Source organism: Tachypleus tridentatus, chromosome 3 (genome assembly GCF_004210375.1).
Source record: "Tachypleus tridentatus isolate NWPU-2018 chromosome 3, ASM421037v1, whole genome shotgun sequence".
Taxonomy (NCBI): Eukaryota; Metazoa; Arthropoda; class Merostomata; order Xiphosura; family Limulidae; genus Tachypleus; species Tachypleus tridentatus.
In genome coordinates, this window is record NC_134827.1 from 69,968,825 (window position 1) to 70,257,182 (window position 288,358).

Genomic DNA, 288,358 nt, shown 5'->3' on the forward strand with positions numbered 1-288,358 from the left:
GTGTCTTTAACAAACGACACTGCTAATCCTATACCCATACGTATTTTACGTGATACTGGGTCAACTCAATCATTGTTGTTAGAATATATACTGCCTTAAGGTTCAAGTTTTGCTCCTGGTAAGTGTTTTATTCCTAAAGATATTGAAGATGGCTTTGTTAATATTCCTCTTCATAACATTTATTTAACATCAGACCTAGTTTTGGAACCAGTTGTGGTTATAGTAAGATATACTCTGCCAATTAAGGGTGTTTCATTATCGTTGGGAAACGGTTTGGCAGGGGAAACGTTATTGCTGAACCAAATATGGTTAGCAAGCCAATCACCATTTCATCTAAGCATGAAGTTGTTGTTGAGGAGAATCCAGATGTGTTTCCTTCGTGTGCTTTGACTCGATTTCAGTCTAAGAAATTAAGCCAGAAACAATTCGTTCAGAGGACGAATAATAGAGTCGTCTCAGATATTTTTTTAGATCCGACGGGGTTCTTGTAAATAGTTATTCTACTAACAATACCTTGGTAAGTGACAATGATAGACGTGAGGGATCTAATTCTCTTGGTGGAATTCCTTTTGCTAGAAGTAAACTGATGCCCTAGCAAGAAAAAGATCCGCTGACCTTTTTACTACTTAAATATGATATCCTAAAAGATGAAATGGAGAAAGATCCAAATGGTAAGTTTATTTCAGAAATGATATGCTTATGAGAAAATGGAGGCCACCAGATGTACCATCCTCGACAAAATTCTTTGTTCTGAAAGCATATTATTCTGAACTATTGAAAGTCGCCCATGATAGGCCATTTAGGTATCAACAAAACATGTGTTACAAAATTATGTGACATTTCTTTTGGTCAAAAATTAGGCAAGGTTTGTAAAACTTGTCATACATGTCAATTGGTCAGAAAACCTAACCAGAAAATTTCTTTTGCTTCTTTGAAACCTATCCCAACTTTCAAAGAACCCTTCACTCGTGTTATTATTGATTTCATTGGGTCTTTACCAAAAATAGATCAAGGAATCAGTATGAATTGATATCATTTTCGCATTCACTCGATTCCCTGAAGTTATTCCTTTAAAAACATTTCTATGGCTTAGATAAATTTCTTTACTTTTGTAGACGTGTTCAAAGAAATTCAGCCTCATTATGGGTCAAATGTTTTGTCTGGGTTCTTTCAGCTCGTGGCTAAACAGATTAAATCTAGTGCACACCATCCTGAATCGCAAGACTCTCTTGAGAGATCCTATTCTACTTTAAACTATATGATACAGACGTACTGTATCGATAATGAGAAGGATTGAGATGAAGGAGTTAATTTATTATTATTTGCTGCTCGTGAGTCATTAGAGCTTAGCCTGTTCGAATTGGTGTTTGGATATTTAATGCATAGTCCTTTGAAGTTGCTGAAGGAACAGTGGTTGGAAGATGACCCGAAAGAACAGCATCTTACAAGATTACGTTTCCAAGTTTCGGTCCAGATTGTTGGGTGCTTTTGAATTGGTTCGTGAACCTTTGACGTAATCCAAAGTTAGAATGAAAAGCGCATCTGAAAACATTTTAGCCGTCGAGTAGTCTCCTGATATTGATGACAGTCTCTATGACTCAGACACCTGTAAATTTGAAAATATTGGAGATAAAAGCAACACCAAGCTGAGTAATTCTAACATTCTGGCCAATCTTGATTCATAACTCGATCACTTACATTCTGAATGATTAATAAACTATAAACAATAAACTCAGTAGTTTATTGATTAAATATGAATGTATATTTCCGGACGTTCCTAATCAAACCAACGTTGCTGTTCATGATGTAGATATAGATGATGCTTCTCCTGTAAAACATCATCCCTATCGTGTGAATCCAATCAAGTCTGATAAAAAAGTGTAAGGATATATCTTATACGCTAGAATCCAGTAAGGGTGATTAGTTTTCACCCTTTCAAAGTAAATGCTTTGATAAAAACAGATTCCTATAGCATTCCAATAATGAAGGATTATATTGATAAAATTGGAAAAAGCCAAATATATTACAAAGTGTGACCTGTTGATGACATGCTGAGCTGTTCCTTTAACTGACAGAGCAAAATAAATCATTGCTCTTGTTACTCCCGATGGATTATACCAGTATAGTGTAATGCCACTTGGGATAAAAAAAAATCTCAGACTACTTTTCAGTGAATAATAAATTAATGACTCAACAATCTGTCAGATGTTGGAATTTATGTTAATGATATTGTAATTTACAGCAACGCCTGGGAAGAACACTTATATGTCTTATGTGGTGTTTTTAAGAGGTTTAAGAAAGCTAGTCTCCCTATAAATTTGGCAAAACGTGACTTTTATAAAACCAACGTTGTATACTCGAGTCGTGTAGTAGGCCACGGACAAGTTGCTCCAATTCAAGCCAAAGTTGTTTGCATTGTGAATTATCCATCTTCTACAAACAAGAAAAGTTTGATACGATTTTTGGGAATGGCTGGTTATTACAGGTTTAGTAAAAATGTTGCTGATATTACTGTACCTCTCACAAACCTACTGAAGAAAAATCAATAGTTCAAGTATTTTGAAACATGACGATCTACCTTGAAGAGATCAAATCTTTATTGTGCGCTTATCTTGTATTGATGGCACCTAGCTTTGATAAACCTTTTGCATTAGCTGTTGATGCTAATTTTTGTGGTACCGGTTCCATTCTATTACTGTCAAACAATAGAGGTATTGAACACCCTCTTTGTTATTTTTCTAAAAAGTTTAACTGTTACCAAAATAGTTATTCTTCTGTGAAAAAAGAAACGTCTGTAGTGTTAGCTTTAGAACGTTTCAATACATATGTATCTACATCTCAACAACCTATTGTCATTTACACTGATCACAACCCACTGATCACATGTAGCTGAAATCTTAGTAGAATATATAGCTAAAATCTTACAATGATGTGTAATTTAAACTTTAGTAATGTGTGTAACTGGAACCTTAGTAGTATGTGCAGCTGTTACTTTGGTAATAAATTAATTCAGCACTTTTTACGTGTTACGTGGATTGTGTTATATATTGTCATGATTTTTGAAGTTATACAATTATTTCAAAATGTATGTATATATATTATAACCATAATTTTTAAGCCAAAACAAAACACATTAAAATTAAACAAAATACTTCGCTGTGTTAAAGACAAAATGTCCTAGGGTACAAGCTACAACTTGGGATTATAAAATGTATCCTAAGTTTTAGAAGTGAATGCGGAACTAGGACTCACATTGCAGTAAGGATACACCGTCTATTAGTCTTAACTTCCAATTCGCTAGTCTCACATAAGAAATAGACACAATTAGATTAGACATCAGGAGAGCGCGATGTGGATGCTCAAGCCCACAACGTCCCACATCTATATCACCCTTCACTGCCTGCAGACAGTTGTGGGAAAGTGACTGCTCTCTCAAGTTAAAATAATAATAAGAAAAAATAAACATAAAAAGATAAAAACAAAAAATAAGGAAATAAGATACTACCATTTGGGGTTAAGTAAGATGAAAATCTTGAAGTTAGCATTTCTGCCCCCAATATAGTTGAGGCACTAATTAACACGACATTGAAACATATCAGTATACTAAGTTTACTGTGACTGTCGTACTTGTAAAAAATGCAACTTTTTTTTAAATGCAGCGTATTTTGTTTAATATTAATATATTGTGTTTTGGCATAAACAATTATGGTTATAATATAATTAATCAGAGGTTGTGATTTGCTGTTTCTAACACAGTCCTTCCTCATGATTTTGTTCAGTTATTTAACTTCATTTAAATATATTTATTTTATTTCACTAAAATTTATCCAATATTTGTGAATAGTCGCTTACTATGTCGCACCTTCCATGGCATTGTACAGTCTTTATGAAGCTAAGTATAATAGTAACACGGTAAATTAAAACTATAATTTAGCCTAACAAGCTTGTTATAGTAATTTTATTGCTGTAAATGTAATAGCAAAAGATGTCTCACATGTCCTGCTCTAAATACTTTTCACCCTATTACACTAATTCATTTTGTAAAAAAAATAAAATAAAAAAATTTTATTAGCATATACTAAATGTAATATGGAATATGTGGGCCAAACTTCAAACCCATTACATATAAATTTATATAGATCTCCAGTTAAAAACAATTTAATAAATTCTATAGAAAAGAAACATTTCAGGATTTATCCTTCTACCTCCGTTAAGATAAGTAATTTAGAAATAGTTAATGAAGATTCCCTGTCATCCCAAAAATGCTCTCCCTTTCAGCAGTGGGGGCGTTATAATGTTATGGTCAATCCCACTATTCGTTGGTAAAAAGAGTAGCTCAAGAGTTGGCGATGGGTGGTAAATGACTAGCTGCCTTCCCTCTAGTCTTACACTACTAACTTAAGGACGGCTGGTGCAGGTAGCCCTCGCGTAGCTTTGCGCGAAATTCAAAACAAACCAAACCAAATTAATGAAGACTTCAAAGAGAAATATTTTACATTTTAAAACTAAAAACATTATATCCATATGGATCAAACTAAGATTTCAATAACTCTACTGCTTTGAATTTGAACAATGATTACTGTGTTGCTAATTTTTCTTTATAGATAACTTTATCCATAAAAATAAGAAAATTAGAGGTAAAGGAAATAAAGTAAAAATGGGCTCTTTTTTTAGAATTGTGTAGTTATTTAGATAATAGTTTTCATACTAGCACTCTCCTAATTTCTAATCTAATTGTGTCTATTTCTTATGTGAGACTAGCGAATTGGAAGTTAAGACTAATAGACGGTGTATCCTCACTGCAATGTGAGTCCTACTTCCGCATTCACTTCCAAAAACTTAGGATACATTTTATAATCCCACGTTGTGGCTTATACCTATGATCTTTCTAAAAATGCAGCGTATTTTGTTTAATTTTAATGTTTTTTTTCAAGTTTAAAAATTATAGTTATAATATATAATTTATCAGAGGCTGGGATTTGTTGTTCTTAACGCAGTCCTTCCTCATGAGTTTGTTTACATAGTTAACTTCATTTAAATGTATTTACTTAATTCCTCTAAGGAGGGAGGTGTAACATATTTACTATTATACATTTGTTTTAATATCTATATTTGTTTCAGTTTAGTATGTACTTAGAAATGCACGCAACTCATGTTGTTAAATGTATATTGCAAGTCCCACCTATTCTTTAAATTTGTAAAATCTTCTCGAGGGTAAGATTTAACAGTATATGTTTTATGAAAGCACTGGTGTATCTTCGGATGTAGTCGCGTGCCAACTGAACGTTCGAAAACATCACCCTAAAGGTTTATAAGTCGACGCGCCAAGACAGTTTTCGGAACCTAAAACTGTGATAAATGTTTATTAATCGACAAACTAGATATATGGCCAGGAATGATTATAGATTTCGAACATTACGAACCGTTTAAGTTCAATAAATTAACTTCAGGCGTTAGTATTTCCACGAAGACATCGTATAATTTCAGCGGAAAAACTCATGTAAGAAGAAGCTACCTAGGTTCATGTCAAGTTAAGTGTACCTGTGTATGAACATAAAATTAATTCGCTTATCGTGAAGCGTCTATAAAATATTCAGTTCAAGACCAAATAGAAGACTCAGAATTGTTTGCAAGTTTAAAACTTTTATATATGAATAATTATTTGTAATAATCTTTATTATAAGTTGTATTGTTGTTTGTATATTGTTGGCAAATATCATAAATTTGATAAAGATCGACATTCATTCAATTAACTTCTAATTTCAAATTAAAATCGTAATACGTAACATTATAAGTCGTTAGCTCGTCCGGGATAAATAATAATTAACAGTAAAAAGTTGCACAACGGGCTACCACTGCTCCGCCCACCAGGGTTATTACAATACAATTTAGTTTTTCAAACTCAACTCTCTTAAACTTGTTATTGAGCAACCAGAAGGGCTGGGACAAATTTTCCTGTTGAGAGTAAATGTAATACAAAAATTGTGCAGATTAAAAAAAGAAAGAAAAAGAAGCAATTATATACCTGATTACCGCAAAACGTTCATAGACCACGATTTAATAATTAAGAAAACCTTGGAATCAAAATGACATCGCATTAAGAAACCAATATGTTGACTGTAGTTTAGTTTATTGTTTTATATTGCTTAGAGATGCACAATGGTCTGCAGGCGCTGTCTTGCACCTGGATCAACCTCCAAATTTTAGGGTAAAAAAAGACCCTGGTGCTAATCCCTAAACCACTGTGAGGTTTAACTAGACTGGCTTATAGTGCGTTCCGAATTTTTTTCTTCCAATTTTAATCTTTGACATTGTTATTTTACCATTCCAGTTTTTTTTCCCGGTCAGTGAATGACCTAGCCTGGCGAGTGCGCTGAGTTACAGTGTCTTGATCGCGAATTTAAATCCTGTCATAAAAATTCTAGTTTTTTGTTCAGCGAAGGCTTGATGGCTACATTGCTCTTACTTGGCAAAGCCTAACGGTTGGCAGCGTTGTATATCCGTTTTTCTCTCTGACTTGTTACTTCCAAATCATAGACTCCGAGTGTATGCAGATAGCCGTCGAATAACTTTAAGCGAAATTCCACAAAAACGATTCTTTTCTATAGATTTTCACCCTACATGCTACATACTGGTTGGGTCTTGTACGATGGTAAAGTTGCTAATAATAATGTACAAAAGATAAAAAAAAATGAAAATATCAAGTCTATTATATATGTAAAAACGAGCCGTTTTACATATATATTTCTCTACAAGTGGGTTTTCTCGACATCACTGATGTCTATATTAGTTTTATATTAGTAATTAAAAAAAAAAAATACACGGCCTAACTGAGAAGCTGGGTTGGTGGCTTACATTGAAGGTTTACGACCCACAAAATCTGCGGCTTAATTTCCCGCTTCCCCTTGGTGGACTAAGCAGTTAACCAGATCTGACTTTGCTACAAGAAAACACGTGCACACAATTTCCCGCATGAGACAGAGTGTAGACAGCCTATTGTGTCACTTTATGCGAAAACACGAAGAAAACTGAAATAAATGTTTAAAATACAATTCAAACTAATAATTTTTTCATTTGAAAGTAAATCTATCAAAATAATTTTCCACCAAAAGTAAGAGAATATTGCTGAAAGTTTTCAAAAGATATTAAGAATGTATTTAAAGCTTTCGATTTTTTAAGTTATTATGTTTAATCGTTTTTGTGAAAGCAATCATCCCACAAAACTTATTGTGAAAACTGTATCTTAAAAAATACAAAACAAGAGATTAATTACAACACATTTATCTTGAACATTTATACAGTTATCAGTAAAAATAGCTAGTCTTCTCTCGCGCTGTAGTGAACACTCCTTTATACGGAGGTTCTGTTCATCTCAGAAGAGAAACCAACAATGTCATGTTCGCCTAGGGCATGTTTAACTTAGTTACAATAACGACACTTAAGCTAGCATGTTCCTTCATTCGCGTTAATAATTATTTTTAAGCCCAAAATAAACCAATACAAAGGAACACCTTTATACCTATATTAATAAATATAATCAAACATCTAAGCACGCCCTCTACATTCAACAACTAAGTTACACAACCCCCTTCAAATATGTGATCAGCTATCGTTCAGTTACCGTAAACACTAAAGACGACCGGAACAGATTACTAAAATACGGTTGCTTTCTATTCTTCAAAAAACACACCAAAAGCCAATTCTACAATGCTACAAATGTCAAAGTTTCGGACACACAAAAATCAACTGCATGGCCAAAGACAGATGCGTGAGATGCAGTGGACCTCACGAAGTTGCTCATTGCCCCAATGAGCGAAACCAAGTGAAAAGCGAAAACTGTCAAGGCCCTCACGCAACTAGTTACAAAGGTTGTCCTAAATACACACAGATACGCAATAGAATCATTTTCAAAATCACGAACAGTAACAAACAACTTCTCAACACTCACATCACTAAACAACCATTACTCGAAACTCGAACAGATTCACAGATCACAAACACAACCACTCAGCCACAATCAACACGTACATATGCAGACGTTACACGTACGAAAACAACACATACATTTAACTCCACGGAATTCACTACAACTTTATTAGCAATGTCAATCGAATTAAGTGAATTCCCCACCTCCGAATCAAGACACGAGTCACTCAAGGCTCTCTGCAGCCTTGCAAGACACTACTTTCACCTTCCCCATCTAAAACCACATCATCTTTCACTTAGAATTTATGCAAGGGAAGTAGCACATCACAATGATCCAACACATAAAGATTTTACACATCAACTGCCAAGGAAACCTTAAAGATAAAAGAATAGAAATCTACAACATAAATAAACATATAAATGCCAACATTATCATCGTCTCAGAAACACTCTGCACAGAGAAACAAAACACCACAATCCCCGGATTCATTACTCACACCATACCTTACTCCGAAAACATAAAGGCATAATAGCTTACTTCAATACAGAAATTTCACATCTAATCTCGACAGAAGATTCTTTTAGATCAAGCATAAATGAAACCATTTTTTGCAACATACACTTTAACAACCGGCTAACAATTCCAATTCTAGCCATATACTGTTCACCCACTAAAGACATCGACATTAACTTCCTACAGAAATGTGTTAATCGTAAACCAATCATCAATGGGGACTTTAATTCCCCACACACAGAACTAAGAGGAAGTAGAAACACACGCAGAGGGTTGATTATAAAAAAAAAAATTCTATTAATAAAATGCACCTAATAAACGACCACACACCTACACACTTTTCAGTTGCTAAAGGCTCATATGACGTACTTGTTTACATCATAGCCCCCAAGGACACAGTAAACAGAATCTCTAACTTCAGAGTACATGATGAAATCACCAGTGACCACTTCCCCATTTCCTGTATGATTCACCCGCGCCACCGGGTGGCGTACGTGACTCCCTCAGCGTACACTTACACCAAAACAGATTGGTTCACTTTTAACGCTTCACTAGATTCATATCTACCCCACCCAACTGAACATGCTAACAACAAAACAGAATTAGACAACTATGTAAATCAAGTTACAGAAGCCATACATAAAGCCATGAAAAACACAATCCCTAAAACAAGGAGAAAACACTCATATAATCATTAGACTCTAACACCAGAAATTCATGCACTTATAATCAAACGTAGGCAATTAAGAGGAACATACTTTATAACACGTGATCCATCTATCCAAACACAGATTAACAGAACAAATGCAAAAATTAAACAAGAAATTAAAATAGCAAAAGAAATTAATTGGCAAAACTTGGAAAAAACCCAAAACAATCCAAATTAATTTTGGAAAAAATTCAAGAGTATTTCTTCCGACAAAAACACAAATCACATGCTACAACATATCACACACAACAATATAATCGCAAGGACGGACGCAGAGAAAGCCGACCTATTAGCCGACTACTACGAATCCTCCTTCAGCAACTTAAATTCAGTCGACTTTGACACACAACACCAACATCATGTCAACAACTTCATAAATACAAATCAAGCTTCATTCTCACCACAATTCCCTGGCGAGATACTGGAAACATACTCAAGTTCAATCAACAGGAAAAATACCATCACTGAACTAAAAATTAATATTAAAAACCTGAAAAACACTTTCCCCGGACATGACCAAATACCAAACATTATTCTCAAAAACAGCTCTACTCTCCTATTACAACACCTCACAAACATCATGAACATTTCACTAACAACTGGATATTACTCCGACACTTGGAAAAAAGCCATCATAACCACGATTCCAAAGAAAACAAACAAACAGGATCAATCCAGATAATTTCCGTCCCATCAGTCTGTTAAGCTGCCTTGGCAAACTGATGGAGAGGATTATTTCCAACCGTCTTCTTCACTTTTGTGAAATAAATAATATCCTTCCAGAATCCCAAAATGCCTCCAGGAAAAACAGGCAAACAACAGATCACCTCACACGACTCACCGAATCAGTCTACAAAGTTTTTAATAACAACCAAGTAACCACTGGTGTATTTCTAGACGTTAAAAAAGCATTTGACAGCGTACGCACAATGCCATCAAGTACAAATTAACTCATCTAAAAATAAATCCTACTATAGTTAAATGGATATCAAACTTCCTAACAGATAAAACAGCACAAGCAAAAGTAAATAAAACTATATCTAAATCGTTCAATATAACTGCAGGAGTGCCCCAAGGATCAGTCCTCTCTCCACTATTGTATATTATTTTTGTCAGCAACATACCTTTCCCCAATTTAACATACACTCATAATTCACAATACGCAGACGTCATTGCTATCTGGAGCACCTTCAGAAACCCAGTAATGGCCATGTCTCGCGTGCAAGAATCACTTAACAACGTCTCGAACTGGAGTAACAAGTGGAGAGTAGTTTTAAATCCAACCAAAACACAAACAATCACCTTCTACAGGAAACTAAAAAGACAAAGAAAAACACTAGAAAAAGTAAAATTATCACTCGGAAATACGCCAATTAACATGAGCAAACACATCACATTCCTTGGTATCACTTTTGACACAAGACTAACATGGAAAAAACATGTTAACAGCATACACTCATCAATTAGAAAACGCATTTCACACTTAATGACTCTAACCAGCAAACACTCAAAATGCTCATCAAAAACCATCATCCAAATACACAAGGCTTACATCAGTCCACTCATAGAGTATGGATGTCAAGTCACATATAATATGTCAAATAACACTCCAGAAAATCCAAGTTCAACAAAACAAAATACTAAGATCTGCATTCAGACTACCATCATACACTCCAGTAATTTATATACATCAAATCAGTAACTTACCAACGCTAAGAAACAAACTAACAGAAATGTCACACAAATACTATTTGAAAGCAAAACACAGAAACAAACTAACTGCATCACTCTGTAAATTAACCAGTGCACCAACCAAATTTAGTTCACCATACAACATATTTTAGGAATCTCAAATCACACAACAAAGTACTTAAAGGGCAAACCTCACGTAAATATTATGTATTTTCTTTTTCAGGTCTCGGGCACAGGGCAGATAAATCTTTCGTCTTGTGAAAGTGGGTTTTTCTCGGAGCACTCCCGTTTCCCCCCACAGCAAAATCTCAGGCATTGGATCTTTAGATCCCAGCCAAGGAAACTTTATTGCCATGCCCTGAATCGGGTCGTATCGTTTCACGTTTATGTTCACATTTACTATGCCATCTGCCTTTCGGGACGAGTTCTGGCTGTTTTCTCCGGTGCTACCTTTGCCTCGCTCATGAATAATATTAATTACGACCAACTTCACTCCTTCACACAAAAAGAGTCAAAATAAAAGAAAAACCAAAACCCCAGCTAAACTCAATAACCTTCCACGAAAGGGGACGAAGAGGAACCACAACGTTCCTGAACACCCCAGTTGGAGAGAGAAATCTTCTGATCTCTCTCTCTCTAAACTAAACCCCTGCAACGTTAGTTTGCGTTTGTTCAGTTACCTCTTTCTTTCTTTGTGTACCTTACGATGATCGAAGGTCTAAACGTTGTTCGCTCCTCTACGTAAAAAATTTTCTCAATCCAAACCAGCCGTTTTTACATATTTTTCTCTACAAGTGGGTTTTCTCGTCATCACTGATTATAAATAATATTTAATAGAACAACTAGAAATCTTGCTTTAAAGTGATCGAGTGTAGTTTTAAAATGTACTTGTCTTTACTGTTAGTAGGATAAAATGAGTTATACTAAAAAAACAATACGTTAAAATAATATGTTAAGATTCCCCATTACATCAAACGTCCTTGAACATACCCTAGAAGAATGCAACGCTCTTTTCCAATTTGATTAGTTACATTCTTAGTAAAGATCAGTAAAAAAACATCCTGCATATAAAAGAGCTTACTTGTGTATGTTTCTAACCGACAAAAATCCACGTTTTATATATATATCTAGTTGATAACTGCTGGCGCAGCGCATGAACACAAACTGTTGTTTACCCGCACGTGATAGGAGGGCGAGTTGTTAGCGGGCGACTCGTAGTATGATAATAATCACAAGATATGGTTATTAGTGTTACAAAATGATTATTATAACTTATCACCAAGGTTTTATTTACAACTCGGGTAAAAAAGTATTTTAACCAAGGTAGTGTAATTCAGTCATGTGCATTTAGATTTATATAAGGTGAAGGCAGTGTCACAGCAGAATACATAGATGAGAAACTTATGTTGGTTAACAATATTTTAAATAAATAACAGGATTTCTGCATTGTTTGGCTGAGGTTTGGTAATTCTTTGTAAATTAAGACTATAAAAAAATCTTGAGAACTATAACTAAACAATTTTAGATTGTAGGAATATGGGTTATAACTGATGGATTTGAATAATAATTATTTTCTATTTGTTCTCTAACTTTTCTTTGGTGTATTTCAATTTTCATATATACAATCTCCAAAGAGCATGATTTTGCAAGAGACAATTCCTTACTGAGAAATAATACACTCTGTGGGATTTTGAGTGTGTCTAGCATTCAGATTTTGTATAACAAAAATTAAAAAACAACCAGTGCAAAAACATTTTTTAAATTTTGGTTGGAAACAATACTTACTGACACGTTCTACAATGCTTCCTTCTTAGTACAAAACTGTTCATTTGTCTCTACTTATTAATGTTCAGAACACAATATTACTATCTACAGGAGTTAAAAAAAGTCCTACTTGTTTAGGAAATTGCAAGTTTTATAAGTGTATTTTAAAAAAACCCTTCACAAAGCTAAATCTTTAAACTATATAACAATAATACAATGTTCTATATAATTCAATCTCTGAATACATAACAAATACTGATAAATTAAGCAACAGGAAAATATTTGAGATTCAATTTTACAATTATTACTTTAAATATGAAAACGACATAAGAACAAACAAAATATCAGTCTCTAGTTTTGTTGAAAACATACTGCATATCAAATATTGACCCATTTATCAACCAGATATTTAAAATATTAGTAATAATAACCATGAATAAGCAGAACAAAGACCTCCTTACTCTGTTCATGATTTGATGACTTTGTACTTTTAGTTTTCTGTAAGGTAGTATTAAAAACTCAAACAACCAAACACTAATTTATTTACTTTCACAGAAGACACTAACTTAAGTATGAGCAAGATTTATAACAAATAACAGTAATTCTTGTAATAATAAACTTTCTTAATAAATTTAGACTGAACTAATCAAAGAAACTAATTTACTTTAATCACTTCTATAAGTAAGAAAAATATATACATGAATCCAACTCTTAGAAAAATAAGTCTTTTTAAAAAATATACCAAAAGATTAGATATAAAAAGTACAAAGTCAAGAGATATGGAATCATCATCATAAATTGGGTATATAAAATTTAAGTTACAGAATGCTAACTGGAATATATATAAAGAAAATAACTCAGATAAACATAAATCATAACTAAATCTTTTGCCAGTCATGATTGAGGATCAATCTAAAATGAAAATGAATGAAAATAAAGTATGCATTAGTTTCTACCAGACAACATTTTAAATTAGTGTAAAGTACACAAAAAGTTGATTTGACATTAAGTATTAGATACAATGCACATAAAAGAAACATATTACAATTTTTTCAATCCTCAGAATATTCTAAGACAACATAATTTTAGCAAACATTAAAAGAATTACTGAAACCATGAGTTATATCTACTGACCACTAAATATGTAACTGGGCAATCACCAACAAAATAGGTTAAAAACCTTTGTTTCAGAACTCAAAATAAAAAATCCTGAAATATTGCTCTATTTAATGCAACTTGCTCCAAACATAAGAAAAAATTAGTTTTATATGCTCTAACCAAGATATATTAACTGTGATTTTCACTTTCCAAGCGAGATGTATAAAATTAGTTACGTATTAGTTTATTCACTTTAACCAAGATCTTAAAATATAGGTACAGACTGCTCCTCTTTCTTGTAAAGAATTAGGTAAAAAGTGAAATACCATTGCTCAATTTGCTCTAACTAAAATGTAAACAAATGGATATGTGCATAAACTATTTTCAAATATGTCTGATAAAGTTTTTTAATATTTATGAAATGAAAGCTCAACTATTAGATGTACACAATCATATTTATTAGTATGATTAAAAACCAGAATTTAGATCTACCAAAAGAATAAGTATGATGAAAGTAGAAAAGTCACAACAATAAATGTGATGACAGTAGTCCTAAGCATTAACATGATGAAAATAAAGGGTACAACAATAAAAATGAACATAGAAAAAACCACAACAGTAAACATGATGCTAAACCAATAACACGAAAATAAAAAGGCCACAACAATAAATGTGAAGGAAGAAAAAGCACAATAAACATGATGAAAATAGAAAAGTCACAATAAACATGATGAAAATAGAAAAGTCACAATAACAAATTTTACAAAAGTATACTTTATTAAAATATCTAACATTTCATTATTTTTATACATACATTACAAAATATGTTTTTAATCTCAAATTTTAATAGTAATTCATTTTTCAAAGGCACCAATGTTGATTAAAGATACAAAATTGACACACAAAGAAAATTAAAAATAACCTTTTAATCTTATTTTAGTAATTAAATGCCAAAGAAAATATAACAATTAAAAATTCTGAAACATCTGAGATGACGTTGAAAACAGCAAATGCACCTTTGTAACACACATGAATAATCTCAAAGAATTTTGATTTTCTCATTTTCATAAAATAGTTAAAATTAACAATTAAATACAAGTCCATAAGATGTATTGACTTATCAAAATACTTAAATTCACCATAATTAACTAATTACTATAACAAAACTTACTGAAAGGATAAAAATTAAATATTACATACAAAGTTTGACTTAAAAATGACACTAAATAAAATACTAATATCCACTCTACTTGCACTCAAACTGGAGAAGAAAATGAGTGGATATTTTAAAATGAATACAATGAATAATTGAAAAAACATCTTGTGTCTTAAACTTTTCATATGATTAAACCTTAAACATTAATTCCAATACAGAGTGGTTATAAAATCCTGCACCTGATTTAAAAGACTGTTGCTCCAAAACATCAATGTAGACTGTGTACAACTGTCTTGAAATAATAGAAGCAATGGTACAAAAAATCATGGCTAGATAACACTGAGTGTGCTCTCAACTTGTGTAAACACAAACTATGAACAGTGTTTATTTCATGGTAAACACTGAGTAAGAGGCACAAAAATCAGTAAAACTACACTGACCAAAAAGGAAAAAGTAGCATTAGTTCAACTATTACTGATTAAGTAGGAGAAAGCAGCCTGTACAGTTTATTAGGAAAGAATTCTGGTTATGAATAATTTTTTTATTGTTGTCTCTTAATTGTGATGACTGTTCCATATTAATTTTATATCAATCTACAATGTTTTGTCAGAGCTACACGCCTCTGAATTAGGTGAAACGCTTCATAAACACTTTGTACTGAACTGTAACACACTATATACGTTTCATTACTAAAATTTTGAATCAAAACAACAAATGTAAAACTTGGAATGACAAAGAAAATTTTTTTTATTGACCACAAATACTAAAAAATGTTCTTAACTCAAAAAAAATGTCTAAATTGACTGTTTTTCAGTGGAATGATAATCTGTCAGCCATATAAAAATATATTCACACACATTTGCACACATATTTCTGAACCATGGTCAGTCTAAAAATCCTTGTATAAAAATAATCCAAAGGTTTCAAATGTAATAAAGTTGACTGATGAACAATAATGGCAGTCTCCCTGTTTCACTGAGAACTGTTAACTACTACAATGTCTTAGAATGTCAGCATGGTTCTTTTTTCCTACTTGATCTTAAATTGAGCACCTGTAAAAATATTTGCACACTTGAAAATGTACCTGTAAGTAAGTTCATGTGGATAAATATTATACAAGAACATATTAAGAATTATAAAATTCTATTCCAGAGTTGATAAATACATGAATATTCTATAATATTTTTCATTCTTTAGATCATTTGTTACAAGATATGTATATATTAGGTGCAATAAAGTACAAGTAAATAGCTGGAACAATCCTGCAAATCAATGAGGCTATCTGCACCATCAGTTGGGGGAAGGGGGGATGTTTCATTTTTTTTGAAGCAAAATAATTCCATGAAAATGGTAAAAAACAAAAACACAGCAACAATGTAAAAATGGTAAGTGTTAAAATCCCATTAAAAGGTACAACCTAAATAAAATTAGAAAGGCTAATGGCCCATAAAAAGCTAAAAACAGTCAAGACAGATGGTGTTACTGTCTCCAATGACATTGTCCAAATTCAATGGTAAATTCTGAATGTAAACACGTCTACAATGGTGCCACCACTCATGGTTGTAATGATGCATTACAGTAAAATGTGGGCTATTATGACATGAATATCACAAAGGCCACACACTGGTGCATAAGCACTGGACAAAAGAAAACAATGGGTTCAAAAGTTGTGACCAACTTGCTTTGTTAAAACAACTTCCCAGTGCTCTGAATGTTGAAGAGAAGAAATTCAACCAAGCATGGGTAAACTGTGGAAGTAACTACTATGACTCTCTTAAGGGGCATTAAAACTCTCTTAAGCTTACAGAACATTGCGGAGTATTCTCCTCAGGAGGTACCTCTTCATGGTATGGCTGGATACAGGACAGCTAAACCTCATTATATGAAGGAGAACACTAAAAACCCAGGTGGTGAATTCACCATCCACTATGTGTCCAAAGGCAGGGGAAGCAAACCCCAGACGAGTGACAGTAACCATTTAAACCATGATGAGGACATACCAAACTCATTAGCTATTTAGGTACCTGGGAAGAGATTGCAAAACCTATCTTGTAGTAGCATTTTTTAGGGACCTGGCCTACCCTATATCGGAGCAGGTCATTTTAAAAATATGGAAAGTTTTAATAGATAAAAGCCATAGTTTGGCATCCATGGAGTGCCAGGGTGGTGGCAAAACCTGAGGTAGTTGGCACCGATCGGGCATGGTAGCTTCTGAGCAACTCCCCTGCAACGAATGAAAGGATAGTCTAACATCAGGAATAGAGGTATTGATAGATACCTATTCCAACACCTATTCACATATCCTAGGTGAAACTGGTGCAGCTGACATTGCTACCACTCAGGTGAATGGCATAAGTTACATTACCTCGCCTTGCAAGGGTGGTGTTGACCACACCACTATGGTGGATGGTACCTACCCAATTAGTAACAGTTGCTGAACCACACAGATGGATGGCTCAAGTTATATAATCTCTCCTAGCAAGAAAAATGAGAGCCATATTACTACACTAGATGGCAATTACGAATCACAAGAAGGAATAGGCATTACCACAGAACAGATAGGCACAGCAGTGTTTGTTAACCTACCCTTAAGAAAAATAGCACATGACTTGTATCCATGAGTTTATGGCTTTTTCCAAGTTTGCAGCCCACCTTGCAAACCAACACAACTCGTTGGCACAAGCATAATGTAAATTCTGTGGTAAAGATGATAGCAACTATCCCACTGTCACTTGTCATGCTCCAAAATGTCCCTATTGGTGAACTTTCACTTTCACTACAGATTCTAACAGCTTCATCTGCGAGATCTATGAAATGAAATTTAAGACTAGGTTGGGCTTTTCTCAACATAAGGGACATCCGCATTCCACCATCAGAAATGCCGAATGAATCTCAAGGAGTCATGGTGCTGCTTGAGCACCCCCGCCAGGTAGTATGGTCTGAGGAAGAAATATGAACCCTCTGGGATGTGGAAGTAGTATACTTGGACCATAAAAATATCAATGTTCTCTGTGCAGGACATCTACCTACAAAGACTCCTAAGCAAGTTTCGGATAAGTGCTGTGACCTCAATAATGTACAACCACCTGTCCAAGTTGATTGAAATAACATCATGAGTTGTGGAAATCCTGTTGATATCATACAGTTTGAGGAAATAAACTGGGAAGAAATACTTCTCCCTGAACAAAGTTCTAAATTCTGTTCATACCTCAATCTAGTGAGAGATCAGAAGGGGCTCAATGAACTAACATGACAGAAGGTTGGAATTGTGACCAAACAATGGGTTGACAAGATTTCCCATTCAAAAGCATCTTGGAACAATGAAAGAACTTTGAAGCAGACAATTAAAACCCAAAACCTGCCCAAAGACCATACAAGAAATGTCTCCACCAAGTGGAACATTTTAAAAGGTTCCAGAAAATGTTTGTCTTCAAACATAAATGTCTAGCTGAGGATGCTGTCCAATGTAGTTTCAGTAAAGATCAGGTAAAAGACCACTATGATCAGGAAATGATGTTGCTCATGATAACATCAATTTTGACAGATGCCCACTACCACCCAGGGTATACAATATTCTGGAACTCATAACACCAGAGAAAATGAGGGCAGCACTTCAAGGTTTGAAGATAGGGGCTGCAGGTCCTGATAACATTGCTCTTCTATTCCTACTCAAATGTCTCAAGTATGGTATAGATGTTTCCTTGACAAATGTGTTCAATCCCTGACAATTTACAGGTGAAATTCCAAAATGCGTGAAAGTCAATAAGTTGGTGCTCATTCCAGAAGGAAAGATTAATCTGCATGATGTCAAAAACTGAAGGCCTATCACAATTTTGTCCACTGTGCTTTGGCTATATTCCAGGACTATGGCACACCACTACAAGCAGGCAGTGTAGATAAATTGCAGATTTATTCCTCAGGCTGGATGTAAAAATAACATCTTCCTGCTTCTGTCTATTATGAAGAAGGCCAAATGACATGGGACTCTGGCTATGGCTTTCTTAGACCTGTGTAAACCTTTTGACATGGTTAGCCACAAACACCTATTAGCCTGCCTTGCCAGATTAAAGGTTCATCCACACTTCATTCAGATTGTAGGAGAACATGTATAATGGAAGTAAGACAACCTTTCGAGCAGGTATTTAAAATACCAATCCACTCAAAGGTATCAAACAAGAGGGCCGAATGTCTCCTATACTGTTTAATATTGTCTTGGACCCTGTTTTGTGGAAGCTAGAAGAGCAAGGCTGAGGAATACTGCTGGGTAAAAAACTGGAACCAGTCTCAACCCTAGCATATGCCAATGATATGGCAGCACTGGCTAAAGACCTAGACATCCTCCAAGCAATGTTAAATATAGTGGATGAATACTGTTTGGGTAATGGTCTTAGTCTGAACATCTCTATGAGTGCTGGAATGCTGATTAGAGGGTCTAATAAGACCATCACCGTTAATGATTGCCTTCCATGGTAAGCCAACGGTGAAACACTCCCAATGATCAGACCCAAACAGTCATACTGATGTCTTGGAGAAAATGTTTGTCCATGGACATGGGTTTGCATTGAACCTGTAAAACCAACACTTGAGAAGTGGATAAACAATATTTCCAACACTCTCCTCAAATCATGACAGAAGGTTGATATGTAAATTTGCTGTCCCCAGGCTTTTCTACTAACTTGAATTGGGCAAAACGAATTTTAAAATGTTAAAAGAACTGGACAGTTTAATGAGAAAAGCTGATGTCACTTACCGGCCTGCATAGCTGATGGTTTGCTTTACTCATTTCATCATGACAGGTGTCTAGCAATTATGAAGCTGGAGTTGCCTATTCCAACCTTAAAGATCAAGACATATTTGAGATTCATTTACTCATCTGACAAAGCAATATCTTACTTGGCAGAAGATGGTTTGTTGGGAGCCATCAAAAGTATTGCCATCAAAGTCAGACTTCCAATCCCTAAGCCTAAACATTGACCAGGAACATGCAATTTTAATTGGAGAGGTATGGAAAGAAAAAACTGGGAAAGGCTAACCCTGCAAGAGCATGGTGTAGAGCTTTTCAAAAGCTCAAGATCTGCCAACCACTGGTTACTTAAGCCAGTTAGTATGAAAGTCAACCAAGAGGTGAAGCATCTGGCTCTAATGGCAAATGTATACCCTACAAAGGAGGCCCTCAGCAGAGTCAACTTCACTAAGAATAAGGAATCTGCCAAATGTCGAAGCTGTACAGTCATGAGAGAGACCCTATGTCAATGTCCTAAACTGAAGTAATTGAAAATACATCGTCACAATAAGATCTGTGACCATTTGGTAAAAAAGGCCTCCTAAAAGGGATTCCTCAAGAATCCACTTTTGAGAGAGAAAGCTGAGAACATCAGTGACCAAATCTGATCTTCCACTGTGATAATAAAGCAGTGGTCATTGACGTGACAGTCCACTACGAACTTAAGACTTGACAATCTAGCACATCAAATAAAAGAAACAGGTGCATCTTCTGTTGTATTTCATGGTCTCCCAATTGGTGTCTGGCTGTCTGAGAACAGAGAAGTCCTAGCAGATCTAAACATCAAGTCCAAATATTTTGAGGAATTTTTAGGTAGGTAAACAATCCTCTACATGCTGGACATCCTATGGAAGGCAAATAATGAAGAACATCTCAATTGGTAGGAACTGTCACCTCCATCAGAAGTCTCCCCATATCACATTCCCATTCATGTCAAATATCCAGCATCTCTCAGTTTCGTCAACCCAGGATCTAAAATTGGGTAATTTGAAATATTGATAGTCAAATGCCTCATCATCTAATTAGTTACACACATGAATGGATTAACTAGATTCCTGCTGTCCCTGTCTACTATCTAGGGAAATCACAGCAAGGGAATGGGCTGGGAGAAAAAAGAAAGTAGATGGCCAAAGTGGGTATGATCTGGAAAAGCTTGTTGAAACTTTTTCACCCCAAATACACTGCAAACTGGTGAGAAGTTAAGCCTTGGTCACAGGACCATAGTCCATATACGAAACAAACCTAGTCATAATGGCACCAAAGCAGATAAATTTAGCTAGTGTAATGGCAAGCTAGATTTTTCCAATTGCCAATGTGGGCTGGTATCCCAAAACACCAGATACTATGATATGACGAAGAAAACTGGGCCAGGTGGTGCAAAATGTACAAGAAGAACATGGTGAGAAGTTATGTGAAGTGATTCCAGAGCTTGTAGACAGCTAACAGTCGGTGTTAAACAGTAGAGTAGAAATAATGGTTACATGCTACATAACACAAGGACAAGAGAGATGGCATACAACTCAGTATTGAAAACAAAAACTGTAAAGGGAAGTCTGTGTATACCCACAAACATAGCATAGCCCAGAAGCATCTGACCTCAAACCCATTCATATAAATAGCTATGGAGAGATAGTCAGCAAAGAGAAGGCAGTACATCCACTCTGGAATATTATATGTCTAATTGTACAAGAAATGATAACATGCCACGATGGATTGGGCCAAACACATTACTCAAAAACACTGTTCAGTGCCCAACGTAAGTTGGTCATGTATGCTTGGATATAGATGCGAAAAGGTGAAATAATGTACTGTCCTTAACTGAATAAAATAGCCCACCAAGTATGGAAACCATAACTCCAGTTGGGGTGCTGTCACAAGAAACTTAGTTTAGCAGCGTGCTACAGGAAAAGTTTCAAATGAAGATAAAGAGGTGGTTCAGGGGATTCAGTGCACAAACTCTAGACTGGAGAAGTGCAGAATGCACCTGAGCCCCTCATGGCAAACAGGGTCCAGCATAGTAAGTGCCAGAGTCCTGGCTAAACAGTACATGAGACTCGTAATCAAATTTTGATCTTATGAGAACATAAAAAATCTTTAGCACATAACATCGAGCTGCTCCTCAATACATGGAATAAAATTCAGCTTGAAATTAAAAATAATACCCAAGACCTTCATTTCAGGTACCAAGGATAGAACAGTATCAATTAGCTGAAGCTTGGGTTCAGGATGCAATCCTTGCTGTTGGCAAAGTGCATGCAAACAGTTTTAAAGAAGAGAGATGGAAAAAACTGTGTGTGACTGTCTAATGAACAAGACAATTAACAGCAGTCTGAAGCTACAGCTCAATAAACCTCACATTCTATGACATCCAAGTTTCCAATAAGTTGCTAATATATAGAATGTTTGCAACAATCAGAGGAGGCTGATGAATAATGACACTTAAGACACAAACCTGAGGGACTCCAAGTTCAGTAAAACATTCTGCACAAAAACGGGCAACTGACCATGCAAGTGGTACGAGTGGAGGTTGTGAAAAAATTCCATACCTCCATGTCATGCTCTAAGTTTTCTCAAGATCAAAGAAGATTAAAACTAAATGTTCTCTCTTGAGAAAGGTTCCCTGATTGGCATTTCAAGTTGAATCTGGTGGTCTGTGGTAAATTCTATCATTGGAACCCACACTGGATGAGTGAAAGGAGGTTGTTTGATTCTAAGAACAAAATGAGATTGGCACTGACCATATTCTCCAAAACTTCACACAAAAACAATAGGTCAATAGTTTGTTCACATTTTGGGATCATTCCCAGGCTTAGAAAAGGGTAGTATAATAGCCTAGTGTCAAGCATCAGGAAAAATGTCTTGTTAAATCCAGTTGAAAGGATAGAGGCAGGAAAATATTGGTGCTCTACTTCATAATCAATATTATCAGGTCCAAATGATGTACTGCTGGACCAATGAAAAGCAATCATCAGTTCTGCCATGGTGAAAGGGCAACTATAGTCAGAGAGACTAGCCTTCTGAACAGAAAGAGATGATCTTTTGGACCAATAATTGGTGGCCAAAAAGGATGGGGAAAAGGCAGAAAAGCTGCAAAGATAAAAATAACTCTCCCCAAGAGCATTAGAAATCAAGTACTTTGACAACTTCCTCAACATTGGAGAGCAACATCAAAAGTGGTTGGAAGATGTACAACCCACCAACCTTCCAAATCTTGCCTCACAAAACTAGAGATGCTGGAGGTAAACTATGTTCAAAATTCCTACTGATATATAATGCACTTTGAAAAATATGATATACCTTTGAAGGTCTTCCAGGCCATTTTTAACCCTTCCATTTCTCCTAGCAGGCAGTAATCTACTATGATTGAGGACACCAGAGAAAATGTATCAAGGTCAAAGGAATAGAACAAGAAGCTGCCTACACTATACTGTCATTTGCTGCTCCAACACAGTTGTCAATAGAAGGCAGAACCAAATTTCATGAAAGTGGTGAATGAAGACCAGTTGGCCTAGTTCAACTTTCACTATGGCACACAGGTCTTGTGTCTTGTTAGTTGGTTGGTTGATTTAGTGTTTTATGGCACAAAGCAGCTAGGCTATCTGTACTAATCAACCAGCAAAAAGTTAAAATTAAAATAAATTTAGTAAAATTCATAAAAGGAAATTAAGGTAAAACAAAAACAAATAGCATAAAACTAATGTTTACATCTTGTCTACAATGTTAAAGCTACAGTAATAGAAGTTGTAAAGGACTTTCTGCAGTATAATGGTAATTATCATAACTCATCAGGAAGACTAACAGGTACGTATAAAAACCACTGTCAGTCACTTGAAGTTGGGGTTTCCAGTTCTGGTTCTGAGTTATTTGATGTTATGGCCATTTTCAAAAAGTAAAGTAATAAAAGTTTTAAAATACTTGTAGCAAAATTTTAATAATAACTCGCCAGGATGACTAACGGGTAGTTCAAACAGCAGCGTTAGTCATCTGAAGTTGGCCTTTCCAGTCCTGATTTCAAGTTATTTGATGTCATGGCCATTTTCTAATTTCAAATCAAACTAGATGGACTTTGATTCTTAAAATGGAATCACATTAAAAAAGGTCTAATGTATAAATTAAAAAACTTAAATGCCATTAAAAAGATTAATGACCTTTAAAAAACTAAAACCATTACCAAGGTGGACAGTGTCACCGTCACCAATTGCACAGTCTAATGTTATGGACAAACCTTGGGAGAGAACATGTTTACAATGGTGCCGTCATTGAGAGTCGTAACAACAGCAAGAAAGTAAAATGTGGCTTATTGTGACCCGAGTGTTGCACAGACTACACACTGGTGCATCAGTTCCAGATAAAAGAAAATAATGAGTTAAAAACTGTGACCAATGTATAGTCTAGTTAGAACAACTTCATCTTTCAGATCCATACAGAAGTGACAGTCAAAGTCCAATATAGGATTTTATTTAGAAAAACTTGTTTTCACATTGCTCACTCCAAGTTGACTGCCAACTAGCATGGAGCCAAACCTTGAATACAGGACCATAGTCCATGTATGGAACAGGCACAGCGGTAACAGTGCCAGAGCAGATAAATTTAGCTGTGGTGTCGGTGAGCTCGTTTCCGCGAATACCAACGTGCCACGGTATTAAGAAAAACTGGATAGAAGTAGATGTTAAAGAGAAATGGGGCAGTTGGTTTTGAATATCGGCAAAAACATGGTGTGAACAAACATGAAGCGATTGCAGAGCTAGAAGAAAACTAAGTGAGTCAGTATAAATAGTGCAGTTATAGTACTGCTTAGCTTCTATGTGATCCAAGGCAAGAGAAATGGCGTACAGGTCAGCACTGAACACAGAAGCTGTAGAGTGGATTCTGCGCACAACCACCAAACCAAAACCAACAATGGCAGAAACCACATAGTCACCTGATTTCAAACCATCTGTATAAATAGGAATGAAAGGATGGTTCGAAAGATGTTCCGCAAATAGCAGATAGAATTTTCAATCAGGAGTGTCTCCTTTCTTAGGATGACTTAAAGATAGGTCACATTTGGAGACTGTAATGAGCCATAGTGGGATGCGCTGACCAGTCAATACAGCAATATTACCCAAGGACAGACCCAATTCATCCAACTGTGCCTGGATACGAAGGCAAAACGGAGCAATGGCAGATCGTCTGTTCTGAAAAATTATGGCCCACCAAGGAAAGAAAACACAATCCCAGGTGGGATGCTTTGGTAAGGAATGAAGTTTTGAAGCATATACTAAAGACAGTTACAAACAGCTGAGGTGCAAAGAAGGTTCACAAGACTCTATGTATAAGCTCTGAACTGGGAAAGTGCACAAAGCCCCAGTGCAGAGCTGTAGTCCTTGATGATGAATGGGGTCCAACATTTTTAAGACCAAGGGTCTGGCAAAGTCATAAACCAGTGATCCATAGTCAAGTTTCGATCAAATAAGAGCACGATATATCTTTAGGAAAGATCATCAATCCACTTCCCAAGTGGTGGAAGAGAAGACAAGGAGGATGTTCGGTGCTCTTGTACATTTGACCCATAGCTGCTTGATGTGTGGTATAAAGGTCAGCTTACAGTCAATGATAAGTCCCAAGAACTAGGTCTCGGGGACTGCAGGCAGCACAACTTCACCAATACGGAGTTCAGGATCGGGATGAATACTCCATTGGCAGTAAAAGTGCATATGAATAATTCAGTAAGCAACTGAAAACAGTCTGTAGCTGCCACTCAATATACCTTATGCTCGGCATATGATATGAGATGTGAAAGTCGTTAACATAGAGTCCATTTGCAACAGTAAGAGAGAGTTGTTCAGAGATGGCATTTATTCTGAAAAGTGTCACATTCAAAACACAGCCCTGAGGGACTCCAAGTTCCTGTAGAAAAGAATGGGAAAGTGTTGAACCCACACAAACTTGGAATTTCCTGTCCATAAAAAATTTTTTAATAAAAATGGGCAAATGGGCACGTAACCCATATATGGAGGTCTTGCAAGATGCCATACCTGCATGTTAAATCATAAGCCTTCTCAATGTCAAAGAATACTGATACAAGATGTTGTCCTTTGAGAAAGGCTTTTCTGATTGATGTTTTAAGTCGAATCAGGTGATCCACAGTGGAGTGCTATTGTCAGAACCCACACTGGGTGGGTGAGGAGAGGTTCTTTGATTTGAACAACCAAACAAGATGAGCATTGTCCATCCTCTCTAAGGACTCACAGACAGCTCATCAAAGCAATTGGATAGTAGTTTGAAGAAATCTTGGGATCCTTTCTGGGCTTAGAGAAAGGTGGGGCAATAGCTTCTGGCATCAGGAAAAACATTCTCCTGCCAGATCTGGTTAAAAACAATCAGAAGAATAGCAAGAGAAGCATGAGATAAATGTCACAGCATTTCATACTGTACATTATCAGGTCCAACTGGTATATTGCCAGACCAATGAAGGGCCTATTTGAGTTCCACCAGCATAAAGGGATAATTATAGTCATAGAGACAATCAGTTTGAAAGGAAAGAGATGATTGCTCTGCCCTAGTTTTGACGGCTAAGAAAGTGGAGGAAGAAGCAGAAGTGCTAGATACCAAGCAAAATCTTTCACCTAGAGTATCAGTGATGCTCCAATTATCAGCTAATTCCTGGCCATCAGAATGCAAGATTGAGAGGGGGACAGAATTATACTGCCCACTGACCTTTTGAATCATGTCCAATATGACTTTGGAACTGGTGGTAGAAGGTATGTTGGTTGTAAACTTAATCCAAGATTCCTTCTGGTTTTGATGTTTTACCACCAAGCATGCACACAGGGCCTGCTGGAAATTGATGCAGTTCGAGAGTGTGGGATATCTACAGAAAGTATCCCAGGCCTATTTTAGAACCTTCCTTGCCATGTGGCAGGCAGAATTCCACCATGGATGAGGATATAGTGGAAAACGTGTTGAGGTTTCAGGAATACCTTGAGTATTTTCAGGAATACCTACTGCTGCAACATAGTCATATATTGATGGCTTACAGACGATGGCAGGATAAAGTTTGGCAAGAGCAATGAAAGAAGACCAGTTTGCGTGATCCAGCTTCCACTAGGGCACACAGGTCAGGTGGCATCAACCACGGCCAGTCTCTCTCAAAATTATCACTGCCTCGTGGATTATGAAAAGTGGGAGAATAGTAAAGGGTAGCAAACTGAGAGATCAATAGCAGTAAAGAACTGACTAGGTGTATGAAAATAAGTAGAAGAACTGCTATTGAAAAAAGAAAGGTTGTGATAAGAGAGCATACACTCTACAGAATGACCCCTCCCCATCAATATCATCACTTCTCCTTAGGGGATGATGTCCATTAAATTCCCCCAGGATTAAAAAGGGAGATGACAACTGTTCAATGACAGCATCAAGGCCTGACTGATCATAGGTGACAGATAGAGAGAACAAACAATGATAGTATGACTCAAGGAAACACAGATGGCTATGGCCTCCAAGGGTGTTGAGTGGCAAAGACAGAGTAAGTACGGGCTGATCAACCAACAGTGCCACCCCTCCATGAACTCGTCCATCACACAGCCTGTCATTCTGTACAAAGAAAACCACCGAAAGGTGACTGTATCAGCAGCTGTACGGAAAGATGGTAGAAAGAAATCAGTATTTTGATGTCATCCAGATTAGAGCATAAACCTTGACAGTTCCACTGTATCAAGGTAGCAATTTTTATTTATGTGTAGGTGATTTGGGTGGAGAACCCTTCTGTGTAGGATTACGTCTTTTTTTCTTCATCGTCTTTATTCGAGGGAGGTCTATCAACCTCCATCGATCCTGCACTGGATTAACTGGGCAGGCATTTGCTGTTCGAAGAGGATTCCAGTAACAGAGGACATGAAGGAATGATAGTTTTGCATCTTGAGGTGAGAAAAGAAGATGTACCTGAGGAAATGCCCATACCTGGAACCAATGGAAGTGGATCTTGGGATTTTCTGGAATGTGTGTTAGAGACAGAGATGGGTGTTGAAGTTGAATCATCAACTTTTCTAAACATGGAGGTCAAAAGACTTTTCATTTGGTCTGAGAACGATTCTTTTGGAGGCACAGAGAAATCCGTCTGCACTCCCACTGTAGTAGTGGAACAAAGTACAACAGTATATGTCTGAGGTAAAGTGGTGGAGAGCAACTTTTGAGCATCACAGTAAGTAATGCTTTGAATCGTTTTCAAACACTGCACCTCTTTTTCTTCCAACCATTTAGGGCAAGAACAAAAGTACGATGGGTGAGAGTCATTGCAATTGATGCAATGAGGGCCCATTTCACACTCATAGGCATCGTGGTACTTGTTACCACAATGAGCACATGTCCAGAAACCACGACTTGGTGTCTTCAGGTGACCAAACCGCTGACACTGAAGACACCTGGAAGGGTTTGTAACATATGGCTGTACCCTACAATTAAAGTAACCTGCCTTGATGGCGTCAGGTGGATGTGGTGATGTAAATGTCAGTATGAGGACACTGGTAAGCATCATAATTTCATCTTTGCAAGTAGAGATACCTCACTGTAGAAACTCCTTGGGAGGAGAAACCAATGAGAATCTCTGACTCTGGGCTGTTCTTCAAATCCCTCTCAACAGTAACTCCTCGTGATTAATTCAAAGTAGCATTGTGTGTAACTTGAATAGGTATATCCCCAATCATCTTTGAATGCAAGAGAAGTTCACTGTGTTGAAATGTGGATGTTCCACCAATATGTCACCAGAGCAAAGCTTCTTTACTGACTTTAGAGAGCCAGTAAGTCCATTCTAAAAAAGGGAGACATGTGCTCTAAAGGTTTGTCTGAAAGAGAATGTAGTATAAGAAAATGAGATAGAATAGGTGTTACAGATGTTGAAGATTGCTGCTTAAAATCTTCAAGATGTGGTCTTTTCCTATGGACTGTGTTTTCATTATTTTATTTAAAATTTTATTTGGAGGATCCATAATAAAAAAAGGAATATTTCGGTGCCCACTGACCCCACGGACCCCTACGAGTGGACTCACTACAATGCCAAACAAGGACATTGCAGTGATGCCATGGTTTTGTGAGTACTATACCCAAACATCAGCATCAGATACAATGTCCACAACACCTGTTGAGAACATCCAACACTGGTACTTTGTTGACCCTAGCCCAAATAGACCAGCTGACTGACCCTGGGGGGCCACCCCAAGCCTGTCTATCTACAGGAATTCAAGGCAAAAGTGGTATGAAACTACCATCATACAACAAATGAAAGAGTTCATATAAAAAAAATCTGTTGGCTTTTCTTCTGTAAGGATAAACCTTGCATTTCTGGAACACTGAATATTTTGCCATCAATTACTGAAATATCTAATGATGACCTAGCATACTTTTAAATGACTATCACTGATTATGTTTTATACTAAAAAAACACACTAAATAAATCAGAATTGTTAATGTGTATTTTGATAATATGAAACAAAAGAGGGAGAAATTTTGTAGTATTTTAGTTACTAAAGCTATTTACAAATTAATTGTCAGTGAGTTATAACTGGAGTTCAGAAGGAATCTTTGCAACCAAATAGATCACTGGGAAAGTAAAAAACTCAAGTCAATGGTAATCCAGTTTTTACTGTTTACTTGTCAAGTACAATTTCTCTAATGATTACCTTTAAAGATTATAAATCTGAAAAACTTGTATTCTTCTTCTGATTTCAAAATGAGAATTAGCACCAACTAATTAGCTAAATCAAATTAATTTACTAATTTAGTTTTCACTGGTTTCATAGAAAAAGTGAAACCAAATTTATGCTTAACTATACTTTCTTAGGACTACACAATGGTTTCTAAATGGCATGGAAATCTTATGTTGTTTAAACTCAGTGGTGCATATGCCATCTTGACCTTTCGTATACAAGTTTCCATAAGTAGGCTTAAATCTTAGTAAGCAAGTCTTTTTTATGCATATTATTTAACCAATACACATGATCATATCACTGCACTTTTGAACAATCAGAAAGAATTTACATTGGCATACCTTGTCTCTGTGGTGTGCACATAAGGGGCAGAAACTATGTTAATAGCTATATGCATAACTATTTTGACATTTATTTGTGTAGTTTATGGCTTATTATCATCATTATTCTAGTTAGGCATAATTAATCCATGTAGATTAATATAAATGCATTTCTGATTCACTTATCTGTGATGTTCCAGTTGAGCACAGCTATGTTATGTCTAGTGCCACAGCCTTATAGATTAATATGAATACTTTTGCAATTCACCCACCTACAATGTTCCAGTTAAGCACATTTAGCTTACATACTTAGGGTGTCATCACATCCGTGCAGATAAATATGAAACTTTCATAGTTGGGCAGATCATTCATTATCATTCTGGTTGAACACAGTTAATTTACATATGTCTTATATGCACGCAATTAATATGAATATGCTAACGAAATACCCACACACGATGTTCCAGTATGAACAAAGCTAACTGGGTTTCCTACAAAATTTCCACTGTGTGAAACAAGAAGATGCAGATCCCTCAAACTGTAAAACCTAGGGAAAATACTGATTATATAGCAATTAAAACGAACATGCAGTTCTGACTGACCTGAGTTGATCTCCTGTTTGTTTTGCTCAAATTCCTGTTGTTCATCACAATTAATTCCATGTGTTACATTATTAAAACAATCCGAGGTGCATATCTGGAATATGTTTTCTACCCGAGGTTGTTCAACTACCACATTACCATAAACAGAATTCAGACTACTGTTGGACTGTTGTTGTTGACAATCATTTCCTTCCATACCAGAGTTCACATTTTGTAATGTAACATCACTACTAAATACATGGTTAAGAATGTATTTGGTCGAACTATAATGTGTACTTTTTTCTATTGACATTTCTTCTTCCACTTCTGCTAGAGTGAAAACATGCTCCAGTTGATCTTCTTGGGCTGTTGCTGCTGGGTCTGTCTGTTGGTAAACTGAACTTCCAGTTTCTGTATCAAGAGTGCATTTAGATGGACTGATTTTCTCACGACTTTTGTCTAAGTACACCATATTTGGCTGTTTGAAGAATGTACATTCAGATTCTTTGTTCAAAACGTGTTCTATTAACTCTGGTTGATCAATTGTTCCAGCTCTCCAGTCTAATTCACTCTGATCTGGCTGTTTACAAGCATCTTCAACTTCTCTATTCAGAACACATTTTGTTGATCTTGGTTGGTTGGGTGTCTCCATGCTATGGCCTATTTCTCCTTGTTGTGACTTTTGACAAATATCATCTTCAGATTTTTTGTTCAGAACATGCTCTTTTGATTCTGGTTGGTTGGTTGTCTCAACTCTCCAACCTAATTCACTCTGATCTGGCTGTTGAGAAACAACATTTTCAGATTCTTTGTTACAAACAAGTTTTATTGACTCCCATTGTTTGGTTGTCTCCATTCTCCAGCCTAATTCTCCTGGTTTTGATTTTTGACAAACATCGTCTTCAGATTCTTTCTTCAGAACATGTTCTATTGACTCTGGTTGGTCAGTTGTCTCAGCTCTCCAACGTAATTCACTCTGATCAGGCTGTTCTAAAACAACATCTTCAGATTCTTTGTTCAGAACATGCTCTATCGATTCTGGTTGGTCAATTGTCTCCACTCTCCAGCCTAATTCACCACAGTCTGGTTTCTGAGAAATTATACCCACAGATGTCAAGTTGATAACACTTTTGGGATGTTCTGTTTGACTAGGATTCATGATCAAAACTATCCTTTCCAGCTGAGACTGCAGGGAAGTCTGAAATCTTAACAGGTCTGCCATCTATGTATACAATAGGCAAAAATAAAAAATTACATACAAGCAATGTGAATTTTGACAATCATCAGTAACACTTGTCAATCATTTTCATTTGAGTACTGAAAATAAAGTTACATTAGTTTAAACTAATTTAAGTACTTCAGTCAGATAAGGAAAATGATGTTATATTTTCTCACTAGTTACTTTATATCAATACAGTTAAGTCATTAGTCATTTTTTAAGGTAAATCTAGGTGAAGTGATGACCAAAACACAGTTTGTGTTATTAACTGTCTCTCAAAGCAATTCTATATCAAATGATGACTACTGCACATAGTAAGCATTGTTTGTCATTTCTCAAGATACTTCTACATCAAGTGATGAAGACCATATAGCATTTGGAATCATCTTTGTTTTATGTAAATATTTCCTAACAATACTGGAACTAAGTGGTCACTGTGAAAGGCTCTACCTCAATGATATAAACTGTTAATTATCATTTTATCATTTCATACCACACACTTTACATTTAACTTTAATATAAGTGATTTTTTACAAAGATACTGTACAACACTTTGAAAACAGGTGATGTTCATATGAGGTTTTATGCTTGTTTTCTTATTCGCTTTTATCACTGTTTATTGTGAACTTCTCATATAAATAAGCTATCTACATCAGAAAATAAAATTAGCTTCAAAATAGGAAAATAATTAAAAGATGACCTTGTTAACAGCTTCAGAAAGATGTCTGTTATCCCAGTTTTGAAACTCAGAAGCTGTTTCAACATCACATAGAGCACTTAATAAACTCAACAAAAGTTCTTCCATCAAAATAACTTCTTCAATGATGTCTTGTCGGATATCTTGTAGCAACTGGTAACAAGCCCTACACGTGCACACAGACGGTTTTCAAGTGTACATATTTTTTCCTTAATTTTCACTTTTCATAGATTTAACAGGTTAATAAAGAACACAAGAAACATTTTGTATTTCACATAATCACATTTCTAATGATTACCATTTTCATCACTGAATAAATATTAGTATAAAGATTCCAGGTTTATATACTAAAGTTCAGAGATTAGTTTAAGTCCTGGTTTGTTAAAATTTATATATATATATGGAAGTAGTTGTCCTACTAAAGGTTTATATACATATTCTGGGGATTAGTTCGAGTTCCATGTCATGGTCTTGTTATAAGTTTAGATGCATGTAAGTAGTGGCCACAGTATATTTTTGTACATATACTTCATGAATTTCTTATAATTAAATACCAGTTCTATAATTTCAAAGGACGTTTTATTATTTCTATCATAAAACTGCAAGTCTTACCTCTGATCTCCAGACATATTGGACAGTAATCTTTGAAATTTATATGTTCTACTAGCTAGTTGTTGTTGTTCTGCAAATCTATAATGCTTTAAGGCAAGTTGTAGATTCTGTAGTTCAAGCAGGGTTTGTTTCTATTCAGAATGATATTGATAATATTTCCCAATTAATTTTCATCAACAATTCAAAATTATAATCATTTGGAAGACAATAATTGTTAATCTTGGATATTGAGGTTAATACATGAAGGAAACCAGTAATATGAAAACTAAAGCTTCTGTATTATTTAGTAATAACATTTATACATATATGAAAACTGATATTCATCTTAATGTCCTGTAATTCTAGAGATGTGATTAACTGTATGAAAATGGGTTGGACAAGTTGACTTACTTTGTTACAACTTTGAAACTGGGTTAGTCAACTTGACTGACCTTGTTACAAACATGAAACTAGACATAACTCTGAGTCTAATACGCATATCTCAAAATTAGGCAAACATTTAGTAAGCATTACAAGTAGACTGTACGCAATAAATCACATCTTTTAGTAAGCTATTTTTCTGAAGATTTTTCTGTGGAATTAAGAAGTCTTCACAGGATGGTAATTTTTGTGCTAGAAATAAAAATATCTTTCATTTTACAGTCTTCATATTACACAAACAAAACTTTTAATGCATACTAAATAAAGGTAAAATATCCTTCTCAATAAAACCTTATATTTTATCCCTTATTTTCTCTACCCTAACATTATCTGTAGAGAAATCAATGATATACACTAAAATTAAAAGCTTAGGTATACTAAGTACCAACTCATTTTTACATCTATAATAGCTTCTATTGTAACAATTAGAGATATATTCTAAAGGTTCAAGTTCTAACCTTTCATAACTGCTTTCATTTAGCCTTGTTTTTAAACTATTCCTAACTAGCATAACATAATAATAAATCAGAAAATGAGAGGTAAGGGTACACAAACTATCAAGCTATAGCAGCCTGCATGCATTCTTCAGAGAGATCAGGAGAAATGTTTCATTTAGTTTTTTTCCACATTTAAGTTTTCTTCTTTTTACATTTTAGTTATATTTGTCCACTTAGGTCTTTTACACTTAAGTGCATGGTTTAGTGAACCCATATTTTCTTTCATTATATTGGGTGTCCAAAAAATAATTTATGTATGCATTTTTGATGACAAAAAATGTATCAGGCACTAGAATAGAATGTTCAAAAATTACTCTTATATTAAAGAGCTTTCTAACTAAGTTATGAATATATTTAAAACAATTCTATTACTGCTCAGAGCAATATCTTTTGTCTAAACATTTTATGTACACCTTGCAAACTGTTAGCTTCAACCATAAAAGCTAAACAGACAATCATCTGATTTATATGGTTCATAATAAGCAATGTCAATGAGAATTACATTTATAGACAGAGAAGATAGAGTTGGCCTGTGGGTTGAGCAAATTTAATATCTCATTAAAGCAATAATAAGTTGAAAGTTTATATTCTGGCTTTTCCACTATAGTATGTGTTTCTAATTTGTTGAATAATCTGATGACCTTGTAAAGAAAGAGAATAAAAAATAATGAAAAGTGAGTGTGCCACTACATCATGTGACTGATTGAGAATTTATTTAAATATTTCCTTTTGAAATTGGAAAATTAAAAAATAGATAATATAAAAATTTGAATTATGAACAATGTTTGATGTTATGTTTCTCAAACATTGATAACACTTTGTAACACAAATTTTGTTCCTGGATAGTGTGTGTGATTTCTTAATTGCTCATGTTGTAAAAGTGCAGAAAATAGCCATTATTCACTTCAAACTCTGCTTTTGTGACCTGGATAATGAAATTTAAAAATTAACCTATTTTCTATGTAAAATCAGGCAAATATGCACATTTTCATCTACATAAGGTCTGAATAAAACAGATGAATCAAGATTTACATGTATTTATACTAAAGTCATACAAAAATGCTCAGAAGTGAGTAGTTTTTCAAGAGTTGCAACTGTAATCAGCCCCCAAATATAGTCTCTCATCATGTTTTCATTATACACTCCTTGGTAGCAGCATTCAAAGTCCAGTATATCTTGATGGAAGTGCTCACCTTGCTCCTCTAAGTATGTTCCCATGTTCTCCTTAAATTTATCAAAATGATATGGAATCAAAGATATGGAATTTCAGGGACATCCTGTAGCCTGTTTTGCTATAATTCTTCACCAGAGCCTCAACCAGTTCCACATAATTTTCGGCTTTGTGATTGCCCAAGAAGCTCCAAACCACTGCAACAAAGCTGCCCCAAGCTTTTTTTTTCCTTTCTATTGAGCTTCTTGGGAAATTCTGTGCACTCCAGGATGTTTATTTGTGGTCCAATGAAGAGAACAGCTTTGACCGATGCCTCAGACAGATTAGAGAAGTCTCGAAGGTACTTGAAGGCTGCAGACTCCTTATCAAGTGCTGTGACAAATTGTTTCATAAGACCCAATTTTATGTGCAATGGTGGGAACAACACCTTCTGGAAGTCCACTAGTGGCTCACACTTGACATTGTGTCCCCCACAGAGAACTTGGTCCCTTGTGGCCAGTGCTTCCTGTTCTAGTGCACTGCAGTGTCTCTGCTGACCTAAGGCAAAGGATAACAGGGAACCTTGATAAAGCCTCCTTGGAGACCATCTTGAAGTCTCTGATAACCTCCCAGCCATACTCATCATACTTCAAGACTTCTATAAAGGTCTTGACTCTGTTGTATTCCTCTTTGAAGTGCACCAAATGAATCAGGGGAAGAGACTGATACTTATTCCCATTATGGAGCAGCAAGCTTTGAAACTTCTGGATGAGCTACAATTGAAGCGTCATTCGTTTAGGCACTAGAATAGAATGTTCAAAAATTACTCTTATATTAAAGAGCTTTCTAACTAAGTTATGAATATATTTAAAACAATTCTATTACTGCTCAGGGCAATATCTTTTGTCTAAACATTTTATGTACACCTTGCAAACTTTTCAATTGTCATGCACAAACTGGATACATTATGGCAGAAGCAGAGCTGATCTTGATGAGTGAAGAAGCTTGAAAAACATCAGTGACACTTCCTATTGACTTGCCACTTGCATACTTTCATCTAACAAAACTCACTCCTTGAGTCTAGATGTCAAAAGCTCTGCATTCAACTTTGTTAGACCAAGATTTCTAATTAAGTCATTGAGGTCTCTTTGCTTGGGGTAATATTGGTTTCTCTCGCCAGCTGCACCTCTAAAATTGTAATCTTATCTTCAACGTCCACCTCCTCTTCTGATTTGTGCCCTTCTTCTGAGGATGGCTGCTTTTTCACTGGTAGAGTGGGTACAGGGAGCTCAGGGCAGTGTGACGCTAGGGCAATGGATGATGGAAGGTTCAGATACACGATAGCAGATGCATTCTTGCCAGCTCAAAAAGTAGCAACTCCTAGAGTGGTCAATGGGTTCATGCCAAATTCTTGGAATAGCAAACTTTGCAGCTCTCTTTTCCCATCTTTACCATCCTGCAAAAGAGCAAAATAAAATTATTATGAAGAATAAAATTATTATGAAGAATAAATTTATTTCATCCACAACTAATGTGTAAGAGGTTCATGCAAAATATTTTATGTGATATTTTTACTATACTATTGGAAATTAAGAAAAAGAGAAGTCTAAAATTTGTGTAATATAAAATCTTGTACTATAAAATTGTCCATCTTACCTTCTAGAGTTTTTTTGTAGTGCTCGCTGGTAAAATGAGGCACCCAGGGTTTGTCTTGATCCCCGACAGGCATGCCAAAATATGCTTTCTAGGATCCACACATTTTAGCAGATGCTCTCACAGAGTTTGTTTTTGCTGTTGTCTTGATAAATTAGCCACATACATAGCAGAATGCATCTGGAAAACGATTGCAGCTTCTTGATGCCATCTCTGATAAAATCTATGTGCTCAGTTAGGCAGCTAGAACTAAACTAAAGTGGTAAGTGGTGAGCCCCTATATATATTACTATGAAAAGTTCTAGAAAATTCTTTAAAGATTGAGAACATTTTCTATCAGCTACTTAGCACTGAATCTACCTGGAATGTTCTGGAAAATGGGTAAAGTTGAGAATTTCATTACCCAGGTCACAAAAGCAAAGTTTGAAGAGAAAAATAGGTCTTTTCCATTTACTCTAGGCATAAGCAATTAGGAAATAACACATTCTGCTGAGGAACAAAAGGAAATTTTGTTACATTGCGTAATATGCATACTTCGACTCTCCCATGTGCTTAAGGTTTTTGTTTCTTTTCCAGATACTAGTTTCTTATTGTGTACTTTTAAGAACCATTAAAAAATCAAAATCATACAGTTATAATTCTAAATATGACAGTATAGCCATTAAAAATTGACACTTTTTTGTAGCAAAATATAAGACTTTCCAAATTGACTCTTATTCATACAGATGAATAGAAAAAAAAATCTTACAAAACTGCTCTTTTCAGAGTATATATATATCTTCTCTCAAAACAAATTAGATTTTTCTCTACACTCAAATTCAACAGTGTTACACTGATGTGGATTTAGAAACAACATATTTTTTCATGCTTATTGTTTTAATTTAATTACTTTTCATTTTTCTTCTCTTCCATGATCCAAAATCTATCTCACATTTTCAAGATCTCAAAATTATTCCTACACCTTTCAGAAATAATATTTATCCTTTTTTTTTCAATGGAGTTTCGACACACAATTTCCAAATACTAATTAAATACAAAATGTAAACTGTGTAAGTGAATCTAGTGGGTACTTAAACCATCTAACAATTCAAATAAAAAATCACTCTGTACTTCAGCAACATCTTATTTTATCAATATTTTTAAAAACATTTTGTATCTGAAAGATCTAATTTTTTTAATTAAAAGAATTAATGAATCCCTGTGATAAGAAGCTCAAATTTCTCAATTAGTTTGAAAAGAAATTACCATCTTGTTTTTGACTGTTTAAGTGCACCAACAATTGTAACTTAACGTTTCTAGATTTTGTATGTAAAATGAACAAAAATTAAAAGACTTCAAAAACAAAACATTGTGTATGACTAGAAAAAACAGGAGAAACAGGTATTTACCATTGACAAAGTGTGCAGAATTTCTTGTTGAACATTTCTCAGTTCTCTGTTTGAGGGTTCTTGAAATAACTGATTTACAGTTCCAACATTCAGTGAAGTATCAAAATTTCCCAATTCACTGGTCTGGCAAGCAACATCACTTACATCAGTCAACTTAACAGAACCAAACTTGAAGTCTTTGCTGCTGAAGGATGAACTACAATTTCCTACATTCACTGAAGTCTCAAAAACTCCCAATTCACTGGTCTGGCAAGAAACATCACTTACATCATTTAATTTGACAGTACCAAGCTTAAAATCTCTGCTGCTGTGGGATGAAGTTGAAGTTAAGTAGGGGTAGAAAAGTTTTACAGGTGTCAAATTCTCCATCTGCAGCTTTACAGATTCAGTAATGCTGCTAGCACAATGTTCTGTTGAAATATCTACATTAGCTGTAATATCAGTGTGGCTTTTTGGTAACAAAGAAGGAACACATTTTACAGAAATTGGATTGGACTGAGAATATGTGACCTGAGTGGTGACATCTGCACAAGATTGCTGATAAAGTACCACAAATTCTTGGTTACTTTGTAGACCAATGCTGAGGTCTGGGTTTTCAAGGCCAGAACTTGCATGTGATGTTGCCTGATCCAAGTTTAGACCACTTTGGTTCTTCACTTGCTCAGTTAAATGATGAGAACAATACTTCCCACTTTCATCTTCCATCTCTTCACATTCCTCTTTCTGACTTTTTCCAAAACCCTATAGAAGTAATTACTTTTTGAAGTATTCACTACAATTTCCATGTTTAAAATGTTAATTAGCCATTAATAACTAGGTTTAAACATATTCAAATATTCTGTATATTTTACAAACAGAAATGTATACTATGACAATTACTGTCACCACATATTTCAAACCCAAATATATTTTTATGGAATTACTACTAACATTAAAAAAAATGAAAAACATAAAAAGATCAGTGGTATACATACAATGCCAAATCTACAAATCCATACACAATATTAAGTAATTATTTGATATCATACTTGATTACAGATTTAAAAATAAAGATATTTTTGAAAAGTTCTTTCCCAAAGGTATCTCAATAAAAATAAATTTGAAATTATAATTAGAAGGCTTTGTGTATTTTCAGAAATTTGCATGTAGCTACTCCAGGCATAGTTGCATTAGCTGTCCCTAATTTTGAACTGATAAACTAGAGGAGTAGTAGCTAGTCAACAGCACCCACTAATTATGAGTCTACTCTTATCACCAAATGGTGAGATTTGACAGACACCCTTACCAAACACCTATGGCCTCAAACTGTGAATCACAATTGTTATTTCTTTTGACGATAGTATAACATGAACAATGATTGGTTGGTTGGTGTTTTATGGCACAAAGCAGCTAGGCTATATAAGTGCCAAACATGCGGGAAATGTTAAAATCAAAGTAAATTCAGTAAAATTAAGGTAAAACAAAAAGTTTAAAGAAAAACACAAAACATAAATAGCATGAAACCAATGTTTACATCTAGTCTACAGTAATAAAAGTTGTAAAAGACTTTCTGTAGCATAACTGTAATTGTTATAACTCACCGGTAGGACTAACAGGTACGTATAAAAATCACTGTTAGTCACCTGAAGTTGGGGTTTCCAGTCCTGGTTCCGAGTTATTTGATGTTATGGCCATTTTCAAAAAATAAAGTAATAAAAATTTTAAAAGACTTGCAGCAAAATTTTAATAACTTGCCAGGATGACTAAGAGGTAGTTCAAACAGCAGCGTTAGTCACCTGAAGTTGGCATTTCCAGTCCTGGTTTCGAGTTATTTAATGTTATGGCCATTTTCTAATTTCAAATCCAACTAGATGAAATTTGATCCTTAAAAGAGAACCACATTAAAAATGTTTAATGTATAAATTAAAAAACTTTAGTAGCATTAAAAAGATTAATGGCCTTTATAAAACTAAAAACTTTATCAAGGTGGACAGTGTCACCATCACCAATAACACTGTCTAACATTATGGACAAACCTTGGGACAAAACATGTTTAAAATGGTGCCATCGTTATTGGCTTATTGTGATCTAAGTGTCATACAGACTACACATTGGTGCATCAGTTCCAGATAAAAGAAAATGAAAAGTTAAAAAACTGTGACCAATGCACAGTCTAGTTAGAAGAACTTCCTCTTTCCAATCCTTATGGAAGCAAGATAGCCAAATCCAATATAGAATTTTATTTGGAAACACTTGTTTTCACATTGCTCATTCCACGTTGACTGCCAGTTTGCATGGAGCTGAGCCTTGAATACAGGACCATAGTCCATGTACTTAAAGGGCACAGCAGTGATAGTGCCAGAGCACACAGATTTAGCTGCGATGTCGGCAAGCTCGTTCCAGTGAATACCAACAGAAGAATTGGATAGAAGCAGATGTTAAAGAGAAATAGGCCAGTCAGTTTTGAATATAGGCGAGAACAGGGTGTGAACTAACGTGAAGCGATTCCAGAGCCAAAAGAAAACTAAGTGAGTCAGTATGAATAGTGAAGAATGAGTACTGCTTTGCTTCTATGTGATCCAGGGCAAGAGAAATGGCATACAGTTCAGCAGTGAACACAGAAGCTGTAGAAGGGATTCTGTGCGCAACTACTGACTCATAGCAAACCATAGCAGAGCCCACTGAATTACCTGATTTGGAACCATCTGTATAAATGGGAACTGAAAGATTGTTTGAAAGATATTCATTGAATAAAAGACGGTACTTCCAATCTGGAGTATCTGCCTTTTTTAGGTGACTGAAAGAAAGGTCACATTTGGGGGCTGTAATAAGCCATGGTGGGATGGGCCGACCTGTGGAATCTGCAATGTTATCCAAGGACAGACACAATTCATCCAATTGCTCCCAGATGCGAAGGCCAAACGGAGCAATGACAGATCGTCTGTTCTGAAAAAGTACTGCCCACCGAGGAAAGAAAACACATTTCCAGGTGGGATGCTTTGGTAAGGAATGAAGTTTCGAAGTATATTGTAAAGATAGTTGCAAACGGCGAAGGTGTAGAGAAGGTTCATGAGATTCAATGTATATACTTTGAACTGGAGAGGTACGGAAAGCCCCAGTGCAGAGTCAAGTCCTTGGTGATGAACGGGTCCAGCATCTTTAAGGTCGGGGTCTGGCAGAGCCATAGACCATTGATCCATAATCGAAGTTTCGATCTAATAAGTGCACGATATACCTTTAACATTGAACAGCGATCTGCCCCCCAACTGGTAGAAGAGAGAACACGGAGGATGTTCAGTGCTGTTGTGCATTTGACCCGAAGCTGCTTTAAGTGTGGTATAAAGGTCAGTTTACGATCAAAGATAAGCCCCAAGAACTTGGTCTCCGGGACCACTGGCAGCAAAACTTCACCGATATGAAGTTCAGGATCAGGGTGAATACCCCGTCGACGGCAAAAGTGCAGGCATACAGTTTTGGAGAGAGAGAAATTAAAGCCGTTCGCCAGAGTCCACTTCCATACACAATTGAGGGCGGTTTGTAGTTGCCGCTCAATATATCTCATGTTTGATGACTGACATGAGATGTGAAAGTCGTCGACATACAGCCCATTCGCAACAGTGAGAGGGAGTTGTTCAGTGATGGCATTTACCTTTATACTGAAGAGTGTAACACTCAATACACAGCCTTGAGGAACTCCAAGTTCCTGTACAAAAGAACAGGAAAGTGTCGAACCCACACGAACTTGGAATCTCCTGTCCATTAAAAATTTTTTAATAAACATGGGTAGATGGTCACATAACCCATATATATGGAGGTCTCGCAAAACGCCATACCTCCATGTTGTGTCGTAAGCCTTCTCTATGTCAAAGAATATTGATACAAGATGTTGGCTGTTGAGAAAGCCTTCTCTGATAGATGTTTCAAGACGAATTAGGTGGTCTGTGGTGGAGTGCTGTCGACGGAACCCACACTGGGTGGGCGAGAGGAGGTTGTTTGATTCAAGGAACCAAACAAGACGAAAGCATTAACCATCCTTTCTAATGTCTTACAGAGACAGCTCACAAAGCAATTGGACGGTAGTTTGAAGGAATCTTGGGATCTTTCCCTGGCTTAGAGAAAGGTAAAATAATTGCCTGGCACCAGGCATCAGGAAAAACATTCTCCTGCCAGATCCGGTTGAAAACAATCAGAAGGACATCAAGAGAAGCAGGAGATAGATGGTGCAGCATGTCATGATGAATATCATCAGGTCCAACAGACGTACTGGCAGACTGATGAAGGGCCATTTTTAGTTCCACCAGGGTAAAGGGACAATTATAGTCAAAGAAACAGTCAGTTTGAAAGGAAAGAGGTGATCGCTCTGCCCGAGTCTTGATGGCCAGGAAGGTGGAGGAACAAGCAGAAGTGCTAGATACCCGGCAAAAGCTTTCACCTAGAGTGTTAGCGATGTTCCGAATATCAGTCACCTCCTGACCATCAAAGAGTAAGATCGAGAGGGAGATAGAATTGTAGTGTCCATTAACCTTTCGAATCCTGTCCCATATGATCTTGGAACTGGTGGTAGAAGATATACTGGTTGTGAACTTAATCCAAGATTCCTTCTGGCTGTGACGTCTTACCCACCTAGCATGTGCACGGGCCCGTTGGAAAGCAACCCGGTTTGAAAGTGTGGGATATCTACAAAAAGTATTCCAGGCCCGCTTTTGAGCCTTCCGTGCTAAGTGGCAAGCAGAATTCCACCACGGACGAGGATATCGTGGAAAACGTGTCAAGGTTTTAGGAATACACTGAGCAGCTGCATGTGTAATACAGTCAGTTAACGCTGATACACAGTCGTCTATTGATGGCTGATTTACGATGGCAGGATCAAGTTCTGAGAGAGCAGTGAAAGTGGACCAGTCTGCCTGATCCAGCTTCCACCGAGGCACGCAGGTAGGGTGGCATCGACCACGGCCAGTCTCTCTCAAAAGGATCGGAAAATGATCACTGCCTAGTGGATTACTGTCAACCCTCCATGAAAAATGGGAGAATAATGAAGGGGAGCAAATTGAGAGATCAATAGCGGTAAAGGAATGACTAGGTGCATGAAAATAAGTGGAAGAACCAGTATTGAAAAGAGAAAGATTGTGATCAGAGAGCATCCGCTCTACAGATTGGCCCCTCCCATCAATAATAGCACTTCCCCAGAGGGGATGATGTCCATTAAAATCCCCTAGGATTAGAAATGGAGATGGCAATTGTTCAACGAGAGCATCAAGATCTGATTGATCATATGTCTTTCCAGGGGACAGGTACAGAGAACAAACAGTGATGGTATGACCCAAGGAAACACGGATGGCTACAGCCTCCAAGGGTGTGTTGAGTGACAAAGACAGGGTGGGCACATGTTGATCAACCAACAGTGCCACCCCTCCATGTACTCGACCATCACACAACCTGTCATTTCTGTACAGAGAAAACTGATGAATGGAGACAGTATCAGCAGTTTTAAGAAATGTTTCTTGTAAAGAAAGACAAACAGGATGGTAGGAAGCAATCAGCGTTTTGATATCATTCAGATTAGAACGTAAACCTCGACAGTTCCATTGTATCAAGGTGGCCATTTTTAAGAACGGGTAGGTGAAGTGGCTGAAGAACCCTTCGGTTTACGACCACGTCTTTTTTCTTTACTGTCTTTAGTCGGAGGAGGTCTATCAACCTCCATGGATCCTGCTCTGTGTTGGGTGGGCAGGTTTTTGTTATTGTAAGGGGAATCCAGTGACTGAGGACGCGAACGAATAATTGTTTTGTCTCTTGTGGTGGGAGAAAAAGATGTATCAGAAGAAATGCCTGTATTTGAAACTGAAGGACGTGGATCTTGAGGTTTGTTGGAAGGTATGGTAGGAACAGAGATAGGTGTGGAAGTCGATTCATCAACCTTTTTAGCCACGGAGGTCAAAAGGCTTTTCATTTGTTTTGAAAACGATTCTCTTGGAGGCACAGAGAGATCTGTCTGCACTCCCACTGTAGTTGTGGAATGAAGTGCAGCAGCATATGTCCGAGATGGAGTTGTGGACAGCAATTTCCGAGCCTCAGGATAACTAATGTTATGTGTCGCTTTCAAACGCTGCACCTCTTTTCCTCCAACCATTTTGGGCAAGAATGAAAGTAAGAGGGTGAGAACCATTGCAGTTTACGCAATGTGGGTTCGTGTCACAGTCATAGGCATCGTGATCCTTGCCTCCACAACGAGCACATGTCAGGGAACCACGACAGGATGTCTTTGAGTGGCCGAATCTCTGACATTGGAAACATCAAAGAGGGTTTGGTATGTATGGTCGAACCCTGCAATGAGATAACCTGCCTTGATGGTGGCAGGTGCACGTGGTGAAGTAAATGTTAAAACGAGGGTATTTGTTGGCAGTGTAATTCCATCTTTGCAGTGGAGATGCCTCACTGCAGAAACTCCTTGAGTGGAGAGACCAGCAAGAATCTCTGACTGGAACGTTCTTCAAATCCTTTCAACAATAACTCGTGAAGAATTCAAGGTAGCATTGGGTGTAACCTCAATAGGTATATCCCCAATTGCCTTTGAATTCAAGATGAGTTCACTGTGTTGGGATGTGGATGTTTCAACCAATATGTCACCAGATCGAAGTTTCTTTACTGATTTTGGAGAGCCAGCAAGTTCCTCTAGACCCTTTTGAATAAAAAAAGGGGACATTTGCCCTAAAGGTTTTTCCGAAAGAGAATGTAATATAAGAAAATGAGGTGCGTGTGTTACTGATGTTGAAGATTGCTGTTCTGAATATTCAAGACGTGGTCGCTTACCCATTGACTGTTTTTTTACAATTTTATTTAAATTTTTTAGAGGATCATTAGGAAAAGGAAAAAATTTCGGAACCCACTGACCCCACCCACCATGGAGCCCTACAAGGGGACGCACTACAAAGTCACGCAAGGACGATGCAGCAACGTCAGGGTTTCGTGAGCACTATACCCAAACACCAGCATCAGGCACAATGTCCACAACACCCGTTGAGAACTTCCAACACTGGTACTTGGTTGACTATAGCCCAAGTGGACCAGCCGATTGACCCAAGGGGGGCCACCCAAAGGCCGCCCGTCTACAGGAATTCGAGGCCAAAGTGGTGTGTTAGGGTTGCACCCCTCAACCGCCAGGATCCTCTCCTCCCCTTCACAGGTCGCCACGCACAGCAAACACGTGGGTGGATGTTTAGATCCCAGAGAAGGTAACCAGATAGAACAGAACCTTCCCTGGGAGGTCCCCTCACCACATACAGGAATCCACACCGAGGGGTAGAGAAAGGTAAGACAATAGCTTCAGGCATCAGGAAAAACATTTTCTTGCCAAATCTGGTTAAAACAAACAGAAGAATAGCAAGAGAAGCAGGAGGTAGATGTCACAGCATTTCATAGTACATCATCAGGTCCAATCGATGTACTGCCAGACCAATGAAGGATCATTTTGAGTTCCACCAGTGTAAATGGACGATTATAATAGTCATAGATACTATCAGCTCGACAGGAAATAGGTGATGGCTAAGAAAGTAGAGAAAGTGCTAGATACTTGGCAAAAGCTTTCACCTAGAGTATCTGCGATGCTCTGGGTATCAGCTACTTCCTGGCCATCATAGAGCAAGAGCAAGATCGAGATCGGAACAGAATTATATTGCCCACTAACCTTTTGAATTTGGTCCCATATGACTTTGAAACTGGTGGTAGAAGATACGTTGGTTGTGAACATAATCCAAAATTCCTTCTGGCTTTGATGTCTTACTCATCGAGCATGTGCTCAAATCTGCTGGAAAGCGATGCAGTTTGAGAGTGTGGGATATCTACAGAATGTATGACAGGCCTGTTTTTAAACCTTCCGTGCCATGTGGCAGGCAGGATTCCACCACAAATGAGGATATAGTGAAAAACGTGTTGAAGTTTTAGGAACACATTGAGCAGCTACTTTTATAATAAAGTCAGTTACTGCTGCCACACAGTCGTCTATTGATGGCCTACAGAGAAAGGCAGGATAATGTTCGGCAAGAGCAGTGAATGATGGCCAGTTTGCATGATCTAGCTTCCACCAGGGCATGCAGGTTGGGTGGCACTGGCCAGTCTCTCTCAAAATTATAGGAAAATGATCACTGCCTTGTAAAAAGTGTGAGAATGGTGAAGGGGAGAAAACTGAGAGATCAATAGTAGTAAAGGACTGACTAAATGCATGAAAATAAGTATAAGAACCAGTATTGAAAACAGAAAGGTTGTGATCTGAGAGCATATGCTCTTCAGAGCAACCCCTCCTATCAATGTCAACACTTGCCCAGAGGGGATAATGTCCATTAAAGTCCCCCAACATTAAAAAGGGTGATGGCAACTGTTCAATGAAAGCATCAAGATCTGATTGATTATAAGTCTCTCCAGTCAACAGGTAGAGAGAATGAACAGTGATGGTACGGACACAAAGAAATATGAATGGCTACAGGCTCCAAGGGTGTGTTGAGTGGCAAAGACAGGGTGGGCACATGCTGATCAACCAAAAGAGCAACCCCTCCATGCACTCGTCCATCACACAGCTTGTCATTTCTGTACAAAGAAAACCACCAAAAGATGACTGTATCGGCAGGTTTCAGAAATGTTTCCTGTGAGAAAAGACATTAAGGATGGTAGGAAACAATCAGTGTTTTGATGCCATCTAGATTAAAATGTAAACCTTGACAGTTCCATTGTATCAAGGTAGCCATTTTTATTTATGTGTAGATGAATTGGGTGGAGAGTCCTTTTCTTTATGACCACATCTTTTTTTCCTTATTGTCCTTATTAAAGGGAGGTCTATCAACCTCCATGGATCCTGCCCTGGGTCAATTGGGCAGGTCTTTTCTATTGGAAGGGGATCCAGTGACTGAGGATGTGAACAAATGATTGTTTTGCATCTCGGGGTGGGAGAAGAAGATGTATCCAAAGAAAATTAGCATGAGGTGTAACCTCAATAGATATGTTCCCAATTGCCTTTGAATGCAAAAGGAGTTCACCAATATGTCATCAGATTGAAGCTTCTTTACTGACTTTGGAGTTAGCAAGCTTTTTTAGTTCCTTCTGGATAAACAAGGGAGACATCTGCCCTAAAGATTTGTCTGAAAGAAAATGTAGTATCAGAAAATGGGGTACAAGTTTTACAGATGTTGAAGATTGCTGCTCAGAATCTTCAAGACATGGTCGTTTACCTGTGGAATGTTTTTTCATTATTTTATTTGAGATTTTATTTGGAGGATCCATAATAAAAAAAGGAATATTTCAGTGCCCACTGACCCCACCCACCATGGAGCCCTACGAGGAAATGCACTACAATGCCAAACAAGAACACTGCAGCAATACCAGGATTTCATGAGCACTATACTCAAATATCAGCATCAGATACAATGTCCACAACACCTGTTGAGAACATCCAACACTAGTGCTTGGTTGACTCTAGCCAATGTGGACCAGCCAATTAATCCTGGGGGACCACTCTAAGGCCATCCATCTACAGAAATTCAAGGCCAAATTGGTGTGTTAGGGTTGGATCCCTCAACCTCTTCTCCCATTCATGGATCACCATGCATGGCAAGCACATGAGTGGATGTTTAGATTCCAGATGATGTAAACTGAAAGAATAGAACCTTCCCTGGGAGGTCCCCTTACAACGAACAGGAATCCACACCAGGGGAACATGAACAATGAACTCATTTATCTACAGTCCAGTATGCTAACAACCGTACAGCACTTGACCCCATACAACCTTATTGTATGGTGAGCTTTACATCTGGTCACTAGAACATACATATTTGTCCAAGCAACTTTCAGTGATCTACACACAAAGTTTGATAAGAATAAAAAAGAACAAAGGACAAGAACAATGAAGCTAGACATTACTTAACAATTAACCTTTAACTGTTAAGGTACAATCAAACCAGACATGACTTCAAAGACAACATTAAACTGCTAACTTATAAACAAGTAACATGTTACTTCAATGTTAACATTAAGCTTATAATGCACAATAAAGCCAGATGTAACCTCACAGTTAAAGTCAAGCTGTTAACGTACAATAAAACCAGACATGTTACAGCTTACTGTATAGTTCTAATTAAGAAATGATTTGTACCTCTTCAAGAGAATTGTCAATATTTATTCGTGCACTTCCACAACTGGGAACATCTTCAGCAAAACCACTACTGTCTGAAGGACAGCTACCTCCAGATAGACCATCAACTAAATATGAAAAAAATTAAAATGGAACATTTAATTTTAAAAATCCCAATAATGAAAATTATGCATTCATCTTGTATTTAAAAAGAACACATAATGCATTCTCTCATCTAATATAAAGCTCCACATCAAACATTCCTTTTTCAAATATTAAAGACACCATTAAGCATTCCTCCATCCAACATAAAACTGAAAATAATTCTGATTCCTCCTCCTAACATAAAACTCCACATTAAACATTCCTTCCTCCAATATCAAACTCCAAATAATAATTTCTTCTTATGACATAAAATACCACTTCAAGCATTTCTTTTTCCAATATAAAACTGCACATTAACCATTATTTCATCACACAAAAACTCCAATCATTCCTTCATCTCGCATAGAACTCCACTCCAATCATTCCTTCATCTGGCATAAAACTCCACATAATCATTACTTCTTCTGACATAAACCTACACTTCAAGCATTTCTCTGACTGATATAAAACTACACATCAAAAATTCCTTCATCTGGCATAAAACTCCACATAATCATTACTTCTTCTGACATAAAACTACACTTCAAGCATTTCTTTGACTGATATTAAACTACACATCAAACATTCCTTCCTCTATCTTAAAACTGCACATCAAACATCCCTTTTTCTCATAAAAAACTCAAGTTCAAGCACTCAGTTTTATATCAAAAGAAGGAATATAAGGAATACGAGTTATACAAGTTATATATATTAAACTGAAACAAACGTAGATATTAATATAAATGTATAACAGTAAATCTATATTGTTAAAGGTGTATTGCACAAGTGCTGCCTGTCCTCTAAATCTGTAGAAGATTCTAGAGAGCAACAATCAACAATATATGGTTCAGGAAAACACTAGTGTGTCTTTGAACACTGTTGAACTTTTGAGAATCTTGCATAATGAATATTTAAAAACAAACCATCACAAGATGTCAAGAGACAGTTATTATTTGTCAGCTACAGTCAGTATAGTATAAGCCTCGAAAGCCATAACTGTAATTAACATTTATTATTTGGAAAACTACAGAATTTAACCAGGAAAGTTTATAGATTATAAACATTACGAATCATCCAACTTCAGAAAATTAACTTCAGGCATTATATATCTTTCTCTGTGAAAAGAAAGCTTGTAAATTATGTTAGGCTGAACAAGAATAAAGCCAGCTAGCATTCCCATCAAATAAAGAATATCTGTGTATCAACATAAAAGTAATTTGTGACTTGTGGATCTGTACCATCAATAAAATATTAAGTTTCAGACCAGATAGATGACTGAATATTGTTTGTGAGTTTGTAATTTTTGTATATATAACTAATTATCTGTATTAAATATTTGTAATAATCATTATTATACAATGTATTGGTTGTATATTAAAGTATACGCATGTTAATAAAGAAAATCCCATGCATCAAACTTGTTGGCAAATATAAATTTGATGCACATTAACATTTATTTCTAAATTAAAATTAAAATTTCCAGCGATTTGAAATTGTAATATGTAACTGTATGCAACATAATAACTGGGAGACTTAGAGATAAATTATAATATGCAACAGAATCAAGAATCCCTTCTTCTCATATAAATTCCACAAAATATTTTCTTTGGACATAAAGCTCCACTTCAAGCATTTCTTTGTCTAATATAAAGCTACACGTAAAAATTCCTTCATCTGACTTTAAACTTCACATGATCATTCCTTCTTCTGACATAAATCTTAACACCAAGCATTCTTTCTTCTGGTATAAAACTCCACATCAAATATACTTTCCTTTGAGATAAAATTCCACACACAGATTCCTTCTGAAAAAAAAAAAATCCACATAATTATTTCGTTTTTTAGCATTCCTTCTTGTGAAATATTACTGTAATTAAGACATTCTTTCTTCTGATATTAATCTGCAAATAATTTCTTCTTCTTCTGATGTAAAACTTCACTTCAACAATACCCTCTTGTAAAATAAATTTTCACATCAAGTATCCCTTTTCTGGCATAAATCTGCAAATAATCATTTCTTCTTCTGAGATAAAAATCCATTTTAAGCTTTAATTTTTCCGACAAAAAAATCCACTCCAAGCATTGCTTCTCCTGACATAAAACACGAAGCAATTCCTTCTCACAAAAACTACACATCAAGCATTCCTTCTTCTGATATAGAAATTATTTTTCAAACAAGGAATAAAACTCAACAAAGGGTATGCTAATCAATAACATGCATCACCTCTCCTATGTTTAAAAGCCCAAATTGACAAGTTCAGTGAAACATTATACAAAATGTAATTGAATGATGCATGCATAGTTCTGCAGAAACTCAGAATGACACTTTCCTGGAATATTAAGCACGGGGTAATACAAATCAGGGAACCACAGTTTGACAGGTATGATTTTTCTTAGGTATGTTCAGTATACTAAAAATATGAGACCATTTAACTTACCATTTAAATGCTGCTGACTACATTCAATGACATAAGAATTTTCACCTTCTGTTGTAGACAGCTATAAATACATTTAATACAAAAAATTAACACTCAGATGAATAACAATGCCCATCAACAATAATTCTATGAAATGTTTCATTGGAGCAAAAGAAATAATTCTATTCAATCTCTACCACAGAATAAGTTAGCTTATGTTCAATATTTGATTCTTGAATTAATTTATTAAGAAAGTAACAGCTACACATACTACGAAGGTTCTAGTTACATACACATACTACTAAGGTTTTAGCTAAATACACTATGTTTCAACCACACAGTACTATAAAGTTTCAATTACACATCATTGGAAGGTTACAGTTACACACCCTACATCACTGTAAGGTTCCAGGTAGACATTCTACTAAGGTTTCAGCTACACATCGTTGTAAGGTTCCAAATAGACATTCTACTAAGGATTCAGCTACACATTGTCATAAGGTTGCACCTACACATACTAGTAATGTTTCAGTTGTACATACCAATAGTGTTTTAGCTACACATGCTACTAAGGTTTCAGTTTAAAATATTACTAGTTTCATCAGCACACATTATAAAGATGTGAAATATCTTCAAATCATAGTCTCGTAATGTTAAACTCCAACTTAACAGCCTTCTGTTCTTGCCTTTCATTTGGTTCAAAAACATCAGTGGGTTGTGATCAGTGTAAATGACAATAGGTTGTTGAGATGTAGATACATACACATTGAAATGTTCTAAAGCTAACACTACAGACGTTTCTTTTTCCACAGTTGAATAGTTCTTTTGGTGACAATTATATGTTTTAAAAAAATACCTCTGTCATCTGATTGTAATGGAATGGCACCAGTACTACAATCACCAGCATCAACAGCTAATGCAAAAGGTTTATCAAAGGCAGGTGTTATCAATACAGGATAAGTGCACAATAAAGATTTGACCTTTTCAAAAAGTAGATTGTCCTTTTTCAAACCACTTGAACTGTTGATTTTTCTTCAATAGGTCCAGTAATATCAGAAAAATGTTTTACAAAATTTCCTGTAATAACCAACCATTCCAAAAAATCTCATCCAACTTTTCTTGTGTGTATGGTTTTGATAATTCACAATATAATTAACATTGTCTCGAACTGGAACAACTTGAATGTCACATACCACAGGACCTAAGTAAATAACTTTAGCCTTACAAGAGACACTTTTTGCCAAATTTATAGGGATATTGGCTTTCTTAAGCCTCTCAAGAATACATAATACGCAAAAATAGGTGTCACAGAAAATTGCAATATCAACATAAATTCCAACATCTGATAGATTGTTGAGACACTGATTCATTATTCACTGAAAAGTAGCATGAGAATTTTTCATCTCAAATAGCATTACACTATACTGGTATAATCCATCAAGAGTAACAACAGCAGTGATTTATTTTCTCTGTCAGTTAGAGGAACAGCCCAGTATGCCATCAACAGGTCACATTTTGCAATTTATCTGGCTTTTCCAGTTTTATCAATATAATCCTTCATTCTTAGAATGGGATAAGAATCTATGTCGAAGCATTCACTTTATGAAAGTCTGTACAGAATCTAACTAAATCATCAGATTTAGAAACCAGTACACACAGTCAAGACCAATCACTTTTACTCCAGCATATATTTCTTTATGAATTTTATCAGCCTTGATTGGATTCACATGATAGACATGTTGTTTCAAAGGAGAAGCATCACCTACATTTATATCATGAACAGCAATATTGGTTTGATTAGGAAGGCCTGATAATGTACATTCATCATTTAATCAATAATCTATTAAGTTAATTTTTCTCTTCAGGAAGTAAGGCATTGACTTATGAATCAAGACTGGTCAGAATCACTTGGCTAGATGTTGCATTTATCTCCAATATTTTCAAATTTATGGGTGTTTGAGTCAAAGAAACTGCCATCAATATCAGGAGAGAACTCAAGGGTTAAAATGTTTTCAGGTGCATCTCGGATGTGATAAGACTAATATATTAATTTGATACAGCTGGATAGCCTTTCAATGATCAGGAACTTTTACAATAGTCTGTATCACTGACTTTCCAAACAACCTCATAAGGGCAATGGAACCTAGTTTTAAGTATATGTCCCATTGTTGGTAACAATATTTGGACCATGCCACCAAGATCATAAACGTTTTTCATTTATTTTGAGAAAACTTGTAATACATAACAAGCAATTCATACTATTAAGGTTTCAGCTACACTAGCAACTAAAGTTTGAGTTAAACTAGCTACTAAAGGAATAATCAACTATTCGAAAGTGCTCGAGTTCTGGGCCTTGTTTTGAAAATATTAGAATATTTGTAGACGTTCCTGTGTGCTAATTACTTAACCTGAATTCATACCACTAAAGTTTCAGCTACACATACTACTACATTTTCAACTGCACTAGCTACAAAGGTTTCAGCTACATATATTACTACTTTCAACTACACTAGCTACTACAGTTTAAGCTATGCATATTACCAACAAAGAATTGGTAAGCTGTAAGCAGATCAACTAGTTACCTTTGAAAAATTATTCAAAATCAATTAAGATGGATATATGGTAGTTTAATTATTCCAAGTTTTAGCAGTTTCTTACAAAAGCCAAATTACATTTAGTTGGAAAATATAGAAACATTATTCGATTTGAATGTTTGCATAGTTTGCAAACAAACATACAAAAAAACTAAGACCTGTCTCAAAAGTCAGGGAATAATACTCAAGTTTCTTTTAAGTATAGAAAAGTATTTTGATATACATAAAGTGAGAGATAGTACTATCCTTTAAACATATGCATTTTATAGACACTTTCTAAAATCTGTATTTTCAACCATAATAATAATTTTTTTTACATATCTGATTAGGTAAAATTATTTCAGATTAAATAAACTGATGTTACTTACCAGCAGTAACATCACTAATAATGCTTACTGCCCAACACTTGAAGAGCAAACACATCCATAGCAGTACCTAGACACTGGTTATCACTCAAGATATAAGTTAAGATTTTGCACTGTTGGATGTTTAGAAAAGTGTTTACAACAATATTAGAGTCTTAAGTGCTATGTCTTTCACTAAACACTTACACAAACATTAAGGAAAACAAATTATCATAATTCATTTTACTTATTAGGAAAATATGTATTTAGTAGGTAGAATATCCTTAAAGTAGCCAATACTGAAAGACAAACAATATAAACATTAAACTAACATCAATTTATTTTGTAAAACAAAACTTTTGAAAATTATATATTTTACATAGTTTGTAAAACCATTTGGGGGTGGAATGAGAATAAAATTAGATAATCTATTCAGATGATATAGTATTGTGTTACAAGCAGCAAAAATATTTTACTTTTATGATGTTATGCTTTAAATTTTGAAAAGTTAGGTAAGTGAAACTAATAAAAGTTTTGGAATTTTTAAACGAGACTTTTGTTATAGTAATAGTATTTTGGATTTCAATTAAGTTTTTATCAGTCATACATAGTAAAACTTTTCAGGAGGTCTGTATGTATTTCACCTAATGATGCTAAGTAAGCCTGATGAAACATTGTCAACAAAATGAAAGCTTTACCATGTTCAACTGATAAAAACTTGTGGAAATTTTGAAAATTTAGATCTCTATCATTTAAATAAAGTAGTTCAGATTAATCAAAATAAACCATATAGTCATAAAGAAACTGAAGTCATTCAGACAGTTAAAATATTTACATTTTATTAAAGTTTCCTGACTATTTAATGAATTAATTCTGTTGTGTACATCTAGTTCAAATTCATCCATTATCTTATGAGAGAAATACATTTTAACAACTATTTTTTAAGCAATTCTCACCTCTTCAAGTTCAAATGATTCTTTGTTCTGTATATTATCTACTTTCAGACTTTCAGGTCTTCTTACATAATTAGTACTAAGATCTGATTCTTGAGCTACTAAGGGTTTCTTTGATGGTTCATTAGTACCATTCAAACTCACAATCTCTGCTGACAATAAGAGAACAGCTTTCTTTTCCTCACCAGGACTGCTATGTGGTCTTACTAACTGGATTCTATCTGTAATTTTACCGTCTTCACTTTCATCCTCTTCTATATTTGATTGTCGGGAAAGAAGACGATGCCTGCTTCCTAGAACAGGAAAAGAGGAAGATTTTGTTGTACGTAACTTCTTGTCATTGTTTCTAGATACTATGAGGGATTCATCTTGACTTTTCCAAGAGGTTTCAAAAGCATCAGTTGTTGATGTACATGCTTCCAATGTTTCATTTAGATTTTTCTTGTCTTTCTCTGGTAAACTACGAATGTTGTCCTCGTCTGCCTCATCTAGTGCTGACATCTGTTTCTCTTTCCACTTCACAATGTTACTAGAGAAAGGAGTCTCAGCACCTGTTGTACCATATGCTCCTTGGATCAGATCTCCTTCATGACTGAAACAGTAAGTGTGCAACCCAATAACAACTTTCTTAGGTTTGTTGAGTGGTTCATCTATTCCTTGTTTCTGCAAAAATTCTCGATTTGCAGGATCTAAAATACTGTCAGAACTGTGCCCGAAGTTTTCCTTCACGAAAAGCTGTTGCTGCTCGTAAGGTTTGTTTGACATCACTCCAGCACATCGCACTCTGAGACGAAATTTTTCTGTGTCTGTCACCACCTCCAAACTTCCCTAGCACTGTATTAGCAGTGGCAATATTTGACAAGCGTCTCGAAAGTTGGGAATAGCTAGATACTAAAATAAGCAATAAACAAAATTAGCAAATCTTTTTTAATCAAAAACTGACTATGCAAAGCATGCCAATGAACTAAAAACATTAACTGTGATAATGGTTTGTTAATTTGTTATTAACAACTTAAACAATATTAAAAACAAAGATACATATGATGTAATCAACAGACCAAATACCATGTTCTTCCTGTATCACTTAATCCCTATTTATCCTAAGGCCAGAAATGTAGTACTCAAAACAAAATTTAAAAAATTCAACAGTATCTCTCAGTTTCTGTCCTTATCTGTTAAAATATCTGTAGACTCTACAAGTGGTACTGCCTGTACAAGAGAGTTCATCTGTACAGTAATTCCAAGAATAATGTTTAGTGAGAAATTTACTGAACGAAATAATTAATTCAGTAATACAATAAGAGAAACTTCTACAGTAGGGAAGATCTCATCTTAATTATTACAGTGTTTCAACCCACAGTATCAGGTCATTATCAGGTAAAGTTACACTTTAAAAAGATGGTTGAATTTTTTTGATACTAGAAGTCAAAGTATTGTAATCATTACAATATGATATTGCCTGCTGTAAAAGTTCTTATCATATTTTTGAATTAATCATTCCAAGAATAAGTAATAGTTTACAAGACAGGCTTGTTTTACAAATCTATACGCCACATTTGCATGGACTGAAATTATACAGTTTTAATTGCTTAAAAAAATGTCCAACGTAAATTTGTTCAGTGTTAAGTAATCCACTCAATTCCTTATCTCAACGTTTTCAGCAATCATTTAGGATATATGTTTTATATGCTCCTTTTGTGTTGTCTTCAATTTACAAACTGAAACCAGGCTTAGGCATAACTGAAAATCAAAGTGCTTCTTCTTAACAAAATTGTATCTCAATACAGCAAAAGATACATTCTACAACTTACAAAACAACTCTTATTTGAAAAGAATGAAACACTCCATGTTTTAGTACAAGTTACAGCTTTTATAGTAAGTAAAATTTGTATTTAGAACAATTATAATATTTTGATCACTAGTACACTCATTCTCAAGTACATGGTAAAGAAAGATTTAGTATTAAAATCAATATTAAACAATCTAACATAATTTAGTATCTAACATAATAAAAGGACAAAACACTGAAGTTCAACCTTTCTACCTTTCAAAAACAGTATTGCAATGGACTCATTCCAAAGTTTCTCAAAATAAAAAGCATATAAACAACTGAGATGAAAGACCTCAGAGAATTACCAGTGTCACTAAAGAAAAAAAATGATGCTTAAATTTATTAAAATAAGAGTAAAGAGAACAAAACCATTAAAAAGATCACAACAAACTTAACCACTTTTCTAGTATCATTAAAAATCATGTATAAAAACCTCTTTCACTACAGGCTCAGTCCCAAGGACTGACTTAGTAACAGTTTTGTGTTTGTTATAGTTTTTTTCAACTATAAATTTTTAGTACAGTATGTGTACCTTCACAAAATGTGGAAGACTAAATATTACATATCATTTGCATATAGTTAGTTTTTTAATGAACTTTTCCCCTAAAGATTTGTCTGTCAAATTTTTTGACTAGTTTGAGTCCAAAATGAACTTTAAATTAAGCTTAAAAATATCTTTCCTTGTCTCAAAAGCATCAAATTTGATTTGTGTAATCTCTTAAAACATCCTAAATAAACAATCTCTTTTTCAATTAAACTTTATCTGTTATAACCTATACCTTAATATACGATTCTTTAGTTTGTACACAAATCCTCTACGAAGCTTTATGAAAACTCAGAAATAAAATAAGCAGCTGTGCCCCTTTTCTCTTTATTAGAGATTACAAAGTTTCAAAATACTTCTCTTAAGAGTTTGAGCTGTGAAATGTTTCACATTTATTTTGTGTTTATTTTACTGTCAGCAAATACAAATTCACTGAATATAAAGCAACAAATCATCACCTGCATCATTAGAAAGTTTACGTGACACCTTAATATGACACCCTACAAAGCATCAAAGTATATGTGAAGGTGCAAGCCAACTTGGTCCCTACTTCACAATGTAGAACTTATCGGCTTAAAAATCCAACAGCATTTACAAGGAAACTTCCACAGAGTAATAAGACTGCACTTGAATCTGTGAAATTGTTTATTATATGATTGAGAGATAATCCAATACAAATCAAAGGTGTATGAGGATTATACACCTTTGTCCATCATTCTGGGTTGTATGGAATTTGTTCGTATACTGTATAGATATACAAAGACGCTATTTGTATATATGGTAATGAAATTCTATTTCACCCAACAAAATAATTTTCAACAAAACAATAAATAATTTTCTTGAAGAATTTTCTAGCAATCACAAAGCATTTATCCAAACATACTAATGTTTGGTTAAAAGATCAATATTCAAGATCAATACAAGTCAATACACTAAAGCCTTTTTTGAACAAATATTCCAGACCTTATAACTTTCTCAATAGACTGGTCAAGAAGTGAATGTCAAAACAGTTATTTTCAGGAAATATTCTGCTACAGTACATCTAATCTTTACTTTTATTATAAGAAATATTCTGCTACAGTACATGTACTCCTTCCTCTTATTACAGGGAATATTCTGGTACTGAACAGCTTATTCTACAAAAACACTCACCCGAGGGTCCTAGAAATCCCCAGGATCCAATATCGTTCTTATTCAGAGCATTCTCATGATGCTGAAGAAAACTGTCTACATTTACGCCTCGTGCATGAGAAGGTTCCATAAAAAAGCGCTTTGGAATTCGAGAGACCGAGGCATTTCCAGTTTGTCCCCCAAACCCAAGAGCTAAAAGAAGCTCTTCGGGATCTTCCTTACGGGCTTCAAGCAAAGATTCCACACTAAAAGAATAAACAAGAAAAAATGAAAATACTACCCATTACTACTAAAATAAATCAATTATATACCGAGAAGAAAACTGATTGTTTATACAATAATATACTTTAAAAAATATTGTTTATACAACTGTATACCATACTGTGCAAAAGTGTTAAGGCAAAGTCAAAAATTAGATTTCAGGTTACTTTCAAACAACAATGAAAAGTAACTCACAAATGAAACATCAAAATTTGATAAGTCTTCATATTTAATACAACAGAAACTCATTGGAAGTGCTTGATTTCAGCAAACAGCTAATATTGTATATCCCCCCACCCTTTGTTTTACTAAATGCAAACAGTTTTCAGGCATTGTTGCAACATATTTAATTCAAGAGCCATTTGGGGTTTTACCCCAAATATCTTTAATACACTCCCTCGTAAAGTTCCTTTGGAAGTAACTTTTGATTTGCCAAGTTAAGTGCTGCTTTAATACTAATTAATTTTCTGTATTATCACTGGTTAAATGCTAAATGTTTTTAACACTGCAACTTTATAATTAGTACTGTTTAAGTGATAATTAGGTTTAACATCTTTATGGACTGTTTAACTACTAACACGATATAGTTTTACCTTTAAGAATTTGAACTTTTGACCTTATTACAATTAAAGATATATCTTCATTTTTTAAAGTCCAGTGTAAATTTATACATGTATAAATAACATCATTTTTTTCTTATAATTAATCATGTTTAAATATAATTATCTCAACTATAATCCTCAACCTACATTCAAATAGAAGTAATAAGATTTAAAGCATATGATTAATAAATATCTTGTGGAGTTATCCCTTAAATTTATTTTCTTAACTTATTTCCCACGTTTAAAACTAAATGTTGAGTGTCTGATCATATTTCTTTGCTAAAGCTGTATGAGGATTTAAGTTAGAAACAAACACCACCAAAACATTTTTATATACAGCATAAGCATATTCTTCATGCTGAAAAAAGCTACTAACTGTATAAAGTTACTATTTAAACCTTTAAACCATCACTTTAATGTTTATATGATGAGTGTGTGTGTTTTCTTATACCAAAGCCACATTGGGCTATCTGCCAAGCCCACAGAGGAATTGAACCCTTGATTTTAGCATTGTAAATCAGTAACTTACCACTGTACTAGCGGGAGTCGTAATATGTGATGAGAAAACATTTGTTATATAAAATGCACTTTACCTTGAAAAGCTGGAAACACCAGAAAAGCTGGAAAAGTCAGAATTGAAACTACTCTGTTTATTTTGTGCATCTCCCAATGTCACTCGACGAGAATGTGGTAAGAGAGAGTTTGCAAACCTACAGATTAAGTCAGGTTAAACTGTATAATATCATTAAAATATCAAAATTTAAGATATAGCAAGTTAAAGACTATAATAAACAAATTTAAATTACTATCAGATAAAAGTGTTATCCAATCTGAGTGCTAAACACATTAGTTCTATGATAATTTCAGACACAAAAATTTGATACTGCTGGTTATAGTACGAACTATGGAAAACTATATAATATATATTTCAAAAATCAGGTATAGAGAATTAGTTTCTTTCAGTACCTTTCTAATGAATTAAGAAACTCAGACTTGTCTTTCATTTGCTAATAACCACATAAATTAGAATTTTGCTAAAAAAATTCTGTGGTTCTAAAAAATCTTTTTTAAACCTTTTCAATAAAAAACTTCTTAAAGTCAAAAACAGTAACTAAAAGGAATTAACTACAAAATGTATAACCATTTGCAAAGCTCCTTGTGTGTGTGAGCAAACTCTCCTTTACACAGAAGATCTGTTCACCACTGGTTCTTGATAAGATCTCAAACAAATTAGAATGGATGACAACATCGATTCTCCTAGAGCATGTTTAGGTATACTTGATTTAACAGGAAATCTTACATTAGCAAGTTCTTTCACTCACATTGACAATTTTGTTTTAGTGGACCCCATAAACCTGGGAAAAGTAAATTCATAAATAACAACTATAAAGCAGTAATTCATTAATGCTGCATGAGTCACATGAGGTGTTTCTGAGCCCCAAAATATTTTTTAATATCATCATCAAGAGAATGCAACACCGATGCCTTTCCTGTTTTTGATAGCTACCTAAAACTGTGCTGAGACTGAGCACTAAGAATCTCCAAATTCTAGTCCAGCAGTAATGAGTTTTTTTTCTTGTTGAGATGTTCAGGTCCTCCAGATTACTAACTGAAAATGTGTTTATGGATCAACCACCTCTTTATTGTGTATATTATATAATATTATAAGTGTAGCAAAGACCTGTTAGTCAAATGGGCTTACAGATAACATTTTATTTTCAGATTGGATATGGCTGACTATGTTTCCAGTGATACTGAGGATGATATTGGAGGGTGAATCAGATCATATTGATGTCAATAAGCATATCTCAGGTGTAGACTGCAGTGTGCATCCAGTAAGTGATGAATCTGATTCTAGTGAAAAACCAACAAAAACACCTTCCACAAAACATGTAGGATGGCTACATAAGGTGACTTGATAGAAGAAATACACAAATTTGAGAGTGTGCAACCATTCTCATGTGTTCAATTCAGCTAAAAGGGCTGAAAGATCCAGTTCTAAATGCACAAGCTCCTGTTGAATTTTGGCAACTTTTTATCACACTATAAGTAACAGATTTATTAGTGTTAAACAAAAACATGCTCATCAGTGAACAAAGAACAAAATATGTTCAGAAAAACAAGGCTAGAGAATCAAACTTTGTGGAAATGGAAGCTTTTCTTGGGCTAGTGCAATAGGTTGAATTTTGGTGATCTATGAAACACAGATGCCATGGATGCAGAGGTTTTCAAGCAACAATGTCATTGCATCATTTTCAATTTCTCTTAGTTTGCATCCAATCTTATGACAAAGCAACATGTCCCAAATGCAAATTAGTTGATAAACTGGTCCCTATCAGGGATCTGTTTGAGGTGTTTCTTGATAATTCTGTGAAGAACTATTCTTCATCAGAGTTTGTTACTACTGATGAAATGCTTGTAGCGTTCAGGGACAAATGTCTGCTCAGACAATACATACCAAATAAACCTGCCAAATATGATAAAGATAGTTGATTGATTAGTTGTTTAGTGTATATTGGCACAAAGCAACTGGGCTATCTGTGTCAAACCACCGATATAAAAATAAAATCATTAAAATATGTAAAAAGGAATCATGCTAAAACAAAACATACTCCAATTTTTAAATTAAAATCTTAAACAGAGTTAAAAAGACCAATGGCACTTAAAAATTTAAAAACACAACTGAAGTAGACAGTGTCACCATTGCCAATAACAATGTCCAAAATCAAGGGTGAAACCATGGTAAAAATATGTTTAAAATGGTGCCATTGCTCTCAATTGTAATGATGGCATGAAAGTAAAAGGTGGGTTATTGTGACTTGAGTGTCACACAGACAACACATTGATGCATCAGTACCAGATAAAAGAAAATGATGAGTTAAAAAACTGTGACCAATGCAGAGCTTAGCCAGAAAACTTTCTCCTTCCGATCCTTATGATAGCAAGATGGCCAAAGAGCAATAGAAGGTTTGATCTGGATAAGCACGTTATTATGTTGCTCACTCCAAGTCGACTGCCAACTGGCACGAAACCAGACCTTGAATCCAGGACTGTAGACCATGTGTGAGACACCTTCCACACTGTCACATGGCAGTGATAGTACCAGAGCAGACAGACTTAGCTGTGATGTCAGCTAACTCATTTCCGTGAATACTGATGTGGACTGGTATCCAGAAAGACTAGATAGAAGTAGATGATAGAGAGTAAAGGGCCAGTCAATTTTGAATATCAATAAGAACAGGGTGAGAAGTAATGTGAAGTGATTCCAGGGCCAATTCCAGGTAAGCAAGTCAGTGTTAATAGTCCAATTCGTGTATTGCATGGCTTTAATGTAATCCAGGGCATGGGAAATGACAAAAATCAGCAGTGAACACAGAAACTGTAGAGAGGATTTTGTGTGCAACAAGTGAATCACAACAAACCATGGCAGAGCCCACAGTCACCTGATTTCAAACCATCTGTATAAATGGAAATTAAAGGATGGTTTGAAAGATGTTTGGCAAATAGAAAGTGATATTTCCAATCAAGAGTATCCACCTTTTTCAGATGACTGAAAGAAAGAGCACACTTGAGGATGGTAATGAGCAATGGTGGGACGGGCTAATCAGTGGATACAGACCCAATCCATCCAACTATGCCTGGACACAAAGACCAAAAGAAACAATGGCAGACCATGTATTTTGAAAAAACATGGGCCACCAAGGAAGGACAAAACAATCTCAGGTGGGATGCTGTGGTAAGGATAGAAATTTTGAAGTGTACAGTGAAAACATTTGCAAATGGTGAAGTATAGAAGAGTTTCATGTGACACAGTATACAAACTCTGGACTGGAGAAGTGTGGAAGAACCCTTTGCAGAGACAAAGCTCCTGATGGTGAACAAGGTTGAACTTCTTTACGGCCAAGGTTCAGCCAGAGCTGCAGTCCAGTTTTGATCAAATAAGGGCACGATAGATGTTTAGTACTGAACATCAATTCACTCCCAAAGATGCGGAAGAAAGGACAATGTTCAGTGCTCTTACACATTTGAGTCATAACTGCTTGATTCAGTAAAATATGTTTAATAAAAAAGGGTAAATGGCCACACAATCCATATAAGTGGAGTTCTTGCAAAATACAATACCTCCACAATATACCATAAGCTTTCTCAAGGTCAAAAATTACAGAATCAAAATGTTGTCACTTGAGAAAAGCTTTTCTGATCAATGTTTCAAGTCAAATAAGGTGATCCACAGTGGATCCCTGTTGTTGGAACCCACATTGGTTGGGCAAGAGGAGTTTGATTCAAGGAACCAAACCAGATGAGCATTAACCATCCTCATTAAGATCTCACAGACATCTCAAAATAATTGGACAGTTGTTCAAAAGGATCTCGGGATCCTTCCCAGACTTAGGAAAAGGAAGTACAATAGCACGGCACCAAGCATCAAGGAAGAACATTCTCCTGCCAGATATAGTTAAAACAATCAGAAGAATGGCAAGATATGCAGGAGAGAGATGGCCTAGCATCTCGTAATGAATATCATCAGGTCTGACCGATGTACTGCCAGACCAATGAAGAGCAAGCTAAAGTTCCACCAGTGTAAAGTGAAGATTATAGTCATAGAGACAATCAGCCCAAAAGGAAAGAGATGATTGTTCTCTGGCTGTCTTGATGGCTAAGAAGGTGGGGAATGAAGCAGAAGTGCAAGATGCACAAGAAAAGATTTCACCAAGAGTATTGGTAATCCTCTGGGCATCAGCAACTTCCTGGCCATCAAAGAGCAAGACTGAAAGGGGGGCAGAAGTACAATGTCCACTAACCTTTCAAATCTTGTTCCATACAACTTTGGAACTGGTGGTAGAAGAGATGCTAGAGGTGTATTTAGTCCAAGATCCCTTCTGGTTTGGACATTTGAATTGCCAAGCATGTGCAAGGGACTGCTGAAATGCAATGCAGTTTAAAAATATGGGATACCTACGAAAGGTATCCCAAGCCTGTTTCTGAGCTTTTCTCGACACGTTGCAGGTAGGATTCCACCAAGGATGAGGATACAGTGGGAAATGTGTCAAGGTTTTAGGAATACACTAAGCAGCTGTCTGAACAACATCAGCCACTGCTTTCACGTAGTTGTCTATCAATGATTTACAGAAGATGGCAGGATCAAATTCTGAGAGAGTAGTAAAAGAGAGACACTTGTCCTGGTTGGTTCCATCAAGGCATGTGGGTCAGGTGGCAACAACCACAGCCAGTCTTTCTCAAAATGTTCACTGCCCCAAGAGTTACTGTCAACCCTTCAAGAAGAGTTAAGAGGAGCAAATAAAAACATCAATAGCAATAAAAGACTGACTAGGTGCATGAAAATAAGTATAAGAACCAGTAATGAAGAGAGATATGTTGTGATTCCAGAGCATATGCTCTATGGAACAACCCCTCCCATCAATATCAGCACCACCCCAGAGGGGATTATGTCCATTAAAATCCCCAAGGATTAAAAAGGGAGACAGTAACTGCTCAATGAGGGCATCAAGGTCTCTTCAGGAGCCACGTAGAGAGAACAAATAATGCTGGTATGACTCGGACACAATGTCCACAACACCTTTTGAAAATGTCCAACACTGGTACTGGTTAACCCTAGCCTAAGTGACAGACCCTGGGGTGGGGGTATCCCAAGGCTGCCCAACTACAGGAATTTATGGCCAAATAGGTGTATTGGAGTTTGACCCCTCAACCACCAGGATCCTCTCCTCTCTTTCACAGGTTGCCACGCACAGCAAACACATGGGTCGATGTTTAGATCCCAGAGGAGATAAACTGAAAGTACAGAACATTCTCTGGGAGGTCCCCTCACCACATAGAGGAATCCACCTTCAGGGGATATAAAGATATAAAAAAATGGCTGATTCTGAAACATTTCATCTGTGGAAAATGGATATCTATACAGGTAACCAGCCAGATTTCTCATTCAAGGTAAACAATTCTCATCTTGTTGTGGTCCCCATTTTCATTTTTGATATCTCAGGGGTAGGTAGAAACATCACATTTAACAACTGGTATATCCTAATGCAATGGCTGATAATGTGACTACTCTGGGAACACTCAGAAATGACATAAAGGAGTTCCCTGTAACATTTTTGCAGGTTAAAGACCAATTGAAGAAAATGGAATGCTGGTTTCACACATTCCTCCCAACCAAATATTGACCCAAATTTTATTAATCAGAAGAAACCAGACATTATCTTGAAGAGAAAAGGCAGAAGACTTTTGAAACATTGTCCTCTACACTTGTGTCTCCATAACAGGCAGTTACCATCCGTTCTACAAAGTTTCATCATGAAAAGATGTCTTGACATGATAGACCAGATGTCAGCAGAGTATGAAACATCACCAAATAACTGTCACTGACTTGACAGTTTTCTTTGTTCTTCTGAACATTCCAAGTATAAATTCCAGTATCCTTTACTCTCACAACCCTCAGGACAAGCTGAAACAGCACTACTTCATAAAGAAAATATCTATGTAGTTCATAAAAGATTATCTCAAGAGGAGATTGTGAAGAAAAACCAGAAGAAAGATCTGAAAGAAGCAAACAAAAGAATCTTACCAGAAGTGGCAGAACTTTCAACACCATCCCAACCACAAATATTACAGAGAGAAAAGTATTACAGAATTGCAAAGTCAAAAGAGTTTGTGCTACTTGTAATGGGTATATGTATAGTGACCACAAGGTGGTCGAACAGTGATTACAGTGCCAAAATACTGATTCAGGTAAAGATTTAGAGCATCAAATATGCTTTTCTTTATTGTTTCTGATGTTTTGGTAAAAAAAAACTCTTTTCACTTATAATGATGCAGTCCTTGTGTCAATAAACAAGTAAGAAGTATGAGTTTGGGATATCTTTTACTAACCATTTATTGACACTACCAATATTTAATATTAAGCTAAATATATTATTCATATAGATATATGAACATAAAAAAATTATAATAACAAACTATATTTTATTTGGGGTGTCTCGCAATCCCATGGTACTAATGATTTTAAACCCAGGCATGATATTAATGTCGAGTTGAACATAAGGAAAGACTTTGGTCAAAGGACAGTATTGTAATATTTGATAAAGACAATTGTTTATCAAAGAAAAAAAAGACAGATTCATTTAAATAATAGATATTTTAACTTCTTGCTTATAGGTACAAAAATGTATTTCACATTCTCATAAACACAAAAAACGTAAACCATACTTGCCGATTAAATGCTGCATCTTGAAGAATGCCATCCAAATTCCTGGCTAAAAATGGAATATGCCAAAATAAAAAATTGCAGAAAATACATTCAAGAAACATAAATGACTAGAAAAATCTGGTTAATTTTAATTTTTAATAATCCAACTTACAAAATAAACTGCTATGGAAAACGTGGTCAATATTTATCTTTAACAATCCAACCTTTAAATATGCTACTACTGATAAGGTAAGGAATCTTCTCATACAAAATATATCAAGCCACAGGTTTATTCTACCTTCAGCACCCAAATAAAGGTTATCATCACATAGCCCTTCAGGAAGATGTTCTCTGAACAAATTAGGATTAGTTGGGATGTTCTTTTCATCAGCTTCAAATGGTGGTGAAGTTGGTAACTCTTCCTCCACATCCTGAGCTTCACTTTCACATCTAAAAGTTATATAATTATTTAATGGTTGAAATAATTGTATCAACTTTAGAATGTGGAAACAATGTCTGATTTCAAAATACTTAAAAGAAACAGAAAAGAAAACTGTCTTCTTTGTTTTAACACACATAGCTTCAACAGTTCTGAGACCTTCCTGCATGTAGAAAATGTTCCACATTTGAGCTTAATTCATGTGCAAGAGTTTGGACTATCGAACAGATTTGTATTGAAGAAGGAATACTGATTAAATTCCAATTTTCCGTGTGTATCTGAATGGAATATGGCAAGCTTTTATTAAAACATACATCAGTGTTGCATACAAGATGTCAGATGTGTTGAAGTTATTTGTAATCAAGCCTTTTTTGGGAATTGATGGCTTCAACCTGACTCAGACTTTGACATGTTGGAGTGCAATGTAATGTTCATATGAAAAATATTTTTATCCTTCATACAGTTTACATACCACATTTACACAACCTCAAGAACTTTGTAAATGCATATCTTCGAGTTTTTAAGTATCCACTGTTTTTTATCTGGTATTTTGTTCTACTCCACTATAAACTGTTGCTAAATCAGCAATGTAGAGTAAAATAAAATAGTTCATAACTCTAATATTAAGTACAAACCAAGTTGAATGGCATTCTGTAAAAGATCATAGCATGTGCTCTTGACCAAACACACACTGTTAATGTGTTACCTCAAGTTTTGTTACTCTACTAGTAATTCTTGAAACGTGATAGAATTAAGTAACCTTCTTGCTACTATCATCATACTGAATGATTTATTTTATTACTTCAATAGCAAGTAAATAAATCTTTGATAAAAAATAACTGGAGAAAATAGAGACAGAATAGAGGGATTTTGATTACAGAAATGAACACTACATGGTCCAATACATTAGATAATGGTGACATATATTCCTTATTATTTGTAGATGGTAGTCATAAAAATCCTTAAAATTTCAGTTTCTGTTTAAATAACACAATTTTATTTCCAAATTCTCAAGAAAACTGAATCACTAAAGAGCAAACTCAAAAACTTGATCTTTCAGACCAACTTACGTAATACAACACATCAAAAGAGGTTATTTTTAGTAAATCTTCAATAGCAAAAATAAAAAAAATTATTTTGTTAAATTGTAATGTGTTGGCTTGAAAGATACTTTATTACTAACTTTAGGTCTCTTAATTACATTACAGAAGATTTTGAAACAGTGTTTGGTAAAAAAAAATAGTTTGGCTCTTTTTTTTAGAAAAATAAAGAAATGAAAAATCTGAATGAAAACAAAAGTTTTATAAATGTCACTTGAAAGCCTGAATTTATCAAATATTTATAAAAAATATACCAGCATTCAAAATGGAAGAAGAGCATATAACCATTAATTTTGAATGAAATACCATTACATAATCTCTGTGAAAAGCTAATATACTTGTTTTGTATTCAAATAACTCTAGACATTAAGTTTTGTTGTTCAAATTAGGCTGTGTTACTGAAAACTGTTATAATTTTTGTCTAAATTTTGCACATAGCCTCTTGAGGGCTATCTGCTCAAGTCATTCTTAATTTAGAATTGATAGATTAAAGGAAAGACACTGAGTCAATACCACCAACCATAACTCTTGGGATACTCTTTGCCAATGAAATGGGATTGATCATCCTATTATAAAGTCCCATAGTTAAAAGGGGTGAGCAGGTTTGGTGATTAGATTCAAACTTGCAACCCACAAATTGTGAGTTCAGTGCCCTATCCACTAGGCCATGCCAACCTGTTGCATATCTTTTCCAAATCTTATTACCTAAAAACAGACTAGATATACCTGTTTCCCTCTTCACTACCAAAGTTTAACGAGTTTATCCACTCCTGAACAGTCACTGGAGACTTTTGAGATGGAGTCGTTGGTTCTGAAGAAGGAAAGAAAAATGCTAAAAATGCTTGATAACATCCAAGCTAGTAGGAAAATAAATTTCAAGCCTTGACCTATTACACACACAGTAACCTGATAGTTGTATGAATAAATGAATTATTATTTCAAGAGCTAAATGGTGCAGAACAAAAAAATTGTTAACTAATTATCATTGCAAAAATATTAAATGCTTAAGATTTTTTTCCAACATTTGTTAAAATATAAATTAATACTAACAAGAAGAGTTCTCAATTCACCCCCTACATTCAACAAAGAAAAGCGTACCTACTGAAACGATACAAGATTTACCTATTTTAGTTATCCTACAAGCTGTTTACTATCCTAAATATATTTGGATACAATTATTTATAGTATTTCCTAACACATATTTCCCACACAGTCAATTCAGAAGTTTAGTATCCTCACACAGTATGTCAACATTTTGTTATTTGTACATAGTCTGTCTGAAAGAAGTTAGCAATCTTTACAGTCTGTCCAAAACAAGTTGATTAGCTACACTACATTAAAACAAATACAGTATGTTTTACACTTGTGCAATAGATGAATAAGTTAAAGCATGCTAAAATACCTTACGTTCCTAAGTAGGCACGTACACATCTCCATTTTGTCAAAATTACCCGAGGTTTCTATTAACAGAATTTCAATGTGAAGAGTGATTTTGTTATATTACTATTTACACATTTTCAAAATAAATGTTGTTACTACACTTGTATAACTCACCAATGGAAAGTCTTTCAACATCAATTTTCAATTCTTCAGCAGGTTTCTGATAGTTGTTTCTTTGTTGAGCAGTGCTGCCACATTCTTCTGTAATGCACTCAATCCTTTCTGTTTCACTCTGTTTGGTGGACAAATGTTTCTTCTGGTCACTTTCATCATCATTTTTTGCCAGTCTCTTCTTCATATCCAAAACCTGTCCTGCTAAAGACGTTCCTTACCAGATGGTATTACTCTCTCAAAACTCAAGGAGCAATTCAAGATTTAGAAGCCACTCACATTCCACTTTAAATCTGTGATGATCAACACAGACTGACAACTGTCTTCTCCTCAGAAACAATAAATGTTTATATTTCATTCACAGTTTTAATTTTTGAAGAACTAAAGCAGACTTAACCATTTTCTCTCAAACCTTAGAAACTATACTTGTACATTTTTTTCACTATTAAATATTGTGATGACTTAGGCAGCTAAAAGACTATCTTCTCCCACTTCTCAGGTATTATATGTACAGATATTTTATCCCATCACACTTCATTTGAACTGTTTTGTGACTTAGGCTGACTTAAGCACTCTAGTCTTAAAAACTGAATCTACATACACTTTACTCAAACTCAGTTTTAACTTTATGATCACGAAACTTGAAACTTTCACCTCTATATAAAATGCTACATTCTTCTCACTTCAAATTTTTATTTTTATTAAAAATCATGGCACTATAAATGAGTTAAAGTATAAAATAAAGACTGAAATCAGTACATAACAGTGACTAATAGAATGTCACTTAATTGAAAATGACTAGTTCAAGTTTTTAAAATCACGTTTATGTTTACAAGATTCTATTTTGATCTGATGCACCATGAACAAAACCTTGTTGTTCTTCTCTCCTCAACCATTTCAAATGCAGAGATTAACCAGCATAAGGGAAACATGGATACAATTCTGGAATGCTATTTCTGTTTAGGTCCTTTTTATTCCATTTTGACCACTACACTACCACCCTAACTAAGGGTACTTAAATGTCCATTTTAATTATGATCACCTAAATTTAAAAAAAATTTTTTGGCTTCTTTCTGTCTTTACATACTTTCCTACCCTACCTTACAAACTAGTTTGTTAATATTTCAGGAGTTATAAACACTAGGTCTTTGGAGTCAATTTTAACTATTAAATACACTTCTATTCATTTAAACTGAATGCTTCTATTCCCAAAAGAAATAGTGGAAAAAATTTGATGCTTGTTCACTTCTTTGTTGAATTGAAAACATCTTGTTTCAGGTTCTAATGACTGATTTATTGTTTCATCGAGTTGTAAATTTTAAACACTACTTATAATCTGTGCATTAGCTTCATAAGGAGTAGAAAGAATCCAGAACATCGAGTCACACCAAATCCTGAAAGTAATACACACATGAATGACATATTTTCTAAACAATCTAACTTATAATCAAACTAGAGAAGCATTTTTCAGAACTATTATTATATTAAAAAAAACATGTCATAAGACATCAATGTTAAGTCTGTTGTACTTTTTAATGCTGCATTCTTTATCTAGTCCTTAGGGATTTTCAAGAATTAGAAAAATGCACAATATTAATATTCCAACCATACTATATTTAACATGCACACTGTCAGTGATGCATTTTGCTCAATCCAAAACTTTTCAGGCCAGTTTAGGCTTTGAAAATTTTCTATTATATATTAATGTACACTTTCCTAAATCTTAAAAATTCTTAAGTGACAAGATAAACAATGCAGTAACAATAAACATAAAATGACAAGTATAATTTATATTATAAACCTGCTTCATCAGCCAGACAATGTTTTCACAACGTAACAATTGTTTTTGTATAAAATAAGAAATTTTATTTTCCTAACAGGATGACTGACTTATAGAATGAATTAACTGCAGCAGGAGAGGTCTGCACTCTACTGGAGTTTAAGAGGGGGGCATTCAATAACCTGAATAATACAAAATAATTTCAATTTCTAATATTTCTGCATTGTTGTTGGTAATTGCATTCTAAAAGTCATTCACCTTGTCAAAACAAAACGGTCTTAACTGGAGCCCAATTTGTCTTTTCCAAATCTTAAACTTGTGTCCTCATGTCCCATCACCTTAATAATGTAACACACAGAAATCAAAAGCCTTTATCATAGACACCCTAAAATATTTTGCTTTATTACCAAACAACAGCCTGTTCTGATGCCTTATGTGGTTTATCTGCCATCACGCTAAGATTCTATTGGGTCAGTTCCCATCTGTATTAAACATATAATTCAAATCTGATAGTTTTTATATTTAAATATCTGATCAACTAATAAGTGGATCAGTCATTCAATAATATCAACAGTTGCAAAACAGTTAGGAATACTCAAGAGTTTAATATCATCAGCAGCAGCAAACTTTACTAATTATGAACTCCACAAGCAACAAGAGTCTACTTTGGTTGGAACCTTTAATAACCTCCTCCTGCTTTCTACAATCCAACCACCCTTTAATCTAAACGTTAACACTCTTACACCAAAAATATATTTCTGATAGGTACTTATCTCACTGGCACTAAATTATCTTGACCTCTATTTGCCCTTTAAGCACTGCTAGAAAATGTTTTGCAGTCAGTCTTTACATCTAATAAGTTTTTCCCTAACTTAGAACATATATCACATGACTACTCTCCAACAATAACATTGCACCATCTATAATGAAGCAGCTAGCTCCTTCTACTATTCCCACTCAATCTTCACCTTTAAGAATTAGCAGGGTTTAACATAAAAACACCAACAGTGGGAAAAAAGAGTGGGAAGCATGTGAGACAAAGCAATTATCTATTGAAAATATGTTTTCAGTGTAAAAAATGTTATTTTCCAAAAGAGAAGGGCCATTTTAGATGCAAAAATATCCAAGTGAAAAGTGATCACCCAGAACAATTGAGTGTGTGCTAGATGATAATAAAGCACACTTGTGGGATGTTACACTACTTCTGGAACAGGTATGCTCTTCATCTAGGAAAAAAAAAAATAACACAAAATGGACACTTTGTAATTAAGAACAAAGCTACACAATAGACTATCTCTGCTCTGTCCATTATGTGTATCAAAACCTGATCTCTAGAGTGGGAGGGGCAAAATGGGCATAAATGTATGTGGTAATAATTTGTTCAGCACTGGACAAGCGATTGTATTGATATATGTTCTGAAAAACATACATTTTTCTTTCTCAAAAGATTGTGTCTGTGTTAAAAACCTTAAATCATAAATATTTGCAGTGAACCATACATTCATATCAGAAAGGTGCAAGCTGTAGCAAGATAACAGAATGTGTTAGATATCTACTCAACCTGACAGATAATGATCCATAGTTTGTCCTTGGCACTGAAAGATTGAGGAAAACAAAACCAGCAATATGTGGCTAGGACATGAAAACTGTACAATCTACTTACAATGAGGTCAGCTGATTAAGTTCTTTTGTTATGTATGGTCCACCCAGGAAAAAAATAACCAGAGGAAATGCAAGTAGGGAGTTTGTTATCATCAACTGATGAAGTGATAAAGACCAGTACACTCTACCTGGACAAAAGATACTCAGGAAAAATACATTATCAATTAAATAAATTACTTTTTCTAGAAGTAGGTTAACCATCTTTGCCCTCTTCTCAACAAGAGGATAAACACGAGTACATTGAACACACTCAGAAGAAAGCTTCCATGAGCCACTATCTCAACAAATACGAATGGTAGGCACTTCCTTGCACCTCTAGAAGAAAAAAAGGGAGAAATATGGTCAGGAGTCCACAGAACTGTATCACCCAGTAGACTATGCAATGGATGTTCATGATTCCCTGTTTTGAAAAGCAGATCGACCCTGATTTATGCAATCAAAAGTTCAGTAGTTATGAGCACAAATCCCCTTCTGCTTTACTCATGATTGGTCAGTTGATTGATTTGGTGTTTTATGGCACAAAGCAGCTAGGTTATCTGTGCCAAACATCTAGTAAAAACTTAAAATTAAATTTAGTAAATTTAAAACACACAAAAAACACAAAACATAAATAGCATAAAACCAATGTTTACATCTAGTCTACAATGTTAAGAGAAAAACTACAGTAATACAAGTTGTAAAGGACTTTCTGTAGCATAATTGTAATTATCATAACTCACCACGAAGACTAACAGGTAAATACAAAAACCACCATCATTCACCTGAAGTTGGTCTTTCCAGTCCTAGTTCTGAGTTATTTGATGTTATGGCCATTTTCAAAAAGTAAAGTAATAAAAGTTTTAAAAGACTTGTAGCAAAATTTTAATAATAACTCGTCACTATGACTAATGGGTAGTTCAAACAGCAGCATTAGTCACCTGAAGTTGGCATTTCCAGTCCTGGTTTCAAGCTATTTGATGTTACAGCCATTTTCTAATTTCAAATCAAACTAGATGGACTGTGATTCTTAAAATGGAATCTCATTAAAAAAACAGTCTGATGTATAAATTAAAAAACTTAAATAGCATTAAAAAGATTAATGACCTTTAAAAAACTAAAAACATTTCCAGGGTGGACATTGCCACCATCACCGATAACCCTAATGTTATGGACAAACCTTGGGACAGAGCACGTTTAAAATGGTACCGTCGTAACGATGGCAAGAAAGTAAAATGTGGCTTATTGTAACCTGAGTGTCACACAGACTACACATTGGTGCATCAGTTCCAGATGAAAGAAAATGATGAGTTAAAAAACTGTGACCAAAGCACAGTCTAGTTAGAATAACTTCCTCTTTGCAACTGTTACAGAAGCAAGATGGCCAAAGTCCAATATAGGATTTTATTTGGAAAAGCTTGTTTTCATGTTGCTCACTCCAAGTTGACTGCCAGGTGGCATGGAGCTGAGCCTTAAATACAGGACCATAGTCCATGTAGGGAATAGGCACAGCGATGATAGCGCCAGAGCAGATGTTGGTGTCTGCGAGCTTGTCCCCAGAATACCAGAAAAATTGGATAGAAGTAGATATTAAATAGAAATGGCCAGTCAGTTTTGAATATTGGTGAGAACAGGGTATGAACTAACATGAAGCTATTCTAGTACCAGTGAGTCAGTATAAATAGTGCAGTTTGAGTACTGCTTAGCTTCTATGTGATCCAGTGCAAGAGAAATGGCGTACAGTTCAGCAGTGAACACAGAAGCTGTAGAGTGGATTCTGCATGCAACCACCAAACCAAAACAAACCATGGCAGAGCCAACACAGTCACCTGATTTCAAACCATCTGTATAAATAAGAATGGAAGGATGGTTCGAAAGATGTTCCGCAAATAAGACAGTACTTCCAATCAGGAGTGTCTGCTCTTCTCAGATAACTTAAAGATAGGTCGCATTTGGAGACTGTAATAAGTCATGGTGGGATGGGCTGGCCAGTGGATGCAGCAATGTTGTCCAAGGACAGACCCAATTCATCCAATTGCATACAGATATGAAAGCCAAAAGGAGCAATGGCAGATCATTTGTTCTAAAAAAGCATGGCCCACCAAGAAAGGAAAATACAACCCCAGGTGGGATGCTTTGATAGTGAACGGCATTTGAAAGCATACAGTAAAGACAGTTGGAAATGGTAGAGGTACAAAAGATGTTCATGAGACACTGTGTATAAGCTCTGACTTGGGAAATGCAGAAAGCTCCAGTGAAGAGCCAAAGTCCCTGATGATGAATGGGGTCCAGCATCTTTAAGGCCAAGGTCCTGGCAGAGTCATAGACCAGTGATCTATAGTCTAGTTTCGATATAATAAGAGCGCAATATATACTCTTCAAAAAAAGAAATGCAAAAGGCAAAATTTGAGACAAATTGTTAACAAGTTTATTCTGGGTAGTTCTGTATGATATGTGTGAAACTTTGCACATTCACTGCTGAACATCCAAAGTCTGCAAAGGCGAAGTCCATGCTCACTAGTTGAAGTTTAATGTCGCTCAACATCAATAACGAGTATGCCCCCCGTGAGCATCAATAACTGCTTGGTATCACCTGCCCACAGAAGCGATGAGATGATGAATAACATCCTGTGGAATGGCTGTCCACTCAGCCTGCAAAGCTGCTGCAAGCTGAGGTAGAGTCCGCAGTTAAGGTTGTCGCCATCGCAGATGTCGATCCAACTCGTCCCAAAGATGTTCGATGGGGTTTAAATCTGGTGATCTGGAGGGCCAGGGAAGAACGTTGATGTTGTGGTGTCTCAAGAAGACAGTGGTGAGTCGGGCTGTGTGAGGACGGGCATTGTCATGTTGAAAAATGTCGTTGACGTTTACCATGATGGGTTGCACATAGGGCCTAAGAATCTCGTAGACAGTTGCGTGCGGTCTGATCAGAAATCCTACGCAGCCCTGGTGTGGTTGAGGCAGTAGACGTCGCAGTGGTGATCCTATCCCAAAGGTGACGTAACCGTATGTAGCGATCTCGTGTGGGCGTGGTCACACGAGGTCTGCCAGATTGTGGACGGTCACGAGTTGATCCATGTTGTTGGTGACGATTCCATAGCCTTGTGATGGTGCTTGGGTGGACATTCACAGCTCTGGCAACATCTGATCGAGATTCGCCTGCTTCCAAGCGACCAATGGCGTTGTTGCGTTGTGCTTCAGTCAGTCTTGGCGTAACTGTATTGCGTGTTGATGGCTTAACACTGAGCTATGGAAACCGAGAACCCGTCACTTTTATAGTTATTTCGCATATGTTGCACTTGCAGAACATGTAGATCTCTCAAACAAATTTATTGGACACGAATGCGTTTTGGCGAAAAATCCGATGTTTTCCTCCGTTTTCAAAGTGCACAACTTTTATTGTCATTTTGGTCTGACAATCAGTGCCTTAACACGTGTAACATCACATACTCTGAGCTTGTAACGTTATTATATATATTTCTCTTTAAAATAAAAAAAATATCCCTTTTGTGTCTCTTTTTTTGAAGAGTATATCTTTAGCACAGAACATCAAGCTGCTCCCCAAAAAGTGGAAGAGGGCATGGAGGATGTTCAGTGCTATTGCACATATGATCCACAGCTGCTTGATGTGTGGTATAAAAGTCAGCTTACGGTCAAAAATAAGCCCCAAGAACTTTGTCTTTAGGACACCAGGCAACACAACTTCACCAATACAGAGTTCAGGATCAAGGTGAATACCCTGTTGGTGGCAAAAGTGCATGCAAACACAGTCATCTATTGATGGCTTACAGATGATGACAGGATCAATTTATGCAAGAGTAGTGATAGAGGGCCAGTTTGCTTGATTCAGCTTTCCACTGGGGCACACTGGTCAGGTGGCATCAACCACAACCAGTCTCTCTCAAAATTATAGGAAAATGATCACTGCTCTCCATGAAAAATGGGAGAAAAGTGAAGGGAGCAAACTGAGAGATCAATAGCAATAAAGGACAGATTAGGTGCATGAAAATAAGTGTAAGAACCACTACTGAAAAAAGTTGTGATTAGAGAGCATATGCTATATGAAGCAATATCAGCACTTTCCCAGAGGGGATTATGTCCATTAAAGTCCCCTAGAATTAAAAAGGAAGATGACAACCATTCAATGACAGCATCAAGGTCTGATTGATCATAGGTCTCTTCAGGTGACAGGTAAAGAGAACAATGATGGTTCAACCTAAGGAAAAGCATATGGTTACAGCCTCCAAGGGTGTGGCAAAGACAGGGTTGGTATATGCTGACCAACCAACAGAGCCACCCCCTCCATGCACTTGTCCATCACACAGCCTGTCATTTCTGTACAAAGAAAACCACCGAAAGGTGACTGTATAGGCAGGTTTCAGAAATGTTTCCTGTAAAGAAAGACATACAGGATGGTAGGAAGCAATCAGTGCTTTGATTTCATCCACATTAGAACATAAACCTTGACAGTTCCATTGTATCAAGGTGGCCATTTTTATTTATGTGTAAGCAAATTGAGTGGAGAGCCCTCCTGTTTATGATCACATCTTTTCTCTCTATTGTTTTTATTTGAGGGAGGTCTGTTGACCTCCATGGATCCTGCCCTGAGTCGATTGGGAAGGTCTTTGCTGTTGGAAGAGGATTCCAGCAACTGAGGACATGAACAAATGATCATCTTGCAATTTTGGGTGGGAGAAGAAGATGAACCTGAGAAAATGCCTGTCCCCAAACCAAAGGAAGTGGATTTTGGGGTTTGCTGGAATGTATGTTAGGGGCAGAGATGGGTGTTCGAGATAAAACAGTAGAGAGCAACTTTCGAGCCTCAAGGTAAGTAATGTTTTGAATTGTTTTCAAATGCTGCACCTCTTTTTTCTTCCACCCATTTAGAGCAAGAACGAATGTAGGACAGGTGAGAGCCATTGTAATTGACACAATGAGAATCCATTTCACACTCACAGGCATTGTGGTTCTTGCCAATGCAATGGGCATATGTCAAGGAACCATGGCATGATGTCTTCAAGTGACTGAAATGCTGACACTGGAAGCATCTGAGAAAGTTTGAAATGTATGGCCATACCTTGCAACTAAGATAACCTGTCTTGATGGTGGCAGGTGGATGTAATGATGTAAATGTCAGAATGAGGACACTGGTTAGCATCATAATTTCATCTTTGCAAGTAGAGATACCTCACTGCAGAAACTCCTTGGCTGGAGAAACCAGTGAGCATCTCCAACTCGGGGATGTTCTTCTAATCTCTCTCAACAATAACTCCTAGTGACAAATTCAAAGTAGCATGAGGTGTAACTTCAATAGGTATATTCCCAATCACCTTTGAATGCAAGAGGAGTTCACTGTTTTGAGATTTGGATGTTTCCACAATTATGTAACCAGACCAAAATTTCTTGACTGACTTTGGATAGCCAGCAATTCCCTTCTGAGTGAAAAAGGGAGACATCTGCTTGAAAAGTTTGTGTGAAAGAGAATACAGTGTAAGAAAATGAAGTACAGATGTAACAGATGTTGAAGATTGGTGCTCAGAATCTTCAAGACGTGGTTGTTTACCTATGGACTGTTTTTTCATTATTTTATTTAAATTTTTATCTGAAGGATCCATAATAAGAAAAAAGAATACTTCAATGCCCACTGACCCCACTCACCATGGAACCCTATGAGGGGACACACTACAATGCCAAACAAGGGTTTCTTGAGCACTATACTTAAACACTGGCATCAGATACCATGTTCAGAACACCTGTTGAGAACATCCAACACTGGTACTTGGTTGACCCTAGCCCAAGTGGATCAGCCAATTGACCCTAGGGGAGCCACCCCAAGGTTGCCTGTCTACAGGAATTCATGACCAAAGTGGTCTGTTATGGTTGGACCCCTCAGCCACCACGATCTTCTCCTCCCCTTTATGAGTCACCATGAATGATAAATATGTGGTTGGATGTTTAGATCCCAGAAGAGGTAAACTGAAAGAACAGAGCCTTCACTGAGAGGTCTTCTCACCACGTACAGGAATCCACACCAAGAGGAAATTGGAAGGTCTACTATCATTCATGGTAAATGAATATGGAAGATTTAATGGATCAGAAAAGCAAATATACAACATGTGGAGTCAGTCTTTTTACTGAGACAATGGATCTGACAAAGACCATGGATGAAAACAGAGAGTGGTGACATCTGTGGATCAAGAAGCCACTTCTTGAGAAGAATCTTGATGGAAGAAATTAACTGATCTGTCACTAGATTCATTGAAGCAATGAAAAGGCAAGCAAAGACCACAAAATGCCAACTGTTAGCCTAGAAAAGCAATCTAGGATCCAAAAGCAAAGACCTGGAATTGGTACTCCCTGGCTTGGTGATACAAGTGACCATTATAGAGATGTTGAAATATACTATAACTGCAACCTCCCATTGGAGAGAAAAGAAGTGCAACAAAGCTCAATAACCTACCAAATATTTAAGAAACATGATGCATATAGAGATAAGATTCAGTGATCAATCAGAAACTGAAAATCACCCAGGAGTATAGGTAAAAACCCCATCTCTCTAAAGATAAGTATGTACACAGATGTAAATCCAGAAGAGGTGGAGTAAGTATAACTCCCACCTTGGCCCATACTGTGTTTAATCATCAAGTTATGGATCTGAGGAGCAGTTCCATTGATCAAAGGGTGTCCACTACAGGGAACTCATATGAGCCTGACCCAATGGAAACGAGCTTCCAAGGAAGCTCACATTTCCAAAGTGATTGAACATTGAGCTGTGAGTGATATAAAACTACTCATTTCCAACCCAAAGACAAAGAGAAGAAGGCAGTGCCTAATGAGATTGGAAGCAAGACCCTCCAAATGAGTAAAAACAGACTTCCATCCTGTCATCAGGAATTCCACTCATTCTGCACCCTGTAGAAGCAAAGGAGTGTGGTTTCTGGATTGTGAATGAAAAGAAGCAAGCAGAAGAAGTCATCCCTAGAAGAAAGAATGCAAAGACTCACTGGGTGAATATGTCAGGCAAGAGCTCATACCCTCTTCCACATGTAAATAAGTGCAAAGCTACACAAATGGCATCTGAACTGTACCTATCATGGGTATATCAACTAGGTGTGTAGCTTACCTGTTGAAAAACTTACTATAGTTTCACTGGGAAGAACCACAATTCTTCACCAAAGAGAATAACATGTCAGCATGGCAACTAGTAGAAAATATTGGAAAAAATGAGTCTGAACCGTCTACTTATTAAATTTTTCCAATGAAACATGGTCACATGAAAAAGAAGAAATCACCAGCTGAATATATAATATGAGCTCCTTACAAATTAAAGCCTATGTCCCTTCAGCAGATTAAGTTCATTCATATTGTAATTTATTGTAGTTCAGTAACAAGAAATAAATCCAAAAACATCCATGGAAGCAAGTGATTGCAAATGCAATAAAAGTTGGTTAGTTGTTTGGCATTTATCGGCACAAAACAACCACACTATCTGTGATAAACAACAAATAAAGTTTTTATAACATGCAAAAAGAAATCAGGTTTAAACAAAACAATGACCAAAATTTAGATAAAAGATTTAAATAAAATTAAAAAGGCCACTGGCCCTTAGAAACACAAGGTGAGCATTGTTACCATTACAAATGACACTGCTCAACATTAGGGTTATACACATGGAAAAAAACGTCTAAAATGGCGCCATCGTTCAGTGCCATAATACCAGAATGACAGCACAATGTGGGCTATTGTGACTTGAATTTCATAAAGGCCACATACTGCTGCATGAGTCCCAGATCGAGATAAAATGAGTTATAAAACTATGACCAAATGTGTAGCCTAGGCAGGACAACTTTCTCCTTCTGATCCTTACAGAAACAAGACAGCCAAAGAGCAACAGAAGGTTTGGTCTGGAAAACTTATCACACTGTTCACTCCAAGTCTACTGCCAAATAGCACAGAGCCAAATCTTGAATACAGGACCACAGTCTATACATAAGGACAGGTATGGAAGAGATAGCACCAGAACAGACTTCAAGCTTGTTCCCTCAAATACTGGTGTGGCCTGGTATCCAGAAAAGCCAGACAGAAACAGAAGGTAAAAGAAAAATGGGCCAATAAGTTTTGAATAGCAACAAGAACAGTGTGAGAATGAACAAGAAGCAATTCCAGGGCCAACAGAAAGCCAAGAAAATTCTCCAGGAATAAAAAGGAGACAGCAACTGTTCAAAGAGAGAATCAATGTATGATTGATCATAGGTCTCTCCAAGAGACAGGTAGAAAGAACAAACAGTGATGGTACAACTCAAGAAAACAAGGATATAGAGTAGCAAAGACAGGATTGGTATGTGCTGGTTGACCAGCAGTACCACCCTTCTACACATTCATCCATCACACAATGTCATTCTGGTACAAAGAAAACTGCCTAAAAATGATTGTATTAACAGGTTTCAAAAACATTTCCTTTACGGAAAACACACAGAATGATAAAAAACAATCAAAGCCTTAATAACATCCACATTAAAATGGAAACCTCAGCCATTCCATTGTATCAAAGTGGTAATTTTTAGGTGAAGAAGAACTAGGGAGAGAGCCCTTCTGTTTTTGACCACGCTATTTTTCTTTAGTAGATGGAGGTCTGTCATCCTCTGTGGATCCTACCCGGGATCAAGAGAGCAGGTCTCTGTCAGTAGATGTACATTCTAGTAAGATTGAAGTGTATACAAGACTGTTTCCAAAAATGGAAAGAGGTGAACAGAGCTACTGTTTGATTCAGTACATAAGCCACATCTCAGCAAAATAAAGATACAAGATTCTTATTTTATTTTCTAACTTGTAAATACTGGTAATTTGAGTTCCTAATCTGTACAAAACTAGTCTTAGTATTTTAACATTACAAACATCTAATTTTAAGCAGTGCTGCATTCAACATACATTATGACTCACTAAAACCTACATTTAGGTGTGTTCTTTTAATACAGCAAAATCTGTCTAAGCTAGAAACATCAAAATTTCACAGCATTATCTTAAAGATTGCTCTTATAAAAGGCCCTCCATATGACAGAACCTGCATAATGCAGACAGAAAACTATCTTTCACCTATCTCACCTATCAACTAGGATTAGAACCCAAGAAAGGTGGAAAAAATGTTTTTGATTAAATATTAATTTCTTATTTAATCAATTGTTTCTTTAAATATTAATAAATTCTTGTTTAATTAATTTGTTTAAATATTAATAAATTCTTGGACATTTTGTTACAGTAAGTACTGGTTAAATATATTCTGTTATTTTTTCTGCTATCATTATTTTTGCATTTAAAATAGATTCATTTGTAGAAATATATTTGTCTTTCATGTACAAAATTCTACTCTTTAAATAATTCTCATGAAAAAAATAAATTCCCATCTTCACTAACTTTAAAAGATAGTGAGGAAATAGAAATTCCTACTTCACTGCAAGTGTTAAGTTATATTAATGCTATTAAAATTGTATGCAAAAATGAACTTCATGAAAAGCCATAGAATTAGAGTTCTCTTTTAAGCACACAAGAAAGCCCATTAAAAAAACACAAAACAGTTAAAACTGGACACTTTTTTCAAATAAATTTAAGATTTTGTGTACTTGTGAATATTTTGAATGTCTATTATTGTTCTTATTCTAATAAATATAGTGTAAAGAGTATAATATCATTATTCACAAATGTCTTATTTTCTTTGAGTTAAGCAAGTATAATACTCCACTCAAAAATTATATATAATTTAGGAATGCATGTTCACTGTGTAAGTTGGAAATTTTACTCAGCCCTGTGCCATTCTGCCTTAGACAGGTTTTACTGTATTTACTTTTAAATAAAGAAATTAACTCATACATAACACTAAAGTTTGAATTACAATCTCCAATTTGATTGCAAACTAACTGACATGATTTCATAAAATATTAGTTCAATAAAATTTGAATTAATGTCAACAAATGTGATGACATGGTCTTTGACCCATTACATAAGGGTTAAATGATGTTTTCACATTATTAATGTATTTGATGCAGATATGTAAAGTCTGGACTGATCCATGATGTTACAAAGATAATTTTGGTGAGAAAAACTAAGTCATATGGAAGGAAAATACCAGGGTGTTCAGGTTAATCAGTCTCTTAAAACTTCCAACTAGGATTTTGGATTTATTTACAGAAGTCTAGAGAGATTATATATTTCATTGTATAGATTATTGAATATAACTCATTTGGTTTATTGTGTTTAGTTTCAGGCTCCTTACCTTACAAAAGACATTAAAGTGTAGGAATGGTTCAAAAAAGTTCTAACAAGATAATGCCTGGGTTGGAAAGGTTGTCTATCATGAAAAGGACAAGATGCCCAAAACTGTTTTCTCTTGAAAAGAGTTATGAGGATCTGATTGGTGTGTTCAAAATTAATAAAACTTGTAAGTGTTGATGCATAATTTTGTATTAACCTTTTCATAACAGCTGGAAAATACATGTTCTAGCCACAGGAAATGGGTTAATGGTAAAAATGGTTGGACAAAGGGACCCAAACAAATTTTGACAGGGAACAAGTTATCTTCAGTTCAGAAATGTTCGCTCTTAACAGCTTTTAGAATAGGTTGCCTTCACATATGGTGAATGCATTAAATTTACAGGAGTTTGGAGGAAGATGCTATAAAATATTTAAAAAATAGGTTTAACCTTCAGTTTTTGTTGCTTTTTAAAAATAAATAGGACAACCTTGATGTACTCGCAGACCCCTTGTTGCCCTTAAATTTTATTTTAATAATATTGAATACAACGATTTTGGCAAAATAGTGAATAGTCATTCAACCCAATGACTCACTGCTCTGTTTCTGTTAATACAGTATTTATAGCCATTCTGCTTGAAGTCAAAGAGATATTTCTTCCACAAATCACTACTTAAACCTTTGTACAGATTAATTTTCCTTTTCTGTAAACAAATGTTTAATTACTGGAAATGTTTTAGAAAAGAGCTATTACAGTGATTCAATGAAAGGGTTATCTCAGTTAAGATCACCTAACATTTTTCTTAAGAATAGAAAGGTAAGATGTGATTTTACTGACCTTTCTGAAATTATCTGTGGGTTGATGGCTTAAAAGTCTAATTTCTTAGAACTACATCCTGAACATAATAGGAGAAATCAAGTTTAATACCTTATCTGGAAAATGCAAGCCAAACTCAAGTCATCAGTAACTTACTGAATGAGATAATATTAGGAGAAATGAAGACCAGCATTTTACAAAAGTCTAGGATGTAAATCGATTATTTCCAGACCAAGAAAAAATTAAAGTTCTTACTCTTCTGAAGGATGAGTGTACTCAAATGATTTCCTTTTATCCACATTATATTAAAGGTACCTTCTTCTACTATTTGTTCTTTATGTAAAACACCATTCAACATGGCACAGTTAAGCCTAAGTGTGTGTGTGTGTCATTACATGATATCAGAACAGAACACCACCCAAACCCCTTTGTAAATCAACGTCATTTAACACCATACTTCTCAATACATTTCATCTCGCAGCAAGATACAAGGACCCCACTTTTTCATCATACCTTCAATTTTTAAAATAATGGATCCCTTGAAACCTCACCCTATAAAGTTCAAAAAAGATGTGGAATGGTTTAACATTTGACCAACTACAACACCTTTTCTTTCTTTAGTTTTTTATAACATCACTAGTTTTCACATAGAAGTCAAAACTTTGCTAAATAATTCCCAAACTTTCATTCCTCGGCTAATAATACTCAACTTTACATTTATTAAAACTAGTAAAACCAGCTTTTGGTCTAATTCACAAGAAACTGTAGGTATTTGAATGCCTTTTCAAACACAATTAGTACTAGTAACACTGACAATGATAAGTATACCACTTAACTGCCATTTTAAGATAAGTTATCATAAATGAAAAATACTACAAACGTATTTATATGAACGTATTCTTAATAGTAATAACGGTAAACCTAAAACACTAATGTATATCACTCTTCGCATACCTATTTCTTAAAAATAACTGATATCCAAGATAAACAATTATTTTAAAAATAAATGAAATAACACTAAATACTTTAAGTACTTAAACTTGGCACACATGTCGTAAACACATTAAAGTTTAGGTCACCTACCTACTTCTACTTAGACTTTAACTTAATATTGGTTACGAAAGAGACAAGCGCTATCTCATAACAGGTACTTGTAAAAGTACAAGATAATTAATAAAAATAAAAGGCAACCAAATATAATAATTTTAAATACTAGTGAAATCTAGAGGAATTTTACAGTGTAGGAATAATTTATATGACCGAAATAAAATTTAAAAAATTCCTAAATTACTTTGTTTTATAACATTTAGAATATGAAATAAAATACGATTTTTTAAAATCTAGAAATAAGATCTTACTAAAAACTAGCTTAAAAAGAAATCCGTCTTTGGTATGTAAGAAAATATTTGTTAGTTAATGAATACACATGTGGGAAAATAACTACAAAACAATTCTGTCAACGTTTTAGCCTTTGCCATGTTTTTACCCAATGTAACATAGGAGATGCCAATGGGAGATGTTGACAACGCTAATGCTTGAACACAAATAACTAAATTTCGGTACGTGTTCACCGATTAACGCTTCGTTTCAGTATGATCTTAAACTTTAAACCAGCTAGTATTTAGGCTAATTTCATAGTGTTCACATTTTCCCTATTAAATGCTAAAAGGGTTTTTTATTTTTATTTTCCCTTTCCTTATTGTCATCTTTCGTAGCTCTGCTCAAATAAGTGGTTGACTTTAACAACGCAAAATGCATATTTTTTTTATGTTTATTGGCCTTAAGATTTTGGCCAGCATTGTATATATTTAAACTCTTGAGTAACACCTGATAAACAACTACAGGGTGGCCCGTAAGTTCCTACTCATCCATATATTATTAATGTTATATTCAATTATGCATATGTTATAAATTTGTTTCTCTTTTTTCAGAGAAATATGGCCGATGTAAGACCATTTACACTTGAAGAGCGTATTGTGACAAGTACGTGGGTACTTATTATGCAGCGAGAATGAGGGACAGCACACAGATACATAAGATATATGGATGGGTAGGGGCTTACAGGCCACCCTATATAATCATTATTATAGAGATCCTACTTTTCTATTTATAATTTGATTCATTTACGTGTCAAAAGACAACATAACAGATTTAAAATAAAAATTTAATATCAGATAAGAATCATAATTTATGAAATGTATGAAAGCAGGGTTAGTTACATAAGAGATTTTTGTAGAAAAAAAAAGCTTTTGTTTGGCAAAAGACATGTTTGTTGTCTAGAAGTTATTGATTAAGTTTTGAAAAAAAATGCGCGTGACACATCTCTTATTCTAGTGTATTGTTTCCATGTTGATTCTTCCCATTTTCTGCTTTTATGTGGTTATTTAAAATAAAATATATCTTTCTAATATCCTTTTGGATGAGGTTTATTTCCTATTAGCTTTTGTCTCCAATTGCTCGTGATACGTTTTTCTTTCTTAATTCCATTTGAAATACTTGTCTTGTAGTAAACTTACTTACTCTGGCCTAAGTAGTTATTAATCAGATAATTTCTGGATTTTGGTTTTACTTAACTACACCTGATGAGCTTCTTTAAAGAGGTAAACCTACTTTTTTTGCCTAATTTCCATATCCTTTCCCACTATAGCATCTATAAATTGATCATGTGCCAGTGAAGCCATGATTTCACATGGAGAATCTTGTTAAGATAAATGGGCAAGTCCTTCCAAATCTTCCACAAGTTTATCCATGGCCTTATACCTTTCTTCAGTACACTGCACCTGAACTTTGCTTTGGACACTTTCTCCTGATGTGTTAATCCAGACCTGTTAGATATGGAAACTACCAATGCTTTCTAGTTTATACAGTTCTCAGCTTAATGCTGTCAAAGCTGATACTTTCAAATAATATCAAGATGAACAACTTCTTTTTCACTATCCTATCCATTTAGTTTGTAATTTATGCCTACAATTTTGAGTTTGGAAAATACATTTTGTATAAAGAGAACAATAAATAGACTTATTCTGCTTTGGTTAGTGATCATGTTCCTCTGTATCTTGGATTCTGACACATCAGTTCTCAGTAATTTATAACTAACTGCATCTGTTCTTCTGCACAGAACTCTTAAACAAAAAAGAAGTCATTTTGCCTGGTATGAGTATTAACACTTTTATTTAATAAGGTGGAAACATTATTCTCTGGTTATCAATAAAAGTGTTAATACCTATACCAGCTATTCTGAGATACATTTTTATTTCAAGTAGGTTTCTCATCAAGAAACCATTTTGCCATTGCAACATACAGAAAAATGTCAAACATGCATTTCAGGGATAGAATTACAGTATGAAGATTGTTTCCATTTTGGGTGCATTGTGTTGATTTTTGGTTCACATCATACAGATCAGTGTAATGACAATGCAGGAATTATTCATCATATATTCTAAAATGATGTAAATATTCACACCTAAGATACAATCACATGTTGTAAATGTTGCTGATATATGGTTTTGGTATAGATTGGATTTCCTCCTCATACTAGGTGTGAAAGCCTAGAAATGTTTTAAAAGGATGTGAACAGTCTTTTAAGGCTTGTCACAAAAGTGTGTTGGATAGTAAAAGCAATATATGATTATTTCTGGTTATTGTATTTTCCAACCATATATTCTTTTTATAAAGGATTACATGAGAACTGTCAATGCCTTCTCAATTGCTAACATTCTGGTCTCTCATACAAAATAGAAAAACTGTTTCTATTGTCATACAATGCATTCTTAAATTAGTTACAAATGTAACACATCCCAATAGATTGTGCAGTCTGGAGGTTTAGCTGACACAGTTTCATGTGTAAAATCATTGAAGCACACAGCTTTGAATTTCCAAAGTTGTGTGAAAAATGTCTGCAGTAACTGGATGCAAACCAGCAACTGGCTGATGCAGGTATTTTCATACATGGAACCTCTGTCAGAGAATGGATTTTATGATGTATGAGCTAGTAATGCAAAGATTCAATCTCAACTGTTTTCAAGTGTGATGAATTCTTTTTGGTGTCAGTATGACCCCGCTATATTAGCATAGCATTGCCTGTGTCATGCAACCTCAAGTGGGGAGCTGTGGATACATATAGCACCAGTAATGTGTTGGTCAAATTCAAAGGGTATAAAGCTCACACAACCAGGTTCCACATCTGAAGATGTCTGTGATGCTGTGACAATCACTGACAATACTTTGCAATGACTGATTGTTTGTCGAATGTTTTCAATGGTAGAAATTTTTATTTTTTTTCCACTGAAGTATATTCAAGCTACATCTGCAAATTTTCAAATGGAATGAGTGTCGTCGAATGTTTATACAGACTACTTGTTATCAGTGTATTTCAGGTAAATCTCTCAGTAAAACTCAGATTTGAAATGAAAAATAATAACAAATGTTATATATACATATATAACCTCAGATAAGAAACATAGAATCTCAGCATTATAAACCCTCTAGCTAATCACTGAGCCACTAGTGGGCTTGTCAGATTCTATAACTGAACTATGTGACTGGTAAAACAGGTGTTACTGTTTTTAAACAGTCAGAATGCTTAAATATTATTGTTACAAAGAGCTACATATACAAATAAATAAATTTATTCATATTAATAGACCATATACATGTAATTCTAAACAAAATTTTACATCTTATATGTACAATTTAAGTTTATTTGTCTGTCATAAGCTCTGATTAAAAATGAGAAACACGAAACCAGAAAGTAAGCATAACTACCTTTTTAATGAACATCTTGTAGTTGTCCAGTTCCTTCTTAATTATCACTAATTGTTTTAAATATTTATTAAGAAATGAGTTTCTGTTTAAATAGTAAAAAAACTCTTAAATTAATTCAAAATGCAGCCAAACAATTATTGCAACTATAGCAAATTTGAAAAAAAAACAATTCAGTAGTATGAAGTGTTTCATAAACAACTAAATGTATTTCTTACAGATAAACTTCAATGCATTCTAAAACAATCTGTCAGTATACTTGTATATAATTACATTACCACTAGGTTACTAGTTATAATAGTTAATTAAATACCTATAAGTAACCTGCAAATATCTTTACGGCATCAATTTTATTTCTTGTTGTATTTACAAGTGTCATTATTAGTTTAAAGCACATTAGTAGTGTAATAAACACTTTATATATTTTGTACTTCATACACTTTCCTTTACTCTTGCAGGAAGATATTCACAAAGATCATACTGAAAAGAAATGTACAAGTTATTCACCAGGACTTAATATTTTTATATTATACAAATATTCATTGTAGCTAATGAGATCAACACTTCAAATCATGAATTTTTGAAAAGGGAATTGTCAAAAATTCAATTCAAATCTTTTAACCATCAGAGGACATTTGTGACCATTTTAGTTTATCTGGTTGAGACTGTGAGTTGAAGAAGAATAGCTCTCAGCACACGAGTCACTGAAGGAAATGTGGTCTACAGGCTCTCCATCTTGGGATAGCAGAGTCAAAGATGACAGGCAGTTCTTGGTCAGCCTCCTGTTACCATACCATGTGCTTTCCAAATTCAAGTGATCAACAGGAGCAAAACTGGACATTGATAGATCAAAAGTGTGTAAAATGTTGGATGTTTTTTCTACTTCTTGCACTGTGATTGTGTTATTATTGTCAACAACTGGAGTTAGTAATCGTTTGTCTTCATTCAAAACTTCACAAGATCCCACATCACTTGGAGAGGTGGAAAAGTCATTTAAAAAGTCAAAACAAGCAACAGCTTCTCTTTCTTTCTCCCCAAATCGGTAGAAAAAGTCATGATAATTTATAACTGACGTCCTGATTTTGGGCAAAAACCCTATTACGGCATCTCTGTCAGAGGCTGTGGCAAAGAATTAAAACAAAAACAAATTTACATATATATAATTGATTAATACCAAATTAGATAATCTACAACAATGAATACTAAATTAATTTAAGTTTTTTTTAATTATTTTTGATTCTGAAACTTGAGTAATAAACTTTTCAAATATGTTTGAAACAACAGGGCTAATAAAAGGATAAAATAATTCAATGCTATACAGTTTTTACATCCATACAGAAGTACTGACCAATAATGTTTGAATACCTAGGTTTTCCAAGATAAATATATAATGACTATGTACCAGATTTACTTATACACAGATAGAATCAAATACAAGATTATAAACTAAGCTTTAGGATTTGGGATTGAGACCTATGTCTTGGGGAATGGGGTAAAAAACATGGATTCTACTCTGATGACATCAGGCATAACAAAGTACACATGAAATTTGCTCAATGAAGACAACATTCATAATATTTCTGCAAACACAAAAGCAAGAAAAACAAATTGGCAAACTATTTACTGAAAATAACTTTATGAAAGAGAATATGCCATGCAAATAAGTCCAGGATATATGTATAATTTGCAAACTGAAGATTCCAAAATACATATACAAGTCATACCCAAAACAAAGATGTTCAAAATATATAAAGAACTTGCAGAACATCTATAAAAAAGATATTCAAAATACATATACAACTTGCATAACATCCATAGGAAAGATGTTCAAGATGCATATATTATTTACAGAACATCTATAAAAACAGACATTCAAGATACATATACAGTTTGTAGAAAATACACAATGAAGGCATTCTAGATACATATATAATTTGCAAAACATCCTTAAGAAAAATACAGAATGCAGAAATATAATTTGCAAAACAACTATAAAAAAAGATGCTTAATATGTATACAGAATTTTTGGAACATACATTATAAATAAAACATGTACATCTTTATACTGGAAGCACAAACCTCGTTTTTTTTGTCTACGAAATCTGTGCAACGCATGTAGTCGTTGATTATGCTGATATTCCTGAACTTCGTTGCCATCCTCTTCTTCACTGCTGTTGCTCATAGTTGCCATCATTGAATCCAACAGATTTGCTCTTTCCTAGAGTTAGAGAATCTGCTGTGAGAATGGTTTAATCTTACATAGCCAGATCTACATTAACATAAACAGTGGATCAGAATATCATATTAGCATTGAATTTTAAACATACTGAGTACTGCCAGTGAGCTGACTGCAAGAAAATAGCATAATTTAAAAGAGTAAATTGAATTTAAATGTGCTATCAACATCATTAAACTTTACATATTACAATTCACTTCTCTCTCTTTTATCTAGGCATGCTTAGCTAAACCATCCAGCATGTGATTCTTACCTAGGAAGTTAATAACCTTAAAACATAAAATGTGTACAGCAACTACTGTATTACATGACAGGGCTTTGATTTATGCATTAGAGTTTAAATTTGGTTAAACATAAAGCTATCTAGGAAGTTAATAACCTTAAAAAATAAAATATGTACAGTAATTACTGTGTTACATGATAGGGCACCAATTTATGCATTAGTGACAAGATCAATCAGCTAATGTTATGAGACATTTCATCAACTCAAACTACATGGCAAAACTCCTTAGCTAATGTTTTAACTTAATATTTTTTAAAATGAAAAATATAGTTCCAATAATACCTCACACTACAGCTATTACTCAATTTTTTTCTTTACCTATTTAAGCACTGGTCTAATTTTTTTCTTGTTTGCTTCAGTCTTTTATACCTCACTTAGTTACTCTTGGCGATATTTTTCTCATGACACTCTCCATCTATGTCAATGTGCCTTCTACCCTTGTCCTGTAAGTAAGCATTTTATTCAGATAATATTATCACTTTTTTGAGCTTATAGCTGAGAAGAAGGGCGGGAGAATGCGTGAAAGGTGTTATTGGAAATACATTTCCGATTTAAGAAAATGTTAACTTCCAAATATAACTGCATTCTTTCATACTACAGTTAGAATTCCACATTGAGAATGTGAAAGGGCTTTTGAGGGCATTATCCATACCGATAGTGTCTGTAACATTACAGATAAATCATAGGTATGTCAATAGAAGACTGACATCTTACTGAGGGAACTGAAACTACATCCAAAACAGGTATGATCTTTGCCTGAAATTAAATTCATGTACTGTGGATTGAATTTTGCATGATTTATCATCATTGTTTGCCATGCTCCAACCAGATAGCCAAGGTTCCACAATTCAGGACTGGAATTATATGACCATGGTCTCTATTTCCTATGTTGATCTGTTGAATCAACTGATGTCAGTTGAACTGAAAGATATTTACATTTATCAATGGATCCCAACCTATAGCTATAGGGTGATGCCTTTCAAGCCACTGGAATCACGAAGAAAAGATAAGCAACACTGAAGTTGGTAAACCTTCTCCTCAACCTGAAGAAAACTGACAGGCAACACTTCAGGCTTGGAATAATGGGATCTTGTATGCCTTACTCAACCTGAGGAACCAGACTCATCTCGTTTGGAATTATTATCACTTATTTTCACTCTATAACCTTGTAGGCAAGGTAAATTCCACTTGCCCCCAGAATTATGGAGAGGACATGGAACAAACTGTACTCAACCAGTGTAGACAATGGACCCTCTTCCATGACCAATATACTGAACTAATATTGATAAAAAAAAAAGGGCCATAGTCAACTCAAATGGATGGCCAAGCATCAAAACTGAACCAGTATTATGACTAGGTTCCTGCACAGACTGGTGCTTCTCCTACCAACATCTAGTTGGAATGTCCCAATTTTGCCCTTTTCTCCAAGAATAGAGGAATTCACCCTAACTCTCTGGAGAAAAATCCTCTGTCCACCACCCATGTAACTGAAAACTGGGTGTGGTAAGGACTCCCTATCTCCACTAGTAGAATCTGGGGTAATATACATTGGGGAGCTCTGAAAAACAATGCAATATGTGTAACATGTTTCCTACATTTTTAAAAGTTAACTGACCATAATTTATTTAACTCATTGATTGGTAGGATTGGGAAGGATTCCCTCATGCTTTACTCAAAAATAGTCCATAAATGGCAGTCCTGCATAGTACAGTAATACCACCCATTCAGCTTCTTTGTAGTCTTATGGAACATATCACCTCTACAAAGTTTGTTGCAGCCTAGATAAAGCATATTGAATAAACGGTTTCTAGTGCAAAATTGGTTTGATAGAAGCATATGTACCTGGACAGAGGGCAATCCTGTGAAAACAAGGTAAAGGTTTGGTTTGAATTTTGTGCAAAGCTATATGAGGGCTATGTGTGCTAGCTGTCCCTAACATAGCAGTAAAAGACTAGAGAAAGAGCAACTAGTTACCACCACCCACTGTCAACTCTTGGGCTACTCTTTTACAAATGAATAATAAGATTGACCATCACTTTATAACACCCCACAGCTAAAGGAGTGAGCATGTTTGATGGGACCAGGATTCGAACAAGGTAAAGAACCCTGAAAGACAGCAATGAAAATACACAGTCCCACTGTATAATTTAGTGAAAGTGATTAAGATAACTAGAGAAGGTAGGTAAAAACCCTCAAATGAGAATATTGCTAGATCATGCAAATAATGTGAAATAAAAGTATTGGGGGAGGTCTACATACCAGTATGCATAAAGTCCTCCAGCAGGTAATTCGGCTGGGGCTACTAAGTGCATAGATATGTGATGAATATGATTAGATGTTACCTGTAGAGACCCCAGAATTAAAAAGCATTTGCTAGCATCTCTAAATGCATTTGTGCAGGCAACAAAATCTTAAAACCTTCACTGAACATAACAACAATCAAAATCTGATTGATCAAAGAAGTGAGTAATAGTGATCAGATAAACTGGTGAAAAGAATTTATTCCCATCCCTGTCTGACAGTGTCTTTGGCAAAAAGAACTGGTCTGAGGATGCAGGTGGAATGATAAAGCATTCTGTGGACAAACAATGCAAACCATTTCAATCAGTGATGTTTGTAGGTCTGAAGCAATGAAAAATAAACTTGAAGGTAAAGGTGATACATGGCACATGAGAATATGGTTACAAGCAGATGTTGAGAAAGAGAATGTAATGCAACTTTAATATACCACTTAGGTAACTGGAATGGTCATTTGGAACAAAAGACCTAAAGTAATCTGAGGAATTTGAAGAGTCCTGGGGACACAAAAAATATTTTGTCATAAGTATTGAACAGTAGTTAATAAGGCCATTTTATACAGGGTGGTTGGAAGATGCAAAAACTCTTGCCAAAGAGCCAGGTCAAAAAATGAGTTATGGTTGGTACTTCTGAGCAAAGTAGGTTCAACCTTCTCTCAACATGCCATTGCAGATATGTGTGTGATAAATGTCTATCATGGGGACTAAGCAAAGGCTGTGACAGTAACCTTAGAAAGTAAACCCCAATGCCATGCAAAAGACTACATAACCACTATGCCCATAGCTTGAGCTTCTGGATAGCCAGGCGTACCATGTTCAATCATGACTGCCTCCACAGAGATGGCCTAAGAAGAAGTGAACACTCCTGAAGGATCCTCAGAAGCAGAAACTAGGATATGTAGTTGCAAATCTGGTTCTATAAAAAGGATTCAACAATGGGTTGGAATAAATCATACTATATATCTTAGGTAACATGTTGGAGAGACGGCCAAGATTTGTAATCCCATCTGGTCCTGATGGAATGCATCCATTGCCAAAGCACGAAGGTTAAATACTGAAGATTAAATTGCCAGTTGTTGGGTGTTTCAATGAATTGTCAACTCATCAATCAGAACTATAAAAGAAGAGCCAATCCAACAGAATCTTGCAAGGCAGCATCTATTTTGTTAGGGTTGAAACAACTGACCTGCTACCTCAGTCACCACCCATGGGACATGATAAGCTAGTAGAGTAATATAACAGTAGTAGTTGCAAAGAAGGAGGTCCAAAATTTGAAACAAGGAGCCCTGGACCAAGTGCTTCCTCAATGAGAATTGCAAGACGCTACACAGAATTACCATAGTGAAGCTTGACAATTTCATCCTTAATAAGCCCAGAAGAGCAAGAAAGCCTAAAACCTTGTGGAGGGATGTTTCATCATGTGTGTGAAGACCTTGAAATTCCTGACTATTGGTATATGCACCCTATCCATGAAGGGGGCATTCATGAAGAGATTGAACTTTGGATGAGGAGGAGCCAGAGGAACCTATACTTTAGTAGTGTCTTAACATTCTCTAGAGACTGAAGAATGACCTTAACTAAGGAAACTGGAGAATCCAGTGAATTGACATTTATGAAATGGGATCTTGTGTTCTTGTTCCAAAGGCATGAAGTATTTAAATGATTCCCACATTCCTAAAAGAAAATAAACCATCCATGCAGTGGGAGAAGAAGAGGTGAATAAGAGTTGGGCCTCCTGAGAGATGTGATGAATAAACAAGCCAGACTGAAATTCATATTGAATTGGAGCAAGAATAGCTGTTTTGAGCCCTGAGAATGAGGCCTACATTGGGTGTTTGTGAAAGTAAAATCAAAGTGTGATGTTCTGACAACTGACAAAATAGTGTCAGCAGTAACTAGTTGTGTGTGTAATGATGCATGGCTAGAGCTGTGGAATGAAGACAACAAGAAAAAAGCTTGTACAGTTTGGCAGAACCCATGTGATGCTAATGCTAATCCAAAAGTGACAAACTCAGAAATGTAGTACCTGACTCTTGTGCATACAAAATAATCCTATAGCACTGGGACAACATCACTATGGCAACGTACAGATAGGATACAACTGCACCAAACTTGGATAGTCACAGTCACAGTAAAAAATTCCAACTCAGATTAAAAATGAGTATCTTGTAAACCTTGGAGAACCTAGGCATTGATAAAGATGAGAAAGACTGATGACTGAACACCAATATCCTGTTTTTCTTGGCCAAACAACAAATGGAAATAAAATCTTGAAAGAATTACCATGACTGTATCACTACCCTCCAACCAACCAATTTTCACAGTTCTAGAACAAAGTTCCAAATTCCAAGGATCTACAAGAGATGGAAAGCCTACAGGTTAGGTGGATAATAGTGGTGAAGATGTGAACTGAATGATTAATCCTGATTCAAGGGCTTGTACTGCTCATGGGTTTAAGGTTAATGTTACCATACGTCAAAAAATTCTCAGAGTCAAGCCCAACTTACCCGAAAGGAATACCGTAGCTACTAATGCCCCTGGTGGTGATCTGACAGCAATGGAACCCTTGAATATGAACAGAACCTATTCTGGGTACCAATGTACCAAGGGACTGATGTCTGGAGTTGGGACCCTTGAACAGGGGCAGAACAATGATCCCCATAAAAGTGAAATTTGAGGTGCCAATGTAAAAAGGAATGAAGGTTGAAGCCAACAGACAAATCGATGTGCATGCATTTGTTCATACTCGTAATCAATTAAGTTGTGGACCTGAGTCTTCTAACAAAGTTTAGTGTAAGGAAAACAAAACACTGACCTTTTCAGATTAACTATGAACTCTGCCTTAGTACTCCTAATTTTGAGGAGCAGATGCATTATTTAAGAGTCGGAATATGCTCCTATTTGGTGGCAGTGGGCTAAATCATGAAATTCTGATGACCATGTTGGATAAGACATGACTGTCCCTTCATGTAAACCTTTCTCCCTGAACCATAATGTCCTTTGGTTAGAGAGAAAACTAAATATTCATTTTCATTCATCAAGTAAAGTGCAAGCTAAAAAACAAATGGGGAAAGACCAAAAACATCAAATTCGATAAGCCAACTGAAGGAGACAAATCAAAGGTGGCGTATATCAAAATGGGCTCCTTTATATTTTCTATTTTATTTAAAGACTATGTTTATTACCATTGATTGTAACAATATTTAGTCAGGTAAGTTTGTTCTGTTATAGCAAAGGAATTTTGGGATACCTGCTATGTCCACTATAGGTGATCAAATCCTGGATTCCAGCATTGTTATTCTGTAAACTTATCACAGTCCCACAGGAGGACTGAGACGCAAACAGACTGAAAGAGGTGCAGGAAAAGTGAATACAAATTCTCATTAGTATGTCAAGAATCACCCTCAATTGCAGTCTCAGAGTCCTCTGGAAGAACAGTACAGATCCAAATATGTGTCTTCACTTCACATGGAATAAGGTCACTGACAGCCTCAATCGAGAGTAACTACTCCTCCCCTAATTGTTGTGTGATGCTAAAGGTGGGATAGAAGGGATATGATTTGCTTCTGTACTAGAAGTAATAATCCAGGAATTCATAGTGTAAATTGGCTTGCCAATCCCACTTTTAAGAAATTCAAGTAGATACCGTAGAGAACACTTAAAGTATCTCCAAATGACTGAAGCATTGGCAAACCCATTAGTGATGCCTTGTCAAGAAAAAGTGATGACATTATTTAAATGGGGTGTTTATATATAGTACCAGGATGGAAAATGTATTGACATAGGTGGAGAGTATCACAAGACAAATAAGGGCAGTTAAGTGAGGTATGAAAAATGATACCAATGTTTACATGTGCAAAGGAAGAAATCCTGGCAGTTAAGTAAAATAGCTGTAGTGTGAGAAGAGGTAAGAATGTTTTAAAAGGAAAACTTGGATAATAGACAATGAAAACAAATTGGTAACTTTAAATGAAAACTTTTTCTAGTTATTTTGTGTGTGTGTAACATTTTGAGCAGATGTCTTTTGTTTGGCAATGAAGACTGTGTAGCAGTCTTGGCAAAACTCCTTACCCAATGCTTCAAAAGCAATTTTTGATCACCACAAAATTCTTAAGAACTACTGTGTTTTGTACAAATAAGTTTATTAGAAAATTATAATGGCCTACTTAAAAAAAGTCAATGTTTCTATACACATCACCTCAGGATCACTGAGATCAATGTTGGTTTCAACGTGAATCCAGGATGTACCATGTTCTTCTTTACTTTCACATTCATCATCACATATTGATTCTCTTCTATTAGTATTAAATGTTTTATCTGAATTTGAATGCTCTCTGACAGGCTTTGTTCTTTGCTTTAGATGAGGAATAATAAATGTCCATTCTTTTTCATTCTGCTCGTGAAGAGAATTTAAATGCTGAATTCTGTCTCCAATTGATATGTCACTTTTATTAATAGCAACATCTATGTTAGGTGACAGTAGACTCTTTGGTAGTAATGGGTCTTTGTGAAGATTACCCTTTCTTTTTTCTTTATCTTGGAAATTTGCATTTTTCATCCCCTGTTTGCTATATTGTTGTTTCATGTCCCTTGTTTTATTTCGTTTGCTTGTTCTTTTATCCTGTGATAACTCCCAGTGAGATTTCCAGCCAGATCTTCTGCTATCTGGACTGCTCCCTGTTCGTACATGGTTACCAAATCCTTGAAGTGGTTGTCTGATTTGTCTTAATACTCGATGTGAAGACTGGGTCTTCTTAAGAGTACATTCTTTTCCTTTAACCCATTGCCTTTTATTAACATCTGGTTTTGAAGAACGACCAGTGAGTTCTTTATAGGCTGAGCTGTTTGCTATAACTGACATCTTAGTTTTATCATACCTACGCAGCTTTTCTTTACCTAAAGAATTTTGTAGATCTGAACTTTTATGCACACCTTTACTTCTGGATTTTCGGTTAGGAACCTTGTAGAGTTTGTTAGAAACATCTTTTGTAATATTTCCATTTGAATATGTACATTTCTGCCATTTCTTTTCCTCCTTTGAAAAGTAATGACTTTTTCTCATTTCTTGTGTTTTTAAAGATGAATTTTTTGTAAAACTGTGTTCCTTATCACTTTTTCTTTTATCTTGGTGTAATATTAGTTCTTTATGGTAAAATGTTTTAGATTCTTTGTTGTGAGACAGAACTGCTACAAGACCTGATTTTTTTATGTTTGTTTTATCTGATTTATTTCTACTGGTTTTTCGTTTACCTGCCTGTTGTACAACACTCACAGTACACAAAGCCTCTCCCTCTGTGTTTTGATGTTGTCCAACTGACCTTTCAAGGTAACTCTGTTTTTGTAATACCGATGAAGTTGTTGATTTTCTTTGTTTTCCCAAACAAAGAGGTGATTCAGGTTTCAGTAACCATTTTGTAGATTTATTAAAACTTTTCAGTACCTGTTGGGAAGGATGTATTGGTTCAAGTTGATGCAGCTTTTTAGAAGAATCATCAGGTGTTTTAATACAATGTCCATGAAATAAACGAACAATTCTTATAATATTATCATCTTGTCTAGAAACATTTATGGCTTCAGATTTTGGTAATTCCTCACACAATTCATTAAGACTCTTTAGTCTACATTTCTGTAATATTGATGAATCTGTTGAAGAATGAACTTCTTGTTCTGAAGTTATCACTGGTTCAGATCTTGACAAACTCTCCATAGGGTGTGAGATCTGTTCTTGTGAAGATAAATAATTTGCTATAGAAAATTCTTTTTGTCCTGAAGATTCAATATGTTCAACTTCTGAAAAGGTATCAAGAAACTTACTTAGACCTTTGGTGGATTGGTCGTGTAATAAAGCAGTGGCTGGAAGTAATTTATCTTTGGGTTCTGAAGAGATAACTGATTCAGATCCTGATAAACTGTTTAAAATATCAACTGGATCTTCAATGAATTGTTCTTGTAATACAGCAGTGTCTGGAAAAGATTCTTCATTAGGTTCTGAAGAGATACCTGATTCAGATCCTGGTAAACTGTTTGAAATTCCAATGAGGTCTTTAGTGAATTGCTCCTGTATCAAAGCAGTGTCTGGAACAGATTCTTCTTTGGGTCCTGAGGAGGTAAATGACTTGTATGCTGGTAAAATGTTTAAAATGTCAACTGGATCTTTAATGGATTGCTCCTGTAATAAAGTAGTTGAAAGAAGAGATTTTTCTTTGGGTTCTGAAGAGATAACTGATTTAGACCCTGGTAAACTCTTTAAAATATCAATGAGATCTTTAGTGGATTGTTCCTGTAATAAAGCAGTGGCTTTAAGAGATTCTTCTTTTGGTTGTGAAGATAGAATTGATTCACATATTAGTTCACCATCTAGATTACCAACTAGATCTTTAGTAGACTGTTCTTCTAAAAGAAGTAAAGGCTGTAATGATTCATCTTTCTCTTCTGATTCAACTTCTGGAAAATCATTTGAATCTTTAATCAACTCATTTTCCAGCACTTCTGTCAGAAAACCATCTTTCTCTTCCAAGGTCTTTGATTTAGATTGTAATAAACACAATGAAGAATCATGTAGATTTTTGGCAAATTGTTCCTGAAACAAAAACAGGTTTGTTAAAGAGTTATGCATGACTTCTGGATAATTCAATGATTTATCTTCAAGTACATTTTTTTGAGAATTACCAAGTTTTTTAAGGAGTTGTTCTTCTGACAATGACACATTTGTTAAAGTTTTATCCTCCTGTTTTGGATAATTCAAAGATTCAACTTCAAGTACATTTTCTGAGGAATAATCAAGTTTTTTATTAGCTTTTTCTTGTGGCAATGATATATTTGGTAAAGATTTGCTTATTTGACAATGGTAATGAATTGACTCAGATTCTAGTAAGTTTATTAAATAATTTTTTGAATCTTCCATGGGTTGTCTCTTTAATGGCAAATCTGAAGGATATCTTTTCACCAGGTATGAGTTCACTGATACAGATTCTCGTGAACTTCCAGAATTTGAATCTCTCCTAGACTGTTCCTGTAATGATAGCTTAGATGAAGATTTGTCTTCAAATTCTGTTTTACCTAGTTCAAGTTTTTTCATACTCTTTGGTGAATCATTTAAATGTTTAGGGAAGTCCAATGGACATAGTCGATAAAAGTCTTGATTGAATTCAGTGGTGTCTACTTGCAGTGTTTGGTGCATGTTTCCCTTAACTGAAGAATTTTTATCATTTTGGAAAATATTATTTTCAGTCTCTCTTGACGTACTGGTAACAATATTTTCTTGGTTCTGAAGACTGTCACAATAGTAAACAACAGACAAGGCAGACACTGCAGTATTTGGGAACAACTCTAATGAATGTTCTTCATCTTTCTGTTTGTTAAGCAAACTTTCAGACTTTACACATGTATCAGTTTTAATATTATGGTCATAATGATTTTTAGCAAAATCATTCTTACAAATCGAACTGCTGATATCATTACTACTTTCTTTACTTTTCCAATTTTGAGATATCTCAGAACTGTTGTCTTGTTTCGGTTCAGTTAATGAATTAATGACTGTTTGCTGGACAACACCACCTGTCCAAAGAGCTTGGTTCCACAACTCCTCCTGATAATTCTCTACTGTCACTCTCTCCTCTTGAATTTTCCCTATGTGGTGACTGCATGGATGGTGGACAAAAGTAGTGGGATCCAATCTATCACAGAAGCTAGTGGTGAGCTGATTAACATCCTCAAATGACAGTTGAAAAGTCCAGTTGCCAATTTCTTCTTCACCATACACATCCTAAAAGAATATATGTCATATTTACCATAATATTGTGCTTGCCATCAAGTTCATGAGTTTTGGATAGTGTATGACAATCTGGAAAGTTTGTTTCAGTTAAAAGACATAAGTTCAATAGGTTCACCGAAAAGACACAGGTTGGAAAGGTTCAACAAAAAGACACGACTTCAACAATTTCACTTAATATTAATTTTTTTAAAAGTATTTCTTAGACCCTAAAATTACAAACTTGTTCTTCTACCTTTCACTACTGGTGGGGCCTACACATTGCATTATAATAAGTAATTTTCAAGTTTTTATTTGTTACAATGGTCAGTGTAAAAAAACAAAACAAAAATGGATACAAAAGGAGAAATCATTCATTTCCTACATGAATATACATATGGCATTTTTGTTTAATTCTTTTTGTGCAATTTATCTGTTGTTATAGAACCTATAGCCAACAACATCATAGGACCACAAATAACTTTGCGCATAAGTAGCTTAGATAACAACAGCTACAGGATTACATTTTAAACAACAAACATTCAATGTACACATACCTGGGTTAATGCTTTGTTTGGTTTTTATGTACAATCAAATATTCAATGTAAGTACACAAATTCCTTGAATATAACTTTGCTTATTTCAAATAACATTTTCCTTTATGACCTTGATCCAAAAGCAATTTGGAGTAAGCTGGAAATCTGATATGTTAAGAAATTTTACACCTGGGTGCCTAGCCTAGTTGGTAACCATTTAGGAGGAGCATACCTGATGATAGGGAGTCAAACTTGCAATCCTCACGTTGAGAGTCAAGTGCTCTAATCACCAGGCCCTTCAATATGATAATGACCTATACATCCTTGTATGTTTATTTGCTGAATATATCTCTTACTATGACTTCATCAAAAGCTATTAATAATACATAAGTTCACCAATCAAGTTGAAATGATACTTTAAAATAGTAAATGTAGCCAAACACATTATTCAAGTTTAAAATTTGGTTTAGCTTGTTCAGATATTGAACAAATCAATGTAAGCAAACACATTATTTAAATTTAAAACTTTGTTTTGGTTGTTTAGATACTACACTACTTGTTAGAAACATACAAATTTATTAAGTTGCAATTCATACTTAAAATCAATGATGGCAGAATCTTTTTCATCTCGAAAACAATCCAAGAAAAATTCCCTGAGGGTGTTTTGTAGTTGTGAGTTATCCTGCTAAAGTCACTGCTGCATGAAACCATAAGTGTGTTCACCAGTTAAGTTACAATCCTCAAGAGAAGCATTAAAAAAGTAAGTACTTGTAATATATGTTAGTTTTATTCAGCTTTCTTCATCATAAGTTTTAAAAGAAAAGTCAAAATGTAAGAAATTGGCATTTTCATTCTGAATGTGTGGGCTAACTTACAAGGTCGACCACCTCTAGAATTTAGCTATAGACAATCCTAATTTTCAACTACTGACCAAAGAAAAAGAAACCAGCCATCATCACTCAATTCCATTATAACTTGGATGGAAACAAAAGAAGGAACTTTTACAAGATACTCACAACTGTAAGTGCAGTGTGTCTTCTGTAGCACTACATCTTGAACTCTTTACCTTATGATCTGCAGTTTGAAATGTTATAGGCACTAGGCCAAGGCTGCAATTTTTTTATACTTTTATAAAGTAGCACTGGGCTGGTACATTGAAACTGATCAATGTATGTGATCAAGACAATAAAGTCTTGCATGTTGGTCTTATCAGTTTAGTCTAACTTTCAACACATTTTCTGACAATAGAGTAAAGTCTAGCATGTATGTCTTTCACAGAGTGCTATTATTGGTATTATTAGCTTTTTTACATTTACAATTCAGAATTTTATATTTTCAAGCATAAAATTCTTTTGATTAAGAAATTTTACTTATTGAATTTTTAAGAATTTCTGGAATATATGGATAGAACTAATATAACACAGAGTGGTCCAAAATTACCTTCCCAATTTTAAAATATAATAATTAAATAACTAAAGAAGTGCAACAATGCAGTTTTCAACGTCTTGTAGCCTAACCCAAACAGTTTTTATTGATATGATGTGTGCAACATTACTGACTCTCAGCATGTCTAATAATATTCAAAATAAATCCACATTTGTTGCACATTCACACAGTTACAGTGACGATGGTTTGCTATAGGTGTGAACTAAATGATATCCTTAATGTATTCTTAAAAAAGAAGTGTGGTTAATACAGAGACCATAGAATTAGTGCACCCTGACCAATCCTTCACACTGAGCCTTTTCTTGCACAGTTTCCACTTTATGAGGTTACACTACCCAATGAATAAAAATAAAATGTGACACTAAAAATTTCTTGAGTTGGGCTACAAGAAGATGAAAACTGCATAGTTGTATTTCTTTAGTTATTTAATTATTACTTTTAAAATACAAAAGATAATTTTGGACCACCCTATACAGGAAACAAAAAAAACAATAAAATAACATAACTCTTGTAAAGATAACATTTTCTAACACAGCAAATATATTTCTGATAGGTATGCATCTCATCTCACCCAAAGCTATCTTGACCATCATTTGCCTTCTAAGTATTACTAAAATTTTCAACACACACCAGTTTTTTATACCCCTATCTATTTTTCGCATTATTGTAAAAACATGTACTGATCATGTGACTATTCTCTACCAATTTTCCTGCACCACCTACGCTAACAGAAGTAGCTCTCAATAACATTGTGCCACAAACCTCACTTTTCAGAACTGTCATATGCAAATCAAAAACAATGGTAAATCAGTGAGGAGGAAGGATAGGAAATGAGTGAATGGAGGTAAGCACCTATCAGAAATATATTTTCAGTGCTAGAAAATATTAACTTCCAAAATGGAATTACTGCTTCTTACCCAAAGCTACAATCACATTTTGGAAAGGTAGAGGGACCAGTGAAGGTGCAGAAAACAATCAAACAAATGAAGGAGAATAACCACCAAATAACAAACAAGTGTGTTGCAAGTAAAACAGAAGGCAACTGTGAGGTATAGCACCACTTCTGGAACAGATATGATTTCCATCCAGTAAAAAAGAAAGGAAGACACATATGGAGGAATCAAATAGAATGCATGTCTAGGGGGCCCGGCATGGCCAAGCATGTTAAGGCGTGCGACTCATAATCTGAGAGTCGCGGGGTCGCATCCCCGTCGCACCAAAAATGCTCGCCCTTTCAGCCGTGGGGGCATTATAATGTGACAGTCAATCCCACTATTCGTTAGCAAAAGAGTAGCCCAAGAGTTGGTGGTGGGTGGTGATGACTAGCTGCCTTCCCTCTAGTCTTACACTGCTAAATTAGGGACGACTAGCACAGATAGCCCTCGAGTAGCTTTGTGCAAAATTCAAAAAACAAAACAACAACATGTCTAGGGCTACAGGACCGTATACGAATAGGCCAAGTGCAGTCCACATGGGCAGAAAATATCCAGGGGAAGCATTTTAGAATATGATATATTCTTTCAAGTGTAGTCCAAGTACAAAAACAACCTGAAGCACCTTGCATAAATATATAAATAAATACAGTCCATCTAGGCAATAAATATCTAGGGGAAGCACCTTGGATTGATTTCAAGATAGCCAAGTGTGGTCACAGCCCACACATAACATCTGCAGAAGCATCATGGTATATGTTAAAATATGTCAAATGCATCCCATCCAGGGAGAAAATATCCAGTGGAAGCACCTTGCACAATATCTTTTGTTCCATGTCTTGTATTATATTTTGAGATCAACAAGTGCAGTTCTACCATGCAAAAAATATACAGGGTAAGTGCCTTGTGAGAGAAAGTGGTATAGCAAGTGTGGTCCATTTGGGCAGAAAATATCCAGTAAAAGTACCTTGTATAAGACTGAGTTTCATATCCTTTATGAAAAGTACTGAGAGATCAACAAGTGCAGTTTACTTAAGCAAAAACATCCAAGGGGAAGCACTTTGTATGAGTGCCAAATGTGACAAATGCAGTTCAACTGGGCAGAAAGCATTCAGCAGAAGTGCCTTGCCTTAAAAAACAAAACAAAAAGTGTGAACAAGTGAAGTCAGCTTGGGAAAGAACATCCAGAAAGAGCAATTTAGATTAATTATGTAATAATAATAATAATAGTAGTGTATAATATGAACCTCATCAATGATAGCTCTTGTCTCACAGGGTGAGTACATATGACTTTGAGATTGTTTTATCACACAAATATCACAAGTGAGGAAACCTTCACAGTCCACCACTCCAGTGACTGAGATCCAGAATGGCAACAATACCCATGTTTCATTAGAAGAAGCAGGGGAATACATGTTGGAGGTATTAAGAAGAATGACCTACCTGCAACAGTGCAGTGCGTATCTGCATTTCCATGTTTTGAAGAGCAGCAAAATCTGGATTATAAAAATTACATATTTTTACCCAGTGGTGTAGTGGTGTGGGAACACCATTCTCTTACTTTTTTTTAAGCCAGAATGCCATTCTCTTATTATTTTGAAGGAACCTGACCATACAAATCTCAAACTTTGTGAAGTTTTGCCCATCCATAGAAAAGAAGAAGAAAAAAAAATCATTAAATCTTTCATCCTGGTTGTAGGCAAGTGATCAAAGTATGATGAAAGGAAAAATTTCAAATGCAAATAAACTGTTTAGTTCTATTACTATGGATCAGAATGTTCTGAACAATTTGATGGACAGCATTTATACTTCTAACATTTATTTTTGTAGTTATCATATAAGGCCCCCCACTAGTACAGCGGTATGTCTCCGGATTTACAACGCTAAAATCAGGGGTTCGATTCCCCTCGGTGGGCTGAGCAGATAGCCCGCTGTGGCTTTGCTATAAGAAAAACACACACAGTTATCATATAAGCCACTGAATTGGAAAGTCAATGAAACAAAACAAATAGTACTGTTAGAAGTTTTCACTATGCACAATGAAATTCCAAAATAAACCTTCTGAGAATTTTTATGTCTATTTCTTATGTTTATTTTACTGTTAGTAAATGAAATAGAAACCTTTTTGAAATAAAGCAAGGAATTGCCACTCATGGCATTAGGCTGTTTACATGAAACTGTACTTTGACACAATCGATAGCAATTCTCCCAGCTTAAAAAAAACAGTTCATTGGCTTGTTTGTAGCATAGTGATTGTCTAAAGCACTGTATAAAGTTGAGAAAAAATATTTATGATATGGTTCTCCACAAAGTCTGATCTTATCCAATAAACTTGTTAGGTATTTGATTGTTAATTATCCAAGGGTGGTCAGTATTCAGCAATATAAATATAAAAGTGTGTAAGAACTTATGGACATCCTGTTTCCTATTTTACCATACTTACACAGTAACCAATAAATCCTTAGTTTCTTGTAATATAAATACTGTTAATTTTGGTTTACCTAGCATTTCAAACTTAACCTTCTTGCTAATCACAAACTTTCTTTCATATAGGTAAAAAGAAATATGTCATGACCTTAAAAATAAGTGAAAAATATAAACAAACATCCCTGCAATAAATTCTTTACAAAAAAAAACAACATAAAACAGAAAGAAAAAAATGGCAGAAAGTACAACTTGTGCAAGTGATTGCATGAGTGGTATTGAATGTATAAAAGTAATTCCACAAGCTACTTCCAGTGGTACGTTAAATTTCACTTAAGTAACATTGACAGAACAACATACAACTAAATGCAAAAATTATGACCCCAAGTCTGTATGGCCTGAAGTTTGGACTGTTGAGATGTGGGAAGATAAGAAAAACGATTACCTATGACTTGTGAGTTATTTCAAAAATATCAGATGTGTAGCAATGCTTTAATGTGACAAATCTAGGCCTATTCAACTAACAAGATGCTAGTGTTTCAAAAAAATGGAGTTCAGTTTCTTTCAACTACAGGACATGATTAGAACAATTATCACCTTTGAGGAACAAAAGTATACTCAAAGATGCAGTCACACAACAATGTCATAAAAATTCTCAAAAATGAATTACATAAATTAATGAGAGTTGAAATTAGATCCATCTACATGAGGTCACACAAATTCATTAAACATGAGTGTATCTATGAGGAGTGAGAAATATACATTGTAAACTCACCACAGGCCTCTTTTGAAAAAGAACAATACCTAACCCAGCAAATTACAAGGAGGCATGGTAACTGGAAAGTGGTATAGAAAGAAACTTTCCACACAGTAGTTCTAGCTCTCTGCACCAAAATCATAACATGAAAGGAAAAAATATTTGGCCTAATGTAAGTGACAAGCTCCCATGAAAAAAAACCTGTGCCTCCCCAGCTGACATTGTTGACTCTTAGATCTGGAGACTAGTATTAGGATCTTTGTTTACTTATGATGAGAAAATTATCTGCCATATGGAATTTCAAAAGTATAATTTAAGAAGCAAAAACATCACAAAAACAAACAAGTGGAAATAATGGAAATCAAATACAAGAAGTTGGATGTCAAAACTGATTAACTGTGATCAAGTACAATCAAAATTGTATATTCACACCTAAAAGAAATTATAATACACATCTATACGCTAGAATATCAACAGAGAAAAGGAGGATTGTACTACAATGGTGCAGTATGATTAGAAGAGTAGTCACATGATCCTGCAATAATCCAAAAATATAGGTGTACAAAAGACTGGTGGGCTGTTGGAAATTTCAATAATACTTAGATGGAAATGAAAGTCAAGATAGGAGTACCATTTTGGAAGTAATCAGTAGACAACTATGGCTATGAGAAAGGCTTTGTGGTCATGCAACATATCAATCTTATTGAAACCTAATTTTTGAGATATGATTAGCTGACTTTTGTAAAAGGCAAAGAAAGTTAAACGAAATTCTATGAGTGACTTAACATCAGTAATACTTGCTTACTGTTTCTATACCACACAGACTGAATACAGCCAAGCATACCGGGCTGAAATGATAGCCAAGTTCTACTGTTACGTATGACAAGAGTAGCCCAAGAGTTGGAGGTGGTTGGTGTTCTCTAGCTGCCTTTCCCCTTGCCAACTGCTTCAAAATTCTGAACAGCATAGGTAGGTAGCCTTTGAGTAGCTTTGCATGAAAGTTGACAAACCCAGCAAACCAAAAAAATATTCCAAATGTAATAGGTGATATAAATGACTGTAAATGTAAAACTATAACATATAACTTCATGTTTACCTGATGGCTGTAACTACTTTTTGCATTTGTTTATTAATATGGGTTAATAATAAACTGCTGGAATATGTGGATGTTGTAAAATGTATTGTTTAAATCAATATTATTGTTAGATATAATTTCTAAAAGTTGTTACTCAATGCATCTTTTAATATTTCTCAGCCAAGGATTGCTCCAATTACTCCTGATGGCTGATGAAACTTTGTAAAATGGACAGCAACTGCCTGTTGTGGAGACACAAGTGTAGAGGATGATGATCTGAAAGACTTCCTTTTGTTTTCAACTTGAAAACGAAAGGCGGAAGACTTTCGAAATGTAGTATGTAGATTTTTCTACCATAAATAAGGAACCATGTCAAGAAAATATTTAATATGTGTTAATGCCAATGTCCCCTGTAATCATAAAACATGGATTCTGAAAATGGCTGATAACAGGTGTAATTTGGACAACAGAAAAAAAAAAAGTTTAACATGTGAATATACAATGCATTTTTTATTTTAACTTGTAAATAATTTTTTATTTAGTTGATAATAATTAAATGAAACCATATTTTCTAAAACTTATTATGATTACTTATGGGGAATTTACATTTTAACATTCTTATCATATAGAGAAGTTTCAACATGGTGGGAAAAAGTTAAAATGCATATATTTATCTCTGTAAGTAATACCTTAGTTTTATTAATTTCTTCAATAGAAAGACATGTAAAATGCATTACAAACTTAATGCACTACAACTTTATTCACTTCATACTGCAACACCACCACTTACTCTTAGAATAATTTACACTGTAGAGCAACAACTTAATCTCAAACACTTTATACTGTATAACTACAACTTACTCTCAAATATTTTATACTGCAGCACCACAACTTACTCTTAGAATAATTTACACTGTAGCACTACAACTTACTCTCAAACAATTCACATTATAACATTATGATTAATTATAAAACACTTTACATTGTAGCACTAAAATTTGCTCTTAAACACTTCACTCTAAAGCAATATAACTGACTATGAAATACTTCATATTAGCACTAGAACTTGCTTTTAAACACTTTACACTGTAGCACTGGTACTTACTCTCAAACAATTTACACTATATATAGCATTGCAATTCACTCTCAAACACTTTAAACCACCACTAAAGCCCACTCTCAAACATTTTACTCCAGCACTAATACTCTCAAAATAATTTACACTATAGCAATACTACATACTTTCTAACATTTTGCACACTAACACTTTGACAAACTCTTAACAATTTTAGTTATAGTATTAGAATTTATTCTTAAACACTTTACACTATACCACTACAACTTGCTGTTGAACAATTTACATAGTAGCACTATAACATACTCTCAAACACTTTACACTATAGCACTATATATATTCCTGTCAAACACATTACATTACCATTACAATTTATTCTAAAATACTTTACTTTATAGTGAAGCACCTAAATTAAAAATATGCTTAAGAAGTATATTTTCACACAGAATAACAACAAACGTATGGCCATGCTGAAAAATATTAAACAGATGTTTCAAATGAGCTTTCTAATGAAAATGTTATAATTTCTAATATTGCAAAATATTAGTTGTGAAATGCTAATGAAAGGCAAGCATTGAACACAGCTGTCAAGGATAACTCACATTGTAGTAAACATAGTCTGCATATCAGTAAGAAGTGAGAGGATTGTCACATAAGATGGTTCTAGCTTAATAGTTGTGTAAGTCTAAACAAATGTGTTTACAGATGTGAAAGTATCCACAAAGTACCAACAGTATAGTAATAAATGCCATCTGGTTAGAAAGATGTTCATACTAGATGCACTAGACATGATGAAAAATTGTATACACAGATAACTTTCCTATGAGTTTTTATGTCATTTAATGCCCCTTTCTGGGTAACTAAGCATCAATTACTGAAAAAGAAACAAGTTCAATCTAATTGCTGGACCAATTACCTCAAAGTATACCTTCATTAGGTTGAATGGATTATGCTGCAACATTATATAAAAATTAATGTTTCTGGACTATACGTAGTTGGTTGTCCTCAATAATAGGGTGTCCTGGCCTCAGGGTTGCTTTAAAGGGTTCTAGGTTTTTACGTTGTTTCAGTTCTTTTAGCTAAGATCCCCAGACATGTAGACAGAAAATGGTAGTTTCTTTATATATGTGAGACTTGCACTATACTAACTCCAAGTAATTTGTAACTGCTACTTTCCTTTTACTAAAATTATTGCAAGGTGGAAATATGATGTATGATGCAAAAGTCATTAAAGTTATATATATTTATTTGACAGGGTTAGAAATGTTATGGAACTAATATAAGTTACTGAAAGTGTAAACTTTTTGTATTCAATGTTATTGTTTTTAATTTATTATAAGACTTCATATGTTGATCAATGTTCCTAAAGTACACATTTTTTGGTGTGGAACTGGACTCAGTATCATATATTCCTTGCTTTACTTATAAATGTTCTTAAGTTGATTGACTTGTGTACCAACTTGCATCTGAATACCTGGGTTTTTAAATAAATCTACTGTAATTGGTGTCTTGTTGCCCCAAAAGATGCTCTCTCATTTGAAGCCTGTTACAATAGCACTACAACTTACAATCAAACTTTTTAAACTGTAGCACTACAACTTCCTCTCAAATATTTTACAGAAGTACTAAAAATTTAAAATATTTTACACTGTAGTTCTACAATATACTCTCAAACAATTTTCACTAATCTGTAAAAATTACTTTCAAACACTTTACACTACATCACTACAATTTACTCTTAAACCCTTTATACATGAACACTAATCCTTACTCTCTCAAGTAATTTACATTATATCACTACAACTTACTTTCAAATACTTTACAACAGCACTAAACGTTAGTATTGAAATAATTTACACTACAGTATTGAAACTTGCTCTGAATGGTTTTACATTACCACAAGAATTTACCATCAAACACTTTACATAAGCATTAACACTTATTTTCAAAATAATTTACACTGTAGCACATCAATTTGCTGTCAGTTTACACTGTAGTACTACAACTTGCTCTCCAAGAATTTGCACTACAACACTACAGCTTGCTGTCAAACAATTTGTACTGTAATGCTACAACTTACTCTCAAACAATGTACACTAAAGCACTACAATGTCTGCTTAAATAATTTACACTCTAGCACTGTAACTTCCAAACAACTTACAATGTAGCACTAGAACTTACTTTCAATCAATTTATACTGTATCACTACAACTTTCAACAATTTAAAATTTAGAACTACAATGTATTTTCAAACAATTCGCACTCTAGCACCATAACTTTTTCAAAAACTCTTTATACTACAGCACTAAAACTTACTTTCAAATGCATTACATATACTACTATAATTCACTTTCAAACACTTTTCACTAAAGCACCACAATTTACTTTCAAATACTTTAAGCTACAGTAACATAATTTACTCTCATACAGTCTATACAAAACTACCAAAACTTACTCTCACATTTTACACTACAATAATATAATGTACTCAAATCAAACACTTTACACTACACTAACATAACTTACTCTCAGACACTTTAAATTTGTTGCACCAAGTTCACTACTAGAACATTCTGAAATTGAGGACTGGTCAGAGATCAGAGACATACTATTTTCTGGTTCCACAACTGGCCATCTCTGTTCAATCTAAGAGAGTAAAGTTTTTAATAGTAACACATTACCGATATTATAAATGTAGCAGAAACATTTAATATTTTCTCAGCAAACAAAAAATTCTGTTCTTTCCCCATGAACAAAAGTGTTAATACTCACACCAGCCATTCAGAGATATAGAATGTAACTGGATTGTTGATACAATCTTTGTTCCATTGTCTTCATATACTAGATATATTATAAAAAGCATGCATGAAGAAATTGTATGCTTTGTACATGAACATCTTAATTTGGAGCCTATATAAACTATGCTCTAGGGCTGTTGTCAAGAGTCATGCCATCAGATAGAATATGACCTGTGGTGGCACTAAGCACATTCAACCAGAGAGGCTGCAAAGCAATGAGAGTTTTCCATGCCATGGTCACTTAATTACTTGTTACTGGTAACAAAGTGAAAGCCAGAGCAGAAGTAGAATACCTAGATTCTTGTGGAATTTGCAAGCATGCTTGTTGTGAACATAAACATTAAAATACTAAGTAATGGCTCATTTAATGTTATTAAATTCAACAACTATATAGTGTACAATTATTTTTATAATACTGAACTTGATAGAATATTTTAGTGGACAGAGAGCACCTAATGACTCAAATAATACTTTGATTAACACTTATTCTGAGACACAATTACAAATTCTACTTAAACCTAGCATAAGCAAGGAATGAGTATTTGTTTTGGAGTAGGTTATTATGTAATGTTTGGGTGGTTACATAATCAGGAAGTAGCAGTTTGTCCTCCTACATGAATAAACTCTCCTCAATGACAAATATAAACTCTATTTCAATCTTATTTTCTTTCATCAAATAGTGTAGAATATATTTTTATTGGCAAAGATAATGCTCTTTAAAGGACTATTGACCTGGGGAGAATCAGTCTTCCCAATCCTGTCATATGCACCTGCTTATAGCCCTGGAACCTAGTTCTTTAGACACACTGAAGTTATGTTAAAGAAAAAAGATGCTTTATCTATGGCCTTGCACACACTGCGTGTATCAAACAGGCACAATAATCCTGATCAAAGCTTAAAGTTTTGTACTAATAGTGTAAAAATGTTTAATATTTTAGAAAACTGTGATGCAATATTAAAGATAACAAGAATTGGAAAGATGCTAGAGAGTACATTTTACACAAAATTTAAGTTACTTAGTCAGATTTAAAACTAATTACTTTTAGTTAACAGCTAGAGTAATTACCTAGCTAATTAATTGCTAGTTTCTCTAGTCTACAACATGGAAGTGTTTTGAACACATATACAGTTACGAGTGGTTTTTTGCTCGTAACTTAAAAAGTATGAGTAGGCTAATAGAAGTAAAGTATATTATAAATATTATAATAACACACATCTAAATAAATTTTTATGTAAATTGAACGACAAATAAACTGTTTATAAACAAATAACCAAACATAGGAGGGGCAGAAAGTGTTCGTGCATCTACTTTAATGGTCAGTTGTGTAGCCTTTCAGGTGAATTACTTGGTGCAATCTCTCCTCATAGCCCTCCATGATCATTTGACAGTACTCAACTGGTATTTTCTTCCATTCTTCTTTACAGAAGGCCTCCAACTCTTGCAAGTTTTTTGGATGATGCTGATGAATTCTGGTCTTCAACTCATGCCAGATGTTTTCAATTGGGTTGAGATCGGGTGACTGCAGTGGCCGCTCCAGAGCGCTTATATTGTTCCTCTGCAACCAGGATTGCACATATTTCGATGTGTGCTTAGGGTCATTGTCGTGTTGGAAGATTCAACGACACCCAAGCTGCAAGTTCCGAGTATCATTCTTGATATAAGTGCCTAATATATTAACGTACTCTTCTTTCTTCATGATTCAGTTGACATGGAGAAGGCTGCCTACACCAGAAGAGCTGCAGAAACTCCATAGCATGCTTGAGCCACCTCCATGTTTAACTGTAGGGACGGTGTTTTTTTTGGAAAATTTTGTTCCCCTTTCTTACGGAAAATATAGCAAACATCATTGTGGTCGAAAAGCTCAATCTTAGTCTCGTCTGACCTGAGAATACTCCTCCAATAGGCAAAGGGTTTATCTACATGCTTTCTTGCATACCTCAATCGTGCTTTTAAATGAACAGGCTTTAACTATGGAGTTCTACGAGGATGGTATGCTTTGAGCCCAGAACTGTAGAGGTGCTTACTTCAACCCCAGTTTCCCTTACCAGTTTCTGTATGTCATTACGTGTTAAACGAGGGTTCCTACTAACTTCTCTGAGAACCTTTCTCTTGGTTCTCTATGGAATTTTGGTGGGGCGTCCGAAATGAGGGAGGTTAGCAGTTGATCCTGTAAGCTTAAACTTGGCAATTATGCTTTGAACAGTAGATTTCGGCACATTACTTTGTGTAGCAATACCAAAAAGAGACACATGAGACTTGTATTTTACAATAATTCGTTTTTTTGTAAATCACTGGACAATTGTTTTCTGTTCGCCATGATGACCAAGCAGATAATGACGGAGATGGCGCTAAATTGCCAGAAGTACATTTTTTGCTGGCTAAATTCCAATAATTATGAACCCAGTGTCTAGTTCTGGAATGGTATAATATAGTTTATTTGCCAAACTAAACAAACTTTCTATGGGAATATCAGTTTTTTCACACATTATGAACTGCACGAACACTTTCTGCTCCTCCTATTTTTGGTCATTTGTTTATAAACAGTTTATTTGTCATGTAATTTATATAAAAATTTCTGTAGATGTGTGTTAGTATAATATTTATAATATACAATACTTCTTTTAGCCTACTCATGATACTTTTTAAGTTATGAGCAAAAAACCACTCGGGACACAGGGTTACAAACACTTTCTGTCATAACTGTATGAATGACCTCAATAATCTTTACATGAAGTTTCACACACAACCAGACACAGTGACTTGGGCTGTATTGGTTTGGTAAAGCTCAAAAAGTTTTTAATAGAATGTACTAAATCTATGTATACACATTGAGGGTTTTACTGCTTTTTGTTCAGTTTTTACTAAAAAATGTTTAAGCAGTATTCCTTATGTTAAACAGTTGATAGATGAAAACAAGGTCAAACAAGATGACTGCATTAATTCTGAGCTTATTAAAATTAAACTAGAAATTTTAAAGAACAATAAGTCTCCTGGGTCAGATAATATTTCCCCAGTTTCTGAAAGAAGTACATGACTGAATACATGAGTTACTCACTATTATTTTTTGTTAATCCTTAAGTAATGATCATGTACCAAAGGATTAGAAGTAAGCTAATGTCACTCCTCTTTTCAAAGGAAGTAACAAGAATTGCCCCATAATTATAGGTCTATTAGTCTTACATCAGTTGAAGGAAAGATGTTGAAATGTCTGATAAGATATGCTTTGTATTTAACAAAAGTTATAATTTTATTGGATAGTTAACATGGTTTCACATTCAGATCTTTTTACATCTTTTTACTGCTTAAGTAGATGAGAGTAGGGGTATAGAAAGCATTTTATAAGGTCACATGAAAGGCTTGTAAAAATATCTTTATAGGTGTTAGAGATAAATTAGCAAATTGGATAGAAGATTAGGTAGATGGAAGAATGGAAAGCGTTATTATAAATATAATTCAGCCACACTGGATTAAGATCACAAGTGGAGTATCTTAAGGCTTAGTCTTAGGACCTTTGCTCTTTTTGATTTAAATCAATGACGTAGTTGAAAGAATGGTCAATAAATTACTTAAATATGCTGATGATATTAAGGTCTCTGATGTTGCTAACTGTGAAAATACTGCTGCGTTACAAAAGGATTTAGATCACTTATTGAATTGGGCAAATGGGTTTTAATTACAATAAATACAAAATAATGTATGTGAGTTATCATAATTTGGATAGAAATAACCTTAACAGAAAGAGATCTTGGTGTAATAATCAATCAGTCTCTAATGCCATCCAAGCAATATGTTGTTGCTAGTGGTAGGACATATAGGATTTCAGGTTATATCAACATAAATGTTGAATACAAGTATAAAAAGGATCCAATTTCATTGTTTAGGTCACTGGTTAAGCCAAATTTAGAATACTGCATTCAGTCTTGGGCTCCTTGGGAAAGACACTAAATCGTTGGAAAGGGTTTAAGGAAGGGTTACTTGAATGTTGCTTGACAGGGATAGGTTGAAAACCTTCATATTTTTTTCTCTTGAAAAAAAAAAGAAAAGAGATGGGGGAGGAGTCTGATTGATGTGTTTAAGATTGTAAAGTGAATTGTTAATGTAGTTAGACCATCTCTATTTTCATACTTAACAGTGAGAATACTGGGACTAGGGGCCCAAAATATAAATTTTTGCAGTGTAGGAAGTTTTATTTTTCTAATAGGTTGGTTGGCCTTTGGATATTGAGGAGGCAGTATGTTTAAGTGTGTTTTCAAGAAAGCTTGATAAATATTTGAATGACAATAACTGGCTTTAAGATTTTTTACATTTATTTATTTAATAATTTTAGTTTTGTTTCAAGGATGGCACAGCCACAATGACCAAAAGGTTCCTTGTTGTCCATAAACATTACATAAATTAGTAACCACTGTCTTTAATTTTAATTGGAATTGGAATGTTATAGTTTTCTCATTATGATCTTGGAAGTATAATTTAGAGATAGATGAATGCACATTAAAATGTTTTATATGGAATTGGGATGACTCAAAACAGATTGTATTCTTCAATTTCTATCTGCTTAATTGGGAATAAGTTAAAGCTTTATTTTTTTTGTGGGTCTAGAAGAATAGACAAACTACAAAATATTTTCTAATGAACAAAATTTTCAAACAAGCATAATTAAAACTATAATTTAACTGTTGTAGATCCCAGAAAACATTTTATGAAGCAATAAGAATTATCTTGCACTAAAAAATTATTACTAGGAAGCTATAGCTTTCACCTGTTAAAATGTGTATATTTAGTGAAAGAAGTTGCACATAAATCAACAGGTTCTATAACATAACCAATTACAAGTGATTGATCTCATACTTAGTGTTACATGGTTGAAAATTTTGTGATCTGCACATCTATTTCATCAGTTTCCTTAACCATAACTGTCATATTTTTTCCACCTGACAGTTCACTATCTTATTTGATGTAGTATATGATAATATTTCAACTTACTGTTTTATTTGAACTGCTATTACATTTCATGTGATCCTGTCTTTCATTCACCAAAACTCGACATTGGCTCTGTTGTAGTCCTGGAATGTATCTTGATGAAGCAACAACAGCTGTATGAGCAAGATCTTGAGCAGATGAGTGTTGTATCAACAGTTGAAGGTTTAGTTGCTGATCATCATTAAAAGATAACTTTATAAAATCATTAACTATGTATTTTCTTTGTTTCTTGACATATAGACAGGAGTCAGAAATGACTCTTCTTATAGCGAAAGTGTCTCTAAAAGGTAGATTTGTTGAATTAATTGAACTTTGACAAGATTTACAACTTATACATCTTTGGCAAAACTTACAAATGGAATGCAATAAAATTACACCCTGATAAGTATTGGCTCTGATACGTTTCTTTGTGGCAGGTTCAACTTCTAAACTGGAAACATGGGCTGCTTCAATTTGCTTTCCATTACTGTATTTTGTTCTGAAAAGAGAATTGTCACTAGAAATCATATGAAGTTCTACCTGAGTCTCTTTATGTACTTGCGTCTTTCTGCTTTTCTCCACCAATTCCTTCAGTGCTTTGTCCCTAACAGAAGACAAAGAGAGGTTGCTGTCAGTACCAAGGTACTTTGATTCAACTGAAGTAGACTTCTCTGAAGTTTCAGTTTTACACACAGTGGGTAACTGAAGGGCTGGAAGAGTAACCTTTTGCATGTCATTTCGTCCTGCTTTGTATCCCTGGGGAGTAAGTAGAGTTAAGATTTTATCATAACTAGGGTATATGCTTGATTGATAAGTTGAAAGAGAGTCTTTCTTTCCTGTTGAGAATGAGCATTGCCCTGTGGATGATGTGTCCATTACACTGTTGTCTAAATGAACTTTTCCTTCTTGATCATTATTAGATAAAGTAGGATGGATGTTAACTGATGGCTTTGTATCCAAGAGAGACAATAAATGCCTATCTGGAATCAGCACACTATCCACTTTTTTATCCAAGCATACACATCCATCATCACTATTATGAAATGAAAGTCTTTGATCTTGAAGGCCTTGGGGCAACCCCAAACCACTGTCAGATGATGACACCATTACAGGATCTACTTCAAAACCACTGTTTAAATGCACAGGTTGAATTAATTCTGACTTTAACTTAAAGGTATCATTCACCTCAGGGTCAATATTGGATATGTTTACTTCTGTTTGTTCATAGCTGGACATGGTGGAATATCCATCATCCTTACCATTACATTCTTGAACTTCTGACAACTTCATGGTTGAGGTCGGATGATGGATTCCTTCTAAAACATAAGAAGATAAATGTTTCAAAATTTCACCAGCTTTTGAGCATTCTTTCATGGCCTGGAGTCTTTGAGAGGGAGAATCATTTGTAAGATGTGAGTGAACTTGTGCTTTTGCTGTTGAAGTAGCAGCACTTTGTAAATTATCATGTTTAGTGCACCATTTATTTGCTTCTGTTGTTCCATATCCTCTTCGAATAACAGTATTGGTGTACTCTACATCTAAGGAATTTAGCTTTGAGCTATACTTATCTGTGTACCAATTTTCAAGAAGACTGTTTTCACCTGGAGAAGCTGAATGTTTTGGACTTTCAAAAACTATTGATTTGTTTGTTGTAAAAGAGGGCAGATCTTCTTTTTCATAAGTGTTGTGGAGTTTATGCTTCAATTCAGAGAAGCTAACACTGTGTGAGGTTTCATTATGACCAGAAGAAACCATGTTTAGGGGCATGGGACATGGAGTGCTAGCTTTAGGGAAGCTAACACTGTGTGAGACTTCTTGGTGACTGGGAGGAACCTTGTTTAGAGAAGGGAAACTAACACTATCTGAGGTTTCATGGTGACCAGAAGAAACCATGTTTAGGGTAGGGTAATTAACACTGCTAGAAGCTTCATGGTGACCAGTAGGAACCATGTTTAAGATATCTCTACTGTGTGAGGCTTGAAAGTGATGCTGAGGAACAATATCTATGGTTGTAGAAAATGGAATGTTAGTCTCTGACGAACAGATATCAGTTTGTGATGACACTTTAGGAAAAGCAAAATAGGTGTTCTGATCCTGTTGTGAAATGTAAGAAGAATTTCTATTTACCAGAGGCATGCAACAAGTTGCTGTATTTTGAGTTGTAGTAGAATGTCTATATTGATTAACATGACAAATATTTTGTGTATTATATTCCACTGGAGTTAATAACTTCTGGGAAACTGACTCACAGGGAACATTTTCTCTGTGTTCACTGGAATTCTCAAGACCTTGAACATCAAATGGTTGCTTTTGACATTTTTTATTATATTCTTCTTGTTCTACTGCACCTTTACAATTTGCTGTTCTTATTCCTTTTAAGGACTTACTTTCTAAAAGACTCTGGCCATCCTGAGGTTTATGTTTATTGTTTTCTAGCTTTTCTGCCTGTATGGCATAATTAAATATTTCATCTTTGCTGTAACATTCTTGATCAGGTGGCCGAGGAACAAGGTCAGCCCATCGTTTCATCATACTGGATTTATAAAATTCATAAGATGTATTTGTCAACATCTTTTTAGCTGAAATATCTGAATTTGGGATTGGTTTCCTGGAACTGTATCTTGGCAGGGAAGGGTGATCTCGAAGCCACTGGGGTGGCGAGCTCATTTTGGGGAGTCCTGGATGACGAATAACCTAAAAGACAGAGATAAAAGCTACTAGACTTTTTTCACTTGTAGAATGAACAATTCTGACATGATGAAAAGGCCCTAAAAGGCCTGTCACTTTAGAATTGATAGTAATTATAGAGGTTTATATTTTGTTTTTTACACAATTCGTGGAAACCTGTTTTTAATGAAAATGATAGTTATTAAAAACTCTAACAAAGAAAGAAATTTTGAAGATTTATCTGTCTTTTGGAGCCAATCTCTCTCATCAGGAAACATAAAACTGTTTGTTAAGCCTAAACTACTAAATAAATAAATAAATAAAGATTTTAGATTGCACTAAAGAACTTATCATTATATAAGATAGAACCATACATCCTTAATCTGAGGTACTCCAAATTTAACTTTAATGGTTCATATATATATATATTACTTTATTTTGTTTATGATACTCACATTTCCCCCACTACTTCGACTGCCAAATGAGTAATCACTGCAGAGACTGGCTAAGGAATCTGTACTGTCTTCAGACTGATTAGTGTGAGTTGGAGAGTTGCAACTTGGCTGCTGGCTAAGACCTTGATGATGTGGTCCAGGCTTCATGTTCCATGAGAAGAAAAAAGTTCTCAGAAAGACACTATTACAGTTAAACTAACCCCCTTGTTTTACATACATTGAGGAACAGTATAAGTTTTATGTTTAAATACATTGGATTAATTAAAAAATATAGAGAAAGTAATATTCATACTTTTCTAGACAGAAATCATTTAATATTTATAATAATAAAATCTAATAACTGCACACTTAAGGTAATGCTGACATACAAATATATATAACTGTTACAAAAAAGAACAGATTCAGCAGCATGTGTTTTTATCTTTTACAAAAATATTTGATAAACTTTACGGTGTGGCCCCCAAGGGGGTCATGGCCTTTTGGTGGAAAATCCAAAAAATAATAATGGAAGATACAAAAAGAGTTGAAAACAACAGTAACAAAATAAAACTGTCACTTTCTTCTCAAAGCATTTTTTTGTTCTCATATTTATTCACTCTTTACAAGCATTTTTTTTTCAGATCTAAGTCTGTGGCTCTATTTAGATCTGCCTGGTAAATAGTGTCATGGATTTAAATCTGTCTAGTACACAGTATCAAGAATTCAGAGCTGTCCACTTTCAATTTTCACCTTTTTTTCAAGAAAATTGTAATCTCAGAAGGTGACAAGTTACTATTTGGATTTTATTATGGTTACTTTGGAGTTTCCAAAGTTATTAAACCATTAATTAATACACTTTTATTTTTCAAGTACTTTATACAACACTTGTTAAACCTTACCTGAGAAAATAGGTCTGCAGAGGAGAGAACTTGCTTTTTGAAAATGGCATACAAAACTTTGTTCTGCTGTTCTAGATCCACAATTTGTTGCTGCAATTTTCTGTATTCCTCTCGTAAACCCTTCATTTTAATGAAGACAAAAGGCAGTAATTTTTTTATTCTTTTCCTTCACATATGTAATGTTTTATACAAATGTAGTACCAGGAAACATTCTTCTAACAGACAGATAGTAATGTATCAAAACGAAACTACACAAGAAACATTGTTAAATCAAATCTCAACAGTCAGATTATCAAGATGAGTGTAAAGCTTAAAAACTGGATATTTATTTCTATTACCCTTTCTTGAGAACAACAGTTGGTTAGCTGCAAAATGACTTCACTCCAGGCAATCTTGCCCAAAAAAGCAGCATCATTTTGTCTACCTTAACAGTATTCTACACTTCAAAATACATGCTTAACATATACCTTCAAAGATAACTTTGTCAAATAATATATATCCCATTTATTTGGAAGTTACTTAAGCCCAGCCAGGTAAACACTCTTAACATACATTACACTTATTCAGAAATTACTTAAACCCAGACAAGTAAACAAACACTCACAATATATATACATTTTATTCAGAGATTACTTAAACCCAGACAAGTAAACATTCATGTACAATGTGATTACAATTTCAGCTGTTAATGAAGTCATAATTATGAGTGATTTTAATTTCAGGTCTATAAACTAGGAAATGCTAGAGTCAAACCATGAGGGTGAAAGGTTTATGGACACTATTCAAGAAGACTTTCTACATCAATTAGTCCAGGAAACTACTAGAAACAATGCTATTTTAGATTTATTGTTAACTTCAAATACAGAATTGATCGAGAGGGTAGAAATTGAAAACCATGTAATTGAGGAAGATTGTGTTGCCATTATAATTAACATAAAAAAATTAGGTTTACTTGGTTTAACTTATAATCTTGGCTTGATACAATTAAAAAGCAGTCAATTAACAAACCTCAATAATTCCCAAGAAAGTATATTACCCTCAATAAACACCAAATTCAGATATTAAACTAAATTAATACTTTAGATTTCTTAATAAAGAGAAGTTTAATTCAAATGAGCAATTTATGAACGTTTTAACAGCTATAAATTTCTGCCATTCATTCTCATTAATGTGACAAACAACACTTAAGAACATTATTACAGAAAAATTTGATTTCAGTACACATTAAAAACTCCTAATGAGAAAACATTTCTTTATTTTTTCTAAACTAACCTTCTGTGCTAACAGTGCTTGTAAAACCTGGTTTACAATATCATCAAAGCAGTTTTCAAACTGAAACTGCTGTTGTTCATTCTCTATCAACAATTCAGCATTTTGTTGTTCAAGAAGTCTGACCTTTTCGAGTACTATTCGATAAAAAGAATGTTTTCTCTCATGATCTTGGTCTTTATACTGTGAAAAAAGAAAATAATATATTTTTACCAACATAATGTATTTTACAAATTTTAGAATAGCCCTAAACCTTCTATTTGAGGCTACTTTCTTTAGAATCAGAAACATCTGCTAAGATTTATACTTCCAATTAATTTTCTTGTAATATTTAGATTTTAACATTTGTGCATATCAATCACAACTGTGTTTATTCAGGTAGTTTAATTATTAAATAAATATTAAATTGTCAGTGATGAATATCCTTCCCACATTTTACCTATGAACAGACATTAAAATATCTCAGGTAACTGCAGAGTTGTGGGAAAAAAGTATAACCCAAAATAAAGTACAGAAGGTGAATGACCTTGTTAGGTGTACTTTGAAAATCTAAAAAAAAATTTTAATCTCAAAGAAATTAAGTCTGACTCTCAGTTTTATTTCATTAAACATTTAAGCATTCTTTTTTCGGTCCTAAGCTTTAATATTACTTATGGGTAGTAAACCCTAAGACTACGAATTTAAAACCTCTCATCCATTATCAGCACTTGCTCTAATTCTTTATCTATTGTTAATAGCCTAAAGAAAACATAAAGGGTGTACTATAAAGCAAAGGGATGATACTAAATTATACACAGTTATTTGAATAAGTATCCAGAAAACTGCAGACTACAAAATAATTTGTTATATTTATTACTGAATTGATTTTTCAGTTTTGAGCTAAATAGATAGCTTGTTCTGATAACATGTTAATTTTAATAGTTCATTCACTTTTGGTATTGCTAAACCCTTCCTATGTAGGATGTCACTAGAGAACTGTGCAATTACAATTAGAAGAGTTAATGAAGACCTACATAATATCTAATAAATAATTAAAATTCACTAACAGTGTGTTCAAAAACTTATCTAGAATTAGTTTTCAAGCAATACAACTTTTCAGCTCATTAGTTCACCTCTTCAATTGAAAATGTAACCTTCTCTCTGTTTACATCAAGATTTGGTAAAGGTCTATTGCATTTTGTAAAATTTACCTTTGGAAGGGATTTTTTCAGAGATAAACTTGTTAATATCCAATGGGAAAATGTCCAAGAATCATGTTTATCCTTGTTTCAGTTGCAAATGAAAGTTTAAAGGTATGCTGAAAAGCAAATGTTGTGAATGCAATCAGGAGTGGTGGTAGTGGTTTTTGTTGAAGTTAAAGTTGTCAGAAAGAAATGTCATACAAAAACAAAGTTAAATTCCAATCAAAAGAAGGCAAGAAAATTGTGAAAGCAGAAGGAATATTGTGAATACAATACTATTCTTCTCATCTTAACTGCTTTAACTGCCCTAGATACTTCAGTAAATAACAAACATGGTTAATTCAAGTCAAAAGAAATACTTAAATGACATTTGTTGTTGTTTCCTCTAAGTAAACAGACATTTCGAAATGTCACAAACATGTCTCAGACCATTCTTACAATGTAAATTAGAGTTAAAATGGTCCTGAGCAAATGTCGCCTTACCCAAGGAATTTGTTAACACCAAACTTACATCTTTGGACTTTCTTTGGATTTTTTTGAAGCAAGAAATCAAAACCTAAGCTAATGCAAAATTTTATATGAGAATTTTCTCTCATTTGTTTGTTTGTTTGTTTTTTGAATTTTGTGCAAAGCTACACAAGGGCTATCTGCACTAGCCATCCTTAATTTAGCAGTGTAAGATGAGAGGGAAGGCAGCACCCACTGCCTACTCTTGGGCTACTCTTTTACCAATAAATAGTGGGATTGACCATCACATTATAATGCCCCCATGGCTAAAAAGGTGAACATGTTAAATGCGACAGGGATTTGAACCCACAACCCTCAGATTACAAGATGTGCACCTTAACCACCTGGCCATGCCAGGTCTTCTCTCATTTAAAGTTACAAATAAAATAAAACATGATAATTTTTGTAAGATCAACTCTTGCTCGAAGGATTAATACAAATAATTATTTATATTCACATAATAACTTACAGATGCTTTCAAGTGACAAAGCTCATTCAAAAGCAAAACATTTTCTTTCTCCATAGATGTCAGGCAGGTCTGGTAATTCCTGATTTTACTCTACAAAAAAAAAAAAAAAAAAAAAAAAAAAAAAACAAAAAAAAAAAAAAAAAAAAAAAAAAAAAAAAAAAAAAAGTTTAAAATTCTGTACACTCATTTAAACTTGTAACTTTAGCACAACAACTTAAAGAAATGAGCTGATATGGTCTGTTTGAATAACACAACACTTTGGAAAAGACAACATGAAACTGCTTGATCCATCTCGACTGTTCTATCCACTAAGTTAAATAATTAAGGAAAACAGAAAATCTTAAAGCTAGCCCTTATCATTCATATACTTATCACACTTTTTCTTAAACTCACTTGAATTTACTACTTCCATGACATCTGAAGCCAGCCTATTCCAAAGGCTAACTATCAGGTTAGAAAAATAACAAAATGATCTTAGCTGAAAATGGTTTATACTCTGCCAAAATTTATATTTGTGTCCCCTATTCCTACTATTCTCACTGTTATATATGAAACAAAAAATGATGCATCACTACTATCAATTCCAGTTACAATCTTAAACAGATTTCCCTTAACTTCTTTTTTCAACAGAAAACAATGAGTGATTTAAGCCTCTCCTCATATGACAACTTTTATGTCCCAGATGTCATTTTAATAACTCTTCTCTGAATCTTTTCCAATAATTTGATGTCTTTCCTATGGTAAGAAATCCAAGACTGAACACAATATTGCTAATGTAACCTAGTTAGTGTCCTGTATAATGAAATTATAGCCTCTTTAGACTTGTATTCAATATTTCAGTAGATAGAACAAAATTGTTGTTTACTGTACTGCTAGCAACATCACGCTGTTTGGATGACTTTAGAAATTGATCACCTATTTCTCCAAGATACTTTTCTGGCTTGACACTGACAAGATTGTTTCCATTCAAATCATACTTATAATTAATTTTTTATGATAACCCACATGTATGATCTTACATTTATTATAATTAAAACTGATCAGCCATTTATTTGCCTAACTCAATAAATGATCTAAATCTTTATGTAAATTAACAACATATTCTTCATAGCTAACAACACCTAACACTTTAATATCCTCTACAAACTTTATGTCATTACTTCATTTATGTCATTGATTTAAAATAAAAAGAGCATAGGTCCTAAGAATGAGCCCTGAGGCACCCCACTTGTGGCATTAATCCAGTTTGACTGAACTTCATTTCTAACAACTTTCTGCTTTCTTCCATCCAACCACCCTTCTATCCAATTTGCTAACTTATCCCCCATACTTACAGAGATAATTTTATTTACAAGACTTTTACTTGGCACCTTGTCAAATGCATTCTGAAACACAAATACTCTTACCTTCATCTACATAAGCAGTAACCTTTTCAAAGAATGTTAAAAGATTTGTTAGGCAAGATTTTTATTCAGTGAAAACATGTTGACTATCCAATTAAATTCTAAACTTTGTTAAATGACTTTGGAAACTATTTTTTATCAGACTTTCCAATACTATTCCCACAACTGATATAAGACTAATGGGCCAATAATTACTGGGACAATTTTTATCACCTTCCTTGAAAAGAGAAATCACATTACCTGACTTCAAGTCTTCTGGTACCTTCCCACCATTTAAGCATTTACAAAAAACAGTAGAAAGTGGCTCATATATCCAGTCGTTAACCTCCTTTAAAACCCTTGGGGAAATATCATTTAGCCCAAGAGCCTTATCGTTCTTTAAACTTCCCAATTTTTTCTCTCACAAGCTCAGAATTAATTCAGTCATCAACTGTTCAAGATGTGGAATACTGTTTAAATTTTCATTAGTAAACACTGAATAAAAAGAATTTAATAACTCAGCCATCTCATAACAATCAGGTATTTAAAACCCTTACTGTTAATTTTTACATTTTCAGCCAACTTTTCCTCATACATCCTTTTTAATGTCCTAATTTTCTGTTTCACCACCTTTCTTGACCTTCAAGGTTTCCTGTCAGTTTAATTTTTTTAAATTTATGATACATTTCTTTACTTTTGTCTCTTACACTTTTTATAAATCAACTTGGTTTTTCTGCAGCTACCCTTTTCATTCTATAATAAATATGTACACTTTGAATATACATCTAAATACAATCCACATATCATCAGTGTCTCCAAATAATTCAGCTGCCCAATTTACAACAGATTAATTCTTGTTGCATCCCTTCAAAATTTGTTTTGATATTTGTAACTAAAATATCATTATTCCTCACCTCCATACACAGTAAATCATTGAATCTAATAGAGCAATAATCACTTGCACTCAAATGTTCCCAAATTTCCACCCTCTCAATATAGAAACTATATTATAAATTAACAATAAATCTAAAATACATTGTTTCTAGTAGATTCCTTGACTAATTGGTGAAAAAGCAATCTTGAACAGTTTCCAAATACTTTTCTTCCTCATGGTTTTACTCTCGCACATCCCAATCTGTATGTTTGAAACTAAAATTACCCATAATCATGATTTCATTAACAGCTGAAATCTTAATCTCATTGTAAAGTTTCTGACTAATTTCAACAATATCATTTGGTGAGAAACCCAAATGGATTCAATCCTTGCTATTATCTTCAATATCCTCACTTCAACAAGATATAACTTACATTTTACATATAAAGCCACTCCTTTCCCCTATTTAATGAAGTATCCCTATTAAAAAGCCTGTATCCCTATATTCCAAAGAAATTTCTGCCATCAAAATCATCTATGTCTAACCATGTTTCAGTTATTCCCACTAAATCAAAATTCTCCATTCCTATCAGTGCTCTAAAATCATTTGTTTTATTTCTTATACTTTCAGAATTTCAACAGCAACAAATTAGGTCTACCTACCTTATAATTATTTCTACACTAATTTTCTATGTTAAATGTTTCTCTGCCTCTTTTTTCATTTTGCATTAAGTTTATTCTGGCCCTTACCACTGTCTAGTCCTAGTTTAAAATTTCTCTTACAGCAGAGTTAACAGTTGTAGCAAACAAGCCAGCTCCTACCCTATTTAAATGTAAACCATCTATTCCAAAAATCTCTCTTCTTCCAGTAAACTGATTCTAGAAGTGCAACCAACCAATCTGTTCATCTTTAGATACTAACCTAGTCCTACAATTTAGCCCTAGTGACCTACTTAGAACTGCATTCCCACAGTTAATTCTCGGCAGTATTCCCCACAAAATTAAGTTATGCCTTCTTCTTTAAAGCCTTTTTCAGCTCCTTCTACTTATTAATAAACTCCTATGACCTACCTTTCCCTAAACCATTAACCCCTACATACACCACTAAAACCACATCTCTGATAGCTCCCTTTATTATATCTCCTCTATCAGTTATATCCTCTTTCTAAGCCCCTGGATAGCATAATCTGATTTATTTATCAAAGGCCATTTTACTTATGTGCCTTTTCAAGGAATCACCTATGAGAATGGCATCCTTATCATTCACATCCTTTTATGACCCTTTTATTTTCCTTACCTGCAGAAGCCAAGAACTGTAATTTGTTGCTCAACAAAATAGGCTTATCACAATTGAACATACTACTTTTTTCTCTTTATCTATTGCCCCTACTGTAATCAGAATAGCCTCCAACTTACAAACTCTATATAAAATTGCACAAAAACACCAGTTCTCACATCAGAGATAATAGAATTTATTATAACAGGCAATGATCTGCTTAAAAAAGAGAAATAATAAAACAGTCTATTGTTTAGAAACCAAAAGTTAGAAGTACTTTTATTTACTGTATTTTAAACAAAAATTATAACTGTTGTCATGATTAATACCAATTATCATAATCTAAGCATAATTATTAAGTAGATACTGATAAGTTTATGTTCTAAATTGCAGTTGATAATCTACTGCTGTCTTAAGTTAATTTGTACTTATCTGTGTGTGTTTATGTGTGGTATGGGCCTGGATTAAAAGAAGGATATAACTTAAAGCATAACAAGATTAGTGGGTCAAAACAAAACTGTCTCTGGAACAGAAATATAGATCATTTTTCAGTTGTGTGTTGCTGACTGAAGCATAACATACATAATTTCAAATAAATAAAATGAATGTGAACTCCAGAGAATTGTACAAGTTGTTTTATTTACTCGGCACTTTAGTTTTAAGCCTACATTGAGAACATACAATTTCTGTAATGAGCTATATAACTAACATTCCTATTTTGAGAAACACATTTCATTACAGAAACTGTACACTCCTGATGAAGGCATATCATCTCATTAATAAAATAACTTGTAAAATTCACTGGAGTTCATGCCTATTTTGTTTATGTGTAAAAATGTTGATCAGTTCCAGAAGAATAAAACTAACAAAGAGAAAGAACTGTAGTCAAACTATTTCTAACACACAATTAAACTCTGATTTTTCTCTACAGTAGTGTTTCTTTTTGCTTATGTTGTATTTTATGTCAATGTACAATAGTTGTTTAGACTCTTTGAAAACTTATTAAATGAGCTTTTGGTTTATAATGCTTCCCTGGAGATCAGGATACGTGTTGATTAGTTCTAAAGATATTATGAGTGAAACAAACAAATATTATCAATTGAGATTTTAATAATACTTAACTCCTCACCTGTTTAACTTACTTTAATTAAATCCTAATTACTAAGTTCAGGAGCTGATTCAACAAAGTTCTTGTACCGATTTTAGATCTAAACTTATAATAACCTTATAATTTCCTTTTTCAGAGCTAAATATTGACCATAACATGTTACTGCACAAAACAAGTAAAACTGACTGAATGAAAACTTGACAATTAAAATTGTAATAATCTACATTTTTCATGTGCTTCATACCAATATTTTCAATTTTTAATTTTATTTTGTAACTTAAATTCTTTTCACCTTAATATAAGACAATTCTATTAAAGAGTAATATATGTAATGAAACGTTGATAATGATCATTAGAAAAAATGATTTTACAGTTGTTAAAGCTTACCTCATATGCTAAAGCAAGTGAAGATTTTTCGTGCCTCAACTGATCCACATGAGATTTTAATTGTAGCATGTTCATAACCATTTCTTCCATCCTGGAAACATACTAATAATTGACTTCCTACTAACAACAACATAAAAATTTTAAACTTCAAGTGGTTAATGCTTATATATCTCTCCTGATAACTTTCAAGTAATGAATGGGTACTTTTAAAACTCTGGCAACTTTTAATTAACTTATAATTCGTGAATAAGCAAAATCTTAAGTCTTCATATCTGAGTTAGTAGCTAAGTTTGTGGCTACTGCAGATGAGGAACTATCAGAGATAAGAAAAACAAAATGGTCAGAAAAGAATGTGGATAATAAGAAGGTTATACTTATAAGACATTCCTTGGCAAGGCATATGGATGGAATGATTTGTGGGATAGATAGGAAGAAAAGAATCAGGTTATGTTACTAATGGGTACAGGTGATGGATACAACTCACAGAGCAGGAGATATAATAAAGGGGACTAGAAGAGATGCAGTTTTTGTGGTGTATGTAGAAGCTAATGATGTAGGAAAAGGCAGGTCATAGGAGCTAATTAATAAGTACATGGGGTTGATAAAGGCTTTAAAGAAAAAAGCATAACTTAATTTTGTGAGGGATACTGCCCAGAATTAACTAGATCACTAAGGCTAAAGTTAATGTGAAGAGATCATTTCAGTGGAAGAAAGGAGCTGCATTTTAGAATGGATGGTTTAAATTTAAATAAAATGGATAGGGCTTGTTTGCTATGGCTATTAACTCAGCCATAAGAAAAATTTTAAACTATGACTAGAGAGTGGTGAAGGCCAGGATACTCTAAATTCAAAATGAACAAGAGGCAGAGAAAAATTTAACATAGGAAATGAGCATAGAAATAATTATAAGGTAGGCTTAACTGTCACAGTTGTAATTCTAGAAGTATAATAAATAGAACAGATGATTTTAGAGCACTGGTAGGAATAGAAGATTTTGATGTTATGGGAATAAATATAACTGATTTTGATGACAGAAATTTCTTTGAAATATTGGGATACAGTACTAAAAAGGGTGGAAGAGTGGCTTTATATGTAAAATGTGAGTTACATCCTGTTAAAATTGAGGATATCAAAGACAACAGCAAGGAGACTAAATCCATCAAGGTTTCCATTAGTGTATATAAAGAGAAAAGGCTTTTAATGAGAATTTTTTCCAGACTACCACACGATATGGATGAAATCAGTCAAAAACTTTACAGTGAGATTCAGGTTTCAGGTGTTAATGAAATATGGGTAATTTTAATTTCAAGCAAACAAACTGAGATGTGCTAAAGCCAAACCATGAGGAAGAAAGGTATTTAGAAACTGTTCAAGATGGCTTTCTTCACCAATTTCACCCAGGAGAAACAATGTAAATTGGATTTATTGTTAACTTCTAATATAGAAATGATTGAGAGGGTGAAAATTATGGAATATCTTGATACAAGTGAACATTGCTATATTAGATTCAATGTTAAGATAGGAACAATGATATTTTAGTTGCAAATTCCAAAAAAAGCAAATTTAGAAGGGATACAACAAGAATTATCTGTTGTCAGTTGGGGAGCTGAGTTATTTGAAGAAACTGATCAGATGTGTAAAACAAAGTTGGCTTGTAAAGAGTATAAAAGATAAAAGTAAAGAAAAGCATCATAAATTTAATAAATTTAAACTGAATGGTATGACAGGAAGATTAGAAGAATAAGAAAGGTGGTGAAACAAAAAATTAGGATATCAAAAAGGATGCATAATGAAAAGTTGTCTGAAAATGTCAAAAAATAACACTAAGGATTTCTTTAAATACATCAAGGGTAAAGTAAACAAAAAGTTAGAATGATGGTAAGACTCATGTAGGACAATAGAGGAAGAAGGTTCAAATCTCACAATTATTGGAAAACTGGGTTATTAAATTTTGATTTAAAAAAAATTTTTGATAATGAAGATTTAAGCAGTATTTTTTATTTTGAACAGTTGATAGAAGAAAACAATACCAGATAAGATGACTAAATTAATTCTGAGCCTTTTAAAAAAATTTGGGAAATTTAAAGAACAATAAGGCTCTTGGGCTTGATAATATTTCCCCAAGGATTTTGAATGAGGTTAAAGAATGGGTATGTATCAGTGGCGTAGATCCTGGGGGGATTGGTTGGATACATCCCCCCTTCATTTTAGGTGGGAATATGGTGCATACAATCATCCCCCCCTACAGTTTAGTCTGTTGAATTGTTTTATTGCATCACAGGCCTACAAATTGTGTGTTTGTTCTTGTGATTCTCGTGCTCTTACCAATCGAATTACATAATTAGGCCTAGATGTAGGCTTTTTCAGTAGCCGAAAAGGTACATCTTTAATATAGGCGTGCTTCTAAGCTTTTCAATCAAAGCGATAGTACATAAGTATCAGTCCGTAGGCCTAAGTATACATGCAAGGCTTGCAAGCACTATCACAGAATCTACCTACGTCTTGTAATACATAGTGTAAGATTAAGTAAAATTTTCAACACAACAGATTGAACAGAGCATGAAATTCGAAAATATTAATTCCAAGCGTAAATTCCTGTGATCTAGATCTTGCAGGCCATTTGTAGCTTGTACCCAGATCAATCTTATGTGTATATTGTGTGGTTTTCCTACGCCATTTATTCTTATGCATGTCTAGCCGGTTTTACTGTTGAACGCCTTACTCTCCTTAGCTGCCGAAGCTGCTGACCACAGTGTACATTTAATGTACAGTTAACGGCAGGTTCAGGCCGCTGGGATTCAGACGTGCCCTACATCACCCTCCTCTGCTACCTTTAGTCTGAGCCTCGATTTTACAACAGGGCTCATTAGACCTGTGTTTGTGACCGTCATTAATCCATGAAATTTCAGATTATCACTGCCCTCTAATAAAGTTCTGGTGCTTTATGGTAAAAGAACAATATATTCTCTTATCATAAATAGTAAAAATATTGTATTTTCTTGTATAATTAGAACACAAAAGGAGCAATTTCAACGACCTGAAGCCTCTACTCGAATTGTATTGCTAGTTTTTGTTTAGGTGTTTTTTATTTAATACACGTGCTTATAGACATTATATCACAACGTGTTTGCCTTTTGATGAGCTTTAACAGGAATATAATATATTTGTGATTGTTTAAGTATTTTTGGAGAAACTTGCAATACTTGTGTTGTAACTAGCACACATTATTGTCCCAGCGATGCCCAGGCGATTAGTCGGCTCGGTAGTCACTGTGAGCTTTGTGCGTTCAACTTAAATACATTGTACAGTTCAGTCCTACTTCCATTCTGTTATATCTTCATTCGTTGTACATTAGTTTTTCAATAAAGACTGTATTTTAGCCTGTTGAGGCATCTGGGAAACAGATTCCAATTATGACAAGAAAGCGTCTGAAACTTTCCGATATTAGACAGTTCTGCAAGCCATTTACTAACACTACAAGTGACAATGCAGATGCAGATTATCCAACAACCTCAAACAAAAGAATAGAAACTTGCCATACAGAGGAAATACTATGTTCATCAGAGAACGAGTCTGAAAATGCTTGTGCAACTATTGTGCATCATGAACCACCAAATAGTTGTGACACAAGTTTGTGCAGCAATGAAAAATCTGAAACTCCACAGATATAGTGTGGAAAGCCATATCATCCAGACACACAACTAATACCACGACAGAAAGCAAAATCTCAAAATATCAACTTCTAGGGCAAGAGGTTTGATGAGTTCCCATGGCTGCATTTCGACAGTCAGATTCAAAAAGTCATATGCTTTCATTGTGCCAAGGTGGAAAATAGAGGCCTTTTTACAGGGAAATTGGAGAGGCCAGTGGAATATACCTTCATATCCACCGGTTTTTGCAACTGGAAAAAGGCAAAACAGAAATTCAACGAACACCAATCCTCCTCTCAGCACCAATTTGCTATATCTACAAAATGTTCACTTAATGTAACTCCAGTGACTGTTCAGTTACATGATGGAAAAAAGAAGCAGCAGGAAGAATGCAGAAGAAGTCTAGCCAAAATATTCAGAAGTTTACATTTCTTACTGCGTCAAGATTTAGCATTACGTGGACATACTAATACGGAGGGGAACTTCCTGCAGTTAATGAAGCTCCTGGAAGAGGAAGATCTTGAGTTCACGGCCTACTTGTCAAAGAAAACCCAGCCTCAGAATGAAATAATTGAGAAGTTCAGCCATCAAATATTAAGGAACATAGCACACGAAGTGCAGCAGAGTAAAATCTTTGCATAAATGGTTGATGGCACTCAAGATTTTATAGGTACCGAACAGGAAGCAATATGTGTACGATACGCAGATGAGAACCTTGACGTCCATGAAATATTTCTTGGTTTGTACAGTGTTTCCAATACAACTGGTGAAACAATATCCTCTACTATACTTGATGTACTGACTAGACTCAATTTACCACTGTCAGGATTAAGAACACAAATTTATGATGAAGCCACTAACATGAGTAGTGCGTACAGTGGATGTCAGGCAAAAATAAAAGGGAGGCAACCATTAGCTTTGTGTTTTCACTGTGGAGCACTCAAGGCTAATTTAATAATGCAACATGCAGTTGAAGCTTGTGAATGTGTTCCAGATTCTATCCAGTGAGTACATGAACTTGGTGTCTTGCTTCAGAGGTCAGGCAAATACAAGACAATCTTTGAAAATATTGTATCGTCAGACAGCCACAATGGTCCAGTTAAATGCATTTGCCCACTGTGTCCAACATGCTGGTTGTACCCCTATCTGCAATTACTTGTGCTAATGATCACTACAGTGACATTGCTGATTCTTTGTCTGAATTAGCAAATGAAAAACAGATGTAGCAGTAAAAGCATAAGGTCTGCTAGACAGATTTGACAACGGAAAGGCAGTTTTAGGATTGTTGATGGCTCAGCATCCATTAGCTGCATTAGAGGAACTAAACCGTGCATTCCAAGCAATATCAGCGACAGTATCTGGCATGACTGAAATATCTGCAATGATAGTTGAACAATTACGGGTATTGCAAACAGAAGAAAATTACAACATGATATTTGATGAAGCTGAGAAAAAGGTAACTTCCCTAGATCTGATGCCTATTGAACTGCCACGCACAGGTGGATCACAGGTGATGGCTCAGCACACCATTCTGCAACAGCTAGAGATTACTACAGAAGCCAATATTTTGAATTTGTGGACACAATCAAAAAAACATCTGACCACTAGATTCAATGCAGACAACAATGACTTGAGGCAATATCTGGCACTTGAGAACATGATCACATCTGGCAAGATTGACAACTCGGTTATAAACTTCTATCCAAAAATCTCTGCACAACGGCCCGAGTTTCAGTTACCCATGTTCAAAGGAACAACAAAAGCAGTATCTCTGAAAGGTGCAAAGGATGCTTACTGTAAAATGCATGAAACAAGCCAGCAGATGTTTAGTGAAGTGTTTCTTCTCATGAAAATTTTGCTTGTATGTCCAGTATCCAGCTGCGAATGTGAATGCAGCTTTTCTGCATTAAGATGGTTGAAGACGCGGTTAAGGTCAACTATGTCTTAGTGCCACCTCAACCATGTGGCAGTTTGTCACACTCACAAAGATGAGGTCGACAAGATAAATATAGAAGAGCTTATGAAAGAATTCATAAACAGATCATCACAAAGGAGGTCTATATTTGGGAACATGTAGACTAGAGGACTAAATGAATCTTACTTCAATGAAAAGTATGAATAATTATGCGCTACATTGTACTGATGTGTAATTTTCAAGAGTTCACAAAGACATTTTAATTATTTTTATCAAACAATGTGAACAGTTTGTCAGTAGATATAAACTTATCAAGGGTAATTACTAATTTTTTTAATATTTGAAAACGTAATTCATGCAATGAAAGTTATTAGTAACATTGTCAAGTATAATGGCCATCTTTTATACTGTGCAGTGTGCAGGAATAAATTCATGTGGCAGTTAATTTGTGACACATTTGTCTTTATTCTATTTACATTTTGAAAAGTGTTCACAACACCTCACTTATACAAACCTACATGGAAACCTTGAAGTATCGTGGCAACAAGATTACTCTGTGACTGCATGTTTACAGCTTTCAGGTTCACGTAATAAGAGATACCAATCTGCAAATTGAAGAGTCCACATAAATGGTTGCAAAAATTATCCCCCCATCAGGTGTAAAAAATCTTTGCCCCTGGTATGTGTATCACTGTCTACTATTTTTTGTAAATCATTGAATAATGGGAAGGTCCCAGAAGATTGTAAGTTAGTTAATGTAACTCCTGTTTTCAAGGAAGGTGATAACAGTTGTCTCAGTAATTACAGACCCATTAATCTTACATCAAGGTTGTGGGAAAAGTTTTGGAAAGTCTGATATAAACTGTTTCTATACTCATTTAACAAAGTTTAGAATTTTATTAGATAATCAATATGGTTACACTAAGGGAAAGTCTCACCTTAAAATATTTTGATATTCTTGAAATGGTTACTGCTTATGTAGATCAGAGTAAGGTATTCTGTGCATCAAAATGCATTTGGCAAAGTGCCACATAAGAGGCTTGTAAATAAAATTATCTCTGTAGGTATGAGGAATAAGTTAGCAAATTGGATAGAAGAGTGGCTGCGTGGAAGAAAGCAGAGGCTTGTTACAAATAGAGTATCTGTAAAATAGGATTAATGTTGCAAAAGAGGTACTTCAAGGTGCAGACTTAGGGCATATGCTCTTCATTTTACATCAATGATAGAGATGAAGGAATTTTCAATACATTACTTAACTTTGTAGAGGATATTAAAGTCTTGGGTGTTGCTAATTGTTAAGAGGATGCTGCTGCTTCACAAAAGGATTTAAAGGAAACTGATGGTGTTGATGCATCATCTTTTTTCATACTTAACAGTGAGAATATTGGGACAAAGAGATGTAAGTAAAAATTTTGGCCAGGTAGGAATTATCAGTTAAGTCAGTTTTATTTTCATAATAGGGAGATTGGCCTTTGGATGTTGTAGAGTCAGTAAATTTGAATGAGTTTAAAACAAAGCTTGATACGTATATGAATGACATGGGCTGGTTTTAAGATTTTTTAAAATTTATTTGGTACCAGTTTTAGTTTAGTTTAGAGGATGGAACAGTGAAGGTGGACCAATAGGTCCCATGTTGTCCCAAAATGTTATGCTACAAATCATAATTGTCATGAAATAGTTTTACAGATATTTATTATAAAATATCATTATCAGTTTATTACTCTCTGGAGTTTTGCTGTAGAAAAGTAAAACTGTTTGTGATAATTGAACAGTCAGAAAAAAAATGTTGATTCTGACATGCTCCTGTCAAATGTACATACCATGATGAACCTGCACAAAAGTATATACCATGATGTCTTTGTACAAAACTATATACCTTGTTGAATCTCTACTATGACTTACTTTTCGAAATCATTTTGCAGATTTGCTAAATGCATCTTGCAATTTTGGCTCTCTTTCCATACCTCCCTGAGCCATGTTTCTATATCCACCTGATGTATTTTATCTTTCTGAATTTCCTTTTTCAATTGTTCTTTCTGTAAAAAAAAAAATATTGAATTATGAAACCATTTGATCAGCGAATTCTTAAATATATTACGCCAAAGAATAATGAAAAATGTTATTAACTAGTGTCAGTATGTTAATGGATAGATTATCTTTAACTTAACAAAAGCTTATGTGAAAACTATACAATGAATAGGATCAGTATGTGAAAGAGTTTTCTGTTTTTGTTTATTTACAGCAAACCACGTGGGGCTATCTGTGCCGTTGTGTCACTGGGGGAAGGGGAACATCTAGAGGATGTCCCACCAAGGGACAATGAAAAGAAACATAGCAATTTTACACTGATGTTTCATACATCACCCATAAAGTAATATTTAAAAAGAAAAAAATCCTGTGTACCTGTATATGCTAAAGGTAACTAAGTTATTACACTCAAATTTCACAAAAAAATAATATTTTGTAGAGGTAACTTAAAACATAATTTTTTGCCCTAAACATTTATCTTTTATTATTATTATTTTGGTGGTTATAGGTGAAACTAGGCCTACAAGTTTTGTGGTTTTATTTCCTTTCAATTGCTCTATTATAATTTGGTAAATTTTTGTTGAAAACTTAGGATTATTTAGCCCATTTCCAAAAATATCTTTATAATAACACTTTTATTACGATTTATATACATCTTTTTTAATCTTAACATAATCTTTAAGCCTGACGACACAGCCGCGCATGACATTCGAATCTCCCGTATAACGACGTATTAATCTCATACGTTAAAAACCTACGTATATTTTCTTTATACATTTTAATACTGAGTGGTATGTTTAAGGCATTGTTATGACTATATTAAATATGATAATATATAAAAACGGCCACAGTTCTCCCGAAGTGATTTATTTAAGCAAACCAGCATTTCTCCATTATGATTTCGTCAAGGCTCTTATAAATTTCAGGGCACATTGATACGATATACAAGGGCTGTTCAAAAAATACGCGGACTGACGTCATAAAACAAAATGTACTTTATTTAGAAGTTACAGATCTGGGACCCCTTCAAGGTACTCTCCTCCCCAACGCACACACTTATGCCAACGGTGTTTCCACTTGTTGAAACAGTCCTGGTACGCTTCTTTTGTAATGTCCTCCAGCTCCTTCGTCGCATTTGCCTTAATCTCGGGAATCGTCTCAAATCTTCTTCCTTTCAAGGGTCTTTTGAGTTTGGGGAACAAGAAAACATCGCAAGGAGCAAGGTTAGGTGAGTAGGGGGGGTGGGGAAGAACAGTGATCGAGTGTTTGGCCAAAAACGCGCGAGTTCTGAGGCACAAATTTCGCAGCAACGCGGTGCATCTTCAATTTTTCGGTCAAAATCTCGTAACAAGATCCAACTGATATCCCAAACTCTTCAGCAAGCTCCCTAACAGTCAGACGTCGATTTGCCCGCACCAGGGTGTTGATTTTATCGACGTGTGGGTCGTCAGTTGACGTGGAAGGACGTCCAGGACGCTCATCATCTTCAATGGACTGTCGACCATCCTTAAAACGTTCATGTTACTTGAAACATGCTGTACGATTCATAGCAACATTACCGTAAGCCGTGTTAAGCATAGCAAAAGTTTCAGTCGCAGAATTTCCAAGTTTAACACAAAATTTCACAGCAAGTCGTTGCTCCTTCAGGTCATTCATTCTGAAATCCGCCAAACGATAAAATCGCACTTCACTTAAAACCGCGTAGCTAATACACAAATGAAGATATCTGCAATCGGGAAATGGCGTCGTAATCAGCTGATCTGTGCGAACCTAGCGACACTAAGCGGATTCCACTGGAACCAACTGGAGCCGCGCAATTCAAACAGTCCGCGTATTTTTTTAACAGACCTCGTACGTCCCATTTCACACGAAAAAAATTCTGCCTTTCCAGCTCTGCTGATGCTAAAGATTAGTGTATTATTTGCAATGTAGTTTACGAGGTAAAACGTCGACGTTGCTCTGAAATTTATGTTGGTAAAACAGGGAGACAAATACACACTAAAGCTTATGATCCATGTCAACACATCTATGATAAACGCTTTTCTCTCAACCAGTACTTATCCTCTATACATAGTAGCTGAATGTAATAAGGCTGGGGCAAAAGTGGGAAAAAAAGGAAAATAAATCTGTTAAGATAAGCAGTACAGATCCACAATTTAAAGAAACATGTCTTGCCTTGAAGAAGTTAACAGGGAGATGAGCAGGTGAAATGTACCAAACTCCTCTTAAGTAGAATAGTAGTAGTATTAAAAAAATCTTTTTTTTCTTAAGTACCTGATATTTAACATAAAAATTTTGCAATAAAAAGAGATAATTGTAAGATATGCAGTAAAAGTGGTTGATTTTTGCCAGTTGTCTTTCTATTGCAGGTAGTTCGGAAATAAATCGCAATTAACGAATGTGCAGTGACACCTAGTATGCCCTGCAGGTAGATCAATTCTTCTAGCGAATAAATTTAGAAACATACTTAATAACGAAACTAAAAGCGAAACATAAATATTAATTAGCTATTTCAGTTTTAAGCAACTGTCACTGAATGAAAGACCTCGTGTAGAGTGAGTTGTGTGACAAAATAAAAATCTGAAAGGGTGCATCGATATACCTCTGAATTGCTTGAATGTTTGAAAGAACATATACATTTTCAGCTATATATAATAAGAACACGATATATGTTTGTTTCCAATTCTTTATAAGCTTTTAGCATCGAAACCATAACTTTTTTTATAAAATATTTCAAAGTGAGTGTAAAAAAATCAATTATGCCTATATTATATAAATCATTAATTTTGGAAGGTAAAACCTACACAACATTCGGCCTTTGCTATTTCATGGTGTTGCAATTCGTTACATAGATTTGGAATGGTTCGAAGTGAGTAAAATATAACATGCAATTGGTTTAGTAAAGCCTACAATGACGATACGCTAAGCTCCATCTTCTGCAGCTTTATCTCATAATGGCATACCGTGATTAAATGCTATATTCTGTCATCTGAAAACATATTTTCTAAAACACTGGATTCCTAAAACAGTATAAATGTGCAAATTTACTAGGGCACTTTTTCCGTTCTGTAACTTTGTCTTGTTGCGTCTATGAAATAAAACTTGTAGCTTAAAATGTTGGAAAAAATTCAAAATAGACAATCGATAATTTGTCTATTACTTTAATGTGCCACACTTAATTTAAGTATTTAAGAGCAAAGCAACACATAACTGCAAACAATTTAATGCAGTATATCTTCTAAAAGTTGTTCAAGTTGTCAAATTTAAATACAAATGAAATGTTATCACATATGTTTATCTTTAATTTCTTTACCAGTCAATGCCTACAAAAATTTCAGGTTTTCCGTGCAATATCTGCATGTATACTATAAGGAATAGTATTTTCTTCTGAAAAATATTATGCACAGCTAATATACTGTCGTATACCAAAACAGAAAGAATTAACTAAATGGATCTAAGGAAACCTAACTTATACCGCCTAACATGGAAAGGGACGGTTTGGTTTGAATTTCGCGCAAAATTACAAGTGGGTTATATATGTTAACTGTTCCTAATTTAGTAGTGAAAGACTAGAAGGAAAGCAGCAAGTCATTACCACCCACCGTAAATCCTTAAGCCAATCTTTTACCAACAAATAGTGGGATGGACCGTGGAAATAACGCCCATATGGCTGAAAGGGCGAGCATGTTTGGTGGGGCTGGGATTCGAGCCCGCGACCCTTAAGATCGGAATAGAAAGTCCTAAAAACCAGGACTCAGGTTGGGAAAGAACGGAGGAATACGTTCACTGAGAGGTGTAAATATCTAATAATAACTTTCCTGAGAAACTTTAAAAATGTTATTGACTTTAACAAGTCACGCACATATAATGTTCAAGTGCAGTCTCATAAACGCTATAGCCTTTAGGAAAAAGAAGCAACAAAAAGAATCTTACTGAGCAAAGACACTATCTTATGTGAAATACCATGTATCTTGGTTTTCGAAACAATCGCACAAGATGTTTCAAACAGATAAGTCTAGATTTGGATTTTTCAGTTTGGACTGGCTTGTACATGTTCGCCAAAGGACTACTGAGAGGTTAGATAAGGAATGCCTTCTACGAACTGTTAAACATGAAAGAGACTCCGGAATCGTTTGGGATGTTATCTGTGAATGGATTTGGCCATCTTCAGAAAATTGATGGAATCATGGATCAGCATAAATTCAACACTATATTGTTGTACTCGCAGGAAATAAGCTGGTTAGACAGAAATTCATATTTTAAAAAGACAATGACACAAACATACGTCCAACAAATGCCAAAGTAATTTGATAAAGAAAGAAAGGTGAGGTGACCTTCAGCGATCGGAATGGCGACCACAAGTCCAGACCCTCAACACCAAAGAACAAATATGATATTTGCTGGACTACATGTTTGATAAAGGTATCAACTATATATGCAAGAACGGCTGGTATGGATTGATAAAGTTCTATGTAGAGGAGCGAACAACGTTTCGACCTTCTTTGGTCATGTTTTTGTGTGTGTGTGTGTGTGTGAACCCGACACACATTTTCTATGTAGAAAATTTCTACATAGAATTTTCTCAACCCATACCAGCCGTTTTTACATACATATTTTTCTCTACAAATGGGTTTTCTCATCATATCGGAAGGTATCAATTGTATTAGAGAAAATAACGAAAACCTATGGACACAACTCAAAGAAAAAGGGAATCAAATTATATCAGATACTTTAAAAACGCACAGACGCAAACATGGCAAGTTGTTGTTGACACCAAAGATGGCTAGAGTAAAGATTAAGATTAAAAACTTAGAGAACTATTTGTGTACTAATTTTGTAATAGTTTCTTCGAAGATTAATCTGAAATAATTACAAGTTAATGTTTACAGTAAATCAGTTATTATTCTGTATGTAAAACTCGTAATACAACACTACAGAAATGAACATGTAGCCCAGTCTATAATTACATTCACCATTTAATACAGAGTTTAACAGTTTCAGGGAATTCTATCCTATAATCAGTTACCTGGACAAGTGTAAGCTGAAAAAAGAAAAAAATATATTTTGTCGCCATTATAAGACGAAGTTTTTATTTTGCGGTTCATCTCTGAACAATGCAGGTAATTTTTATTCTTGTTTAGTAGAGACAGTGTATCACAATTCATGCCCTATCGGTATTACTCTTGACTCATAATCATAGTAATTTAAACTTGCAAAGGGTTTATAATTTAACAGCTTTATGTTGATATTACTCAAGATCCAATTAAGACCTAACAACAACAAAAAGGAATAAAAATTTAATTTTATATCACCGCCATTTAAAAAAAAAAAAAGTTAATAAAATGTTATAGATCACATAAAACAGATTATCCCTCTGGAAATATTCTTTACCGAGTAGAGGCAGTTATTCAAAACTTACAACAACCTAACAAAACTAAAACATTTACTGACTTGAAACTCAAACGGAGTGAGAGACGCGTAACATCATGAAATAAGAATAAACCTAGTAGATTTTTGTAAGGAATAGTATTTAATTTCAAATGTAACATACGGCCTTCTGGTGTAAAATTAAAGAACACTTTTAAAATTAAAATAACCACAGGTAAAACATTTTTAATTTGAACGTTTATGAAATACTTTCACGCGACTGTTGCACAATGAGTGTCTTTGATTAAAGCTTCTTTAGCCTGAATAATTAAGGACTATTTAGTTACAAAAACTTATTTTGTTTTGTGTCTTTGGGAATAATAAATATCAGATTGAATGGTGGGTACTTAAAATCATTTACATAATTGAACATATGCTCTAACAGCTTATCAATGAGGGAGTATAACAACTGTCTCTAAATTTGTAAGGTAAATTTAGCTTTTACTCTTCTACTAGTAGTGATAACTGATCCTGATATAACATGGTTCCTACAGAGATGTATGCGACTATTATGGAAACTGAAATGCCACCTCAGGAGATAAGTTCCATTCGCTGTTAATCTTTTTTATTTTCAGTAACTTCCTATTTCCTTAGAAGTAAGCACCTTCTCAACATTGCACATATATTTATGATAAATGATAGTTTTATACAAGGACTTGAAAACCCATACTGCTTCTAGTCGTTTCAAGTTCAGCTCTAATTTCATTTTGTACATGAGGCTTGTGGACATTGGTTAACTGCACGGGTCCTACTTATTCAGATATATCCCTTATTAAGATGCACTTTACCTTTCCCATATGTAATTTGTAACCTAGATTTATTTGTTTGCCCTTTAAGTAAGATGCTTCTTGTAGTCTATAACAAATCATCGAAGAACAGGAAATGAATGTTTTTCTTTAACGATGAAAAATAACCATAATTATTGCATTATATTATATTTTATATAGAATTATGTGTGCGTATTATGATATGCATCAATACTCAAAATGTATGTGTTTATTTAAGCACAAAGCTGAACGACGGTCCATACTGACCGTACGGATCGAACCCCGACTTTCTGCATTATAAACCCTCAAGCTTGCAGCTGAACCACCGGGAGGGGAGGGGGCAAAATGTACTTCATTATATCAGGCTGTTTCATATGAAATGTTGGACTTTTAAATAAAAGTTTGAAATAAGTACACCTTTTTGTTGTTTAATTTATTTAATCAAAATAAGTTCCTTTAGACTCAATACACTTCTGCTAGAGAGTTATAAGTTTATAAATGTCATCTTTAAAGAACTGATGTCCTTTGAAGCGATGAAGACTTCGAAGGCACTTTCAATTGACTTTTGGTTTGCAAACATTTCTTCCTTTAAAAAATGTCCAAATGTGATAATTTGTAGAGGAAGATCAGGTGAATATGGTGAAGTTTCATACTGAAGTTTATTTAGTTTTGGGGCAGTAACGCTTGAGATGCGAGGTCGAGCATTGTCGTCAAGCAGTATAGGTCCACTGCGACTGACTATTGTTGGATGTTTTCGTAACAACCTTTGAAGACTAACTTCTAGTTCACAACAATATTTCTCTGCTGATATTGTTTCTCCTTGGTTTAGGAATGAGTAATGGATCACACCTGCTGACGATCACCAAACGCTGACCATCAGGTTCTCAGGGTGAAGACTTGATTTTTGGCATATGTTTTGGTTCTTCTTTACAGACAAGTCACTATACGCATAGTCGTCGACTGTCGTAAAGAATCTATTTTTCATCACAGGTGGCTATTCTATGGAGAAGCTAGTCGATTTCGTTGCGAGTAAGGAAACAATTTCAACGCGTGTTGTTTTCTGTCAGTTTGTGAGCAATCAATTTATAGAGCTTTTTCAGCTTACGAATTGCATCGAGATGTCTGGAAACTGTTGAATAAAGAACATTACGTTTGTCAGCAAGTTCTCTCATGGTTTGGCATGTATCTGGTTTTGGTTTGAATTTCATGCAAAGCTACTCGAGGGCTATCTGCGCCAGCCGTTCCTAATTTAGCAGTGTAAGACTAGAGGGAAGGCAGCTCATCACCACTCACCGCCTCCTCTTTTACCAACAAATAGTGGGGTTGACCGTCACATTATAACGCCCCCATGGCTGAAAAGGCGAACATGTGTGGAGCGACGAGGATTCAAATCCGCGACCCTCAGATTATGAGTCGAGCACCTTAACCACCTGGCCATGCCGGGACATTCTGATTATGTGTGTACACGAATGCATTCTACAAAGAGAATACATTTACTATTCCTGCCCTGGTGCTCCTAATCAGAATATTTCAAATTGCAGCTTTCTTATGACTTAACAGTTAAATGTTAAACAATAAGTTCAAAGATACCAGGTATCTGAAGACCTTATCTACAGTCATATGTATAAAGAATAAGGTCGAAAATTCAGGCACAGAAAAGATTTATCTATTGCCAAAAGAATAATGTTAAAAATTCAGGTACAGAAATGTCTATCTAAGGTAACGTGACCAATGAATAAGATGAAAAACTTAGGTATAGAAATAATTCATTTATGGCCACGTGACCGAAGAATAAGTTGAAAAAGCCATGTAGATAAAGACCTTATCAACAGCCGTGTATGTTCTTGAGTTAAATATAATTAAAAACATGGAAACAGAAACAAAAACGATACAGCTACGACTTCCTTAATCTTTTGTATCGTATCAGAAATTCTGCATGTTCTTGAGTTAAACAGTGAAAAATGCAGATACTGTTTGACACAAATTCTGTTTTACTTCCTGTTAAAAGTCCGGTTTGCAAAATGACATCGTTGAAACATATATCAAAATTATTTCGCAGTCCAATGTGATAACGTCTAACATAGGCAGTTAAAAAAAACAAAAACAGGCTATATGAATAAGTATCAGTCCAAACAATGTCATTTTTAGTATTCTTTTCACAATTGTTCATTACCTTGGTAACACGATAACCAGTTTCTACAAGTCGAGCCTCTAGACCGTAACTGTTGCTAAATAATTTCTATTCTCAACTTACCTCAAACTACAAAGTCTATAACATTTTAATAACTTTTTCTTTTATTTTATGTCAGTTAAGTGCCCTGCGGCTGGCCGAAATGGATGTTTGTTTTCCATAACCCGACCTAAGAATACTTCCTTGGGTCGGTCGGTTAGAGGAAAAATCTTTTTAAAAGTCCATAGTATCATCTCTTCCCTTCTTTAGAGAGCACCAGAGGATATTTTAGAAGTAAATCTCCAGGTAATTTTGTGTATCTTTTCATGAAGAAACAAATATGGCAGCCTTATGCTGCGACGAAAGCATGCAAAAGAAACTGTGATCTTTAGGGAAAAAAATTATTGAAAATTAAAATAAAACTTTCACTCAAAAGTCGTATTTTACTTTTAAATTATTCCCTCGATTTATATATGGGGAATCTATAAAGCAAATCTATTTATTACTTAATATTAGTTCTCGAACTGGTTACACGGATTTAGCGAATCCTACACTAAAGGCAAACAGGGTAGTATTTGTAATTATTATGTTAATAATTACATCAATTATTTAAGAACAAAAACAAAACGATTAATCTTTGTTGTACATAAAGTTGTAACAGTCTCAAAATATCACAACACCTGTACTTGGTTCACTTGATTAAATAACACACTACCGCCTGAAAAGATGCTGTTTCTCCGATACGTGAACATACATTCTCTGTTGATCACTCAGTTAAGAATAGATTTAAAAGTCTTTATAAATATAACATCCAAATAAATAATTATTATACACTTCTCATATAATTCTGGATATTAGAAATACTTCCGTAGGATTCCCGAAACTGTTCTGTTTCAAGAGTAAATGAAACCAAAATTAAGAATTTTTGAAGTTCCTATGTCATGATGTATTGGAGTCTATATATTGCCTAATTCATCTCGTGGTTCATGGTATGCGCATATTTTACTTGCATCACGACAACAGAAATTTCAACGTTAAGAGTCCTTTACCTGACGTCATTTTACTGTCTATTAACTGACTGGTAGGCAATACCCTACAGCAGGGGTGGGCAACTCATTTTTCATAGTAACCACAACTGTGGCTAACGAAAACAACGTTGGCCACACTATTAAAAAAATAATAATTGAATGATGTTAGTTTAGTCAAAATAATTGCATTCCAACTAACCTTCAATGTAAAAATTGATGGAGGTTTTCATCAATAAGTTTCGTGAAATTTGGATTAATATCTATGCTCAATGAGTATCTTAGCTCTGCCTCTAAATTTATGTGGGTAAGCCAAGATCTGTATCCAGACTTGAGAAAATCTAGCGTAGAAAATGTTGACTCACACATCACATGGAAATTAATTTTGAAATTGCTATCTTTAAATTTAGAAGACTCTCCTTTACCAGAATAGTGAGCCACATCTCTTTCATAAAATATTTTTGTTTACCTTTTATGTGTTCTACACTTTGCAGGGTAAGCATCTCGTCTTCAAATCCACACTTATCCAAAAACAAAAAAAGATGTAATTTCCTTACTGAAATTTCCTAAGTGAAATTGAAATGGATCATGCAAAAATTCAAATATCAATTTCAAATTTTTAAATTCGGAGAAACGTTGTTCAAATTTTTGAGATAGATTTTTGATCCAGTTTACTCAGAAATCACTTTTAGCATCAGAGAAATCATAGTCCTTATTACTCTCTAGAAAACTATTCAACTTTGCAAAATGTGTCAAATCACTCTTTTGTAATTGTTCTGCAGGGAGATTTAGCTTTAACTGAAATTCATGAATAGACTGTAATTGCTCGTTTATTATTTTACCTCTTCCATGATCTATTGTGTAGTTGTGCAACTAGTTATAACAAGTGACTCCTTTCAGACCCTCTTTAGGAGAAAATACAGCCAAAAAAATCGCATTAAGTAAGGATTGCTACACGAAGCACTGAGACTTAGGTGTATCTGAATCGCGACCGACTGGTACAATTTTACAATTACAGAAGTGCAGAAAGTATCGTCAGCAAATAGTAGTAATGTCAGGAAGCAGCAGCCATGGAATATGGTAAGTAGAATACGTAGCAGCCATGGAATATGGTAAGTGGAAATAAGTAGCAACCATGAAATATGATAAGTGAAAATAACTAGCAACCATGGAATATGGTAAATGGAATAAGTATCAGCCATGGAAAATGGTGTGTGTGTTGTTTTCTTATAGCAAAGCCACATCGGACTATCTGCTGAGCCCATCGAGGGGAATGGAAACCCTGATTTTAGCGTTGTGAATCCATAGACTTACCGCTGTACTAGCGGGGGGCTGGAAAATAGTAAATGGAATAAGTATCAGCCCTGGAATATGGTAGGTGGAATAATTATCAGCCGTGGAATATGGTAAATGGAATGAGTGGCAGCCATGGAATAAGATGAATGGAAGAAGTAACAGTCGTGGATTATTGTAATTGCAATAGGAAGACTAAATCCTTCATTAATAATTTCAACCTTTTTTGTTTTCAGCAACTGAATGGATTCTATATAAGTTTTCGCATGGAAGAGTGTAAAATCAACTATACAAGAAGTGGAACTTTCCTGATTAGTCAAGTGTGAATATTGATCATTTTTGTGAGGAACAATGTCACATCTTAAACTAGATCTTCAGGTTTTTCTTTCAAGGATAATACATTTGACGTGTAAAACAAGTGTTGTAATTAACATATCAAATCTACCAAGTGAGGAGAAACCCTAGTCAAAGTATATCTTATTTTATACAAACTACTTCTCTATGTAACTAAATGAAACATTCGATGTTATTTATCAGTCTCGATTATTTTGTGAATCAAATTTCACGTTATAAAAGCCTGTCGTAACACTAAATAATGCTTTTTATTTCTGTGACAAAAAAATTCCGATAGGCACAAATTCGTGTTTTTCCAATTCCTATTATCACTATGACAGGGCCCGGCACGGCCAGGTAGGTTCAGGCGTTCGACTTGTAATCTGAGGGTTGTGGGTTCTAATCCCCGTCGCACCAAACATGCTCGCCTTTTCAGCCGTAAGGGTTTTATAATGTGACGGTCAATTTGTTGGTAATAGAATAGCCCAAGAGTTGGCGGTGGGTGGTGATGACTAGCTGCCTTCCCTTTAGTCTTACACTACTAAATTAGGGACGGCTAGTGCAGATAGCCCCCGTATAGCTTTGCGCGAAATTCAAAAAACAAACAAACATTATGATAGGCCCATCTCTCCTTACAACTTGCTCCCCGCTAGTACAGCGGTATGTCTCTGGATTTATAACGCTAAAATCAGGGGTTCGATTCCCCTCGGTGGGCTGAGCAGATAGCCCTTTGTGGCTTTGCTATACGAAAAACACACACCTTACAACTTTTTTTTCTGTGAAATTTCGACATGTCTTATTAAATTACGAAAGCTGTGCTAGGCAAAATGAACACTCAATAAAAAGAAATAAAGATGTACAATTAAAGTGTGAATAGAATAAAAAACACTTAAATACTTTCTAATCAAATGATAAGGCAGGCGGTACTAAGTCTAATACATTTCGTTGTTTTTGTATATTTGTTTTTTTAAATTTCGCACAAAGGTACATAAGGGCTATCTACGCTAGCTGTCCTTAATTTAGTTGTGTAAGACTAGAGGGAAGGCAGCTAGTTATCACCACCCACCGCCAACTCTTGGACTACTCTTTTACCAACAAATAGTGAGACTGACCGTCACATTATAACGCCTCCACGGCTGAAAGGGCAAGCATATTTGGTGCGACGGGGATTCGAACCCGCGACCCTCAGATTACGAGTCGAACGCTATAACCCAACTAGCCATGCCGGGCCACATTTCGTTGTATGAAATACATCATTAAGGCCATAAAAAATCAACGTTTTACATTTGTCTTATGTAAAGGGAACCAAGATTGATTCCCTGAAATACGTAACATAATTCATGAGCTCTGGAATTTCATTGATGGAATATAGAGATTGGAATATTCCGTTTATTTCTGCTCCTAAACAAATTTCTTACAGGTTCTAGGTGGATAGGCTTACACATTTCAGGCCACTCTCTTATTCCTAAATAATGATTGACAAATTAAAATAAAAGTAGAACAATAAAAACAACGCAAGTCCTTCCTTTAATTTTCCGAATAAAATATTATATAGGAGGGACTTGCACCCAAGACCAAATACATGTAACGTCAGTCTATGCGAAACAAGAATGGGTGACATATCTTTCACGTGGATGTGTGAGGGATATCAGTAACCTTATTTTCAGACGTTTTAACTGTGTATATGGCTGAAGAAATACATTCACTATATTCTTTGTGAAAAATAATATTTCTGTGAATTACGGGTGACGAGAATAGTATCATCCGTTTCGTCGCATGATGACATACAGACGGACGCATACACAGTACGTACAATTTGGTTGAATGTTGATAAATCGATTCCTAACTAACCGTCTGATTCAAGCGCAGAGTGGCGATTGTAATCGTTTAGGAAACCATGAAAGTACAGCTTTTAATGTTGAGTAGCTCAGTGGTTTAGAATTCATCTTGCCGGACAGAAATCCTGGGTTACAGTGGTGGCCTCCCTTTTCATTTATCAGCATTTTTCAAGTAAACTTTTGTATAATAATTAATCTGAATGGTTTGGTACTAGCCTTCCATCACGGCGATTATAAGCTATAACTTACATAAAGCCTAATGAATTTAGTACCGGCTAACCATCAAAATGAACGAAGGTAGAGTCACTTTAAGCTAAACTTATAAATTACTGAAATACATACGCGAATCATTCTCAAACAATTTTGAAATAAAATGAACATTTTTTTCCTCTTCATCATTGGAAATTTATGAGAAATTGTCCAGTTCTCATTAAGTTGAAAAAGAAAAATATTGACAACTTACCGGCTTAAATTCACGTTTCAGTTGTTCTCTTTTCCGTTTGTCTAGACATACATTTTGTTTTTCTTTTATCTGAAGACTGTTAAACTCTCTTTTCATGAAACCCTGGTAGAAATATATACACAAATAGGCGTCACCACACAGAAAATTGTATAAAACCAACTATCATTCTACTTCACGTGGACCTCAACTTAATATTGAGAAGTCTTGTTCAATTAGAGAAAATATGTCAATAAAGGATTATCGTGATAAAAGCAGCGTTCAATTTCATCTTAAGTCTGCTAAATTGTATTGCACTTATCAAGGAAAAAGTCCCCTGTGGTACAGCAGTACGTCTGCGAACTACTCACACCACCAGATACCTGGTTTCGATACCCGTGGTGGGCAGAGCAAAGTTAGCTTTGTGCTTAATTGCAAACAAATCAAGGAAAATTACCCTCTCAAAGTGACAATACAGATATAATTATCATATCAAAGTGACGGACACAAACAGCATTATCCTGTTAAAGCAGCGGATACAAATACCATTATCCTCTCAATGTTGCGGATAAAAACAACATTTTACTCTCAAGTTGGTGTATACAAACATCATAATTATCTTAAAGCAATTGATACAAATAGCATTATTCTGATAAAAGTGATGGATACAAACAGCACCATCATCTGAAAATAACGGATGCAAAAAAAAGCTTCATCCTTTCAAAGTGACGGATACAAACAATATTAGCCTCTCAAAGTGATGGAAACAAGCTATATTATCCTCTCAAAGTGGCTGATACAAATATAATTATTCAACAAATTAACTACTCTGAAAGTGATGGATATAAACAATATAATCCCGATGTGATAGATATAAACATCATTATCGTCTAAAAGTGACGAATACAAGCAACATTATCCTGTGAAATTGGCAGATACAAAGAGTATTATTGTAACAGAGTGACGGATACAAACATAATTATTCTGGTAAAGAAACGACCCGGCATGGCCAGGTGGGTTAAGGCGTGCGACTCGTAATCTGAGGGTCGCGGATTCGCATCCCCGTCGCGCCAAATATGCTCGCCCTTTCAGCCGTGGGGGGCTTTATAATGTTACGGTCAATCCCACTTTTCGTTGGTAAAAGAGTAGCCCAAGAGTTGGCGGTGGGTGGTGATGACTAGCCTTCCCTCTAGTCTTACACTTCTAAATTAGGGACGGCTAGCGCAGATAGCCCTCATGTAGCTTTGCGCGAATTTCAAAAAACAAACAAACAAACCTGGTAAAGTAACAGATATAAACATCATTATTTTCTTAAAGTGGCAGATACAAACGGTATCACCATCCAAAAGAGATGGGTACAAAAAAACATTTTTCTGTCAAACTGGAGGATACAAGTGGGTTTTCTCTCAAAATGGTTGAAAGAAAGAGCATGATTCCCTCAAAGTGACGAGCAGCAAAACATGACACCTGCGTCATAAGAAACAGTTTTAAATTCGAATGCAAAATGTTTGAACTTCACAATAAAAATTACACAGGTTTGCGATGGTTTTATTATCTATGGTAATTCCTGTACATTGAATCCGAAAATATCAATTTTCCTCCATCACGTACAGATTTTTCTTTTAACAAAATTACTTTTGCGTAACTCATTTTCATTGAAAACGGGGTCACATTTTGTTATGCCTTAAATATGGCTACATATTTCTCTTGAGCAATCGTGACGTGAGAGTTTTATTGATCGTTCTACAGCCCACTCTAATACATAAACAGTTGAAAGGTCGCATAAAGTGTCATTTCTGGATAGTATTTGTTTGTGCGTGCATTTTGACATTATTTTTTATTTTCGATATTATTTGTTCACCACTACGGCAACAAGTAGTTGTGTTAGTGACCCAAACCAGTGGCGTACCGTGAGTTTTGTAGTTGGGTGGGCTGCTACCTAAGGTACATTGTAGTAAGCAAAAGTTTCACATTGAACATGAAAATATGCATCCATACAAATATAAGCAAAAAACGTAAATTTTTTCTAGCTCATTTAAAATTAACTTAATTCTATAGACATTTGGAAAAGTGTAGCAAAAAAAACCCAGTGCCATTATAAACCTCACAATGCACTAAGGTAATGCAAAGCATAAAAGGAAAGAAAACTTTAATTCATTTATAAATCAGCTCAATTCTTCTTGTCTGTGAAACAAATTGATCAATGACATCATCGTAGAAGCTTCTCTCTTGTCTCAATTCTGCCAAGAGATTTTTTTCGATTGACAACAAACTTAGGCTTGACATCCTTTCCTGGCCCTGTGTGGCGCGACAGCAAGTGTGGATTCTTTTCAAAGAAGAGAAAGAACGTTCAGCTGAAGCCGTGTTGCTTGGTATAGTTAATACCAGCTGTGCCATTTTGAAAACCTCTTTGAAGGGGTTTGCAAAATCATTTTGGACAATGAATGCAACCAATTCACAAATTTGCAGCTTTGAGAACTCAGGGCTGGAGTATAGAACGGCGAGCTCATTTTTGAAGCGGACGTAATCAAACATTAACCCATACCGGCGCTGTAATGCCTCAAGCAAGTTATCTGAGAATACGATTTTATATTGTTCGTAGTTTTTGTGCCAAAGAAGGTTAAGAAAGTCAAACTTCGAAAGGGAAGAAAATCTTGACTCTATTTGCGATACAGTGTTATCAGCAATTTTGTGGTATAGCTGAAGATAATAATCTTTTTCAGACATGCATCCTTTCGATCTTTTGCATGCAGGTTCCGTGCTTCTGGTTTCATTAGACGAAGCTGTCTTCCAAAAATCATCAAATTTGTTATTTCTGTCATACTGTATTTGCCTTGAGACCTCTTGGACTTTACCGCAACAATACATTACGTCATAGAACTTGCTCTGCAGAATGTTGTAGAGAGTATCAGTGTAAGAAAACATATTGGAAAATATCTCAAGAAGCAGCTTTGTTTGAAATTCTTCCAAAAAATTCAGAAACCCGCGCGATTTGAGAGTAGCATCAGTATCCCAATTTTCAGGATTTTCAATAATGTTTGTAAAGAATTCAGTTAAATGAACTCTATTTTGTTGTACAGTATTTGTCAAACGGGAGGTAAAGTTCCATCTCGTGGGTGCAACAGAAGGCAATTTTCTGCCTACATATTCATGCAGAGCCTGTAATCTTTTAGAAGACTTAGAAAAAAATGCCGATAATCCACTCAAGGTTTGGAAAAAAATTCTGCATTCCTTAATGCTGAAAAGACCTTGCTGCAAGACCAGGTTCAAAACATGCGCATAGCAATGAGTAAAAATCGCCAAGGGATACTTATCAAACACTTTTTTCTGCAATCCATTCGTGTGACCACTCATTACACTCGCGCCATCATACGTCTGCCCGACCAATTTATTTTCTATCTCAAATTCCTTGGCGATATCAACAACATGACTAAAAAGACCGTCAGCAGTTCTATCCGCGCTAACATCAGAGAAACCAATGAACCTTTCGAAAACTTTTCCATTACAAACAAACCGCAACACTGTTGATAATTGTGACTTGGACATCACATCTGAAGTCTCATCGAGAATGATTGCAACAAATCTTGCGTTGTCAATTTCCTTTTTGATATGCTTTTTTAAAACATTAGACAAAGCCTGAATTAAGTCCTTTTGAACAGTTGGCGATGTTCCTTGAAAACCTGTAGCAGTATTCAAATGACTGTCCAAGCACGTGTCATAATCTCTAAGGGTATTGAGAAACTCCTAATAGTTTCCATTATCATTTGAAGTATTCGATTCATCATGACCTCGAAAAGGGAGCTCTTGTTTAGCAAGATAGCACACTGCATCAATTAATCTTTTCAATATTTCCCTATTCTTTTTCACTTGCTCATTGTGACGAGATATCTCAGCCTTCCGCTCTATGCGTTGCTTGCCAAACATTTTAAGCGACAAGGAAAACTGGACATGTGCACGAGACTTTTCATGTTTCTGAAGTGCTGCAGTTGAATGATTTAAGTCGGTATAACCCTGCTGATTCCACACCCGCTTCTCCGTTAAAAATAACAAATACGGCCAACAAAAGAGCTTGGATCGAATTTTACATCCTGTTAGCCATTCAATGGTATCATAGTGAGACTCTGAAAAGTGTCGAACATATTCATTTTTCTTATCTTTGTGCGTAGACTTGGAAGAGACGGCCTAGGCTTGCCTGCTTGAACAATTCTTAATTTGTCCGCATAATTTTTTGTGGAAAATGGAGAACGTAACAACTCATTAATATCATTTTCCATATTGATAACGGTTAATTTTTAAAAAGTTTATAACGTTCCACAATAGGCAGAAAAAAGGAAGGAACCTTCCTTCCAGGCTTCTTTCCGTTATCAGCGAGAATAAAGGACGAAGGCTGAAGAGAATCCAAGAAATAGGACAGAGAACGACAGACGGTATGCGGTGCGCTCGACGAGTAGCACACTCTGATCCGTTTTTCGACCAATCATCTCCCTTCATTCTTTGTAGTCGGCTACGGGGAGGAGAACATTGCAGCTGCAAGACTCCGCCCATCAAGGTGTTCAGCGTTCCTACAGCACGACTTGCGATGTATATTTTTTTCTCAAAATTAGCAGAGTAATCTTTATTTAGAAGAGAAAGTGCGATATGAGGGCTATAATAAAACATAAGACTGTAATGTTATACTTGATTTTCTAAAAAAATTCAAGAAAGTATACTTACCTTTTGATGTACTCTTTCGCTACGTATTTAATTTTGTTGGCTGTGCGGCGCACAACTAGCACACCCGGAATATACGCGCCTGACCCAAACATATTTTTTTATACTTGTGTTAAATTTCATCTAGGTAAGAGGTTTTGTTTTGTTTTGGTTTTACTTTTCCTCCAATTTGTAAAAAAAAAATCATACAAGATAGAAAAAATTAATATTATTCTCGAAATCTACGTAGCCGATTTATAGAAAATCCATTATTAAAACCAAAACAACTTAAATCGCAGGTCTGTGTTGTCTCTAAATCTAAAAACGCCATTGGTTCCTAACCTTGTTAAAAACAGACAAATTCCATGATATTGCAAAGCCTATATTGTATGTGCTCCAGGTCCAGCATAAAACCATTCATTACGGCAGGGCCAGACATAAAACATTTATTTTCTCAGGGCTTGAAATACGGTTAGTCACAAAATACAGGAAATCTTCCAGTAGCTCGAAATTCTAGTCACTATCCACAGTGTGTTATATTATTGTGGTGTATGTGGATAAATGTCCAGTACGACTTATTTTTGTATACCCAACTTAGAAGAAAAATTAGCAGAGCACAGTCAATCTCTATCAACTTGTGAAAAAAAAAAAAAAAGCTTGGCATCGTAACATTCATCTTGGCGGGGTCCATATTAGATTTATTGTTTCGTTCTTATTATTAGCTTATAATTATGGCCTTCAAAACATCTAACTGAAGATACGATTTTCTATTAAACAGCTCTGAAAGCCTAAAAGCAAGGATGTCCATATTCTATGAAAATAGATACGCTCAAGCCGTGATGAGAAAAACATTTTCTCCACTAACACTGTCCAAACGAGAGATGTCATCAATCTAATATGAACTTTTTAAAATTCAGCTCACTTAGAAGATTTACAAATAAAAAAGAAAAAGAAACAGGGTCATATCTAAAATGTTCAGTTATTTTATGGTGATTGCACAAAGATACAAAATAGATATATATCTGTGTTTTGCCCGCCACGAGTATTGAAACCCGAATTTTAGTGTTATTAGTTGTGATACTTATTGCTGAGCCACCGGAAAGGAAGGACTAAATGATAGACTTGAGAGGAAATGATAAAGGGTACTCAGCTATTCAACACCACCTACCGCCAACCCTTGGCTACTCTTGTCTGTCGGAATGTTTATTCTCAAGATTTGAGAAGAATTTAAAGCAATTTTAAATGAATATACAGTAGTTCAAAAATTTACTGGAACACCTGTACTTTTACTTGTTGTGCCTATAAAACCATTATAGCTTAAGATGTTGAGAGAAAGCATCAGAATAAGCAATTTATTGATTTCTTACTTATCTATTACTTTAATATGCTACACAATGAAGTAATTAAAATGTTAAGGAGAAAAGTAATGTATAGCCACAAATGATGAGGAGCAGTATATTTTTCAAAAATTGACCAAGTTCTCTAATTTAAATACAAAGTGACGGAAACTGTTACGCAAGAATGTCTCGAGTTTCTTTACTATTCATCACTGATAAAAGGTTGAGGTTTTGACTTTTCGAATTTTTCACATGGAACCTGCATGGGGTTATGGGGGGACCCATTTTCCAAGTTTTGACACCTTTCCAAGCTGTTGCAGATGACGGTGAACTGTTGAATGGGTTGAATTAAGCTTCTGTGCTAGTTCTTCAACTGTTACAGCACAATCTTCATCAAGTGCATCCAGCAGCAAGTCATCATTTAACTCAACAGGACGACCTGAACGTGGTGCATCACTGAAACTGTAGTCACCTGATCTTAACTTTGAAACAACTTTCGACATTTTCTATTATTAAGAGACTCCTCACAATAAACACCTTAAATCTTTCGTGTAGTTTTTGCTGCACTACGCCTTTTTTTTAAACTCATAAAGCATTATATGACTAATGTGCTCCTCAGACACATCCATTTTCATAAGGGTTTATTTGATTAATGATCTGAATAAGTGGAGATGAGTTAGTTTCTTTTATTTGTCTGAACATTTTTATACACGTCCTACTATATATTTTGGTCATTAAAGCCTTTTACAGAGACAGAAATTATTATGCATTTTCTGTATTAAATTTTCGGACCTTACTTATGGGATGACCTGTTTGTACAAACAGTATGAGATGAGCAGGAAACAGCAGACAGACAAAGACAGAACAGACAAACAACAAAATAAATCACGTAAAACAGACGTTCGAACAGAGAAGGAATGCCTAACGATTGATATATATATTACAGTGAGACTAATAGAGTGAAAATAGATAAGAATAATAGTTTATTTCGACAAAGAGAGTTCCACAGTAATTGCATCTGTTTGTGTGGATTTTGACAAGAAGGTAGATGGTTATTTGAAAGTAGGCCTATTTACGAAAATCAGACGTTTATTTAAAGTAGATATAAATACGAGAAAGAACAAAAGATTTTAGAAGTATAGGATTGGACGATAACTCGTCGAAACGTAAGTGAACTAGGACAGTTTGTCGATAATAATGTGCAAAACAGTCAACTAGAATTCTAAAGAAACTGAATAAGCTTAAGTGGACTTTTAACAAAAAAGAGAGAACTATATAGCATTTATGATAAGCGTATGATCATCTGTAGTGTAAATAACTTGTTGAACTAGTTCCGAATATATATATACACATTATTTTGAAAACAAGTGAAGTGAGTGCTATTCGTTTATTTTACTCATATTTACCGGCAACAAATCACAGTACCTACTGCAGAAGAATCCTTAGCCAAACGACAACACTACACATATATATTTATTTACAACTACTCAAAAAGTAAGTTTTTCGGACACTGTTCATCGAGCAATACGAGGAGTGATACAAGAAAGATACAAGAAAACCCTATCATTTACAATCACACATGACAAGGGATGGAACAAAAGGCTCACTAAAAGACGTGTTAAATATCTAAGAATAAATTCCTTCAAAAACTGAAAAACACTTACTGTTGCCTATAGTGTTAACAAATCACGCACAGGTATGTTCAAGTTTATGTTCTCATAAACGTTGTAGACTTTGGGAAAGAGTAGCAACAAGAAAGGACTTCAATGCGCAAAAAGACAACAACTTCATATTTCAAGAAGACAGTGACACAAACATGCATCGAAAAATGTCAAACTTATTTGGTAAAGAAAGAAAAATGAGTTTACCTTCAGCAATCGGAATTACCACCACAAGTCCACACCTTAACATCAAAGAACAAATATGGTATTTTCTGGACTACGTGCTTGATAAAATAACAATTGTAGCAAAGAAAAAGCTTCGAGAGAAATGGAATTAAACTACATACGCGTTTGGAAAATAGACACAAAGATAAGTTGTTATTGACGTTACTGATGACCACAGTAAATATCAGGATTAAGGAAACTTAGAAACATTATTTGTGTATTAATTTTGTATTTGTTGCCTGTAAGATGTCCCCCGCTGGTACAGCGGTATGTCTACGTATTCTTAATGCTAAAATCAGGGGGTCGACTCTCCTCGATAGACTCAGCAGATAGCCCAATGTAGCTTTGCTATACGATAAAACACACACAAACTCCTGTAAAATTAATTTCTACAGCAAATCAAAGACTATTATGTGCACAAAGTTCATAAAATGAAAACTATTTGGGTGTTTCAATACCTTTGTCACACAACTGTATATGAATTTTAATTATACCATAGTTCTTTAGTTTCTTCGTAAAATATATTATTAAGCTGTACTTCCTAGCAGGTAAAGTGTCGATAGGTTACTCCTAGTTTTCTCTGTTTTACGCGACACAAACTAATAAAAACAACTCGTTTGGGAAACTTAAATTAAGCGATTAACTTCAATTTGGCCACCAAATGGCAAATGATCGTATTTAAATTTAGAAGAAAAAAATTGCCCAAACGTCTCTTTGGGCACTGTTCTAAAACAGTGCATTTTAAGAAAATTCTTATGTATATAATATAAATCCATTATTATTATTTCACCAATAATAATAATAATACGTAACTATTGTTGTTAGTTTCACAATAGCATTTCATGACTTAACTAGAAGTTTAAAAGAAGTTTTCACGTGTGAATGTTGAATGTTTATTAGAAGCAATCACTAACGATGTTTCAAGTTTCTCCAAACAAATGATAACTATGTTTCACGTTTGTTAAAAGTAACCAGGTAACATGTTTCATGTTTACTAGAAACAGCTGACCATGATTCATATCTGCTAGAAACAGTTGACCATATTTCATGTTTACTAGAAGCAATCATTTTCATGTCTATCTTTCTAAAGTAGTTAAACTCAATGATAACCAAAATTTGATAAACTGTAATAGTGATAATCCTAAGCCATATATTCAATAACAAAAAACACGACACGGAATTCTAACCTTTAAAGAGTCCTTTTTCTCTCTCACCATTTCAAGGTCAACCTCACCAGCTGGTTCTTGTGAAGACGGTAAATCATCTGCAAAAGGAACTCTTTCACAAACCTCGTCACATTTCTCAAACCAATACCTATCATCGATTTGTCGTCTGTTTACGTAGCCAGTGAAGTCAAGCTCGTTAATGTGTTGTTTCAAATCAACGGACGAGCCTCCACTTAGATTCTGGTCAGAAACGTTTTCCTCACATCTGGGACTTAGTTCTCGACACCCTTGATCATTGAGTTCTTTACTGCTAATTTCGCCAAAAGGAATGCTGTTCTGAAATTTCCATTGGTGCTTATCTTTATGCAGAAGAATACTCTCCGAATTTTGTGCACACACATCGTTAGTTTCTGTTAAAGAATCCTTCCTCTTTTTGCCGAAGAGTAACTGTTGATCTTTAAGTTCCAAAATATGCGAATCCTTCGTCTCTTTAGATTCTGAGGAGCAGTAGTGATTCTTATGTCCAATCATACAAATTCTACAGTCTTTCTCCTTATCCTTTGGAAGCACGTGACGAGCGTCTTGAACAATTTGTGAAGGCCGCGTCAATTCCCTAGAATCGTTTGAAAATTCGATGTTTGTATGTAGTGTCGTCTTGTCTTTGTCCTTGTTCTTCCTTCCGTCACAACTCCTACAATAGGACAAAATCGTGTTTATTACTTTTGTTACTTCAAAGTTGTAACCCATGTTTATTTATTTTACTATTAGTAAATAAATGGATAAAGAACGTGACACAAATACAAAATATGCCTATTTTTTTTTTCTACTGACTAAATAGCGAGATTGACTGTCACTTTTATAACGCACAACATCTCGAACTCAAGACCTTCCGTGCGTGTTTTCTTACAGCAAAGGCATATCGGTTTATCTGCTATGTCCACCGAGGTGGATCGAACCCGTGATTTTAGCGTTGTAAATCCGAATACTTACCACTGACCCAGCTGCAGACAAGAGACCCTCCGTACCTCAGGAAAGGTACCTTAATCGAAGATTGCAATACCATTAGGCCCAATTTCGAAAATACAGATTTTGAATATTATTTAACACTAACTAAAACTACCCATGTTTATTATTGGTAATAAAATACTTGTGTTTTGGTAAAACAATTTTGATTAATCCCTGTAGAAAATAATCAATGAAGACGCAATTTTATGCAGGGGCGTAGATTCTGGGGGAGATGGGTGGGATACATCCCCCCTTCATTTTAGGTTGCGGGTATGTTTCACCAGTTGTATTGGACACACTGTACAAACCAAGAAATGTCTCATGGACGTCAAGGTTCTCATCTGCGTATCGTACACATATTGCTTCCTCTTCGGTACCTGTAACATCTTGAGTGTCATCAACCATTAATGCAAAGATTTTACTTTGTTGCACTTCGTGTGCTATGTTCCTCAGTATTTGATGGCTGAACATCTCAATTATTTCATTCTGAGCCTGGGGTGATGAGAATGTAGTTTTCTTTGACAAGTAGGCCGTCAACTCAGGATCTTCCTCTTCCAGGAGCTTTATTAACTGCAGGAAGTTCCCATCTGTATTAGTATGTCCACGTAATGCTAAACCTTGACGCAGTAAGAAACGTAAACTTCTGAATATTTTGGCTAGACTTCTTTTGCATTCTTCCTGCTGCTTCTTTTCTCAATCATGTTGCTGGACAGTCACTGAAGTTACATCAAGTGAACCTTCTGGAGATATAGCGAATCTGTGCTGAGAGCAGGATTGGTGTTCGTTGAATTTCCGTTTTGCCTTTTTCCAGTTGCAAAAACTGGTGGGTATGAAGGTATACTCCACTGACCTCTCCAATTTCCCTGTAAAAAGGCCTCTATTTTCCACCTTGGCACAATGAAAGCATATGACTTTTTGAATCTGATTGTCGAAATGCAGCCATGGGAACTCATCAAACCTCTTGCCCTAGAAGTTGATATTTTGAGATTTTGCTTTCTGTCGTGGTATTAGTTGTGCGTCTGGATGATATGGCTTTCCACACTATATCTGTGGAGTTTCAGATTTTTCATTGCTGCATAAACTTGTTTCACAACTATCTGGTGGTTCATGATGCGCAATAGTTGCACAAGCATTTTAAGACTCGTCCTCTGATGAACATGGTATTTCCTCTGTATGGCGAGTTTTTATTCCTTTGCTTGAGGTTCTTGGATAATCTGCATCTGCATTGTCACTTGTAGTGTTAGTAAATGGCTTGCAGAACTGTCTAATATCGGAAAGTTTCAGACGCTTTCTTGTCATAATTGGAATCTGTTTCCCAGATGACTCAACAGGCTAAAATACAGTCTTTATTGAAAAACTCTAATGCACAACGAACGAAAATAGAACAGAATGGAAGTAGGACTGAACTGTACAATGTATTTAAGTCGAACGCGCAAACCTCACAGTGACTACCGAGCCAACTGACCGCCTGGGCATTGCTGGGACAATAATGTGTGCTAGTTACAACACAAGTAATTGCAAGTTTCTCCAAAAATACTTAAACAATCACAGATATATATATATATCCTCTACTATACTTGATGTACTGACTAGACTCAATTTACCACTGTCAGGATTAAGAGCACAAACTTATGATGAAGTCGCTGACATGAGTGGTGCGTACAGTAGATGGCAGGCAGAAATAAAAGAGAGGCAACCGTCAGCTTTGTTTTTTCACCGTGGAGCACTCAATGCTAATTTAATAATGCAACATGCAGTGGAAGCTTGTGAATGTGTTCCAGATTCTATCCAGTGGGTACATGAACTTGGTGTCTTGCTTCAGAGGTCAGGCAAATACAAGACAATCTTTGAAAATATTGTATCGTCAGACAGCCACAATGGTCCAGTTAAATGCATTTGCCCACTGTGTCCAACATGCTGGTTGTACCCCTATCTGCAATTACATGTGCTAATGATCACTACAGTGACATTGCTGATTCTTTGTCTGAATTAGCAAATGAAAAATCAGATGTAGCAGTAAAAGCATAAGGTCTGCTAGACAGATTTGACAAAGGAAAGGCAGTTTTAGGATTGTTGATGGCTCAGCATCCATTAGCTGCATTAGAGGAACCAAACCGTGCATTCCAAGCAATATCAGCGACAGTATCTGGCATGCTTGAAAATCTGCAATGACAGTTGAGCAACTGCGAGTATTGCGAACAGAGGAAAATTACAAGATATTTGATGAAGCTGAGAAAAAGGTAACTTCCCTAGATCTGATGCCTATTGAACTGCCACGCACAGGTGGATCACAGGTGATGGCTCAGCACACCATTCTGCAACAGCTAGAGATTACTACAGAAGCCAATATTTTGAATTTGTGGGCACAGTCATAGAACAATTGACCACTAGATTCAATGCAGACAACAATGACTTGAGGCAATATCTGGCACTTGAGAACATGATCATATCTGGCAAGATTGAAAACTCGGTTATAAACGTCTATCCAGAAATCTCTGCACAATAGCTCGAGTTTCAGTTACCCATGTTCAAAGGAACAACAAAAGCAGTATTTCTGAAAGGTGCGAAGGATGCTTACTGTAAAATGCATGAAACAAGCCAGCAGATGTTTAGTGAAGTGTTTCGTCTCATGAAAATTTTGCTTGTATGTCCAGTATCCAGCTGCGAATGTGAACGCAGTTTTCTGCATTAAGGCGGTTGAAGACGTGGTTCAGGTCAACTATGTCTTAGTGCCACCTCAACCATGTGGCAGTTTGTCACACTCACAAAGATGAGGTCGACAAGATAAATATAGAAGAGCTTATGAAAGAATTCATAAACAGATTATCACAAAGGAGGTCTACGTTTGGGAACATGTAGACTAGAGGACTAAATGAATCTTACTTTAATGAAAAGTATGAATAATTATGTGCTAAATTGTACTGATGTGTAATTTTCAAGAGTTCGCAAAGACATTTTAATTATTTTTATCAAACAACATGAACAATATTTGAAAACGTAATTCATGCAAAGAAAGTTATTAGTAACTTTGTCAAGTATAATGGCCATCTTTTATACTGTGCAGTGTGCAGGAATAAATTCATGTGGCAGTTAATTTGTGACACATTTGTCTTTATTCTGTTAACATTTTGAAAACTGTTCACAACACCTCACTTATACAGACCTACATGGAAACTTTGAAGTATGGTGGCAACAAGATTACTCTGTGACTGCATGTTTACAGCTTTCAGGTTCACGTAATCAGAGATTACCAATTTGCAAATTGAACAGTCCACATAGGTGGTTGCAAAAATCATCCCCCCATCGGGTGTAAAAACTCTACGTCCCTGAATTTTTATGTAAGGTGTTTTTTGACGTTTTTTTCTCGCAAATCAACCCTATTTTATAAAGAAATTTCAAGAGTATGTACTATTGATGCTACTAATTTATTCATCAAAAAAACTCTTTAACATACTACAAAATAAATGTGAAAGGAAATTAATGATCTGATTTACCACTTCTCACTGAGTTATTCCAGTTTTGGAAATTCAATCTCTCAACTGTAAGTAACCGTAAACAAGGATAAATCGAAAGAATAAGACAAGGCTATATATATAGCGGTGGAGTGCACATTATATTAATGGTGTTTTAAGATGTCTATTTAATATAACAACTTGAATACTATTTAGTACTAGCGTTGCTTATTTATTCCCGAAACTGGTGCAACTCAAGTGACGAATGGTAAATCGGATGACAGATTCGGTTGTTGTTTGTTATTAAGCATAAAGCGGTATAAAGGGCTATCTGTGCCCTGCCCATCACGGGCATCGAAACCCGGTTTCTAGTAGTGTAAGTCCGCAGACATACATACAAACCGCTGTGCCACTGTGGGTCGATATATTAGAGGTCACGTTTGTTTAATTTTATTTTTTAACTGAATGCGTTTTTCGTTAAATTCATAACGAGATGATTGAAGTTGAAACGTTCAGTGTTAGAAAATACACTAGTCAATTCCTGTGAAAAAAAATAACGAAGCTTAATGGTGCCTTTTATGTACTTTCCACGAATCATTGTGCAACAAAGTTCATTTTTATGTAGATTCCATAAGTCATTGTTTAATAAAGTTCATTATTATGTATATTTCACAAATCACTGTCAGATGAAGGAGTTCATTTAAAGGTAGTACTTTTAACAATCTGGTAAATATGTTCGATTTAAAAGATTATAAATGGACAAGCTAAAACACAGTTTTAAAATACTGTTTGATCGCTAGTTGGCTTACTATAAGCCTCAGAAGATATAACTGTAATTAACGCTTATTAATCAGAAAACAACAGAATTTGACGTTTATAGATTTCGAACATTACAAACCATTCAACAGCAGTAAATTAATTTCGGATGTTAGTATTGATATAAGGACATTAAATATCTTCGTTGGTGAAACGTAGACGGTGTGAGACCATTCAAGAATAGATAGCGAAGTGTAACAGTATCAATTCAGAATTAATTCGCTCATGGTGGACCTGGATACCGATAAAAATATTCATTTCTAGACAAGATAGAAGACTATAGTTTGTTAGTTTGTAAAATTTGCACATTGCAGAAACTCGAGACGACAATCTCGTAAATGTCTTTGTTACGTTGCCGAAACTGTAATGTATAAAACATTGCCGATATTTTCTTCTCATCTTGACGTAAACGAATGCATTTCACATTTTTCTTTATTGTTTGCAACAATGAATGATAATTGAAAATTAAACTTGCAGTTCCGTAATTCTGTAAAACAAAGATTATTGTTCGTCGCAATATACACGTACATTCTGTTGAGCTTTGCACTAGATGATAATTCCACAGTTATGGCCTCCCAGTGGCACAGCGACATGCCTGTGAGCTTATACTGCTAAAAACCGGTTTTCGATACCCTAGGTAGGCAGAGCATTGATAGTCCTTTGTGTAGTTTTGTGCTAATAACAAACAACAACCCATAATTGCATCGACAGGTGCTGGCCCCTGATGTGGAGACAGGTTGAAATTTCTTTTACTGATGTTACCAGTAGTTTTCTTATAGTATACCGTCCTAATAATTCCATATCTTATTATTTTTTTAGTTGCTTCGTTTTCTGGGTGTAACACTAGAGGGAAGGCAGCTAGTCATCACCACCCACCGCCAACTCTTGGGCTACTCTTTCACCAACGAACAGTGGGATCGACCGTAACATATAACGTACCCACGGCTAAAAGGGCGATCGTGTTTGGTATGACGGGGATTCGAATTGATAATGGAATATGAGGTGTTTGCACTACAATAAATTTATTTTTTATTTGTAATCACTGTTTGTTTCTGCTATACAGTAATAACAAGTCATTAGACACTAGTGAATAGCTTTATTTGTTACTTGTAACCGCTGTTGGCTTCTACTACACAGTAATCTCCAGTCATGAATTTAGTAATCCTGTTATGTAGTTCTCAAACTAATTATGAACTGGTACTACGGTAGAGGAAGCTAGTCACTAGCATCCAAACCTACTCTTGGGCTACATTTTTCTGACCGAATAATGGAATATAATCTTCACTGTTATAACGAACCCAGGAGTCCAAAGTGTGGGACCGCTTCTGCCGCCGCAGGCCACAATTCATAAACCTTTGTATCAACAGATTGGCCACATAAATCACTAAGCCACGCCCATAACGAGCTAAAAAGTAAACAAAACAATAACGCAGATTAATAACAATAACTAAATCTACATGCGAACATTTGTAACAGAATGATTTTCAACAGGATTCCAGTTTCTCAAATACAATCATAAAGCAAAACTGTTCTGCACTTAACTAGCATATACCTACCTTGAAAACACAAGAATGTTTGACCCCACTGAATTACTCATTGCTAACTGCGCTTTACTAAGAAATCCAGACATTACTTCAGGTTGTCTGCTCAGCTCTTCAAACTGTGGTATGCATTAACAGTTGGTGTTAGGTCACTACTTCATAATAACACCTGATAGCACACACCAGTAAAAATTAGGAGCAACGACTGGCACTGCGTTGAGGACAAATGCTTACCTGGACACAGCAACTTCCGCAGAATTTTTCGTATCTAATTATTTGTCGCCATCTAGTAGCAGTACAGTGAACTATAATGACAGCCTCAAAAACATATAAATAGATACGTATATATGATGATTCCTACACAATCATGTTGCTTTATTGGTCAAGCAATATAATCAATACTGAAACGTATTTAATGTTGTTACTCTTTAAAGCTAGGGAACACTACAGAGTTTTTGAAATACTCATGATGATCTTTGTGAAGTAAGCACGTTCTACCAGAGTCGCGTCCACTGCTTTTCACTGTGGGATGAATGTTGATTTCACTACCCATAGACGACAAACAGACATTTCAAGTCACGATAGACAAAATGAATAATAACAAAATAAAATGTATACCGCATACTCTTACTCTAGTTATTTTTCTCCAAGTTTATACCTTTAACAACTGTTCTACGACTGGCTGTTGCTTATTATAAAGCACAAAGCTGCTCAAAGCTATCTGCACTGTACCCACCGTTGATATCGAACCTATAATTGTAGCGTTGAGCTACCAGAAGGCTGTGCAAATGGTACATATCTACCTTTCTTTTGGTTTTATTACTGGTATATTATTTCCATCTTCCGTCGGAAGTATTAGTTTTTCGTGTACTTGTTTACGGCAAAGCTAATATGGCTCTCTGATGCCGTCCATCATTTTCAACTGCCGTACTGTTTATGTTAATAGCTTCAAAGTTTAAATTTTGGGTAGAAATTGGGTGCAACAACGTGAAAAACAGTAGATTATATATTCTATCTGATAAACGGAACACCCGAACACCTCTTGGGTTTCATCACCACAGATATTTTACTTCTACCATCATTTTCATGTGCAGGAAATTATGCCACGTTTACACTTGATCCTAACAATTCTAATCACCCCATATTTACACTTGATCCTAACAATTCTAATCACCCCATATTTACACTTGATCCTAACAATTCTAACATCCCACACTTACACTTGATCCTAATAATCCTCATCATCCCTCACTTACACTTGATCCTAATAATCCTCATCATCCCTCACTTACACTTGATCCTGCTAGCTTATATGTATCTTTCTATCACAGGTTCCCTCTACAAATCAGCTTTTGGGAGATGAATTACAAACTTTTTTTAAAACTGCTCGATTTACAACAGTAATACCAAAAAACATATTGCACACACTTTAACTGTAGATGCGTTGTAAGAATGACAGTCAATCTCTTGGCGTGAATATGTGGCGGTAAGGTGCTGTTTACTGGCTGCCTTCTCTCTAACCAGTAGCTAGCTTAACTAGAAACAGCGGCAGACAGCATTAGCAGCTTTGTAATAAATACAAAATAACTGTTGTTTATGACATCAACCAAACTCGTTTACATCTCTTATCCGACAGTCTTGTATGTTTGTTTGTTTGTAATTAAGCATAAAGCTGCACAAGTAGCTATCTGTGCTCTGCCTACCACGCGGGTTGAGACCCGGATTTTAGTGTTGTATGTCCGCAGACATATCGCTGTGTCACTGAAGGGGGGCATGAGAATCTTGTACAACGTGAGTTTAGTGTTGAACTTAAGCAAACACACAACTCTTGATTACGAGAAACCCACTTGAAATAAAAATGGATCTCAGAACGGCTGGTATGGGTATTAACACTTTTATTGATAAGGAGAGAACAACGTTTCGACCTTCCAAGCTCATCTTCAGGTTAACAAACAGAGTTTGCAACTGACCATTGCCAGACACGTCTTACACATACTCTCGTCCCTAAGACACGTGTCCGGCAACGATCAGTTGCAATCTCTCTTTGTAAACTTGAAGATAACCTAGGAAGGTCAAAACATTGTTCTCTGCTTATCAATAAAAGTGTTAATACCCATACTAGCCGTTCTGAGATAAAAACAGCTATAACGAAGAGTGTTCAGGCTTAACGTATACGGTGTTATCAAAAATGTGATCAAGCTTAGACAACACTTCTAATCACCCCATATCACCAGTGTTAACAAGTAGAGTAGTCAAGCTTAGCAAATATATTGTCATTAATGAGTTTGGCTTGAGCGTCGCGCAAAGCTACACAAAAGCTATCTGCGCTAGCTGTCTCTAATTTAACAGTGAAAGACTAGAAGGAGGGAAGCTAACCACCATCACCCACCGTCAACATTTGGGCTATTCTTTTACCAAAAATAGTGTGGTTGGCTGCACATTATAACGCTCCCACAGATAGTCGAAGTTCCGCCATTTTTACTTTATCACTTTGGTGTTATCAAGAAGAGTACCCGGGCTTAGCTATATAGCGCCATCAAGAAGAGTGGCCACCATTTTTAAAGCAGGTTGATATCACCATATGATCTGGCTATAGGCGAAAAAATATCGTTCGACATCGAACTTGCTAAAAAGAACTGTAAAGAAACGCATTCTTCAAAGTGACGTCATAAGTTCTACTACGCCCTTAAAAAGTTTTGGTTTCTTTTGACTATTATTGCAAAAATATATCAAGACTACCTGCACAAGTCTTTTTAATTTAAAACTGATAAATTAGCAGAAATGGTGCTTTTCAACCGAACCCATCATCAACTTGGGCTACTTTATTCAAATAGTAGAATTTGACCGTCACACTTATAACACACTCATTGTTATAAGGCGTGCAGAGTGATCACTAAATAAGTTGTATTAAATGTAAAGGGCATATAACGTGGGACCTATTTTAATTAAACTGCAGTAACTAGACAGTTGCAAATGAGTAAAACCCATATTTGTAGTGCTGCAACTGTGTGGGATAATACACACGAATTATGTTTCACAGAAAACTGAATTCTAGTTTTATAAAATAAATAATTCTAAAGAATCCTCGTGACATTTCAGATTACCGTACAAAGTAGCGTGAATAATGAGTCTCCTAATGTCGATATTATATGGTTCATTGTCACGTTTTATTTTTTCTTTGTGTGTATTTTATGTTGAGGTTTGGATAAATCACGAAGACCATTATGTCATTTGTTGCTATACAATAATACAAGCTTGATGAGTTTACGAAGGTATTTATTTTGTTTTGACATCATCCACACGTACATTAAATAGCAGGTATGAAGCCTAATCCTGATTTCAAGAGTGGAGTTTATTGTATGGACCAATGGCGGAAAAGAAAATAAGAAGCCTCTACGTTCGGAAAAGGAATTCTTCTTTTTCTGAACCATCCACTTACATACTCCACAAAGAATTACAAAATCAAAACCTATTCGGTGAGAGCAAAGCAAAGTTACCCACTTGTAACCTTGGATCTCGTACGCGAGGTCAACTACATCTCGTGAGCAGCTGTTGTTAAAGTGGCATGACTGAGCCAGGAGCGAAGCGGATTGTCTCCTACAAAAGAATAATCAGGTATGTGTTCACACATGTCCACCTAGTCACGACTTGCCCATCTGTCTAATGATTTCATTCTCTGCATAGTAAATATCGAACATCATGGGAATTTTTCCTTCCTGAAAAATCCCTTAATTCGAAGACTTATACCACTAAGGTTCGAGGTTCAATCCCAAGACGAACACAAGGCAAAGCGCCATTTGTGTAGCTTTGCGTTTGAATAAACAAACAAAATGTTATACGAAAAAATAAGATTTTTTCCCCTTTTGCCTGTCACATGCTTCACGTATGGACCCATAAGTATCAAAACCTAGGAAGGGTCATCAAACCTCTGTTTTATTACTTGGCAAATTACGTCAACCGCAGTTTTAGAATAAACTTCTGTAAGCAGCTAGTGTGCCTGACTGTAGAACTGAGGTTCTACAATGAAGAACACTTTTTTTATGGCAGTCAATACGTCATACAAAATGATGGTCAAACTAACAAGAACAGCCCAACAGTTGGTGTGAGAAACAGTGAGTATATGCCTTCTCTTCTCTCTAGTCACTTAAAAGTTAAAGGACATCTACTATACACAGCACTTGTGTAATCCAACAAACACACAACCAATGTTTTTGTGTAATTAAGACCTTTATTTGCATAACTTTATCCATTTTTCATCAAAATGTACAAAATATCCTTTAAGAAATTCTATGGGCCAAACAATGAGCAATATTTTTTACAAATTTCGATGTTCAAACCCCTTTCTTTAGCGCCTACTTTACATATGGTCTGATACTATGTTAACTGTAGAGTTGAACTATTCATAAGTTTATTTTCCAATAGTAGTTTTCTCTTTTACTTATAACATGTGTAATAAACCAATACATATATCCATTGTATTAGGCTAGGACCTAGTACATACAAACATACATTATGTGTTGAGTTCGGACCTTATATATATATATACACACACACACATCCATAGTATATTGCGACGGGTCCTAATATACATACACGTCCATTGTATGTTGAACTGAGAGGCCTAATATATATATATATATACACACACATACATTGTTGAGTCTAATATATATGTCTATTATATATTAAGTTAGGATCTAGTGCCCTTCGAATCATTTTGTTTTTTGAAACCAATCATCCAGAAATATTCGAATTAAATCGAATCTTCAATCGATTCGGCTGTGCATATATATATTATAGGGTATATAGGGTAAATTAAAATTTTTAGGAAGTATATCTTCCTAAAAACAAAATATAAAATATACTTAAACGTCTGGAAGAACAATGGTACAAAAGTATAACAAAACTGTTCTTACAAGGAAATTAGTTCTAGTACATATACTGAATTGAAAGCTAAATTCTAAGATTTATCATAAGCGATGTAATTCGAAAATACCGAATCAGAGCCCAAGCTAATGAATCGAATCCTCTATCCTGACTCACAATCAAATCGAACCTAGTATGTGTATATTACATTGTGTGTTCAGTAGGGACGTAATATATAAAATAATGTACCTACTTCGTACTGAGTTGTGACTTAAGATATATACAAATCAATTATGTGTTGAGTGGGTACCTAAGATATATATACGTTCTTTGTGTATTGAATTAGGATTTCATATATACACCCACCGTGTTGAGATGCGGTTTTCCACACTGTGTTTTGACCATTATTCGACTCAATGTTCTTCTGTTCGTATGAATCATAACATCTTATGCTAATTAATGTGAAACCAATTTATGTTTTTACTTCTAATTAATTTATTCACAAAAGAAACATATGTTATACCTACATACGTAATTGCTTCGACCGGACTAGTAATTTTGTTAGAGAATGCAGCATAAACAGACCGAGTAATTCTTAACACACTGATGGGGCGATGACTGAAGAGATATGGGTCAGTCAGTGACCTACTTTTTGTAATTTCTAATCTACAGACAGGTGTTCGTCATTAAGCTAACTCACACCAGCGATCCTGCTTTAAAACTCAATGTTAGATATTTAATAATCTTGACCGATAAAAAATATGGTGTTAATTTTAAGGCACTACGTCACCCAGCTCTTAGTTTACAATATTCCTATTATTCAATGCATTATATAAACACTAAATCTTTGAGAAATGTTAAAATACCCTATTAAACCATTAACCAGTAACTACTTTTAGTAATATTAGTATAATATAATAGTAAGAAATAAAAAAGCAATAAACAAGTAAACCTGAAATAACACAAGTACTTGGGTAAGAAATAAAAAACTTTAAAATGATAGTTCTTTTTATATGTTACTGGAATATTCTCAAGAAACGTAACCTATCATAAGCTAACCTCGTTTTTTTTTAACTGTTGTTAAACAAATATTTAAGTGTACACTATTATTGTATTATAACTGATGACATTCTCCATCCTCAACGTACCAAATTTGGTCTTCAGCTGAAGAGGGCGCTATCTAAAATAAAGTTATTCACCATTTTGCTCATACTTCAACATATTAAAATGTCGAAAAATAGTATTTATTATGTTTAAAGAGACGTAATTTTCAGAATTTTTCAATTAGTGTGATTTTGTCGACTCAATCGTAGTAAAAGTCATGATAAAACCGTTACAAATCTCACAGATTTTATTTATCTGCAGAAATTACTAAAAAATTGAAACATCGTCAGTTTCCGTATCAAATAAGGTTTTTTTTGTAGTTAAGCAAAAAGTATATACTGCTCTACCCACTACGGGTATCGAAACCCCGTTTCTAGCGTTGTAATTTCGCAGATACACCACTGTTCCAGTGAAGGGTTTCAAATAAAGAATAATTTTTTCCTGTTGACGGTGTGTTTTCTTATAACAAAACCACATCAACCTATCTGCTGAGCCCACCGAGAGGAATCGAACCCCTGATTTTAGTGCTGTAAATCCGTAGACTTACCGCTGTACTAGTGGGGGGCTTTCCTGTTGACGATGCTTAGACATAAAAACTGTCTGTCAGGTTCATTTTTACATTTCAAAGTTCATATTCCCTTGTAACAATTCACTAAAGTAGAAAACAAGTGTCAGCCAGATTCATTATTATAATTTAAAGATCATAGCTCCTGTTAACAATGGTCTCAAGTTGAGACGTGTAATACATGTTATACAGGTTAAATGCATTACACAAAACCGATAAAAGCCATACATTTTACAAAAGACATTCTTAGGGCTCCTCTCATCTTCCACTTTGACTTGCCAGTATCCGGATGCTGTATGTAATGTCTTGAACTAATATAAACTATCCAGTACATAGAGACTCATTTGTTCTAGCAAGGGAAAGAGTTCTAGCGGGTCACTGTATTCGCAATACATTTGTCTAAAATAAACATAAACTTTAACTTATCATTTTTTTCTTACTATCATTACACTCTCTCGAAGTTTCCTGGTCCTGCCCTTTAGCATCCATTTTATCTCAATGCTCTCAGTGCTGAACACATCCCTGGTGCTCCAGCGAAACTTCCATAATGGAAGTCGAAAAACAGTAATTCGCCATCTGTTACCATAAATGTATTGGTATGTTCAACCACCATGTTACTCAGATGGTATTGCTGAACTGGGTCCAGATTGTTTGCACAGTCCCCAATCAGTGACTTCAAAAGTGTTAGAAGCTGCCATGTACTCCTCTCAAAAATGGTGGAAAATGCAACATCCGTGTTAATGTTGTCCTTGGTTACTTCCATTTTGTTTACCATGTCAATAATCATACCAATGGAAGCCGGAAGTCGACTTATTACAATTACAAAGTGATCCCAGGACTTTGCCCTTCCTCCAGATAACTACTGAGCTAATAGTGCATGTTTTATTGGTAGAAAACAGCTTATTCCATCCAACGGCTCCATAACGTTGTTACATTTTACCAATGCACTATACCTCATTCACAGTAAGTCATATAACACCACTTGTGTAAAATGATGTAATGTAATCCACTTCCGCAAAAACACTGGTGCAGTCTAATTTTCATAGGCTCTGTCTAGGAAACATCAGATAATTTCCCCAAACTCACTGATAGTTTTCACAGTATGTCAACTCGAAAGATGACAATGAAAGAACCGCGGGTGAAAGCAACAACCTCCGTTCTGTGCGTGACATTCCACAAACATAGCTGAATATTTACCTATCCACCCACTTCCAATTAATTTATTTCCATTCTCTAAAATGATGATGATACCCACTAGCCGAAGTGATGGCTTTATTTAAAAGACTGAAATGATGTGAAACATACCAATATTCTCAACACATTTATATAAACCACAAACTCTGTCTCTCACCCTTTTATCCTTACGGATATTTACCAAGCTTCAATAAACCCTGATACAGTTGAGTTAATCAACAAATCTTATGGAACAAATTGTCCACTATGTTCCCCCAACACTGTAGCCAGGCCTAGCTTGGGCTCCAGTAGTAATATCTACCACATGCTGTTGGTTGTCCTGCACCTACAGAGCTGTCAGTCAAAACCAAAAATTCTGACCGCTTCGCTGATCACCAAAGTGTAGATACTATTGGTTCTCCTGCACCTGCTGAGTCATCAGTTAAAACCATCAACTCACTATTATTCCACGTTTCCCCGCTGATTTCTCCAAGCCCGTTCCCTTGTCTGTGGTTTCGCTAGATAGTAGATAGGGACAGTGGGAATCTTGTTAATCCATTCATGCGCGTCACTAATTAGATGACGAGGCATTTGGCTACCTTAAGAGAGTCATAGTTACTAAGTTCATTCAAAAGTCACCCAATATACTACACCCAAAATGTATGGTTTGTTTCTCTTTCCAAAATTACATTCAGGCAGAAACATTATCAGTAACAAAACCATGGGAGAACCAGAACAGTCTTCTCATGTTTGGAAACCAGTGTTGGTTGCACCACAGTGACAATATGTGTGGGTGACTGGTTAACTCTCAGCATGATTCGATAGGGGTACTTGGGTATGATGGCATCTTTGAGGTATTTCCACAACAGATGCCACTGCAGACTTCCTTCTATCCTCTGACTAATTCAAAGGTGCCAATTTGTAACTTACTGTAACAAACTCTTGTGTCTGTAAATGTGAGAATATCACTCACGCTCAGATGATGATGTCTCATCACTTTGCCTGGAACTCCCTTGATGAAAATATCCATCAATATGTCTTCTTAGTTTGAGGGAATTCATCCAATGAACAAAGAAAGAACAGGAAACGACAATAAGTTCGTAGGGAGAGTGTCATTCTGGACAAAATAGAAAACGCTCAGAACACAGCAGTAGGTTTTAGGAAAATGTCACTCTGGACAAGTACAAAATTACAGAATACAACAGAAAGTTTTAGGAAGAATGACACTCTGGATAAATGGACAAAACAATTATAGAACACAACAGAAGGTTTTAGGAAGAATGCCAATCTGGTCCTTGAAAACGAAATAACATGAAAAATTCCAGTAAAAATTAATTATTACTCTGAAACATATTACATCATGCTAGAGACTTTTGATGACCATTACTAAACACTCTATCGTATATAACAACAGCGTATATTTTATTGAACCCATTAGATGGTGGAACTTGTTCAAATCTACTAATCAAAACATCACAACTGTTTGTTGCAACACTCAAAGTCTGATTTACTTAAGAAAGGAAATATTGACAAGGGTTCAAATGCCGCTGCTACCAGAAAAAAATATCCTACGTTTTCATAGAAAAACGAAAAAATGAAATGCTTTAGTACACACATCGTTTTGTATATAATACTTGATCCCAACAGAGTCAACATCTAATACCTAAATACATCCTTGATCCCACTTGAGTCAACAACTAATACCTGTATACATCTTTGATTCCACTTGAGTCAACAACTAATATCTCTATACATCCTTGATTCCACTTGAGTCAACAACTAATACCTGTATACATCCTTGATTCCACTTGAGTCAACAACTAATACCTGTATACATCCTTGATTCCACTTGAGTCAACAACTAATATCTCTATACATCCTTGATTCCACTTGAGTCAACAACTAATACCTGTATACATCCTTGATTCCACTTGAGTCAACAACTAATACCTGTATACATCCTTGATTCCACTTGAGTCAACAACTAATACCTGTATACATCCTTGATTCCACTTGAGTCAACAACTAATATATATATATATATATGTATATGCTTGGTAAATGTTTTCTCTACCTTTATTAACTTTTTTATCAAAAACTCTGCGGCGTAATTTTAACACTCGCCTCATGAAATGGTTACACTTAACCGAATAGCGGGATTAACTATCACTTTTATACCACAAACGGAATCATGTTTCGGTTTCGTCACTTCTCGATCCTGAGATCCTACGTATGTGATTCCGGAACGCTAATTACTAGATTACACTTTTTTCTTTTTATATAATAATAACATCTTTCAAATAATTCTCTCGATTTACAAATGATGCTGTTAAACATGCCCAGTCTATAAAAACTTTCCAAACTGTATTTAATAAAGCAATAATTTAATTACTCCTAGATGATTTTTATGCTGTAGAAGTTAGTCTTAGAGAGTTTGGGTTCTATTTGGATGTTTTTCTGTAGTAGTTTTATAAGAACTTAGGATTATCACTTGGGTTTTACTTGAAAGTTTTTCTGCTGTAGTTACATAAGGAATTAGTTAGGCTTGTTGGTTGGGTTTCATCCGGATGTTTTTTTTACTATAGTTACGTAAGAGGTTAGGCTTACTGTTTGGTTCTACTCGAATGTTTTCTTCTACTATATTAAATAACATGGTATAAAAATCAGGCTTACCGCTTGGGTTTCAAGTGCTTACGAAAGACGCCCAACATCAAGGTTTCTGTGATAACCAAAACTACAGATGCTGACAAAATACACAGAACCACAGCTGGAGATGGGGTGGGAGAGGAGAGGTCGACAGATACCGTATGGTTAAGCGTGCCTTACCATAGGTGTCTATCTACTCTGTCCACATGGTGAAGGACTCCTCGTGCTTGCTATTATCTCATTCCGTCTGTGTCATTCTTATCTATTTACAGAAGAGAAAGTTTTGACATAATCCAAATCAATATTTTTTAGCGTTTATTAGAATTTAAACGGGCATTTTAAACTGTAGAAGGAAATTCGAAATAAAGTAAAACATGTAAACAACGTATAGCGTAACGATAACCTACAAGCAAATCTTCTATGTAACCTTACTTCGCTAGAATCGGTGACGTCACAGCTGCGGAACGATCGATATGACGCATGCGCGTAAATCCTAGAAACAATTCTAGCTTATCGATTCACAGCAATGTTAGTGCCAGGCGCAAGTAGGGTTTTGGTTTTAGAAATATTTTTCCACAGGATATCAAAATAATTGGGTGATGTAAAATAAATGCGCTTAGCAGCTTAATACATACACACAAGCAAACACAGTTGTATTTTGTTGGAAGGAATTATTTCTTCGACATGTTACTGCAGCGTTATTTACTTGCAACATTTCTTTATATCTAGTATTTCTTCAAAACACAAACTCTAAATAATAATAAAAAAAACGAACTGACTAAATAGTAGATAAACTAACACACTCGATTTAAAAATTGATTAACAACTAATCTTACTCTATTCTAATTAACATTTTATATCGCGAAAATCATTTCTAACATTCAAGAAAATACTATTTATTAATCAATGCACTCGTCACGCGGCATTTAAAACTCCTTCGAAAGAAACAGTGATACAAACGTCTTAATCATAAAATATGGTCTATAACAATATTTATACAACTTCGGTGGACTCAGCAGATAACCCGATGTGGCTTTGCTGTAAAAAAACACACACACGTTTATACAATTAACTTGAAGTAGATTTTCCGTTCTTTTAAAACAATGTTCATAGGGTAGAGAAAAGCGTCACTTATCAGAATTTATTAAATTATTTTCACTCCCCATTTTTTATCCGTTCTAAAATGTGGTAGAAAATATATATTAAGTAATCTATTATAGTCTAGGCCTATGAAAAATGACGGCAACCAAAGGTAAATACCGTTCTAGTCTAAATTTGTAAAAGTTGGGATAACAAAAGAACATCACAATTCTATTGTGGATTAGGCTAAATAAACAACATTTGTGGTAACGTAAAGTCAACGCTATTATTGTCTAGATCTGGGAAAAGTGTAGATAAATAAAGGACGACAAGCTTAGATATGTCAAACATTGGGGTATTTATAGGACGATACTATTCTTCTCTAGATCAGTAAAAAGTTGGAATAGCTTAAAGTGAGGGCCTGGCATGGCCAAGCGCGTAAGGCGTGCGACTCGTAATCTGAGGGTCGCGGGTTCGCGCCCGCGTCGCGCTAAACATGCTCGCCCTCCCACCCGTGGGGGCGTATAATGTGACGGTCAATCCCATTATTCGTTGGTAAAAGAGTAGCCCAAGAGTTGGCGGTGGGTGGTGATGACTAACTGCCTTCCCTCTAGTCTTACACTGCAAAATTAGGGACGGCTAACACAGATAGCCCTCGAGTAGCTTTGTGCGAAATTCCAAAACAAACAAAAAGCTTAAAGTTAGATATATTTAAGTCCAGATTTTTCTGAAAAGTGGGGTTATTGAAAATGAGTTAATTAAAGGATAACAAAATTCTAATTTAACTTGTGTAAATAGCTAAAGGACAACACTTTTGTATTTTTAATCTGTGAAACTGATTAAAAGACAATACCATTCTTGATCTGTGAAAAGCTGAGATAAAGAAAAGATACCACCAATATATTCTAGACTATTAAAAAAATTGAGGTAACAAAAGTAAAACACTATTGTATTCTTGATCTCTAAAAATGTTGGGGTAACTATAAGATAACACCTTTATCTGTGAAAACATACGATGACTAAAGGGGTGACACCATGCTTTTTTAGATCTGTAAAAATAACTAAAACTAGTCTAGATATGTCAAGAGTGTGAAGTAACTAAAGGACAAAAAATTCTAGTCTAGACTTGTGAAAAGTGTGGATGAGTAAAGGATAACACCACTCTAGTTTAGATTTGTGAAAAGTTGAGGTAACTAAGACTTGTTTGTTTGTTTTTAATTTCGCACAAAGCTACTCGAGGGCTATCTGTGCTAGCCATCCCTAATTTAGCAGTGTAAGACTAGAGGGAAGGCAGCTAGTCATCACCACCCACTACTCTTTTACCAGCAACTAGTGAGATTGACCGTAACATTATAACGCCTCCACGGCTAAAAGGGCGAGCATGTTTGACGCGACGGGGATGCGAACCCGCGACCCTCAGATTACGAGTCGCACGCCTTAACACGCTTGGCCATGCCAGGCCTAGGTAACTAAGATAACACTATTCTAGTCAAGAGCTGTGAAAGATTTGGGTAACTAAAGGTTAATACTAATGTAGTCTAGATTTGTGAAAAAGTGTGGATAAATAAAGAACAACATTATTCTATACTAGATTTTTGAAAAGTTGGGGTAATTAAACAACCACATTCTAACCTAGATGTGTAAAAATAACGACATTATTTTAGTTTAAATGTTTGAGAAAGTAGGTTAATCGAAATACAACGTCTTTCTAGTCTCGATCTGTGAAAAGTGTGGATAAATAAAGGACAACAATATTCTAGTGTATATGTGCGTGAAAAGTTGGGGTAATTAAAGAACAAAAGTATTCTATCCTAGACATGTGAAAAGTGTGGGTAACTAAAGGACAAAACCATTCTTGTTTAGGTCTGTAAAACGTTTGAATACATAAGAAAAACAACTGTAAAATAACACCATCTTAGTCTAGATCTGTGAAAAAAAGTATAACAAAAGGACAACACCATTCTAGTCTAGATTTGTGAACATTAAGGTAATAAAGGAGAACAAAATTCTAATTTAGATTTGTGAATAGTTGGGGTAACAAAAGGACACATCTGTTCTATAGTATATCTGAGAAAAGTGTGGAAAACTAAAGGACAACACCATTGTAGTCTACATCTTTGAAAACAATTAACGTACGATACCATTCTATATGTGTGAATATTTGAGGTAGGTAAAAGGCAAAATCATTCTAGTTTAGATATGTGAACCGTTGGGATAATCAAGAAATACCTTTATATTGTCGATCTGTAAACATTTGGGGTAACTAAGGGACAACATCATTCTAACCTAAATCTGTGAAATGTGTGGCTAAAATGGAAACACTAATATAAGTTTTTGGAAAAGTTGGGGTTACTTTTAACAACCCCCTTTTAATCTAGATCTCTGAAATCTTGGGATAACGAGAGGACAATGCCATTCTATTTTAGATTTGTGAAAACTGAGGTAACTAAAGGAGAACAAACGTTTATGTTATATTTGTTCAAAAAGTGTAGATAACTACAGGATAACACCATTTTAATCTAGATCTATGAAAAGTTGGAATTACTAAAGAGTAACGCCATGCTATTCTAGATCTCTTAAAATAAGTAAATTACAACACCATCCAATCTAGATCTGTGAAAATAATTTAAAACGACACATTTTTAATGATGATACTTGGTAGAATGGACGGCAATTGCCTGTTATGGAGACATAAGTGTAAAGGACGTCGTTTTGAAAGTCTTCCACTTTTCGTCTTCAGGTCAATCAAAGAAAATATTTCTAGTACAGATGTGTGAAAAGTTGAAGTAACTAAAAATAACACTATTCCAGTCCATATCTATGAAAACTGTGAATAAAAATAAAAACAGCATATATTTTAATCTGTGTTTGTGAAAAATGTAGATGACTAAATGACAACACTATGCTAATTTTGGTCTGTGAAAAGTTTCAGCAATCAAAGAATAACCCCATTCTAGTCTAGATTTTTGAAAAACTGGAGAAAATGAAGGAGAATACCAGTCTTATTTATATCATTGAAGAGCTGGGGTTATCTAAGCTAAATCTGTGAAAATGGGGATAACTGTAGGATAACAGAATTCTAATTTAATTTTGTGAAAAGTAAATGTTGATGAGTAAAGGGCATTATCCTTATAGCCTAGGTATGTGATATGTTGTGGTAACTAAAGGATTAAACTAGTCTATCCTATGTATGCGAAAAGTGTGGTCTACCAAAGCACAACATCATTCTAGTCTGGATCTGTGAAAGGAAGATATAACAAAAAGATAACACCATTACTCTTTGAAAAGAATCAAATGACGATACCATTCTACATATGTAAAAGTTGAGGTAAGCAAAAGACAATTGTATCTTAGTCTAGATCTGCGAAAATTTGCGTTAACTTAACACTGTTATCCTCTAGATTTGTAAAATGTTTGAAAAACTAAATGGTGGTTCCATTAGAGTCTAGGTTTTTGACAATCTGGAGTAGCTGAATGACAATACCATTCTTATCTAGATCTGTGAAAAGTTGAGGTTATTAAAGCATAACATCATTCTAGTCAGAATCTGTAAAATGTTTGAAAAACTAAATGGTGGTTCCATTAGAGTCTAGGTTTTTGACAATCTGGAGTAGCTGAACGACAATACCATTCTTATCTAGATCCGTGAAAAGTTGAGATTATTAAAGCATAACATCATTCTAGTCAGAATCTGTAAAATGTTTGGACAACTAAAGGGTAACAGCATTCTAATGTAGCTCTGTAGCTGAACGACAATACCATTCTTATCTAGATCCGTGAAAAGTTGAGATTATTAAAGCATAACATCATTCTAGTCAGAATCTGTAAAATGTTTGGACAACTAAAGGATAACAGCATTCTAATGTAGCTCTGTGAAAATGACTAAAAAGCAATATTATCCTAGTCTAAATCTGTGAAAACAAGGTATAACGAAAGGATAAAAACATTCTAATCAAGATTTGTTAAAATCGAGGTAATTAAAGTAGAACAAAGTTATAATTAAGATTTGTGAATAGCTGGAGTAAGGAAAGGACAAAACTATTCTATGCTAGATATGAGAAAAGTGTAGATAACTAAAGGAAAACTATTGTCTTCTAGATGTGTGAAAAATTGGAGTTACTAAAGGACAACCTAATCTTAGTTTAGATCTGTGGAGTGTTGGGATAACGAAAAGACAACACTATTATGTTCTAGATTTGTGAAAAATGAGTTAACTGAAGAATAATAGAGCTTTAATTTAGATCTGTGAAAAGTTAAAGTAACTAAAATACAACACTATTATAATCTATATCTGTGAAAGTTTGGTTGATTAAAGGATACTTCTATTCTAATCTAGATCTCTGAAAATAATTAAAGAACGATATCATTCTAGACCAGATTTGTGAAAAGTTGGGTTAACTAAAGAACAATACTGTCATAGTCTAAATTTTTGAAAATTTGAAGTGGTTGAAGGAGAATAGTATTGTTTTCTACTTTTATAAAAAGTTGGGGTTACTAAAGCGCAATCATATCCTCGTATAGATCTGTGAAAAGTGTGGATAAACTAAATGACAATACTGTTCTAAACTAGATCTGTGAAAAGCTGGAGCAACTAATTGGCAAAACTATCCCAGTCTAGACCTATAAACAGTTTTAGATAACCAAATGAAAACATCATTGTATTTAATACCTGTGAAACTTTAAGGTAACCAATGACGAATACCACTGGATTGTAGATCTGCCGAAAGCTTGGAGTAACTAAAGGATAACACGATTCTAGTGTAGATCTATGAAAAGGTGGAATTATTAAAATAATAACAAAATGCTAAAGTAGATTTGTGAAAGTTTAGATAACTAAAGAACAATATTATTCTAATACAGATTTGTGAATAGTTGGGTTGAGTAAAGGACGACATCACTGTCGCCTAGATTTTTAAAATCTGGGTACCTGAAAGACAACACTCTTCTAGTCTACAGTTGTGAAAAGTTGGAGGTAACTAAAGGACAACCGTATTCTAGTCTAGGTGTGTGAAAAATCAGTATAACCAAAGGTCAAATTATTCTGTTGTAGATATGTGAAAAGTGTGAATAAATAAGGACAACATCGTTGTGCTCTAGATATATGAGAATAATTAAACGACGATACCATTTTATATCTGTTAAAAAGTTACGGTAAGTAACAAACAAAATCATTCTAGTTTAAAATCTTTTCAAAATTGAAGTAACTAAATGTTAAATTATCCTAGTCTAGATCTGTGAAACATTGGGATTACCAGAGGGTAACACTATTCTATTCTAGATTTGTGAAAACAAGTAAAGAACAACATTGTCTAATCTAGATATATGAAAAGAACGATGCCGCTCTACTCTAAAATCCATTTAAAACGTGGATAACTAAAGGATAACAAAATTATAATTTACATTTGTGAGATGTGAAATAACTGTAGGACAACACTGTTCCAAACTAGACCTGTAAAAAGACGAGGTAACTAAAGTACAAAATTATTCTAACCTAGATATGCGTAAAGTTGAATTAGCCATAGAAAAGCAACATTGTATTCTAGAACTGTAAAAAGTTGGAGTAACTTAAATATAACGTAATTCTATTTTAGATCTCTGAAACGTTGGAATGACTGAAGGGTAACACCATACTCTTGTAGATGCATGAAAGACTTAACTGCATCCAAATCAAACTCGTGGAGTTACAATAATCGTTTAGTGGGATTTGGTCGTCATTCTCATAACGCATCCTCTAAAGCAGGGGTTCCCAACCGGTGGGTCGCGACCCCCCTGTGGGGTCGCAAAGCCTTGGCAGGGGAGTCGCGTAGCCTTGTTAGAAGTAGCTTGGGATAACATTAATTTTATTTCATCAATTACATTTTCAAGTCGCGAGTGCCAAAAGGTTGGGAACCCCTACTCTAAAGCATCAAGATGAAAAAGAATTACAACTTTGTAAAGTCTGGGTTAAATAAACAAAGTCCCTTGTTTTGTATAGAGGATCATATTTTGCAAAGTCTTACATCTCCTTCCTTTACGTATTGAATCAAACCGAACCAAAAGATAGAGGTTAACGTCGATGTCACTTGGTTCATTTTAAACGCAACACTGAATGTATCAATAAATTCTAGTACTACGATAAATAAAAGTTCCAATAGAACCTTCACTCTAAAGAAGATAATTATAATACTCAATGTTTTAAATATAATGCCACCCTGCGTCACAAGTAAAATTATAACAGAAACACTAGTAATCAAAATTCGTATTAAACCTCGTTTGACGAAGTCGATTGCACGCGTATTAGAATTTATATATTGCCATCTATTGGAAAGTTTTGAAATTATGTGTTTTATTCAGTAATAATTTCGATAACGAAACGTTCAAAATAATAAACATTCAAAAACATGTATTTTGAAAGTACCACAATTATGTGATTGAATATATCAAATGCAGAGCCTAAACTTGTCAAAAATGTGTTGTTGTAAGCTAGAATCCGTGTTTCCGCTAGCTTTGTTATATACGTATTACAGTTGCATCATTTGTTGGATTAATTTAAAATTAGAATAAACAGATCTAGACAAATCTTATATGAAAGAGATTGTTCAGAGTTTACACCATATGTTGTTGATTTTGCGTAATAATTCAGGTGAACTTGAACTTTTCGTAAACATGTGAAAATGAAAATTTACAGTGAAAGATTCGAGATATGTTATTCTTAATGAAATCATGAGTAACTTCCTAGAAACTTTGCTGGTTGGATAAAGTCTACAGAACCACAAGAGTAGTGAACCACAATTGTAGAGGAAAATTAATTGTTAAATTACGAAAGCAAAAGTTGGATCTTGTTTAAAATCAAAACAAACGTTTAAAACTTGCCGTATACTAAATATGACGTAAATTTATGTGTATTGGTATAATTTACGATATTAAATATCGTTAATTCAATATGTATTTTAGTCATTTATAACTTTACATTTCATATACAACATTATATTTCCTAACTAGTAGTAGTTACATCATCTGTTATCTTTGACTTTTCTTTAGAACTAAGCTATGTAGGTTTAATAAACATAAAAGTTTTACACGAAGACAGTTCATACACTGAAACCTAGAAAAATACATTACAAGTATTTATATATTGTATGCTAAGCACTAGATGGCAGCATAAAGGATTGTTTGTTTGTTTGTTTTGGAATTTCGCACAAAGCTACTCGAGGGCTATCTGTGCTAGCCGTCCCTAATTTAGCAGTGTAAGACTAGAGGGAAGACAGCTAGTCATCACCACCCACCGCCAACTCTTGGGCTACTCTTTTACCAACGAATAGTGGGATTGACCGTAACATTATAACGCCCCCACGGCTGAAAGGTCGAGCATGTTTGGTGTGACGGGAATTCAAACTCATGACCCTCGGATTACGAGTCGCACGCCTTACGCGCTTGGCCATGCCAGGCCCAGCATAAAGGAACATGGAAGATAAATAAGTCGTAATCCTAATACGTGTATGTAGCTCCCAGTGCCTCAGCGGTATGTCTGTGGACTTATCACACTCAAAATCGGGTTTCGATACCTGTGATGGGCAGAGCACAGATAGCCCATTGTGTAGCTTTGTGCTTAATTCAAAACAATAATTCTAATACACAAAATGAAGGATTGAAATATGATATGAAAGAATAGTACTAATAAAAAAAAATGGTTTTCTGCGTAAGAATAATTCACACGTTTGATACAATTACTAATAATAGCTTGGAAAATAAAGTAAAGAACAGTGTATGATAACATACCAAACACCATGTCTATTATGCCCGGTAGCGATGATGCTTTTCGCACAATATCAGGGCTTTCTAGGCCAAATGATATATCAAAAATATAGTATTGATTATACTGCAATTTATGTTACCAGATCTCTTGATAATAACTGTTGCGGTGTGAATTGGATTAATTTGATTTAAATGTAACTTTTAATCAATATTTATTAATTAATGTCACAGGACACCTGAAGTAGGATGAAGATTAATTTATATTTTATTATATATTTAATTTAACACTATATATGATTCACTGTCGTTTTCTTAAACTAACTTGCTACGTTAGTTTCTCCAATTCTTAGAAGAGGACAGGACGGTCTGTTTATACATAAATGTTGCTCAGAGGTGTACCAATCAACACAAGTACAACATGTGTGTTTGTTGTTGTTGTCATTGTTATGAGGTCAATTGCTTAGCGTCTCAACTACAAACAAAAATATTAAAAATTACGAATTTCTTACTTACTTTGACCTACAGTGTATAAAGCTGCCAAAGCTGGTATTAAATTTTATAAATTTGTGATTGTGGCTTTAATTCATGTGTTATTACTTTTTGTTATATGATTTCTACTTTATTTCAAAATTAATATTTCTAATAATTTTGTTTATTTATTTTTTATGTTTTACTTGTATAAAATATATACTTAACCTTTAGAAATTGTCGTGTGTCCGGATAGCCAGTTGTTTCGGGCGCTCCACTTTCACTCTGAGGATTGTAGGTTCGAGTCTCCGTCTCACCATACACGCTCGTACTGCCAACCGTAAGGGGGCTTGGCATGAACAGATGATTAAGGCGCTAGACTCGTAATCTGAGGGTCGCAGGTTCGAATCCTCGTCACCTCAAACATGCTCGCTCTTTCAGTTGTGGGGGAATTATAACGTGGCGACCAATCTCACTATTCGTTGGTAAGGTAAAAGAGTAGCCCAGGAGTTGGTGATGGATGGTGATGACTATTTGCCTTCCCTCTAATCTTACATTGCTAAATTAGGGACGGCTAGCGCAGATAGCTCTCGTGCAGCTTTGCCCGAAATTCTAAAAAAGAAAGAAAGAAACAACCGTAAGGGAGTTATAATATGACGGCTAATCCCACAATTCATTGGTAAAAAAGTAGCCCAATAGTTGGTGATTGGTGGTGGTGACTAGTAACCTCTCTCTTGTCTTTTGCTGCTACATTAGGAACTGCTAGCGCAAATAGTCCTCATGGAGCTTTAAGCAAAATTCAAACACACACAAGCTATTCATCAATATGTAAGGCCCGGCATGGTCAGGTAGATAAGGAACTCGACTCGTAATCCGAGGGTCATGAGTTTGAATTCCCGTCACACCAAACATGCTCGACCTTTCAGCCGTGGGGGCGTTATAATGTTACGGTCAATCCCACTATTCGTTGGTAAAAGAGTAGCCCAAGAGTTGGCGGTGGGTAGTGGTGACTAGCTGCCTTCCCTCTAGTTTTACACTGTTAAATTAGGGACTGCTAACGTAGATAGCTCTCGAGTAGCTTTGCGCGAAATTCAAAACAAACAAACAAATTGATATGTAGTACCATCCCTTGGGCTGAAAGTATATATTTAAGTACATGCATGATATGGTTGTCATTTATATTATACCTGTGTATACATATATATGGATTTTTTACCGGAGTATCAAAAGCTGGAGTGAGGAGATAAATAGGTATTAAACGTCTCTGTTTCAGAAACGTTTGAATTGTTACACCAGAAATGTTAGCGACTTCTCTAGCACATTTCTGGTATATATGTGCATAATATAATCTAACCAATATTCTTGAAGGTCAGCTTTTCGCTTAGGAATCCAATAGGTGGTTTTCCGATGCGTGAATTATTTGAAATCCTTGTCGATCCTCACCATTAAGTACAACTGTACTTAAAACACGTGCCATAGAAGGTCACTATTTCACTTGTTATAAACTTTTGCGTCTTAAATGTGATGACATATTGTCAGTCATGCTCGAAATACCATGTAAATAGCAGTATTTTCACGTAAAGATACAGCTGAAGCTGGTTAACTGTTGAAATATAAAATTCTGTGTTTAAAATAAGCTATTCTAAATAAATATGCCTATCATTAGTTATGGAAAAATGTATATGCTCGTGTTTACCCATGTTTATCAACAAAATGACAAGAACAATTAACATTACACTAGAAGACACCCGTTGACTTTTAACTTTGTTTATTTACAAATAATATCATTAATGCTTATAGGCCTAAATGTTGTTATAAACATTATGATAACTGCACATGTTATTTTTTCCATATTCGTGGAGAGGTATAAAAATTATATTTCGGATCTGTCTATTGTCTTTTAAAAGTCGCTGTCAAAGATACTTTTCGTTCGATACTAAAACGCAGCAGTTCACACATGTAGTAAATTATTGGTTATTAATGTTTTTATTGTTGTTCATCATGTCATCTACATAGTATAATTTGTTAGCAAATGTTTAAAGGCGTGAAGAATGTTCTACAACTATTAAGTTAATGTTCTGTGTTTGTTCATACTTACCTCTTATGTACCTACTGCAACTTCTCCTTGAATGAGGCATGGCCTTTATTACTGACTTTCTCATAAGGAATGGCCTTATGATTTTTCCTACTCATTCTCTCATAAACGAGCAGGGGTAGGCAAATAGGGTAGAGTAGGGAACGTATTAACTTAGATTCTTCATGCAATAAAGAGAAGGCACAAGGTAACGGATCACCTTTTCAGAGCCTGGGTAAAGAAATACCCAAAATTTTGCTGTGGAGGAAAAACGGGAGTACCCCGAGAAAACTCACTTTCACGATCAGGGCACCGAATAATCTTCCCTGACTGTGCCCTTGATAACTTGGGGATTTGCATCAAGTAATTATGGAGGGGCTAGATATTGCCAATCCTCGTTGGAGAGGGACCACGCTTGTCGGAGCCTGGGAGATAACTTTCTAAGTGTCGGCGAGCGGCCTTGGTTCTCTAGTCTTTCAGCAAGTCTCGAGCGAAACATTTTTGCCAAAGGGGTCTATCGTAGTGCTTCACATTTTGAATCGTAGTCTTGGTCAATTGTACAGGTTGTGACGATCTTGGTTGCGGTGGGTGTGGTGTATGAACTTGTATAGGTAAGTTATCCGGGTATTTCTCAAATGTGTGGGAAAATTTATGTCTTCTTGGCAATCTAGTTTGAATAGCTTGAGAGATGGTGAACAGCTTGTCTGTTATGGTTGATTTGTCCGAATAGGTAACTTGTGTAGTTTGCATCTGGGAAAACGTTTTCGAGCGAAGTGAAATAGATAACGTTTGAGTGAGTTTGTTGTTCTGTGGCTTGTTCTGTACTTGGCCGGCAACCGTATCGTCGGCTGTCTGAGTATGGTTATCGATCTTCATGGTGGAGGTTTGGATTGGGTTGGATGGCGGCTTCACAGGAAACGATCTGACAATAGACTGTGGGGGATGGAAGAGCAGATTAGATGGTACGTTGGGTGGCGAAACAGGTTCTGGTTGTTTGGGTAACCTTGGATTAATTGAGCGACGGCGGGGACGATCAGCATTACGTAGAATGGTATCGGCAGTATGTTTACTGGTAGTTACTACTTTCATGAAGATGGTAGCTTGTCTGGAGTATTTCGAGAATATCCGGTGCACGGCGTATATCACGGACTTTGTTTAGCTCTCAATGGCTCATTTGACTTCACTTGGTTGAATGGAGTGGTGTACTCCTCTCAGGAAAACAGTGAAAAGGTTTGTAGGACCCTTGGTAGGTGAACATTTAATATTAATTGAGTACTCCATGGTTCGCAAAAATACGATAGGTCAGCAGGCATTGACGGCTGGAGGAGAATTCCCCCGTATCGAAGGATCCTTGTTCTGGAAGGATCTAGGGAAGCGCCAGGTTTAGCCTGCGCGATAAACGTGGCTATTTGTAGAGGCGAAAGGTGGGGTAGCAGGCCGTCAACGAGTACCGGCGGGACAGGTGGCAAGATTGACACGGCAAGTGCGGGTAATGAGAACGTCATGCTGGCAAAGCAGTGGGAGAACACATGTCTTACTTGCTCAGGGACAAAGCTAGGAGTATGACATAACACCGGGCACTCTTAGGTCATGGTAGGAATTTTGGTTAAATTATGATTTCGTTCATTACGAACGAAAAATAACCAGGGGCGGTCAGAAACTGCTGTTTCTCTTCACCCCACACACGGCAAGAATAACTAGTGTAAGTGAGAATAGGAGTGATGGAGTAAGGTTCCAATTTCTGGCGAATGGTTTATTTTTCCGAATGTGATGGTCATAGATGACCGCGAGTCTAATATGGTATAAGTTTTCATCAGGAGGAGCGTCATGGAGAGCTGAGAGTCAGCACGGTAAGGCCCGCCGAAGAGAGATCCAGAACCACATCCACAGGCTTACGATGAGATGTGTTTAGATTGATTGACTGACGTGGAGAGAGCCGGGAGATGCAAACACAGTGCGTCGACATGGACAGGAGTTGTTGTCACGAGACGTTATGATTATTTGAAATTTTGAGAACTAAACTGATGATAGAATTTATGTTTGAATACAGTAAGTCAAATGATGTGCCTCTTCTCAGGGCCGGGATCTATAGATCCTATCAAACGGAAATTTAGCTGTGGGGGGAAACGGGAGTACCCCGAGAAAACCCACTTTCACTGGTGAGGCGCCGAAAGAAACCAACCTCACCAGTGCCCGATGCTGAAAAGGAAAACATAAATGGTTATAAACTTGAGTTTACATCCAGGGCGTGTATGTAATTATAAGGCTAGAGGTATCGTTGCCACGAGCACGGGGTAGCTGCTAATAGTGGAATTTGGTTTGTTAATGGCGTCCGGTTTTTTGCTTTCTTATAGTATTTAGTTGCAAGATAGGTGAGTCTCTTTTTGAGAGGTGGGATGGAGCTAGCTCTATTAATGTATGCTAAAGGAGTATATCTGGGAAGACGGAGCGCGAGACGGATGGCCAGATTTTGGGCTTGTTGCAATTTCTTAAGATGGGTGGAGGGAGCGGATACCGTAATCATGTTACCGTATTCGATTATTGGCCGAATATAGGTTTTGTATATGGCGAGAACCGTGCTAGATCTACACCCACGGACTATGCTGCTGATGCGTCTTAGGTAAAAGATACGTTTATATATTTTAGAAAGGATTGACTGAAAGTGATTTGTCCATGTTAGCTTTCTGTTAAATATGATGCCCAGGAATTTAATAGTAGACGAAAATTTAATTTCAGTGTTTGCCAATTTCAGTTTGACTTTGGGAAGGGATTTATTCTTCCGCGTAATTTTACGTTTAAATATTATGGCCTGCGTTTTGGAGGCATTGAGTTCTACTCGCCAGGTATTACACCAGGTGGTAATCTTGTCTAATGTGGCTTGAACTTTCGTGGCAGCGAGGAGGGATCACGTGATATGCTCCATACCGCGATATCGTCGGCATATTGCGACGCATAAGTATGTTTGAGCGGCGGGAAGGGAATATCATTGACATAAAGAATGTATAACAAAGGGCTGAGTACTGATCCTTGGGGAACTCCCGCTGAGAGGGGAACAATGTGAGATGTAGCATTTCTGATTTTAACTTTAGCTAATCTGTCATCAAGGAAACTGGAAATCCAACTCGTTAGGGTAGGCGGAAAGTTGAACTGGAAGAGTTTAAATTTAAGCCCTTGGTGCCAAACAGAGTCAAAAGCCTGTTTTACATCTAAAAATAAGCCAACTGTGGTGTGATTTCTGTTGAAACCTTGAATAACTGATTCGGTAAGCCGAACTAAGTGATCAGCTGTCTGTCTATTTTTGCGGGAAGCGTTTTGTATTTCAGAGAGAAGTTCTTGTTTTTCCAGGTACCATGATATACGATTAGCTAATACCTTTTCTAACAATTTTCCAATGTTATTAAGTAGACTAATGGGTCGATAATCTTTGGGGTTGCTGGATGCTGGGTTAGTTTTAGATATGACTTTAATAATGGCGGATTTACACTGTGGTGGATAATAGCCAGAATAAAAGGAAATGTTGAAAAAAGCGGTTAGGTGTTTTAAGAATAAAGGCGAAGCTTTTTTGAGAATGATATTTCGTATACCATCCTCGCCTGGGGCAGTGTCTTTTAGAGTTTTAATAATCAGTTTTATTTCGGCTGGTGTGATTGGCTTGACTAGTTTTTGAAGGGCAGTACTGTAGATAGAGTTATCGTGAGGCAAACGGCACGGGAAATGTGAACTGAACGCTGCCATGTTCCTAATCACAGTTAGTCATGTGACACACTAGGTGGGCTATGGTTGGCCACCATTCAGACTGCATAATGTCTACCGAATATAAAAGAACTGATAAAATATCAAGGTTATTTATTATACTGCTGCGTGGTGGAGCTAATCTTGCCTCGAGATTTATTACCTTAATTAAGTTTTAGCATCACTGACGTCGAGAAAACCCACTTGTAGAAAAAAATATATATGTAGAAACCGTGCAGGGACGTAGATCCTGGGGGGGATGGAAGGTAACATCCCCCTTCATTTTAGGTGGGGCGTATGGTGCATACAATCATCCCCCCTACAGTTTCGTCTGTTGAATTGTTTTATTGCATCACAGGCCTACAAATTGTGTGTTTGTTCTTGTGATTCTCGTGTTCTTACCAATCGAATTACATAATTAGGCCTAGATGTAAGCTTTTTCAGTATCCGAAATGTACATCTTTAATATAGGCGTGCTTCTAAGCTTTTCGATTTAAGCGATAGTTCGTAAGTATCAGTCAGTAGGCCTAAGTATACATGCAAGTATCGTGGCAACAAGATTACTCCGTGACTGCATGTTTAAAGCTTTCAGGTTCACGCAGTCAGAGATTACCAATTAGCAAATTGAACAGTCCACATAAGTGGTTGTAAAAATCATCCCCCTCCCCATCAGGTGTAAAAAATCTATGCCCCTGCAGAAACGGCTCATTTGGATTGAGAAAATATTTTTACGTAAAGTAGCGAACAACGTTTCGACCTTCTTCGGTCATCGTCAGGTTCACAAAGAAAGAAATAGGTAACTGACCGGAAGCTGACCACATGTTTGAACACCTTTATACCTATATTAAAAATAATATAATAAATAATAATAATAAAATAAATAATATAAAATTATATATTCAAACATCTAAACACGTCCTCTACATCCCGACACTCAGTTACACAGCCCCTTTCAAACATGTGGTCAGCTTCCGGTCAGTTACCTCTTTATTTTTTTGTGAACCTGATGATGACCGAAGAAGGTCGAAACGTTGTTCGCTCCTTTACGTAAAAAAATTTCTCAACCCAAACGAGCCGATTTTACATATATATAGTTAAAATGTTCTGATAGCTCAGCTCTCTGAAGGAACATATCACATACATTTTTAAGTGCATAAAATGCGAAACTACGAAAAACAGAAACATTAAAGAAAATATCTGTTTAGAAGTCGACGTTTCACTAAAGTTAACTAAACACGATGTTAATGACAGCTGATTAACTTTAGTGAAATGTTGATGTTTCGCTAGAGCCAACTCATCATCATCATTACGCCGAGTGAAACATCGACTTCTTTCAAACATTTTCTTGTGTATTCCACGTCTAGATAGCTGTGACGTCACCACGAGGACTTCTCGCTTCTCGAGCTTTGACCTTTTCAATCTAAAAACTACTATACTGTATATATAAACTAAAATATAAAATCATAAACATAATAACATTCACATGTTAATTAACCGAAAATATGTTAAATGAAGTAATATAGTACTGCATTTTATTGTAACATTTACTTAGAATGATGAGTGCGAAGTAACTGGTGCTCATGAAACGACGAAAATTTGAGGTTTTTGAGTTGAAGGAAAGTATTTTCAATCTTAACATGAAAATCGCTTTCCACACAGACTATTTAAAACAAACACTCAATATATATTCATTGATAAATCTGTATTTTAATTTATTAAAAAGACTTCACATTATTTTTTCTATATGAAAGACTGACAAATTTTGTGAATATATACACATTACATTGAAAATTAAAAGTATCAAAACGATCTATAGAGCTCTTATGTTTGCGTTTTGGGCAAACAGTCCCATGCTGGAACAGCCATAAGTCTTCAGATTTACTATGTTAAACTCTGAGGTTTGATTCTTCTCAGAGAAGACAGCTCACTGTGGTTCTGCTATAAGAAATACACAGAAACCGCGAAAAATCAAATTTTCTGTACGTATAAACGAATTTGTGTTGGACGAACCCACATTGTAGGAGATTTTACTATACTTGTTTTTACGCGATTAAACTAAGTGTTTTAATTTTCATACATATAGAAAAAAGTCTTTGTTCCAAACATCCACACAAAGCTACATAAGGGATATTTTGAACTGATAAACTAGATGGAAGGCAGCTTGTAGACAGCACTCACCATCAACTGTTGGGGTACTCTTAATAGATTAGTGAAATTTTATTGTTTGTGATTGTTTTCTCAACAATGGGACGCAAATCATGGACCCTCAGATACACAGTCCCATGCACAAAATTTTAGAGCACATCCAGGCCAAAAACAAAGAATATGCTTACACAACAAAACTCCATGTCTTTATTTTAAATATCATAACCTCTGTCAAACCTCGATAGAGGGGGATAAGAGCGCTACAGTTTGTGTGAGTGTTAGGAGTAAATAAGCATTTTATATTTTGGCTGGTAAAGAGAAAAGCAAGTATGCGTAATGTTTGAGTACAATTAGAGAAATAGGTTTAGAATTCACATCAGTGTAATAAAGTAAATGTTCAAAAACTTATTGTGGCAGATATTATTAAGTAAGAATTCTGTAAAAATCTGATAGAAGTCAATGCTTAACACATTCGGGCATTTTAACAGATAAGTACCAAATATATTTGTTTGTGATTAAGTGCAAAGCTACACAAGGCTATCTGTGCTCTGCCCATCACAGACATCGAAACCCGGTTTCTAGCGTCATAAGTTCGCAGAGATACCACTGTGTTACTGGAGGCGTAGTAAATATCGAAAAAAATATTCAGATGTAAAAGTATTCAGGTGCACTTATATCAGCAACTTAACAAGTATTTGTATAATTCAGGTTACAGATATGTACTCTAATAAATCATTTAAAATACGAATAGCAGGAGAAAAGAAACAGTGAATTTATGAATTAAAAAAATTTACATCTATACAAGAAAATAGTAAGTTTTTTAATTTAGTTAGCTTGTTCAGACTCTGTATGTAGATTGATTATATATGGGAGTGAAGAGTTTCGAATGGTTGTTTGTTTGTTTTTGAATTTCGTGCAAAGCTACACGAGGGCTCTCTGCGCTAGACGTCTCTAATTTAGCAGTGTAAGACCAGAGGGAAGGCAGCTAGTCATCACCACCCACCGCCAACTCTTGGGCTGCTCCTTTATTAACGAATAGTGGGATTGACCGAACATAATAACGCCACCACGGCTGAAAGGGCGAGCATGTTTGGTGCGACGGGGATTCGAACCCACGACCCTCAGATTACGAGTCGAACGCCTTAACCCACCTGCTCATGTCAGGCCACGGTGGTGGATGTTATGACATAAGAGCGATACTGAAACCTTTCTCAAATATCATCTGCTGTACAGGTATAAACTAAAAAAATAATAATAAAAACGCGTTTTATTTCAAAATACTTAAAATATGCAACGAAAACATTGGAGCATTAATAGTGTTTTCACGGTGATTCTGTTGTTTACATGGACCATCACGAACTTCTTGTAGATGATTCAGTGACTTATATGGACCATGATAAACTTCCTCTTTAGGTTATTACTAACTTCCTAGTGATGATTCTATGACATACGTGGACCATTATTAAAATTTTGGTGGTGATTCAGTGACTTACATAGAGTATTATTAACTTCCTATAGGATGACTCAGTGACTTATATGGATCATTAGTGGTTTTCTGGCGGGTGATTTAGTAACTTTCATGGACCATTATTAGCCTCCTGGAGTTATTCAGTTGGTTATATGGACCATGAATAGTTTTCTGGTGGTGATTCCATTACTTAAATAGGCAACTATTAGCTTAATGGTAAGTCATTGAATTACTACCAGAATTTTAGGTTTTATCTATAGAAATATTCAATACAGGTCTAAATACGTTATAATTTCTTTGCACAGGTCACTGGCTAGACTGATTTGGAATACTATGTTCAGTTTAGAGTTTAAGGAGAGGCTTGATAAATATATGAATGACAAGGGTTGGCTTTGAAGTTTTTTAAGAATAGATTTAGTTTAGTGTAGTGGACAGGACAGCCTTGATAGATCAGTAAGTGTCTAGTTGTTTCTAAATATTTTACAACATTAGGCTTAAGAAAAGTAATGACAGTGAATAGTTAGTTCTAAAGTAAGGCCTAACGACATAAGCTTGCATAGAATTAACTTGTACAAGGAACGGTATAACAAAAGCAACCAATTTCATAGTATTAAGCCTATCAAAGGCAATGATAATCAATGGCTAGTTCTAAAGTTAAGGTGTAAAGATAGAAACTTACGGTGGTATAAGATGCGAGTTATAATTGCTTTGATGTAAAAAAAGAAAATGTAAATATATACTAACGGACTAACTTAATCATACGCGCTTTTAGTGATTTGTAATGTAAGTAGCAGAATAATTTCCGAGGATTTATTATGAGAGTGTACAAAGAAATTAAAAAAAATATTTTGTTTTTCAAAGCAGGTGAGATCTGTTTATTTAATCTTTTGTTGTAGAATAGTGTGAAATTATTAAGTAAAGAAGCTATTTATGTTCACTCTGACCAAAGCAAGCTATATATGCAGTTCATAAGTACAATCAGCTTAGTAGTTATAGTAACTAACTGTAGAGCATTCAGTTTAACATAATGAGGATTGGTAACAAGATATAGAAGGAGAGGATAGACTGAGCAGTATAGGTAAACTTATGGAATAGATATAGGAGCAGAGGTTGACCCTGATAATAGCAACGGATGTTTCAGTCAGGAACGATGTGACTGTATTGGTAGGAGTTGTGTGGAAGGATGGGCAATTACAGTTTTAACGTTTGCACCAGAAGCCGTGAATCCTGCTCATTTGAGCACTATGTAAACGTACGAGGATACGCTTGTCTTATTGGCTAATAATAGTGAAGACCATAACAGGGTCATCATACTCCTGACAGGCTCCCTAACTCCCATATCACAAAGTTTTGTCCAAATTATGTGAGTAAAAGTTTTTAGAAACTTGAAAGCTCTTCTGATAACAGATGACCTTACCATTTGACCAGAACTTTGGTCACCGAGTTGATAAGTGCAGCTCTTGCAAAACTTCGTAGAATCTTTGAATGAATTCTTCAATAAAATGGCATAAAAACTAAAAGAAGTGGAAGTGGTCACTTGGAAGGCTGTAGAAAAGAGAATGGAAATATAGAAGTTTAATGCGCTTGAAGCTATGTGCAAAGAACAGATGCTTCTCAAACGAATATGATTGGACATTATAACTAAACTAACTTTAAGTAAATTATTGGAGGAAGCAAAGCCTGTATCAAACTCCTCAATTATAATAATAGTAGTAGAAGTAATAATAATATGATATTAAAAATAAATACATTAAAATTACATACGATAACTATTAATAATAATAAATAATAAAAAGGGTTTTTCCTACCTAACTAGCGTCCCCTCGTGCCCCTTGGTTGGAATTAAGAATGGCACCGTGCTACTTGGACCTCGCATTGGAAAACATGCTGCGACGAGATGTAATAATTGAAGATAAGAGAGCCTGTATTTGGCAATTGTAAGTTCCTTTAGCATGTTAATTAAAACTATTAACTTAAATCTAGTTTGCAACCGAAGTTTGACACATGAATTATGTTTATTATTTCAAAGTAATGACAGATGACGACTGTTTACCTTTCAGTATTTTAGTATAATAGAGTCGACTTCTTTGTTAGGCATAATAAATTAGTTTTCTAACTCATTATTTGCAAAGCTACGACACCGACTCTCTGTTAAGCATAACTTAATAAGAACATCGAAACAAAAAGAGATTTGTATTATCAAACGACTTTCGAGAGATTACTTTTCGTTAGGCTTAATATCAAAATAAACTTATTTCTATTAATACAGTGCATGTTTACAGTGATTTGATTTTATTCTCAACAGTGTGCGATCTTCATTCTTCCAATAGCTTTTTCATAAGATATACACTTATTTTTGTTGTATTTTTAATATGGGACGATATTAAAGCATACTTCAGACTATGCCTTTTTATCAATAACTGTAAGCTTTTCATTTACACTTAAACTGATCAGATGCTGTTGGAAATGTGTCCAAGTGAAGAAGCCGTGTTAAGATATTGTTATCGAGTACGGTTTTAATAAAAATTCACTGCTATAGTAAACAAGCTCATTTTACGATAACAATGGGTATCGTGTCACAACATGTAGTCTCCCGCTAGTACAGCGGTAAGTCTACGGCTTTACAACGCTAAAATCAGTGGTTCGGTTCCCTTTGGTGGACTCACTAGATAGCCTGATATGGCTTTATTATAAGAAAACGCAACACAATATGTAATTTCTATGTAATGATCCGTGTCAATGAGAACAATTAAGTAGACTTGGAAGAGCGAAATGGGTAAAGTGCCTCTCCTGTATTGAGAACCTGATATTTTATTATCAGCGGAGCGTCGCTGCAAAAACGTACTTCGAACTTTGTAGTTGTTTATGCCCGAGGAGTGAGGATCGAACTGTGTTATCAGACATAAGCAGATCAAGTTTTGGCGACGGGTACTTTTATTTAACAACCTTGCATCAGTTGTATCAGTTCAAAATTACAGACGACTATGCACAGATATATATTTTGCTCAAAAACTCTCAAACCAGTAAACAAAATCTTAAAACGTCCAAAAATGTTCCGGTTGAAGATATTAACAAATCCTAGTGCTGTGGACCAATATTATAATAAACATTTTGTTTTTAATTTAGAAATTTGTGATTTTGTTTCCCTTTCGTAACTGCCTTATCGTTTGTCTTTTTATTTGTTCGAATTATTTATAAAAATGCCTTTAACGTTCAGAGATTTTTAATTCGAAACTTTTTTCAAGCGGATTAATATACAGTAAAATCATAAGTTATGTAGAACCGCTCTTTTTCATCTTCACGCCAGGTTTGTAGGGCGTTCAACTCGTAATCTGAGGGTCGCGGGTTCGAATCCCGGTTGTACCGAACTTGCTCGCACTTTTAGCTGCGGGCGTTATAATGTGACGGTCAACTCCACTATTTGTTAGTAAAAGAGTAGCCCAAGAGTTGGCGGTGGGTGGTGATGACTAGCTGCCTTCCCTTTAGACTTACACTGCTAAATTAGGGAGGACTAGTGCAGATAGCCCTCGAGTAGCTTTGCGCGAAATTCAAAATAACAAACAAACAGATTAAAACAAATAAGAGACACTTTATTATCATTCTTACAAGCACCCACGACATAACGTGTGGGGAATAATTTGTGGTATAGTACAGATTTGTAGCTAGTTTGACAGTTTTCAAATCCAAAGCTCTACTGTAGTTTCCGATCCGAGGAACCTTATTGTTAATAACTGGTACTGTGTGTGTGCTCGCTTTCTTATAGCAAAGTCATATTGGGCTAGGTGCTGTGTCCACCGAGAGAAATCAAGCCCCTGGTGTTAACGTTACAAATCCGTAGACTTGTATTTCAGAACGCTTGGTATGGATATTAACACTTTCATTAATAAAGCAGAGAGATACGTTCTGAAATACATTTTTACTTCAAGTGGGTTTCTCGTCATCACGAAATCCGTAGACTTATCGTAACTGGTACTACTCGAACTCTTATTAGTAAACGGAGTGAATTAATAGTAGATGTACTCTAATCTTAACCTCCTTGTCACATATTTCCTCGAAACATTGTTTGAGATTTGAATTCATAGTTTCACTTATTGTTTAAACGATTAAACTGAGCTTTTATTCAATGAGTATTGCGTAATCGTTTCGCTGTCTATTACTGTGAAAAGCGCAATTGAAAATAACATCCTACTAATTGCAGCTGTACACGAAGTGGTCGAAACCATAATTTCTACAAATGATTTTATAACTTTGTAAGAAATATTAGAACTGGTAAAACGATCTTCATGAAAACACTGACACAAAATGATTTAATAATTTCTTTTTTTACCTCAGTCAGGCTTTTACTATATTCCAACGAAAGTGCTGTAAGATTTGTATCTGTTTTGTTAACTTTACCAGTTTTCAAGTATGAATCATACGTCTTCTCAACTCTGCCACATTACAAATATATGTTATAAAACCTGGAACTCTGCCAGTGTTCAAGTGTACATCACTCATCTCAGAAGAGAACATCACAAAAAAGTTTGGAAACCTTGATAATTTGCCAATTTCTACATTAACATATCTTAGAAAGATTTTTGGACGCACATGCTCGTCTGACAACTACTTTCGAACTGGGAAACACGATGAAGAACGAACGTACGAAAAGGTTTGTTTGTCTTTAAATTTTGCGCGAAGATACATGAGGATTATCTGCATTATATATCCCTAATTTAACAGTGTAAGACAAGAATGAGATGGCAGCTAGTCACCACCACCCACCGCCAACTCTTGGGCTACTCTCTTACCAACGAATGGTGAGATTGACAGTAATATAATAACGCTCCAATAGTTGAAAGGGCAAACATGTTTGGTGTGACAGAGCACCCTAAGTCGAGCACCCTAACCAACTGGCCATACCGGAAGACTGACTACAAATTGAATTTTTGTTCTTGTTTTATTGGTAAACTCAAGTTGTTAACTGACCAAATTTACCTGAAAAGTCGCGAAGGCTTTATGAAAAGTAATGTCCTTTGTGTTCCCCACTGTGAAAGTAGCCGCTAATTTGGCCAAAGGTAAGCAATGCTTGTGTGTTTTTGTTTGCAATTCAGTGTCCTTGTGAATCTGTACGTGACCTTGTTATCCAACGTCCGAGATCAGTTAAACAATGAGGACAACTTTAGGTCAAATGCTGGGGGTCTCTGGTCTGGCCGTTTTAATCAGTGTGTGTGTGTGTGCATAAACTGTTTATGAGAATAAAGAATCGGGAAAATATCTCAGCTTTCAGACTTCTCGCTTTTATAGCTGAGCGTTCGTCGTCAAAGTTCCTTCCAGTTGTCTGTATCCTTCTTCAAATCGAGGAAATTAACTTTAGTCAGAAAGGATTTATTTGTTTCAAGCGTAAAGATACACAGTGGACCATCTGCATACACCGCGCCTGCTTCTAGCATCGAATCCTGAATCCTAGTCTTATAACTTACCGTTGAGCCACCAGAGGTGTGGTGAAATTTGTCCATTACAAAGAGCTAAGATTAATCCTTTAACACGATTTTATAGATGAAGGGTTTGCTCAAACTCTATATTCGTATATCAGTATATTGTTTGGATAAAGGTGTATTGTTATTCATATTGCCATCTGACCTCGTACACGTACCTGGAGGATATTCACTTAGTCATCTGCGCTGATTATGACTAACAAAGTTATTTACTGCTCATTTATCGGCATTACGACATGGCCTTTGTGGAGCAATCTAATCTTGTGAACCTTGGTAAACAGTTATGAAGCTTTAACACATTAAATAGGCACAAAGGAAAGATACTACATAAACAATCTTTAGCTCTATGAGCCTCACTCTAACCCTATTGTGCGTCAAAGTGATCGGACTAAGTTCAGTGCCGTCTATTCAACTTATTTTTGCCATTTGTTTCTGTTTTTCATAGTTACCCTTAGATAGCAGCAAAGCATCCATACGTAAAGCATCTCCAAGTGTTAGTAAGGCAAAGAAAAACCTCAAAATTATGACATTAGTTGATAAAATACTGATCCTTGATAAGGTGCAAAACGGATGAGTGTGACATCCGTAGGCCGAGAATATGGTGTGAATGCGTTTTCCATACGTACGATAAGAAAGAATGAATAGAAAATCCGTGCAAGCATTTAGGCTTCTGACCCTGCAAATGCTAAGGTTTCTCAGTTGTCTAAGAAACATCAGTTCATGGAAACTATTGAATATGTAGGTCAGTGACAAAAAGGCTTTGTTTTAGATAATGTAGCTACACATGAGAAAGCCCGTAATTTGTATGAATACATAGTCTTCAATGAGGGTGGAAGTGCTGCACATGTCACTGAGTTTCAGGCAAGTAGAGGTTGGTTTACCAAATTTAAGCAACCTCCAATCTGCACAACATGGAGCTGCAAGGTGAAACTGGGTCAGCCGATAGGACTGTAACTGTATAGTTTAAGCCATGGTTCCTGCAATTTATTAATAAAAAAGGATATGCCCCTTAACAGGTGTTTAATGCAGCTTGAGATAGGTATTTTTTATAAGAAGATGGGAAACAGGACATACTTCACTAACACACAGAAGGTAGCATTCGGGTTTGAGACCTCTGTTTTTATTTGCGGGAATTCATCGGGTGAAATTACCTGCTTAGTCTATGTTAGTGTATTACTCCACATACCTACGCGCATTAAAAGGCAAGAATAAGCAACACATGCTTACTGTTTGGTGTTCAAATAAAACACTTGGGTAACTAGAATGATATTCAAAAACTGTTTGCAAAATCATTTTGTCATGAGGTCAAAGAATACTTGGCGAAAAAGAACTTCGACTTTATGGTTCTTCTATTTTTGGATAATGTTTCTGTACGTGACTCTGACACACTGCAATTCAGTCATCCTAATGTGGAGATAATATTTTTTACCTCCCAATACCACATATATCTTGCAACCAATGGACCATGGATTACTAAAACCATTCAAGTCTTACTATACAGGTCCAGCATGGCCAGGTGGTTAAGGCAACCGACTCGTAATCTGAGGGTCGCGGATTCGAATCCCCTTCACACCAAACATGCTCGCCCTTTCAGCCGTTGGGGCGCTATAATGTGACGGTCAATCCCACTATTCGTTGGTAAAAAGAGCAGCCTAAGAGTTGGCGGTGGGTGGTGATGACTAGCTGCCTTCCCTCTAGTCTTACACTGCTAAATTAGGGGCGGCTAGCGCAGATAGCCCTTGTGTACTTTTGCGCGAAATTCAAACCAAACCAAACTTACTATACAAGGAATGTATACCGATGAGCAACCCACGCTAAAGAGTCCAGTGTTTTCGAAAGCTTATAACATCAACGACTATATTGATATCATCAAAATGTCATGTAACGAGGTGGAAGAGTCTACCTTAAATGCATGCTGGCATCATCTTTGGCTTGAAGTCGTGAACAATTTCAAAAGCTATCCGACAGTTGAGAAGATAGTTGCCCGCATCGTGAGACTCTCTAAAGAAATAGGAGAGGAGATATTTGATAATATGAGGGATAAGGACGTGGTTGGTATTCCATTGTTAGTAGTCAACGAATGAAGAAATAGAAGAACCGATAGCTCCCAGCAGCAATGATGAAGAAGCTGACGAGACAGACACGCAAAACACATCCTCTCAGTACTGTTGGTTAACTTTATTGTTGTTCTTCACGCTTCACGCAATGAAAACATTATTTTAACTTTGTATTCTACAATGTGTGAAATTATCATTATTTTCTCTTGCCTGATGATGACCCAAGTAGAAGGTCGAAACGTTGTGTGGCCATATTTATATATATGTGTGTATTTCTCTGTGATAAACATTTCACAAGTTAGAAATAGTGCGGTTTTTTATCTGATGAAATAAGTAATGTCTTGAACGTGAAGGATACAGTGTTTTACAAGCAATGACTGAAGACATGGGTTCCATAATGAAAAGAAACATTAAATTTTAAAAAAGAGTATATTGGCCTTTTAGTACCTTACAGAGAAATCTTGAATCTTTGCAGAAAAAAGCTAAACAGACTAAAATGATTATCTTTATGAAACCCAAGCTAGCTGATACAACGCTCTTCCAATTTCATTGGAGTTTGAGGCCAAATTTTCCAACCATCGATCACTTTTAAACTAATCTCTCAGCCTTTTACAGAAAAATGCAGTACTGTATTATTTTATTTAACAGATGCAGAATATTATATGTGAATATTATTATGTTTATGATTTTATATTTTTATTTTATATATAATACTTTATAAGTAGGCCTTTTCATTTATGTGTAAAAAAATCCACATATAATTGTCTATGAGAATCTAAATATTGCTGTGTTCTATATTCCTATTAATTTTCTTAGGTATTGAGTTCCTCTAATATGGATTTGCCCAACACGGCTTCCTCGAGGAACGTATTTTATCTGTTGGAGGAGGGTTCACTCTATCTATAAATAAACTTATAATGTTTTTTCAGGAACTAACATCAGACCTTTTCGAAGACTTCCAGCTTTTATTGTTATTCTACTAAATGGTTAATAAAAAGTATTAACATCACTCCATTTTATTATTCCTCCATTTATAGAACATTTTTAGTGACTTTTCTTTCGCTTTCCAGCTTAGTACTCTGTAATAAATATACTAATTTGAGATGAATTATCATGACATACATAAATTAAGTATTATTTTAATATACTAGCAGAGACCCGCAAGACAATTACCGAAGAATCATGTTTGTCATATAATTTTTTCACACTCCAATCATGCTTCATCACACAATTTATAACTACAATATAGTGCCTTTAATCGCCCCTTCCTTCTTCCAGACTACCAACCACACCTTATCCTACAGTGTCCCCTCCTGTATGATTTTACATCATCGACATGAAAACGTGCAAACACGTACTTTTAAGATATGCGCTGTGAAATTTGCATATTTGATATATTTGTATTAATTTAGTCATTCGTTGAAACAGTATATCAATACGCTATTTACGGAGCAAATAAACATCTATTTGTTTGTTTATTTGTACTATCATAGGTTCTTCCTTGAAGAACTACACGACTGTAGACGCTCAACGTTTTTCGTTTATTTTTAAAGAACACTTGAGTGAGAGAGATCTTATGAAGCTGTGGTTTTCTTGCAGCGAAAAAGACACCAATTTGCTGGAAAGAGTGTAGGGAAATTATCGTATTATGATAATAAATTGCTTAAGAACTGAAAAGATGATTAAATTTGGGACATGTTAAGTTCGGAATATAATAATATTAATAGGTGGTCTTGCATAATTTTTGAAACTGTTAAGGAAATGAATGGTCAGACTACGAGTAGTCTGTTTGCAGGTTGGGTGGAAATATGACTTAGATTGTTAATGATAATAGGTTTCATACACCACCAGCTAGTACAGCGGTAAGTCTACAGATTTACAACGCTAACATTAAGGGTTCGATTACCCTTGGTGGGCTCAGCAGACAGCCCGATGAGGATTTGCTATAAAAAGAACACATATACAAGTTTTGATGTGTGAAAGCCGAGCGTCGATTTATTTCTCCAAAAATATTACTCAAATAAACAAATGTACAGTAGAAGTATGATAGCTAAACAAATGTACAGTAGAAGTATGATAGCTAAACAAATGTACAGTAGAAGTATGATAGCTAAACAAATGTATAGTAGAGGTATGATAGCTAAACAAATGTACAGTAGAAGTATGATAGCTAAACAAATGTACAGTAGAAGTATGATAGCTAAACAAATGTACAGTAGAAGTATGATAGCTAAACAAATGTACAGTAGAAGTATGATAGCTAGAGAAAACCCTCCTAAAAATCAACGTTGAATTTTATTACTTTTTCCAATTAGATTTCGACTAAACTTATCGAATAAAGAAACAAACAAATCTCTCGATATTAATTGTTTGTTTGTAGTTAAGCACACATGGGCTATCTGTACTGTGCTCACGACAAGTATCGAACTCCGGTTTTTAGTACCATAAACCTTCAAACTTACCACTGAGACCCTGGACGAGAAGGACGATATTAATTTATATTTAATTATCAAAACTTTATCCTACGCAAATATTTTTAATACTTTTAACCAGGACATCACGAGCATTACCACTTTTTATAATTTTACTGTATATTTGTTGTTAAGTACACAATGGGAGAGATATCTGTGCTCTGCTCACCGCAGGTATCGAATCTTGATTTTTAGCATTATACGTTCTCAGACTACCAGTAAACCCTCGTCACAGCAAACATGCTTGCCCTTTCAGCTGTCGGGGCGTTATAATGTGACGGTCAATCCCACTATTTGTTGGTAAAAGAGTAGCCCAAGAGTTGATGGGTCTTACATTGCTAAATTAGCGACGGCTTGTACAGATAGCCCTCATGTAGGTTTGTGCGAAATCCCAAACAAACCAAATCGTTGAAGCTGGGAACACAAAGGGAGCCATTATATATAGCCACTTATTTCAAAACTAAAGGGTATCTGTACACGTACTGTAGGAATTGTTTCTGTTGCGTATCTTTTAACATATGTTCTTTGCAGATGAAGAGACACATGTGGATACCACTTGCCATGTAGCTGTACATTAATAGCAAACGAAACGGCTTAATTGAAATTCCATCACGAACCAAGTCACTTCTCACTTCCAGATGCTTGAGTATATCTATATTTCGGATGTAGGTTCATACTGTAAATATCCTATTTCATTAAATATTACTGCGTTTGTTTGCTTGTTTTATACCATAGTCACGCTAGGCTATCTGTTACGTCCACTGCCGGGAACTGAACCCAAGAGTTTAATGTTGCAACTCCGTAGACTTACTGATGTTGCTCCGAGGGACATATTACTGAATAGGCATATAACTGAAAAAAAATATACAGCCTGTGGTCCAGTAATGTAAACGACATTTTATCCTTCGCATCCACGAGCAAATGGGAGTATCACTGAGGTTAGGTAACATCCTTTTAAATCCACCCAATACGGCAATCCACATTATCTACAATAATTTTATTATTATCGTAATGGGCAGTCAGTAAACGAACTATTATATCTAGGTAATTGCATTTTGGCTTTTATGACTTCTCTTACTTCGATAGCCCGGCATAGCCAAGTGGTTAAGGCACTCGATTCGTAATCTAAGGGTCGTGGATTCGCATTCCGTCACGCCAAACATGCTCGCCCTTTCAGCTGTGGGGGCGTTATAATGTTACGGTCAATCCTACTATTCGTTGGAAAAAGAGTAGCCCAAGAATTGGCAGTGGGTGGTGATGACTAGCTGTCTTCTCTTTACATTGGAAAATTAGGGACGACTAGCGCAGATCTGTGCAACTTTGCGCGAAATTCAAAAACAAAGAAACAAACTTATTTCGAGAAATCAAATAAAACAACGTATTTATCAGATCAGAACACCAACAGAACAGAATCAACCTAATACAAACAGCTTACCTAAAACAGACATATCAACAGAATTCAATAAAACAACAAAAGTCACGTACGCAGAAATGCTAAAAGGTAAACAACCTCACAAACAGCAACAACAGAACATTAATACCCAGGACAAGAACACTTTAACACAAACACAAAAACCAGAAGAAAACAATACCACCATACAAGAAACGAATATTAACACATAAGACAAAACAAGCCTGTTCACAACACTAATCAAAAACATAATTACATAATTCGTAACAGAATACACCAAACCAAACCAGACAACCAACTGTTTTGAATTACTGATCAATATCTCCATAAAACACATCACACCACACATACCCTACATTATATCAACACTAACTGGATACATGCTCACAGCACAATGTTCACAGTAGTATATATCAACATCCAAGGTGCAATAGCTTCCAAGAAACATGAGATCGAAGACCTAATACAAGAAATTAACCCCCATATTATAATAGTAAGCGAAACTCTAATTTACAATAACAATAGATTTAAAATACCAAATTATTCAACCATAAGAATAGACAGAACAAATACGAATGATGAAAACAGAGGCATTATGCTGCTCTACAAAATGGAGCTTTCAGTAATAGAAATTAAATTTAGCAGTAGCAATGAACATGTTACTGTAGACATTCTGCAAAGAAATAAAACTAAAGTAACCGTAACAGGAATTTACTGCTTACCTAACAAACAAATAGATATAACATTACTTAGCAACATCTTTTCCCACAACCATAACTCCATAGTTATGGGGGGACTTAAATAGCAAAAATGTTACCTTTGGATGCCGTAGCTCAAATTCCAATGGTAGAAATCTAATAAAATTCATAGATGATAATAATATAGTTTTATTAAATGATACCACCCCTACACATACAGCGTATGCCACTAATACCAGTGACATACTAGACCTGTGTATGTGTACATATAATATAAGCCAGAAATTAATAAGATTTCAAGTGGGAAAGGATGTTGACAGTGATCACCTCCCAATATATTGTGTCTTCGATCTCGCCCCCCATAAAAATATAACATATAGGAAAGAAAAATTTAATTACAGAAAAGCAGATTGGCAAAACTATAAACAGGAATTAGATAACCTATTACCTAATAAAGTTATAAAAGAAGTTAAAACACATGTCGAAATGGATAACTACTGTCAAACAATTACGGAGTGCCTTCAGAAAGCAGCCAAGTTAACAATACCAAAACAACACCATAAAACAACAAACAACACATGGAAACCCACCACAGAAATAATCAATCTAATCAAAAAGACAATTAAGAAGACAGTACATGATTACAAGAAACAGAAAAACCAAAACACAAATAAACAACATCAGAAATCACATCAGAACACAAATAAAGGAACAAAAACAAAATAAGTGGGATAATTACTGCACTAAACTAAATGATAAAACTGTCCCGAAAAAAATTCTGGTCACATATTAAAAGACTCACAAATGAAAACACAAACATAAAGAAATATCCTTCACTTGAACATAATAATACTACAGCACACACAAATAAAGAAATAGCCGAAGCTTTCAAAGATCAACTCCAAAATACTTTTAAAACTCACACTGATCCAGGTATGAATACACATTTCTACACTAAAGTCACTAATCACATAGTAAACAATAAACATCAATTTGAACCAATTTTTCCAGTAAACATAACTGATACAAATACAAGATCCGATACAGATTATTAAAGCACATTACTAACAAATGAAATATCCCTTCAAGAATTACTAGAAGCAATAAAAAACACAAAAAACAAAGCACCAGGTGAAGACGAAATACAAGCTATCCTCCTAAAAAAGGGCACTCCGAAATTGTTTGACCACCTAAATTCACTTTTTAACCTATCACTATCCTCAGGATACATCCCAGTTTCTTGGAAACTTGCAAATATATTAATGTTCCATAAGGAAGGAAAGCCAGCGAATAAATCTAACAGCTACCGACCAATCAGCCTGACCAGCTGTGTAGGCAAAATTTTTGAAAGAATAATCAGTAATAGACTGACTCTCCACATTCTTGGAGATAACATCAAAATTGCCAAAAGAACAAAATGGATTCAGGAAATTTAGACAAACGACAGGCCACCTAATTAGATTAACCGAAACCATAATAGATATCTTCAACAAAAAAGAATGTACAGTCGCTTGCTTCCTTGATATCGAGAAAGCATTCGACACTGTTTGGCACGATGGTCTAAGGTTCCGAATGAATGAAATGGAACTACCGCGAGGAATTATTCGCTGGTTATCTAACTTTTTGGAAAACAGAAAATGTAGAGTAAATGTTGAAGGAACTTTTTCTGAATACTTTACTCCACAAGCTGGTGTCCCTCAAGGAGGGGTGGTTAGCCCTATACTCTTCATCATGTATGTGAACAATATGCCACTGAAGGATCCAAATCATGGATTCTCTTCACAGTTCGCAGATGATGTGGCAGTCTGGAAAAGTGCCGCAACACCCATGATAGCAGCCACGAACATACAACCGCAACTAAATAGAATAAGTGAATACTGTCAAAAATATAGAATAAAAATAAAGACAGCAAAAACACAACTCGTAGTCTTTACGAAATCCACAAAACACAAAAAACAACAGCCAGAACTATATATGAATGGCACTCTACTCCAGATTGCCCCATCGGCAAAATTTTTAGGTCTGACCTATGATTCAAAACTAACTTAGATCAATCATGTGAACGAAATTAAAAATAAAGTCTGGCGAAGAACTAACTATGCTAGGAGTCTAACTGGTAAAAACAGTGGAGCATCTACAGATAACACTCTAAAAATCTATAAAACATATATTAGACCTGTAATAGACTATGCAGCTCCAGCATGGATAACTGTAAGCAATAAAATAATTAAAACTAAACTACAAACAATCCAAAACACACTCCTCACAACTGCATACAGCGTTCCAAGAACAATATCATCTCAATTCATTCACAAATACTCGAACATACCAACTATACCAGATAGACTCCTACATATTACAATTATGTACTTTAATAAGAATTGGATGAAAAACGAATTACTATGCGAACTAGACAGGTACCTCATACATGATGAAGCTAGTCCTAAATATCTCTCCTCAGTTAACTTATATTTCAAATATAAAAAAATTAAAAATAAATAAAAACTTTAAATAATAAAAAATATATAAAGTTTAAATAAAAATTAAAAAAATATTTATAGTTTCTTTATTTATGTATTTAAAAAAATGCCACCAGCAAACTTGACATTCTGCTAATAGAATAAAAACTGTATACGAGCCAAAATACATGGACATTGTCCTGAAAAGGACCAAATAAAATTCAGCTCACAGTCATAAATATCAATCAGCCAAGAATATAAGTACGGGGAGGAGGAAGAGGTCATAGAGAACCTGACCCTCCAGGGTATGAACTATTATTACCCAAACACCGACGACATTCATTCACATTCATTCGAGAAATCAGGCATGACGTGACGCGACACACATACACACACACTCTCTGGCTTTTATATAGGTCAGATAACGTGACGTACAGTGACATCTACAACATGGTCGTCTAGAATATATTAGTCTAGGAACTTTTGCAAGTACAATAACAATACAGTTGAATAACAACAGACACTTACCAAAATCACAAGATGGATTACGGTGGGGATGAGGGCAGTTGCCCACCTACTCTTTCTTTCTGTGGGACACAGTATACACGTGAAATTCACAATAATTAGGTCAGGCTTTGTTTTCTTACACACCATTTCGGTACCGAATCCTTCACTTGAGTCATGTAGCTAACTCAGTTTAAAATAGACGATAAAACACCAATAATTCGAACAACAACTTTGTGAAAAAAAATCGTAAATTAACACAAAAGATTTTAACGTAGGATTTGTTATAAGTGTAACTCACTAATCGGTCAGATAAAAATAAATCAACAGTTAGTTGCAGGTAGTATTGACTAGCTGCTTTCTCTCTAATCTATTACTTTAAAACTAGGGATAACTATGTACAGATAGCCCCTTGGTTACCGTTAAGTGAAATTCAGTAAATAAACAAGAAAAATTACGAAAGCCGACTGAAATAAATTATGTAAATATGTGATCAACACAAAATGACGTACATTCGGTTATTCTTGTACCGAGTTAAACATATTTATTATGCAACATTACTTATATTAATATTTATATCTCGCATAGAAACCACGTTTTCTTATCTCAGGGCTTTCATCGAGAATTAATCATACTTATATATAATAACTGTTTATATACAACTAGCTGCTGTTTATGTAAAACTAGCTACTATTTATGTGCATCTAGTTGCTGTTTATGTACAACCAGATGTTCTTTATATACAACTGGCTCTGTTTGTATGCAATAGCTGCTGCTTATATACAACTAGATGCTGTTTATATACAACTAGCTGCTGCTTGTATACAAGTAGTTATTGTTTATGTACAACTAGCTGCTGCTTGTATACAACTAGTTACTGCTTATGTACAACTAGCTGCTGCTTGTATACAACTAGTTACTGTTTATGTACAACTAGCTGCTGCTTGTATACAACTAGTTACTGTTTATGTAAAACTATCTATCTGTATAAGCTGCAGCCATTTCTTTGTGACACTAGCTCAGAATTTTCTATTCTTATCATACTCTGTCCACTTGATTTCTGCTTCCACCATTATATCTTTCTCCCATCATCTATTTTGCCTTCCCTTAGATCTTTTCCCTATTCGAGATTGCCATTCCACTGTTTTTAATGTCTGCCTATTAGCGTTTGCTAATGTAGCCTTGCTAGATGTCTAGTCCATTTCCATTTAGTTCTTATAATGAACCTGATTGCATCTGTTATATTTGCTGTTTTTCTTATTCTGTCATTTTTTCATCTGACTTGTAGTGTTATATGAAGTATTTTTCTTTCCATAACTCCTGGTGTTATTTTTATCTTTTCCTTAGTGTCGATGTTTGGCCACCATATGGTAAGCTTGGTACACACTGATCCCTGATATTTTTATTCAAAATAATGGGATATTTCAGTCATCTCAAATTTTTTTAAAGATTCCAAAACATTATCATTCTGACTTTATTCTTACCAAAATTTTTTCCCTTTTTTCCATTTTTAGGGTTTGCTCTAAATATTTGTACTCTAATATTTTCTCCATTTCTTTATTCTCAATTTTGATGGCATCTGTATCATGGTAGCTGGTCATATACTTAAACTTCCCTTATGTATTTTAAATCCTGGTTTCCTTCTAATGGCATTTAAACTGTTTAGTTGGGAATTCACCTTTTATGTTGAATTTATAAAGAGAGCGACACGATCTGTAAACCTTAGATCTGTTGGTGTCTCATCATCTATTTTCATACCTTCATTCTCTAACTCCGTTTGTCTGAATACTTCTTACAAAGATTCTGTAAACAGTTTTCGGAGATATTGGATAACTCTGTCATCCTTTCGCTGCATTTATCACTGATGATACCTCTTTATCAAGATGGTTTTGTTTTTTTTTGTTGTTTTTTTCTCAAGATTTTGACATACGTTAAACCTTTTAGCCTATTGTAGCTAAAACATTCAGTATTGCGCTGTGTTCTATAAAGTGAAATGCTTTTCTATAGTCTATAAATCCCATAATCTATAAATTGTATTCGTTTGATTTTTCTATTAGTTGGTTAGTTGCATGTAGATGATCGGTTGTTGAGAATTTTTTCCCCAAAGCCATCTTGTTCTCTTGGTTGGTGTTTGTCCAAAATAATTTCCAATCTTTGTGTAGTAGTTTTGTCAATAGTTTTATATAAGTGACGTAATAGGCTTATGGGGCGGCAATTTGTTATGTCTTGTTTGTCTCCCTTCTTATATAAAATGGCTATATTGGTTTCTTTCTATCCCTTTGGTAGCTTTTAGACTCCAGTATTTTGTTAAACAATTTTGTATTCTGCCTTAATATTTCAGTCCATCTGCTTTCAAAATATCACTGTCGACCATATCGTTTCCTGGAGCTTTCCTGCTCTTCATCTCAGCTAATACATTCTCTACTTCCGATATAAAATGTTAGGTACTTCTGTTTTATCTCACTTGTTGTTCTCAAAATGCATTTCTTTTCTTGTTAATGTGTGCAAATCTCCGTAAAACCTGCACATATCTCAGCTATTTCTATTCTATCATTTATGTGATTCTCTTCTATTGATATTCTTAGGTTCTCTACCAGCTTTTAATATATTTTCTTTTCCTCTGTTTCTTTTTTCTCTTTCCTTACTATCTTTGTTAACTCAGCATATTCAACTTTCTTTTGTAAGATCTTCCTCTATGTTCGTCTTAATGTCTTTCTCCTATCAACCATTTTCTCCATAAGCTCCTACTTCTTATCTTTACTTGTAGTCTGTCTCGAGAACCTGTTGATTTTATCTGTTTCTCCGATTAAAATCTACTTCAGTTGTTCAGAGATATTGTTCTTCTTCCAATATTCCAATTCGATTTCTTAGATTTAACTCAAAATCTCGTCTATTTTCATTTAGATGACTGCTATCGTTCTTGAGAGCTGTTTATATGGAACTATGAAGATTAATACATCCTGTTGTTTTAAACTTTACCTTCAAGTACGTGTACGTGGTGTACAATGTGTATACGTGTTTGACGAAGATAAACATCCAGCAACCAGTGAATATTCTTTAGTTATCAACGCATTACTTTATGCTTTCATTGATTAAGCGATAGAAACAATACTTGTGTTCCAGTGAAACGTGAGTAAAAAAGATTTAAACCAGATGCTGGCTGTTTCTCTTCATTAAAAATTTATATTTCAACGAACTGGGATACGATGGGTTATATGACTATAAAGATGTATATTACCACCATCACCCGGAGTTGATAGGCTCTAGTACCGTAATATTTTGTAAAGTAAATGGAAACTGTTCAGAAATGTACATGAGCTATTTAGTTTTAGGGTTTGTACCCAATAAGAGAGATGGAATAGTCCTAAAATAGGGAACATTTCTACTCCCTTTTGTTGTTGTTTTTTGTAAACGTTTGGCTTTTAATTTAACAATACAAGTACCTAATCAGTTCAGTGAGTCTCTTACTACTTACTATTCATTAAGGAGGTTATACAATTAACGTGTGATAAAGTCCTTAGGGATTTAATAAGAACAGAAAAAAGGAAGGGGAACATAATCTAATGTTCTTCTTTATTGCTTCCTTGACAAGTACTCTCGGATAGTATCAATAACAGTTCCACCAGTTTCCGTGATTGGGCATCATTCATAACACGTATTATACGCATTTAATTTTCAATATCTTGCTAAAAGATCCTGTTTTAGTAAGCGAAATTATTTGTTGTTTTGTATACATATATCTCAGAGTTTTCAAATGAAATAAAACGCATTGAAATTTTTCTCACATTTATGTATTTCTTAGGTTGTTTGTTTTGAATTTCGCACAAAGCTAAAAGAGGGCTAACTGCGCTAGCCGTCCCTAATTTTTGCAGTGTAAGCCTAGAGGGAAAGTAGCTAGTCATCACCACCCATCGACAACTCTTGGGCTACTCTTTTACCAACGAATAGTGGGATTGACTGTAACATTATAACGTCTTCATTGCAAAAAGGGCGAGCATGTTTGGTGCAACGGGGATTCGAACCCGTAACCCTCGAATGACTTATCGAGTGCCTTATCCCACTGGCCATGCCTACTTTATTAATAACCACATATGTAAATTCACGGTTTTTACAATTTCACTATACTGCTTAACATTAGTTATCATGACATTTCTAAAAAGTTATTTCACTCTTATTATAACGTAATCTTGTGACGCACGTTAACGTCATGGATCATATGATCTACATTCATAACCTCCGAATATTTACGTAAAAAATAAATCCAATTTTATTATGAATTAATGATTCGCTTAAATGAAATGCGGAAATAAATAATTCGAAACTGGGGTTTTTGCATAACGTTTTAGCATTTATATTTTTTACAAATAAAACGTTTCTGTATGAGTGTTTATTGCTTAAATTGCGCAGGAGCAACTGAAATAAGTGAGTAATAACCTCGTGATCGAGGTTTCTTTTATAAAGACAGCAGGGCTGTAGTTGTAAGTTTGTTATTTCTTCCGCTAGGAGGCTTGTACGCAGATAGATACCGTGAAGGTGCTTGAAGTTAGTCGTTTTCCATTACAGAAAACTTCAGTCTCGTGAGAAACAGCAGAAGAAACCTGATTTCTAGGACAGCTGCACCTGTTTTTCAGTTGCTGTACTTGTTTCTATGCAAAGAGACTTAAATCTATTTTCAAAATGGTGAAAGGAGGAATGTCCGTAGTGAAATACTTACTATTTATCTTCAACTTTTTATTTGTGGTAAGTCCATCATTAAAATAGTCGCTAATCCATTTCCCGTTCAAAACTTGATTGTATGTTATACTCAGAATACAAAGTTTTTAGAAAAACCTATAGCCTACAGGTTTTCAATGTATACGCTAAATTAGGTCTGACTCTTAAGGGGTTGTAACGCTAGGCCACTTGCTTTGTCAGTAATTTCCCCAGTAAAGTTTTTTCCACGACGTTTCCCATCAACGTCACTTGAGGGGCAAATATTGCGACTGTTAGATAAGCGTTATGTCAAGCGATAGCGTTGCGTTTCTGTGCTCTACCGTCAAGCAACTACCTTTCAACGCATATCTAAAATTAACTGCAAGTTTATTATAAATTCTCAGTTTTATTGTCTATACATAATGGATAGAATAACAAATACTAAAAATGACAGTTGAACGAGTCAGTGATTATTGTGTATCGTAGATCCAGTGGTGCGTGGTTCGCGTCCCTTAACCACAATAAAACAGAGTGTGCTCCTCTCGTTCAGGTCGTGGGTGCGTTACAAGAGTGACGGCCAAAGCTACTATTCGATCTTACAAGTATTAATTGTAGATATTGCTGACCAGCTGCCTTTCACCTAGTGTATAAATTCAAAAATCGAGAAAGTTAGCGCAGAGTATCCTAGGGCAAAAACTTCTCCACAGAAGTCGGTTGTTTTTCCAAATCAGGCATAACTGTAGTAGTCCTTCACTTGTACTTTTACACACTGTATTGAGCGAAGTTACTTTTGTAACTTTCAATTCAAAAGTCGTAAAGAAACGACACCAGGAGCTGCTTTGCCATCTTGGTCACGAGAAGCTTTCGTCTAAATCACATTCAAGAAGTTTTGGTTTCAATTTGACATTTACGAAAGTTCTTAAGAACATCTGACATCCTAACGCATTAAAATTTACTATAATAAATATTTTATGATAATTTCCAGTACTGACTTTTATATCTCAAAAGTTTTTATTGTTAAGTAGAAAGTCACATAACAGGTAATCTGCGCTGCTCTTAAAGCGGGTATCTGACTTCTACATAAATAGTTTTTAAGCTCTCGAGCTTACCCGCTGAGTGATACTAAAAGAAAAAATTTAAGTGCACAATTAATTTTTTAGGCATCAAAATATAGTTAATATATTTTCAAGAGCATCACATCTTTATTTTGGGATATATTAGGCCCATTCTCAGCTTTATCAACAGATAGATTACTCAAGATGTTAGTACACAGTTGATATCTTCACTGAAATAATCTAGGTTTTATTGTAGGAGGGAAAGATTGTTTATTTACAACTTAGAATTATCAGAAAGCCAAATAATATCTTAAAATATTAATTTCCCCTTACTAGGGTTGTCTTATACACTAATATACGATTTAATTAAATACAATGCTAAGAGTCTGACATTTTATTGAACTGTGCACTGACAGTTTGTTGAATGTTATGGTGAGAAACTAGAACCTTCACTTCAAACAGAAGCGTCGGAACCGGGGGTGCTGTAACACCCCCACTTTTACATATATACGACTTATATAGCATTTGTAAGTTACACATTGAGATGCCTTTGGCAATAAGGGAGCTGATTTTAGCAGCACCTTATATTTTCAATGGCTTAAGACTAAAATTACCTTTACTGTATGTTAATCAAGAGATACGAAATGAATGGATGCTGACTGATATTACCATATGTGACGTGACATTTATCTTGTTAATGGTTTGTTATTCTGTGATTATTAATGATAAAGCAGGTAGTATTATTAATCAATGTAATGACACCACCAGTAGTATTATTAATCACATAACAGTACTAATAGTAATGTCTATTGTTATTAAATAATGCAACTATTAATAGGTAGTATTATTAACCAATGTAATGACACAGGTAGTATAATTAATTATTGTAATGACACCACCGGTAGTATTATTAACCACTGTAATGTCTCAGGTAGTATTGTTAACTACTATAATGTCATAACAAGTCGTACTATTAGTCACTGTGATGCAACAACAGGTCGTACTATTAGTCACTGTGATGCAACAACAGGTCGTACTATTAGTCACTGTGATGCAACAACAGGTGGTACTATTAGTCACCGTGATGCAACAACAGGTGGCACTATTAGTCACCGTAATTAGACAAAACGTCTACTCCTTCCAAATCTTTGTCTGCTCATTTTTAGCATGAAGATGAACAAAGTGACAGAAGGCCAATTGGTCATCCATATCACCTTTAACTCGTAGTAGTAGATAGAAGTTTCCGTGTGTTCTTTGTAGGGGCTGTTAAGTCTAAAATCAGTCTTACAATATTAAGTGACTTTAGGAAGATAAATACGAGGCTTAAGTTTAAATAGTGGCAAATATAATACCAACCAAAACAGAGATGGATACAGAGGGGGGTCGGGGGATGCATCCCCCCACTGGCCATACCAAAATTGTGTAGGTTAATGGGAAATCAGAAATATAAAGTACTGATCATCTCAATTAGAATATTTTTGTTGTATGTTTACTTGTAACATGTTATTTAGAAATATACGAAAGTTCATTGTCACATGCACTTTCATGAATCATACATTTGTGTGATTCAGTATAGTGCTGTACGATTACTTGTAAATTGATATTTTAGAATAAAATCAATAAATGAGAGTTCTTAGTCATATATGTTTTTTTTTCTTTGTTTCTAAATTAATTCCATGAAATTTACGTTGCAGTGACAAGGAAAAATTTACTTGGGGTCGGGTTTAAGCCACTGTTACTTAGTCGATCATCCCCTACCACCACCAAAAAATCCTGTTTCCACCATTGAACCAAAATTTCTCTTGGGTTGAAAATACTGGAAAGTATAATACCAGCTATTAACGCACTTTATGAATGTGATTAATCTATAATAAATTAGTCATTATTCGTAAACCAATGTTTTCTATTGGTGTTCCAGAATTTTGTGGTTTAGTTGTTACTTTTGAAAGTGCATCTCCAGCTTAAGACGCTACGTGCAAACTTATACGAAACGATCAGGTCAACTGTACGTATGCTCTTAAATCATCATTGTTACACTTAGTATTATTTAGGTAAAATTTATAAAATGTAGGCTTAACTAGAAGAAATTGTTAAGTAAAAAAAGTTAAACATAATATAATATGATTATTAATACTTAATAATGGGATGAGTGCTCATTTATATACAACGTATGTCTGTTTCTCTCTCATGTGATAGGGGACGTTTTCATTTGAAGACAGGCCGTTTTATTTAAACTGAATGGGTCTCCTGGAAGGTAAAAATGTAGAGGACAATACTGTAGAGTTAGGATAAGTTCCTACAAAACAACAACTAGTATAAGCTGTTATCTGCACACGTGCATAATTTACTGCACCTGTTAATGAATTCCACAAACACTTGCTAGGTACGCGTTGTTAGGTGAACAGAGATACTGCACTTTTTATAGAATAAGGTCTGGACCAAAAAATTAACTGTAACTTTCGAATTAGCATTTACCTTCAGAAATAGTTTGTCATTTTAAATGAGCCATGAGTAGTGTTATAAGAATAACAATCAAATCCAACTTTTAGATTTAAAATAGCCCAAGGAGGTGGGAGTTTGGTAGGTGCTTCCCTCTGTTCTACCTATTGTCATTCGCCGAATTTGGAACATAATTACAACAGCGTAGCGCAGAAATTCTTTCTTTTTTTTGTAAAATCACAGTTCTCTATTTATAGTAATCACAGGAACAGTGAAACATTGCTTTTAACATTTAGCTATATTGTTATTAAATATTGAAAACGTAGTTATGTGGAATTTAGGTCATTAAAAGATAGGTTATAATGCACTAGAAAATGATAGGACTTCCTAAATCGTACCGTTCTTGATACAGGAGATAGGTATACAAGCGGGTTAGGTAAAAAACTACTTGAAAGACATGTTAAAATGTTATATGTTGTGTATAATGTATAGGTTTACCCCTTTTTTCTTTAGTGGATAAATACATTATACCCGTACATATAAAAATATTTAAAACTGTTTTTTGTTGTGCTTTGTGCAATGCTACTCAACATGACCTATTGCCAGCTCTTGGGTTTCTCTTTTACCGACGAAAATTAGGATTGACCATAACTATATAACTCTCGCATGGCTGAAAGGGCGCGCATGTTCGTTAATAGGATTTGAACTTGCGACCCACAGATTTTGAGTTAAACGCCTTCAACACTCAGATCCTATGTGGTGATGCCCCATGTCATGATGAACAAACAATACCAAAACTTGAACACTGTAGTCACGAATTATTCTGGTTTTAATTGTTTGCAATAAACTCAGAAATTACCCGCATTGCTATAAGAAAGATTCAACGATTATTTCTTTTGTTAGGTTTATTAGACCAGGTGCAGCATTATGTTTAGCCTGCTGGACCGTGTATTCGACCGTCTGTGGTTCATGTTCCATTATGCAAAAATAAAATAATATTTTTTTTCGCAGTTTGGTATCGTAGGTGCGTTATGAGAAAGACTGTCAAACTTTAATTTCGATTAAAATAGCTCAAGAGTTGGCGGTAGGTGTGTTCTTTACTAGTTGTGCTTCTTCTAGTCTATAAGCTCAAAACTAGGAACAAGAAATACACATAGCACTCGAGTAGTTTCGCGCTAAATTCGACAAAACAAATAGCTGTCTAGTTGTATCTTTCATCTGTGATAAGTTTGGAAAAGTAATAAAATTTAATAGTTTAGTACTTTGGATTTCCACATATGACGACGTTTTCTCCAAGGAATAGGGTAAATTAGTGATAATTAATGTTGTCTTTATTTCTAATGCGTGTTTTATCCTTCTGTCATTAGGAATGTTAATCTGTCATATTCAGCTTTGGGTTCGAAAACAAGACTACTATCGACGATACAAGAAGCATGTTTGAAAATTAGGGCTTTTCTATAATTTTACTAATGCTTTATGCGTGCAATGGCGCAATCTATCCACAAGAAATGAAACTAACCTAATTTAAATGTGGTAGTACTGGACAGGATTGCGATGTATGTGGGGAGAGAACAGTTTAGGTCCTGAAGTAGGCCTACTGTGAAAGCCGTGTTACATTATGCTACAATACGCCCCACCCCACCTTGTTTCGAGGAAACAATTGGTATTTAATACATTTTCGTTTTGTCTTGTTAGATGGAGATGTCTCAAGTTCAAAGTATTGGCAAGTATAATATCAAACAAGACTTGGCTTGGGTGGAACTATTGACAAACTATTCTGTAAACTGAGTTTTGTTGGTATGGAAACTAATCCCTTGGACACATGAAAAAAGTTAGTTATTATTTATTTCAAAGTCTGTAGAGGGACTGATTGCTGGCTTAATTTTTTTTTCTGAAATCATTCTAAAGTACGTAAGGGCTATTGCACATAGCTGTTCAAAATACTGAACTGACAGACAAGAAGGAATGCAGCTAGTACACCATAATCGCCAGCTCTTGGTCTATTTGAAATCTAAAAGTTGAATTTCATTGTCACTCTTATAACACCAGTCATAGCTCATTTAAAGTGGGGAGTTATTTTTGAAGATGAGGGCTACTACGAAAGTTACAGTTAATTTTATGGTCCAGATCTTTCTATAAAATGTACAATACCTCTGTTCACCTAACAACGCGTACCTAGCAAGTGTTTGTAGAATTCATTAACAGGTGCAGGAAATTATACACGTGTGGAGGTAGCAGCTTATACCAGTTGTTGTTTTATAGGAACTTATCCTAACTCTGCAGTATCGTTCTCTACATTTTTACCTTCCAGGAGACACATTTAGTTTAAATAAAATGATTTTTCCTCAAATGAAAATGTCTCTTGTCACGCGGGAGAGACACAAGTTGTATGTATATAGATAAACTTTCATCACATTTCTGATCCTGTTATATCAGTGGTTTGTGACGTATTTTGCGAAATAGTTTGGTCGCGGAAATAGGTTTACAGAAAAAGCTGCTGAAATATTTTTATCCCATTTACTGGCATTTCAAGAAGACAATTTATATTGTATTAATTTTCCGTTTGTTTTGTTTAAAGATGGAGGTTCTTTTATAATAGTGGTTTTCGTTTTCGACTTGTACCAGTGTTTATTTTATATTTTTGTTTATTTTACACTATCAACCTCTAGCAATCACAGAAGGTGATTAACAGCTACATTCCGGGTACTCTATCAAGATCAAGTAAATCCAAACCTAGACTCACAAGTAAAATTTAACTAACTTATAAAACAAGTTAGGTAGATTTTTGCTGTGTTTTTGCAAAGCACATAGAACTGGTGGTTTCATGTGGATGAGAATGGTGATACATTTTCCCATGGACCGGTTGCTAGTCCATAAAGCTGACAGCTGACACTCATGCACTGAAACAAGTGGGGTCAGTAATATTACGCAGGCCGGCCTCAAACCACTCAAACCAACAATCACTTGTTTATGAGTACAAAGCGCAAAGTCAAACTTTGAAACAACGCCATTCCCTCCTATCAAGAAAACTAATTGTTGAATCCTTGAGTCTAGAACCTCGCTTTCATCTACATCTGCCTGCCTGCTTCAAGAAAACTAATTGTTGAATCCTTGAGTCTAGAAACTCGCCCTGATCTACATTTGCCTGTCTGCTGGAAAGATTTTCTTTTTAACGTTTCTATTAAGAATATTTTTTCCTCTGTCAACTAGCTGTAAGCCAGTTTGTTCCAATTTTTGAAAAGCTGCTTTGCTTCTGTGGTAACTATATTGAATATTGCTCCTTACACTACGTTCCCGTAACGATTATTTTGTTTCTCTGAGCCTTCTTTACGAGTGTTTTTTTTAGGTCGCTTTTGTTGATGATGATGTCGTGTCGCTTTGTGGTTCTCTTTTGTTGATGATGATGTCGTGTCGCTTTGTGGTTCTCTTTTGTTGATGATGATGTCATGGTTTTCCGTTCTTGATTATGATACCGTATCTTCACGTGGTTTGCTATTTTTTTTATACGAATGCCTTTTTTTTGTATTTTTCTATTGTTACAAATCTCTCCAGTTTATCCTATGGTTACAGCTGTTTTCTATGTTAGTTTACATGCTCACCTCCTTTCTTATTATTTCCGCTGTTGCTAATTTTTTATTGAATGCATTTCGGCTGTCGCTTTCAGTAATTTCGTTCACTTAAGTGTAGAGTCGAAGATAAGTTGTTTTACCTCCATTGTTTTGATAAAGAAGTGTGGTAACCATCGTAAAGAGTAGGAAAGAAAAATAAAGAAAATAAAAAGACAGCTTTTAAAACTTTAGGCTTAAGATGTTCATCACCCATTTGTATATGCATTACTAGTTTTGAACTCTAGGACAAACTAAAAACCTTAAACTTTGTTGCACTTGAAAATAATACAAAACAATTCACTTCCAATTAATTATGCAAATTATTCCTTTACTACACGCATATTAATAAGCTCTGACTCAGATTATCTAAAAACACAATATATTAAACTCATTATAATACCCAACTAAATTATATACGAATTTAAAGCGTGAGAAGAGAGGAAAGCCATGAATCTAACATCAGAAATGACAAACTGTTGCAAAAATTAATATATTTATTTTCAACGCTGTACATCATTCCTCTAGTTACAGACCTCTTATACTTAGGATGTAACATTTTACATTCCACGTTTTACATGGAGTTTGTGTGAAACAAATTAAGAAAAATTACCATCAAAGAGGTTGCGAATTGCATTAATTCTGTTGCTAAGGCTGTTGCTGTTGGAAGATTTTCATTTTTAATTCAGGATTATGATTTTTCAATACCATTTTTGAGGGATATGTAAGGATCTTTTGACCAAATGTGTTGCAGAAATTGAAAGTAGACATTTTAAATTAGCAACTATCTGTTTAAAAGATGTAAAAATGAAAAAAAGGGATGGAAATACCTTAATACTGCTATTCTTCCATTAAAACTGGTTTGCTTCCAGCGGGCTCCTATGACTTAGCGGTAAGTCTAAGGGATAATAATACTAGAAATCTGGTTTTGATATCTGCGGTGGGCAGAGCAAATATAGCCAATTATGTAACTTTGTATTTAAAAACGAACGCAGAAACACATCTAGCGGCTTTGTATCGAAACATCTTATAGGGAGTTCATTTTATGCTGACGTATTCAGTTAAAACTGACTAACGTTACGTTATAAATGTTGGGCTCTATTAAAAATAACACATTAATTGATTCCATGCCCAGTATATTTCTAAATTATGTGTGACCTTCATTTTGCAATTAGATGCACTTCATTTTCAATCTGAATATTACTTTATGCGCACGTCCAGCTGGACACCCCTCGGGCTTACGTACAGTAACTTCTTATTTTGGACTGTGGACCAGAAAAAAAGACGTTTAGTCAACAATATTCACCCTATGATACTTTATTTGAACTGAATAATGAAACTGACTGCCACTTCTTTGCAAACATGCCCAAAGGAGAGTGTCCAGAAAAATGATATCCCAGACACTCGATCTACAGGCCAGTTTGCTTAACACTAGAACGCGTTCAACATATAATAAATGTTCCTCTCATCAGAATTATTTTGTGAGCTACATGCATACACCTATCCAGTTTTCACCTGACTGGGTAAAAGTACAGCATTCACCTTAAGCTCTTGGGCTAATTGTGTCTATGATCGAACGCTGATATTTTATTTTTTTCCCTACATGTAATTCGTCTTTCCACTAGTAATATTTTACATTCACTTTTATGGCACATTCACGACTCCAAACGCGGAGTGTTTATATGGAAACGGAACGTGAAACCTAAGTTATTTAATTCATTGTTTTGGCACGCTTAACACTGTATCTTGAAAATGATTAGAAGAGTCCATGAACTGGCGCCGAGTAGTGTTGAACCGAATGCCTTTCTTTCAGTTTGTCTTTAAAATTAAAGACGGCTGGCACAGGTCCACAACACCTACCGCCAACTTTGGGGCTACTTTGGAACATCATTCTTGTAACTCCCCAATGCATCCAAAGTGAGAAGTGCGATTTTTGTTTTGATAATGGAATGTGAGCCCGATACCCCAGGTTACAGTCCGGAACGCTAATCAATAGACTTCTTTGTGTGTAACTTGCATATTAAGTAAGCAGACGAAAGAATTAGTGATTTTATCGGATCTTTATTCACGTTTGAAAAATACTTGTGTTATTAAAAGTTGAAACTTGATCCAAAGAGGTCATGTGTTTTATATATTATATTTTCAGTTTGTTTAATTCACGTCTTGAAATTATTTTTTCTTTAATTTTAGTTTAAAATATTAAAAATTAGCTTTTCAAACAATTTTTCTAATTTGCAAAAATTCAACATTTTGAAATAAATCTCTAAAACGAACCTGATGCTTTTAATTCATATTTCTCTTTAAGATTTGGTATGGCTTTTATTTTTAAAAGTTTTACAAATAGGAACTTAAAAGGATTTTTCTAATTTTGCATAAAGTGGTAAGAAATGAGATATTTACATATTGAGAACTCTAAATTACTTTTTTTACATTGTTTAAACAATAATCTTGGCGTAATAATAAAGACCTAACTGTAGCCCATACTTCTCTGTAAGATTGTTTAAATAATAATGTTTTTAACGTTAGTTTTTATAATTAATTTGTTTTTTGTGCTTCCAAACCTCTGTGATAGTGTATTAATTCAGCAGTATTATTTATTTCAGATAACTGGAATAGCTATTATTGCCGTAGGTGCATGGGTTCAAGCCAAAGCAACAAACTACGTAGATTTTCTAGGTGATAGATATGCATCAGCTCCTATTCTGCTCATTGTTGTCGGCGTTGTTATTTTTATCCTGTCTTTCCTGGGCTGCTGCGGTGCCATAAAAGAAAACTACTGTATGGTGATGACAGTAAGTATAGGTTACATAATAATCGTTGCACGGCGATAATAGCAAATAGTTTGCGTAACACCGTTGCATGGCGAGTATAGTAACTACAGGTTACGTAATAACTGTAGCAAAGCAACGACAACAGATTATGTAATAAGTATCAAGTGTAATATATACAATTACGGTGTTCATATTAATTCAGACTTAAATAACAAGTCCACTTTTTGCCTTAGCAGGTATAATTTGTGCTTGAAATGGAAAGTCATTACTTACTATAGACACTAGTTTATTCCAATATTAAATACTTAATACAGTAACAAGTAGAAGTGAAGTTAACACTTGACACTAACTAGTGTTAAAAACAAAAGCTACTTTCAAAAATTAGCCGATGTCAAAAGGCACGTTGATTTCAGAAAGAACCAATATTATATTCTAAAACATAAAATTATGATCATCACGAAAAAATAAATAGTTTTGTAGTTTCTCTTTTTTTATAACTATACGTATATGGTTAATACTTGATTTCTAGTATCCAATGTTTGTAAGAGTTGTGTCATAATCTTTTACCTAATAGCACCTAATGTGGACCTATTGTAAATGGCAGTGTTACTGAAAAAAAAAATGTAAAGGGAAATTGCATGACTTGAATAAATCAGTCAGACATAAACCGTTTAACCCAAACACTTTTGTAAGGCATATTTGACAGTCATCAGATGATAAACACGTAATGACTAAGTTGAGTAGAATGTGAGAAGGGAGAAGCGACTTCATGTCTACGCAAAGCAGATCACCATGACAAACCGAGAGTGTTTTTAATCAGCTTTCAAATGAATGTTGCTAGTATGACGGATTTTTTTCGTGCAATACGTTAAGTAAGAATTTATGTGTTTATTCTAGAACAAAGCTACATTAGACCATCTTGTGTGTCTACCATGCTGGTTAAAGTGGCAACACAGTAGCTTTTACTTTATATATACTTGAACCTAGTTCTAATGTGCACTTTCCTCTTGTTTGGCTATATCTGAAAAGTGTAGAGAATTTGCAGGTATTATTAGTTTATATTGTATAATCGTCATACTGTCTGGTAGAGCTGTAAATATTTATTTTTATTTGTAGTTTGGTATTCTATTATTCATCATCTTTATCTTGGAACTTGCGGCTGGTATTACAGCTTATGTTTACAGGAACAAGGTATGTACACAGAATAACTGTGGTGTTTAATTAAATAACTATTTGTTAACGTGTGAAACACTTTTTTACATATTTAATAAGAGCAGACAAATTGTAGAAGTAAATATTCGTGTTTCTTCATGACAGAGTATTTATTGTTTTAATTTAATGTCAATTTCGTATAGTAGTAAATCGTATTTTAATTTGAACTGCAGGAATCATTGTTTTAAATATATTTCCTTATTTACTTTCTTTGTATATAACTAAAAATTATAGTACTACTTTCTCGCCACAGCATATTACAATATTCCCCCCCTTTGTTCTCCCAAACGATAGAAATAATATTGAAGGATTACTTTTTCTTAACAATAATAAATATACTTTTCTCAAATTTAAAATACTTTTCTTTTATTTGACAGTTTTGGCCTTTTTACCGTAGCCTCCATCAGGCAACAATGTGCTGAGCAATGAAGACTAATATAAAAAGGCCAAAAGCCGACAAATAAGAGAAAATTATCTTATCGTAGAGAAAAGCCCGTTTGTGTAATTCTAAATATTAATTTACCTATGTTATCAGTTCTACACAATTAAAATTACTATAACTCTTCACTATTACAAACCTAATAAAAATTAGTACAATATTATATTTCCTTAACAATAAAAATATTATATGTTTATTTCAAACATAACAAAAATTACTTTAATATTAATTTTCCTAACAATAAAAATATTATAGTACGTCATTATTCCAAAAGTAAAAATACTACAATATTAGTTTTTCTTAACAATATAAAATATTATTGTAATACTTAATTATTTTAAAAGTAACAAAAGTGTCTACAGTATTTGTTTTCCTTAACAATAAAAATATGATAATGTATCATTATTTCAAACATAACAAAAATTACTACATTATTAGTTTTCTTAAAAACAGAATTATTATAACACTTCATTATTTTAAACATAACAAAAATTATTACAATGTTAGTTTTATTAACAATAAGTAATATTATATTTCTCCGTTATTTCAAGCATGAGCTGATTACAGTAAACCTAAAATAAAGGAAACTTTATTACAGCTGATTAATATTTTCTATGCATTAAAAATTCCTGCACCAGTACGACATACATGTTTGTGTGGGTATGTTGTTTTGGAGACGTCTTTTACTTACATATTGATCCTGTGCTTATACAGAAATTTCAAGAATGTGTAGCATTGACAGTACCAACTTATCTATTATTGTTAGTTATTCAGCAAACAAACTGTCTGATACAGTAGAGCAATGAGTGTGAAGCCCAGCCTATGATCTGATTTATCACTTACCAGGGAAACTTCACTCTTTATAAAGCCGAATATTTCACAAGAATATATTAAGTGCATTTTCTTGAAATTCACATATAAATATAGAATCAGTGTGTGTGTGTGTGTGTAAAAGACACCATATATATAATAGACCTTCCACAATTGTTTGAATATTTTTCCTATTATCTCGTTTCGCTCTTGTTCAGGTTTGCTAGCTAAGAATAGAATTCTTTGAAAATGATACAGGTTATGAACAAATAGTAAATTGAATGATGGATTAGATTTCGTATTTTCTTTTTATAGTTTAAAAGCTGAAAAACTGCTTCTGTCTTATACAGAACTATTTAAATTTAGCTGTTTTAGGTTTCAAGAACGAGGTTAAAATGTACACAAGTAAGGGAAATTTTACAACATAATTAATTGTAAGCGTTTTAAATTGTAAAAAAAAATGGTGTTAAAATATGTTTACATTTGCATTTAAGATCGAAGACGTCATCAGAGATAAAATGAGGAAAGGCATGATGAATTATAACAAAACGGGATACGAAGGAGTCACGAAGGCTTGGGATGATGTGCAGTCGAACGTAAGAGCTTCATGTGCTAACTTCACTTATGTATAATAAAACACGTAATTATGTTGTAGAGGTTCTATATATTGTACTTACATTCTAAAGGCATACAGGGTGGTATAATATGTCCACCGTGAGGAATAGAGCCCCGGATTGCAGCATTGTTAAGTCCATAGACTTGCCGCTGTTTCATTGAGATACAGGTGTAGTAAAAAGGAAAATTAAGTATGTTACTTACCTTTTAAAAGTTAAATGATTCACACTGTTTCACATATTTGTATATGTTTCTCCTTTTAATTTCTCAAGTCTGTCATTATCAAATTCAAAGTTCAAGACAAATCATAGAGATCTTTCAGAAACGGGTACCATGTATTATTACCAAAGTAGAAGCAGTTTCCGTAGTTTACCAAGATAAAGTCCGTAGCATGGAGCACAAAGTGGTCCATAAAACTTAATTCTTTTTAGAAATTAAAAGTTATGTCATTCTGTCAATATAAAAATATCCTTGTTAGAGAAACTTTCATCAAATTCTGTAAAAAGTATAATATATGGAATTATGAATGAACTTTCATAGTTTATTGTAAATGTAATTTTCATTAGACCCTGTAGTACTTTTATAAAAGATTTTGTTGTGAATGTTTTTATAGCATTTAATGTTTTCCATATTCCTCCAGAGGATTTCAGAAGTGTCACTGAGTATGTGTAACCACAAGTGCACAATTTTGAAAGAGATATAATAGACGGTCTAAACAATAACATGCCCGATTTCTTTCAGACGTTTTCTGGTAAACTAATGAAATAATTTTGATGAAATCTATATATCACGAAATACCGAGGACTTATTTTACTTAAGTGGTATATACCACAAATGGTACATTCCTAATTTTAAAATTTCACAGTTGTGTTTGCTGGCTGTGACAAATAAAATGTAACACCCATTGACGAAGATGTACGTCACGTGGCAATAAATGAACCAATAACGCATTACCCAGATAATTATTTACACTGGCAAAACCATACGAGATAATACTTTATATATATTTCTCTCTTGCTTAAGAATATTTTCTTTATTCGCTTCACGGAAGTAATGCTATGAAACAGAATAAGCAACTGTACAAATATATTTCTCATATTATAGTAAATCTGTAATCACTGTATAAAATCAAAGTTAATGAATAGTAAACTGTGTTTTTAAGCGTAAAGACAAACAATCATCTCTCTGTGTTCCGACCACCGCGAGCATTCGAACCTCGAATTATAGCGTTATAAGTGTATAAATTTACTGCTGATCCACCGGGAGAAAACTTGTTTGGTTGTTTATAATTAACTACAAAGCTACACAATGGGCTGTTTGTCCTCCGCTCACAACGGGTATCGAAATCCGCTTTCTATAGTTTTAAATCCGTAGACATTCCGCTGTGCCACTGGCGGACCCGGGAGAGATTGTTGAAAAATCTAAGTTAATTATACTTGTATATATATAACTACAGTAACATTATGTAATAATATGTTTCTAATGATAAACATTTATTTTATTTATTTTTTATAAAAGTGAATTCTTAATTACGTTTCTGATTAGAAATTAATCAAACAAAATAATAGTTTAAAAATGTGTTTGGTTTTAATATTTAAGATAATTGAATTAAGGTAACAGTATACTTGTTATAGTCGTAATGCTTCGCTGTTTCCATTGTTAAATGTAACCGTTACATTTGGAATGCAGTAAGATTTTGTTTGGTGAATGTACCCGTTATATTCGAATATTGTGTGATTGAGTTTGGAAAATCTCTCTTACAGTTGAAGTGTTGCGGGGCTAATAACGCAACTGAGTGGAGAAAATATTATGATACTAAACTACCATACAGCTGCTGTCCTGATGGTGACCCCAGTAAATTGTGCTTGGTTATAGAGAAACATTATCAAACTGTGAGTTCTTATAAAATTTATAGTTCATCTTTTTGCACCTCGTTACAAAGCAGAAACATTTCGTGTATGATGACATTAATAATATGGAAATAAAAATAAAAACAATAAAGATTGAGTCTAAGTTTAGGAACATTGTTGGAAGGGACAGTTTTGCTCAAAATGTGAGATTCTAGAAGTTTATCCGTATTATTATTTCTGCCGTATTCATTGGATCTCACTTGGCCTAATTTAAAGTTTATCATTTTTTAAATGAGGCATAGTAGCTGTTCATTTCTGCATAAATTCTCACAATTAAACACTACTTTAAAAGCCGTTGGGAATTTTATTACTATTAATATTTGTTATTATTAGTTAATGTAATTAGTTCTCAATTAAATGATTACTCCAGATAATTCATATTTTTCTGTCTCCAGTTATTAGTGGCTTAAACATCCTCTAAGAAGGTCTGATACTTTATATAAAGTTACCTTTATATTCGTTACCTGTGTATTCGTTAATCTTTTTTATGATGTGGTAAATTCGAGTTGAAAAGTTTCAACTATTTATAATCATAGTATTTTAAAGTGTCTGTTTTGCATTTTTATCCATATTAAAATGCAAAAGGAAAAAATATTTGTTTACATGATGAACTTGCAGGAAACGTAACTGTAAACGTTCTACTTAACTGATAGGGATGTGTGGACAAATTGGCCAAGTTCGTGGAAGACAAGATCCTCATCGTTGGAGGTGTTGGTGTTGGGATCGCTTTCGTTCAGGTAACAGCTTTCCGTTATGGTGTGAATACCTTTTACAAGCTGGCGAAGCATGAATTAATTATTTATACTTGTAAAACGACATTAGTATTAGGTCCACTATATTTTTAGACACTATATTCATCGTACAGTCCCCTGGGTATCTGCAAGAATTACAAGTGCGTATGATAATAGTATTCCACATCACTCTGTTCGCCATATCCATTGCCTAAGGCGCGTATAGCATAATTCACACACTTGAAGCCGGCTAGAATGCAACAAATACAGTGTTGATCGGAACACTAGTTATATAAGCCATCTGTTACGCTAAATCCACAACGGACGAGAAAAAGAACCTAGTGCTTATAAACATAACAGGCATAATATTAATGCCTTATTACATGAATAATTAGGAACTTTCTGTGTTTTGGAGCATGAGTTTTATTGGTCAAGTCAAGAAAATGTTAGCAGTGTATTTTCTGTTTCATTGACTTGAATACAGTTAACTTTTCTTTCATTATCGTAACGCTCTATTGTTCGTAAAAAACATTCTCCAGGGTAAGAATGTGCTTTTTGTTAGTAATAAGGTTAATTCCATAAAATAAATCTTGAAATAGTGAAGATTATGACCCTGATCAATAGATGTCAAAGAGTTTAGAAAAGGTAATTTAAAATTGATAATTCCTTGTTATTCTAAAGTTAAAACATGGCCAAACTACTAGACAAGTTGAACCTACAGCCTGCCCACACTCAATAGTCTAGTTGAATCTATAACGTGCCTAAATCTAGTCCATTTGAATCGAAATTTTGCTCACACTTTCTAATGTAGTTAAATCTATAACCTACATATACATAATCCATTTCAATCTAAAGTTTACCCACATTTACTAGTCCAGTTTAATCTATAACCTGCCCACACTCACTAGTATAGTTGAATATCTAACTTCCCCACCCTCACTACTACAATTGAATTTATAGCTTGCCCACATTGACTAGTCCAGTTCCTAAGACGGATAAAAAAAAACCTTTTTCTGAAAAGCACATTTCTTTCCTTACAAGCCATCTGTTGGGGCATATTGTCATAAATATCTAAACTGTCAACTTTTAGGTACAGGAAGTGGGTGTTTTAGAATGGCTCTCTTTTCCCCTCTGTACCATCCTGCAAAATAGCAAAATAAAATTGTTAATATGAAGAATAAATTTATTTCATCCACAACTAATGTGTAAGAGGTTTATGCAAAATATTTTATACGTGATATTTTTTCTATACTATTGGAAATTTTTATATATGTATATATATATATATATATATATTTAAATTTTAAAAGGTCTAAAATTTGTATAATATAAAATCTTACTATTCAAGCAAGCAAAAATTGTCCGTCTTACCTTTTAGAGTTTTTTTGCAGTGTTCGCTGGTAAAATGAGGTACCCAGAGTTTGTCTTTGATCCCTGAGAGACAGGCCGAAATATGTCTTGTAGGCTTCACACATTTTAACAGACGCTGTCACAGAGTACTTTTTCGCTCTTGTCTTGATAAATTGGCCACATACATAGCAGAATGCGTCTGGAGAATGCTTGCAGCTTCTTGACGCCATTTCTGATAAACTCAGGCAGCTAGAACTAAACTGTTACTTAGGCGAAAAGTTCTAGAAAATTCTAAAAGGTTCTTGAAAATTCTCGTAAGTTCTACAACATTCTAGAAAGTTCTTAAATTCTTGTAAGTTCGAGAAAATTCTCTGTCAGCTACTCAGCACTGAATCTACCTGAAATGTTCTGGAAAATGGGTAAATTTGAAAAATTCATTACCCAGGTCACAAAAGCAAAGTTTGAAGAGAAAAATAGGTCTTTTCCATTTACTTTAGGTATAAGCAATTGGGAAATAACACTTTCTGCCCAGGAACTAGGAAAAGTAAAAATGTTGTTACATAGTACTGTATATACACATACATAAAATTGGTTTTGGAAGTAATTATAGAAGTGCACATATATACATACAAAAGACACAACAGTTTAGTGACTGGAAGTAAATGGCCAACGTGCCATCAGTGCTTTACCACAAAATATAGTAATGCTGTATATTACCACCAACCATGCAACTAAGTGTTTTTGACCATCTCAGTTTCTGTATAATTCCATAAAGTCTTAATAATATTAATATTGTGACATTTACCATGGAACGCTTATGTCCTAAAAGATTTGAATGCATTCACCACGTTCCTGCTAGGAATAGTATTACTGTCTGTACTTTTACAAGTATTTATCTGGTGAATTACTTATTAGTTGGACGACGGTCGGTTAGTGTGTAAACCATGATCGCGTGTTTGTATTCTGGTGCAGTTCATTTTTATACAACAGAGGAAAAGTAATCACGTAATATTTGCATTTTTACCCGTTTTATCTATCATTCCTATAATAAGTTCCAATACTGTACATGTAACTGTTTTTAAGTTGTGCCATGATTTAATAATCTGTTTTGACAGACTTACATTACAGCAAGAGAAATATGCTACTCTATCACAATCTGGATTTACCACCGCAGCGTGACTGTGTTTATTAATAGTTCGAATTAAATAATAGTAATACTTTCTACTTTTTACAACCACTGACTGCTTTCTAAAATCCTGTTGATCAGGAAATATATATTTCCCCAGCGTTTTGTACGTACTTTGTATGTATGTGGCGATCTCCAAAGTTCCATAGAAATGAAGTTGGTGTTTTACTATCAAATTGTTTAGAACGTGAAGTGAAAAGTCATAAACATCCAATAAATGATTTCAGGTCATCGGAATCATCTTTTCATTCTGTCTTGCACGTGCCATTAAGAAAGAATACGAGGTCGTGTGAAGTAATCTTCATTATAACCTGTACGTACTGAGCGTCGTGTGTCGGTTCCATACCGTTATTATTCAGACTGTTTAGACTCCGTTCTTCAATCAGAAAAGCTGTCCAACTGATTCTTTCATTTTCTCATTTACTAATGTGTGTCAATATTTTGGTCGATGTTTATTCAACAGTCTAATTATATAGTGAGTTGGGTTGTTATAAATGACTATTAATTTATTAGACTGAAAGCTGTTTTATTTTGACTGCTTAAAAAGACCAAGTTTTTGTTGATTTTATTTAGTGTTTGATATTAGTGAGATTAAGCAGGTTAAATTAATTACTTTTGTTGTTTAGTTACAATGCTTAAGACAAAGTAGATAATCTTGTTAGATAATAGCAGCTATTACCCACCTATTTTTTCCATTTCTGCTATTACTGTGAGTTATCTGTGACCAAACGTTCTAAATATAATTTATTTTTTGAAACGTGTTATTAAAGGAGCATACTTTACTTTTAAAATGTGTTATTAAAGGAGCATGCTCTGTCAATATACCTTCTGATTAAAACAGAATAAATTCTGAACTTAAAGGAAACTGAAAATAGAACATCTTCCCGTCTCTACTGTTTCTATAATTCTTTGTATCCAGGTGCAGGAACTTGAATAAAATTTATCTTTCAAAGTAGTTGGTGAAAGTCTTACTGACACACTTTGAACCAGTGCATTCATTTAAAAGAAATATATATATTTCAGAAGCAATAATTTATGTAATAAAAAATATTTGCTTTTACAAACCAATGATAATTGGGCTCATTTTGTGTATAAAGATTCATTAATATAGATGAATAGATGTAAAAGTATGCACGAATTTTTCTCTGCTTTAAAATACTCTTCATCACATTATTACTGGTAATAATATCCTGATGTTTATGAGAATTATAGTGGTGAGGCACTAATTAATCGGACGACAGTAATGTGGCGTTTAAAATAAAGTATTTTAATAAAGGGGGAACCGTTTGTATAAAATTCGATGTGGACCAATTTTTATATTATTAGAACTAGGCTTCGTTTGTTTTGAATTTCGCACACAGCCACACGAGGGCTAACTGCACTAGCCGTCCCTAATTTAGTAGTGAAACTAGAGGGAAGGCAATTTGTCATCACCACTCACCGCCAACTCTTGAGCTATACTTTTACCAATGAATAGTGGGATTGATCATCACTTAGAACTCCCACACTAATAAAAGGGCAAATGTGTTTGGTTGGACAGAGATTCGAACTCACGACCCTTAGATTGCGAATCAAGCGCCCTAAGCACAAAGTAGGCTTGAATCTAATAATATTCCGTGTGCAACACATAATTATAAAACTTGTTGTTAGAATGTGTGTTTCTCACACAAGTTTGAAAACATTTATATTTACTAAAACAGTATTTGAAGTTTGTAGTATTCTTGTGGAAAAAAAAAAACTTAGGCGAAAAATATGTTTTCTTTATCTCTGTTTGTTTTGTTTTTTTTGTTAGATAATTCGTGTGACGTTTCGGTCTTAAGCTGACATTAGGATATTCGTGTTAGATTTCGGCTTTAAACCTGTATCACCTGAACACAACTAAAAGGGACAGTTAATACCGTTGTAGTCTAAATGCCGTAACGTAAGAATTTTTAAATGCTTTATCTCCAGACAGAAAACACTTGTTTCATAAGAATTATTTTCTTCACAAAGTAGTAGCCAAATTAAATAATACCTTTTGTGCGGTAATAAAGTGTTCGACATAAGGATAGAATGTTTTTAAAGGAACTATAATGTATATTTGAGGGTTTAGACATTTCAAAAGTAAAAGAGAAATATCGTTCTATACTCTCGAAATTAAAAATTATTTTAGCCAATGTTTTGCCATTTCAACTTCATCAAAAACTGCTTATGGTGAAAATATAGCAAAATCTGCTACAATTTTTATTTTGCAGCAAAGTAAAACATTTTGTAAATGTGTTTAATCTAGTATTTCACAAAATAATACTTGACAAATGGTATTATAGTAACATAGTATCCCAATGATACTATGGTATTATAGTAATTGTAAAACAACATTATTCTGAATATCGTTAAAATCACCTTACGAAAGTATCAACCAATAGAAGACTTGGATAAATGATAAACTATATAAGTATGAAAACACTGTCTGTTGTCTCTCTACGTAACTAATTCACAGAGAGTAGTTGGATCATCAATAAAATTGGTACAGAGATTCATTAAGGCCATGAGAGTTTATATACAAAATGTAAATTTTGCATTTTGCGTTTTTTTATTGGCTTTTTCTTGTTTTGTTTTTCATCATTATCTCACCCTCTGTGGATGGATCTTCAACAAATCTGATATGGAGGTTCGTTGGATCCATTAAGAACACATACAAATGTTCCGTAAAACGTGATTATCAAGTTTGTGTATTGTGAGGACTTATCTTCTATTGTACGCAGCAAATTGCTTTTATAAACACACTGATTTCTAAACATAAGCAATAAATATAAAATACAAATCACAATGCAAGATATATTCGCTAAATCTGGATTACTTATTCATTTTTAAATCATACAACATGTTATAAAATAAATATTCTATTGTGTTAATGTTCAGTGACAATCCAGGAAGGAAAGAAAGAACCCTTAAATTAAGAAAATGAAAACAATAAAGAAAAGATATTCAAAAGGGGATGTGATCTCTCCTAATGGATATGCGTGACTCATAGCATATCGTGTTGAAGGGGGAAAGAAGTTTTACTAGAGCATCTTAAACGTGTTCTATGGGTATGAGGGGGTCAGGACAACCTGCTGATCAGTTCGTACACATAATGTTGTGGTCTTGAGAGAATAAGGTTGGAAAGAGTCAAGAGATCTTTCCAGAGCATTTCAAACATGTTCTGTCAGTTTAAAACCAAAAGAACATGTTGCTAAATTCATGTAGATGATGGCGTGGTCTTCTTTATATTGAATAATAATTCATTCAATGTATGGACAAGCATTATCAGTTATCTTTTACTACATCTGAATATGTTCTAAGAAGTTACAATATGCCATCCTCAGACATACCAGGGGTCACCAAACTTTTTTCACAGGGGGTCAGATTACTTGGGGAATGAGAAACGTTGGCCGCATGATCATTATGTTCAATACTCATAAACTAGAACGAAAGTGCTCTGTAAAAGACTTAACACTATGTTAAGAATGCCACATTAGCCATGTGGGAGTAGTATGCAATACACACATATAATAATAAAAAACAAACAGAAATACAACCAACATTTTTATTTACCAAAAGGTTATCAAAGAAGGTGACATTAGGAAAAACAATTGTCGCATTGCACATAGTGAGTACATATCTGAATTTCACTAAGCTGCAAAAAAGTTAGTGAGATTTATGAATTTGGCGTTTGGCTTTCAAAATATCTTCACTGTTTGATTTTGAATTGCTGCATCCAATCATTAGAATTGCTTTTAAATATTCATCAATCAACCTTGATCGTTGTACCGACTTCACATACTTCATTTTTGAAAATGCTTGTTCACAGACTTAAGTTATTTCGAACACTGATGTCATAACAGATGCGAACTGCTTCAGCTTTGGAAAATCATCTTCAGGTATGCAGCTGTAAAATTCAATCAGTTGCTCCTCTCTGTGTTTTGCTTTCAACAAGTCATTTCCTTGCAAATCGATGACCTCCAGCTGAAGTTCCACTGGCACGTCATCAATGACACAATCAAAAGGATTCTGAAAAAGGAGAATGCCACTTTCGATTCTGTCGAGATCTGAAAATCTCTCTAAAAATGCTTATTAAAATCACCAACAATCTTTTTCTGAAACTCCATGTTGACATATTCTGTGATTCCAGCATGAAACTCATTGAAACACTGAAAATGAGAGGTTTCTTCCTTCCAAATGTGCTTCAAACAATGACAGCTTTCTCCAAAATTCTTTAATGATTCTATAGAGATTACAGACAAGGTTATTCTTCCACTGAAGTTTCAAGTTCAATTCATTCATGTGGGATGTGATGTCAACCAAAAATGACAACTTTGACAACCAGGTTGGATCCGACAGAAGTGGATCGGCTCTATATTTCTCGATAAGAAATATATCTATTTCTCTTCTCAGCTTATAAAAACGAGACAAGATTTTACCGCAGCTGAGCCGTGTGATAAGGCAAGTCATAGAAATCCAAATCAATTTCTTCAAGGAACGCCTTGAACTGGCGATGATTAAGTGCATGAATCCCGAATGAAATTCACTGCAAAAATGATTGGTTTCAGTACACAAGAAATATCTAAGTCTCTTCCACAGAGTGCTTGGTGATGTATGACGCAGTGTATGAACAGAGCGCTTGGGAGTTGAAGATCTTCCAACTGTTTCCTGATCAGCCCCACCAGACCCTCCTTTACTCCAGCGATGTTTTTTCCTCCATCAACTGTTACACCTCCACTGATTCCACTGAAGGTTATAGTCTTGCAAAGTTTTATGCACTTCCATGAAAATGTCTTCTCCAGTTCTTCTTTCGTGCATGCTGCAAACTAATGCCAACTCTTTCGTGATCTGAAAGTCCAAATTAACTCCACGAATGAACACGAGAATTTGTGACGTACTCGAGAGATCAGTGCCAGAGAATACCATAGGAAGTTTCTAGCTTTTTGGCGTATCTGTAATGCGATGTTCTCTCCAAGTTCTGCTCTCCATACAACTGAAGTTGCTGAAAGGCTGATACTTTCCAAGAAATTGGCTTTTTTTAGGACATAGCTCATTTGCTTCTTCCATCATACACTCTTTGATAAATTTGCCGTCAGTAAAAGGTTTTCCTCGCTCTGCCATCCTATGCAATATTTTGTAACTTGTACGAGTGACAGATTCATTTTCAGCAAACTTTCTCGTGAGAGATTCTTTTGAGATTCAAAAACACGTTTTATGGATTCAAATTTCTCAGAACGGAACTTTCCTGAACATTTCAAATATGTTGATATATAATGACGCCGAAGATTGTACTCTTTCAAAACGGCAACACTTTTGGTGCATATCACACAAGTAGCTTTCTGGTTTTTTGTTTGCACAAAGAAGTGCTTTTCTTCCCATTCTTCATTGAAAGCACGACACTCAGAGTCCACTTTTCTTCTTTTAAAAGCAGCCATAACGATGGGTGAAAAAAAAAAAACAGGATCTGAAAATGAAAAACACAGAACGCTATGAGAAAAGTATTGTACTGGTCCAAGAACGCACAAACAAAATATATTGAAACGTACGTTTGCCACGAAACTTACCTAAGAACGAGTTACGAAAAGCGCATAGCCTGTATACTAAGAGAAATTAGCTTGCTGAAGCGGTAACCCTAGACCGCTGAACTTACAAGACGAGTCGATAGGACGAGGGTTAAGTCTGTATTTGTTTTCGAAATCCTGATGCTTTCATAGATACGTGCCTATATATGAATAAACGGGCAGCAAGGGCGAAAGAAGAATTTTCCTATTGGTTAAAAATGTGCGTGACAGCCTTGTTGTTGGCCTGGCATGGCCGAGCGCGTAAGGGTCGCGGGTTCGCGCCCGCGTCGCGCTAAAATATGCTCGCCCTCCCAGCCGTAGGGGCGTTATAATGTGACGATCAATCCCACTGTTCGTTGGTAAAAGAGTAGCCCAAGAGTTGGCGGTGGGTGGTGATGACTAGTTGCCTTCCCTCTAGTCTTACACTGCTAAATTAGGGACGGCTAGCACAGATAGCCTTCGAGTAGCTTTGTGCGAAATTCCAAAAACAAACAAACAAGACAGACTTTTCTTTTTATCATAACGTCTTGTGTTTGCCAGCTTAAAGCGACCATCGGTGTGATTTATTTTGTTATGACAGTCGGACATTTGATGAAATGTCACTTTTTATTTCCAAGTGGCTAGCTGCTGGCGGGCCGGACAAAATGACCTCGAGGGCCGTAGTTTGGTGACCCCTGGCCTAGGCCATCAAATCTCCACCAGCATAGGAATTCTTTTCATGGTTGCATGTTTCACGGTCCCTTCAATGTATCCCATAAGTCACTTGGTTGGTCGTCTTGCCTATAACCCCCTTTTACGTTTACCTGTGTAGCTGAGAGCAACCACATTTTTCCGTGTCTGCTTAGGGACCTAAAGACACTTGGGCCAAAAGTGACAAACAGTATTCACCTACTGACGTTTTGATTTATGATTGAGCTCGTACTAGTTTTCAAGCAATATTTTCATACAGAATTGTGTCTATAGACGGGAAACAGCTTTTCCGATTTCATTTAGCCATTCATACACTTAAAATGTGACTATCCATCTTCAAGCCATTATTAGTTCTTTGTCGTATGAAACTTCCAGATGATGACGGCTATGCCTTTTATGGAAATGACCTGTGCACGATAACAACGGGAGTTAGCATCCACTTGTTTCTCTACAGACAATAATTTAAATGTTTTGAAGAGATCTACTTTACATAAATCCTGTTACATGCTGTATGATGTGCGCAAGTATTTGCTGATAAACTTTTATGATTAAATCTTACACTATGCATTTTTATTTTTGTTGCTTAACTTTCGGAAACCAGTGTAATTTTATTAAAAGCTTATTGATTGCTGATCTATACACTGCATAAGGTATATCCTAAAATCAGTGATCAACGTTCACTGGTTTCATCTCTGTCAGAAAAATAATCTTTTTCTTTGTTTATCTTTTCATGTAATATGAAAGCTAAATTTCCTAAAACTTACTATTTAATTTTTTTTTCGTACCTGTTTTTACAAACTGATTAGTATAACATGTCATTTTTAATCAGTTTCCGGGTGTCACCTTTATTTCACTTAAACACTTAAATATAGTTTTAATTATACATATACTTAGCCATTTCTAAAGTAAAATATCCCTAACAACTTTTCACATACGTTTACAACATTGTACCGGAAACTAGACACTTACAACAGCACGTAGAGAAATTGACATTTCATAGAAAACCGGATGACTTTAACGATGTCACTAAACTTCTTTATATATACCACTCATTCGATTACACCAAAATTTCCAATCTGCCCCTGAAGAAGAAAGATCTGTATTTCAAAAGCGCTAGAGTTATAGGGTTTTTATTCATTTCTATCAAGACTTCTTGAACCTACATGTTTTTCTAACATAAAGAAACGACACGGTTTCTTATGAGGTAAGAAGAGTATTCAACAAAACAGTTTGCTACGAGTTTATATGTTACGAAGTGAGGGGAGTATCAACAATAAAGTTTTTAAGTTAGTTATGAGGTGAAGGAGACACATAACAACAGAGTTTATTTGCTACGAAGTGGGGAAAGCAATCAGTTACGTAATTTACCAATGTTTAGATACTGCTTGAGTGAGTAGCAAAAACTTTATTGCAAGTTTAACGCAGTAAAACGTGTACATCGGAATACATGTACACAGTACGAAACAAAGAAGTCATGTGACTAGAGAACATCTAACGACTCAGTAAAGATATCTTTGTGTTAACGTTGCCAACGTTGTATTTCAACAACACTGGCTTGCTCTCCTGGTACTTAATCCCGCCCCACTCCTCCTCCAAATATCGTAATTAATAATAGAATTACTAAGCAGTACTTATGCACATTCGTCAGGAGTTTTACTTCTTGTCACGTTCAATGTTTGAAGAAACAAGACATCTGTTAAATGTTTTTTTATACTTTTGACCTTGTGTTTTCCTAATGTCCATCGGTTGTAGCATATAGCTTCAGGTTATTATAGCCTCATGTCCAAGAATGAAATCAAACCGGTACAAAGTACAAAATGCTGCATCAGAATCACAACTGGCAGTTTTTACCCAGTTGTTTTACTAGAACAAACATAGAGGCTATGTAGGTTTACTTTCCATTGTCCCTCATACCTACACTGTCTCTTCACTTGTTTTCTATTTAGGTCCAGAAGAACTGTCTAGTGTTCCTGCTGCCTCTCCCACACTTGCATCTATTTTTACTGATCACATGTAAAAGTGTGATGCATTTAACATGAGCTGCTTATGATATGATTTTTAGATATTAGTTCAACATCTTCCACAAGGTACATTGGTTCAGTAAATCATGAGACCGATCCTGTATCCATACACTGTCTATATTGTACACCAATGGAAGGTATGTTAATAACAAAATTGGCTTTGCATACTATGTTAAACTTTATAAAAAAAGGAGATTTTCTATTTAAACAAGGAATGTTCCTTGTAATAAGCGCAGATAACCCTCGTGTTGCTTTGCGAGAAATTCCAAAACAAACCTTGTAATAGGGGACTGTTGGCAACGTACTCGGAGCTGTATTATTCAGTTATGATAGGTTTTTATTTTATTTTATATTTTTGATGTTTGGTTCTTTGTCTAAAAATACAGCGTTTTGTAGAGACATTCTGTGGTATTGGAGTTGCAATGGCGGTAAACATGGGAATAATTTTTTTTATGTTTGGTGAATATGGTTTCTAAGTTCCTTCCGTTTTTTTCTGATGTGTCATTTTGGGTAATTATTATGTAAACGACGTTGGCAGTATGTAACTCCCAATAACATATATTTAGTAACGATTTCAGTTTAGGATTAAGATATTAAGTGACTATGAAGACCACAAGAATTGTATTCTTAACGGCAAGTTTTGTCCAAGATGAGAGAAGTAATCAATAACACAATTATTTATTCAGAAGGTGGAGTAAATAATTAGCAACACAAATATTTAGCTACAAGGTAAGGTAAATAACTAGTAACTCAATTATTTAGCCACAAGGTAAAGGAAAGTAATCAATAACAATTATTTAGCCATAAGATGAGGGAAATAACTATGTTTTAACCACAAGGTGGCAGTAGCAATCAGTAATTGGTTTATCTCACAAATTTTAAAGGGCCAGTAACACTTTTACTGTTACTAAGTGTGTTTTGTGTGTACGTGGTTAACACAAGAATCAAGCTTAAAATAAGAACTAACTGTCAGAGTGTATTTAAAATAACAAACCACACTGACCTATACCTTTTTTTTTTCTTTTTTTTTACAGAAAGTATCAATTTTTTGGACTACACAGCAGTTTATTATGAATAGTTTCAACTGTTCGTCTAATGTATCGAATGAAGTTTTAATACAAAAATGTAATTAACTTCTATATTTCGGATATTGTTTTTTACATGAACTATGCGTCCAGCATAACCAGGTGGTTAAGGCACTCTATTCGTCATCTGAAGGTCGCGTGTTCGAACCCTCGTCACACCAAACATGTTCGCCCTTTCAGCAGTGGGGGTGTTATAATGTGACAGTCAGTCCCACTATTCGTTGGTAAAAGAGTAGCCCAAGAGTTGGCGGTGGGTGGTGATGACTAGCTGCCTTCCACAATTAGGGACAGCTAGCGCAGATAGCCCTCACGTAACTTTGCACGAAATTCAAACAAAACAAACATGAACTATGAAGATGCTCTCGTTTTTGTTTTACAAATGAATATTTTAATCTGCGTATGCGTACTAAAAAAGAAGTTACAGTTTGTTTCTGTTATATTAACAACTAGCTGGAGTACCCTTCCATTGAACGGAATGTATGTAAATTTATCATAAATGAAAGGTTATCTTAGGGCATGAAAAGCTGTATCCCTTATGTGCTTTTGTAAAAAACGCCCGTAAAAACTACAAAATACAAAATGTAAAACTACAAATTTTCATGTACCCAGTGAACTCCCGTACCAAATTTGACGAAAATTCATCCACAGGAGTTGAGGTATTTGTAAAAAGAACAAAACGCCCATAAAAGCCACAAAATTGAAAGTTTGTACGTATCTCTCCATGGACTTAGTGAATCTCCATCCCATAGTTGGTTATTAAACATAAAATTCAGAAACACCCTTCATATTATTGTGCGTTATATTATATCAAATAATGAATATCATTATAACAATAGTTATTCTGTATGATACGTGAAGTATTTATAGGATTAGATTTTTTAAACTAGCTGAGTGTGGTTATATTATTAATATTTATTTTGTATATTTACCAGATAAAACTCCACTGATAACTTTGCATTAGCACAAATAGTTAATGTGTTACCCCTGTGTCCAAAGGATGCCATCTTAGTGGCTGTCACCAGGGAAAAAGGGGAAAGGTGTGGAGACTGCATTTGAGACAGATGATGTCATAGATATCAGAGATGTTGTCATAGTTACAAAAAGTATTACCAGAGGAAATGTTGCTATGGCGCCATGACAGGTGGATGTTGTCATGACAAAGGAAATTGTCCACAAAATATATTGCTAGTTACATGAAGTGGAACCAAAGGATATTGTGTTATGATGTCATGATGATCTCACCATAGGACGTCTCAACATGTCATCAAGATTTATATTTAATTACAAACCATAATTTTAACGACAAACTTACTGTTTCACCAATTTGGTTTTATGATATTCATATAACAATGATTTGTATTGTTCTTGAAAAAATATTTCATTTTACCTGTATTACTTTACCGTTTTAACACAAATAAGTGTGGTGGATGATTTGAATAGGCATAATGTCGATATTTTCAAGTTCAGTTTATAAGGTTAAATATTTTTCACGTAAGTAGACGATGTCAATAATGATAGTGTTTGTGTAGGTGGAGGAGGATGAATTCATTATTTCAACGTTGTATTATCAGGTCTATATTTAATGATATGTAAATAAATTATTGAGTTAACATAAGTAAAAAGTTCAAGACACAAGATTTCTTTAAACGCTTTTATTTTCACTATAAACATTTTGCAATCTGATTTACATAAAACGACACACCTATTAAGGATGTGTTTGCATGGAAACGTTTAGAAATAAAACCATGAACAAACATAGCCTTAATATTATTCTGGGATTCAAATTTCGATAACATTTTTCGTGTTGACACATTTCAACAACGGTAATAAGTGTAATATATATATAATATTGTCCACACGGACACATAAATATAGTCCTTAAAGTCCTTTCTATTGTGAGTCCACATCCAACACTTCTTCTTGATGAAGTTTCTTATGTTGAGGTTGTATCGAAGTAGGCCTAATTAATCAAAATATTCTTCTTTTTTATCTTGATCAGACCCAGTGATTGCTAAGTTTATAACTCGGATGTGCTGACGACATACAATTGTTTTTTCTGCAAAGCCCACCTCCAAACTACTTTCGCGTTACATAAATTTTACATAAATGTGCTTCTAGAGTGTTCATGTTTACTTAGATATCAGTTATGATGTCTCTAGATTGATCAGTTTCTAAAATTGACTGGATTTCTGCATATGCTAGAACATTTACAGTGTTAGGTAAAGCACTACCAAAACGTACTTCAATTCGTATATTTCCCTGTTTCACTAAGTTAAAGTGAGAATCTCCAGCAGATTCCGTGTAAGATCAAAGATAGAGTGTTTCATATCCTTCTGATTATTCGTCATATCCTGTGTCAATTCCTTGGTCTTAAGACATTTTTTCTATTTGCACTAAATAATGCTTCGTGGCTATGCACATCTAGTTCAGCATTAAAATCGGGTTGTGAGGGTCAATCAGAAATCTGTTTCCCATCTACTGATACCGTAAGATTTGAAATTGTAGGGATTTATTTTCTAAAATCCATTAAATGCATCATTATCAACACATTATAAAAAACATGTAGGTACTTGATCTAAAAAGCATTATCAATAGGTGATATCCCTGTGGAATTGAAAACGATTTACACATTATATATTTCTAAGGATATTTAGTTGCTCTGAAATGCTTTAGCGTGTGACAGAACGGCTGACAGTTAATCTTGGCTTTTCTAACGTTGATAGAAACATGTTGTGTTTTTAAGCCTAATTTATCATAATATAAAACGAATTTTTACTTCATATGAGCTGGAATTGTAAACGTACACCATTAGGCAAGAATTTATTCTGTAAATATATATTTCAATGTAACAGACCGATTATTTCGTCTGTTTGACTACCACGTGTATTCATGTCATGCCAATTGTTTGATTACCACGTGTGTCTATGTGTCTTTCTCAATATCATTAAAATTGAAGTCATCAAAACTTTTATCTACATGGACAACGCAAAATACTTCTCTTAGTTTCATCTTTGTATTTCAATAAATTTTCTATGTAGGACTGAGAATAAGAAGTGAGTTTAATGATCGAAGTGTACACCTAGTTGAAAAATAGAATTTAGTAACAAGTTGACTAGTGCTGAAGTTTCTTCATTCTCTTTTATACTGTGAACTTCAGGATTGTCAGTCTTTGCCTATATATGAATATATGATCGTGGCAGATCTGAATATTCATTTCGTGATCCTGATAGCTCCTTTATCGGTTAATAAATATAGAGAATAATGTCCAATGCAGTGACCTTACTCAACCACTGTTAGTGTAGGAGAGAGAGAAAATGACTTGGTCTAACATAACCTATTATGGTAGCAAAGTGAGAGCCTAAAAAGTATGATATCCATCTTGTACCATCAGACACGTTATACCAATTATGTGGATATTGTGAGTCGACCAAAGTTACTTCCCACCCACATTCAAGGTTGCTAGATATAGGAAGATGAGTAATATAGTTTATTAGAGTTTTATTAATTAGAAAATTAATTCATAGATTTGTTACTAGGTAACGTCACATATACCTTATGCATACTGAATAACGAGTGATAGAATGATGCATATTATTGTATTATAGCATATGTATGAAGGATAGATCCAACTATTAAATTTATCAGGATATAATTTTGTTCTACAAAATATTGTTTGTTTTTGTTCCTTTCTTGTTCACGTAATATTTCTTCTACAGAATATATATTATTGAGACTTTATAGCTCTTTTTATTTAATAAGACCATCCGCCTAGAGAACGTTTACAACACATTATCCATCTGTAGCACCATACACCTTTGTAAAACACATGTAATATGTAATTGAAAACAAAAACATAAGTTGTAACCTGTATACAGCCCTATGACACTGTTCCCTGTGGCATTTATTGTTAAATAAGGTAATACATTTAGTGTACAAATATGGTTTCAATACCCGCAGCAAACAGAAGAGGATTGGCCCATTATGCAGCCTTATGTTAAACAACAAACTATCAAAAACAAATAAATGATGTACATATTTTACATTTTTATTGCACAAACAACGAGTCTTTTTGAGGCTCATATGAAAGTTCAACGCACTTTTCTGAGAGGTTAAGAAAAAGTATCTACAATACATGTTCTAGAAATATGTTTTAAGCCATTTAACATCAAATAAATTAACAACAAAAGCCCACAATACACGGATAACAGAGAAGTTCTCGTTGAATTTCAGTAAATATTAACTTACTACGCTAGAATCCGGAAAAAATGGACGTGAATCATTAATCACATTGAGAAACCACCTACATATTTTACATTAAACAACTTAGTGTTGCTAAGAGATATTTGAAAAAGAAACACATAGCTTAATTCTATACTCTTTTCATTTGCAACAAACTCACTAAAGCATATTCAACCATTTGCAGTTTTCCGCTGATGAAGAAAGATCCATCTTTAAAAAATGCTTGAGTATTTCTTATTTTTGAGCTTTGACTAAAAATATTGATCGACATATTGTACAAAGATCATCAAGCAAAACAGAGTATCGTTAACTCTAGAAAAGAAACTTAATCATACAATATACCAATATTAAAAACTACTATACAAGTGACGTAAAACTCAACTTATTCCTGTAATTTAAATCTCAAAACCTGATTTAAGTAAAAGCCCAGTGATTTTGCTGAAAACAGAAACAACAACATATTCTGTATTAAAAGCTACACGTTTCTTTAATACGTTTAAATAGAAAGTTAATTAACAATAAAAGTTTGGTAAATCTTACAGATCCAAGAACATTTTATTATGTTTATACTGGAGGACCAAAATGTGGAGTTTTGTGGATCTTTTTTTTCAACATATTTATATAGGCATTATTATATGGATAATAAGTTATTTTTAATTCATCAGCTAATTATCAAATTCATAACTACACTTAACTTTCACCTCGCTCTCACTGGTGCTGTTTGATGTTCTAAAGAGGTCAGTATACAACTTTGTATATATTATAGCCAAACCATAGAAAACCAAAATGCATCTCTACATGTAATAACGCTTATATTATACCTAAGTATCGGAGGATGAACATGAACATTTAAACTAATAATATTTATATTATACCCGACTTCTGAAGGATCAAAATGTCCTTTACAACCAATAATGTTTACATTATATCCGAGTTCTGGAGGACTGAAATAGCCTTTTACGCTTGACAATATATATATATATATATGTTACACCTGAATCATAGAGGACTAAAGTGTGGTCCTTTACAATTAATAATGTTTATATCATGCCCGAGATATACTTTCAATTTAAATTTAACATAAATATTATTTTTTTCAATACATAACGCTTAAGCATAAAACTCCTGATTGCAGGTGTCAAGTGACGAGAATTCTCTCGTTTTTAAGGTTAATCATAAAATATTGCACTATAATTTTACCTTGTGTCCACGAAAAACTGGACGTATTGAGAAATTAACATGAAACAAAAATTATTCTAAATATGTTTCTGAATATACTCTTTTAAAAAAATAAACCGAAATCTTTATCTTGAATGTATTGCATCAGTACATATAATAACAAGAAATACTTCCAAAGCATCTACACTAACACTGCTTTTTATACTCTACCCTGTAAAGGGTGTCCACCAAGAGAGTTCATGGATCGTCGAATGAACCAATTTTAGTCCGATAAACATAGCTACTTGGAAATTAACAGCAACACCAATATCTTTAACACGCCATATAGTGTCCAAACGAACTGAAACACCAGTATTTCTCAGTGCATTGTTATAAAGCAATATCTTGAGGTTCTAAATTATACTGACAAACATCATATTGTAAAAATCACCTTCTATCTGGGATTCTTTGCTTCAACAAGACACACAAAGTAAGTCATGCAGCCAGAATAACTTGCAGGACACATTGTGTTATTAACAGAAGTGACAGTTTAGTAATATTCCACTTCCTGAAAATCAGACTATGTTAATCCAAACTATCACATATGTTCAGTGTAAGTGCTGTACTAGACCCTTACTTCACATACTAAGTTTCAAGGTTATTTATTCAGAAATACATGCGATATAAAATCAGCAATTTTGATTGAAGCTTCTTTTTTTCTCTCTCTCTCTTTCTTTGCACCGAAAATACAGTTTGATTTGGTGTGTTTTGAATTTTGCGCAAAGCTACTCGAGGGCTATCTGCGCTAGCCGTACCTAATTTAGCAGTGTAAGACCATCACCACCCACCGTCAACTCTTTGGATACTCTTTTACCAACAAATAATGGGATTGAACGTTACATTATAACGCCCCCACGGCTGATAGGACGAGCATGTTCCGTGTGACGGAGATTCGAACCCTCGACCCTCAATTGATGATTAGAGTACCTTAACCACCTGGCCACGCAGGGCCCCGAAAATACTGAAATTTTACTGGATAAAAAAAAAGCATAATTAACTATTATGGATTTTTCTAAAATTTCAAATAGAGATAGATCTTTATAATCCTCAGTCAGGTGTCAGATTTCATATAAATATGGGTAAGCTATATGTGCAAAGCTATTCAACAAATACCGCTCAATTTTGACCAAACTTTTTGCGCATTCCTTCGCAAAACGTCATATGAGCTATCGGTTTGTAATTTTTAATACAGCTTTACCTGAGTGTAAAAGTGAATTATTTTTAGGTTTTTGTCATTCCGATTAAAAACAGCTTATTTAAAGCAGCAGTAAAACTATAGGGCGTAAACACATGGATATATATAAATATTGATTAGGCCAAACTAAGAACTACAAATAGCAATTTCTAGCTCAAGTTTTCAAAAGAATCATACAGGTGGACTCTTATTATTCGTTGCTGAGTTTTAAGTACAAATTTGCAAAATTTTATGAAATTCTCTTAACTCAAAAGCGTTTAGTGTCGCAAGATATTAGCTTAAGCAACTGGTATAAATTATGATGCTTCATACGGCTCAACCGAGTGCATGCGGGTGGTGACAATAAACTGTTAACCTAGACTCCATGAAATTACTATAAAGGAAAACACCACTATATATGTTAAAGAACGTGGATGGTTCTCTGAAGTATAGGTCTGTTCCAAAAAACAATGTTGCAATCCTAAAGCTAATGTCGTTTACCATCGAGTGTCACTTTTTTAATTCGTGTGGTTTGTTGGTGTGTATTGACAATAAGTTATGATATCTAATCAAAAACGCTTTGGATGTGTTTGTTTGTTTGTTTTTTGAATTTCGAGCAACGCTACTCGAGGGCTATCTGCGCTAGCCGTCCCTAATTTAGCAGTGTAAGACTAGAGGGAAGGCAGCTAGTCATCACCACCCACCGCCAACTCTTGAGCTACTCTTTTACCAACGAATAGTGGGATTGACCGTAACTTTATAACGCCCCCACGGCTGAAAGGGCGAACATGTTTGGTGAGACCGGGATTCGAACCCGCAACCCTCAGATTACGAGTCTAACGCCTTAACCCACCTGGCCATGCTGGGCCTTTAGATATGAAATAAAGGTGCGGCCGAAAAAACATGGAACATGCAAATTAAAAGAATGAAATCACAATTGGAGGTCAAACTGTTGGCTACATGTATAGCATTAGTAAGAATCTTAGAGCAAATATTCATCATTAGTTAACTAGGCTGCATTTTTGTTATATCCACCGAGTTTTGTTATATCCAAGTTGAACAAAAAACGTTGTCTAGCTAACTAATAAATGAATATTTGATGTGAAAGTCTTCTAAATGCTGTATATGTAGCCAGCAGTTTGACTATTAAGTTTGGTTTCATTCCTTTAAGTTGCACACTCAATCGTTTTTAGCTGCACCTTTTCTTTCACACCTAAGGTGTTTCTAATTACATAATCTTATTTTGGTTGAAACAACTAAATACACTTCAGGAGACTTTAGCTGTTTGTCCACGTGAACATATTCATAATTAGTTCGATACGGTGCTTAAACTGAAAGATTTTGAGGATAGCACATCTACCTGATATTGTGTAAATTGTAAAACAATTACTTACAAAAAAAATTACTTACGTATACTTGTGATAGATACATAAGCTTCAGTTAAGCGAAGAGTATCCAGTACAGGACATACACATTAATTTAAGCAGTGAGTAGATATCATCCAGTACACGACATACATATTAATTTAAATAATGAGTAGATAGTATCCAGTACATGATATATACATGAACTTAAGCAATCAGTAGATAGTATCCAGTACATGACATACACATGAACTTAAGCAATCAGTAGATACTATCCAGTACATGACATACACATGAACTTAAGCAATCAGTAGATAGTATCCAGTACATGAGATACACATGAACTTAAGCAATCAGTAGATAGTATCCAGTACACGACTTACACATTAATGTAAACAATAAGTAGGTAGTATCCAGTACATGACATACACATGAACTTAAGCAATCAGTAGATAGTATCCAGTACATGGCATACACATTAATTTAAGCAATGAGTAGATATCATCCAGTTTATAACATACACATGAACGTAAGCAATGAGTAGATAGTATCCAGTACACGACATACACATTAATTTAAACAATGAGTAGATAGTATCCAGTACATGACATACACATGAACTTAAGTAACCAGTAGATAGTATCCAGTACATGACATACACATGAACTTAAGTAACCAGTAGATAGTATCCAGTACATGACATACACATGAACTTCAGTTAAGTGATGAGTAGACGATATATTGTTTATTTTTCATGCTCGAATGTATGTCTATTTCACTATAGCTTTTTCCTGTCGTAATGCGTGCAGTTTGAAGGATACATTAATACATATCTAAGAAAAAATAGCCATGAACACCAGCGAATCCTCCCTCAACAAAATCCGGGGTATGCGCACGATTGTTTAACTTTTTAATTTTTAGCTAAATTTATTCACCGTAAACAAAAACAACTTTCATTTATATCCTCATTCTAAATACAAACAATTACCGTATAGTGTCATCAAAAGTTGTTTATTCATTCTACTCTTCCGTATCTATTCAATCATTTCTCTGTCTTTTCCTAATGGCACAACGGTAAGTCTACGGGGGTTCGATTCCTTTCACTTTAGCCAGCAGATAGCTCAATGTGGTGTTAGTATAAAACAAGTGCACAATCTCTTCCCTTTAATCAGCGAAAAACTTTTTCTTCTTCCTCTTTCTATTTAGCTCTTCCCTCCCCAAATCCAAATTTGAATTATGCTCAACGAACTACATAAAAAAATAAATAAAAATAATTATATTAAACAGTTGTTCGGCAGTTTTGACCTCAGTGGTCGAGACTGATAACCAAAGAAAATACGTGTAGCTTTGTTTGTGGCTGTTTAAATATTGTACTTTTAGCTAAGCATTCCTGAAACGTACATAAAAATCTGAAACCAACTATACATTTAAGTGCAGTCACGGAGCTCGTGGAAGTTCGTCAACAGAAATATCGATTTATAATTGAGTACTTTAGATTTGTTAGTTTTCGGAGGGCACACGTATCAGAATTATTATATTATTGATTTTGTCTTGTTTTATATAAATGTAACAAATGTCTGAATATAAACAAAATTCATCACGAGAAATGATTGGCTTTCTTTAGTTTGCTTCTAAAGTAGTACTGAAACCTGAGATTTACGTAACACCAAGGCTCACAAGGACAGCCTTTGCCGTTCCCAATTTTGAACTTTAGATTAGAGGGAAAGCAACCAGTCAACAACATTAACAGTCTACATGGCTACCCTTAACAGAAGTAACTTTCCTTATTATAAACTCCCAACTGAAGGTACGAGCATGCTCAGAACATTTTACAACTCGAATATTAGAAACTCTAAAGGCTGTGTCTGATTAATTAAACCTTTCTGTTTACACAACACTTTAATTTCTTACAAAAAGATAACATGAATGGAATTAAAAGCCTAAAAAATAATAAACGGACTCACTGAATTATTCCAAATTTATATTATCCATTTTTTCTTCACATTAAGTTGGTAATATGCTAAACCAGATATCTTATTATTGAATACTTGGTTTCTACAGTTTCGAACTGGATGGAACCAGTATTAAAGAACAATATTCTCACTAAACGCTGGCGACTTCTTGAACTGAGATTCTTTTTTGACACTTTCAATAAAAGTAAACGTAATTCGTCTCTTTAGACCGATTTTAAGATACTAATTTATGGTTTCATATTGTGTTTACTGACAACACTGAATATGTTAAAAAGCATACACTGTAACAAGGACTCTTCGATTAGTTGTACACCAAGAGACTGAACAACAGTCCTTTTAGAAAGGCAAAATGAAAAACACGTACAGTTCATTGACTGGAAATTCAGAGAGGAACCCCGGATCCCAGTAGCCTATTGACAAGGGGAGGGATAGGCACGAGGTTCTCCAGTTTTAGGTAGAATAGCCTATGAAACCCTTGAACGCTGACAGACCGGAGATCAGGAATTCTACCCAGAATATGAGAAAATAAATTTGTTCTTCTTTGAATTGCAATGTTGTAGGTCACGTGATCGCGTAATGTTCCAACTATCTTCATTTGTAACTGATCAATCTTCTTAGGTTCTTTCAGGCCATGCCGTTCTATAGAAAACACAAATAAACATAATTTAGTATCAAGAATTATACAAGTAAACAAAATACATATATAATTACTTTAAAAATGTATCTCAGAACGTCTGGTATGGGTGTTAATACTCATACAAGCCATTCTGAGATGCATTGTTATATCAAGTGGATTTCTCGTCATCAAAAATATAATTACTTTACATTTCTTTTCTACTTAACTTCATGAAGCAAAAAAGTCAATAATAAATAACAATTGTAGAATTGTCTATAGCCTAAGTGTTTAAATGATATATATATCGAAGTGGAATTTAAAAGGTACTTCAGGGAAGTTTATTTTACAGGTGATTTTCATTATTCTTTTTTAGTCTTCAAATTCAGAATGTAAATTATACACAGAATTATAAGAATTACAATAAGTTGTGTTAATTACAGCTTACTCAATTTGAAATTCAATTTATCAATACATAAATCATCCTTTTCATAATTTTATCCGAGAGTTTGCCAAATAAAGGTTAAATTATAAATCTTGTAAAATGTAAGAACTAATAACGATTTTACTGTCATCTGTTGACAAATATTTTAATAACATATAAGAAAGTTGTTACGATTCTTTATAACACAAGATTTCCATTAAACTTAAGTTACTTGAAGCAAAAAAAAACAAAAAAATTGCATAAGTAAATATTACATTATTTAAGGAATTGTTTACGAGAACTAGAAATGTTGAAAAATGTTAAATTATAAATTAAAATTAAAAAAATTCTTAATGATGTACGATAACTTTGACTATTCATAATAACGTTTTTGAATAAACGATATCCATTAATATCTAATAATTCCCAAATTTACTAAATTTCTTTCATTTGTGATAAAATATTCTTAATTACAGCGTTTCCCTATACTTGACAAGAAATGTGATACGTTAGTTAGAATAGAAAGGTGAGTAAATTAACTTCATAAATAGAATGACTATTTGTAAATATGTGTAGTTTTGCAATCGAAGTAGTTTCTTCTGATAAACGCAGCCATTTTAAACTGTAGTTGTTTTTTTTCTATACATCTTTAAAGGTACAGAAAATAATTGTTATCGGTGTCCTTTTTATGTTAATCGACTTAAGTCAAACATGGGTAACGTTATGCTATTTTAGTTTCACATATTCCGCAAGATAACGCCACCTACAAATAAGTAGTACCGAACAGCAACGGTCAGACACAAACTCTCTTTGTTAACTTGATTATGACCAAAGAAGGTGAAAATGTTATTCTCTACTTTTTTTAAATGAAAGTTTTAATACCCATATCAGCCGTCCTGAGATACATAAATAGTACTGAGTTCTATACAAGTGGGGATTATAAGGTGTTCTGAGGATAGTGTTATTCGTAACGAATCTGGAAAGAATATTCTCAGTTACGTTTTGTCAAACTGTCTGGCCTTTTGCCACGTTTTACATACCTGTTACTAAGACCAAGGCACAAAGACAGGCGAAGCATGAAATATCAATTTCTAGATCATGCAGACTCGTGGCAAAGTCCATTATTGAATCTAACCAGTCACCAAACCCCCGGCGGCATTCTTCCTTATGCAGAACTAATCCGCAACAGAAAGTTAGTCTATCATCATCCATCTTCATACTAAATAAGGAATAATCGTATGAAAAAGAAAGAAAAAAAGTACTTAAATATGTTTTAAAAAGTTAAAACTAGAATTTTTTTTTCTTTAGGCTTAATTACAGTTCAGTTCGAATAGAATTCAAAGGGTTTACAACAAAGTTCAGAGAAACATTTGAAAACTACAAAAGTAACAAATGGTTAACAATACATTGTTGTAACATGTTCTATCGCTAGACGGATGCTTTTGGATTATTTGTTAAAAGAAATAGAAAGTCCTGTCCACTTAATCATAAAGAATTTGCTACAGGTTGCATTTGCTGGTAGACCAAACATCACCAATAATATTTTAACAGAAACTCCAAAACTAATATACACCAACTTATTTGTAAAGTTACTTGCATAATTTCCTTGCTAATCCATTAATAACAAATACATGAACGTGTTAAATTGAGCACTGAGTCACCAGCACACTAAATTACACCATCAACCTCACTAACTGGCACTCAACTTAATAACTAAGTAACTAACTCACTCTGGCATTTTTATTTCATTGCTCATTTTATACTTACTACTTTAACAAAACAAACAAACAAACAAAACACGACTAAATTAAAATATAAAAAATCTAGCTTACAACAACATAAATAACGTAGCCTTTTCTTTAATTTGTTGTCCAAATTAATTTTTGTTTGACAAAAGTTCCTATATATTTTTTTCTTAAAAAATTCGAAAGTCATTACTGTACAAGAATAAAGGAAAAGAAGAAAGCATTCTCATCAACGATCTAGGCCTTCTTATAAAAATAAACCTCAGGTTTTGCCATAAAATTAAATTAAGATTTTAGCATAACATTAACGTTAACGAAAAGATTCAAGTACAGTAATAATTATATTTAAATGTTATAAACCAAATACTGAGTGGTTTGTTTCATTTCTCGTTGCTTATAAACATTTAAAAAACAGTGCTTTTGTCCCTGTTTGTAAATGGAGACCAGGCATATTGTCTAACTAGGGAACAGTACAAGTTTCAGCAGACTTTTCTAATCTTATCGTCCAATGAGATAAACGACCGTTAGAACCTTCTAAGCAGCACTGTGTGCTCTAGTTATTTTCAGTATTTTGTCAACTTACCGATAGCTCAGTCGAAGAACAAACAGTTCCAGAAAAGCTGCTTCAAACAGGAGTTCTTTATCTTCTCTGTTGAACTCCGTAAATCCAGGGACTTTCTCAGCAAAAGTCCGAATGATTTCGATTGATGATGTAATCAGACTGAAAACAAGTTGGACTTGCTCAGCTTCTGAAGGCATACTTTCACCTGACCTCGGCTCTCGAAGCTGGTCAAATTAAAACTTCCTTTTCAAGACAGATAAATACAGACAAGCCAACTTCCATGAAAAAAGACAGTCTTTCCTACATTATGATATACTAGCCAAAGCTTAAGCTAATACCACCATTCCATTATTCTGATTCATTCAGCTGTATATCAAATAAATCTATACTGTTTGTAGTTTATTTGTTAATTAATCCTCATGTATTCCTTAAATTAGGATTCTAGTTTCCTAATTGTGGAGTAACCTATACGAAATATTTAATAAAGAAAGATTCGAACTTAATTTTTGGGGTTATATGTACATGCTAGTTACGTGATAGACCTCGTGTTACTAAATGTTATGTTAGATACATGTGTTAATTACTTGATAAACCTGATATAGTTAAATATTGTGTCTAATATATGTGTGTCATTTATGTGATACTAGAAGGTTATGAGAGAATTTGGGACTTACAACAAATCTTCTTGCGTATCTTGTTTAAACTCTTTTTAAATTGAACTTAACCATTTTTTTTCGTTTGTCCTATTAACATTTATAAATCACTTTGCTAACAGATGGCATTGATTCTAATAATTTTTACCTTAGAATAATTCAAGTTCGCAATATCCGGGGAAGTATCCATATGAGCACGCACCAACGTCGAAATAAGAGTGACAGGAAGCGATGGTGGCGATTCCTGGCAGACCTTTTTTGAAGATGGTAACCGACCACGACGACCTTTCAATGTGTGTGATCTTATCACTGCAAAAAGAAACGTTATAGTAATGGGGTTTTATTGTTGTAAAATTTAAGCAATTAATGGTTTGATTTGAGTTTTGTGCAAAATTACACGAGGGCTATCTGTGCTAGCGGTCCTTGATTTAAAAGTGAAAAACTATAGAGAAGACAGCTAGTTATCACCACCTATCGCCAGTTTGAAGGCTACTCTTTTACAAACTCTTTTGTTTTTAAAAGTAATTCTCAGGTAATAGGTATCTGCGTTTTCTAATGGCTCAGCGGTACTTTTGTTGGCTTATAGCACTAAAAACCGGGTTTACATACTCCTGGTGAGCACAGCATAAACTATAGATATCTACAAATCAAGATCAAGGGATAAATACGTAAATTTCATCTATGGACATTTTATATTTTATTGTTCGTCATTCTGAAACAAATTATATAATTTCTGTAATTCCATCAAAAACTTTTTATCCACTTCATTAAAACTGTAAATTACTTTTTCAACGGGTCCTTATGAAAGGGCCAGGTGGTTAAGGCACTTGACTCGTAATATGAGGGTCATGGGTTCGAATCCCCGCCACACCAAACATGTTCTCACTTTCAGCCGTGGAAACATTATAATGCGATGGTCAACCCCACTATTCGTTAGTAAAAGAGTAGCCCAAGAGTTAGCGATTGGTGGTGATGACTATCTGCCTTCCCTCTAGTCTTACACTGCTAAATTAGGGACGGCTAGCGCATATAGCCCTTGTGTACTTTTGCGCGAAATTCAAAACAAACCAAACCTTATGAGAGTGTTACTTGTCGGGAATAAATAAATGTATAAGTAAATTAAACCTGACATTTTGGGAAATACACTCTCCCTGATACACTTCTTACCACTTAGACAGTCGTAAGAAACATTCATTATACCATTTACAAATCTTGTAATATTGGTTCAGCTAGGTCTATAACTCTATTATGCCAGTTACCAGTAACGTTAATTGGGATCTTCTAGGTCTAATAAATCCATTATATCAATCATCAATAGAGTTATTTTGGTTTTGCTAGGACTAAAAACTTCATTACACAACCTTCATAATTCGGTTGTTGGCTGTAAACGGTAAAATAAAAAATAGCTAAGGACTTTTGTTTTTGTCACTTACCCTCTTTGTTCATACCAACAGCCAAACACTTCTGAAACCGACAAAACTGGCATCGGTTTCGGCGTCGTTTGTCAACAGGACAAGATTTGTTACCTAAACAGACGTAATTTGCCCCTTTCTGGACTGTGCGCTAGAAATAAGATGTTAAACATTGTAAGTAAAATACTTTTTTTAAATAAAAAAACACACTCGTGCATGGCATAAAGATGCTGTTGTTGTTTTTAAAAAGGACGGGCATTATTTAATGTTTAACTGTTAATACTCGTATAAGTAGAAATGGAATGTCTCGAGAATTAATAACTCCTTTTACCAGATATATTGATGAAAAAGACTTAAAAATTCCATTCTCCAACCCAGAAGTCAGTGAAGGCAGTTGGTCTTGATGTGTGTCCCTGTTTATACCAAAAACAATTTCCTCAATTCTTCAACGTCATCTTCCCTTTGATGCGACTTGAACATTAAAAAACTCTCAAAAAATCTGAGCCCTTGCGTAAACTTTGACATATTGTTTCCTAAAATAGATTAACCAAAATACTTCTAAAATATTATTATAGTTCATCTCTGAACCCTCAGTTAATCTTTGCCATCATGTTTTCCTAGTTAGGTCAATTGAAACTATTCTATAATCTCATTAAAAATAAGTTCTTTACCCTCCGTGTGAACTTTGACATCTTGTTTTCGTAACGTAGTTCAACCAGAATAATTCTAAAACCTTATTATAATTCAGTCCTGAAACCTAAATGTAAACTCTGACAGTTTGTTTCCTAAGGCAGATCAACCAAATTATTTACTTACTGCCTATTTCCATTGAGTATATACTGTACACTTAAAATCGTTAAACTAGCATGTTTGTTCATTCTGGATAATTATCAGCCAAGTGATATTTATTATGTTCTGCAGATGGTTAATTGCAAAGCTACTCGAGGGCTATCTGCGTTAGCCATCCCTAATTTAGCAGTGTAAGACTAGAAGGAAGGCAGCTAGTCATCACCTCCCACCGCCAACTCTTGAGCTACTCTTTTACCAACGAATAGTGGGATTGACCGTCACTTTATAACGCCCCCACGGCTGAAATGGTGAGCATGTTTGATGCGACCGGATTTCGAACCCACGACTCTCAGATTACGAGTCGCACGTCTTAACCCACCTGGCCATGCCGGGCTTAATTGCATTTCATAAGAACGTTTCTAAATGTTAAAGAAGTACACCACAGCCTTTCCAAGGAGGGATATTTGTGTAATATTGTTAGACAATGCTGAACTAAACAACATAACACCGTAAAGAATATAGATCTCTTTATTTTTAAACGAGGAAACGTTTTTATAGTAGAACATCAAAGAAATCAATGGGCTTGGAAAACTCACTTCAGGTTAATCCAGTCAACACCTTTATTATAAGGGATGTATAGACTAAGTTTACGAGAGAGAACCTTCCAACCCAAAAGTCATTCCTGATTGTATTTCTTTGTACCGCTATTGTGATAATAAATGTAGATGTAAAGTTAACGATGACTCATAAGCTTGAAGCTAATACTTGAAACTCAAAACCGTTTCAATTTCAAAAATAACCTTAAACCTGAGCATGAAAGTTGATGTCTGTGTATATTAAATTATTATGAAGAAACTATAAATAATGATGACACAGTTCACTGAATAATAAGGCAATAATTTCTAATCAAGTCCATCAGACTGAAAGAGATTGATGTTGGTAAAAGTATTTCCAGGAGCAGATAGGTAAGTTAAATTTGTATTTATAGCAGATCTATTAAGCTCATATTTCACGATCACTGCTGACCAGAGGAAAGAAAGTCAGTCAGAAGCACTCTACCGCTCAACACCCACACTAGGAGATTGGCTGTCACTCTTATAACGCACTCACATCTTAAAGTGTGGAGAATATTTTGTGTTATCGCACTGGTTCCAACTCAATTCAAAAGCTTCGAAATTTTGAGCTCTACCGCAGGATCAACTAACGCCCTGGTATCAACTCTTAGTCCTCAGTAAATATTAATCTTAAATCTTTTAAACCCCAGTGAATAGTAATGATGATAATGTTATATTTTCTCAGCCCATAATCAAAACATGACAGATCTGCTGAGTTTTATATATTACAAGGTTAAGCCTTGTTCTCTAAGACTAACTGAAACGTTTAACATTTCTAAGAAGGAACACAAACAGTAATAAACATGATGTTCATAATTAGTTTACCTTAAAGAACCCTTTGCATCCTTCGCAAGTTCGAACTCCGTAATGCTGGCAAGCGGCTTTGTCTCCACACACTGCGCAGAGCTGGGAGGTAGAGGAGGTGGGCTCTTTCGTTGTTGGTGTAGACAGAGAGGTGTGTGCGCGAAGACGTTGCTGTTGACTGAAACGAAACTTTAACGTGAATCTTGCAACAAATTCATTGGCTCAGAGATGTTTCTGTGTTCTGTGAAAATACTCCAAATAATTCAACCTACTGAAATACTCCAAACAATTCAACTTAATTAGATAACCCAAACAATCCAACCTACTGAAATACTCCAAACAATTCAACTGGAAAATTAAAAATTAATTGTTAATAATTCATTAAATACATTAAAGGTAAAATGATAGAAATAGGGTGGAACCCTTAAGGAATAATAAAGTAAAGCTAGTGTCTAATGATTATGAATTGAATTAGTTATTAAATTTTGCTTTTTCTTTGGTGTTTGCTTACAAAGATTTAAGCAGTATTCTACATCTTGAACAGTTGATAAATTGAAACGAGATCAAACAAGATGATTACATTAATTCCAAGCTGGTTAAGAAAAATTGGGAAGCTTTGAAAAGCCTTGACATTCTTAAACACTTTAATCAGATCCCCTCTAGCTCTTCTTTCTAATGATTTCGATCTCTCCTCAAATGACAACCCCTCTATCCCAATCACCATTATAGTAATCCTTCTGTGATTTTTTTCAACAATTCAATTTCTTTCCTAAAGTAAAAAACACAATACTGAACAGAATATTCCAAATGTGACCTAACCAGCGACCTCTGCAATAAAATTATAACCTCTTTAGAGTTGTATTCCATATTTTTATAGATACAACCTAAAAACCTATTTGCCATACCATTAGCAACAGTACACTATTTGGATGGCCTTAGAGACTAATCAACCCTTACACCAAAATACCTTTCATTCATGACTATGTTAAAATTATTCGCATCCAAATTATACTTACACTTAAAGTTATGATAATTCACATACATTACCTTGCAGTTTGTATAATTTAAACCCATCTGCCATTTATTTTCCAAACTCAATAAATGATTTAAGTAATTTTGTAAAGCAGAAGAATTCCCTTCACAGCTATCAACACTCAAGACCTTAATATCATCTGCAAATTTAAGTAGTTTCTTTACTATTCCTTCATCTATGTCATTGATTAAATAAAAAAAGCAAAATTCCTAAGACTGAACTTTGAGGTACCCCACTTGTGGCATCAATCCAGTTTGACTTAACTCCGTTTGTAAAAAACCTGTGCTTTCTGCCATTCAGCCACTCTTATATCCAATTTGCTAACTTATCCCTATAAATCCGTATTCTATCCGTATTCTAAAATAATTGAAAAATTCAACTTAGTTAGGCAGTCAAACAATCCAATTAAGTGAAATATTTCAAAGAATTGAGATTACTAAAATGCTCCAAACAATAACTCACCAAACCACTAAAAGAATATAAGCTGATAAAAATGCTCCTCTTAATTCACCTTCCCGAAAACTCTTATAAGTAAATCCTCTGGAAATTAAGTCTCCTAAAAAGTGTTATTCGAAGTCTGGTGAAGTATTTCTCTCTCTCTATATATATATATACATATATATATTCTAATGAACAAAAACAAACCTAAGAAAAAATCAAAAAAGGATTCCCACCTTATAGGCTGTAATGTGGGATACAAAATGTACCCTAAGTTTGGAGGTGACTGAGGAAGTAGGACCCACATTATTGTAGGGATAACTCTTAACCTACGTCAAAGGTTTGTGTTTGCTATTTTTAGCACAGTCCTTCCTTTAGATTACGTTTTGTTTTACTTGATTGTTAAGTATTAATATTCTATATATACATTCTTCACTAAATTATATGCATATTTAATATTATGTTTTATATATAATGAGTATTTTATATATAATGAGTATAGGATGTTTTGAATATCCATAGAGAATTCAAATGTTTTTACTATATTTTTATAACGAAACTTATAAAACTGCGGTAGTTTAATTGTTTAATTTTAAACATGTAATTCAGCGTTTAAGACATTGAGAATCAGGTGATAAATCTATTCAGTTAGTCCAATCACGTGATTGGGTTTATTCAGTGTCCATTCACCTGACCGAGTTTGTTCAGTAAAAGAACGTGATCGTATATGCTTATTTAGTAAAATTATGCATTTGAACATATTAGATTAGTAAAATCACGTGACTGACTGTGTTAAGTTAGACAAATTAAATAATCAGGTCTGCTTGGTTAGTTAAATAACGTGATTGTTTAAGTGCCATTAGTTAACTTTTGTGATTGGTTCTATTCAGTTAGTGCAGTAATGTGTATTTGTCTCCAGTTAGTAAAGCCTTGATTGTGTTTATTTGGTCATCCAAGTTACAATACATTTAGTTAGCCAAGTCATATAGTCGAGCCATTCGATTGGGTCACTTCAGTTAGTAGAGTCACGTGACTGTGTGTGTCGTTTTAGTCATAAAGTTTAGCCTTTTCAGTTATAAGCTTCATTGTTATATGCTGTGACATAAACAGTACCTCGTTTGAGGAATTACACAGCTTGGAACTGTAGCAGAAGCCTGTCCTTGAACACTGAAAGTTGTACATTTTGATGGTGACGTCCCTTCAGTTGGATGTGAGATCTCTAAAACTATGTGGCTACTTTCTAAATTGAACGTGGAACTTTCAGTCATTGGTAAGCTTTGTACAATTTCAGGGGGGATAGAAGAAAACGGGATTTGTTCGGGCTCCAGACGTTCTACATGAAGAAATGTAGGTTCATGCAGGGTTAGAGGTGGGCTAGGGTAACTAGAGGGTACATAAGTAGCAGATGCAGCTTGAGAAGATGGAGAAACTGGTGAAATAAGGGGTGATTCTATTGTTCTATAAAACCCTATTGGCTCCGAAAGGTGAAAGGAAAGGGATGACGTTGAAGGTTGTAGATCAATAAACGAGGATGGAAAGTTCTCCGTGGACGTACTAGTTGGTTCATGTTGTTCCGGAGATACTTCCTTGTATTTAAAGGTGAGAACCGTTGACTGTGCTCTTTCTCGGCGATATCTTGAGGAATATGTTTCTTGAAAGCTGGGAAGGATGCCTCCACCAATAATCATTACAGAGGAGTCGTCTTGAAAGCTTGGTAGAGTACCTGCTGTGGTAATCATTATGGTGGGGTCGGACAAAGAGGTTGTGGAGGTCATCATAGCGGTGAATTCTGGCTGTAAAATCTCTTCCAAACTGCTAACTGCTGGTGTCGCCTCAAATCTTTCTACAGGTTCGTCAAATTCCAAAGCTGGTAGTGTGAATGACCCTCCCGTAAAACTCTCCTCGGACAACGACAGGATGTTTTCGGGACCCACGAGGCTAGTTGGTACAGTGAAAGACTCACCCTGTAACAAATACGATTACTTCGATTTAACTTTGAAACTAAGTTACTTGGTTTTATTCTTCTATTACATTTAAAAATAAGCAAAAACAATTTGAATGTCTACTGCACGTTTGCTTCCAAATAACATATATGTATATATATAATAGATCGTTAAGCCTTTAACTATTTACAATAAAACAACAACAACAGACTCCTAAGTGATGTCACAACTCGACTAAAGTAAGTCATCTCATGCAGTAGAATTAAATTCTATGTGCCAGCTGCTGATAGTTTTATATTGTATCTAAGACTTTGGAATAATCATAACTGCTTATCGTATTGTTACTGCGCCAGCAAAAGATTTGTTTTTTAATAAATTTAGTGCAAAACCACACAAAAGCTATCAGTGTACAGTTTTCCTCATAATTTTGAAGTAGAAGGAAGACAACACCCAACCCTAACTGCCTCTCTTATTCTTGTCCAACATAGATCTAAACGTTAATTTTATAGCACATTCACCACGGAATGTTTTTTTTTTTTTCAACAACAAGGAGCGAATAATGGACCCTCGTATTGACAGTTCAGGCATAACTAACCATTGAATGAAGCCCATTCGTCCCCCAGTGCAGACTTACACCGCTAGAAAACGAGTTTCAAAACCCGTGGTGGGCAGAGTACAAATACCCCAGTGTGTAGCTTTATACTAAATTTCAAACAAACAAACTAGCTCAGTTGATTAGAAATAAATTTTAAAACGCGCAAAATGAAGCCTCAATAGCAGGAAGCCCAGATAAGATGTGACACTCTTTTCTTTAGGTCACATTAGATCAACTATCTCACAAAAATCAGACCCTAAAATTTAAAATAAAAAATACCATGTATTAGAATTCATATGCCTGAATGTAAATGAACACTTAGTATTGTTTGTAGGTCAAGGTCAGTACTAAGGTAAACGTCGAGTAATCCAAGTAAGATCTCATATCATAGTTGCTGAGCTTCATAACAAAAGTAATTAAAATTATAGCATCATCTTATGAGTCTATTTGCTTTTCACGAAGTATCAAGTAAATAGATATGGAAAGTAAGGACTAACAACATGATTGAAAACATCTTTAGAGCAAGGAATTGAAACTTGATTCTTAATTGATAAGAGATCTTTAGGATAGGGACTTAAAACATGATTCTCCAGGGAAAAGCTTTAATAATAACGTATTAAAGATTATTTTCAACAGCATATTAAAAACTCAAAACATGATTTTAGTGAAATCTTTGTCAAACCATTTTTCAGATTACATGGGCCTGCGATGTTTTCATTTTGTTAAAATATTTACACGTTTTACAGTAATTCCTGTACAATGAATCTGAAAATGATATATATTTTTCTCCATCACTTACAGAATTTTCACAAAAACATCATATGTACTTTTACATAAGTGAATCACTTTCATTGAAATCTGGTCATATTTTGTAATGCTTAAATTGTTGGCAACCACTGGCTATAGATTTCTCTAGACAATTCATGACGTGAGAGTATTATAAACCATTCTAGAATCCACGAGAAACACATTTCTAGTATATAGATGGTTAATAGGCCACATGACGTGTCACTTCTGGAGAGTATGTTTCAATGTGCTCTTTGACATTACTTTTTCTTTTCAATATTATTCATTCTTCACTAAGGCAACAATAAGTTGTATAAATGACTAGAAATATTCTGTTATATTTGGGGTAAATTTGTTGTAAAGCAACAAAGGCAAAACATTACAAAATTCGTCAAAAAGACGTATTTTGCGGATTTCTGAAAAAAACAACAACTTGGGAACCAAGACAAAATCATGTGCTTTGCAAGAAATCTGCACAATTTGTGTCCAAAAGTTAAAACAAAGAAAAATTATTTGTTTATTGCAATTCCAGTGGTCTGGTATGTGCATAGAAACCATGGAGATGACTACTATTTTTGTTCATATACCGTGGTAAGCTACAGCATTTGAAATAAAGATGAAATTTCTTATTAGACTTTTCTATCTGTTACAAGATCCGTTGCTCGTGGATCTGATATACCACTACCTACTACACTGGAGACTCTTGATAGGAATTCATCTGATTCTGAATCTGATGTCAATAGGAATGATGATGGGAATGTCTTGAAATTGAACCACAACTTTTCACACTTATTGAACTTATTCATTTGATGACAGATTTGGACCTTCAAAAAGATTCTTCAAAGATTTTGGTGTCCAGGCTTCGGGCTAAGAGGTTACTTTCTCTACAGACATAATATTACTGGTACAGAAATCGTGAAAAAGAGGCTGGTTGGTTGGTTGGCATTTATTGGAGTAAAGCAACTAGGCTATCTGTGCCGAACAACAAGTAAAAAAAAAAGACTTAAAAGTTGAATCATTAAATGTAAAAATTAATCAAGGTAAAATTTAAGAAACTTCAAAAAGCAGATAAAAACTTAAATAGAAATGAAAAGACCAATGGGCCTTTAAAATTTAAAAAACACAAGTAAGGTGGACAGTGTCACCATTGCCAATGATATTGTTCAGCGTCAGGGGTGAACCCATAGAAAAAAACATGTCTAATATGATACCGCCGTTCAGAGTCAGACCGATGGCACGACAGTAAATCGTTGGTTATTGTGACTTTAGTATCATAAAGACTACACATTTGTGCATCAGTCTCGTATAAAATAAAACAATGAGTTAGAAACTGTGACCAACACATAGCCTTGCTATAACAACTTCCTCCTTACGATCTTCACAGAAACAAGAAGGCCAAAGAGCAACAGAAGGTTTGATCTGGAAAAGCTTGTTATCATGTTACTCACTCCAAGTCCACTTCCAACTGACGTGGAATCATGCCTTGAATACAGGACCGTCGTTTATAAATGGGACAGGCGCATTAGTAACAACACCAAAGCAAACAGGCTTAGCTGCGATGTCAGTGAGCTCGTCACCTGAATACCGACGTGGCCTAATATCCAGAAAAACTGGACAGAAACAGAACATATAGAAAGACGGGTCAGTCGGTTTTAAATATCGACGAGTACAGGGTGAGAACGAACGTAAAGCAATTACAGAACCAGTACAAGGCTAAGAGAATTGGTATAAATAGTACAGGGCAAGAGAAATGGCATACAACTCGGCGATGAACACATAAGCTGTAGAAGGGATCCTGTGAGAAACCATCAAACCATGGCAAAGCCCTAAGCAGTAGAATAGAGGATGTTCAGTATCTTTGTACTGTCAGCTTGCTGTTAAATATAAGAACTTTGCCTCTGAAATCATAGGAAGCAGAACTTCTCCGAGACAGAGATCGGGATCGGGATGAGTACCCTATTAGTGATAGAACTGAATGCAAACTGTTTTATAGAGAGAGAAGGTAAAATCGATTATTGTGGTGCATTTCAGCAAATGATTGAGGGCAGTCTGCTGCCCAAGAAACCTCATGCTTGACGACTAACACGAGATGTGAAAGTCGGTCACATAGAGCTCTTTTGCAACTGTAGGGGGAGTTGTCCACTGATGGCATTAATCTTTATAATAAAAAGTGTGACACTCAAGACACAGCCCTAAGGGACTCCAAGTTCCTGTGGGAAAAAACGAGAAAGCGTCGAATCCACACAGATTTTGGATAAAAAGGTTTTGGATAAAAGTGTGCAAATGCCCACGCAACCCGTATAAGTGGAGGTATCGTAAAATGCCATACCTCTGCATATTACCATAAGCCATTCTCAAAGTCAAAGAATACTGAAGCAAGATGTTTTCACTTGAGAAATACTTCTCTGCTCAACGTTTCAAGTCGAATTAGATGGTACACAGTGGAGCGCTGTCATCAAATCCACACTGGGTGGGTGAGAGGAGGCTGTTTGATTCGAGAAATCAAACATTAGCCATCCTTTCTAAGACCTTACGGAGACAGCTCGTCAAAGCATTTTCTTCTATTTATCTTGGACGATAGTCAGAAAGAATCTTGAGATCCTTCCCAGGCTTAAATAATGATCAGAAAAAGCATTCTTCTGCCAGATTTGGGTAAAAACTACCCGAAGAATAGCAAGAAAGGCAGGAGAAAAATGGCACAACTTCTCATAGTGCATATCATCAGGTCTGACTGATGTACTATCAGCCCAATGAAAAGTAAGCTTGAATTCCACTAGTGTAAAATGGTCTAAAAGGAAAGAGGCAATACACTTCGCAGAATGACCCCTCCCATCAATATCAACACCACCCCATATCAGATTATGTCCCTCAGGATAAAAAATCGAAACAGCAACTGTTCAATGAGAGCATCAAGGTCTGATTGATCATAGATTTCTCCAGGAGATAGTTAGAGAGAACAAATAGCGATGGTACAGCTCATAGGAACATAGATGGCGATGGCTATTCAAGGGTGTTTCGAGTGATAAAGACAGGTTGGGAACATGTTGGTTGACCAGTGGTGCCACCCTTCCATGTACTTGTACATCACACAACCTGTCACTTCTGTATAAAGAAAACTGCCAAAAGATGATTGTATTAACAGGCTTCAAAAATGTTTCCTGTAAGGAAAAACATACAGGATATGCAGGTTTCGATATGCAGATGAAAGTCTTGAAGACCACAAAGATTGTGGAAGGAAGCCATCCTTGGATGAAAACATATCAAGGAGAGCAGTTGAGACAGACTGCTGGGGAAAATAAATAAATCAAGTATAGACAACCACCTGAGTGTGATTGGAAAGAAGAAAAGTTTGATAAGAGGGTTCCACATGAGCTGACTGAAGACCTGTCAAGGATGACACTCCCAAAATTGAAAGAATTTGGAATCGAGGTTCTCCCTCATCCACTTATTCCCCAGACCTTTCCCCGACAGACATTCATTTTCTCAAGCACTTTGACAAACTTTCAAAACCAGGCAGTTGCAAAAGAAGCTTTTAGGGAGTTAATTGACTATAAAAACTATATATTCTGCAGCAGGGGCATAAACAGTATCGTTACACGTTGACAAAAGTATGTTGAAGCAAATGGTACTTACTTTGATCAAAGCATGTTCTACAACACTGGTTTGTACTTTTCAAAAATTTGTAGTTTAAAAATGACATTTATTTCTGGACAACCTAATACATCTTAGGAAAAAAGAAGATGGACTCTAGCATACACCAAGAAATGGACCCGAGCAGTCATTTGAACAGAAACAGGAATAAACGTGGACTTGTCAAAATGCTTATCCAAAGACGGCAAAAGACTATGAACATGGTTTTAAAGTGACTCTGTTGGAAGCATGGAAAGATATGTCTGAACTTCCACTGAAGCAGTAGAACGTAGTGCAGCAGCACATGTCTGAGATGGAGGTAGGGATGATAACTTCCAATCTTCAGGGTAAGAAATGTTGTGAGCCATTTTCAGATGCTGTACCTCTTTCTCCTTAACTCACATAGGGTACGAAAGAAAGTAAGAGTGGTGAGACCCACTATAATTAGCACAATAAGGGTCCAAGTTCACACTCCTAGTCATCATGGTCTTTGCCACCATTATACCCAAACACTAGTGTCAAACACGATGTCCATAACGGCCCTTGAGAAAGTCCAACACGGGAATCCTTGTGTGAACTATCTTAGGATTTCGCGTGATGTTCAGGCATAAAGAGGTTGCAAAAGGAAGTCTGAATAATCTAATAACTACAGATAAACGCGCACACACGTATATATATATATATATATATATACTAGTGTGCACTTTATACATTTATTTGTTTGCTGTTGTTTCTTTTTAATTTCGCGCAAAGCTATACGAAGGCTATCTGCCCTAGCCATCCATAATTTAACAGTGTATGACCACCTACCACAAACTCATTGGCTACTCTTTTATCATCGAATAGTGGGATTAACCGTTGGTCCTGTTAGGCTGGTGTCAACTGACCCTTGGGGCTACCCAAAGGCTGTCAGTCTATAGGAATTCAAGGTCAAAGTGGATTGTTGGGGTTTGTTGGAGTTGGACCCTTCAATCACCAGGATCCTCTCATCGTCTTCACCAGTCGCCACGCACGGCAAACATGTGGTTGGATGTTTATATGACAGAGAAGGTAAATTGAAAGTACAGGACCTTCTATACAATGTCGTCTCATCATGCACAGGAATCCACCTCGAGGGTCAGTATTGCTGAATTGATACCAGTGCTAGAAGCTGTAGTCTATGAACAAAGTGAGTGGTGATAGTTCATTGATTCTTCCTAAAGAAGAAGATTAAAAAGTGTTCTCCTTCACAGTGGTTACGTAAATGCATCTGTTCCTATTGCTCATCGGACCACTCGAAGGAAACATGCGAAAATCTCGAACTTTTTAATAAGGTCAAATATAAAGAACATTGTTGACGACTTCGTAGAGACTTAAAAGTTCCTTGTATGTTGTTGGACCAACGATCCAGTTACATAAAATTTCAATGATTTTTGTGTACGGCGGGATAGCATAGTACGAAATTAGCGCTGGATAAAGAAGCAATAGTGACGTACAGACAGCCTAATACCTGGAAATAAAAACACATAACATGAAACATAAATGTAGGACGTATCCTACACTCTACAAAATTTAAAATACAAAAACAGTTAAATGGTACAGAAAAAAATGCATTGTTTAAAAACAACATTTCGCTACTGTTAAATGATGTATTTTTTCTGTACCATTTTAGCTGCTTTTGAATTTTAAACTGAACGCGAAAGTCAAATTGACATAAAGAAAGTCCTATCATCTCCGCTTCACATAAAACTGTACTTTTTAAAGTAGTTTGTAAAGGTCTTAGACAAAAATAACAATTATTTCAAGTATCAATGTGGGCAATTCCCAGCTCTTTCATTAGCAAAACTTAAAGAAATGATTTTTATTGGGCCTCAGATTAAGGAATTGGCTTTGAATGAACAGTTCTAAATAACAGTCAGGAAAGTTGAAAAAAAATCGTGGATTTCATTTAAAGATGTTATTGACAAATATTTAGGAAACAACAATGAAGAAAATAAGAAAGTATTGTTAATAACGCACTCGATAAATTCCAAGAGTCGGGTTGTAATACGAGCTTGAAAAATCGTTTCTTACACTTATATATTGATTATTTCCCTACAAATTTCGGTGTCGTCAGCGAGGAACAAGGGGAAAGGTTTCATCAAGGCCTCATGAAAATGAAGAAAAGGTATCAGGGAAGGTGGTACATCAACATGATGGCTAAATGCTGCTGCTCATTGAAACATGATGCTCCAGATGCGATAAATAAAAGACCATAAAAGATAATTTTTTACATTATAAGAGGTAGATTTTACACACAAAAATAAATCAGGATGAATGGGGGTGCATTTTTGTTTGACATTAATGTTCTTCGTTATCTTCAACTTATTTGTATTTTTGTTAATAAAGGTCATAATAAAAAAAATTATTGTGGTGAACGAAATAATAGTTTGATCTAAGACAGAGTTTTTCTTCGCGATTTGTAAAAAATCCTTACGTGATAGAAAAAAAAAATATTATTTTCGAAGTCTGTGTAGTTGAATTACAGAGCATCTGTTATTAAAACCAAAACAACTTTTATGAAGTTTAAACTCGTAAGCTTGTATTATTGATGTTTAGACTCCTGCAAAATTTAGTGTATTGTTAATGTTAGAGATATTAAGTATTCGTCTAGTCCTTCAGATTGTTGATGTATAGTCAGAGTTCTAACTTCTATGAAACATAGTGTATTATTAGAGACTAATTATTAACCTCAGACTGTTGAAGTAGAAACATGGTGGATTTTTCTGATGAGCTCACTGTTTCTCTGGTGGTAACGGTGGTGACGGTTAAGCTGGATGAAAAACCCGCCGCAATTTGCGTAGTTATTACACCTTTCTGACTTAATGAAACATTTGACGTCGTTGAAACTGGTTCTGAAGTGATTGCTCTGTTTGGTTCTGGACTTAATTCAGCCGAAACTAAGAAAAATATAGTTCAATTTTTAGCTTCTTTTAATTAAATATTTCAATTATTTCTATTTAGACTTTGGCTAAATATACTTAAAATTAATTGTAACTTAATTCTCAAGAAAGTTCCTTGCTACCTACGTTACAATAACTTCATGTAACACCAAAGAACAGTTATAATTGTAGTGATGGATTTCAGAAATGGTCTAAAATTTGAGCGTCTTCGACTAAATGACTTTTTCTTTACTACTCTGAAGAATAGTCAACTATTCGAAAACGCTCTAGTTTTGGGCCTATTTTTAGAGTTTATTGCACCTATTGTATGTGGTCCTGTGTGCTAACTCATGTTAAAATAGCTTGAGTTCTTTATCTAATATTATGCCAAATTCCTTCAGTTACACTATTTAGTACGTTACCATCTATATTAAACGTGTCGTCTAAATGCTTTAATATATATTTACTGTAATTAAAGGTCATATATAATCATTCAACTTACCAATTGATTCAAATCATTGTGTGATATACTTAACAATAAAATTTCTTCGAACATCCGAGTTGAACTATTAGGATTCTCAGTTATGACTGTAAAAAAATCGCTGCAATATTGTTACAAGTTTGGTACTGTGAATATTAAATGAAACCATAGTTGTATTTTGACTCATCACAGGTACTGGGTCATATATGGTTACAGATTGAGTATTCTGATAATTGACTAGCTCAAAACAGGTAATATGCAATATTCAATATAAATTATTCCCAGTTTGCCCCTGAAGAAGAAAAGTTCATGTTTCAAATAAACTTAGTTTATAGGGTTTTTATCATTTTGAACCTACGTGCTTTTTTAATATCATCAATATAAAATACTTTTCGGTTTTTATATACGGATGGGCCAGATTCTTTAGAGTAAGTGTGTGTGACTTGTTAGCGATAGATTTCAACAGTAAACAAGCAGCACACAATCCACTTGTTTTGAAATATTATATTAAAACAAGTCAAACATATATACAAATATTCATTACACAGTTAATTATCATACTTGTATCCAAAACTTCAAATAAATGACTCTTATTTATTACACAGTTAATTATAACACTTGTATCCAAAACTTCAAATAAATGCCTCTTATTCATTACACAGTTAATTATCATACTTGTATCCAAAACTTCAAATAAATGCCTCTTATTCATTACACAGTTAATTATCACACTTGTATCCAAAACTTCAAATAAATGCCTCTTTTCATCAAAAGCTCTACAGATTTGTTCAAATACTTTAAACACAAATGATAATACAAATTATTCTTCTCTATTCTGTTATTACAGTACAATATATAATTATTTCACTTTAAAAAGCACAATTATACGCTCTTTACGATTAAACTCACAAAGACACAATCTAGCTCTAGTTATCCATCTAACCAACTAACTACCTTTAACTGCAATTTTTACTCGTATTTATAGATTTACAGTGGGCTAGAACGTTCTACACACTACATGATAATACGATGCATCAATAGTTTAATGAAACAGAGAAAACTGAAAGTTTCCAGTAACATGGCACAATAATACAAGAAGCGCTAATTCACAACTATTGTACTACTCAACGTACGATTCATAAACAAATCTGCGATAAACTATCACTTCTAAACATAACTAAATTTAACATTTGCACGATACTTAAATGGTAACAGTTGTGTATATCTAAGAGATATAATGTATGATATTGCTCATCCATTTTGTTTCCATGAGCCAGATTGTAAAGTACTATTTTCTATCGGATATATTCCAAAAAGTATTTAAAAAAATTTATCCTCGCTTTACAACATCTTTCTCTAAAAAGATGGGAAGAAGCAAACAAAGAAATAACTGAAAGATAAAAATGTCACCAGGTAATATGATTTATAAATATATAAAATACATGAAGTATAAAAAAGAAAGAAAAGAAATAATTGAATGAGAGACAGATATAGAAAAGAGAGCTGAATAAAATTAAGAACTACTTGTAAGAGAAACAGAATGGGATATATACTTAGAAGATACATAAAAATAAATAGTTGAAAATAACTGTTGATGTAAGCGACAGATATAAATATAGAGACAAATGTAAAAATTGATGAGAAATAAAAGAAAACTAAATAATTGAAAAATGAATAAAGCTTTTTATACGAGATTCGGAAGAAGAAATACAGCTTAAGTTTGGTTCGAATTTCTTGCAAAGATACACGAGAGCTATCTGCACTAGCCGTCCCTAATTTATCAGTGTAAGACTAGAGGGAAAGCAATTAGCCATCACCCTTCACCGCCAACTTTTAAGCTTCTCTTTTACTAATGAATAGTGAAATTAACCGTCACTTTATAACACCCCCACGGCTGAAAGGTCAAGCATGTTTGGTATGACAGGGATTCGAATCCGTGACCCTCGGATTACCAGTCGAGCGCCTTAACCATCTGGCCATGCCGGGCCGACAGCTGTAAGACAGAAAAACATGAGACAAATTATAAAATACAGTTTAACTACTTTTAAACAGATAAAACAAACTAAAACCTCTGATGTGTGTGTGTGTGTTTTCTTATAACTGTGTCCACAGAGGGGAATCGAACCCCTGACTTAAACGTTGTAAATCTGTAGACTTACCGCTGTCCCAGCAGGGGGACTGATGTGAGTGACAGACAAGAAACGCTGATTTTAATGGAGAGATGGAAATAGCTGAACGATAAAAACTACAGATGTAAGAGAAAAAAGACAGATGTAGACAGAAATATTTTTAAAAACCTGAGATTGTTTGCTGATTTTTGTGCAATTCTGCGCGTGGAACTATCTGCGCTACCTATCCCTACTTTTGAAAGGTTAACTAGAATGATGACAAGTAGTCAAGTGTAATCAATATCACCCACTGTCAACTCCTGGGTTACTCTAGTTAAATAATGAAATTTGACAGTTATACTTATACGCATCTATAATTTAACGTGAATAATGCGATTTCTCTCTTTTTGCGAAGAGATAGTGTATTTCAAAAAACCTCAAATCTATAGTCCGGTACGCTAATCATTGGGTCATATTCAGCATAGAGAATAACAGAAGGAAAAGATAAGTATTATTATCAAAATTTACTTATATCAACCAATAAAAACAAGATAAATAAATGAAAAAGGTATAAGGGACAATTTATAAATGTTAAGAAAAAGACTAAAATGAATGGAAATTAATCGGTGTTCATGATATGTAAAGAAAAGGTGAAGAAGAGAAATAAAGAGATGCTCTAGGTGTGTTTGAAAATTAAATAAATGAAGAATAAAACTGAAAGATAAGTTTTTCAGAACCAGAAAGAAAAATGGTGACACAGTTAAGATTAGAAGAGGAATTTTAGATTTAACTATAATGAGATTATAAATTTATCTGTAGTAGGATTATAGATTTAAATGTTGTTGGATGATACATTTAAAGGTAGAGCGATTACAGATTTAAGTGTAATTGGATTATAAATTTAACTGTTCTGGGCTTATATATATTTAACTATTGTAGATTTATTGATTTAAGAGTAGCGAGATTATAGATTTAACCATAGTGGGATTATGTTTGAGTGTAATGGGTTAACCGTAGAGGAATTATTAAACTGTATTAGAGTGTTAAGTGTAAAACGTTTAAATAACAAATGGGCTAAACTTCAAATATTTTCAAATGTTATGCACGTGCGAGAAACAATCGCAGCAAGATCTTCTGTTCACATAATGTAATTTGTTGTAACAAAAAAAAAGGTTTTCAAAATAGAAAATACATAATGTAGGAGTCGTCCCACGCAGATATTTACTTTGCTGGATTAAAAAAAGAAGTACACATGTTGGTTTCGTGATTTCTTTGTGATAAACAAGCAGAAAGAAGTCATGTTTGTACAACCTTTATATAAAAGTTTCTTTTCAGTAAATTTTTATTGTATTCCAATTCGCTAAGCCTAAAACTTTTTCACCGAGTTGCAATTTGCTAAGCTTGAAAATGATCTTTATATATGCAGTATAATATTAGTCACCAAAACAAACCTAAAATTCTACAGAGAGTTCTAATATCCATAAAAAAGTATGAAGCTCTACAACCAAAAAGTGTCAAAGTTCGAAATTGTTCTACTATCAATCAGAAAGTGTCAAAGTTATATAACAAAAACGTGTCAAAGTTCTACAACAAGAACGTGTCAACATTCTAGATTGTTCTGCTATCACCAGAAAATTACCAGTTTTCTAATTATTTTTCAGCAGAGGTGTCATTTGGTACCGTCATATCAGTCCTGTGCTTTGAAAGATTTTGGTGTTTTAAAAAATTCGAAAAATAAAACCATGATTAATATAAACTTTCACGCCGAAAGTTTCCGTAAATGCAGAGCTTTAGCAATCAGCGTCCTAGAGCATTAAGAATAGGAAAGTACCCCCAGTAAGTGAAGAGATAATTTAAGAACTAAATTAGACCATCGTTCGAATCACTACGCCTACTTTATAACTGAAGAGAAGCTCCTCAACTTTTAAAATTTCAGCGGTATTAATTTCATCTCGTCATAATGGGATTCATGATCATTGCAAAACTAATTGGTAAACTTTATTAGGCCTTAACTGAATTGATAGTTTTAGCTTACAAACACCAGTTTAATCTTCGTTAAAAATTAATTAATTAAAAAGTCCTATTAAAAATACTCTACGAAAAGGTTGATAAAACCTTTGGTATCTAATTATAGGAAATGTCACAATAAGCTATATATAAAAGCGCATTAATAATGTGACCTAGCAGAAAGAAACGGTAATAGTAGTTAAAATTTAGAAAAATACAAAACAATCATTTTTTAAATTGAATGATCTAATTTTATCTTGGAGGTGACCCATTTAACACTGGTTAATAATGCAAGTTTTGTCATCAACAAAGCAAAATTTAGTTAGTTATTACTTCACAGGTAACCTTTACAATGAGACATAATGTAGATAAAAGCTACTAGATGGTGCTACAGTATTTTAATTTATTCGTTGTGGATATGCGATTAAATCGTCATTGAAAAAACCATACAACTTATAAATTGATAATTATGAATATTTCTGTTTTCAAATTTTACATTAATAAACCAAACTAACTGAGATAGCATAAAACTCTTTACTCATTCTAGTTAATTTAGGATATGATATTAAAAACAAAAAATTCTCCTTATCCTGAATATGAATATATTACCTGATACACAAGTCTTGTGAATACGAAAGAATGAAAGTTATTGAATAAAGGAATATAAATGTGTTTTTTCTGTATGACCGGAAATAAACACAAATGTAGAAGGAGCTATCAATATACGAATAAAATAATAGCAAAAGTATATAAATACTTTTTCTTCAAGTTTTTAACAAAATCTAAAAAATCCCATGAATTTTCTTAAAAAAACAACCCTTAAGCGTCTTGCTTAAACTTGTCAATCCTTGCTAAACGACACCAATCATAGAGTTCAGACTTAGACGTTCCTAATTCTTATCTACTGATTAGAGAAAAGGCAGACAGTCAGTAGCGTCTGTAACCATAAAGGTTTTTCCGTCTCTTCTGAACCTAATAACGGGGTTAACTGCTACTTTTATCATGCAACCACAGTGAAAGTACGGAGTATGTATGCTCTCGTCTATCTTTATATAATTTAATTGTTCTAAATCTAAAATGCAATTTTTGAATCTATAAAAAAATGTTAAATGTGTATAATTTTCCCACATTTTTATTATTCCACATTTATTTTTTGTAGGTTGCGTTTTAATCTTGAAATTAATTGACATTTGTTTCTACTCTGTACCTATTTATGATGTTTTGCAGTACACCTACAAAGTCATGCTAACATGCTTAGTTTACAGGGGTAATATTTCTATGTGTGTGTAGATGTATAATAAAACTCTCCAAAACAGAGTGATAAACAAAGAGAGAAGGAAAATTTTGTACACTTGAAAAATAGTCTTATTGTTCCAAATAATGTAACAAACATGTAATATAATATCTAAAGCTCACTGAAGAAGTGTTAATGAGGGTGTTAAACTTTGAACATATCTCTTTGTTAATCTGTTATTTCTAATAATGTTTGAAAAGCTGTTAATCAGTGAGTTAAATTTAGAACTTATCTCTTTTTAATCATTTATTTCTAATAATGTTTGAAATGTTGTAAATCAATGAGTTAATTTCAAAGTTCATCATTTTATTAGTCATTTATTTCTAACAATGTTAAATAAAATGATCGTGTTTTGCGATGTTTATTACTTAATTAATTGGTTCTTTCTAATAATGTTAAATAAAATTATAGAATATTTTTCAGTGAGATCGAAGTTTCATTCATTTCATTCCGTTTCTAAATTTACCTTAGATTATACATCAAATACGTGAATATCAACATCCTAGTGTGAAAAACAGTTCTCTTAAAGACGGACGCAGTTCGAGGCTTTGTAAGGAACACCCATCCCCAAAGAATTCCATACTATCAGCATACAGAACACTTATCGTACATAGCCGCGGCTAAGAAGGATAAATATAGAAGTATCTTAAACTCTCGTGGCTAGGACTTTTCTTATTGTTTGATCGATAATGTTGCAGGATTTAGCTCTGACGTCAATGGTCCAGAATTTGTACTATCCTAGTGAATGAATCAACTACGTCATGATTATGACGTCAGTGGCTGTTAGTAAAAGAGCAAAATTGGTTCTTTAGTGACTCTGTACTTTACGTTGAAAAAGTATCACACCACCTTAAGTCTAACATGATTTGTCTTTTTAACATGTAATAATTGATTTGGTCCATTACTAACAATAGTATGATCTGTATCACCAACTCCTTTCACTGTTACAAAAACCTAACGATCACAAATATAATTGAGTTGAGGGTTTCTTTCTTGAAAAAGGAAATCAATTAGAAACAAACGACTGATAATAAGTGATGAAAATGATTCATTAGAACAGGACGTCACGCAAAAGAATGAAGAACTAAATGAAAGCAACGAGTCTTGGAAGACGTATATCTATATTCCCATCTCAAGGTGTGTTCTTTACGTATATCAAAATTCCCATCTCAAGGTGTGTTATTTACGTATATTTATCTAGCCTCCCATCTCAAGGTGTGTTCTTTACGTATATCTATATTCCCATCTCAAGGTGTGTTCTTTACGTATATCTATATTCCTATCTCAAGGTGTGTTCTTTACGTAAATCTATATTCCTATCTCAAGGTATGTTCGTATATCAATATTCCCATCTCAAGGTGTGTTTTTTACGTATATTTATCTAGCCTCCCATTTCAAAGTGTGTTCTTTACGTATATCTATATTCCCATCTCAAGGTGTGTTCTTTACGTGTTCCTTTAAGGTTCTTCATAAAATCAACGGGACCCTGACTCCTAACAGGTACAAGTACATGCGAAAAACCGGCCAATCAAAACATTAGTTTCGACAGAGTGTGCGATTATACACTAATAATTGGCTAAAAGATCGCTAACATTTCAGGAATAACACTTCACAAGTTTTTAAATAACCAACTTCGTATACTACCTACCTGACTGATCACGTCAGCGAGGCTAGCTCCTAAACGGGTCTGATTATCGCTACAGATTTCTCCAACTTACTTGACCAATGTTCTGTGGGTATCCGTTTTTAATATTCCAATAAATATCTACAGGGTTTTTTTTTTATAAATAGTAAATGTATCATCACGTTCTTAAATATCTTTAAAACCCAATGGATAGCACTACATATCGAAGAATAGACAGGTAACAGCTTCTTAAAGCAAAGTATATACTTTATACAGGTATAACATAAAAATACACAAACAAGAGTATTAATATTTTTAAGATTTAAAATGAAACAGAGATCCTGCTATAAAAAACTAACCAAACAAGTATTGAAACCGCAATAACCAACTTATAAAATTTAAATCATACTTTCACAATTTTATATATTTATCTATAAGCCAAAGTAATGATTAAATTTTATAAATTTGTGATTGTGGTTTTTATTCGGGTAAAAGTTATAGCTATCAGAGATACAGTTATACTGAAAGTATATACATGTTGTGTCCATTCTATAGACATATAACAACCGAACAAATAAATAGGAAAAAATTAAAATTTTAATAGAAAATAGGAATCGTAGGTTATTCGTAGAATGGCTATAAGCAGTATCTAAATCGAAATAAATGCTGCAATAAAAGTAAAGAAACGAGTTAAATGATAATAGTTGGATAGACTTTTAAATTATTTTAATCCCTATTGTGGTTCGCATTGTGATCTGTATAATTAAGTACAAACGTCGAAATTTACTACCCAGAGTTAGGATTGAAAATCGTTTTAATATATATTTAAGTAGTATAACTTTACTTGTTTGTGTATTTCTTATTGCAGCATTTATTTAATTTTAATACTTTGTATAGCAATTGTACGAATTACCAACGAGCCCTACTTTCCGTTAAATGTTTTTCTATTCATAAAATTTGTTTATATAACTTACACAAAATTATTGTGATACACAATCTGTTTCAGAAAACTGCAGTTTTCAATTATAAAAAATAAAACAAAGGCATTCCCTAAGCTCATGCTTTGTCCCAGCATTATCACCCAGGGAGAGTTATTGAAATGTTAACGAACATAATTTTTTCAAAGTAGGTCTTACCTCCCAGAAATATCTCTGATTTTTTTGCTTTACTAAAAGAGATTTTTAGATTGTTTGATTGTTTTAGAGCAAAGCCACAGTGAGTTTTCTTTCGGATCCACCGTAAGGATTCTAACCTCCAATTTTACCTTGTAAATCCATGAATTTGCCGCTGTTACAACAGGGGACAAGTATTTCTAGAAACGTAGCAAAATATTGAATCCAACTTATCATTTTTAGATAAATATTAAACCTGGATTCCTATAAAACGAAAGAATGTGATTTGTCTTTCCTTCTTCTAACGTCTTTAGCTGGGAAAGCATTTCTTCTATCTTAAGGCTAAATGTTGTTTGGAAATGTAGAGCAAGTCTGTGTAATGGCACGTGCCTTATTAATCTACTATGCATTTATATATTCATATACGTGTATAACCAAAGATTAAATTATATGGAAACACTGTGACAATGAAATACATAATCAAACAAAGTTACAAATAAAAATCAGTGAACAACTTGGACGATATGAAAACAAAATTATTTGGCCTATTTAAATTCAAATGTGAAACAAAGATGACGAAAACAAAATTATTTAGCCCATTTAAATTCAAATGTGTAACAAAATGATGAAAACAAAATTATTTGGCCCATTTAAATTCAAATAAGTAACAAGATGAATAATAAATTCATTACATGGAAGTAAAACGAAGTATCACGTTAGGCTTAGTGGTGAGAAGGAATACGTAATTAAATGCTATACCTCTTACAGAAAACGCATTTAATTACAACAAGAAACTAACACTAAGGAGAGCATAGTAAAGATCACATATGGAGTACTCTGGTACTCACAGCACACGTATGATAGTTAATTAATGCTGAACCTTGAAAGAAAAAGTTGAACAATTTCGGAGCAAAACTTTGTTATCACCTATTGCCCGCCCCAAACTTGCATTCCTTAACACAGGTTCGTGTATTAGCGTTATTATAAAAGGAAAAGTGAGAGCACTAAACCATTGTAATAAGTAGAAAAACTACGGTATGTTGAAAAACCAAGATCAGTCGGAAATAAGAGTGTGGTGTAATAAATGATCAAAATCAATTATTTTTTAAAAAATTACGAAATAATTAAAGATGAGAATCAACCAAAAAAAATCATATTCAGTGTCAACGTTCTATTTAATGAATTACTTTAAATGTCAAATCAATACCTGCTTATTACTTCTGATAAGGTTACAGAATGAATTAATAGAACTGAAACTTTCGCTCTAAATGGCACCTTATACACACATAGACTTAACAATAATTTCAGTTATCCATTCCTAAGTTTTAAATAGTGATTGGATGGAGGAGAAAGAGAAACACTGAATTTTATAAGGGCTTTGTCTAGCTCACTGAAGTGGATAATTAGATTTACTATAAAATATATGACGTGCCAATTCGAATCTTGGGTCTTTAGCTACAACTTTACATGTTAATTACTAGATAACGTCCGGCCAAAACAAATGCTCAAAGAAGCATCAGGACTTGAACCCTGGCCCTTAAACTGAAATATGACAAGTTGACCACTAACCTACTTCAGGGCAAATTAAATGCCCGTAGAAATATCACGACTCGACCTTAGACATTAAGTTACATGTAATGTTAACCACTAGACTACACCAGGACAAAATAAATTAAAGTTTCAAACTCCTAAGAAACTATACAACCAAATGAACAAACAGTCATATGCTGCCCTCAAATTCCATACCAACGGGGTTTATAATTTTTTCCAGCTAGCAATGGATCTATAAAAGTTCCCGTGAGTTAGCTGAATAGTTTGATCCGGTATCTATGAGCTAGAGAAATTCCAGGATATTTCCATTAATTTTGAATGTGCTTAAACCAAACTTCTGGAAAATCAGCTAAAATTGATCTAAAAACTTCACCGATTTTTTGTAGGGGAAGCTAGTTTCTAGAAATTTCAATCTCATACTTGGTTGTTTTTCCTATCCACGGGTTTTTATTTCCTACCTCTGTTTGAGAAACGCACACATGACCAACTGTTGCTTCTAACAGTATAATAGACAGATAAGACTGTTTCTCACGAGTCGATCGAAGATAAATATGAGAGAACTAATGTGAAAATTACATTATTTGAATGATCGGTTATTGAGTAATACAGGAAATAATTAGAGCGAAGACATTGTAACCCTTAAAAACTCAAGATTCAAGAGGACGGCCATTAAAGGTTGCGTTCTTTTCCTGTTAAAGTACTGGTGCCGATTATTAAATTATAATTTAAAAAAAAATATTTGCCCTAAGAAACAAACCTGCAGCAGATGACGATGACCCTATTCCAGAACCATCCTCTTCAGTGCCAAATGAGGCGGGCGAGGTAGTCCCGCGACTCGAAAAGTGGTGGTCAGCCAGGTTAGACAGACACGCACAACACGACAAGAGCATTTGAGAAACTACCCGAACACATCACACTGAATGATGCCTTCTTTGTAGTGTTGTATTTTCTACAGCTACTTTATTATCGTAAAGCCATAATACCACATGAGCGTGTGACGTCACACGGCATTGACGACAATAGTGTAGGCGCGCGAGCTCTCAGCCAGTAACTGCCGGCTCGTGTAGCGGTAGTTACGATAACTGGTGGAGATGACATCATGTGCAACTCAACAGCTACTCACAATTCGTGACGTTGACTGACAGAGGAATAGCAACCAATCAGCTGATTTAACAGTGGGAACGAATTGATTGTTAATTCTGAAATGCGGCGTTATCATCCGGGTTGATTGAGCCGACTTCACGACGGTAAACCTTTTGTAGAAATAAATTAGCACCGATTTAAAAGCTTACCTTGCAACAAAAGTGTATTTTCTTTGTATTTCAACATTTTTAATTTTTTAGGCCTTTGGTGTTTTTTTGGGGGAGCTTACAACGCTAATATGCGGAGTTCGATTCCACGCGGTGGTCACAGCGTTTAGCCTTAGCTTTGCTATAAAAACAAACAAAATTTATATTTAGCATTCAAAATACAGAAACATATTTAAATTCCAAAGGGGCGGAGCCTTGATGGTCAGTTGAGAAAAGACTCAGTGGCGTTGAGGGAAGATGAAAAGTTAAAACAGGACTCTTTGTTATTTTTTTTTAGTTTTTTAGCAAATGTTTCGTAGGACATGTTTATTTACGCACCTCGCGCCTAATATGCAGTTAACTATAGATAAAACAAAAATTATTTTACTCAGTGACAAGCCCCTCCCTTCCCAAATGGTTCAGTGGTAATTCTGAATAAACACTGGGTTACGATACTCGTGATTGGCACAACACAGATAGCCCATGATGTAACTTTGTATTTAAAATCCTGAAAGACAAAGTAATATATTGTAATGTTTAAAAATAGAGTCACAAAAGGAACTTATTATATAACCCGATTCTGTGTTCTGCACCCTTGTAGATGATCGGATAAAATGCCAACAGCAATACTATGAACCCAGGTAAAACGAATTTAGAATTTTCAACCTCATCAGAACTTCACTTGGCTAATGGTCTAAACTACCAGAAGACCCCAAGGTATCGGTGTATCCGTATCTAACTTTGGACAACTGACTAGATGGAATGCAATCGGTCGACGCAACCACTACATACCTGGTACTTTTTTTATATGTGGCTTTGCTCTAAAAACAAAGAAATAAGGTTTCCTTTTAGCATTCAAAATACAGAAACGCCTTTAAATTCCAAATTCTACATATTTATCAGTGGTTTACTTGGATATCGATTCTTTGGTTACTTTATCATAGGCTTTCTCTCTCTCTTTTTATAGGTCGTAACTACACTAATAAAAGATTATATCAAACTTACGAAATCACAAATAAAAGACAAGAAGTAAAATTGAAAAAAAAACTACAAAAAACACGATTAAATAATGAACTTCTGCTCTGGTAGTTTTGTTCTGTAAGACAAAATGGAAAAGAAAGTCAGCTAATATACCGTCCCGGGGTGAGATACTGCTAATTTTTACAACGTTAAAATCCGGAACTGGATTCTTTTCGGTGAGCACAAAAGATAGTTAAAAGTGGCTTTGCTCTAAAGTAAATAAATACGTTAACATGTCAAATACATGGGTTACAAAATAACTTAACTTTAGATGTACCGAAGAGATCTTGACTAAATCGGATTTTTAAATAAACTTTTGTAAACAATTTATGGGGGAAATTGCTCATGAATCCACTACTTCATTGTTTATAGAGTCTTTAATAACACGCAAATCACTAGTAGTTTGTTGTCAAGTGCATAACCACACAATGTGTTCTGCCTACTGCAGTTATCGAAACTTGATTTAGCATTATAAGCCCTTGAACTTACCAATGAGCCACAGAAATTGCGTCAATATTGCAATTAATTATCTCCCTTAATAACCATAACCCTTTATATTCACATAATGTTATTCAATCTGTGAACGGCTGGTTTTTTACATTGTAATGAACTTTATAAAAATAAAATCTGGTAATTTGAAAGTTAGGTTAGTTTGGCTCTATCTGCAACAATCACAAATTATCAAATTAATTACTCGTTTTTGTTTTTTTCCCTGTTTTCACTGACATCATAGCCTTAAAATTATGGTAAAGATCGTTGTTTATTTATGGTCAATAAATGAAAAATTAAAGTATCAATTATAATGTACTTTTAATTAAAGGCAATAATAACTGATTCAACAAATTTCTTTAAAGCTACAAACAAGAGCGATGATGAACGAAAAGAAATTTAACTAATTTCCAGCAGGGGCGCTAATAAAAGATAAAATTAATTATCTTTTAATTATAACAAAAATTGCAAAAATGAAACTTGAAACTGCTTTGTTTGTCTATATAACAAGCATCAAACTAAATTAGAGTTAAGTCTAGTCTTTAATTTCTACTGCAGTAGGATAACACATATCAAACGAAGCGTTATTCTCTCAAAGTTTCATTTACACAGATAACTTATATCAAACTTTCCTTTATTCTTAAAATTTTCATCTATGCACAATAGACGTAGATATTTGGAGTGAAATGTTAGAAAGGGGAGGCTAAAATTGGAAATGATTCAGGGTTAGCGGAAATTGATGACTCGCGTATTGTTCTCCCCAAAAGTTTCAACTATTAGAATGACAATATGAACCTATTTCGAAAAAAAAGGACAAAAAATCGGGAAAATAAATAGTTTAATGACCAACTTACATGACTTCCTCATTTGGACATGAAACTCAACTGAAGTTGAAGGAATCACAAACCTGTTTAGATTAATATGGGCGGGAGAGGTGGTTCTAAGGTGAGTACTCTCCCTCCTGGGACTCCTGCACTCCATCCGAACCCATCCTGTTCCGACACCTGTGTTTCTAACACATTTTATGCAATTAAACAGGTAGTTATTTTCTCTCATACGATGTTTGCCAATACTTTTTTCTAAAATTTACACCTGAAACAGACTGGGTTACTGGAGTTATCGTAAAGTCGTCACATCCTCTCCGCTGGCAAGTTTGTTCGTATCTAATTTATTATTGATAGACAAGGGAGAAGGCACTTAATTAACACCATCCACCGCTAACTGTTGGGTTACTCTCTTATCAACAAATAGTGGAATTGACCGTAATTTATAACGCCCGCACGATTCGAACTTTTGACCCGTAAGTCGCGAGTCGAATGCTCTAATGGTTTTATTGGTGAGCATTATCCATAGATAATAGTTTTGTCGAAGAACATTATCCTAGTGTAATAGTTTTATTAATGAACATTATTCAATAATAATAATTTTTTTCAATGAACTTGGGCTACGCTTTTACCAACGTCACATTATAACGCTTTCACGGCTGAAATGGCGAGCATGTCTGGTGGAATGGGATTCAGATTTTAGACCCACAGGTTGCGAGTCGAGTGCTCTAACCACAATACCATGACAGATCTTCAGTGGCAAGTCAGTATGCTTATAACAATATATATGGGGTTTAGATACCCGCGGCTGGCAGAGCACAGGCATCCCATTTGTAGTTTTGTGCTTTACAGTAAACAAATAAGTCGATATTAAACTGCAAATAGAAACACTTATAAACTGTTGTAATGGAATTTCATCCCTTACAGTTGTCAAGAGTTTTGTGGTTAGTTGCTAAGTGTGGGATCTCAGTTTCCACGCTGTTAAGGATTAAATTTATATGAATTTTAGAGACATGTTAGGTTGTAAAGAATTAACTCACGTGAACTACAACATTTAGAAACTAAAAGTTAACGTCGTCTTATAAGAAACAATAAGATATGTGTAGTTGTTTGTTGGACCGTAAACTGGAAAATAAAATACAAAAATATGCATTTGATCGTAAATTTGAGTCAAATTTCCTTTGTGCTTCAAGGACTCAAACCCAGATGTTGGTCTTGACTTCCCCGTAGTTTGTGATCCTAAAATGTGATTTTATAATTAATAAAACCACAAGCTGTTTGTATGACAACTTTTGCCAGGTAACAGCAGAGAAAGGTTGAGCCCATCGTGGATCTGAGGTTTTGTATTTCGTGTACTGTTACTACCACCGTTTGTGGACTTATAATACTAGAAATTGAAGTTTGATACCTGTGGTGGGTAGAGTGTAAATAGTCCATTGTTGGCTTTGTGCTTAAACACAAAATAACAAAGAAATATTGCGTTTGTATATTGAAGCCATAAGTATGTTATAAGAGGGGCCGTCAAACCTTACTATTTGGTCTAACAAGAATTGGCGGTAGGTGGCATTGAATAGTTGTTATCCCTCTAGTAGAGGCGCAGATACCCTAGTTGCTTTGCGCCGTAAAACGCCAAACCAACCAACCCTCTAGTAGATCTATCAATAAACATTAAAAGCAGCTAGTCCTCGTGTAGCTTCGCGCGAAATCTACCAAATAAACAGTAGAAAAAAAGGACTAAGTGATGTTTGTTTATTTGAAGTTAAAGTACAGTGGTTATCTGTGCTATACTCACAACACGATTCTAACATTGAAAGTCCGCAGACGTGCCGCTGTGCCACGGAAGGGCTAAACAATGGTCACAATGCATGATTAGTATCACGTAAGCCCATGACCCTACATGAAATCTGTATATTACTCAAAGAGTCCTGATAGTTTAGTTTGTTACTAAATCTAAAGTTACACAATACGCTATTTATGCTCTACTCATGACGACTATCGAAAATCCGACGTTTAGTGTCAAACTCGTCACTGAACCATTATGGGGTGTTTTATTTTTATTTTGGTGACAAACGTTATGTACATCTGATGGTCCAAGTAACATTAAACATCAAAACTTTCGCAGCTTTATTTGTAAATACGAAATACTGGTAACCCTAGAACTTCCGATAAAATCCATATTTGACGAATTTTTTAAACACGGTGTCCTAAGCTATTTATATACCAAATTGGTTGTGGGTTCATGACTTTGTTGGTTATGTGGTCTGTAACAGCATCAGAGTTACTAAAAATATTGTGAAGGACCCAAACTTTTAGTGTTATGTATTTTACATAGAAAATTTGTATTTCCTCTACATCGAGTGCTGGAACAGGTACAACTATTAGTTGGCTGATTTGGTTTGAATTTTGCGCAAAGCTACAAGAAGGTTATCTGCGCTAGCCGTCCCTAATTCAGCAGTGAAAGACTAGAGGAAAGGCAACTAGTCATCACCACCCACCCTCAACTCTTAGGCTACTCTTTTACCAACAAAAAGTGGAATTGGCCATATCATTAAAATACCCCCACAGATGAAAGGGCAAGCATGTTTGGTATGACGGGGATTCAAACCCGCATCCCTCAGATTACGAGTCGAGTGCTCTAACCATCTGGCCATGCCAGACCGTATAACTGTCAAATTACTCAATGTGTGAGCACCGCAGTTAGTGAACTGTATAAAAACAACTTTCTAGTTTCAGGGCTAAGTAAAGTATAATTGTCATAGAAGTTTGTATCCAGTTAAAATTAATCCGCTCAAGTTGGGTTTCATGTGATTTTTCTGGTTTTTACATCATGATGCTATAGTCTCCGTTCAACTTGGTTCGAACGACAGTAGGCTTAGTTTAAAAAAAGGACGTTGTTTGTTCATTCGTCTGATATTCGGCTGGGTCACCTTTGTATAGCAACAACGAAATCTCATCATCTTTAACACGATGTGATGAACTGATCATGGACGCTTAAGTCGTCAATACTACTGGAGAATAAAAGGGCACTATTCCATGACCAACTGATAAGTTTACACTTCCATAGTAGTATGGCGAACCTAATCTACCAACTGGACCACGATCACCATGCAAATGAACTAAACAAAAGGTAAAGATATGTCTAATAGTCTAATGGTCAACACTCCTACTTATTAGAAAATATATATAAATAGAGATTCTCATGAAATTGATAAAATCTTATCTAGTAATAAGAACC

The 288,358-nt window shown here is 34.8% G+C and overlaps 5 protein-coding genes and 2 long non-coding RNA genes across 16 annotated transcripts; 2 read left to right on the forward strand and 5 right to left on the reverse strand.

The window, feature by feature from the left end:
- Positions 1–7,269: 7,269 nt before the first annotated feature.
- Positions 7,270–84,697, reverse strand: LOC143247103 (uncharacterized). 6 transcript variants are annotated; one of them, XM_076494584.1, is made up of 15 exons: positions 84,635–84,697; positions 69,077–70,467; positions 68,249–68,333; positions 66,282–66,433; positions 66,008–66,050; positions 59,373–59,489; positions 57,938–58,161; positions 54,414–55,301; positions 50,541–50,601; positions 47,980–48,086; positions 37,863–38,603; positions 32,755–32,885; positions 32,146–32,308; positions 30,248–31,448; positions 7,270–15,911 (listed from the first exon to the last, which is right to left on the reverse strand). In XM_076494584.1, exons 8-15 carry the CDS (start codon positions 55,173–55,175, stop codon positions 15,889–15,891), a joined length of 3,189 nt encoding a protein of 1,062 aa, XP_076350699.1. In that variant the 5' UTR covers positions 55,176–55,301; positions 57,938–58,161; positions 59,373–59,489; positions 66,008–66,050; positions 66,282–66,433; positions 68,249–68,333; positions 69,077–70,467; positions 84,635–84,697; the 3' UTR covers positions 7,270–15,888. The 6 variants fall into 6 exon arrangements, with proteins under 6 accessions (XP_076350699.1, XP_076350698.1, XP_076350700.1 ...); XM_076494583.1 differs by having other exon boundaries at positions 84,506–84,638; XM_076494585.1 differs by lacking the exon at positions 84,635–84,697 and adding an exon at positions 73,277–84,621.
- Positions 84,698–84,771: 74 nt separating this feature from the next.
- On the forward strand, positions 84,772–88,904 carry LOC143247104 (uncharacterized). Of its 2 annotated transcripts, none has more exons than XR_013026375.1 (3): positions 84,772–85,110; positions 85,483–85,601; positions 88,771–88,904. It is a non-coding gene; the product is annotated as an uncharacterized LOC143247104 (long non-coding RNA). The 2 variants fall into 2 exon arrangements; XR_013026374.1 differs by lacking the exon at positions 88,771–88,904 and adding an exon at positions 86,199–86,610 and having other exon boundaries at positions 84,774–85,110.
- A 54-nt stretch (positions 88,905–88,958) lies between these two features.
- LOC143247102 (uncharacterized) lies at positions 88,959–176,920 on the reverse strand. Of its 3 annotated transcripts, XM_076494578.1 has the most exons (15): positions 176,873–176,920; positions 176,493–176,727; positions 159,319–159,988; positions 150,244–150,345; positions 136,802–136,935; positions 129,335–129,425; positions 124,308–124,397; positions 122,154–122,333; positions 120,882–121,001; positions 120,004–120,144; positions 116,906–119,575; positions 111,650–111,769; positions 97,327–100,893; positions 90,392–90,530; positions 88,959–89,431 (listed from the first exon to the last, which is right to left on the reverse strand). In XM_076494578.1, exons 2-15 carry the CDS (start codon positions 176,528–176,530, stop codon positions 88,959–88,961), a joined length of 8,535 nt encoding a protein of 2,844 aa, XP_076350693.1. In that variant the 5' UTR covers positions 176,531–176,727; positions 176,873–176,920. The 3 variants fall into 3 exon arrangements, with proteins under 3 accessions (XP_076350693.1, XP_076350692.1, XP_076350694.1); XM_076494577.1 differs by lacking the exon at positions 176,873–176,920 and having other exon boundaries at positions 176,493–176,862; XM_076494579.1 differs by lacking the exons at positions 150,244–150,345; positions 176,873–176,920 and having other exon boundaries at positions 176,493–176,862.
- On the reverse strand, positions 152,374–154,493 carry LOC143247887 (zinc finger MYM-type protein 1-like). Its single transcript, XM_076496443.1, has 3 exons — positions 154,412–154,493; positions 154,087–154,307; positions 152,374–153,963 (listed from the first exon to the last, which is right to left on the reverse strand). Exons 1-3 carry the CDS (start codon positions 154,491–154,493, stop codon positions 152,374–152,376), a joined length of 1,893 nt encoding a protein of 630 aa, XP_076352558.1.
- On the reverse strand, positions 165,647–166,329 carry LOC143247105 (uncharacterized). The gene is made up of 2 exons (XR_013026376.1): positions 166,127–166,329; positions 165,647–165,975 (listed from the first exon to the last, which is right to left on the reverse strand). It is a non-coding gene; the product is annotated as an uncharacterized LOC143247105 (long non-coding RNA).
- Positions 176,921–214,772: 37,852 nt separating the features above from the next.
- LOC143247106 (CD63 antigen-like) lies at positions 214,773–243,480 on the forward strand. Of its 2 annotated transcripts, none has more exons than XM_076494588.1 (7): positions 214,773–214,980; positions 224,635–224,823; positions 225,919–225,993; positions 227,758–227,859; positions 229,642–229,770; positions 230,442–230,525; positions 243,348–243,480. In XM_076494588.1, the coding sequence occupies exons 1-7, from the start codon at positions 214,918–214,920 to the stop codon at positions 243,360–243,362; spliced, it is 657 nt and encodes a 218-aa protein (XP_076350703.1). In that variant the 5' UTR covers positions 214,773–214,917; the 3' UTR covers positions 243,363–243,480. The 2 variants fall into 2 exon arrangements, with proteins under 2 accessions (XP_076350703.1, XP_076350702.1); XM_076494587.1 differs by lacking the exon at positions 243,348–243,480 and adding an exon at positions 233,283–234,010.
- A 6,673-nt stretch (positions 243,481–250,153) lies between these two features.
- LOC143247107 (uncharacterized) lies at positions 250,154–282,405 on the reverse strand. The gene is made up of 9 exons (XM_076494589.1): positions 282,259–282,405; positions 271,134–271,342; positions 262,584–263,434; positions 260,021–260,177; positions 257,814–257,943; positions 256,529–256,689; positions 255,749–255,951; positions 254,461–254,639; positions 250,154–253,022 (listed from the first exon to the last, which is right to left on the reverse strand). The coding sequence occupies exons 1-9, from the start codon at positions 282,389–282,391 to the stop codon at positions 252,766–252,768; spliced, it is 2,280 nt and encodes a 759-aa protein (XP_076350704.1). The 5' UTR covers positions 282,392–282,405; the 3' UTR covers positions 250,154–252,765.
- Between the last annotated feature and the right edge of the window lie 5,953 nt (positions 282,406–288,358).

What these genes read in the sequence shown, in the direction of transcription:
- LOC143247107 (XM_076494589.1), bottom strand. Translation starts at nt 282,391, where the DNA reads ATGCTCTTGTCGTGTTGTGCGTGTCTGTCTAACCTGGCTGACCACCAC. An exon ending in TGTGTAATTCCTCAAACGAG is followed by an intron (nt 260,178 to 262,583) that starts GTACTGTTTATG and finishes GTTTCGTTTCAG; the next exon opens with TCAACAGCAACGTCTTCGCG. An exon ending in TGCCTTGGTCTTAGTAACAG is followed by an intron (nt 253,023 to 254,460) that starts GTATGTAAAACG and finishes TGTTTTCTATAG; the next exon opens with AACGGCATGGCCTGAAAGAA.
- LOC143247102 (XM_076494578.1), bottom strand. Translation starts at nt 176,530, where the DNA reads ATGTTGGGCGTCTTTCGTAAGCACTTGAAACCCAAGCG. An exon ending in CTGCAGACCTATTTTCTCAG is followed by an intron (nt 120,145 to 120,881) that starts GTAAGGTTTAAC and finishes TGGAACATGAAG; the next exon opens with CCTGGACCACATCATCAAGG. An exon ending in TCGTAGACAAAAAAAACGAG is followed by an intron (nt 89,432 to 90,391) that starts GTTTGTGCTTCC and finishes TCTTTGCCACAG; the next exon opens with CCTCTGACAGAGATGCCGTA.
- LOC143247103 (XM_076494580.1), bottom strand. Translation starts at nt 55,175, where the DNA reads ATGTCAAACAAACCTTACGAGCAGCAACAGCTTTTCGTGAAGGAAAAC. An exon ending in TTGACAATTCTCTTGAAGAG is followed by an intron (nt 38,604 to 47,979) that starts GTACAAATCATT and finishes TTACTTCTATAG; the next exon opens with GGTTTTGGAAAAAGTCAGAA. An exon ending in CAAACAGGAGATCAACTCAG is followed by an intron (nt 15,944 to 30,247) that starts GTCAGTCAGAAC and finishes ACTTACTTACAG; the next exon opens with GTACATTTTCAAGTGTGCAA.
- LOC143247106 (XM_076494587.1), top strand. Translation starts at nt 214,918, where the DNA reads ATGGTGAAAGGAGGAATGTCCGTAGTGAAATACTTACTATTTATCTTC. An exon ending in CTTATGTTTACAGGAACAAG is followed by an intron (nt 225,994 to 227,757) that starts GTATGTACACAG and finishes TTTGCATTTAAG; the next exon opens with ATCGAAGACGTCATCAGAGA. An exon ending in GGGATGATGTGCAGTCGAAC is followed by an intron (nt 227,860 to 229,641) that starts GTAAGAGCTTCA and finishes TCTCTCTTACAG; the next exon opens with TTGAAGTGTTGCGGGGCTAA.
- LOC143247887 (XM_076496443.1), bottom strand. Translation starts at nt 154,493, where the DNA reads ATGGAAAATGATATTAATGAGTTGTTACGTTCTCCATTTTCCACAAAA. An exon ending in ATTAAGAATTGTTCAAGCAG is followed by an intron (nt 154,308 to 154,411) that starts GCAAGCCTAGGC and finishes AATGGCTAACAG; the next exon opens with GATGTAAAATTCGATCCAAG. An exon ending in TATCTCGTCACAATGAGCAA is followed by an intron (nt 153,964 to 154,086) that starts GTGAAAAAGAAT and finishes GGAAACTATTAG; the next exon opens with GAGTTTCTCAATACCCTTAG.